Source organism: Oncorhynchus tshawytscha, linkage group LG32 (assembly GCF_018296145.1).
Source record: "Oncorhynchus tshawytscha isolate Ot180627B linkage group LG32, Otsh_v2.0, whole genome shotgun sequence".
Lineage (NCBI taxonomy): Eukaryota > Metazoa > Chordata > Actinopteri > Salmoniformes > Salmonidae > Oncorhynchus > Oncorhynchus tshawytscha.
The window spans coordinates 4004140-4223238 of NC_056460.1; the positions used below are offsets into that span (position 1 = coordinate 4004140).

General features: G+C 41.9%; 4 protein-coding genes across 6 annotated transcripts; 3 read left to right on the forward strand and 1 right to left on the reverse strand.

Annotated features, from left to right (window-relative positions):
- The first annotated feature begins 4366 nt into the window (after positions 1-4366).
- Positions 4367-8364, forward strand: rrp36 (ribosomal RNA processing 36). Its single transcript, XM_024396751.2, has 8 exons — positions 4367-4524; positions 5089-5527; positions 5893-6025; positions 6279-6345; positions 6659-6763; positions 6987-7064; positions 7160-7277; positions 7678-8364. Exons 1-8 carry the CDS (start codon positions 4522-4524, stop codon positions 7812-7814), a joined length of 1080 nt encoding a protein of 359 aa, XP_024252519.1. The 5' UTR covers positions 4367-4521; the 3' UTR covers positions 7815-8364.
- A 34000-nt stretch (positions 8365-42364) lies between these two features.
- Positions 42365-45388, reverse strand: LOC112230441 (transmembrane protein 121-like). Its single transcript, XM_024396753.2, has one exon. The coding sequence runs from the start codon at positions 43760-43762 to the stop codon at positions 42734-42736; it is 1029 nt and encodes a 342-aa protein (XP_024252521.1). The 5' UTR covers positions 43763-45388; the 3' UTR covers positions 42365-42733.
- Positions 45389-74633: 29245 nt separating this feature from the next.
- On the forward strand, positions 74634-181040 carry si:ch211-126j24.1 (phosphofurin acidic cluster sorting protein 2). The gene is given in 25 exon segments (XM_024396757.2): positions 74634-75062; positions 116664-116751; positions 131581-131670; positions 131990-132115; positions 134462-134624; positions 135816-135907; positions 136264-136347; positions 138326-138385; positions 141938-142089; positions 142563-142656; positions 144570-144659; positions 146366-146511; positions 148956-149088; positions 149200-149304; positions 158880-158986; positions 159266-159420; positions 159772-159882; positions 163949-164051; positions 167079-167121; positions 172501-172543; positions 172903-173004; positions 173007-173040; positions 173698-173921; positions 174283-174396; positions 176639-181040. Coding segments are annotated over 25 exon segments (2811 nt in total). The 5' UTR covers positions 74634-74829; the 3' UTR covers positions 176758-181040.
- Positions 181041-183067: 2027 nt separating this feature from the next.
- On the forward strand, positions 183068-218008 carry LOC112230443 (kinesin light chain 1). Of its 3 annotated transcripts, none has more exons than XM_024396759.2 (16): positions 183068-183167; positions 190671-190938; positions 191951-192181; positions 193512-193590; positions 193961-194189; positions 194426-194513; positions 195096-195197; positions 200082-200255; positions 200840-200939; positions 203052-203101; positions 203774-203829; positions 203943-204051; positions 204359-204475; positions 211011-211135; positions 215717-215780; positions 216062-218008. In XM_024396759.2, the coding sequence occupies exons 2-16, from the start codon at positions 190690-190692 to the stop codon at positions 216143-216145; spliced, it is 1857 nt and encodes a 618-aa protein (XP_024252527.1). In that variant the 5' UTR covers positions 183068-183167; positions 190671-190689; the 3' UTR covers positions 216146-218008. The 3 variants fall into 3 exon arrangements, with proteins under 3 accessions (XP_024252527.1, XP_024252526.1, XP_024252528.1); XM_024396758.2 differs by lacking the exon at positions 183068-183167 and adding an exon at positions 183472-183816; XM_024396760.2 differs by lacking the exons at positions 183068-183167; positions 211011-211135; positions 215717-215780; positions 216062-218008 and adding exons at positions 183475-183816; positions 206736-207074.
- Positions 218009-219099: the final 1091 nt, after the last annotated feature.

A 219099-nucleotide genomic window follows, 5' to 3' on the forward strand; every position in this document is an offset into this window, starting at 1 on the left:
CTCACTCTCACAAATGAACACTTCTCATGTTTGTATTTTACCCTTACACCCCATGCCCCCTTTCTCGGGAGGCTCAACTGAAGTCAACTGACTTTGGGTCAACCCCATGAGGACCAAAAATACTTAAGGCATGAAACAGCCCTGTCCATTTACTGTTCCAAGAACCAACCGTCTTATGTACTGTAGCTACATGACCTCAAATTCCTATGGCTATAGCTCACCCCTTACAATGACAGCTCTTGTTTTGCTGATAGCAAGAACAAAGAGTTCAGTCACATACTCCTGCATTTTCAAAACTTATTCCAACATGGGTTACTAGACATTTTAATTTTTCCATGATGCTAATGAAACATTAAACATTCCAGAATAAATGTCAATATGCAGTATCTAAATATAAATCTGACCATCTTGATCCTACCATAAAACAAACTCTATGGGGCGGTTTTGCGGACACAGATTAAGCCTAATCCTAGACAAATTTTCACTTTTTAAACTTTTATTCAACCCCTATCTTCCTGCAATAGGACCTGAGCAACAACGGTACAACCAAGCTCATATTCACACCAGAGGTGCAGTGGAGCACATTTTTGGTATATGGAGACTTCAGCATGCTTATAGAAAAGGGAACTCAACATGTACTGCACTGACACAAATTACTGTACTGTTAGATTTCAGTGCAGCCTTTGAAATGATTGAACATAACATGTTGTTGAAAAACATGTGTTATGGCTTTTCATCCTCTGCCATATCTTGGATTCAGAGCTCTCTATCTAATAGAACTCAAATGGCTTTCTTTATTGGAAGCTTCTCTAATGTCAAACATGTAAAGTGTGGTGTACCTCACAGCAGCTCTCTAGGCCCTCTACTCTTTTATTGTTATCAATGACCTGCCACTGGCATTAAACAAGGCATGTGTGTCCATATACGCATCAGCAACCACAGCTAATGAAGTCACTACAACCCTTAACAAAGAGTTGCAGTCTGTTTTGGAATGGGCAGGCAGTAATAAACTGGTTCTGAACATTTCTAAAACTAAGAGCATTGCATTTGGTACAAATCATTCCATAAGTTCTAGACCTCAGCTGAATATGGTAATGAACAGTGTGGCTGTTGAACAAGTTTAGGAGACTAAATTACTTGGTGTTATTTTAGATTGTAAACTGTCATGTTCAAAACATATAGATTCAATGGTTGTAAAGATGGGGAGAGTTCTGTCTGTAATAAAGAGATGCTCTGCTTTTTTGACACCACACTCCAAAAAGCAAGTCCTGCAGGCTCTAGTTTTGTCTTATCTTGATTGTTGTCCAGTCGTGTGGTCGAGTGCTGCAAGGAAATACCTAGTTAAGCTGCAGCTGGCCCAGAACAGAGTGGCACTTCTTGCTCTTCATTGTAATCAGAGGGCTGATATAAATACTATACATGCCAGTCTCTCTTGGCAAAGAGTTGAGGAGAGACTGCATCCCTTCTTTTTATAAGAAACATTCATGTGTTGAAAATTCCAAATAGTTTCTATAGTCAACTTACACACAGCTCTGACACACACATTTACCCCACCAGACATGCCACCAGGGGTCTTTTTACAGTCCCAAAATCCAGAACAAATTCAAGAAAGCGTGCAGTATTTTATAGAGCCATTATTGCATGGAATCTCATATTGCTCAAATGAACAGCAAACCTGTTTTTTTTTAAAACAGATAAAGCAACACTTCACAGCACAATGCCTCTTCCCTATTTGGCCTAGATAGTTTGTGTGTATGTACTGACATGTAGGCTGTGTGTGACTTTACAATATTTTTGATGTAGTTCTGTCCTTGAGCTGTTCTTGTCTATGAATGTTCTATATTATGTCATTTTTGTGTGGACCCCAGGAAGAGTAACTGCTGCTTTTGCAACAGCTAATGGCGATCCTAATAAAATACCAAATGGAAGAGTCGTTTCCAGTGTCTCAGAAACACATTGCACTTTCAACCAAGAAGATGCAGCATTGTCATAATTGCAACAGCAGTGCTTCATAATTACCTCAAACAGCACGGCTGCCCAGATCCTCGCACTGAAGATGAAGATTACCCATTTGTTTCCATGGCTTGAGACAGAATCATGACAGAAATGGACAACCCTGCAGAGATGCTTTTGCTATGTAGCACTTCTCACAACAAAGACAGCTCAAGTGATTGAAGCAAACAATAGCCATGGATTGGTAACAAAAATGTTATTATTCACAAATGGAAATATTTGGATCCCAAACTGGTGCTGGTTAGAGAAGAACCTGCTTCTGGTTTCCCTACAAATGGTAGTTCAGGCACTATTTTTATTGTTTTCTGTTGATGCTGTTTGTTCTCGATAATTGGGTGGTTTGACACAATTCGCTTCAAGAGGGTTTTTTCAGTCACTGAAATTATTTTAATGTTTTCTTTTACCTCCATCCTTTGCTTGGTTTAGGTGACTTGCTTATGTATTCGTGTCCCATCCCTGATTTTTGAAGCAGCCTCAGGTCAGCACCAAGTGCACATCATTAATCTAATTAGGCTTCACAAAGATTAACTGGTTAGTCCTTATTTACCTTAGTCTGAGACTCCCCAGTCTATAATTAATTCATCTGAAGTTAAGCAACATCTCAGAAAGCTATTTTTTAAATCTGGATTAATTTAAGAAGAATTAGCTTACTTACCTTCTCGGGGTTTTCACCCCGAGAGTAACAGGCAGGTGGAGAGAGTGAACCAAGATGTGGGTAGGTTTCTGCTGTCTTATTGCCAGGACGGCAATAGACGGCAATGGGCGGCGTACGTGCCCTGGGCAGTGATGGCCACTCCTCCACTAGCCTCTCCCCCTTCCAGTGGGTACTGGGGTACCAGCTGGTTCTGGCACCTTGGCATCAGAGCCAGATCGAGGCTCCTGCGGTGGACGACTGGTTTAGGCACGCTGAGGAGACATGGGATGCCGCTCATGTGCACCTTCAGCGGGCCATGAGGCGCCAAAAAACAGCGCAGTGAGGACCGGGTCTGGCTCTCGATCCGAAACCTGCCCCTCCGCCTGCCTTGCCGGGAAGCTGGGTCCACGGTTTGTGGGGCCATTCAAAGTCCTGAGGAGACTGAACGAGGTTTGTTACAGGTTACAGCTTCCCCCCGATTACCGCATTAACCCGTTCAACGTGTCTCTCCTCAGGCCGGTGGTGGCTGGCCTGCTCCAGGATTCTGAGGTGCGGGAGGTTCCTCCGCCCGCTCTGAACATCGAGGGGGCCCCGGGGCGTATTCTGTTCGCTACATACCTGATTCGAGACGTTGGGCGAGGGGCCTTCAGTACCTCGTGGACTGGGAGGGGTATGGTCTGGAGGAGAGATGCTGGGTTCCGGTGGAGGACGTGTTGGATCCTTCAATGCTGCGAGAGTTCCACCGTCTCCATCCGGATCGCCTTGCGCGTCGCCCTCCGGGTCGTCGCGCGGTCAGTGGGGTGGGGGGTGTGGGGGGGGTACTGTCACGACTTCCGCCGAAGTCGGTCCCTCTCCTTGTTCGGGCGGTGTTCGAAGGTTGATGTCACCGACCTTCTAGCCATCACTGATCCATTTTTTTATTTTTCATTGGTTTTGTCTTGTCTTCCATCACACCTGCTTCCAATCCCATGTTGCATGTTGTGTATTTAACCCTCTGTTTCCCCTCATGTCCTTGTCAGTAACTGTTTGATTGTATGTATTGGTACTAGTTATGTTCTGGTGTGCGACAAAGTCATAATTATGGCTAAACCCTACCCATTTCCACAATTTCTCTTCTTAAAATGTGATTTTAAACCTAACCCTAACTAATGAAGGCCACATTTGATTCGTTGGACCTTCCGCACATTTGGGCATAAGTGTCTGGGAACGAAATTAGGTGTAATGGGACTAACATAACTACACTTCAGAGCATGGGCCATCCTACAGCACAACATGTCACATGTTTATATCATATTCGACATAAGTGGGTTATGTCACATTTGATAATGGTGATTGTCACACAGTTATGCCACATTTATGAAGCCTGTATAATGCATGACATACGGTTATAGATGATTTGTAACACATTCATGTAGTGTTTATGAAGGCATTATGAAGCCTTTATAAACTGAACATCATTTAAAGCGGGGACGTTTTTTTTTCACTCTGCAAGTGAGCCTACCTACCAATGAGAATGACAAAAAAGTTTGAGCAGTGTTGTCCAATTTTTATCGAGAATAAAGCTCTGAAGTGGATCGGGGGATGATCAACACATTCTTGTTAGTATAGACAGAGAAAGGTGCCTTGAATTAGAAAATGTCAGCATTGTAACAAGGTCAAATTTAAGGTAACACATACATCTTTGGGCCCGCGTCTGCCTGTATCTCAATACCTTTTCAACAGTGCCCCCCGTTGGTCGATTAAATATTGCACGGGAATCAGTCAGACTCAGAGTAGCTAGCTAGCTAACAGTACACAACTAAAACCCACGTGGATAACATCTTGGGCTGGTTGCTATTATAGTTCGTTTCTAAGTTAGGATCGTCGTTCATATAATGGTAAGTCGTTAACGTACCTACTTAATAACTCTTTCGCCAAAAACAATACCGTGTTATATTCACCGTTGTTGTTGGTTTGACTTTTTATTGCAAGCTAGCCACTATAGCTAACGTTAACTAGTAACATTAGCCATGCAAGACAAGGCCTCTCTAAAGCCTGGTACTCGAGTTGTGTTCTATTCGGGGGGAGAGTGAACGCCGGGGACTTGCGTTGAGATACATTATTTCTGGAGTGGCTTTCCAATGTAGAGCACGGCAATTTGTTTTAGGGGTTTTATGTAACCTTTTTCAGCATAGGCAGGTGAGCCAATCAATCACGTTGATTTATAAAGCCACCGTTTCTAAGGAGTCTAAATAGGCGTGCTGTTTCTGGTACCTGTTTGTCTACGTGTTGCTAGAACGTGCCTCATAGCAACATGTTATGTGTAGAGGTGTTTCACCCTTTGTGTTATTGTTTAAAATCGACTATCTCAAAGTAGGCTACCTAAATCTATTTCAGGCCCCATACACTTTGTAAGCGAGTGAGCTAAGGCTTTACTACAACTCCTATGTGTCTTTTCACAGTCCATAATGTCCTCCGGGCACCAGAAAGCAACTATGAAGCGAAAGCAACATCAAGAAGTGGCTGTCACTGTGTCTAGGTTGGATAACAAGTCAAAAAAGACCAACAGTCTGTCAAATAAAGCCCCTGACAGTAGTGGTGAAGACTCTGAAATGGAAGAAAACTTTGCCTTACTCAGTAAAAAGACCTCTTCAAGTATGATCGAGGAAGACCAGGAAGAGTCTGGACGAGAGGAAGAGGAGTACAGTTTGAGTGGTGGAGAAGCTCTTGAGGATGCCAGTGAAGAAGAGGCTAATGATGAAAATGCAGAGAGTGATGGTGTTGACCAGACAGGTTTGGGTAGTGACACTGAGGACTCTGAGGATGTCGATGATGACGCAGAACAACCGGAATCGGTAAACAGCAGTGGTGAAATACAAACAGAAGACGACATTAAAAAAGGTAAATTGTAAGCATAGTTTCATTCACTGCAGTTGATCTCCCAGGAACAAATGTCAAGGTATTTTATTTATTTTTATTTAACCATTATTTAACTAGGCAAGTCAGTTAAGAACTAATTCATATTTACAATGACGGCCTAAAAGGTCTATAGGATAGTTTGGTGTGTTCTCCATCTCATTTATGAAGAACAAATCCTATATCCATACAGAACTATAACTATACAATTTGTAACCAAATGGAAATGGTCTGCATTTGTTTCAATTTATAATGTATACATAATAAGGTTATAAAATATTCTCGACTAGTGAAATGTCATGTATTCTAAGCGAGCCAGTGAATCCTTCATTTTTCTTTGACTTTTACAGAGCTTTCAACAATGTCTTTTGAGGACATTATGAAGCTTCAAAACAAGGTGGGGACAAAGGTCTATAATGAAATAGCCTACGGAACAACCAAGGCAAAACAAACTCCCACAAAGAAACGCCTCAACAAGAATAGGTAATGTCCAATTTTCTATTCACCTTCATGCATTAGAATAAGGCCATTCCAATAGCTGAGTTGGAGCATGGATGGCACTCTAAATATGTGTTATGGGTTTTTGATTCCTTTATGAACCTCCATTTTTATTCAGTATCTGTATGTGTTGAGTGTAAGTCATTTTGGAGAAAATCTGTTATTTCTTTACTGTGGGCATGGTGTATGTATTTAAACTCCTAACAATCCTTTCTCATACATTGTTTTTCTTTTTAAGGCCCATGGAGATATCAGCCAAGAGGCCAGCCCCTTTTCTCAGACAAGTAGTTCCTGTCAAGAAATCAGTAAGGCACTTCTGAAGTATTTTGTAGATTGACATCTCCATCTCTTGCTTTTTTGCTTTTGACCTCTCAAACCATCTTGTTGCATGCTGTCTTTTATTTATTTAACGAGGCAAGTTAGTTAAGAACAAATTCATATTTACAATGACGGCCTACTGGGGAACAGTGGGTTAACTGCCTTGTTCAGGGGCAGAACGACAGATTTTTACCTTGTCAGCTCGGGGATTCGGTTGCTGGACCCAACGCTCTAACCAATAGGCTACCTGCTGCCCCAGGTGTAATTGTAATTGTCTGTCACTTTCCCCCTCCCCCCCAGGTGTCAAGAGATCCTCGATTTGACGATCTGTCTGGTGAATACAAACCGGAGATCTTTGAGAAAACATACAGATTCATCAACGACATCAAACAGCACGAGAGAGATGTGTGAAAACGATCAATTCTAATCAGTCCATATTTGTCTAGTCCATATCAGTCCGTTTTTCATTTTAGACAACATACATTGTAGGATATAGGACTTGTTTTACATTATCTCTTGTACAACATGGTCCTGCTTGTCCTCAAGAATTTTTACATTTGACTATCACTGAATTTAATTGTGTTCATTCTTTGTGGTGTGTGTGTGTATATATATATATATATATTAGGTAGTGCAGAAGAAGCTCAAGAAACCACTAAAGAGCAACCAAAAGAAGGAGAAACTTCAGTTCCTGTTGAAAAGAATGGTGAGTTAACTGCTGAACACACACAACCATGCAAAGCAGTTTTAGAATGAGGGCTGCTTTTCTATATAATTCACCCGATTCCTTATCATATTCAGGAGAACCAGGAGCGGGCCCGGAAGAGCCGGGAACAGCAGCGTGAGAAGGAGCTAGAGTTCAAGAGGAAGCAGAGAGAGATGGCGGGCCAGGGACTGAAGCCTTTCTTCCTCAAGAAATGTAAGTTGGGATGTAAAGCATGACATTCTATTCTATTTCCTGTACTCTGAAGCCTATTTATTCTTCTCTATAGACATTATATTTTTATGTTGTAAAGCTCTTAACTTCAGATATGATACAGTTCTATAATCAAGGCAACAACAATGCAATATTGTTGAACCCCTCAGAATTTGCCACTAGACTATAATACAATGCTGTACCCTGTTTGGTTGGGTGGGGAATCTCTTGTGGGTTTTTTTCACATTGTAAATCAGAGATATTACAATGGAATAAGAGACTGTATCGCTGTCCAAACGCCATCTTCGTTGACCACAAGACTCTGGTTGTAGAAATGCCATTACGGTGAAAGCGCAGATAGGATACTCAAGAACCTTACTCTGCTCTCTTAACCCTCTCACAGCTGACAAGAAAAAGCTGGAGCTGGCGGAGAAGTACAGCGAACTGAAGAAGAGCGGCAAGCTGGAAAACTTCCTCAGCAAGAAGAGGAAGAGGAATGCTGGCAAAGACCGCAGGAAGCTGCCTTTCCAGCAGAAGTGACTGTCCTGAAACTGGCCCAGGAACAGTCTTGCTCTTTTGTTTGTCCTGATGATGATGATGGTGGGACATTTTGGCCTCAGAAGCTGTCCCAGCAACAGTTTACACTGCTTTGTTTTTACTAAGGCCAATCTACCCAGGGGCCGCTCTTCTATCTTGAGATTCATGTGAGTAACTGAACTGGTCTGAATCCCATTAACAATGTATGATTTATGTGAGAGTCTAAGATGCTTGCATGCATCTTAAGTTTGGACTGAGCCAATAAGGTTAGGAGAGGGCTGACAGAGACTGAAGCCAAGCGAATGCAGCCCTATCATGGCCATGGAGGTGTCCCATGGGAGAGGACTTAATCACAACTACGGTATATTATCTAGTACTTCATATCATCTTCCCGTATTTGCTCACCGGCGAGGAATTTCTGAAAGCACACTGTTGATTTTGTATGTTTTTATGAGGACTTCCAATGCAAATACGTATGGTTTGTATTGATGTTATTTCATTGGAACATGCAGAAGGGTCATTTTTGTATTAAATATATACGTCATTGCCAATATCATGAGTGTCAATCGTCTCCTCAACCAAACCTAGCATCTATGTTATGATCATTCATTGACAAACTTGTTTGGGTGGCACTTAGTGGGGAGAACAAGTATTTGATACACTGCCGATTTTGCCGGTTTTCCTACTTACAAAGCATTTAGAGGTCTGTAATTTTTATCATAGGTACACTTCAACTGTGAGAGACAGAATCTAAAACAAAAATCCAGAAAATCACACTATGATTAAGTAATTAATTTGCATTTTATTGCATGACATAAGTATTTGATACAACTATCATCGCTGAGAATGTCTCAGATGACAACCGAACTGACATCATATTCATTAAGTACCAACGCATATGTTCAAGTGGTCGGATTACCAGAATATGGTTCATTTCCCCCCGCCTTCTGATGTTCCCAGAATCTCTATGTTAACCAAAGGATTTTCAAATGTCACATCAGTAGGGTAGAGAGAGGAAAAGGGGGGGAAGAGGTATTTATGACAGTCATAAACCTACCCCCAGGCCAACATCATGACAGTGGTCAGTATAATTTAATAATTGAGTCCTTGTAGTTTACGTAACTGTTTCCCATGACAGTGTAGAAGTAGTAACGACTTGTCAGTAGATGGCACTGAACATCTGTTACCTTCACATTGTGTTATCTGGATCAGATTGACCCCATCCTTTTCTGAAAAACTCATTCGGAACAATTGATCTGATCCTGCATTGCAAAATAGGGGATTACAGAATCTGGATCATTCTTTGACCAATTAAAAACAGGGTCCTGGCAGGTCACTTCCACCCTCAACTGCTTTCTGACTTCTTCACAGACTGAACCAATTGGACCATTGGTAAATGATTTTGAAAGGAGGAGAACATGAGGTTAGTCTGCAGAATGATTCCCTATGGTTGTGATTGCCATTGCTCTAGGACACGGGAGTTCAAATACTATTTGAAATATCAAATACTAAGAATGTTCTTGATTGAGCCTGCCTGTTTTAATGGAACCAGTGATCCCAAAAGTACAAACTCCAGGCAGGCTAAAGCCAACTCTGAAATAATTTGAAAGCTTTCAAATTGTGTTAGTGAGTGAATCTGTCCCATGATTATGAGATTGAGAGATTAAGTTAAAATATTCCAGTATATCCCCAAAAATATGGAGGTATTGATGTTCTTGTTGCCAGTAGTTGTATTCCTTACATGTTGTCACAGACTTGTTGATGCTGAAGGCGCTGACTGAAGAGCACTAGAAAGATTTCAGCCTGTAGCCTGAATTTCCTGTAGGAAGCCAGCTAGAGAACGATGTCAGGCAGGACACGGTGATGGAGAGCTACCGTGATGAGGGGACAGTAAAGATCACCTTGGACATCCTGGTAAACTTGAAGATAAACCAGAATTACATAGCTGAGAGATGTTACAGGTCGAAAGGTTTAGAACACCTCATTCAAGGGTTTTTCTTTATTTGGACTATTTTCTACATTGTAGAATAATAGTGAAGACATCAACTGAAATAACACATGGAATCATGTAGTACCCAAAAAAGTGTTAAACAAATCAAAATATATTTTATATTCTTCAAAGTGGCCATGATGACAGCTTTGCACACTCTTGGCATTCTCTCAACCAGCTTCATGAGGTAGTCACCTGGAATGCATTTCAATTAACAGGTGTGCCTTAAAAGTTAATTTGTGGAATTTCTTTCCTTAATGTGTTGTTTGAGCCAATCAGTTGTGTTGTGACAAGGTAGGGAGGTATACAGAAGATGGCCCTATTTGGTAAAAGACGAAGTCCATATTATGGCAAAAACAGGTCAAATAAGTAAAGACTAATGACAGTCCATTATTTAAGAGATGGTCAGTCAATACGGAAAATTTCAAGAATTTTGAACGTTTCAAGCGCAGACGCAGAAACAATCAAGTCTGTGATGAAACTGGCTCTCATGAGGACCGCCACAGTAATGGAAGACCCAGAGTTATCTCTGCTGCAGAGGATAAGTGCATTAGAGTTACCAGCCTCAAATAATTGCTTCACGGAATTCAAGGAACAGACACATCAAAACATAAACTGTTCAGTGGAGACTATGTGAATCAGTCCTTCATTGTCGAATTGCTGCAAAGAAACCACTACTAAAGGACACCAATAATAAGAAGACACTTGCTTGTGCCAAGAAACACGAGCAATGTCCATATTGAGAGTCAAAAATTGGAGATTTTTGGTTCCAACCTCCATGTCTTTGTGAGGACAATGACCCAACAAATCAAATGTATTTATATAGCCCTTCTTACATCAGCTGATATATCAAAGTGCTGTACAGAAACCCAGCCTAAAACCCCAAACAGCAAGCAATGCAGGTGTAGAAGCACGGTGGCTAGGAAAAACTCCCTAGAAAGGCCAGAACCTAGGAAGAAACCTAGAGAGGAACCAGGCTATGTGGGGTGGCCTCTTCTGGCTGTGCCGGGTGGAGATTATAACAGAACATGGCCAAGATGTTCAAATGTTCATAAATTGGGGGGGGCAACCCACCACACCACCAGGCTGTGTAAGGGCTATTTTACCAAGAAGGAGAGTGATGGAGTGCTGCATCCTATGACCTGGCCTCCAGTTGAAGGATTCCAGTTGAAGCTGGTTGAGAGAATGCCAAGAGTGTACAAAGCTGTCATCAAGGCAAAGGGTGGCTACTTTGAAAAATCTCAAATATAAAATATATTTTAATTTGTTTAACACTTCTTTGGGTACTACATGATTCCATTTGTGTTATTTCATAGTTTTGTTGTCTTCACTATTATTCTACAATGTAGAAAATAGTAAAAATACAGAAAAACCCTTGAATGAGTAGGTGTTCTAAACTTTTTGACTGGTAGTGTAGATGAACATGCAGTATAAACTGTGATCATTTACTTTCAGACATTTTGCAGGCTAATTATAATGAATGCAATGGTATCAAACATGGAAACCAGGACCCGTGTCCACAAAGCGTCTCAGAAAAGGTCCTAGGAATTCTGTTAGAACCTGTTTTAAGACAAGAAAAAAACTCCCATGTCAGAGTCATTTTTAGGATGATGTTATGACACTGCTAAGACAAACTCTGAGCCAGGAGTAAAATCACCCCCCTGTTTTTAATATGATAACTGATGATCAAAGGGCCCCACCCCGGTTGGTAATTCGACCGGGGGGCTTACTACAAGTTTAAATAGCTGGCGGACATGGGCTAATTGAGTGACTGCTGGTGCACAGCCACATTTCAAATGTGTACCTTGTGTACTATACTGTTTCACGTAGGTCTAGATTATGTAATGGTTGATCATATAGAAATACCAAAACATTCTTTCAACAACTCCAAAGCAATTGCCTGTCTATGGCGCAGGAACTACTGACTCGCTGCCTTTTTCTATTTTCAAGACATCTGCTGATAACACTTAACCCCATAAAGTTGTTTTTCACTACCTTGACATTTTGGCTTCTACAGGCATTTCTGTAATGAGCGCCATGAAGTGTTTTAAATCTATTGATTCAGCACACTGTCAGCTACAATAAATATAATGTCAAAACAAACTTTTGAGAAATTTATATGAGCGATAATGTGCCGTAAATACAAAAAATGAAAAAACTGATGTTGAATTTCTATGTTTTTTATTGTGAAAAGCACTGCAATACATTATGAACAAGATATCCAATGCAAGACTGGTTTCCCCAGGTCTTGATTACCTCTAAGTTTTAGGTGCCACAGTTGACAGTGCATGTCAGAGCAAAAACCAAGCCATGAGGTCGAAGGAATTGTCCGTAGAGCTCTGAGACAGGATTGTGTCGAGGAACAAGGGTACCAAAAAATGTCTGCAGAATTGAAGGTCCCCAAGAACACAGTGGCCTCCATCATTCTTAAATGGAAGAAGTTTGGAACCGCCAAGACTTCCTAGAGCTGGCCGCCTGGCCAAACTGAGCAATCGGGGGAGTAGGGCCTTGGTCAGGGAGGTGACCAAGAACCCGATGGTCACTCTGACAGAGCTCCAGAGTTCCTCTGTGAAGATGGGAGAACCTTCCAGAAGGACAACCATCTCTGCAGCACTCCACCAATCAGGCCTTTATGGTAGAGTGGCCATACGGAAGCCACTCCTCAGTAAAAGGCACATAACAGCCCGCCTGGAGTTTGCCAAAAGGCTCCTAAAGGACTCTCAGAGAAACAAGATTCTTTGGTCTGATGAAACCAAGATTGAACTCTTTGGCCTGAATGCCAAGCGTCACATCTGGAGGAAACCTGGCACCATCCCTAAGGTGAAGCATGGTGGTGGCAGCACGCTGTGTAGATGTTTTCAGCGGTCTGGGAGGATAGTCACGATCGAGGGAAAGATGAAAGATGAATGGAGCAAAGTACAGAGAGATCCTTGATGAAAACCTGCACCAGAGCGCTCCGGACCTCAGACTGGGGCGAAGGTTCACCTTCCAACAGGACAACGACCCTAAGCGCACAGCCAAGACAACGCAGGAGTGGTTTTGGGACTAGTCTCTGAATGTCCTTGAGTGGCCCAGCCAGAGCCCGGACATGAACCCGATCGAACATCTCTGGAGAGACCTGAAATAGCTGTGCAGCGACGCTCCCTATCCAACCTGACAGAGCTTGAGAGGATCTCCAGAGAATAATGGGAGAAACTCCCCAACTACAGGTGTGTCAAGCTTGTAGCGTCATACCCAAGAAGACTTAAGGCTGTAACCTCTGCCAAAGGTGCTTCAACAAAGTACTGAGTGAAGTGTCTGAATGCTTATGTAAATGTGACATTTGATTTATTTTTATAAATTCGCAAAAATGTCTAAAAACCTGTTTTTGATATGTCATGAGGTATTATTGTGTGTAGATTGAAGAGGAATAAAAACAATTTAATAAATGTTATTATAAGGTTGTAACTTAACAAAATGTGGAAAAAGTAGAGCGGTCTGAATACTTTCGTAACAAAAGTTTACTTTTGAGGTCTGAAACGCATCACTATACATGAAAAGGAAGTGGTTAAGAAGGTTACACCTGCTTAAACTCACATCAGTGTGTATATCTAACAATCTAGCTTCATCCTTTGCCCTCCAGTGGATTGTAGCGTTACTACACCACAGAATGACAACACTGTCTATGCTCAATTTTCATTGGTTTATGAAAATAAAGGGCCGAGATCGAGTTCCATATGTGGTACCACTGTTTTCAACTCGACCGTAATTCAATTTTGTTGAGTTTCTTTTACCATTAATCATAACAACAGTATAAGTCATCCTTAATGTACTGTCATGCACCTTCTATTTGGAACGATACTTGGAAAGGACTGAAATTTACAATTGTAATGCATTACTCATTTGATTCTCAAGATTTTTATACACAAAATCATGCGGCTTTCTGTGGATCTAAGAATTTAATAGTATATTCTCCATGGCCGTCTCCACACAAAAAAATCCGGGCATAAGCAAATATAGGTGAGAAATCTGTATTCTGGTCATGTTCACATTGTAACACTGAATAAAACATAGAATAAACAATATTATGATGTAATTGAAACACTCATTGGGACATTAGAGTACTTTAGAGGTCTGAAAAATGTCTGATATAGAGTTGATTGGGGGAACCTGGTTACCGACATTTACAGCCCAAAACCACTCCCTTTTCCCGGGAAAAAAAAAAATAATAAATGATTTATATGAACAGCATGGCGTGAAATGGAAATGTTAAATTGTATGCAAATGTCGAAATCTGGCTTCTCTACGGCCTCTGCATGATGAACCATCAATGCTCATGGTGGGGACAAACAGCTCATCTCAGTGTGGAGCGCAGTTCACAATGCACGTGGACCCATCATTTTATCACGGTAACTTTTTTTTCTTATGACAGGTAGGCCTGCATTTGCTGCAACATAGTGTATGCTACAGTAATATAAAGACCGAATGCGGGTCTAATGTACCCATCTCCATCTGGCTGTCGGGAATCACATTTTGACTTTATTTTATTGCAGCTGCAGAGTTTTAAAACGGCCTAGCACTCAAATACTGTTGCTTTAAATCAATGCACGCGCGAGCACTCTCTGGCAGTCTTTCTCTCTCTCCATCAACTCCATTCAAATTGCATCCAAAATAGATCATCCTGTTCTAGATTAATATTAAAGCTCTATATATAGATGTCCTAGCCTACCTCTTTCAGGTAATACATTCAATGCAGTATTAGCCTTATATTTAGCTAATTAATGATGGGTTCTGCATAATAGATTTCTAATATGACAAATACAATTTTATTTGATTTAACTTTCTGTCTCTTGCGCAATACGCATGCACCTGTGCTCCTCTATCCTTAAAAAAACCCTCCTTAGCTCTTGGAGTCCAATGCAGGGAAACCTAGACTATAATAGCTTGCTGGACAATATTGTTCTTAGCGTTTCTTTTACCAATAGACTTTTCGAAGAGGGACGCAAGCTCTTGTTTGCTGGATGTGAAATACAGCAGCCAATAGAACTCAAGGAGAGTTTGAAAGAAGAGCGAGCGTGCAGAAGCAACAACAGAGATAGAGGAGGTCGGCTAATAACATTAGGGGAAATATTACGAAAGGTATATATGCGTCAGCCTCAGTGGTGTAAGGGTGTTGGTGAGGGTGTTGATACACCAAGTTCTTAATAAAAGAACTCCAGCACAGAGGAGAGAGAAACATAAACATCACATTTGACAAAAATGTAGCTTATGCAGAGGGTGTGCAGTTAGTTTGATAAAGATGGAATGAAGGTTTTATTACAGGCTAAGAGCAGTGAATATTTGATGAATACAAAAAAAGGAAACATTTGAGTCACGTGGTGAAAAGAAGGCATGGGACATTTACTGTAAATCCGATAAGGCGCTTTTGATTAATTTATTTAAGCCTATAGCTTTATACATATTTTCTGATAAAAGTATTGCCAACCATGACCAGAAAATGTTTGACTGTCCATGGGTAGGATATACCTGAAAGATGTGGAACGTGCCCCCCTTCCGCAGGTGAGGAATGATTATGAATCGAGAGAATTGTGACACTCGTTGACGCACACCTTTGGCCGACATATCAAAATGCATAGGGAATATGTAGTTTGGATAGCGTTTGCACATTGGCGAGATGTGCCAATTAAAATCAGAATAAAATGTTGATGCCTGGCCGACATATAAACGATGTAGAACGTTATTCATACTACATCTTCCCGATGTATCATGTATACATCGTGACTACGTTGGGCAGACGTATGTGTGCTATCTGGGTCCTAATTTAGATGTCTACATGATCTACGGCCAACACAGTGATGCTGAGCTCGCCTGCATTAAGACCTCCCACACTCACAGCCGCCCTCCCGCCGACCTTCTAAATGCAACGCGATCTACTAACGATATAACGCTGTCAGGTCAACATCGGGAAAATGTATGTGTGCTGTCTGGGGGGCTTATCACCACTTTAGGGCACCACTATCCCGATACCGATAGAGGGCGGCTTCAAAACATTCATAACAATGGCATGACGTGACCGAGTGATGGAGGCGGAACCTATGAATACCGTGCGTTATATGGAAATAAAGCACGCTCTAGAACACCCTTCAAGCCAATAAGAAAGGAATATTCAGCAATGCCATGGTATAAGTACATATACAGTGGGGAGAACAAGTATTTGATACACTGCCGATTTTGCAGGTTTTCCTACTTACAAAGAATGTAGAGGTCTGTAATGTTTATCATAGGTACACTTCAACTGTGAGAGATGGAATCTAAAACAAAAATCCAGAAAATCACATTGTATGATATTTAAGTTATTAATTAGCTTTCGCCAAAAAGCTTTTTTGAAATCTGACACTCCATGTGGATTAACAACAAACTAAGCTGTAGTTTGCTATATTGCACTTGTGATTTCATGAAAATTAAATATTTTTAGTAAGTTAATTTGAATTTGGCGCTCTGCAATTCAGCAGATGTTGACGAAAATGATCCCGCTAACGGGATGGGTGCACCAAGAAGTTAGCACCATCCATTTTGGATTTCTATTTGCCATATTTTTTTCAACTGTGCTGTGATGCTTCAGAAAAGTACTGAACCTTTTTATTCTCATAGTTTCCACAGATTGCAAATTAAAGATATATTTTTTTGCTGAAATAATAATAATATTATTAATTGATTGACTATGACATGTCAAATCACCCAGTATTGCTATCTGCAGCGTTAGTTCTAGGTAAATGTTGCCATTCCTGGATTTGTGACCAAAAACAAGCTACATATGGACATTACCAAAATAAAATGATCTAATGACTCTGCGTCCTCGCAGCAAAATCTGCAGAGCTGGGAAGATTGTATCCCCCATACAATCTTCTATTGGTTCAATTTAAATTGAAAAAGTTCAAAGTTTTGAATCCGTCAATTCAAAAACCATGTGCCATGGAATCGGTACATAGAAAATCTCTCCCCAACTATTTTGCAATTAAATGGCACAGCTGTCAATTTTTTGGTCCTTAAATGAAATTGGAATATGTTTTTATTTATCACAATTTTTTTTTTTACCATTTATGGTGTTTAATGCAGTGCCGACAGACAAGTTCCTTACTTTTTCCCCTTTTACTTGCCTCTTCCATTTTTGTGGTAATGCTGCAATTAGTTGGTTGTAATTTTGGGTAGAGCAGACATTTCCATATGTCTGTGTTAGCTGCATGTGTGACATAACTCCACCAAATCAAATCAAAGTTTATTTGTCACGTGAGCCGAATACAACAGGTGTAGGTAGACCTTACAGTGAAATGCTTACTTACAGGCTCTAACCAATAGTGTGAAAAAAATATATGTGTGTGCGTGCGTGCGTGTAAGTAAAGAAATAATACAACAGTAAAAAGACATTTGAAAATAAGAGTAGCAAGGCTATATACAGCCACAAGTTAGTCAGACTTATTCAGGTAGTATGTACATGTAGGTATGGTTAAAGTGACTATGCATATATGATGAACAGAGAATAGCAGTAGCGTAAAATAGGGGTTGGCGGGTGGTGGGACACAATGCAGATAGCCCGGTTAGCCAATGTTTGGTCGGGCCAATTGAGGTAGTACGTACATGAACGTATAGTTAAAGTGACTATTCAAATAAGATAAACAGAGAGTAGCAGCAGCGTAAAAGAGGGGGGGGGACACACAATGCAAATAGTCCGGGTAACCATTTGGTTACCTGTTCAGGAGTCTTATGGATTGGGGGTAAAACTGTTGAGAAGCCTTTTTGTCCTAGAACAGTCTATGACTGGGGTCGCTGGGGTCTTTGACTAATTTTAGGGCCTTCCTCTGGCACCACCTGTTGTAGAGGTCCTGGATGGCAAGCAGCTTTGCCCCAGTGATGTACTGGGCCGTACGCACTACCCTCTGAAGTGCCTTGCAGTCGGAGGCCGAGCAATTGCTGTACCAGGCAGTGATGCAACCAGTACATGATGCAACCATGCTCTCGATGCTGTAGAACATTTTAAGGATCTCAGGACCCATGGCAAATCTTTTTAGTTTCCTGAATAGGCTTTGTCGTGCCCTCTTCACAACTGTCTTGGTGTGTTTGGACCATGTTAGTTTGTTGTTGATGTGGACACCAAGGAACTTGAAGCTCTCAACCTGCTCCACTACAGCCCCGTCGATAAGAATGGGGGCGTGCTCAGTGCTCCTTGTCCTGTAGTCCACAATCATCTCCTTAGTCTTGGTTACATTGAGGGATAGGTTGTTATTCTGGCACCAGTCTTATTTATGATATCATTTACACAAATTCTACCTTTTTTAAACATCTTATCAAAAAATATGTTTTTTTTAATCAATTAGTATATTTGAATTTAACCACAATATTTGTTGTATTATTTGTTCTGTCTTTTCAGGTGGATTAAAACTGAATTTGCAACCAACCTTGTAAGGCTTGTTGTCACACCCTGACCATAGTTTGCTTTGTATGTTTCTATGTTTTGTTTGGTCAGGGTGTGATCTGAGTGGGCATTCTATGTTGTGTGTCTAGTTTGTCTGTTTCTGTGTTTGGCCTGATATGGTTCTCAATCAGAGGCAGGTGTTAGTCATTGTCTCTGATTGGGAAACATATTTAGGTAGCCTGTTTGGTGTTGGGTTTGGGTTTGATTGTTCCTGTCTCTGTGTTTGCACCAGATAGGGCTGTTTTGGTTTTTCACAGTTCTTGGTTTTGTTAGTCTATTCAAGTATAGTTTCTTTATTACAGTTTTTTTCGATTGCTAAACGACAGTGGACACAACTGGAGTCACATGTGCAAAACTCTAACTACAGTCTGCACAGCAGCAGTTCATGTGGACCAAACTCTAGTTTGTTTTTCATTGCTTGAACACAGTTTTCAAAACTCTACACACTTATCCCATGACTTTAACCACAACCTGCACAACACTTCAAATGCTGTTCAAATGCTAACACACTGCTGTCAAAACTGTGAACCACACATTCAAAACGGAATAGATTTCAGCCTTGTGCCTTTCAAACACTGCTGATTGCAATTTCAGCTGAAAGGCTAAGCAGGTGTCTTGTTTTAGACTTGTTAGTGAACACACACACACATTACAGTATATATAGGTAGAGCTCAGAAAGACTCATTTTGGAAATGGAACAAGGAAGATGGGTTTGTGAAGGGTGGCAGGGAGAGGGCGGATGCGTGGAGGAAGACAAAGAAGACAAAGAGCTGTTATTTCAGATGAAATAAGGGCTAAACTTATAGACCATGTCGTGAACCATGGTCTCTCATTGAGAGAGGCAGGGTTGAGGGTGCAACCCAATCTGCAAAGATCCACAGTGGCATCTGTAATGTGAATTTTCCATCATGCAAACAGGTGAGAGTTACATCCTTACAGTAAATGAAAACATTACAGGAATCTATTTTGTATTACAATTATAGAATATTTACACAGATATATATTACAGTAAGTTTGACTGTAAAATATATTTTTACAACAGGACCCAAAGGCTGCCCCCAACAGGGGGAAGAGGAAAAATATTTTCAGATGCGCAGGAAAATACTATTGTTGACATGGTTGTTGTCAACAATGCAATAAAACTGCGGGAGATTCAAGATAGAGTGCTGGCTGATAATGATATATTTGAAAATGTTAATTCTGTCAGCACAACAACTATTGCTCGAGTCCTAAAGAAACATCAAGTTACAATGAAACAGTTATACACTGTACCGTTCGAGAGAAACAGTGAACGGGTAAAAGAGCAAAGATACCAATATGTCCAGGTAAGACGTCTGAGGTTACGTACACAGCTATACAAAATATTTACAGTAAAAAAAAAAACACTAGCATTTCTACAGTAAAACTGTGCACTTACTGTTTTTCAGAGAGTAATGGAGGTGGAAGCACTGGAAAGACCACATTAATTTGTATTTATCGATGAAGCTGGATTTAACCTTGCCAAAACACGGCGCAGAGGAAGGAATGTTATAGGTCAAAGGGCCACTGTGGAGGTTCCAGGCCAAAGGGGGAAATATCACCATGTGTGCTGCAATGGCCAATGATGGTTTGCTTCTCAACACACCACTCATTGGCCCATACAACACAGAAAGGCTTATAGCTTTCCTAGAACAGCTCTATGCTCAGCTAGTGCCAGCAGAACAGGGGGAGCCAGTAAGAAACCCCCAAGTTTTTGTCATAGTTTGCGATAACGTTGCTTTTCACCACTCTGCAGCTGTCACAGATTGGTTTGCAGCACATCACAGATTTATGGTTTTGTACCTGCCTGCATATTCACCCTTCCTCAACCCAATAGAGGAGTTTTTCTCTGCCTGGAGGTGGAAAGTGTTTGGTCACCACCCACATGACCAAATGTCTCTTTTGGAAGCCATGCGTGCCGGATGTTAGGACACGAGTCCAGAGGACAGAGGCACTCCAGAAGGTTCTTCCCCAGGTGCATGGCAAGAGAAAACATCAGATGTGATGTTGAAGAAAACCTGTGGCCTGATGCTAGAGAGAGGCAGGATTAGCCCCTCAATTATTTGTTTGAATTACAGTATGTACTTTTAGTTTCTACCCATTTTTTCTCATTACTGTAATTCCGTAAATTACTACAGACTATTGAAGCAAACTGCTAATTTTCATTTACCTTAAAGAATTGTTATGTTCTAAAAATTTTAATAAATCATGTGAAAGAATGTCACTCTTTTCTTTGAAGAAAATATTACTTTGTATGAAGTCACTGAAATTGTTCAAACTGTAAAGATGAAAAGTTTGTATTTTCTGTATTGGTGTTTGATGCTAGTGTTTTTACTCTCAGTGTGTTCTGAGTGACAGTGTGTGTTATCTCAGTGAGGGTTGTGCATAGTGTTTGGCTGCACTGAGTGTGTTTTGAGCCATGTGTTAAGAGTTGTGTTGCTTGGAATGAGTTTTGCAGGTGATGTGAACTGTTTAGCTCAGGTGACTGTTGGTAGTGCAGACTGTAGTTAGAGTTTTGCACATGTGACTCCAGTTGTGCCCACTGTCGTTTAGCAATCGAAAAAAACTGTAAAGAACCATGAATAATAACCACTCTGCGTTTTGGTCCGCCTCTCCTTCGACACAAAAAAAACGTTACACTTGTTGAAAAAATAACTATTTTGGAGATTATTTTGTTTTCAAATATCTGAAAGTGAGCAGGTGTAATCTGAATAAAGGGAAAAAGGCCATTCTTAAGATATTCTTACTAGAGAACCAATCCAGATTGAAGTATAACATTTGTATGACTGATGCCTTTAGTGAGAGGTCTAATAATTTAATATTTAATCATTTCTGCCCTCTGAATTCATATTCATTATATAAATAGGCCCTTTTAATTTTGTCTGGCTTGCCATTACAAATACAATTGAATATTTTTTGTTCATATAATTTAAAAGCAGCTCACTAGGTGTAGGCAAATCAAATCAAATCAAATCAAATCAAATTTTATTTGTCACATACACATGGTTAGCAGATGTTAATGCGAGTGTAGCGAAATGCTTGTGCTTCTAGTTCCGACAATGCAGTAATAAAAAGCAAGTAATCTAACTAACAATTCCCAAAAAAACTACTGTCTTATACACAGTGTAAGGGGATAAAGAATATGTACATAAGGATATATGAATGAGTGATGGTACAGAGCAGCATAGGCAAGATACAGTAGATGATATCGAGTACAGTATATACATATGAGATAAGTATGTAAACCAAGTGGCATAGTTAAAGTGGCTAGTGATACATGTATTACATAAGGATGCAGTCGATGATATAGAGTACAGTATCAACGTATGCATATGAGATGAACAATGTAGGGTAAGTAACATTATATAAGGTAGCATTGTTTAAAGTGGCTAGTGATATATTTACATCATTTCCCATCAATTCCCATGATTAAAGTGGCTGGAGTAGAGTCAGTGTCATTGACAGTGTGTTGGCAGTAGCCACTCAATGTTAGTGGTGGCTGTTTAACAGTCTGATGGCCTTGAGATAGAAGCTGTTTTTCAGTCTCTCGGTCCCAGCTTTGATGCACCTGTACTGACCTCGCCTTCTGGATGACAGCGGGGTGAACAGGCAGTGGCTCGGGTGGTTGATGTCCTTGATGATCTTTATGGCCTTCCTGTAGCATCGGGTGGTGTAGGTGTCCTGGAGGGCAGGTAGTTTGCCCCGGTGATGCGTTGTGCAGACCTCACTACCCTCTGGAGAGCCTTACGGTTGAGGGCGGTGCAGTTGCCATACCAGGCGGTGATACAGCCCGCCAGGATGCTCTCGATTGTGCATCTGTAGAAGTTTGTGAGTGCTTTTGGTGACAAGCCGAATTTCTTCAGCCTCCTGAGGTTGAAGAGGCGCTGCTGCGCCTTCCTCACGATGCTGTCTGTGTGAGTGGACCAATTCAGTTTGTCTGTGATGTGTATGCCGAGGAACTTAAAACTTGCTACCCTCTCCACTACTGTTCCATCGATGTGGATAGGGGGTGTTCCCTCTGCTGTTTCCTGAAGTCCACAATCATCTCCTTAGTTTTGTTGACGTTGAGTGTGAGGTTATTTTCCTGACACCACACTCCGAAGGCCCTCACCTCCTCCCTGTAGGCCGTCTCGTCGTTGTTAATCAAGCCTACCACTGTTGTGTCGTCCGCAAACTTGATGATTGAGTTGGAGGCGTGCTTGGCCACGCAGTCGTGGGTGAACAGGGAGTACAGGAGAGGGCTCAGAACGCACCCTTGTGGGGCCCCAGTGTTGAGGATCAGCGGGGAGGAGATGTTGTTGCCTACCCTCACCACCTGGGGGCGGCCCGTCAGGAAGTCCAGTACCCAGTTGCACAGGGCGGGGTCGAGACCCAGGGTCTCGAGCTTGATGATACTATGGTGTTGAATGCCGAGCTGTAGTCGATGAACAGCATTCTCACATAGGTATTCCTCTTGTCCAGATGGGTTAGGGCAGTGTGCAGTGTGGTTGAGATTGCATCGTCTGTGGACCTATTTGGGCGGTAAGCAAATTGGAGTGGGTCAAGGGTGTCAGGTAGGGTGGAGGTGATATGGTCCTTGACTAGTCTCTCAAAGCACTTCATGATGACGGATGTGAGTGCTACGGGCGGTAGTCGTTTAGCTCAGTTACCTTAGCTTTTTTGGGAACAGGAACAATGGTGGCAAAACCATAAGCAAATAGGTAAACTGTGATGTGACTAAAGAGTTAATCATGGTGATTTTTCTATAAATGGACAGGTATTTTCCTTTCCATGGTAGCAAGATCTTATCTATTTTTGCTAACTTTCCAGAAACATTTTATTGGAGTGAGAATTTCTTTCTTTCAGGATTTGCATACCGAGTATGTCCACATCCCCGTCAGACCATTTTATTGGTAAACTACAGGGTAATATAAAAGTAGCATTTTTTTGTGATCCAATACATAATATATCATAATTTGATTTTAATCCAGAGGATAGCAAAAGTATATAGATCCTCTGAGGCTGTGTAGGGATTCTAATTGTAGTTTTAAAAGAAAACATGAATCATCAGTGTAGAATGACACCTTTGTTTAAACCACGGATTTCTGATTCCCTTAATATTATTATTGGATCACATTTTAACATCTAACATTTCGGTGGCAATAATAAATAGATATGCCGATAGTGGACAACCTTGTTTTACTCTTGACAGTTTAAATCTTTCTGAGATGTAGCCATTATTTACTATTTTACATCTAGGGTTACTATACATACAGTAACTTTAACACATTTTAAAAGAGATTCTCCAAAATTGAAATATTCTAGGCATTTATATATAAACTCCAGTCGTACTTTATCAGAAGCCTTTTCAAAATCAGCTATGAAAACCATGCCTGGTGTCCCCGATATTTCATAGTATTCTATTATGTAAAAAACCTGTCTGATTAGGATGAATAATATCTGACAATATCTTTTTAATTCCATGCGCCAAGCATTTAGCTAGAATTTTTACATCACAACACTGAAATGAAAGAGGCCTCCAATTTTTCAATGGACTGGATATTTATATATACAACACTTGGATCCTGTTTCAGTTATAATGAAATCAGACCTTGTTGTGTGTTGAAAATCTAGTGTTTATATAGGAGTGGTTTAAACATGCTAATAATGGTCCTCTGAGTATATCAAAAAAAGTTTGGTATATTTCCACTGGTATGTCATCCTGCCTTGGAGTTTTCCCAGCCTTAAAGGCTTTAATTGCATCAAGAAGTTCCTCCTCTGTAATTTGGCCTTCACATGAGTCTTTCTGTACAGATATTAATTTTACATTATTATTAAGAAGAAAATCCATACAATTAGCTTTGGTTAGTGGAGATGGAGGAGAGTGAAATGAAAACATATCCTTAAAGTACTTTACTTCCTCTTTCAAAATATAATTTGGTGAATCATTAATCATTTCTCAGATTATTACCAATCCCACAAACTATGACTCCAAACACCTAGAAAAGGCTACTCTCCTCGATGTTATCCTCACAAATAATCCTGATAGGTATCAGTCTGGTGTTTTCTGTAATGACCTTAGTGATCACTGTTTTGCAGCCTGTGTTCGTAATGACTGCTCAGTGAAACGACCTGTCCTGATTTGTCATAGACGCTTGCTAAAAAACTTTAATGACAAAGTCTTCCTTCATGACCTGGCCTCTGTAAAATGGTATAGAAATCAGCTTGATCCCCTCCGTTGAAGACGCTTGGACCTTTTTTGATATTTTCAGTGGTATTGTTAGCAAACACGCCCCCATAAAAGAAAATGAATTAAAAAACAGGTTCAGCCCCTGGTTCGACTGTGATCTTGCAGAGTTACCCCACCTCAAGAATTGAATTTGGCGAAAGGCTCGGCACACGCATACTCAGGCTGACTGGCTCTCGTTCAGGCAAATGAGAAATAAGTACACTCAGGCTATTTGGAAAGACAAAGTTAGTTATTTTAACCTCTCTTGGGAAGGGGGCAGTATTTTCACGTCTGGATGAAAAGCGTGCCCAAAGTAAACTGCCTGTTACTCAGGCCCAGATGCTAGGATACACATATACTTGGTAGATTTGGTGATATTTTTTTGTGTGTGTGTGTGTGTGTGTGTGTGTGTGCCCGCGCAGATGGTTACTGGGCCCATCTTTGCGTCTGTGCATGTTGACACTGAGGAATGGAGTAACTTGGTGTGAGAGATTATTTGATACATGTAGTCACATGCCACTGTCCTCCCTTCCACTGGCATTGTTATGTTCAGATGATGTTGAAAAGTAGAAATTTGGTAAGTCCGCCCTTGCCATGACTTCAATGTCCACATATGGAACATTTCTGGGATCTTTTATTTCAGCTCATGAAACATGGGACCAACACTTTACATGTTGCGTTAATATTTTTGTTCAGTGTAGGTTGTAATCTCATTGATCAACATCTCAACCAAATATTACCACATTTTTCACATTGAAATAGCATGGTGTGACCAGTTGGTAGATTATTTAACTCAACCTGGGTATGAGTATAAGAAAACTCTGTGGTAATATAAGGCACACATACACCAATTTATAGAAGGCGACACTGCTAAATTGTCCATTCATTTCAATGGGGCGGTGGGCGGTGAAACCCTAGGAATTACATCAAAATACACTTTTAAAGTATACTTTAAATACATATGGTAAAAAAAATGTGTATCTTTAAATGCATTGAGTACCACAGTATGAGTCATAATAATATAAAACCTAGCGGTAGAAAACAGAAATGGTTCCAATAGTTTTTTCACCATTAATTTTTGCATCTGGGATTTTAGAACTACTTCATATAAGGTTTGTGTTTCGTGTAGGCTTACCCTGGCGTGACGTTTTCATAACCGCACAAATCTCTGTTGGACAATGTAACTTTTATTTATATATTCACCGGTAATTTTGCTAATGGCTATCATACAGAACTTTTGTTAGCTATAGTAGGTGCTTAGGACATTTTTCTAGATTACCACAAACTGTAGTTACGAGTACAACGCATGTTACCTTCCTTATAAGTAAAAAGAAAACCAGCATAGGCTAGCATTAATGACTGTTGTGACTTTTTTACTGACAAGTCTTTAGTGAGCTAGCCAGCTCATCTGGTGAGGATGATTATATTTTCACCAGATCATCCGGTGAGGCACCCAGTATCCCAGACCCCATGACCCAAAGCCCAGACTCCTGCACATCCATCCCTGTAGCCATTTGCCTTGATGCGTAACCGGATGGTCTGGTGCCCTCCTCTTCGTTATATGTGCCCTATTTTACAGACAACACAGTGGGTTAACTGCCTGTTCAGGGGCAGAACGACAGATTTGTACCTTGTCAGCTCAGGGGTTTGAACTTGCAACCTTGCGGTTACTAGTCCAACGCTCTAACCACTAGGCTACCCTACAAACCAAGACTTTGAATGCATGTACAACCCCAAATAAATAAACACTGCCTTTGAAGATGTGTCTCTGGTCATGAAACTACAATACATGCTGAATGTCTAAACAAAGTCACTTCTGAATGTCAATAGATTTTTTACAATTAATTCTCATCAATGACAACATTCTAGAATGGCGTTATCACTCATCGAAGTCTGTCATCCGGGGCAATCTGGTTAATGATTATTATATTGATTAAGTGGCTCTTTCCTTGTAGAATGTCGACAGCTGTATAGAACACACTGTATTGCTAAGCTGCTCAAACTTAACTTACTAGCTACACTCACCAACACAGGATAAACTTTATCCCTCATGCTGGTCCTGACCAAACTGGTAAATTGCCCCTCACTATAGCTAGACTTCTCCACATGGCAGACTTATAGTGGTCTTCTCCCCTTTAAATGCTCTTATGCTCAGCCTTAGAAAAAGTTTTGAAATAGACACCAAAGTCGACACACTGTACAAACATTTATCTAGGCTAAGTAAAACAAAATCATTTTTTGACCTACTGCTCTGCTAACTAGCTACCTAAAGTGTAGTCAGTGGCTAGCTAAGACAGAGAAAGGAAACATAAGAAATAAATGGACTGGACACAGTTCTCTGATCGCACTGTTGAACAGTAGCTGACAGTGTCAACTAGAGATGATGCGCAGGATGCGCATATTTTTGAGAGTAAAGGAGAATATATGAATAAAAGAGAGAATTACACGGTTATCAAAATGTCACGCCAGGGTAAGCCTACTCAAAACACAGACCTTATATGAAGTAGTTCTAAAATCCCAGATGCAAAAATGAATGGTGAAAATATGATAGGAACCATTGCTTGGTTTTATCGCTATATTTAATGGGTATTATGACACAACCGCTGTGCCAGACTATATATCTATATATTAATGAATCACTAATATTGTTTAATACTTAAAGTGTTTATAGATGTGTAATGTATGTTTTATGAAGGTATGATTCATGTCAATTGTTACAGAGTAATAATGCTGATTTCCTGTGCATATAGTTTTGGTATGCAGGCTCAACTTTCAATCAGATGGTTTCTAAGAAGTCATTTCTTTCAAGGTCATATAATGTCGACGTTGAATGCTGCGTTGATAATGGGAAAAAATATTTTCACAAACCAATAAATGAGAATTCATTGACACTCATTGTTTTTTCACCTCGAATCAGGGTATCTTGTACACACCATTCTAACAACCTTGCATTTAAGGAGCACTGTAATGCGATGCAACATTTCATAGATCATTACATTTGTACTGAAATCATTTTAAAACTTTGAAATCCTGGCACCAGTCGCTGTAAACAGTGACCCGCTTGGGTTTGTGGATGACTTCCTATACCTGAGCAGCCTCAACAGCAAGGACAGCAGGGCTCAAAAAGGTCATCAACGCAAGATTGAGAAAAGCTCAGGGTGTCTTCTCCCAATTCCATCTGGATGTCCAAACAGTACAGCCTTAAGGCAAAGATCCACCTATACAACAGCAATGGAAAATCTGTCTTGTTGTATGGGTCTGAATGCTCGCGGGTCGTCAAAGTAGACATTAAGAAAGTTGAGGCATTCCATAATGGATGCCTCAGAAGAATCTGCTGCATTTTCTGGCCAAATAAAATCACCAACCTCGAACTCTACAGGAAGACCAAAAGACAGAATATCACCCATCAAATCAAGATCAGAATAATGCGTTGGCTTGGCCATGGTTTCCGGGTGGAGCAGAATCACAATCCCCAAAAGTCCCTAAGGTGGATTCCACCAGGGTCAAGAGAACCTGGTAGGCCTAAAGCTAACTGGACCAGAACTGTGGTAGGTGAGGTGGCCAAGATTAACCCCTCGTAGGGCGAGGGGCAACACGGGCCTCATTGTAATCTCATGTCCCATAGTGGTTGAGTACACTATTGAGTACACTAAGTACACTATATATAAAAAAGTATGTGGACACCCTTTCAAATTAGTGGCTTGGACTACTTAAGCCACACCCGTTGCTGACGAGTGTATAACATTGAGCACACAGCCATGCAATCTCCATAGACAACTGATTTTCAACGTGGAAGTTACTTTCAACGTGGAACAGTCATAGGATGCCACCTTTCCAACAAGTCAGTTCTGCCCTGCTAGAGCTGCCACAGTCAACTGTAAGAGCTGTTATTGTGAAGTGGAAACATCTAGTAGCCACAACGGCTCAGCCGCGAAGTGGTAGGCCACACAAGCTCACAGAACGGGACCGCCGAGTGCTGAAGTGCGTAGCGCCAAAAATAGTTTGTCCTCAGCTGCAACATTCACTACCTAGTTCCAAACTGACTTTGGAAGTAACGTCAGCACAAATTTTGTTCGTCTGGAGCTTCGTGAAATGGGTTTCCATGGCCGAGCAGTCGTACGCAAGCCTAAGATCACCAAGCTCGCCACCGTTGGAGCAGTGGAAACGCATTCTCTGGAGTGATGAATCACACTTCATCATCTGGCAGTACGACGGACAAATCTAGGTTTGGCTTATGCCAGGAGAACCTGCCCCAATGCACAGTGCCAACTGTAAAGTTTAATGCTCTGGGGCTGTTCTTCATGGTTCGGCCTAGGTCAGTGAAAGGAAATCTTAACGCTACAGCTTACAATGACAGTCTAGACGATTCTGTGCTTCCAACTTTGTGGCAACAGTTTGGGGAAGGCCAAATCCTATTTCAGCATGACAAAGCCCTTGTGCACGAAGTGAAGTCCATAGAGAAATGGTTTGTTGAGATCGGTGTGGATGAACCTGACTGGCCTGAACAGAGCCCTGACCTCCTTAAATGTGAAGACTGTTATTTTATCATCAATTCTCTGTGTAATTATTATTACGTAATTAAACTAATCATGTAAACTTTAATTAACTAGGAAGTCGGGGCACCACGGGAAAATGTTTATAGATTCTCTATTTCCTGAATTGACTCTTCAGATATTTTCACATCTTATAGATTAGTCTTCTATTAATGTATCATTATTACTTCATCAGTTCTCATTACTGAACGTCGCAAACCCTTGGATATCTGCATGAACCCTAGCCTAAATGATGAATCAGCGATATACAAATTGGCTTAATTATTTATTTACTAACTAAATAATCACAGAAATATATAACAAATAAACAGTAGATATTTGTTACAAACACAATGCATTGATAAAGTCCCTAGCGGACAAAATAGATATGACGGCTTGGTAGACAAGGGAAGTGGGGAGTGGACCGCTCAAGAGCGGGAAACTCATAGCTGATAACTACACTCATAGAAATTGCTAATACTTGAAACACTTGAACGACCGCTCATTCGAAAATACATTTCAATTTACATATTTACAAGTGTATGTCTTGTTGTCTCTTTCTGTGGTCGCCGGTCCGTCTGCTGGAGAGAGTCGACAGAAAAGTCTCTGGTTGCGTTCCCCAGGAGTCACAGTGTGTTGTAGTTGTTACAATGCTTCAGAGGACCATTTGGAACTGTTCTTAGGTCGAATGCATTTACCAGACTAAAGTATTTACAGCTGCAGTCTGCAAAATTGTTCCATTTCAACTGTTCTTGTCCTTGGTTGTAGCCATTCTAATGTGGGGACTCCGTCTCAGTGTTACTTAATGTACATTTTGTAAGAAGTGGGCTTTACACTCTGTGGAAGAAGGGGTTATATGACGCCTAATGTGATGTCTGGCTTCACGACTAGTTAAACGTTATATGAAAATCCATACTATCATTTAGAAGGCTAACATTACATTTAATCTTTTCACAAATAGTTTCATATGTAATCATATGTTTTACACAATATTTAGATGTAAACCCCACAATTAGGAAGTGTACACAACCAAAGACACAGTAGTGAGTGTTTCCTGTCTTTCATGAGATCACCAAATTAAACACACTCGTCATGACTGTCCCTTAGGTGTCCACGGACCACTCCCACATTCTCAAATGTATAAATATTGTTTAATTATTCAAACTTTTGATGTCCAAGGGTCTCTCGGTGTTCCATAGTTTACATTCCAATCTTGAACACTACAGAGCATGGAGGCAGCGTATTTTATGACCGCCCATAAAACAGCCGACTTCCCAATCTCCCCCTCTACAAGAGAGAGAGCACGCTGTAGAGCGGACCCACTGATCCTTCAGATCGTCACAGGAGAGTTATGACACCTCATCCGCATTGAACACCTTTGGAATGAATTGGACTGAGAGACAGGCCTAATTGCCCAACATCAGAGTCTGACCTCACTAATGCTCTTGTGGCTGAATGGAAGCAAGTCCCTGCAGCAATGTTCCAACATCCAGTGGAACGCCTTCCCAGAAAAGTATAGGCTGTTATAGCGGCAAAGGGGGGACCAACTCCATATCAAAGCCCGTGATTTTGTAATGAGATGTTCAACATACTCATGTAGTGTAAGTAATACAAACCTCAAGTTGAAACGGTCTAATTGCTTACTGTATATCTTTGCTCATTTATTTTTTAAGGTTTAAGTTTGTGCCAGTGCAGCATACAAAACAATGAAATTGTCAATTTGCTATCATATTACAAGCCAAGCTGAAGAAAGAACAACCTACAGTTTATTCAGCAGTCCCGTTATATACAAATACCTCAGGTAATGTCAGAATGAAGTGATATTAGTGCCAACAGAAAATTATTCTGAATTGAAAATGATGCAAAATTCTAAACTAAATTTTCCATGAAAAAAAGGGTGGGACTTCCTTTAGCTCTTTAAACTTATTTTTGTGGTTGTGTGATTAGAATGCTTATTTACAATGTCCAGTTTTGATTGACGCAATAGTCAGCATTTGAGCTGGCCACTGTTTTTTCACAGAAACATTTTGCACTAACATAGTCCTTACAAAGTTATGTCCTGAATGTGACCTGTTAATTTTTGGACGCAATGTTCAGACATTCACAGAAGTGACACCCAGAGCGTGACATCCAGAATGCATTGTATAATGTCAACAAACATGGCGCCACACATAGCTGGAAAATAGCTTAGCGTTAGCTCATTATAATCATTACAATCTTCAAAAAAGTATTTTGCACACATCCTAGGTGTCCATTATAATCTATGCAATAATCAGAATGCATTAGTTGTCACCAGTACTTGAAAACATGGTGAATAAAACTGTAAATGCCAGCCAGAAAATGTGCCAGTTCGTGCAAGACTGCGCAAATGTCTGCATACTTGATCTGCGGAAACACTAGGGAAGTGCTTGGGCTCTCCTCAAAGAGAGAAGTTTGTCCGGCTCAGTAAAGCCTCAAACATAAATTGTCCGCAACACTGAAATGGGATACTTCAATGTAAATTAATGACGAGGCGGAACACACCTTAATTCAAACTGTTGTTAGGAAATAAAACTTGTTAGAAAATAATTTGAAATTGACAAGTTGAAACATAGCCTATAGATAATTATAAGGCACCACGTGTTAACTGTCCTGTTTTGCTTAACAATCATATTTTGGAACAGTGAGTGCATGTACGGAAAATAGTGCATGTACGGAAAAAAAATAAAAATAAATAGTGCATGTACGGAAAATAGTATTTAAGTCCCATTAATGATTAAATTCACAGTCAATTTCTGTTGCAACTAAAATCACTACATATGGCAGCCCCCACCCTTCAGTCCTTGTCATCACTTGTTGTTGTTGTACAAGGAGTATATGCCTCTCTGTGTTGGTTCACTGATACTGTTATTACTGGAATGAAATGTAACTATAGCAACATGACAGAGACCCATGAGAGCAAGGAGTGCCGACAGTAAGACATTAGATTCCCATCTCAGTGAAGTCGGTGATGACTCAACCCATGACTAGGGTGAACAATGAGGATGATGGGAGGGAGAGTCAAGAGGATGACTCAAGACAACCGAACTGCTGTTGATGAGTTCACTCTGCAAGTTTGTGTGTGCGAGTGTGCGAGCCCCTTCCATGCCCGCAATATTCAGACCCTACCCTACCTAATTCGATGAAGACATCCGTCGGTGTTCGAAATCGTGCTGGGGCCGGTCTGATTACATAATATCAACATGTGAATTATAGATTGGCTATTTTTATTTTATTTTTTTGAAAACCATTGAGTTTTCAAGGGCCCTACCTATTGCTTCTTCCAAAATGAAATAGCTGCTGGTCTCGCTCTCTCCCCAGCTCACTGCGCTGCCCCCTGCTCTCTATGCTCTGTGTGTGTGAGTATCCATAAATGGGTGGAATGTTTACTTACCAAAATCATGTGCGCTCATCCAAGAGTTAGGAAACAGATGGGGTTGGTTTACAATCATGTGATTATTGACATGTCATTTATATTTTGTCTCCAATTTTATTTTGAAAACAAATACATTTGCACAATAAGCACTTCTTGGCTCTGAAATAAATCGTTATCCTTTGTTGGTTAGCTACCTAGTGAATTTGCGTCATATTAGCACATAGCACATAACTCAAAACAACTCAACAAGATAAAAAAAAAAAGTGAAAAATTCCATATGAATAAAAATTATTATTTCCACACCACTCCTACCAGGTGGCGTGGAGAAGATCGGTGTCTTGACCACGTGCTCTCACGTGCACGCCCAATTTTTCAGTTTTTGATTTGTTAAAAAAGTTTGAAATATCCAATAAATGTCGTTCCACTTCATGATTGTGTCCCACTTGTTGTTGATTCTTCACAAAAAAATACAGTTTTATATCTTTATGTTTGAAGCCTGAAATGTGGCAAAAGGTCGCAAAGTTCAAGGGGGCCGAACACTGTATATATTCCATGTGTAACTCTGTGTTGTTGTATGTGTCGAACTGCTTTGCTTTATCTTGGCCAGGTCGCAGTTGCAAATGAGAACTTGTTCTCAACTAGCCTACCTAGATTTTGCTCATTTGCTTAGTTAATTGTTTAATTCCAGCATTCACTTCCAGCATTTTAATAAATGTCTTCATGTCCTGCACTAATGTGTTATCATTTACACACAATTTGTCACGTTTCTTCTGTCTTAGTATGGCTCTATAAAAAAAAAACGTTTCCTTGACAGAATAAATATTCTCCTCTTTGACTGTGCATTTTCGGCAGTTCTTACTTTCGCTATCGGTCGATTTCTAGGGGTCTGTACTCCCGAAGTTGTTGACTGTTTTTGTTCTCACCAGTTAGCTAGCTGTTCTCAGCTGTTAGCAGCAAATGGCTAGCAGTTTCTTACTGGTGATAAAAACAGATGATTGCCATAACCTTTTTGAGTCATTACTGAATTATTTAATGTAGCAAATCAAACATTAAACCTCATAATCAATTCAAGGTAATTCATTTAGAGCCCGTATTTATTTTTGAGACTGCGTTTTAAGTTTTTCATCATCTAGCCAAGCTACATACCCTGTAATGTTACCTGGTAATTGTTGCATAATTGTTGGTATGTTTTAGCCAACGTTAGCTAACTAGCTAGCTAGCGAGTTAAAGTTTCTGTAATGTTAGCTAACTTTAGCTAGCTAATTTATATTCAATATTGAGAAATGTTAGTCCTCATTTAAACCCATGATTCACTCTTTCCATCTCCTTCCATCCTCCTTCAGTCCCCATTTTATTATGCCCCTGTCCAGTTAAATTGTAAAGTTTGGGTGCTGTTACTCCTGTCCTCCATACTCTCCTTCTCTATATTGTCTTGTCATAATCACTGCAGCTATTAGCATAGCACATACTCAACTTTTACTTGATGATAATCAACGGCAACAATCAATATAATTTGTATTACAAACAGAATTGCTAGTCTAAATGTAATCTTGTATGTTTCTATTTTGCTTTATGTACTCCACTACCCGGCAATACATGGATGTGTGCACAGCGCTCATTCAAAAGTACCCCTCGTTGAGAGAACAGACGGGAAGGGAAATGCAAGAATTCTTCAAATGTCCTACTCACATTAATTCACACACTAATAAACTTTCTACATCATTGTGACTACCCAGACCATAATGTGTTGGCGTGGATGTTTTCCTCACAGTGTTATTCCGTCACATTTCCAGCAGCATAACAAGACCATCTCTAATTATGTAATTGACTAAGTCTGCTCCTCTGACCTCGGTCCCAATAATCCGTCATGACATTTCTTATCTAACGTTACGCCAGGGTTCCCACGGGTCCATGAAATCCTTGAAAGTTTGTGAAAATTTGAAAAAAATCAGGGCCTTCCTTGAAAGTTTTTGAAAATAGACATAAATAGACATTGGGTCATTGAAAGTGCTTGAATTTAGATATTATATTTTGTGCAAGAATAGAAATTTAAGTTCTCTTGTCACGTTCTGACCTTTATTTCCTTTGTTTTGTCATTATTTAGTATGGTCAGGGCGTGAGTTGGGGTGGGCAGTCTGTTTGTTTTTCTATGATTTGGGGATTTCTATGTTTCGGCCTAGTATGGTTCTCAATCAGAGGCAGGTGTCATTAGTTGTCTCTGATTGAGAATCATACTTAGGTAGTCTGGGTTGCACTGTTTGTTTGTGGGTGATTGTCTATGTAGATTGCTTGTTTCAGTGCAGTTCGCATTAGCTTCACGGTTGTTATTTAGTTTATTGTTTTTGTATAGGGTTTCAATGTTCAGTGTTTTTTAAATTAAAATTAATGATGAACACATACCATGCCGCATTTTGGTCCTCCGATCCTTCTCGCCTCTCCTCTTCAGATGAAGAGGAGGACGACCGTGACATCTCTAGATATTTTTTTTAACTTAACCTCAGTAATAGGCCAGGTCGCAGTTACAAATGAGAACTTGTTCTCAACTAGCCTACCTGGTTAATAAATAAAGGTGAAATACCTACGGGGTAGGATGGCCAGCCACACAGGATGGTGATTGTTACTAAGGAGGAGAAGGAGGCCATGCTGACAGAAGTGCATTTTGGACATTTTGGGGTGAAATGCATGAATGCCAAATTAAACCTATGCTTCTTTTGATGGGGAATTGTCAAGTGGGTAGACAGCTGGGCAAGTGAAATAACATTTTTGTTTATCAACCACATAATATTATATCTGAAATTATTATGATTTCAATGAATATATCAGAGAGCACACAATGATTCAATTTGTCACTTTTTGCTTAAAGGTCAGTACCATGTCTAGCCTGCCAGAAGTTTGAGAGGGCGAAGACTGTGGCGCTGGAGTTTGAGCCCATCAAATTTATCTCACCATGGACCATGGCACATGATCGGTAAGTGTCCCAATTCAAATTTTGCCCTGATAAATTGTTTTGTAATGGTTTCTTCATTTGACCACAGCAGAATTCAATATTATAGTGTGTGTGTGTGTGTGTGTGTGTGTGTGTGTGTGTGTGTGTGTGTGTGTGTGTGTGTGTGTGTGTGTGCGTGTGCGTGTGTGTGCGTGTGTGTGTGCGTGTCAGTATCCTTACAAATACGAAAATCTTCAGACTGTATAACACAGATACGGGTAAGAATAAAGTAATCTTCTCTCTAACACTTTAAATGTTAGGGGTTGACCTCATCGGACACTTCACGAAATCCAGGAATGGCAACAGCTGGTGCCTGCCTGCGACCGATCACTTTACCAAGTGGATGGAGGCAATACCCATTAAGGTCAGTAAAGGAAGAGTATGTGCTTAACTCTAAATTCCCTTCTGTAACCCATTAAAAATAGATTTTCGTTTTGAATAATATCCATTAAGGACGAGACTAGTGAGGCCACTTCCAAGACGATGGTGGACTATCTTTAACGCCCACGGTTCTCCTGAGGTCATCTTGAGTGACTGAGGTCATGAATGCTGGAACAAGGTACGGCTGTTAAAGGTTATATTCTATCATCAATGGTTTGTTTTATAATTTTTTTACAATTAGTTTTTCCATGGTACATAATCAGACATATTTCAATATCTTACATTGTCAATAGATATCGCTTTCCTACCCCATCCTCTAGGTTTGGTGAGTGGACCAACCAGACTGCCATGGGCTAGTCCCTAGATTGGTACCAGGAAGGGTGGGAGAACAACCTGAAGGTAATTCTCTTTGCACACAACAGCAGCATCCAGGCCAGGTATGGACGGGAGCCGCAGCTGTTGACTGAGGTAAACAATACAATTGTACATATAATTATTGCATATACTGTAGTCTTTCAAATGTGTGATATGACTTAGTGTCGTTGTTTGTCTATTGCTATTTTTGTATAACGTACTTTCAGATCATTGAAACCCCACCTGGTGTGGTGGAAATTGTCCAACCAGATCAGAACGCCTTTGAGTACTACCTTCAGGCACGGACTGAGAAGGAAGTGGAGGTTTTATACCAGATACAAATGATTGCCCGCTGTTAATAACACTACACTAATCCATCAAATTTTCTCAAATTGTCTCCTACCCTGTTCCCTTTAACTCTGCTCCTGTTCCCCAGGACCTAGGGGTTCTGCCCAACACCCAGACGTGGATCCACCTGATGTCCTCCATTACCAACCACCCTCCCAACTTTTCATTACATCATCTACTAACTACTGTTGTTGTCATTATCTGCTAATAAAGTTTTCTTGCTCTCATACTGGGCACATAATATGTGAGATACACAGATGAACTAAAAACGCTAGCACTCTGCAAACACTCAGAAAAAAAGAGAGCAGCAGTGTCTGGACATTGCAGTCTCCCTCTTCAAGTCCCCCTTCTGAGACTGGCTGCCTGTTGAGAACAAGTGACAGGCAGAATTCCACACACCAGAATTCTGTATTTTAGTCTGTGATTGCCATGTAAAAACAATCTGTACCAAAACCTAACAAAGTTTGTATTAAAATCTTAAATATTGCCAGGTTGGTTTTCATAGCTGTTTCACAAAAGGTGTTCATTTTTGTAAGTTGTAAGGTGGTATTTTGATGGTATTTATTTGTTCCACGTTATTCATTGCTGTATCCTAGGACCTACAATAGATCCATATATGAGCTATACAAGATAGAAAAAAATCACAATAGAGGAATACTGAAATGATATTATTTCAGTGTAGACAAGGGAAAGGCAGGTTCAAATATAAACATGACAGCCAGACAAACCAGTGTTTGAATCAAACTGATTTGCATATGAATGGAGTGGAAATTAACCTTCTTTGTGATCTGTAAGGTAAGTAACTTTAATGTGTCAAGCAGATTACACATTTTCTTTGCCATTTCCCGAAACGTAGAAATGTCTAAGACATGGATTTCATGTTGTAATGTTAAACAAGGTACCAAAAGTAGTTTGAATTAATGTTTTCGTTTTATTAACTTAACATAACTGGTTTAAACAGTGAAATTGCGGCAGAAATCAGCCTTGTTTGCATAGAGATGATGAAAATAACGTAATTTAGGCTGTAATGATCTCCAGAATGCTAATCGTTAGTGTCACGTTCATCATAACAAGGAGACCAAGGCGCAGCATGATAAGAATACATTCTTCTTTCAATGAAGGAAAAACATTAAACAGACTAACAAAGAAACAAAAAACAACCCTGACACTACACTAACAAGTGCTGACAGGCAACTACTCATAGACAATAACCCACAAAACCAAAATGGAAAATGGCAACCTAAATAGGATCCCCAATCAGAGACAACGATAAACAGCTGTCTCTGATTGGGAACCAATTCAGGCCACCATAGACCTATAATAAACCTAGACTAACAAACACCCCTAGATATACAAAAAACCCTAGACAGGACAAACAAGCATACCCACCCTCGTCACACCCTGACCCGACCAAAATAATACATAAAACATAGAAATCTAAGCTCAGGGCGTGACAATTAGGTCATCACACCGTTGTTATAGCAACGCAAATAGTTTATCAAATTCTATTGTGACGTAGAGGGGGACACTATTTGGCCAGGGGACATTATTTGGCATGACAGGCCCCGTGTTGAGGGTCAGTGTGGCGGAGGTGTTGTTGCCTACCCTCACCACCTGGGGTCGGCCTGTCAGTAAGTTCAGGATCCAGTTGCAGAGGGAGGTGTTCAGTCCCAGGGTCCCAAGCTTGGAGGGGACTACAGATGTGTGCTCTTCATTTGATCACTCTGCTGTTGCTGAGAATTTTCCTGCGCCAGAGGATTTACAGAAATTCATGAACGCTGAGCTGTAGTCAATGAACAGCATTCTCACATAGGTATTCCTCATAGGTATTGGGTATTTGACTGCAGACTTGCAGTGTGATGTTTGTGTCTTTTGGGCAAACATCAGTTTTTGCAGTGAAATTATGGGTCAAAAGAAAAACTTGCACAAGGTAATGTAATTTCCTTGGTGATGATGAGGATGAATGGCATTTGTTATTGAAATGTCTTTCAGGTGATTTTGACGCAGGCGAGTGTGGCGTGCCGTGCCATGATGTAACGCGTGCAAAAACAATACTGCATCTGTATTTGTGCATATATAATATGTGTGAGTACGGGTCAGATTTGTACCCGTCTGAGGACCTCAAGACCACTCCACTTTCATTCACCCATTCCTTATAGACAACCTCAGCAACATACGCCTCCTAAAACATGAACAACTGCCAAGCAGCAGTGTAAACTTTGCCCTTGATCATATTTAAATGAAGTTTATCATATTTTATTATTTTCCCCTAAGGGTCCAAAAAGCGAGGGATGAATTGCGAGCTGAAATATTTAGTTGGAACATTGCCTGCATATTGTAATACTTACCCTATAAATAATGTGCTTTTAAGGGTTCAAAGCGTAACCGCAAAACAAAGAGTGCTGTTGTAAAGGCATTGTAAAACAATATCCAGAGAACAATACAGAAGGAAATGTGATGATCTCGCTAGCGACAGTTATATAATCATGGACTTATCTTCCTCATACTGCAGATATCAGTCATTACAAGATATTGGGTAGCCATGGATACCACACCAATTATGCAGCATGGTCTTTCTGAGAAAACTGTAAACAGAATTTTTATATGGTGTATTGGGCATTTCTCAAACATAGAGCTCATACTGTTCGGAATATATTCTCTAGCCATTCTGAATGCAGAGGGGTCATGCCCTTATATTTTGAGGGAGCACTGATTGCCAAATTCAAGGTATTTGGATTAATTATGCACTTGATATAGTTTTTCTTATGTACAGTGGGGAGAACAAGTATTTGATATTTTTCCTACTTACAAAGGTCTGTAAGGTCTGTAATTTTTTATCATAGGTACACTTCAACTGTGAGAGACAGAATCTAAAACAAGTACACATTGTATGATGTTTAAGTAATGAATTTGCATTTTATTGCATGACATAAGTATTTGATACATAAGAAAAGCAGAACTTAATATTTGGTACAGAAACCTTTGTTTGCAATTACAGAGATCATACGTTTCCTGTAGTTCTTGACCAGTTTTGCACACACTGCAGCAGGGATTTTTTCCCTCTCCTCCATACAGACCTTCTCCAGATCCTTCAGGTTTCGGGGCTATCGCTGGGCAATACGGACTTTCAGCTCCCTCCAAAGATTTTCTATTCGGTTCAGGTCTGGAGACTGGCTAGGCCACTCCAGGACCTTGAGATGCTTCTTACGGAGCCACTCCTTTGTTGCCCTGGCTGTGTGTTTCGGGTCGTTGTCATACTGGAAGACCCAGGCCACGACCCATCTTCAATGCTCTTACTGAGGGAAGCAGGTTGTTGGCCAAGATCTCGCGATACATGGCCCCATCCATCCTCCCCTCAATACGGTGCAGTTGTCCTGTCCCCTTTGCAGAAAAGCATCCCCAAAGAATTATGTTTCCACCTCCATGCTTCACGGTTGGGATGGTGTTCTTGGGGTTGTACTCATCCTTCTTCTTCCTTTTAGATTCTGTCTCTCACAGTTGATGTGTACCTATGATAAAAAATTACAGACCTCTACATGCTTTGTAAGAAGGAAAACCTGCAAAATCGGCAGTGTATCAAATTCTTGTTCACCCACTGTATCCTGAAATTTGACTTTTGAAAAATGAGAACCCATCTTCCAACGGTGAATGGAGGAAGTGAAGAGAACAGCCCTGCCTCAATTATAAAAATATGTAGTTTTCACGGGACAGAAGTTTTCTTGTGATTTCTCTGTCTGATCACGAATGTGTGTAGAATATCTCTCTTTGATAAAACGTCTTGTTGGAATTATTCTAATCAAAAGGAGAGACTTTTACATTTCTTCAAAACAAGTCAACTTTATTATTTAATTACTGCAGTAATGGAGCTTGCCAACAACCCTCCTGTAGGTGATTCGCTGAGAGCCCAACCAGCAGGACTAAGCCACAGCATTTTATAGCAAAGTCCATCCTCCTGGATGTTCATGACAAATCACAGATGTATGATTGGGTCACAAAGTTCGGATTTGTATGAAAGATACTAATAATTCACAGCAAACAGTATCTGCTGTCAAGACTATTCTCATTGTGTAGAGACCAGGGTCTGGCCCCCAACTCCACACTGGAGCCATCTCCCTCTGGTACCCCAGTATAGAAACATTAACTCATGCTATGGTCTTGTTAGGCTTATCACCCAAAGACATCGTAAATCTTCTGTCAGTTTTCAATCTCCCAGATGCCCATCCTCAGTAGAACACATACAGATGAAAAAGTTCTTGCATAAAACAACCATTTGACAGCATAACAGTATTATAGTATTAATAACAGTATTATAACATAATCTTGTCATTTCTCCACCATATTCTTCTTTCATTACAAATGTCTGTCTTTGTAGTCATACACATACAACTAAGCTGAAAAGCTCAGCTTCATAAGGACGTGTCAGAACAAGTTAGCGGGCATCGCCCATTTTCATTGTCAAAACATATTTGATAAAGGCCTATTTTCAAAGACACATATACCAGTCGCATTAAAGTCTTTTCTTCAATCTTATTTTGTTGACCACAGTGAACAGTAAGAAATCGTCTAAGAAAAAAGTCAACTTCTCTTAGCAAAATAAAAAATTATTGGAAAAGAAAATGCTTCAAATTGTTCCTTTTTCTTTTAAAGCTCTTCAGTGTTACGCATATCGCTTAATCGAATGCAGAACACATAACAATCACAACCTGAACTCTTTCAATGCAGGGCTCATTTATCAAAGACAAGTCAGTCAATACAAATGGTTCACATTGACACTCAAACAGCATTAGAACAAAAACAGTTTGGAAAGGAGGACCGGTCAGAGTAAAAGTACTCTACTGTTCATTGAACTGCCTCTACAATGCTGAAATAAATAATAAACACAGACATTTTCAGTAGAGTGTGCGGAATGTCTTTCATTTACTTTATCCAGAATCCAGCACATTCATATTTTTAGGTAGTTTTACAGGTGCACAAAGAGTAACAAATCATCCCCAAGTTAAAAGATACATCATACTTTGTTCTGCACAACATCTTATTAAAATATAAGTATCCCTATCCTCTAGGGGATCGGTGTCCCTATACCGGGACGGTTGTTGCTAACGTGCACTAATGTGACTAGACTGACGTTGTAAGTAACAGCCAACTTTCCAGGACATAGACATGTCTTATTTGGGCAGAAAGCTTAAATTCTGATTAATCTAACTGAAGTGTCCAATTTACAGTTGCTATTACAGTGAAAAAATACCATGCTATTGTTTGAGGAGAGGACACAACAACAACAAAAATGTATCACGGCAACTGGTTTGATACATTCAACCTCAGAAGGTAAATAATGTAGTTACATTCAGTAATCTTGCTGGGTTCTGGGTTCTACAATTTGAACCCCTGCTGTGTCTGGCCCAACACACCCACCACACCTGGCCATCTAGATGTGTGAAGGTTAGTGTCTTTTCTTTAGGGAAGCTAATTATCCATCATTTATAACATTCCTGGGAGTGTGTAAATTGAAATATTTTCATTCATCATTTTTGAATGTTCTCTATAGTTATGTACTTGAAAATATATAAATTGACCAATTTGGCACATTTGGGCAGACTTGATACAATTGCATTTTGATACAATTGCATTTTGTGCAGTAATGTAATGCTTCATTGGATCAGTCTGAAACTTTGCACAAACACTGTTGCCACTGTGGCCAAAATCTAAATTGCACCTAAACTCCTATGCGATTTAATGGCCTTTCTCTTGCATTTCTAAGATGATGGAACAGAACAAAAAAATTGAAAACACATGTTTTTTTGTTTAATATCTTTTACCAGATCTAATGTGTTATATTCTCCTACATTAATTTGACATTTTCACAAACTTCAAAGGTTTTACTTTCAAATGGTATCAATAATATGCATATCCTTGCTTCAGGTCCTGAGCTACAGGCAGTTAGATTTCGGTATGTCATTTTAGGCAAACATTTAATAAAAGGGTCCAATACTTAAGAAGATCCTTTCATATATTTTTTTTTTTCTCCATTAGATCATCATCATTGGGGGGACACATTCACTTCTCCCTATAGTCATTTTCTCCCTTGTCCTAGGAAATGGTGCAACACCTTGTTGTGACCGTACACAGTGCTTCCTTGTGTCAACTGTTCTGGTAACACTTTACTGAAGCCCTTGTTATACGCATGAATTAGTCTTTTATAATGTCCTATAATAAAGCTTATAATATGTTATGTATATTTATCACTTTCTCACCAAGACCTGTGTCACGTTTGCTCAACCTCTGTGTCACTCACACACACCATCTCTTCAGGAAACTTTGTGAAGTCTTGAATCACTACTTGGGGTGGCATGGGCATCGGCATGGGCACAGGCATAGTCACTTTCGGGCCGTGGACAACGCAATTCTTCTGCATCTCTACCCCAAGAGCGGGAGACGGGACCTCACCGAGATGCCTCCGATACTGGACGAAACTGCACGTCTTAAGAACAATGGCGATCACATTTTTACCCATCAGTATCCCAGACACCCTGGAGTCCCTATAGAAAACCATGTTCCCGCCTCGAATGAAGAGAGTGATAATGTTAATAGTCACCAGGCTGAGAATCGGGTAGAGCATCATCTTATGGGGCACAATGTTCACCCCTTGCATGCTGATCTCGCTCAGCGACACGCACGGCAACACCAGCAGCAGGATGTAGCAGTAGAAGAACATGAGTCCCTCCACCCATAGGGGGAGCCCTCTCCTCTGAGGCTCCCATAGGTTGGCCTGCACGTCCAGGACGTCGAGCAAGTCCACCACCACCCAGAAGAGTCGACACCGGATCTCCTCCTTCTTCTTCTGCGGCCGCACGTACTCCATGTGGTCGATGGCCACCAACGTGATGTAGACGACGGGCACGCAGATGGACAGAAGCAATGTCAGCGCCTTCCGTGCCACCCCGTCCACGCCGCCGCCAGTCCAACCGTCCAAACTTGCCCTCTTCCCGTCCTCGGCCTTGTAGTTCTGGTAGACAAAGTAGACCTTGATCTCCAGGACGAAGACATAGAAGAACCATAGGATCATGGTGTAGCCACGCTTGGAGGTCCGCACCTCGGAACCCACCCACACAGCCACGTAGCGTAGGACGAGGAGGAAGCAGATGTCCCCCACAAGGACCATGATGCACACACCAATCTTCCTGGGCCCCTGGTTCTGCTCCACCAGGTAGGCGTCCATCAGCGCCATGCTACCCATGATCAAGATGGCCGACAAGCACACATGAGGCTTGTTGGTGGGCGGTGGTGGCACCATACTGGCCAAGTTGCGAATGTCAAAGAGAAAAATAGGTCCAAGAAAGAAGTGAAACCAATGTAATAAAATATCAAATAAATGAAGATTGTGGGTCAAAGCAAAAACCTGGGTTCAAAGAGGATTGTGTATTATAATAAACGTGTGGTAACTGTCTCTGTTCATCAGTTCATTTTAGTCCTGTTGGTTGAATCAGGTATATACCACCAGTTGGTTCAGATAGTTTTAGTCCTATCAGATGAGTACAAAGTCAGGTCCACTTGCATGACCTGCCATCAGTTCCCCCAAAATACCCTCGTAAACATGAATAGTTGTCCTTCAACCTCTATTCAGTACTTAGCAAGCAGGGAAACAGTCAAGCTGAGTAACTTTGAAACCGCATTGCTGCCTAGGGACTGTAATTAAAAAAAATCCTTACTGCCAATAGTTTTTGCCCTAACTCTAAAACTCTACACTCTAAACACAATACCTCCACGTCATTGATTTGTAGTCCTTTAGTATTTGCAGTAACTGGGAATTGCTCTACTTTAATTGCTCTTACTTTAATGTTCGTGTAATTCTGTCAGTGGTTGATATCATTTTAGATGTTGGACATTGTAGATAAGCTGCCGCATAAAAAGCTCTTCCCGAGCAGTAAGAAAAAGCGCCACTGGTTTCAGCAATGCACTTACACTTACATCTCCAGTCACAATCAATCATAAGGATTCGCAGCGTTACATTTCCGGTTGGATGCCAATGTGGAATTGGGAACTCCAGCACTAATTCCATACAGTGGCACGGAGTGAAAAAACATGATGGATTTGGTTCATTATTTGAGTATTGAATGTCCACTGCCACAAATGATAGGTTTCGTCTCCATTGTAATCCTCACACGTTCCCAACACTGTGATATTCCCAATATATTGTGTTGACAAAAGGAAATGAACAACTGCGATTCCAATGGTGTCTTTCCGCTGACACACAAAATCCTCCCCCGAACTCCCCCTTTTGAGTCACAAACGGGAACAGGGACCTGTGTGTGCAACCTCAAAAAGAAAGGACTGATAAAAGTTTATCTTTCAAGTTGAATCCCTGAAAAACAACAAGCCTCTTGTCCTTTTCAATAACAAGTGCTCTCACTTCAAAGATGCTCTCTCCCCTTGACAACCGAAAGCTCTTCATGCGGAACGATAAAAATAATGTGTCTCTTTGATCAACTATCTGTTCTAGGTGAGTGTCCTAGAATGTCCACCGGAGTGCGGTCAACCCTCGAATGCCGGACGTGCCCTACTGCCCATTGAGACACACACACGGCCATCAACGAAAAGCCCTTTTCCCTCCTTTGTCATCTTCTTTCCCCCTCCGAAAAGGAGTTGCGAATGGCCATCACATTGCCACAGCATTGTCAACTCTCCCTGTATCAAATGTCCTCTAATGTGAAAATATCTAAATATTTGCCCTCCTTGCTCCTACTCGAGGTTCTGTTTGTCTGTGCCTTCCCAAACTAGGTCTGCTGGAATCTCTTTTCGCCCCTCCTCTCTTGCCTCTCTTCCTTCCCCCACTCGTGTGCGCTCAGCCGTTGGATTGCGAAGAGGCATGCTCAGAAAGCCACAGCTGCAGGACGAGAGAGAGAGCGAGGGAAAGAGAGATAGGGATGTAAGGGAGCGATGGTGATGGTCATGTGTGAGCTGCTTCCTGCCATCAAATGCTCTTCTCTTTTTTCATCCCTTCTTTTCCCCTCCTGGCCCATGCTCTTTAAAGCCCTCGTCCCTCTCCTTCAGAGTGACTGATCCCTGCTGTGAAGTCCACCCAACCCCTCAGATGTCGAGATCCTCCTTTTATCAGGGGAGGGCAAAGACGCTCGGGGGGGGATTCAATAACATACAAATCACACACACACACTCCACTGAGACGAGTGACACACCCCCACACACACAAATCACACACACACTCCACTGAGACGAGTGACACACACCCCCACACACACAAATCACACACACACTCCACTGAGACTAGTGACACACACCCTCACACACACGTCCCCTCCAGCGGCCCCCTGTGTGTGTGTGTGTGTGTGTGTGTGTGTGTGTGTGAGAGAGAGAGAGGAGAAGGGGGAAGCTAAGCCTTGGCTGCTCTTTCAGAACCTTTGCACTGATTTCTTCAAGGGAACACAGGGATGAGAGACAAGAGATACTCAGAGCACTTAATTATATCACCGTCCATCCAAAATGTGTGGTGCAATTATACACAATTTATAACAATAACGACAGGGGAGCATAGAAATAGAATCGTCAATAACTTAGAAATAGAATCATGGAACATTGACCTGAACATTGACTTAAATGAGGATGCCTGTTCCAGAAATCATATTTCTATGGCTGATAATACATGCCTTACTCATTACAAGCCATAACCTGTACCTCAACATCACAATCTCTCTTTTTGGAAAGACAGGCTCTTTCATTATTGATGAAAGACTCCTCTTTTCCAGAATTAACAGTGGGATCGTCAGGCGTAAATAATAAATGGGCAAGAGGGAGGGCTAGCAGTGTGTGAAGGAGCTAGCTGCTTAGTCCCAGCGCTTCGCTAGGCTAATTAAGCATGTAATAATAAATGGGGATGGAGAGATGGAGGGCTGGCGCCACACTAGGTCTTTGAGCCAGTGTGGTGGAGCGTTAGCCCCAGCGCTAGGCTACGCTATGCTAATAAGGCATGTTTGATCACTTGGCATAAATCCGAACATCGGACTGTTAAGACAACCCCCAGGGGACAGGTTCTGTGATGCATTACTCCCAAATATGAGCACACAGGTGGGGGGCTTGATCGGGGTTGGAGTGGGGTGTCGGGAAAGCCACCGCCACCGGCCATCAGTTTATTGGATCGCGTGTCATTGACTCCAGGCACTCTCCCTGCCGTGAATGCTTATACTAAACTATCTAAACACCAGTGAAGCAAAGACAGACTATCGTCCTTACCCACTATAGTGAGGCACGAGCTGTATCTGAGTAGAAATGGAAAGTGTTTTCCACCAAGTAGATACATGTGTTAATTGTGCTTTGTAGCCTCTCTCTCTCTCTCTGCAGGGAAATCATTTAGTCTCTTTCTGCCTTTCCTGTAGGTTCCTTTTTCTGAGAAATACTCCCTGAAACCAGGATTGGTGTTTCATTGAGGTAACCACTTGTTTTCATTAGTATACTCTTCATTGTATCTCTTAAATGTTTTAACGTGTGTTTAATCTGTCAATTTGACTGTGCCATAACAATAAAATCATTTAAATGACAAATAATTATTGCACTTTAGTTCTATTACATGTTTTGTTATGACTTGCTTGGTATTCTTATGGTTTTTCTCACTGTCAACATTATCACAGCCAAGACCACTTAAAAATATACAATTATGTATAATCAATCGCAATGACACTGTGAGAGCTTTCAGCAAGTGCTAAAGTGCTTTCTTACGATGTAATTGTGTTTGAACAGGGAAAATGGAACCAGTGATATTATAACATATCAAAAGGAATAACAGCTTGTTTGTTGGTTATTGCTATGGAAACTCCAAGGAGTGTCTAAATTCCTTTATTTGCAACTGGCACCAGCCCCTTTCTTCTATTCAATGCACAACGTGCCCAAAGTAGCGCTAACTCAATTACTGTAATGAAACAGGAGGCGCAGATGCAAAATGTGAGGTTTTCAAACCGTATTTTCTCAAAGAGGCAATAAACTATGAGGGTGATATAACAGTTCCACAGCATCCAACAACATGCATTACACATATGACTTCACCCTTCAATAAATTGGATGAACTAATGAAAAAATTATTTCTAGCTGAGAAAAAATACCTTTGGAGGATTTTGGAGTCTCAAGGACTGTTTGATACAGGGGTGGAATTTCTGTTGCTCGCATAATTGTATCAACCGAATTTAAGGTGTAAGTGAGCAATTTGGGCAACATCGCACTCAACACCATCCAAACACAACATAATCTGATACCTGACACAGCTCAAATAGCACATAATAAGTCTATGAATCGTATCATCCCAGTTGCAACTTTTGTGAGTAGGGGTGGAATTGGAATGTGTCGTTCAGAAAGGGAGTTCAGTACGGTGTATGGAAATCATTTGAACATGCAAAGAAATGAGTTTTTTGTGAACTTCAAACATGTTACAATTACACTTCTCAAAGTAACTTTTCCAAATCCCACCTGTCTGTGTGCATTAGGTTGTCTGATTGGCTGGGGAAACAATGGAAACTCACGACAGAGTAGTCACCTGTACCTTGTGGAGAGAAAGTACTTACAATTCCTAAAAGTGTCCACTGGGGCCAGCGATATTCTTAGCAACAGCTCGTCTACTACTTGGCGCTGACCTACTTCTTCCGTCACCGTGAAAAATTGGTCCTGCCAGTTGGAGAGCTGTTACTGGTGTCTCATGGCCCCTCCATGTGGTTTACTTTTAAAGGCCCTGCCTCCAAATAAAAGCCCATTTTCCAGCTGGTGCGAGCCTGGGTCCCGTGCCACCAAGAGTAATGGCCATGGTCACGGTCGGTCAGAAAAGCGTACCGTATCCATCTGCTGTGCTGTGGTCATTGGTGTGGATATAACGTCTGGAAAATTGTGCTACATGTTTCCTGTGATACATATTTGTTTCTGCATGTGTTTGTATACATAAGAAGGACATATATGTCCTGTGAAATGCGTATGGGTGGTATAATCCACACACTATACCACGTGCCTAATTTATTTATCTGGACTCACATGTGCCACTCGGGGGCACAGAAGTAGAAAGCTGCAGTAGATACCCCGGGTTGTATCCCAAATGGAACACTATTCCCTATGTAGAACAGTATTTCTCATAGGGCTCTGGTAGAAAGTAGTGCACTATGTAGGGAAAAGGGTGCTATTTGGGACGCAGGCCCAGTGAACCCCATGGAGAGAGGCTGTCCATTACTGACGATGGCCATTTATGTTAAAGGGCACTTCAAGTTCCATTGTAATTTTCTCCCCTTTGAAAACAATATTTTTTCCTTTGAGAACATTGGTGGTTATTTATAACATGTAACCACAACCGGTCAGGTCACCTTTTTCTTTACAGAAAGAACACAGAAAGACAAACTACATTTGAGCCTGCTGAAGCCTGCTGCACTAGAGTTAATTATCATATTGGATAGTGAGTCACATTTGCTTGACTGTAGGAAATGTACCACTTACGTTTTATAAAAAAATCCCTTTACGTGTATGTTTTTGAACAGAAGAAATAGGCCTACCTGCACAATTTCTGAGACTCATGGAAGTTAAATTATCACAGCTTTTTTTGTGTGCAAAGAACAGCATGACCAAGCTTTGCAAGTCCATTTTGGTAAACAACGACTTACCAGAAGGCAGGGTTTTTCAAAGGCTTTGTTTTTCTTAATTGACAGATTGGCTTGACATGCATTACTATGGGTCCATCGTTGGAACATACACAAGTGAACAAGTCCATCTGTTGATGAGCATCAAACAGAATCGATGATATACCGCCACATATTGTACTTGTGTATTACCAAACATTGTGTAGGTGTTTGTGCGGGCTGGTGCCAACAAGGCAATATGGCGATCCCATTATTATTTTGTTGTGATTGTGTAAAGTATTCATATGGATTAAAGGTGTTCATTCAAATATTCAACGTTACTACGCTACAGAAATCAACTTGCTCATTTGTAAATTGTACACTGAGTATATAAAACATTAAAAACACCTTGATCTGTTTCACCTGTCCCTGTGATTGTCTCCACCCCCTCTAGGTGTCGCTTATTTTCCCCAGTGTATTTATCCCTGTGTTTCCTGTCTCTCTGTGCCAGTTTGTCTTGTATGTTTAGACAACCAGCGGTTCCCCCCCCCCGTACTCCTTTTTCTATTCTCTTTTGCTAGTCCTCACAGTTTTGACCCCTGCCTGACTCTGGACTACTTCCCCACCTGCCTGATCATCCTGCCTGCCCTGACCTTGAATCTGCCTGCCCATTTGGACTCTGAACTGGTTTTGACATTTTGCCTGTACATGACCATTCTCTTGCCTACCCCCTTTTAGATGAATAAACATGGTAAGACTCCAATCATATGCCTCCTGTGTCTGCATCTGGGCTTCGCCTTGTGCCTTGATACACCTGCTCTCTCCATGACATTGGCCGACCTGGTGACTTCAGGTGAAAGCTATGATCCCTTATTGATGTAATTCATTAAATCCACTTCAATCAGTGTAGATGAAGGGGAGGAGACAGATTAAAGAAGGATTTGTAAGCCTTGAGACAATTGAGACATGGATTGTGTATGTGTGCCATTCAGAGGGTGAATAGGTAATACAAAAGATTTAAGTGGTTTGGAACGGGGTATGGTAGTAGGTGCCAGGCGCCCCGGTTTGTGTCAAGACCTGCAAAACTAACAGCGTTACATAGTGTTTCCATAACTTTCCTCCAAATGGATTATGTCCAACCATAGAGAGAAACCATATGGAAGAAAGTGATGGTAGCACTTTGTTTTGGTAACATGGTGATGGTAGCATTGTTAGACATTGTACTTTAGTAATAGCATAATAATGAAGTTGCGTTGTTGTTGTTATTACACAGGCAGTATAAGCAGCCGTCTGTTTTCTTCCTGTGTTATTACAAAAAAACACTCAACTCCATTACTATGTTTTTTACTTTAAGTCCCCTCTTCATTAGGTGTTTTGGCTCTGCAATTGTAATGCAGTTAATAAGAAGTACCTTATTAATCAAATGTTGAAACTACTTTAAAAGCACAATGTTGCTACACGGGAATAAGAACAACAATATTGGGACTCATAAAATGAGTGTACAAAGTCAAATTGGGATAGAAATGAGTCATCAGAATCTTTCATTTTTCATTTTAATGACCACGTGAGTCAGTAATCAGACCAAGATTCCCAGACACCAGAAATCTTACAAATGTATCGTCTGACCCACAAATGTGTTATTTAAAAAAAAAAGTTTTAGATGGGATGGAAACATGAAAAAGTAATGAAAAGATGCTCTGGAAATGCAAATGGAGGAATCAAATTAGCCCAATTTACTCCGCCTTAGATTTCCTCAGAAGCACACCCAAAACCAGTGTTGACAGTAGGTCCAAATATTCTTATAGCGTAGTTCTTTCCCTAGTCTCCTTTCCAACTTGGCCCAATGGGTCTGGACTAAATAGGTGCCAGCAGTGACGTGGAAACATGCGGTGCATCTAAAAAGTGGCCTCCTCTCCTCCTCTCCTCTCCTTTTTCTGCACTGACCTCAAAACACAGGATAGGTCAGAGTAATGTTGTGGTTGCCACCAGGAATGTGCGTTTGTTATTTCACGTCGGTGCAGATGAAGGAAAGGAGATGAGGAGAGGAAGCCACTTTAGACTATTGAGATGCACCCCTATATACAATCCTTTCCTCTCACCTATCAGAGGTCACAAGGGGACTTTAAAAAAAAAAAGATGTTTTCAAGGGTTATACTGTTGTAATAGGAATTAGATTAGGAGTGTTTGTAACTTGTTCAGACATTTGATTGTGCTATTCAATGTCATTCATTTAGGGGAAATCAGATGAAGGACATGTTTTGCAAGCCTGGCATTGCATCTCCTTTGCAAAAACAGAAATGAAGCTCTATTGGTGCTTCTAAAGCCTTAAGCTGTTTATGAATGTGTTACATGGTTCATATGCTCAGTAGGGTGCCTGAAGCGTTACCTAAGTAGATGTTTCTCTCAGCATGGCTTCCTTTACTTTGAATGTCCACTTTTATATCTTGAGCTTATATTCCATAGTGTGTGGGTGTTTATTTTGCAAAGAGGTAATGTAGATACACACGCACACACACACACACACACACACACATCCAAAATCCTCAGCATTCCACTCATGAGTGTAAAATTGCATCTGGCATCCAAAGGCATTTACACCGCGGACACACCACTTCCCACAGTTCTTTGCATTTCCCGCTGTCACATGCTAAAAAACTTTGACACATTTTTCTGGCATTTTCTCTGCTTGTGTACTTGGCATGAGATGTTTACTCTTTCTCTGCTGAAGGAGGTAGACTATCTGTTTTCCTCAACTCCAAATCAAATACAGACTATAAAACTATAATCCTGGAGATAAACTTCACATACTTAAATTAAAGTTGAATTAAATGTACTACACAACTCCCCAAACAATTCTCAAAGCCTGGTGGGATAACAAACAAGTCTTACTAAGTTTTAAATGATCATCCATTTTGGTTAAAAAAAAAACGTACTTAATAGGAAATGTACCTAATTTAAGCAACACATAACAATTATTAATTGATTGGCTTGATGAATTAAATATAAGGGGTCTATTGATATTGTCAACTGCATGTATATGTGAATTATCGATTGTATACATTAAATCTGTCTCATTGGGACTCGAAAGGACAGTGTCTGCATCAGCCAACAGGCACATGCTTCCTGATGCTAGCTAGTCCAAACTCTCAGCCATCCACTTGCCCTAGCTTACTTCAAAGCAGCGGGAGAGGAAAGAGGCCATACATTAGCATACATTTACATACCTGCAGATGCACCCTAATTTGTGGCAGCTGATGGTTTAAATACTTCTCATTGGGAGAGATGCATGGGCGTAATTTCCACTAGGGACTAAACCTGGGTTCAAATACTATTTGACATCTCTCAAATACTTTGAGCATTTACCCCAGTCAGCCTGGAGTGCCAGGTGGGTGGGGTTTGCAGCGTTGTGGCTATTCTACTGGTCCATTAAGCCAGACAAGCTCAATTAAGCACATATAAAGTGTCACATCCTGATCTGTTTCACCTGTCTTGTGCTTGACTCCACCCCCATCCAGGGGTCTCCTATTTTCCCCATTATCCCCTGTGTATTTATACCTGTTTTTCTGTTTCTGTTGCCAGTTCGAATTGTTTTGTCAGGTCTTACCAGCATGTTTCCCACTTCTCCTATTCTCAAGTTTTTGTTTTCTAGTCTACCCAGGTTCTGACCTTTCTGCCTGTCCTGACCCTGAGCCTGCCTTCCATCCTGTACTTGCCTGACTCTGATCTGGTTTACGATCCTCTGACTGCCCTCGACCTGCCTTTTGCCTGCCCCTTAGTGATAATAAACGTCTGCATCTGATTCATATCCTGAGTCGTGATAATAAAGCATGTGAAATGACTTCAAATATTATTTCAATCCAAGTCGGCAAGGGAGTAAGGACGCACACACGTACATTGTAAAGTTAAATGTCACTCCCGAACACTTTTCTCTAGTGATGCCATCATTTATTGCCCAATTAGATAGTGTAGAAATGTATGAAATGAGCCTTGAATGGCAATTTGGTAAGAGCTTTGAATAGCAATGCGGGAAAGCCCCCAGAACCATTGTCTGATGTTGCTCCCCCACATTTTAAATGCAAGTTTTGTGGGAATGCTAATTTAAGACCTTTCAGATCACAATGAAAAAGGTTACATGATCAGCCCTTTCAAGCTGAAGGGAGTAAAACAGAATGGGGCGTTCTGTCTTTTCATTCTAAAGTACATGTAAAATGAATGTTATGTTTCAATTCCCTCTCTAATCTCCAGACGTCAAAGAGCTAAAAGAGCTGATAGAAGTCATTATAAACCCATGAGTGTTCCAGTAACTCACACGTTGTCTTTGCCCATAAGGCGCTATCCCCTCTATTATTTCCGTCTTTAAGCTTGTAACTGTAAGTCAGCAATAAACCGAAAGAAGTGTGTAAAACCGGACATTTTTTCACACAAAAACAAATCGGGTACTTTCGTTGTCTTGTCCCCTTGCATCCGGGCTCAGAAATCAATTTCAATCTCCATAAAACGTGGGTGTGTTTAGCGGTAAACCGATTAGTGTTTGATGTTTCAGTATCTGGCCTTAGACCAATATACATCCCCTCTAGATTAAAAAAAAAAGAAAAAAGTGTGTGTGTGTGTGTGTGTTTGTGTGTGTGTTTGTGTGTGTGTGTGTGTGTGAAGCACCGTGAGGATACAGTCTTTGGAGATTCCCTAACTCATGTGTTCCAGATTATTGTGTTACTGACACTATTTATAGTCGTTGTAGGCCATAAACAGATTTACGTTACCAATTTCTCACAGATCCCAAATTATTTTGACAAGTCTTCAATGTGTCCACACTACATGATTTAAAAAAAAAAAATCAGCCTGCTACCAAAGACACAATAGTTGTCAGAATAAATCAAGTCAAGATACAAGGATTTCACATACAGTATGAACATTTTGTCGGGCATTTCTGGAACACGTATCAGGAACAATGAAATATCAAACAATTTATACAAATGTCAGAAGACTGCGGACACAACACTCACACCATCAATAAATTACACAAAGCAAGACATCGCCCTGGATAATTCAGTCAGCTTTGATAACTTTAACCAGTCTGTTAATCTTTTATCTTCAACTCCTTGGCCTTCTGGTTGTCAAAATAGCTTTCAGTATATACCAGCTCTTCCCCTTAGGAAGTGCTTTGGACTCTCATCTGAAAAAGTGTGTGTATATACAGTATGAGACTCTGAGCACACAACCAGGTCAGAAAGACTGTTCCGGTGTTCTGGAGCCAGGCGGGTTATTGTCCGGAGGATGACATCCTTCTTCTTCATGCTTCAGTGAGTTTTGCCTGCCTACGCTTCTCCCGCAGCTGCACAGGTCATCTGAAAACCCTTGCACGGTGCATGGGACCCTTCGTTTCCATCCGTTTCCTCGCAGTCTGCACAGGTCACTTTAATGGATGCGGACGGCCCTTGACACTACGAGGATTTCATGTGTTTAGATTGCCTTCGTGAAGATGAGAGGTGAGAGACCCTCATTCTACTAAGATCCATCTGCGGTCGAGGGAAAACATTACCTGAACCTTTCTTGGTGAGATGGTGATAACGCAGTCATAAGCATGTCATAACGGAGTTATAAGCGGTTATACACTCTTACAAAAAAAGGGTTATAAAAGGGTTCTTTGGCAGTACCCATAGGAGAATCCTTTTTGTTTTTAGGCAGGACCCTTTTGGGCTCCATGTAGAACCCTTTCCACAGAGGGTTCTACATGGAGCCCCGGGAAGGTTTATACCTGCAACCAAAAGGGTTCTACCTGGAACCAAAGGGTTCTGCTATGGGGACAATCCGAAGAACCCTTTTAGGTTCTAGATGGCACTTTTTTTCTAAGAGTGTACATACAATATCAATCCTTGACTTACTTCTGCCAGGGCAGGGGGTAGTATCGGGGTACTCACCACTGGGAGTCCAGGTAGAAGTTGCCATTTGTTACAGATCTAGAATCGGCTGACCCACCCCAATTCCAAACCTTCCAAGGGCAGCTTCACCTTACTCCCCACTGGGTCAGACAGCAAAGGACGAAAGCATGTCGGAGCAAGAACACAGCACTTAAAAGTACCAGGAGCACAGAAGTTAGAGGTAGAGTTTTTTTGAAAATCCTGATAAAAAAAGATCATACAACACAACCATCTAAAAGCCTTAATAACGTAAAGTTTCATTACTTGAATTTGCAACGTGTATCAGTCATTTTGTTACAAGACATGGCCAAAGATAGTGGGGCTCCTTTTAATGTTTTTATTTTGTAGCAAATCAGCAATTGAATTTGGTTTATCAAGTTCTGATGTTTTTAAATGTATCAAATAATCTGAACTTGAATAAAAATGAATGCACTTCAAAGACCCGGAAGCAATGAAAAACGTTTTTGGGTGGTCGATAGAACCATAAATAAGATATTTTGAGATTACAGTACAGTCGCTGTTAAAGGAGACATCATGAATGCCCAGAAATGGCATTGTACTGTAATTAAACAGTTGATTACACTGCAGTATAAATAGCTGGGGAATGCATCCAAGATGCCTGACCGTTGTTTTCAACATCATTTACTCACGCTCACAGACACCGATTCATGGACCGTCTATATCTGGGTTGCATCCGGTTTACACGGCCTAAATTCACATTTACACTAGCATTCAGTGCGCACAGGCAGCAGGGCAAGCAGCGACGACGTAATCAAGTCATCCAAAAACATGACAGACATTAGATTCATATAAAATTGAAATATCTTCGGCCGTGGGTGATGAAAAAGAAATCGGCCTCAGCAACGATTCTTTCAATGATTCAATGGATGTTTTTATGTACAAAGGTGATGAATAAAGTTTCTTGTTAAGAGTTTTCAAATATGATTTCTCTATGTTGCCATCTATTGTCTTTCTGGGACGGGCGTCAGTTAAACTCAAGTACAGAAGCAAGGCTGTAGGAGCAGTTGAAACCATGGTTATGGATTGGATGTTTTTTTTAAATGTATGTCTCACCAATGGGTTTTGAGGGTTTATGAATTATTGATAGCTTCCTTGTGAATTCAATGCTTTATAGTGCAAATTATAGTGCATTTTTAACATGACACCACATTCTTATGATCTCATAGTCATAGGCTATAGTCAAAGTGTTAATGTCTTACAAAAATGTACATAGAAGTACAAATACATATGACTTGACAATAATAAATACATTTAATTGTTAATGCTTAAACTTTTACTGTGTTCTCCCTCATAAGGTAGTATTTTCCCCCTGCACACTCAATCCAAAATGGCCGCCAATTCTGTCACCAAGGTCCGGAGAATTATCCGGCACCTTGCCGTCACCCCTGCCTCCCTCCCAGACTATCTCCTAATCCGCTAAATTCTTTCCTCAGCTCACCTCTCCTAACCCACCACATAATAATGACTAATTTCTACCCACCCCTCTTATGCAATGTATATTGAATTAAAGCCCGTCTTCAAGCCTCTCCCTCCCACTCCCTCAACCCTAAAGACCATCCTTTAGGAGACTGCTGAGTCATTGATTGGATTGTGAAGGGGTCTCAGAGCAAATTAGACTATACCAACCCGCTATAAAATGGCCGACCACGTGACAGGACATCCTCTCAGCTAATCTCCATTGGAGCGTAGCTAATGGGATGTGTGCATTGATTTTGCTGTGTCGTGGTCGTTGCCTCAATACTTTACAGTGATGATTGTATCAGCACTGATCAAACATTAATCTAGAATATTTCAGATATTATGGCAATCACCTCCATTTCAGAAGCCAATAGCGCCAATTTGACCAGGATGGATGGAGAACTTGCATTTTTGTTTTATCCATGCACGGTATTGTCAATAGGGGCAGAGTAATGGAAGGTTCAGTCAGATGGATGACATCAATACTAACATAAATACTTTTTAAAGAGATACTTTGCTGTCAAGGAATTGAACACACACTATAATACACCATAAAAAGGAATTGAGGGGTCCCTCCATTCCAAATCAATAGCATGTTGACCTTGACCCCTTTTGATTGGTAAAAAAGGTCAGTTCACAGTTCATTTTTTTGCCCATGATATAAAACTACTATTCCCAGACCAAAAATGATCAACTATGAACTAATCAGGAACTATACATAATCAAAGTACTGTAGGCATGATCCATTCCTATTAATTAATGCTGTAACCATTATGTAAAGACCATCTCAGACTGTTAAGGAAATTGTGGAGAACGGTGTCTATATTTGGAGGCATATCAGAGGCAACTCCTGCTGAGAATGAAAGAATTTATGCTGAGACTGAGGCGTTCATAATATGGAGACCGTAGTGGAGGATTCTCACACATTGTCCTGCTGACAGTCAGCTAGGCCCTACAGGAGGTTTAAAGCCCTTTGGGCCTGCTGGCTAACTCACTCAGTTCACCAGCCCTCTAACACAAATGGACCTCCAGGGAACCTCAATGTCAGCCAGAGGTCGCAGGCCATTTGTCACGACTTCCGCCGAAGTCGGTTCCTGTCCTTGTTCGGGTGGCGCTCGGTGTCGCCGGTCTTCTAGCCATCATCAATCCACTTTTTATTTTACTATTGTTTTGTCTTGTCTTCCCACACACCTGGTCTCAATTCCCTCATTAAATGTTGTGTATTTACCCTCTGTTCCCCCATGTCTTTGTGCGGAATTGTTTATTGTAAGTGCATGTGCACGTTTTCTCTGGTGCGCGACGGGCTTTGTACACATTTGTTTGTTGTTCTGGTTTCCGGTGCTTTTATGAATAAAATTGCTCCGTTGATTACCCAGTTTTGCTCTCCTGCGCCTGTCTTCACTGCCGCCAGTTACGCACTCCCTTACACCATCATCTATTATTGTTCAATATTACTGTATATAAAGTAGTATTTCCTTCCACATTTTGTGCCAAATTTCTGCTGTCTCCATCATTATCTGATTCCAGGAACCAGCAGGTATGTTCAACCTTTCAATCTCTGAAATGATGCTACAGTATGCAGAGTAGCCCACTGTGTTACTGTAAATACAGATCTTGGAGATTAGATTATCCCACCCCCGATCTAACCTCAACCATTAGAAGATTTAGGAAATATCTGATCCTATGGCAGTTGTGGGGAGGAGTAACCTACCTAACTATTCCACACCACTGTTTTCCTCGTAAGTGTCAATTGTTGCACAACACTATCTGAATAACTTGTTGGGAAAAAGAAACCTCTGCATGTTTCTCTCCCCTAAGCATGTTACAATTTCTATTCCTTATTCAAACTAAGCAAATGCTTACCATAGAGTTGGTTTTGTAAATTGCAAGGTGGTAGACCGCCCCAAAACACACACACACACACACAGTCACACACACAGTCACACACAGTCACACACACCAACCAACCAAGCTCTGAGTCCCTGGGAGACCCCCTCTGATGTTTTTTTAGGAACGTCTCCATCCTCCCAGCATGCAACAGTGCCCGGAGCAAGAGCTTCAAAGGCTCAGCAACGTGTGAAACAATATATCTCATATCTCACACGTCCTCCTGTGCCATTCTTATCCTGTGTGTGTGTGTGTGTGCATTCAAAATCCTGCATCATCGCTTGTAGGATCGCTTGTGTGTTTCGACACAGCGATCTGTCAGTCACATTGGCAACTGTACACTGCCTATCGTGGGTGGGAGCAATCATCCTGTTAAAATTCTGTACATGTCTCTCGTATTAAGAACCAAAGTGGTCTTGATGGCACCAGTTTTGACAGACATGCTGGGTAAATACAGCTTCAGCTGGGTTATCTCCCAGGAGCACCGATTACAAACGGTAGAGTAGGGCAAGGTTGCATTCCAAATAGGTTTAGAGTATATGAGCCCTGGTCAAAAGTAGTGCACTGAAATGTTAATAGGTGGCATTTGGGACATAACCCAAGGGCTCCACTTGTCATGTTGTCTTCATAAAACATTCATATCACGTCCACAGGGAAACCCTTAAAGGAGCGTACAAAAAATGTATAACAAGTTGCATGGGGTGAGAATGAATTACAGTGAGCACACAATACTGTTGGACTCTGTGTTGGTGTTAACATTTTGTGCTAATTAGCATCCCTGGTGTATTGGTACATCTGTCTTGTAGTGTGACAGCGAAGGTACTTTTTTTTTATTGATTTGGGGCACCAGAACAGCAGTCAAAGAGTGACCAATACTGTCTTCATCTTTCAGAGCATAATTTAAGTTTTAAACATTTTATGCTTTAGGGGAGAGTGGGGTAAGTTGAGCTATTTTTTACATTAAGCATTAATCCTTCAAAGGAAATATGGTATTTGTTCTTACAAAGATATCTACATGTATTTCAGGATGTTGTGTATTCAGGGAAATAATCCATTTTGAAAATATAGCTTGTCCAAAAAAAGTTATCTTGGCACAACTTACCACTGGTATGGGGTAAGTTGACCCACAGGACATGGTAAGTTAAGCAGACAAAAATGTTTGTACTGAATTAAATATAGCCCACTACTTTTTTTAAACCATCTTTATTCAATCTTTATTTCCCAAAGACAATTAAACACAATCACCATTGCTTTTTTTGTGTTTGAATCAATTTAAGCATCTTTTAAAACAGGCTTAACCATTTTTTAAAATACTTTTAACATAGGCCAGGCCCTGTTGTTACCTCATATCCCAGCGATAATACTTTTAACATAGGCCAGGCCCTGTTGTTACCTCATATCCCAGCGATAATGCTTTGTATTACGCCTGGGAAGAAAACGTTTCAATTTGCCATTGGTTCAACCATTGCCACAAGGATGCACTTTCATGCTAGGTTTAGGACCTCATATTGAAGCTCATAGAGACTCTTGGGCTCTCTAACTTTCTTACCACTTTTTTTCCATGTGGATTCTTCCTTCAAAGACTCCATGAAATGATGACCTCTTCCGAAATACTTACCCCTTTGGCTCAACTTACCCAACTCTCCCCTACAAACAACGGAGAAAAACAACCTTAGATTTTTGGGTTATGATAGGGTAAGACAGTTGTACTTAGCTCATCCCGGATTTATAAGTGATGGTCTTCCAAAATCAGCAGACTGTATCCTTATTGAAATACTATTAGAATGAATTAAATATAGCAGATTGTACATTTAACACATTCCCTCTGGCACTCGGATTGGGCAGCTGTTTTTGTTTATGCACCCATCCAGCATCTTGCAGAATGCCAAAGGCCTGGGGCCTCATTTCTAACTGTTGCATACAGTAAATTTAACACTAAATCAGATCTGTCATTAAAACGGTGTGCGCGTGAACGAGCATTATATCTCCGCCTGAACACCCATGGTGACAATGGTGACAATAATGCCCTTATTTGCTGTATACTTTGGAAGTAGTGGAATTAGGCCAAGACAGTATCTAAAGGAAATACACTACATGACCAAATGTATGTGGACACCTGCTCGTCGCACATCTTACTCCAAAATCATGGGCATTAACATGGAGTTGGTCCCCTCTTTTCTGCTATAACAGCCTCCAGTCTTCTGGGAAGGCATTCCACTAGATGTTGGAACAATGGCTGTGGGGACTTGCTTCCATTCAGCCACAAGAGCATTAGTGAGGTCGGGCGATTAGGCCTGGCTCGCAGTCAGCGTTCCAATTCATCCCGAAGGTGTTCGATGTGGTTGTGGTCAGGGCTCTGTCCAGGCCAGTAAAGTTCTTCCACACCAATCTCGACAAACCATTTCTGTATGGACCTCGCTTTGTGTATGGGGGCATTGTTATGCTGAAACAGTAAAGGGCCTTTCCAAAACTGTTGCTACAATTTTGGAAACACAGAATCATCTAGAATGTCATTGTATGCTGTAGCGTTAAGATTTCCATTCACTGGAACTAAGGGACTTCCTGACGGGCCGCCCCCAGGTGGTGAGGGTAGGTAACACCATCTCCACCCCGCTGATCCTCAACACCCCACAAGGGTGCGTTCTGAGCCCTCTCCTGTACTCCCTGTTCACCCACGACTGCGTGGCCATGCACGCCTCCAACTCAATCATCAAGTTTGCAGACGACACTACAGTGGTAGGCTTGATTACCAACAACGACGAGACGGCCTACAGGGAGGAGGTGAGGGCTCTCGGAGTGTGGTGTCAGGAAAATAACCTCACACTCAACGTCAACAAAACAAATGAGATGATCATGGACTTCAGGAAACAGCAGAGAGAGCACCCCCAATCCAAACCGACGGGACAGTAGTGGAGAGGGTAGTAAGTTTTAAGTTCCTCGGCGTACACATCACGGACAAACTGAATTGGTCCACCCAAACAGACAGCGTTGTGAAGAAGGCGCAGCAGCGCCTCTTCAACCTCAGGAGGCTGAAGAAATTCGGCTTGTCACCAAAAGCACAACTTTTACAGATGCACAATCGAGAGCATCCTGTCGGGCTGTATCACCGCCTGGTACGGCAACTGCTCCACCCACAACCGTAAGGCTCTCCAGAGGGTAGTGAGGTCTGCACAATGCATCACTGGGGGAAAACTACCTGCCCTCCAGGACACCTACACCATCCGATGTCACAGGAAGGCCATAAAGATCATCAAGGACAACAACCACCCGAGCCACTGCCTGTTCACCCCGCTAACATCCAGAAGGCGAGGTCAGAACAGGTGCATCAAAGCAGGGACCGAGAGACTGAAAAACAGCATCTATCTCAAGGCCATCAGACTGTTAAACAGCCACCACTAACATTGAGTGGCTGCTGCCAACATACTGACTCAACTCCAGCCACTTTAATAATGGAAATTGATGTAAAAAATGTAAACAATGCCACTTTTATGTTTACATACCCTACATTACTCATCTCATATGTATATACTGTACTCGATACCATCTACTGCATCTTGCCTATGCCGTTCTGAACCATCACTCATTCATATATCTTTATGTACATATTCTTTATCCCTTTACACTTGTGTGTATAAGGTAGTTGTTGTGGAATTGTTAAGTTAGATTACTCGTTGGTTATTACTGCATTGTCGGAACTAGAAGCACAAGCATTTCGCTACACTCGCATTAACATCTGCTAACCATGTGTATGTGACAAATAAAATTTGATTAGATTTTTGGCATGTATGCAAAGAAGGCCCCTCTATCTATGTTGTAACTTCAATCAGCAAAGCACAACTGCTGGACAATTCTGCCATCTTTTGGTAGACCATGAGAATTCAATTCAAGCCGCCCTAGTTGTGTTCAGGAACTGTCTTGTTCACAGCTACTGCAGGTATGTAAACATGCACACACGCATACACTACCTGTGAAGGGAGTCTACCTGAGGATAAATTTGACTTGCAGTACTTTATGACGCAAGTCCCTATTGATAATACTTCAGCGAGAGAGAGAGCATACAGCATGATATAATAAATAAATACCTTAAAAGCTGAGTCATGATGGGCCTGGAGAAATGTAGCCATTCTCAAATTCGTGGACAGAGCTATGGATGCAACTAAGGATTCTAGCTTTAACTTCACACAACACAACTTGTGGTAACCTGGCTGTGAATTTACTTTATTATGTATTAATTAAATGTGCTCTTAATCAAGCTAAAATCTTAATCATACATTGAGATAAATATATGAATTACACAAACGTATGAATTACACCCCAAAATTGCACACATAGTTGCATTCGGAAAGTATTCAGACCCCTTGACTTTTTCCACATTTTGTTCCGTTACAGCCTTATTCTCAAATGGATTCAATAATGTTTTTCCCTCATCAAACTACACACACCTGCAAAAACAGTTTAACATTTTTTTTGTTGCAAATTTATTTTATAAAACAGAAACACATTTACATAAGTATTCAGATCCTTTACTCTGTACTTTGTTGAAGCACCTTTGGCAGCGATTACAGCCTTGAGTCTTCTTGGGTTGACGCTACAAGCTTGGCACACCTGTATTTGGGGAGTTTCTCCCATTGTTCTCTGCAGATCCTCTCAGGCTCTGTCAGGTTGGATGGGGAGCGTCACTGCACAGCTATTTTCAGGACTCTCCAGAGATGTTATATCGGGTTCAAGTCCGGGCTCAAGGATATTCAGAGACTTGTCCCGAAGACACTCCTGCGTTGTCTTGGCTGTGTGCTTAGGGTCATTGTCCTGTTGGAAGATGAACCTTCGCCCCAGTCTGAGGTCCTGAACGCTCTGGAGCAGGTTTTCATCAAGGATCTCTCTGTACCTTGCTCCGTTCATCTTTGCCTCGATCCTGACTAGTCTCCCAGTCCCTGCCGATGAAAAACATCCCCACAGTATGATGCTGCCACCACCATGCTTCACCGTAAGGATGGTTCCAGGTTTCCTCCAGACGTGATGCATGGCATTCAGGCCAAAGAGTTCAAGCTTGGTTTCATCAGACCAGTGAATCTTGTTTCTGATGGTTTGAGAGTCTTTAAGTGCCTTTTAGCAAACTCCAAGCAGCTTGTCATGTGCCTTTCCCTGAGGAGTGGCTTCCGTCTGGCCACTCTACCATAAAGGCCTGATTGGTGGAGTGCTGCAGAGATGGTTGTCCTTCTGGAAGGTTCTTCCATATCCACAGAGGAATTCTGGAGCTCTGTCAGAGTGACCATTAGGGTCTTGATCACCTCCCTGACCAAGGCCTCTCTCCCCCGATTGCTCAGTTTGGCCGGACGGCCAGCTCTAAGAAGAGTCTTGGTGGTTTCAAACTTCTTCCGTTTAAGAATTATGGAGGCCCGTGTGTTCTTGGGGACCTTTAATGCTGCAGACATTTTTTGGTACCCTTCCCCACGTCTGTGTCTCGACACAATCCTGTCTCTGAGCTCTACGGACAATTCCTTCGACCTCATGGCTTGGTTTTTGCTCTGACATGTAAGACTGCATCGACTGTGGGACCTTATATAGACATGTGTGTGCCTTTCCAAATCATGTCCAATTAATTATATTGACCACAGGTGGACTCCAATGAAGTTGTAGAAACATCTCAAGGATGATCAATGGAAACAGGATGCACCTGAGCTCAATTTCGAGTCTCATAGCAAAGGGTCTGAATACTGGTGTAAATGCAATATCATTTATTTTTTATAAATGAGCATTTCTATAATATTGGGTTATTGTGGGTAGATTGATGAGGGGAAGAAACTATGTAATCAGTTTTTGAATAAGGCTTTATCGTAACAAAATCTGGAAAAAGGGTCTGAATACTTTCCGAATGCACTGGATATTATTTATTTATTTATTTATTTATGGGCCTGTTTTGCATGTTATTTTGGCATTAATACGTGTCACATATCAGTTTGCAAACAATGTAAAAATAAATATATAATATTGAGTTCATAAAGCCGCATACAAAGATGGTGTCTTTGTTGCTTTCCTTGAGTAAGGCAGCTACAAAATGCAGGTGTTTCAGCATAGCTCTGGGCTTTCTGTGGTGGTGGGGCAGCCAGCGAAAATTACAGCGCATAGGGGTTGGTTATGTTCGCTAGTTGCACCGTGATTGGCTCAGTGTTCTGTCACAAGCCCCTTGGGTGCTGCCGTAGAGTTACATTAGAAGTGCCCATCCAAGAAGGCTCAAGGTCATTGGCCACAGATAAAATTATGTCAAACCCCATTATATATTCAGTAGCTTTGATTGGACTGATCAATTCAACGTCATACTTTCAACACTTTAGCTAGCAAGCTAGCAGTCATCATCATGAATCAAGTCGACAATCTACTTGCAAATCCTTTTCAAGCCTTGTCATATGAAGAGAAAGTATAGATAAATCCTATCGTTACTCATCGGCCATTGGACATAAACATTACACAGCAAGTTAGAAATAGCAAATTCAACAATGAGTGGTTTGAAAGAGATCAGTGGCAGTAAGCCTGTTATTCAGTGGAGTGGATTTGAGTCCAAGTCTGGGTTTAATGGTCTCTTTTCCAAGTTTAAAAGGATAAACATTCAACATTAGCCATGCTGTAAATCCAGCATGACTTCTGCCACTTTCAAAACAACTGGAAACTTGCAACTGGGAAATTTCAGACTTCAGTGAGTTCAAGACTGGGAACTCTGAAAGAAAAACTAGCTCCGACTGGGAAAATACGTTTTGAACAGTCATTCAACTCGGTTTTCCAAGTTGGAAACTCAGGCCTCTTTCTAGAGCTAACGTCATGATTCAAACTTGTTTTTTTTACGAGTTCCCAGTTGTCTTGAAAGCACCATAAATGCAGAGAATGACAGACTTTGATAACAACGTTTGATGACAACACTTGCCCACAAGAAGGACCGCCGCACCACCTTCCTGTTCAAGTGAGTACACCACAACAAGGTGAGTCCAAAAATGTCTTGTATGCTGCTGTATGTATGATGTAATATGCCAGGGAGATACGTATACTGTAGCCAAGAAAGTAATACTACGTGTTTGTTGTGTAGTAAGCTGTTAGTAGCCCATGTGCCTCACCCTAATAATATGGTCCCCTTTCCCCTCATAATTTAGTCTTATTTTCTGACTTGGTGGTGCACATGTAGCCTATAGCCTGTTTTAGAGAAATATCATCATCGAATATTGTAAAACCTTTCATTGTCTACGGTTCTGATTTCGTGTACTGTACAGGGAGAATACATCCGTCCTAGCTCGCTCAGTAATGTCTTAATCGAAATGACGGATTACCTCTTGTCCGCTCGTCGTCCCCTTATGCCATAGTTTGTACATCTCAATTGTCAGTAGAAACCACATTTGTTTAAGCAAGGCAGCTATATCAGCTATATATATATTTTTAAAGGCAGTAAATGAGGCTGAATGAACTGTTTCGCTGTCAGACAAGACTCCGCTGACAGCCAGGTGTAACAGTGGTAAGGTGTTGGGAGTGCTGTTGGGACTCTGCTGTTAGGACACCTTTAAGTAGGCCCTAACTGTTTGTCACCGTCATAGTCCAATTCATGTATTGATTAGTGTTGTGTCGTGGCTTTGCTAGCATGCATGCACCACCAAGATTGACATGCTAAAATCTCCACTGTCTACAATACAGCATACAGCATCACACAACATTTCTTAGCCATATATGTTTTGTGTCTTGCTGGAGCGAACTGACATCTAATGTCTTCAATGGGAGAAACAGGTAGGCCTACTATTTACCTCTTATTAAGTGATAACATTTCAAGTTACATTAAATCTCACAAAACTCAGTTTTGGAAAATACCCACTTTATGACGAAAGTTATCCTACTTACACATTTTAATCAATTTTGTCACTAGAATGTATGTTTATTACTACTATCGATGCCATTTCAAATAGATATAGTTTTTGGGGTTCAGTTTCTCTTTAATATTAAGTTTTAAAATTCTGAACGTCCCCTTTATCTGGGACTTAGTAAAACAATCTGTAAAAGCGGCTATCTTTCCTATTTATATTTAGTATATTTCTTAAATACATGTTTCATGCTCATCCATTTGCTGATCTAATTACAATTGTCGGTTGTCTTACCATGTCTCCAAACTGGTTCATTCCCAGGATGAAGATGTGCTTTCCCATTTTTACCTCCAGGTTGTGTTGACGGATGAGGCCTTGGTTTGTCTCCCAGATCATCCTTTTGAAGCCCTCATCCACCTGAGAAAGACAAGGCAAAAGCCCCACAAGTTATTGACATCATGATTCATCTCTATGGGGCAAATCGTAACACAAGAGTGATATGCACATCCTAAACTTCTACTTAAGTCACATTTTCACCCAGCTAGCACACTTGGTTCCTTGGAAGCTGTGGGAACGTACATTTTTGGATTCCTATTAGTTCTGGGAATGTTTTTAAATTTTTTTTTTAGAAACCACACGTTTTGCGTTTGTCTTGCTGGAAGATCCTCTTGCGGCCAACTTTCATCCACCTGGCAGAGGCAGGTTTTTGATTAAAATGTCCTGATACTGGGTAAAGTTCATGATGACCTTAACAATGGCCTCAGGACCAGTGGAAGCAAAATATCCCAATAACATTAATGATCAACCAGTATATTTTACAGTAGGTATGGGGTTATTTTCTGCTTATGCAAGTCTGGAACTCACTTTTCTGGTTAAAAAAAATAGATACATTGCTGAGGTGTACTCACTTTTGAGGACTCAAATACATAGTACAAATGTTATGAAAGGTAAAAAATCATAGGATTTTTCATATATCTAACAGAAGTGGGTCAATAGGGCTTGAAATGACTGAAATGCTTTCTAAATATAGTTACAATGAAACTATAAATGACTTACTATCAGTGGCTATTTTAGCATGTAAATCCTGTTGAGGCAAATGCCAGGAAAGCCACTACACAACACAACACTAAAAAATAAATGAATTGCACTATAATGGTGACAAACAACACCAACAAACTCTGAGGGCCTACATAAAGCTGTCCCAACAGCAGAGCTTTCTTTTCATCTCACCATGGAGTGAATCCTTACCATCGCAACACCTGGCTATCAGCGAGCCTTGTTTGGCAGCAAAACAGTTAATTCATCCTCATATACTACCTTTTTAAAAAACATAGCTGATATGGCTGACTTGTTAAACAAATGTGGTTTTGACTGACAATTGAGATGTACAAACTATGGCATAAGCGAATGATGAGCGGATAAGAGGCAATCTGTAATTTCGATTAAGACATTAATGAGCGAGCTAAAACAGATGTAGTCAATATAACTATTTGTTAAGCACTTTTGAAATGTACAGCATCAGAATTCAGAACATGGGCCATTCTTACAGTATTCTCCCTATACACCAAGTCAGAACCGTAGGATAAATAGGGGGCATATAAGCAGACAATGGAAGCTCTTACAATATTTGATGATGATAGGCTCTAAAACAGGCTATAGGCTACGTGTGCACCACCAAGTCAGAACAGTAGGCGAAATTGAAAATAGACCAAATTATTAGGGTGAGGCACATGGGCTACTAACAGCTTACTACACAACATACACGTAGTACTTTCTTAGCTACAGTATCTACATATCTCCCTGGCATATTACATTATACATGCAGCAGCATACAAGACATTTTTGGACTCACCTTGTTGTGCTGTAATCACTTAAACAGGAAGGTGGTGCGATTGTCCTTCTTTTGGGAAAATTTGTCATCAAAGTCTGACATTCTTTGGATTTATGGTGCTTTCAAGACAACTGGGAACTCGTAAAAAACAAGGTTGAATCATGACGTCAGAGATCTTCAGGTCAGAACTCTAGAAAGAGGCCCGAGTTCCCGACTTGGAATTCCAAGTTGGATGACCGTTCACAATGTATTTTCCCTAGTCGGAGCTAGTTTTTTCCAGAGTTCCCAGTTGTCTTGAACTCAATGAAGTCTGAGATTTCCGAGTTTCTAGTTGTTTTGAACGCGGCAGAAGTCATGCTGGATTGACAGCATGGCCAATGTATTAAACTTTTGTCTGACCCATGGTGTTGCATGTGAATGTCTATCCTTTTAAGCTTGGAAAAGAGACCCTTAAACCCAGACTAGGACCACACATCTACTCCACTGAATAGCAGGCTAGTGATTGCTTTAGCCACTAACTCCTTCCAAACCACTCATTGCTGAATTTGCGATTTACAACTTGTTGTGTAATGTTTATGTCCAATGGCTGATGAGCACCAATACATTTTATCTATCATTTCTCTTCATATGACAAGGATTGAAAAGGATTTGCTAGTAGATTATCCACTTGATTCATGATGATGACTGCTTGTCTAGCTTGCTAGCTAAAATGTTGAAGTATGATGTTGACATGATCAGTCCAATCAAAGCTAAGGTAGATATAAATGGGTATTTAAGTTCTGGTCAGATAACCAAAAAAGAACACAACTTTTTGGCTATTCAATACCCTAAAATTGCCACTTTTTATACTTGCCGAAATTACACAAGAATGTTACAAAACCTCCAGGGATCCCTATTGTAGCGGGCATTGATGCAGTAACGGCCCCTCTATTGACTTTTGTTTACTTTTTTATTAGACCACTCGCAGAACAGCTCCCCTCCTTTGTGAAGGACACCAGCAGTATGATCTCTATTATTGAATCTCTTGATCCTCTCACAGAGAATACTTTGTTAGTTACTTTTGATGTTGAGTTATTATACACAAATATTCCACACGAGGGCGGTATTAAAGCTATGGAACATTTTCTTCTGCAACATGACTCTAATGAACTACCTTCCAGTGCATGCATTTTAACATTGGCTGAAATAGTACTCACACACAACTATTTCATGTTTCTAAATTATTTCTTTATTCAGACAAAGGGTACTGCTATGGGATCCCACATGGCTCCTTACTATGCTGATATGTATGTGGGTTACATGGAAAAACAGTCTATTTTCAATCCTCTCAAAAATGTTTTCTTGCATAACATCATTATTTGGAAACGGTATATTGATGATATTTTTGTTCTGTGGAGGGGTGATGTGAAACAGCTCCAGGCATTCCATGCTTTTCTTAACTCCTGTTCTGAGCATCTGAGATTTACTACTATTTACTTCTGACCTTGTGTGAAGATAATGTTCTAGTTTGTTGAGGGCTGATAGTTGTCACCCACTTCCCTTGAAAAACAGTTTTCCCTACAGCCAATTCTGTCGAATCAAAAGAATTTGTAAAAACAATCACATTTCAACAGAAATATGGCTGAGACGCAAAGAAAATTCAAGGCGAGGGGGTACAAAAATGGTCAGATTAATACTGCCATTGAGAAAAAAGAAGAAAAAATGAGACATGACCTTTTTCAAGGTCAGTCTCGCAAAAATAAGCATTCTTGCGTTCTAACTACGCGCTATTCAAAGTGCTCTGAACAAATTAAGGGAATCGTTCTAAGATCCGATGATAATATCGGTCATTTGTTTTTGGACCTTCCCTTGGTCGTATTCTCGCGGGGCAGAAACCTCAGAGATCAACTGGTAAACTCTGATTTACCACTCCAAGATATCCCTGCACAACGTGTATTTGCGCCCCTACTGGATGGAAGTGTAATGGCTGTGCTCAATGCAATAGCACTTATAAATGTAGATCCTTCAAACACCCCTAAACAGGGAAACAGATCCCAATCAAAGGTGTTATCATGTGCTCCACTAAGGCAGTTATTTATTTTATAACTTGTCCTTGTGGTAAAAATTGTGGGTAAAACAAAGCGCAAATTAAAAGTTTGTATCTCGGAGCATCGTAGCACCATTCGGTGCAAAAACGCGAGTTGCGACCCACTTTTTGGAAGAAAACCACTCGATTTCGTCTCTACGTTATATTGGCATCGAACATGTCACCCTCCCTAGGAGAGGGGGTGACCTCGACAATTTATTGTTAAAACGAGAGGTTGCTTGGATCTTTAATTTAAAGTCATTATACCCTGATGAAGACAGCTTGCCTGTCAACGTTGGACATAAATATTTTTGCATCTGAGCTCCTAGAGTGTGTGGCTCTCCTTAATTTTTAAGGTGTTCCACTCCGCTAGCCAGCAACTCGCCTAAATAGGTGTGCGTTTCTTTTGCCTCTAGATACGTGATTTGACATCTTTTTTTTCTGTGGCCAATGACCTTGAGCCTTCTTGGATGGGCACTTCAAATGTAAATCACCAAAGGGGATTACTTTTTCGAGCTCTCACCGTAGATTTTGCGGTGAAGTAGTGTCCCCGTGAGTGACAGAATACTGAGCCAATCATGGTGCAACTAGAGAACATTACCAACTGTTACGCTCTGTATTTTCCACTGCTGCCCCACCACCACAGAAAACACTGAGCTAGGTTGAAACACCTGCATTTTGGAGCTGGCTCAGTCAGGTGGATGGATCGCCACTGCTTACTATAATATTTTACATTTCTTAAAACTTTAAAATAATTATGATCGTACTTAGTGACAGTACAATATTGGCACTATTTCATTTAACTGTCAACAGATAATTTTCTCCTAAACGTCCACTGAGCAGCGCAGAGACAACATTAAAATGTGTGCAGACTCGTTACAACTTCAGCTTTAGCACGGAGGGATTTCATCCGTCTGTGACCAAGAGAAAAGGGTCTTCATTCAGTTCTATTAAATTATTTTGTTGAATTATTTTATCATGTTGAGCGATTTAAATCTGACTGAGAATATTACAGCGAGATGAAACCATGGCTGGACTCGCTAGACAGTCACTGTTCATTTGCCATCTCCCAAGCTGAAGGGGGGTTCAGTTCACTTGAATGTTTGGTACGCGTTCGGTTTGCACTGAACGACTCGTTTCCCCAAAATACTCTTGTACGTTCTTGAACAGGCTGAGGTATATTAGCTCCCGTTTGGTCAGGTGTGGTTTCAAGCCATGAGATACGTATTTAAAGGGAAGTGGCCATGCTGACAGCGTTACCCAACCCACAACCCAACTCCTCCCAGTTTTTCAACTGGTCGTTCAGTACAGCCAGAGAAGAAGAGGCGAAGTGAGAGGTTTTACTCAAGATCTGTCAACCAAAAATAAGCCCACGAAGCGAATAATTTTTGTATGGAGGTCAATGAGAGCGTGTCAAATTTGGTCAACAAAAAATGTATTGCTAATTTACTACATGAGTCTTATTTGATTCAATCAAATAGAAGTGTCAATGGTTAGGTTGTTATGAATAAACTGATAAGTGGACGCAGGTGGCATTTTCGGAAACTTCGAAAGAAAATGACTAACTTTGGAGTTGTGCTTGTTGTCATAGAGAACCCATTTTAACATGGACCTTGCCATTGAGGATTTCAGTAGTAATCAACTGAATGGGTATTCCTATGAGTTGGGCGCAATCAACGAATGAAGAAGAAAATTGACTACTTTAAAATGGAGATAACATCAATGGCGCTTACCATTATGTCACAGACACTATAATGGCACAGCTGCAAAGATGAGTCCACTATCTATCTCTATGGCCTGTTGTTCACATGCGTATCTGCCCTCTCATTGTCTAGAATGGTCCCATCTGATCTCGCCTCCTCCCGCCTGCTTTCCATCTTTGAGGACATACATTTCCATCGTTAGAGTGGTCAATCGACTATATTCTAAATATAATAGACAATCTTTGGTACAGCACCGTTTCTGTTCAATTGAATGTTCCAAGACGTAAACACGTACTGACCGCAGCCCTGGACTCGCTCGCTCACAGATCATTTATTCTTGGTCTGGATAGGCCAGAAAATGTTATGCCACCAAAAGTAAGTGAGGGCAGTTGTTGCCTCTCATTCAATTAGTGATGGTGAACTGTCTGATCTGGTGCACTTGTCTACCCAGTATATTTGGTTTAGAAATATGATTTCCTTTTGAGAACTGCAGGAACACTTAAAGCCGTAAAGCCATCAGGTCATATGCTTTATTACTTGACATAACCATGTATGAGCCCTTGTAATGTTTGTTTTATCACATGGCTTATAATATGGATCTGTGTAGCACAGGTTCAACTGACTTAAAATGTTTTATTTTAGTCAGGATCATTATAAGAGGATAATAAGACATTCTGAGGGTGTCATGTACATTTTTCAATCTTTATGCCACTGAGTAAAGCCAGTGTGTTCTATGTATGCAGATGACTCAACACTATACACGTCAGCTACTACAGCGACTGAAATGACTGCAACACTTAACAAAGAGCTGCAGTTAGTTTCAGAATGGGTGGCAAGGAATAAGTTAGTCCTAAATATTTCAAAAACTGCTTGGAGTAACCCTGGATTGTATACTGTCATGGTCAAAACATATTGATTCCACAGTAGCTAAGATGGGGAGAAGTCTGTCCATAATAAAGCGCTACTCTGCCTGCTTAACAACACTATCAACAAGGCAGGTCCTACAGGCCCTAGTTTTGTCACACCTGGACTGCTGTTCAGTAGTGTGGTCAGGAGCCACAAAGAGGGACTTAGGAAAATTACAATTGACTCAGAACAGGGCAGCACAGCTGGCCCTTAAAAGTACACGGGGAGTTAACGTGAATTATATGCATGTCAATCTAATCTGTCATGGCTCAAAGTGGAAGAGAGATTGACTTCTTCACTACTTGTTTTGTAAGAGGTGTTGACAAGCTAAATGTACCGAGCTGTCTGTTTAGACTACTAGCACACAGCTCGGACACCCATGTGTATCAGTATTGCTTCCGTCCCTCTCCTCGCCCCTACCTGGGCTCGAACCAGGGACCCTCTGCACACAGCAACAACTGCCTACCACGAAGCATCATTACCCATCGCTCCACAAAAGCCATGGCCCTTGCAGAGCAAGGGGAAAAACTACTTCAAGGTCTCAGCGCAAGTGACTTCACCGATTGAAACGGTATTAGCACGCACCCCACAAACTAGCTAGCCATTTCACATCAGTTACACATGCATACCCCACAAGACATGCCACCAGAGGTCTCTTCACAATCCCCAAGTCCAGCACAGACTATGGGAGGCGCACAGTACTACATAGAGCCATGACTACATGGAACTCTATTCCACATCAGGTAACTGATGTAAGCAGAAGAATCAAGATTTTTAAAAACAGGTAAAAACTGTGAAGAGACAGAAACACGCATACGTACACAAGCGCTAGCACACACACTCTACACACACGTACATTGTATTATTGTTGTATGGTGGTATTTATACATGTACTATTGTAGATATGTAGTGGTGTAATAATGTTATATGATGTACTGTTTTACATTTTGTTTTATATGTAATATAAGTGCCTTAATGTGTTTGGACCCCAGGAAGAGTAGCTGCTGCCTTGGCAGAAGCTAATGGGGATCTCTAATAAATACACATGCTCATGACAAGTCTTACGATGCATTATAACTACACTAGAATGCTTTACTCCTGTTAATCTCAGATATGAGCAGAAGAGAAGATATGCATGCAATGTCCCTATACAAGCTAGAAGCACATATAAATTCAGTAGTAGAAGCAGTAAATGTATCTTTGATTGCCACTGGAAGGCACTACATCACAGTAAACAAGGTGTGGGTGCTCCTTATTGGCTGGGACCAAGTCAAGCCCTGTCCTAGTCAGTACTCAGTCTGTTCACAAGTCATTAGCACCAATACTGACATAAATTACAGTTGGAGTTCAAACCTGGGTCAAATAGGCCTATATGTGTAAAGTTATTTAGTTTGGCAAGTACAATGAAACCAATGGAATAGTCCCAAAAAGTGCAAATAACAACCTAAATTAAGCACACACAAAATAAACTATGTAATAAACACATTACACGCAGAACATCAAATGAAGAGTTCCAGAAACATATTTTCTCCAAATCTTAATGGAATGTGCAAGCGACACAGTGGATTTTTTTTATATATATAAAAATAACATTTTAATATGACTTGCCATTTCTTTCTTAGGAATGGATTGTGGGCTAGTAGAGGAGTAGGATTGTATATTAAGGGATATTTCATTGGTTGTTGCAGCCATTTTTATTATGAATCCTGATTATGATCCCTGATATATTGTATCATTAGTCTATAAATAACGTTTCTTACTATGGTTATAAAATGTCAAATAATTATGTATAGACTAATAATTGTCTACTAGCTATAATCACATGGCGGATAATTACATATAATAATGTTATTATAATCCAATAATATTCAGCTCTGATTTTTTATTTACAATCAACCAATGACCGCCCCGTTGAAAAATCTGCTGGCGCCCCTAGCGTCCAATAGTAGAACCGTACCTCGTTTTTGTGTGTGCGTGCTTAATAACGCCCCGGCCAGATTTGTGTCTGAACGCCTCTGTTTCAGCACTATCTCGATATGCTAGCCTTGAGCTGCCTGCTACACTGACAAGTTTCTGCGATATAGCCGAGAGTGGCTACGCGAGCGAGCATCACAGCCTGATAGCCTGCTGCTACCCCGGGAGAGGCGATGATGGCGGCGGCCGTAGAGAGAGGAGGAGTGCGGGCCGCTTTCCTGAACCCAGGTAGCGGCGGCGGGATCGGTGGACCACCCCCGGCACCTATGCCCTCTGCTCCCGGAGCCGCGGTTGGAGCGGGAGGCATGGGTTCGAATTCGGGTGGGTCGGATGGTCCCATGCCCGTGCCTATGAATCTTTTTGCGACATGGGAAATAGACCGCTCTTCTCCGAGTTGTGTTCCAAGGTAGGCTAAGCTACTTACATTGCCCAGCACGCATGTAATCCGTTATTTTTGAGAGTGGGCGTCTGTAGTAATGTTTCCAATTCGGAGTGGTTGTTATATGTTGTTACAAGATAGCTAGGCTACATTTTGAGAGCTGTTCCATGGTCTGTAGCAGCAACCTCACACATCCATAATTCAATGACATTTGGTTGAGTTTGTTGTAGGTCACTCGGACTAGACAGTCAATTTCTCTGGATTTATCAAATCAGAGTCTGCCCTCGTAGTCTCCTTTTTGTTTCTTTTAAGAATGTACGACAAAGAATAATATGACGGTAAAGCTATCTTAATGCCAAAGGTTAGGCTATACTCATACTGACCAAACCGTTTTATAGACCAAAATAATATACAATTGCATTGGCTAAATTACTAGCTTGTTAATAAGTCTACATTTATGAATGTTTTGCTCGCCATAGAAAGCGTTTGCCTTGCATAGACCCCTCTTGATTTTCAAAGAGACACTTTCCCGTTATTCTAGGCTATATGGAGCTATTTTCACCGAGTTAAACCGTTTGTTATGAATTCCATCCACCCATAGCCTACATTCCAGAACTGCATGGTAAAACATACTTGATCCAGGCAATGGAACTGCATAGGGTACCTACAGGGAACTGCCAAAATAAAGGAAACACTCGAGTAAATGATGGATACAAAGTATATTGAAAGCATGTGCTTCCACACAGGTGTGGTCCCTGAGTTAATTAAGCAATTAACATCCCATCATGCTTAGGGTCATGTATAAAAATACCCATTGCCCATTATGTTGGCTACCATGGCTAGAAGAAGAGATCTCAGTTACTTTGAAAGAGGTGTCTCAAAGGAGCATAGGCAGTGTGTGTGTCTCTGTCACTGGATCTCAGCCCAATGGCGAACGTGCGTAAAGCTGGCAGAATTCAGATATGACGTAATTATTTCAAATCAAATTAATTTTTCCACATACACATGGTTAGCAAGTGTTAATGCGAGTGTAGTGAAATGCTTGTGCTTCTAGTTCCAAACATGCATCTAACAAGGAATATAATCTAACAATTTCACAACATTTTAGCACTATCCACTGAGTGTAACAACAGAGCGATATGCGATATGGCGATATGGTTCAATGTGCCAATAAATCAGAACAATCTTCCTGAGTTTTTTTTCAAATTGCCTGCGTCTTGAAGCTAAAGGTGGGTCATGTAGGCTATACTTTGCTAATGACTATACCAACAAAAGAGCGACAGAGAGCAATGTACAATAAGGCAAATTTAGCAAAACAAGGAATTTGTGGTAAGTGTATGGGGGCCGCCATCTTTATGCGCCTCCGTTAATTGGGAGATTCTGGATTATGCCTGAGACAGAATTTTCCACCACCATCAACAAAAACACCAAACTATGGATTTTCACGTTGAAGAATGGTGCCGCATCCCTCCAGTAGAGTTCCAGACACTTGCAGAATCTATGCCAAGGCGCATTGAACCTGTTCTGGCAGCTGCATGGTGGCCCAGTACCAAATTAAAGGTGCAGTGCAGTCAAACATGATTTGCCTGTGTTTTATATATATTTCCACCCTTTTAGTGTACGAGCTGTTTGAAAAGACTACCTGACATATAAGCCTGTTTTGGTGGGATGGATGGCTTTCCCTATAATCAAATAAAATATAATGGTATTTGTCACATGCGCCGAATACAACAGGTGAAATGCTTACAGTGAAATACTTACTTACAAGCCCTTAACTGACATTGCAGTTAAGAAAACCTGTTAAGCTTCCCCCCTACTTTTTCGGAAATTCTGTTAAAAATCGCGCAACATTTTGGCGTCCTGCTACTCAGGCCAGGAATATAGTATATGCATATGATTAGTATGTGTGGATAGAAAACACTCAGACGTTTCCAAAACTGTTTAAATCACGGCTGTGACTATAACAGAACGTCTGTTTCATCGAAAAGCGCAGGAAAATCTGATCACTGGAGATGGAAAAAAGTATCCATGCGCCACTCCCATGAATTGTTAAAGGTGAACCGTAATATATGAGGCCAAGCTTGCAGTACCTACAGCTACCACAGGATCTATAGAGTCTCCTCATTTGAATCTGAATTGATTCTTGGTAGATCCGCCCAAAGGGAACCGATTCTCTCCGACCACCGACCCGAGGCATTGTCTGTCTTTTTCTCCGGACATTTTTCCACACGGCAGGCTATCGAATTTACATCGCCTCCTGATGATTTTTATAGCTTATTAACGTGTAGTTATACCTAAAGTTGCATTAGAAAGGTATTTCTGTTTTGTAAAAGTTTATCGTCGAATTTTTAACTTTTAAAAATGACGTTACGTTATGAAACGCTCTTTTTTCCGTTTTCCACACAGTCTTCATAGATCGATATCTAGGCTATATATGGACCGATTTAATCCAAAAAAGACCCAGTATTGATTATGGGACATCAAGGTGTGCAAAGAAAGAAGATGGTCAAAGGTAATTAATGTTTTATATTTTATTGTGCGGTTTGTGTAGCGCCGACTATGCTAATTCTTTTGTTTACATCCCCTACGGGTCTTTTGGGGTGTTGCATGCTATCAGATAATAGCTTCTCATGCTTTCGCCGAAAAGCATTTTAAAAATCTGACACGGTGGCTAGATTCACAATGACTGTAGCTTTATTTTAATACCAAACATGTGTATTTTAATGAACGTTTGCGTTTTAACTAATACTATTAGCATGTAGCGTCGCGCATGTGCATTTCTAGAGCTCTAGGTGAGACGTCTGCGTCTCAAGTAAGCTCAAGAGGTTAAGAAAAATACCTTAAAAAAAGAAGAAATAAAAGTATCAAATAATTAAAGAGCAGCAGTAAAATAACAATAGCGAGGCTATATATAGGGGGTACTGGTACGGAGTCAATGTGCGGGGGCACCGGTTAGTCGACGTAATTGAGGTAATATGTAGACTACCGTTCAAAAGTTTGGGGTCACTTTAGAAATGTTGATGTTTTTGCAAGAAAAGCACATTGTTTTCCATTAAAATACAGTGTAGACATTGTTGATGTTGTAAATGGATATTGTAGCTGGAAACGGATGATTTTTAATGGAATGTCTACATAGGCGTACAGAGGCCCATTATCAGCAACCATCATTCCTGTGTTCCAATGACACATTGTGTTAGCTAATCCAAGTTTAGCATTTTAAAAGGCTAATTGATAATTAGAAAACCCTTTTGAAATTACAAAACTATTGTTCTGAATAAAGAAGCAATACAACTGGCCTTCTTTAGACTAGTTGAGTATCTCTAGCATCAGCATTTGTGGGTTCGATTACAGGCTCAAAATGGCCAGAAATGAAGAACTTTCTTCCGAAACTCGTCAGTCTATTCTTGTTCTGAGAAATTGGAGAAATTGCAAAGAAACTGAAGATCTCATACAATGCTGTGTACTACTCCCTTCACAGAACAGCGCAAACTGGCTCTACCAGAATAGAAAGTGGAGTGGGAGGCCCCGGTTTACAACTGAGCAAGAGGACAAGTACATTAGAGTGTCGTGTTTGAGAAACAGACCCCTCACAAGTACTCAACTGGCAGCTTCATTAAATAGTACCCGCAGAACACCAGTCTCAACGGCAACAGCGAAGAGGCCACTCCGGGATGCCTGGCAGAGTTCCGTTGTCCAATGTCTGTGTTCTTTTGCCCATCTTAATCTTTTCTTTTTATTGGCCAGTCTGAGATATGGCCTTTTCTTTGCAACTCTGCCTATAAGGCCTGTAACCCGGACTCACCTCTTCACTGTTGACGTTGAGACTGGTGTTTTATGGGTACTATTTAATGAAGCTGCCAGACTCAGACAGGGAGAGGTTGAAAATGTCAGTGAAGACACTTGCCAGTTGGTCAGCGCGTGCTCAGAGTACACGTCCTGGTAATCCTTCTGGCCCTTGTGAATGTTGACCAATTTAAAGGTCTTGCTACGGAGAGCGGGATCAAACAGTCGTCCGGAACAGCTGATGCTCTCATGCATATTTCAGTGTTATTTGCCTCGAAGCGAGCATAGAAGTAATTTAGCTCGTCCAGTAGGCTTGTGTCACTGGGCAGCTTTCGGGTGTGCTTCTGTAATCTGTAATGGTTTGCAATGCCTCATTCGACGAGCGTCGAAGCCTGTGTAGTACGATTCGATCTTAGTCCTGTATTGACGCTTTGCCTGTTTGATGGTTCGTCAGAGGGCATAGCGGGATTTATTCTAAGCTTCCGGTTTAGAGTCCCGCTCCTTGAAAGGGGCAGCTCTACCCTTTAGCTCAGTGTGGATGTTGCCTGTAATCCATGGCTTCTGGTTGGGGTATGTACATACAGTCACTGTAGGGATAACGTCATCGATGCACTCATTGATGTTTTCATTATGTCAATTCTGTTGCAAAATGTTCCTTAAACTTAAGAAACTGGGAGGGACCTACCTGAATTTGGCCATTGCATACTCGTTTACTGTTTGGACTAATGGTTACACCTGGTGACATCACCATGCATTAAATTAATTAGTAGATCGATAAGACAGAGGCTGCGGTCCAAACACTTAAATTACTTACCCTCGCCTTATGCCCTTGGGGGAATCCCCGTCACCATCTTGGAGGGTGGTCCAAATGATTAGCCAAGCAAGGGAACCCCTCAGCCCACGTTTTTAGTCAGCTTTGCAAGTGTACGATTATGTTCACTCCGGGGCCTGAAACTCCCCATAATTCAATCCGCTAAGAAAAGTCAGCGAAAACTTAAAAACAACATCAATGGAGAAGTCAACATACAAGTGTAAGTAAAAAACAGATGCAAATAAGTTAGACATTGTAAGTCAGAAGTTCCAGCTAGGCAGGCTAACGTTAGTTAGCTAATTAATTTGCTAGCTATCTTACAGTAGGCGTATATTAATAATTATATATTTAATAGAAGTAGACATGCAATCATAATTGATTGTTGCGCATATAAAGTACCCACAAGCTACGGGTGGCTGAAAACATAATCATCGCCGGATCAACGAGTGATGAATTTCCGGCCAAGGGTGGTCTATTTAGAAATTATTCCTTCCTCCCTCGTCCTGCAAGTGTATACTCGTCAAACGTCATGATGCGTCATCAGAAGTGTCCACTTAATTTGAGGGCTGAGGGGATAGGGTGTGTCATTTAAGTGTTTGGACTGCAGCCAGAGAGTTCCAAATCTCTCTGCTGTTAACAGCTCATTTTCAGTTTTCCCCTCAGACCGCTCCCAGACAGTCCTAGCATAATTCTTGCTTGAGAAATTGCACTTTGCTAAGATGCTATTTTTGTTTATTTTGGACATTTTTTTTATTGATAACAGTCACATTAAGGTACTTCATTGTTACCCAGAAATGATTTGATATTGAGATAAAAATGGTTGCATTGGACCTTTAATACACTTTATGTTGGTGTTTCCTTTATTTTGGCAGTTACCTGTATATAGTATGCCAGCCTAATCTAATTGCTCTAATAACACAGAAATCACGGGTTCAATGATGACAGTAGAATATGCTAATGATTACCTCCAATGGCTCTCTTCTTGTATTTATAAGCTACTTAGCATTATTTTTCAGTCCAACCCACTTGGGTAATATTGTACAGAACACACATAAGGTAGGTCTAACCACTGTCATAACTCTATGTGCTTCATTGCCACATTTTGCGATAGAAACTGAAAATGATTTATGCTCTGCAGGCTAAGTGAGGACAATTTCAATATCCCTAACTTTTGAACAAAATGCGCCTGTCTTTGCTCTTAGCTAAATTTCTATTGTATGAGGTAACAGGCTTGCCAGGTTTTACCTGCTGATAAATGGCACGCTTCTGTCATTACAGCAGTGACTGAGTTTTAGAAATACTTCATGCTTCATACATAAATACATTCTCATAGATCTGATGTCCTTTTCCTCGATGTTCTTTATCACCTTTTTCAATCTATCCGCTATAACTTGAAATCTTGAAATGCAAGCCCCATGTACACACACAAATTCTTCATGTTTATTTAATTAAAAAATGGTTTTTCTTTACTTTGGCAGAGCAGTGTTGAAAGTTACTTAAAAAATGTATATATCATAACATCGTATCATATTAGCTTTGTCTTGCGGGATCCCTAAGCGGCAGATGTTCTCGTACTCGCCTAACACATGTACACATACATTTTCAGTGGCTAAGCCAGAAAGTTCCCCACAGACAGTGAAAAGGAAAGGAAGTAATTGTGTTTACCTAGATGTTTTTTTTTCTTCTCTAGTGTCCTTCAACTCACTCCAATATCCACACTGCCATTTTTTTCATTTTCAGAATTCATTCTATAACCCCTTACAGGCTTGTGGGTACATTTTTTGAACAGTCGCGACTCGCTACCCACTCCACAGTAATACACAGTAGCCTACACCTAAACCAAGGTGCATGAAATGAAGAACAAATGGGATCTAGCAAAGATACTCAGCTGGAGGGGCAAACGGAGTGGGAAAAAATTTCTTGCTTTTCTTTGCCATTTATTCAAAGTTAACGACGATGATGTAGTGGTGGAGAGTGCCAACTCTCATTTATGAGTGTCGAGATGCCTAAGATTCAGTATTTTTTAGAACGGATGAGACTGGTTAGTTGTTGTACTTCCGAGAACACAACCACTTTCATTTTTCATAGCGAGGTAGTGAGGGACAGAGCGAAAGGGGAGTGGCACAGTATAGGCAGGTCGGCCACCAGTCAGAACCATGCAATAGGCCTATCTATCAGCAATCAAATGCTGTATCTCACAATGGAAAGCTCTATCTTGCCATTTCTTGGCTTACAATGTCTAGCAACTTCAGTAAAGCAGGGCCTATTATCAATGAATAGGCTAAGATATTCTACAAGCAACAGACCGAAGACTGAACACACACTTGCATCATTAGTGAAGACCGAGAGGAAGAGACGAAGCAAGAGGTCTCAGTCTCATCAAAATCTGTCCAAAATAAACCCAATGTGTTTCTATGGGCTTATTTTGGTACTAAGCTTGTCACCTGCCTTCCCGCCTTCGGGACAATGACTCCCATTGTTAGGGCGGAGACATGAGCATCTTATTATTAAATACAGATCTCTGGTAAAGAACAAGAGCAGGCAAACCAACATGAGGGAGAGAGGAGGGGGCAGGCAGAATTTTTTTTTCTTTGTAATCTATTTCTCGCTATATCTTGTCTTGCAGGCCTAGCAAATTGTTTGCCTTTAGCTTTCTGGTTTTATTTAAATTACCTTACTATCCACAGACCTTTACAGGCTGAAGTCTAGTTAGGCTTCAACATGGAAAATAATGTTTTTTTGATAATTGTACTGTGATTGTTTGTTTTTCCCCAAACAAAATTACAAACAAAATAAATTGGGTTATGGATTTTCTTAATGTAAAGGATGCCAACTTTGTTTAAACGTTCACACTCCTAGGCCTAAGCACTGTTTTTCCACCGCCATCTTTGTTGTTGTTGTTACTTGTGCTTGCCAAGGTGGGCAGGTCATTTGAAGCATTTCTTATACAGTTGAAGTTGGAAGTTTACATACACCATAGCCAAATACATTTAAACTCAGTTTTTCACAATCCCTGACATTTAATCCTAGTAAATATTCCCTGCCTTAGGTCAGTTATGATCACCACTTTATTTTAAGATTGCGAAATGTCAGAATAATAGTAGAGAGAGAAATTTATTTCAGCTAGAATTTCTTTCATCACATTCCCAGTGGGTCAGAAGTTTACATACACTCAATAAGTATTTGGTAGCATTGCCTTTAAATTGTTTAACTTGGGTCAAACGTTTTGGGTAGCCTTCCACAACCTTCCCACAATAAGTTGGGTCAATTTTGGCCAATTCCTCCTGACAGCTGGTGTAACTGAGTCGGGTTTGAAGGCCTCCTTGCTCGCCCATGCTTTTTCAGTTCTACCAACAAATTAGGATTGAGGTCAGGGTTTTGTGATGGCCACTCCAATGCCTTGACTTTTTTGTCCTTAAGCCATTTTGCCACAACTTTGGAAGTATGCTTGGGGTCATTGTCCATTTGGAAGACCCATTTGCGACCAAGCTTTAACTTCCTGACTGATGTCTTGAGATGTTGCTTCAATATATCCACATAATTTTCCTCATGATGCCATCTATTTTGTGGAGTGCACCAGTCCCTCCTGTAGCAAAGCACCCCCACAACATGATGCTGCCATTCCCGTGCTTCACGGTTGGGATGGTGTTCTTTGGCTTGCAAGCCTCCCCCTTTTTCCACCAAAGATAACGATGGTCATTATGACCAAACAGTTCTATTTGTGTTTCATCAGACCAGAGGACATTTCTCCAAAAAGTACTATCTTTGTCCCCATGTGCAGTTGCAAACCGTAGTCAGGCTTTTTTATGGCGGTTTTGGAGCCATGGCTTCTTCCTTGCCGAGCGGTCTTTCAGGTTATGTCGATATAGGACTCGTTTTACTGTGGATATAGATACTTTTGTACCCGCTTCTCCAGCATCTTCACAAGGTTTTTTGCTGCTGTTCTGGGATTGATTTGCACTTTTCGCACCAAAGTACGTTCATCTCTAGGAGACAGAACGCGTCTCTTTCCTGAGCGGTATGACACCTGCGTGGTCCCATGGTGTTTATACTTGCGTACTATTGTTTGTACAGATGAACATGGTACCTTCAGGTGTTTGGGAATTGCTCACAAGGATGAAGCAGACTTGTGGAGGTCTACCATTTTTCTTCTGAGATCTTGGCTGATTTCTTTAGATTTTCCTATGATGTCAAGCAAAGAGGCACTGAGTTTGAAGGTAGGCCTTGCAATAAATCCACAGGTACACCTCCAAATTATGTCAATTAGTCTATCAGAAGCTTCTAATGCCATGACATCATTTTCTGGAATTTTCTAAGCTGTTTAAAGGCACAGTCAACTTAGTGTATGTAAACTTCTGACCCACTGGAATTGTGATACAGTGAATTATAAGTGAAATAATCTGTCTCTAAACAATTGTTGGATAATTTACTTGTCATGCACAAAGTAGATGTCCTAACTGACTTGCCAAGACAATAGTTTGTTAACAAGAAATTTGTGAAGTGGTTGAAAAACAAGTTTTTTAATGACTCCAACCTAAGTGTATGTAAACTTCCGACTTCAATTTTATGTCTTGTTCGCATTGTCCTTGAGCAACATGTCATATTTTATGAACTATGGGCAGTAATTTCGTTATTTGTTCAAAACAATAGTTTTTTCCACAACTATTTTACTCCCCAACACCTCAGAGAACACGCGTTGAAACACTTATTACCTCAATGTGTGAATGTACCAGGTAGCTGCGTTAGCATCCCACAAGGACGTCACCGAACCTGAGATCTACATGCCTGGTGTGACAAGCTTGGTTTTTGCTCGAGAAGTTTGCATGGTTTGTTTGAGTCTAATGTGCCGGTTTGAATGTAAGTATCATTATAGTGGCAGACAATGGACTCTGTTACATTCACATAAGTTTCTAACAAACCAGTAGCCGCTTTTGCAACTTCATAATTTCATAATCGTGTATTTCTTTAGTTGGCCCCCATTATAGCTGAGGTAGATGGGTGGAGTTCTGGTAGACTACCAGTCATTGCGCTAACGCTAGTTAGCAATGCCTCGCGAAACTACCTTCCTTCAAATTGCACGCAAAGACATAACAATGGTATCCATGAGTTCATCTGACTCTGGGTGTGTATAAAAATCACTTAATTGCCAAAATAACACACTATTCCTTTAATGAATATGGTACCCTGCACCATTTTGGCACCTGTGCATATACACAACGGGAGCCAGTCTGGTGACCCAGGGGAGTGATCCCTCATTGCTGGCCCAGATGTGTCGTCTATCTCTAGGTAACAAGAGCGGGGAAGTTGGCTTCCTGAGCCAAGGCTATGGAGCTCTCCTTAGGGATTGAACAGTGGTGGAGAATGCAGAGAAGACTTAAATTTGAAAGTGGTTACATTTTTCCAGCTCCATCCCTCAGCTCTTTATCCAAAAAGTGGTAGGGGGCTACTTGTTGTTGTTTGAATCCCAGATTGCCATTTTAATCAATATCAAATCAAATGTTTTTGGTCCCATAGACATGGTTAGCAGATGTTATTGCGAGTGAGGCGAAATACTTCTAGTTCCTACAGTGCAGCAATATCTAACAAGTAATCTAACAATTCCACAACTACCTAATACACACAAATCTAACTAAAGGAATGGAATAAGAATATATACATATAAATATATGGATGACCAATGACAGAGCAGCATAGGCAAGATGCAACAGATAGTACAAAATACAGTATATACATTTGAGATGAGTAATGCAAGATATGTAAACATTATTAAAGTGACTAGTGATCCATTTATTAAAGTGGCCAGTGATTTAAATCTGTATATAGGCAGTAGCCTCACCGTGTTAGTGATGACTGTTTAACAGTCTGATGGTCTTGAGATAGAAGCTGTTTTTCAGTCTCTCGGTCCCAGCTATGATGCACCTGTACTGATCTCGCCTTCTAGATGGTAGCGGGGTGAACAGGCAGCGGCTCGGGTGGTTGTTGTCCTTGATGATGTTTTTTGGCCTTCCTATGACATCGGGTGCTCTAGGTGTCCTGGGGGGCAGGTCGTTTGCCCCTGGTGATGCGTTGTGCGTTTTTTAATGGAATAGTTCTGTTTACTCAAATTACATTTGGGTGGGCTTTGACAACCTCTTCACACATTAAGAGACCTGCAAAAAATGTATATCAAGTCATTTTTATTTGTCACATGCGCCAAATACAACAGGTGTAGACCTTACAGTGAAATGCTTACTTACAATCGTGGTGACGATTCCCATAGGGACAGATAAGGATCAACTTCCATTCCCCCAATCCTAACCGTAACCATTAGTGGGGGAAATGCTAAACTGACCCAAGATCAGCATCTAGGGGCAACTTCACCCAACCCTGATTCCTCCATCTGTGGGTGGACTAGTATCTGTACATCCATAAAAGGGCATTCCAGACATTTGAAAAGGAAGAGCTCAGCTTGTCTTCTGTCACATATCCCAGTCTATTCCACTTTGAAGCATTGCGCTAAAACAAACATTAGAATGAATCAAATTAATTCAATATATCGCCCAGCCCTAATACACACACACATTATATATATTTTTTTAAACAATGTTTCAGATATACCACTCACACACACACCCCAACCCCGGTTTCTCCTCAGACGGGAGAGAGAAATGATGGCGAACCCACCTAGGAATAGATGGACCCACAGTAATTAAACGTGTGCGCTGGAATCAGGTTAGCCAGCCAATAGCGCCTCTATTATTCATGCTGTTTCATTGGTGTTTAATTGGTGCAGGAGCCATTATTCCTGATGGAGCGGGCTAGCTGCATTTAAGATGGATGGGATTGACTTGACTGAAGGTGCTGTAGGATAGGGAGTGACCTATTTAATACTGGAAATGACAAATACTATGTAGGCTAATGTATAGTACGACAACCAGCGATTCTCAAATGTATCCTATATGGAAAATGGAATGGGTTTCTCAACTAATACAACATCATGGGCCTATATTGTATTATGAATAGTACGACATCTAGTGATTCTCAATGGCTATCTATGGAAAATGGAATAAGTTTCTAATGGTGGTAAGGTATGAAATGAGTTGAATATGGTACATCCTTTGTAAGGTGCTAATCAAAACCAACATCCCCACTGTTGCATACTTGCTTTTTGGTTAAAGTCAAAAGTTATACCCATACATTTACCCTGCAAACAGCAGGGGTGATCCCAAATGTACCCTATACCCAATATAGTGAACTACTTTTGAGCAGGGCCCTACTAGGGAATAGGGTGTCATTTGAGACACCACCCATGAGTTACCCTGCAAGGAGGTCTTTGTAAAGCATTGCCCCAAAAGGTGATGGAACTTTGTAGACAATGCGCATTAGCTTGAATATTTTTGCTTAAAACATCAACCTACAGAATCCACTTAGTTCAGTAATGAAGCATGGCACTTTTGTCACCAAAGAAAAACCTCTTCAATACTTGATCTGCCGCTGAGCGCAAATCCTTGATTAAAGATCCTGATTCCTTATCCCCTGTCAGTGGATTTGATGTCTTCATTCAGCTGGTCTATCTCTCTCAACATTTATGTCATTTAACAGATGTTCCTATTCAGAGTGACTTAAAGTTAGTACATTCATCTTAAGATAGCTAGGTGGGACAACCACAATCCTTGTCATAGAAATGTACATTATTACTCAATAAGGTAGCTATCAGCTAAGTCAGTGCTAGTAGAAAAGAAAAAAAGTTAAGTCTTGCTCTGACTCGTCTTTAATATTTAAAACTACTATGGTAGGCAGACCTCTTTCGGAATTAATTGCAATTGGAAAAGGACAGCTTACGGACCCCGACTGTGCTCGTTTTTCATACCGTGCTCTCTGAAGGCCTACTACTGGCTTGAAAGCAGATAACTGAACCCCACGGGTTTGACTAAATTGCAAGTTTCTGATGTCATTGCCTCAGGCCCCTTTTAATGTGTGGAATGAATCATGGTCAACCTAGTTAGCATTCGATACACATACGTTGTTGAATGTCAGTGCTTTTTACATTTTGTTCTTATTTGTGGCCTGTTTTTAGTGGTGAATATTTCCGAATCTGTTCCTTGGTCAACAGAAATGTCAACATATTATGCCGTTGTTGTTATGCTGTTGTATGTTGTAGAGGTCGACCGATTATGATTTTTCAACGCAGATACCGATTATTGGAGGACCAAAAAAGTCGATACCGATTAATCGGGCGATTTAAAAATACAAAATATATAAACAATTATTTGTAATAATGACAATTACAACAATACTGAATGAACACTTATTTTAACTTAATATAATACATCAATAAAATCAATTTAGCCTCAAGTAAATAATGAAACATGTTCAATTTGGTTTAAATAATGCAAAAACATAGTGTTGGAGAAGAAAGTAAAAGTGCAATATGTAAGAAAGCTAACGTTTCAGTTCCTTGCTCAGAACATGAGAACATATGAAAGCTGGTGGTTCCTTTTAACATCTTCAATATAGCCTTAAATATTCCCAGGTAAGAAGTTTAAGGTTGTAGTTATTATAGGAATTATAGGACTATTTCCCTATATACCATTTGTATTTCATTAACCTTTGACTATTGGATGTTCTTATAGGCACTTTAGTCTTGCCAGTGAAACAGTATAGCTTCCGTCCCTCTAGTTAGCGCGTGCTAACTAGCTAGCCATTTCACTTCGGTTACACCAGCCTCATAAACAGCGCAATGCTTGACACACAACGAAGAGCTGCTGGTAAAACGCACAAAAGTGCTGCTTCTGCCTACCACCGCTCAGTCAGATACTTGTATGCTTGTATGCTCAGTCAGATTATATGCAACGCAGGACACGCTAGATAATATCTAGTAATATCATCAACCATGTGTAGTTAACTAGTGATTATGATTGATTGTTTTTTACAAGATAAGTTTAATGCTAGCTAGCAACTTACCTTGGCTCACTGCATTCGCGTAACAGGCAGTCTCCTTGTGGAGTGCAACGAGAGAGAGGCAGGTCGTTATTGCGTTGGACTAGTTAACTGTAAGGTTGCAAGATTGGTTCCCCCGAGCTGACAAGGTGAAAATCTGTCGTTCTGCCCCTGAACAAGGCAGTTAACCCACCGTTCCTAGGCTGTCATTGAAAATAAGAATGTGTTCTAAGCTGACTTGCCTAGTTAAGTAAAGGTATAAAAAATAAAACAAAAATGTAAAAAATCAGCAAATCGGCGCCCAAAAATACAGATTTCCGATTGTTATGAAAACTTTAAATCGGCCCTAATTAATTGGCTATTCCGATTTAATCGGTCGACCTCTAGTATGTTGATATGCCGTCTGACCTATAGTGGACAATCGCTTGTGTATTTTTTTCAAATCTGCTAAACCACACGTGTGTGTGTGTGTGTGTGGGGGCATGTGGGTCCAAGTCAAAGAGGCCCAGCTTCATATTGTTATTGGAGGAATTAGCAAAAAGGCTTCACCCCAAATCAGAAGCACATGCTCTCTTTTCCAAAAACTATGGCAAGCACCTACAGGATCTTTGTTGTGGTTTAGAATGTGTGTGTGTGTGTGTGTGTGTGTGTGTGTGTGTGTGTGTGTGTGTGTGTGTGTGTGTGTGTCAGGAAAATAATCTGGTCTAGTGTGGATTAGCTGAGGTTTACACCACCTGCTGTAGCATGTGTTTCTTTCTGCAGCTGTTTCGACGCCAGAGTGCTAGCCAGCTAAGCTAACATTTGGGTGCAATATGAAACCAGAGCGTGAGATACCCTCAAAGCCGCTACAGCAGAGCAATAGAGCACCAGCCGCTCAACGCTATAAAGTTTAACATTCTGTTGTAAAATTGACTGTTGTTCCTCAGTTCACAGGTATTTTGTTGTCCTACTACACCAAAAAATATACAGAATTGAAAAATGGCTTACAGTGAGTCAACCTATGAACGGTTATGACGGTTATTGCAACTAGCCACATTAACTTGATTGCAACTTGATTGTGTTTTCAAGATGTATAACTTTTAAAAACGCAGCATCATATGAGGCATTCTGTATCATATGATTCAAAATCTATCATACCGGCTGTATTTCTGTCTTTTGAAATACATTACATAGCCAAAAGTATATGGACACCTGTTCATCATGAGCATAAATATGGAGTTGGTCCCTCCTTTGCTGCTATAACAGCCTCCACTCTTCAGGGAAGGCTTTCCACTAGATGTTAGAACATTGCTGCGGGGATTTGCTTCCATTCAGCCACAAGAGCATGAGTGAGGTTGGGCATTAATGTTGGGTGATTAGGCCCGCAGTCAGCTTTCCAATTCATCCCGAAGGTGTTTGATGGGGTTGAGGTCAGGGCTCTTGCAGTCCAGTCATGTTCTTCCACATGGGTCTTGACAAACCATTTCTGTATAGACCTCGCTTTGTGCACAGCAAAGGGCCTTCCCCAAACTTTTGCCACAAAGTTGTAATTGTCTAGAAAGTCATTGTATACTGTAGAGTTAAGATTTTCCTTCACTGGAACTAAGCCGCCCAGCCCAAACCATAAAAAACAGCCCCAGACCATTATTCCTCCTCCTCCAAACGTTACAGTTGGCACTATGTATTGGGGCAGGTAGCGTTTTCTTGGCATCTGCTAAACGCGTTTCCACTGCTCCAGAGTCCAATGGCACCACTCCAGCCGACTCTTGGCATTGCTCATCGTGATCTTAGGCTTGTGTGCGGCTGCTCGGCCATGGAAACCCATTTCATGAAGTTCCCGAATAACAGTTCTTGTGCTGACGTTGCTTCATGAGGCAGTTTGGAACTCGGTAGTGAGTGTTGCAACTGAGGACAGACGATTTTTACTCGCTACGCGCTTCAGCACTCGCCAAATCCAAATCCACTAATTTGAAGGGCTGTCCACATCCTTTTGGCCGTGTGTGTGGACAACCTACCAGTCAAAAGTTTTAGAACACCTACTCATTTAAAGGTTTTTCTTTATTTTTACTATTTTCTACATTGTAGAATAATAGTGAAGACATCAACACTATTAAATAACACATATGGAATCATGTAGTCACCAAAAAAGTGTTTAACAAATTCAAATATATTTTATATTTTAGATTCTTACAGTAGCCACCCTTTGACTTGATGACAGCTTTGCACAATCTTGGCATTCTCCCAACCATCTTCACTTGGAATGCTTTTCCAACAGTCTTGAAAGAGTTCCCACATATGCTGAGCACCTGTTGGCTGCTTTTCCTTCACTCTGCAGTCTGACTCATCCCAAACATCTCTCTCCTTCATGGTCAAATAGCCCTTACACAGCCTGGTTGTGTGTTGGGTCATTGTCCTGTTGAAAAAACAATGATCCACCAGTCTAATGTCCATTGCTCATGTTTCTTGAACCAAGCAAGTCTCTTCTTTTTATTGGTGTCATTTAGTAGTGTCCCCGGTGCGCAGGCATAGCCCGTTGCGTTACATAGCTGCACCTCGTATCGGCTGGGCTAGAGTGGGCATCGACCCAGGTGCCATTAAGCCGGCTCAGCGCATCTGGTCTCCAGTGCGTCTCCTCGGGCCGGGGTACATGGCACCAGCCCTACGCATGGTGTCCCCGGTTCGCCAGCACAGCCCAGTGCGGTCTATTCCACCTCACCGCACTGGCCTGACTACGGGGAGTATCCAGCCAGGTAGGGTTGTGCAGGCTCGGTGCTCGAGACCTCCAGTGCGCCTCCACGGTCCGGTCTATATGGTGCCTCCTCCACACCAGCCCTCCGGTGGCAGCCCCCCGCACCAGGCTGTCTCTCCGTCTCCTCCCTACAAGTGCTCCCGTCTCCCGTCTGTCCTGAGCTGCCGGAGCCTCCCGTCTGTCCTGAGCTGCCGGAGCCTCCCGTCTGTCCTGAGCTGCCGGAGCCTCCCGTCTGTCCTGAGCTGAGCTGCCGGAGCCTCCCGTCTGTCCTGAGCTGCCGGAGCCGTCCGTCTGTCCTGAGCTGCCGGAGCCGCCCGTCTGTCCTGAGCTGCCGGAGCCGCCCGTCTGTCCTGAGCTGCCGGAGCCGCCCGTCTGTCCTGAGCTGCCGGAGCCGCCCGTCTGTCCTGAGCTGATCACCGACAACAACGAGACAGCCTATCGGTGATCAGGCCTACCACTATCAGGCCTACCCCCTTGAACTTTGCGACCTTTTGCCACATTTCAGGCTTCAAACATAAAGATCTAAAACTGTATTTTTTTTGTGAAGAATCAACAACAAGTGGGACACAATCATGAAGTGGAACGACATTTATTGGATATTTCAAACTTTTTTAACAAATCAAAAACTGAAAAATTGGGCGTGCAAAATTATTCAGCCCCTTTACTTTCAGTGCAGCAAACTCTCTCCAGAAGTTCAGTGAGGATCTCTGAATGATCCAGTGTTGACCTAAATGACAAATGATGATAAATACAATCCACCTGTGTGTAATCAAGTCTCCATATAAATGCACCTGCACTGTGATAGTCTCAGAGGTCAGTTAAAAGCGCAGAGAGCATCATGAAGAACAAGGAACACACCAGGCAGGTCCGAGATACTGTTGTGAAGAAGTTTAAAGCCGGATTTGGATACAAAAAGATTTCCCAAGCTTTAAACATCCCAAGGAGCACTGTGCAAGCGATAATATTGAAATGGAAGGAGTATCAGACCACTGCAAATCTACCAAGACCTGGCTGTCCCTCTAAACTTTCAGCTCATACAAGGAGAAGACTGATCAGAGATGCAGCCAAGAGGCACATGATCACTCTGGATGAACTGCAGAGATCTACAGCTGATGTGGGAGACTCTATCCATAGGACAACAATCAGTCATATATTGCACAAATCTGGCCTTTATGGAAGAGTGGCAAGAAGAAAGCCATTTCTTAAAGATATCCATAAAAAGTGTCATTTAAAGTTTGCCACAAGCCACCTGGGAGACACACCAAACATGTGGAAGAAGGTGCTCTGGTCAGATGAAACCAAAATGGAACTTTTTGGCAACAATGCAAAACGTTATGTTTGGCGTAAAAGCAACACAGCTCATCACCCTGAACACACCATCGCCACTGTCAAACATGGTGGTGGCAGCATAATGGTTTGGGCCTGCTTTTCTTCAGCAGGGACAGGGAAGATGGTTAAAATTGATGGGAAGATGGATGGAGCCAAATACAGGACCATTCTGGAAGAAAACAACCTGATGGAGTCTGCAAAAGACCTGAGACTGGGACGGAGATTTGTCTTCCAACAAGACATGATCCAAAACATAAAGCAAAATCTACAATGGAATGGTTCAAAAATAAACATATCCAGGTGTTAGAATGGCCAAGTCAAAGTCCAGACCTGAATCCAATCGAGAATCTGTGGAAAGAACTGAAAACTGCTGTTCACAAATGCTCTCCATCCAACCTCACTGAGCTCGAGCTGTTTTGCAAGGAGGAATGGGAAAAAATTTCAGTCTCTCGATGTGCAAAACTGATAGAGACATACCCCAAGCGACTTATAGCTGTAATCGTAGCAAAAGGTGGCGCTACAAAGTATTAACTTAAGGGGGCTGAATAATTTTTGCACGCCCAATTTTTCAGTTTTTGTTTTGTTAAAAAAGTTTGAAATATCCAATAAATGTCGTTCCACTTCATGATTGTGTCCCACTTGTTGTTGATTCTTCACAAAAAATACAGTTTTATATCTTTGTTTGAAGCCTGAAATGTGGCAAAAGGTCGCAAAGTTCAAGGGGGCCGAATATTTTCGCAAGGCACTGTAGTCTTGCTATTGTTATTTTACTGCTGCTCTTTAATTACTTGGTTATTTTATATTTCTTCTTATCCATATTCTTTAAACTGCATTGTTGGTTAGGGGCTTGTAAGTAAGCATTTCACTGTGAGGTCTACACCTGTTGTATTCGGCGCATGTGACTAATACAATTTTATTTGATTTAAACAATGACGGTGTTCATTGTATGTACTGTATGTATGTATGTGTGCGGGTGGGTGTTTGGGCGGGATATAGAGCTATAGGGGGAGATACAGTATTGTAACATGTATCTGACATGCAAAACATTTTGGGACTATATCAACAAAGGACTAATGAAACACATACCAAAATATAGTTTTGGGGTGGAATTTTTCTTTAAGATTGAGCCCTGTGCTATTTAAAGAGGATTCCTCCCCATAATGTGCATTAGTATTCGGTAGCATCAGCTTCCTCTGAGTTTCCCCATCTGCTCTCTAGCCTTTCATGTTAGCAGCAGCACAGGGCACAGCAGATAGCGGAGCTGTGATCTGACATTGCTCTGAAATAGAGGGAGAGAAAGAACGATGGGGGAAGTAAGGAACCCCCACCCCCCCATCTCCATTCAGGATGAAACATCCTGTCGTCCATGTTTTTATTGGATCAGTGGGCAGGGGGAGAGGTCCATTGGGGGCTGCAGGGGGGTGAATCTGACTCACGGAATTCTGTCTCACTGAGCTGATGGCAGGAAGCAGGATAAGCATGGGGAAATAGTGCATTCCAGTATCCCGGGCTTACTTACTCTTGAGTTCCGACCAGCCTTTAGTGGCATTAGGGTGTGTGTGTGTCACTCCCCAAATCCTTGTCTGCTGTTTATTCCCAACCAACACAGCTACACAGACTTTCCCAGCTGTCAAACATTGTCAGGCTAGAAGTGCTGAGTGATCAATACTATCATCTGTTAACTAAAAACTGTCCCCTGTTCAGTTTGGATGCCTATATGAAGAGTCCCAAGACAGACAAATTGATATGAATGCTTGGCTCTTGTTTAAGAAATGGCCTCCAATCAGATTTGGATGCCTATACGAAGGGACAGAGACAGACAGATCGATACAAATGCTTGGCTCTTGTTTAAGAAATGGTCTCCAATCAGATTTGGATGCCTATAGGAAGGGACAGAGACAGACTCTTGTTTTAGGCCTGAGCTGTCAGACCCATGTCATTGTGCTGAAGCAGCAGTGTGGATTTGATGTGCTTCGTCTGTGGTCTGGTGGCTAAGGCCACAGATACAAAGCCTCTCATTTGTTATCATTCCATCCAAGCCATTAGAGCCAGGGCCATATTCTTTGGGGCATAACGTTTTTGAAAAGATATGCAACAGACAATACAAATTAGCGCTGCTTGTGGGAGTCTGGGTAGTTCCGTCCTGTTTCAGTTCTTCCATTTGGTGCCTAATGAAAATTGCACTGTTGATTTCATGCTGGGTAATGGGCCGGGTCCAGAGTCCAGCTTTCATTGTGTATTTATGGAGCACGAAGGCAGGGAGGAAACCATAGACTTGGAGTGGGAAGTACCACCATCTATCTATCTCGCCACAAAACCAGCCATCAAGCCTGGCAGTCAGTTACTTGAAGATGTTCATTCAAGCATTTCCTTTGCTGCAGCAGACTTGTAGGAATGTATATAAAACGTGAACTCAACTGCTGCTATCTTCCTCCCCCAACCAAACACTACAACTAATGTTATCACAGCTGCTATTGTGCTTGAAATTTGTTTTAGTCCAACCCTATTCAAATACACCCAAGACTGCTACTCTAAAGTTTGACCTAGCTTGTGTCACTTCCTGTTTGACTCACTTCCTGCATTCGGGGTGGCACGGGCATGAGTTAGAAGTGAATGGGTCCGACAGAGAGTGGCTGTGGCATCAACTCTCTCTCAGGGCACTTGGCTGGACACTACAGTGTTAACCTACCTTACCGTAAATACTGTTAGATTTTTCCACAGAATGATAAGCATATCGAAATAATCATTACCTTAAATACTCACTGATATTGCAATGCAAGTGTGACTGATTTCACTTATGCATCTCTTTTATTTGTTCAAATGTGATTCAACGTTGCAAGAGGAATGTTAAAGATCCGTTTTTATAAAGGATTTGTGTAATTCCAGTAGTTTTGAAATTAGAACTAACAAGCCAATGCGGGTCCCTGAAAGTTGTGCACAGTTGTGTACAACGTCACCACGCCATTGACTTTTTAGCCTCTGTAGCTTGTGCCTGAAGAGAAAAAAAGCTCTGTGATGTGTATGTTGGGCTCACCCCACAACGTTATTGGACAATAAGGTGCTGACCTGATCCTGACTCCAACTTTTTAACCTTGCAAACCGCATCATTTCACCTGCCAATCAACATTGTCCATCAAGTTTGGTTGTCGCAGGTACCACCAATTTACGATACCACAAAATGCATTTTCTTCCATTGCATGTGCTTCATCCTTCGGTAGACTGCTGGGACTATACAATGCTGGAGGAAGCATTGCAAAGTTCATATTTTGGTTTCCCCCTGAAAGCACAGATTCATCTCATGCATTCAGATAACTCCCTCTTACTATGAAACCAAACAAACTTCCTTCCCTTCTTTGTTCTGACCAATGATTTTATATACAGTGCTTTCGGAAAGCATTCAGACCCCTTGACATTTTCCATATTTTGTTAGGTTACAGACTTATTCCAAAATTGATTAAATAGTTTTTTCCCCCTGAAATATCACATTAACATAAGTATTCAGACCCTTTCCTCAGTACTTTGTTGAAGCACCTTTGGCAGCTATTTCAGCCTCGAGTCTTCTTGGGTATGACACTACAAGCTTGGCACACCTGTATCTGGAAAGTTTCTCCCATTCTTCTCTGCAGATCCTCTCAAGCTCTGTCAGGTTGGCTGGGGAGCGTCGCTGCACAGCTATTTTCAGGTCTCTCCAGAGATGTTCGATCAGGTTAATGTCCGGGCTCTGGCAGGGCCACTCAAGGACATTCAGAGGCTTGTCCCGAAGCCGTTGTCTTGGCTGTGTGCTTAGGTTCGTTGTCCTGTTGGAAGGTGAATCTTTGCCTAGTTATGAGGTCCTGAGCTTTCTGAAGCAGTGGTTTCTCGTCTGGCCACTCTACCATAAAGGCTTTATTGGTGGAGTGCTGCAGAGATGGTTGTCCTTCTGGAAGGTTCTACCATATCCACAGAGGAACTATAGAGCTCTGTCAGAGTGACCATCGGGTTCTTGGCCACCTCCCTGACCAAGGCTCTTCTCCCCCGATTTCTCAGTTTGGCCGGTGACCAGCTCTAGAAAGTGTCTTGGTGGTTTCAAACTTCTTCCATTAAAGAATGATGGAGGCCACTGTGTTCTTGGGGACCTTCAATGCTGCAGAAATGTTTTGGTACCCTTCCCCACACAATCACCATCCAGCTCTACGATCAATTCCTTCGACCTCATGGCTTGGTTTTTGCTCTGACATGCACTGTCAACTGTGGGTCCTTATATAGACAGGTGTGGCTTTTTAAAATCATGTCCAATCAATTGAATTGACCACAGGTGGACTCCAATCAAGTTGTAGAAACATCTTGAGGATGATCAATGGAAACAGGATACACCTGAGCTCAATTCCTATTATCATAGCAAAGGGTCTGAATACTTATGTAAATAAGGTATTTCTGTTTTTTATTTTTAATACATTTGAAAAAATGTCAATCCCTGTTTTGCTTTGCCATCATGGAGGTATTGTGTGAAGATTGCTGAGGATTTTTATTTATTTTATCAATTTTAGAATAAGGCTGTAACGTGAAAAAAATCTATGGGTCCGAATACTTTCCGAAGGCGCTGTATATACATTAGATGACTGACGGGGGGGGCACCGACTGTTTTGAAGCCACCGAGCTTCCATCTTGGCACTCCCCCACCATTGTAAAATATATTTTGGAAGCTATAGAAATGCATCTATTACGGTTTACATTTGTTTTTGCTGTGTTTTATTCTATTACCGACACATTAATGCATAATTTTAAATTATATTATGTGAGCTAAACAAAAAATACACTACCGGTCAAAAGTTTTAGAAAATCTACGCATTCAAGGTTTTTAAAAAATTTGTACTATGTTCTACACTTTGAAGACACCTGAAATCTATCAAGTAACACGTATGGATTCATGTAGTAACCACAAAAGTGTTAAATAAATCTAAATATATTTTATATTTGAGATTCTTCAAATGTACTACTCGATTTAGGGACCTTACAGATAATTGTATACAGTATGTGTGGTACAGAGATGCGGTAGTCTTTCAAAAATCATGTTAACCACTATTATTGAACACAGAATGAGACTTAATATATGACCTGTAAAGCACATTTTTACTACTGAACTTATTTAGGCTTGCCATAACAAAAGGGGTTAAATACCTTACTTTTACTTTAAATACCGCTTTTACATTATGGGGTATTGTGTACAGATAAGTCACACAAAATCTCAATTTCTAACATTTTAAACCTTTTGATGCGTACGATCACATATTTGTGATCATTGTTGAGTGGACCCTGCAGCGTACCATTGTAAATATGTGATTGGAACAGTAGCAACAGAACGTATGATACAACAAACGAGTCTAAACAGCATTGTTGTCTGAAAAGCATCTAAACAATGTTTTGTACTGATGGGAAATAAAGGTCTAAACGACTTTTCCTCAATTTTACATTTTATTGTGAAAGATAAATGCGATCTTCATCATCCAAACTAGGGATGCACGATATATCGGAATCGGCCGATATTAGCTAAAAATGCTAACATCGGCATCGGCCCAAAATCTAGTTTAATGCCAAAGTGCAAAACCGATGTCAAAGCTGACGTGCATACCTATATAACGTAGGTACATGACAGCACGTAAAATTGTGCTACATGTACAACACAGCATTCCTAACCTAGCCCACACAATGTCTGCTGTGTGGATCGAGTAGTCAACAAGTCGAGCAGTCATTTGAAAGAGTAAGAACATTTCAGCATTTCAACTCAAAAGGCAAAATCCATTAACGCAAAGATAATTCAATTAATTGCCCTTGACAATCAACCGTTCTCTGTCGTGGGTGATGTTGGCTTTCGCCGACTGGTCGAGCACCGGTACACACAACCAAGTGCGCTATTTTTCAGATGTTGCCCTACCGGAGTTACACAGTAATAGCGTCACTGCTATTATCTTCATGACTGACAGGTGGACCAGCAATATCAGCCCCATAAGCATGCTGAGTCTGACAGCACAGTGGGTCGTCGAGGATTTCGTACTGAGGAAAGTCGTATTGCATGATCATGAATGTGCTGGTTATCATACCGCTGCTGCCATTTCAATGGCATTTGAGAAAATGTTTGATACATGAACACACTTGTGAGCTCCATTCTATCAACTGACTCGAATTTAAGCTCATCAACTGCGCTTGCAGCAGACGTGATACCCTCTGTCATGGCATTGAAACGCCTGCTCAACAAAACTGCCAACACAGGCTGTTTACAAGCGATTCGGTGGCATTCTCTCTTTACTGTGTCGCCACCATGCTAGATGCTATGTACTACCACCGCTACATCGATACAGACAAGAAACAGGGTTTACGCGAAATGTTACATACACAGCTGGACAAGATGGAAACGGACACTAGGCAAGTCAGTTTTAAGAACAAATTCTTATTTACAATGACGGCCTACCCCGGCCAAACCTGGACGACACTGGGCCGATTGTGCGCAGCCCTATGGGACTCAGCCTGGATTCGAACCATGGACTGTAGTGACGCTTCTTGCACTGAGATGCAGTGCCTTAGACCGCTGTGTCCGTGTGTGTGTGTGTGTGTTAACTATTTAACTACTAGAATGCTTTAAAGGCCGCTAAAATGTTTAATATCGGTTATCGGTATCAGGTTTTTTTTTCAAGGAAAATATTGGATATCGGTATCGGCCAAAAATGTTATATAGGTGCATCACTAATCCAAACATCACACAGAACATGTCCACAGCCAAACTCATTCCATAAACCAGTCTAAATATCAGGTTGCGCTGACAAAAAAAACAAATATAAGTTAGCGACCTAACAGCTAGACTTGTTCTCAGTGGAGTTGTGGTATATTGTAAACAAGGGAGAAATAATAGTGTAATATTGTTCAGAAGAGATGTGTGTCAGCTAAGCTAACAGCAGCTAAATTCTTTATGATATTTGTTTATTTTTGACAAGCGAAAACTCCCATATCCCAGAATGCCATTCACTATAAGACGCAAATAGTCAAAGATGGCTGCGCCCATTTCCTGAAACATATGAAGTTTGGCCACTTCATCATACACATCTTCGATGTACTTGTTAGTGTATACAAGAACTGGAACACACAAATGATAAGTAGTTTACCGTTTTTGACAAATCACTCGGAAATCTCTGACGCTTAGAAAAATTAATCAGAACGGTCTTCCAACTCGGGCCTGTTTCTAGAGCGCCGCATTTCCGACCCGAAGATCACTGATGTCATGATTTGACCTCGTATTCTTCAGAGTTCCCAGTTGTCTTTTGAAGCACCGTAAGTCAATCGAGTGAAATATCCCTTCACCTCGTTTTTTATAACATCTTTGGTCTGACAGATACTTACGTGACAACCAGAATGCATTGTATGATGTCAACAAACATGATGCCACACATATCTGGCAAATAGCTTAGCATTAGCTCATCATAATGAGTACAACTTTCAAAAAAGTTTTTTACACACGTGTCCATTACAATCTATGCAAGAATCGGAATCCATGATTTGTCAACAGTACTTGAAAAACGTGAATAAAACAGTAAATATATTATGCTCCATACATACATACATACATACATACATACATACATACATACATACATACGGTATGCTACAGTTGAAGCGACAACACGCTATACTGAAAATAATGCATTTACTTTGATGGGAACGCACACATGTCCAAAGTTATTGTTTGTAAGGAAAACAACAATGAAGGCAATGCGGTTACCAGACAGAAAATTTGCCAGTGGGGAAAAGTTTGCATCTGTAGTCAGATGTCTTCATACTTGATCAGGGGAAACATGGGGCTCTGGTCAAAGAAAGAAGTTTGTGCTGCTCAGTAAATCCTCAAACATAAATTGTCTGTAACATTGAAATAGGCTACTACTTATGTGAATTAATGAGGAGGTGGAACACACATTCAAACTGTTAGAAAATAATTAGAAATTGACAAGTTGAGACATATCCTATAGATAATTAGCAGGCAACGTGCCTTGATTTGAAGGCAGTGTCATGTTGCGTAACAATCACATTTTAGAACAGTGAGTACATTCTGACATCATACATATAAAAAAACTTGCGCTGGGGCGACTGTTCGAGATATTTGGAACTCTCACGTGAAAAGGTTCAATTCAGGCTGTAAGCCAACAAGATGTGGAGAAAGTGAAGTGGTATGAATACTTTCTGATGGCACTTTTCTTCATTGTTTTGACTCCAATATCAAAGATGTATTTAAATCTAGCTGAGGCTTGTTGTGGTTTCAGCATTAGACAAAAACTGTTCTATCAGCCTCCCCATTTGCACTCCCTAATGTAACGCTTTTTATCCATTAACATTCTAGCAAATTATTAGCATCCCCCATTCATAATACGATTTTAAAAAATCCCATTTAGCAGACACTTACATCCAAAGTGACTTACAATACATTGAGTGCATACATTTTAGTATATGTGATCCCTGCAGGATTTGAACCCATGACTGTAGTGTTGCTAATGACATGCTCTTAAGTGAGCCACACATAAGCACATTCTCTTGGTTTGTGTGGCTCATGTGATTTTTGCCTGATCGAGTGACAACCCAAAGGATGCAATTTATCTCTGTCGTTGCTAAGCGCTAGTGTTACTGTAATGGAAGGAATTGATTGGTTCTGTTGTTAACGACTGTTGTTCTCATGTGCAAAGCTAGGCTAGTAGCCTTAGCGGATAACCTGTTTTTTTTTTATTGCAGTAATGCCTGTGGTTTAGCTGTTAACATGTTTAAGTATAGCTCAAGTATCCCTTGAATAAATAGCCCATAGAAACTATATTGTCAAGACTTTCTTGTGGCCAGCAGCAAGTATGGGGAGGCAGGTAGCCTAGTGGAAGAGCATTGGTCCAGTAACCTTAAGGTTGCTAGATCGAATCCCCGAGTGGACAAGGTAAAAATCTGTCGTTCTACCCCTGAACAAGGCAGTTAACCTACTGTTCCTAGGCCGTCACTGTAAATAAGAATTTGTTCTTAACAGACTTGCCTCGTTAAATGTATATATTTTTTAAAGTAATGTTGTAGGTTTAGTAGTAAAAACAATTGTTGGCAGTAATATCTCTCCCAGCTATTGTTCTGTATGTCTCAATAAGGAAGATAGTGTTCCCACCTTTTCTTGGCACTCGGCGCAGGCATTTCCTGTTGATTGCTCGGTTCCAACAGAAATAGGCAGGCTGCTCATTCCCACAGTGTTAGTCAAAGCAAATAGCCATCCCATTCACAACAGAACTGGGCTTATATTAAACATTTGGTTAGATTACCCATTTTCACTATGTTGACTCATTTGTAAGTAACAAGCAATTGGATCATATTACTGCAATAGTAAAGTGCAACCAACACTGTCATTCAACCGAACCAGAACAATAAAGGTGATGAAGCCCTCACTGCTTTTAAGATGTCAGAGCTAGCATGTTTGGACTTGCTTTGGAAGGATTTGAGTAGTACAGTAGCCTGTAAAGCCTGAAGAGTCATGGCCACCCCCTGTAAATGTCACAAGCTGAGGATTGTTGATATTGTGCCATGCCTGTGTGTCACGACCACGGGATTACGCAACCCCCGAGGCTGTGGGCATAATGTAGGGCACAGCAGAGATAGAGGGAGAGTATACAGGACCAGTCAAAAGTTTGGGCACACCTACTCATTAAAGGGTTTTTCTTTATTTTTACTTTTTTCTACATTGTAGAATAATAGTGAAGACATCAAAACTAGTAAATAACATACATGGAATCATGTAGTCACCAAAAAAGTGTTAAATCAAAATATATTTGAGATTCTTCAAAGTAGCCACCCTTTGCCTTGATGACAGCTTTGCACACTCTTGCCATTCTCTCAACCAGCTTCATGAGGTAGTCACCTGGAATTCATTTAAATTAACAAGTTTGCCTTGTTAATTTGTGGAATTTCTTCTTAATGCGTTTGAGCCAATCAGTTGTGTTGTGTCAAGGTAGGGGTGGTATACAGAAGATAGCCCTATTTGGTAAAGACCAAGTCCATATTATGGCAAGAACAGCTCAAATAAGCAAAGATAAATGACTGTCCATCATTACTTTAAGGCATGAAGGTCAGTCAATATGGAACATTTCAAGAACTTTGAAAGTTAAGTACAGTTGCAAAAACCATCAAGCGCTATGAAGAAACTGGCTGTCATGAGGACCCCCACAGGAAAGGAAGACCTCATAGTTACCTCTGCTGCAGAGGACAGGTTCATTGGAGTTACCAGCCTCAGAAACTGCAGCCCAAATAAATTCAAGTTCAAGTAACAGACACATCTCAACATCAACTGTTCAGAAGAGACCTGCGTGAACCAGGCCTTCATGGTTGAATTGCTGCAAAGAAACCTCTACTAAAGGCCACCAATAAGAATAGACTTGCTTGGGCCAAGAAACACGAGCAATGGACATTAGACCGGTGGAAATCTGTCCTTTTGGTCTGATGAGTCCAAATTTGAGATTTTTGGTTCCAACCGCCGTGTCTTTGTGAGATGCAGAGTACCAAACTTTTGCTGGTACTGTACACACAAAAGTAGTTTGTAATCCAAATGGATATGGTGCAAAATCCTAATTAGTTGTATGCTGCGTCATCGGAGGTAGTCAATCTATTGACATACTATAGCCGATCGTCTTAGACGGCTTCCCACTTTGAAATATTCAAATGTAACCACTTGAAATCACAGCAAGTGGGAGGGGATCAATGGTAAAGGCATGGGAAACACTGAGGTAATTGTCACTCACAGGGTAGGTTGATTACAGCGACAACATAATATAAAGGCAGAACAATAACACAACCTTAGCCGCAGATTTCACCGACATCCAAAAGTAGAATTTCACCAATTCAAGTTCCAATTCTCTTCCTGGCTGGAGGCGGGAGATTAGGAGCCGTGTGTTTTGTGTCGCTGTTTTGGTGCTGAAATGGGACGAGCTAGACCAATCGTAGTTAATCTTCTTAAAGCCCTGAACAACTCGGTCAGGAGGCAACCTGCTTCTCTCTTTGTATCAAGGGCCTTACAGAGAGATTAGCAACTTTACAGACAATATATTGGGTCAAGATCAAAGGCAGAAAGAAATTCTAGAATATTTTGATAGCTACGATTTCAGGTCAAACCTATGAGAGGATTGCAGAAATGTCCTCTTGACATTTGTCCCCTCTTCTTCAGTACAGTTGGGTGATAATGATGTGTGTGCTTCATTCTGTCACATCATTGCCTGTACGTGTGAATCTGTGTGTGTGTGTGTTTTACTCCATATTCTGACCATGCATAGAATATTTTGGGAGCTATGATTTCAGGTCAAACCTACATATGAGCACAGTTGTGAGATGATTTGTGTGCTTCATTCTGTCAAATTATTGCCTATACAAGTGTCTGTGTGTGTGTTTTACCCCATATTCTGACTGTGCGTAAGCTTAATACACTATATTCTAACTCTGTGTTTTATTTCTCCTTGAGACTCCCTTGGGGTACAGAGAAGAGTCAGCAAACACACTCCGAGCTGCTTTTTCAGCCAATCAAAAGCCTCCTCCCACATCCTTCCATTATTCATAGCACCCCCCTCTAGTAAAAAGACATGGGCACAATGTATGAATGGGTCACAAAGAGTGTGTGTGTGTGTGCGTTCTATTTCATAGAGCTAGCATGGATATGTGTGTGTGCACGTGGGTGACAGATCACTTCAACCAATACCTTGTGTTCCGACTGCTCTGAATGCCCTTTCTCTTTTCTATAAATCTGTGGTGCGACTTGGGGGAATACAGTAGTGAGGAGCAATTATGCCACGGTCCTTGAATGTCACACACGGCTCGGTTAGTCCAAGAGCATCGCGGAGCTTTCAAGGGTCAGGGGTGTTTTTCATTAGTGTGACTGCACAGAGACATAAGGGCTGAATTCAAGCCTGCTGCATTTACATTCTCTTTAATTTTAGCTGTAATTGCCGTTTTCCAAAGAGGAAGCCTAGATAATGTGTTGTTGCTGTTAAGATAAGGTGAGAGTGCAACATAATAGCATAAGAAAGGGTAGATGAGACTACAGTGCAGTATAATGCAGAACTGCAGAAGATGGGTCGATACAGAACCTTGCGGTACACTTCAGACGGAAGAGGTTCAATACAGCAGTGTTTCTCAATCTATTATTCCTCGCACCCACATACACACACACACACACACACACACACACACACACACACACACACACACACACACACACACACACACACACACACACACTAATTAAGTACAGCTTTTAGTTTTCCCATTAACCCACAAACTTTTCACCGGGGACAGAGACACTATCAATACCCGGGATAAGCCCTAATGTCTGGCCTTCTTTCTGTCCTGATGCCACAACCGTCTACCTTTTTAATAACTGATTTTAACCATTATTAGTAGTTCTGCCAATAAATGATGATGTGGGATCACCTCTCGCTAATATTAATAACATTCCACCCATGAGGCCACTAGGTCATTTGACTGCAGGAAAGGGCCACAAATTACTGATGTGGGGTCAGCATTGGCCTCAATCTCAGTCCTCCCAAGTTTTGTGGCCACACAAATAGTCTGGGAAGCCATTGATGTTCAGGAGTTTTATGGCTTGGGGGTAGAAGCTGTTTAGAAGCCTCTTGGAACTAGACTCTGGTACCACTTGCTGTGCAGTAGCAGAGAGAGCAGTCTATGACTAGGGTGGCTAAAGTCTGACAATTTTAGGGCCTTCCTCTGACACCGCCTGGTATAGAGGTCCTGGATGGCAGGAAGCTAGGCCCTTTGAGTATCTGAGGACCCCATGCCGAATAGGTTTTGTCGTGCCCTCTTCACGACTGTCTGGTGTGCTTGGACCATCTGAGTTTGTTGGGGATGTGGACGCCAAGGAACTTGAAGCCCTCAACCTGCTCCACTGCAGCCCCGTCGATGAGAATGGGGGCGTGGCTCGGCCCTCCTTTTCCTGTAGTCCACAATCATCTCCTTTGTCTTGATCACGTTGAGGGAGAGGTTGTTGTCCTTGGATCAAGAGCCTTGCTGTCTAATATATCGTTTTGTGTGTTCAGCCATCTGTGAGTAGCGTTTTTGAGTTGTGTATAACTTTATTAGCTGAGATGTCTGTCCTGAAATGTTTTCAGTCAGAGACTGTATAAAATGTTCGCAATGTGCTTGTTAGCATTTAGCTTGAAAATAGCTTCCCTTATGTCCAGTGCCAGTATTACCAAATGTGTCACAAGGTCGGTATGACAATCTGGATACCGCCCAAGCCTATTGTAGTGCTCCACCAGCTGCCATGTTAATAGTCTCAAGTGTATGAATCATTCTTTTGACAGATGCAAGGTGTTCCCTGTAGCTGATTGCTTAACGGTTACGCATAATCCGTCATTTTACCTCAACGCGTTTCCCCTCGTCTCCAGGGAATTGAAGTTTAGGAGCACATGCTCTTCCTGTCATGCTAATGAAACACAATTCGTCTGAAGTGCAGTTTACCGTTACACCCACCCTTGTTTGTCTTTAGGCACACTGCCTGATAGTGCCCAATGGTGTTCTGAGAAAATGGGTTTGAATAAAACGCTTCTCGATACAGTTCATCATTACTAACACCGGGGGATGTATTGAAGACTAGTAGCCCCTGTCGCACAGTTGTGTCCATGTTATAGTCTGCAGATTAATGGCTGTTTGCCCAAAGAAGTATTTGACATAACGGCATTTGCTATATCCAAATTGGGACACACTTTAAAATGGATAAAGTTAAAGTTGTTACAGTGTATTTACTAACCCGTAAGTAATGCAAAAGTGTTGCCCAAGGTTGGTTGTGGATATGTAGGATGTAGCAATGGACTACTTCTAGTCTTGTATGGGGCTACTGCTGAAGTCAAAGTGTTTGCAGAAGAGAAACCATAACAAAAGAGACTTTATTAAGTATCCTCATCCCCCCCCAAGGCAGCAGCTACTCTTCCTGGGGTCCAGAAATGTTAAGGCATAGATACAGCTCTGGAAAGAATGAAGAGACCACTGCAAAATGATCAGCTTCTCTGGTTTGACTTATTTAAAGGTATGTGTTTTGGGTAAAATGAACATTGTTGTTTTATTCTATAAACTACTGATGACATTTCTCCCAAATTTCAAATCAAAATATTGTCATTTAGAGCATTTATTTGCAGAAAATGACAACTGGTCAAAATAACAAAAAGGATGGTGTGTTGTCAGACCTCAAATATTGCAAAGAAAATAAGTTCATATTCACTTTTAAACAACACAAAATACTAATGTTGTAACTTAGGAATTGTTCAGAAATCAGTATTTGGTGGAATAACCCTGATTTTCAATCACAGCTTTGCTTTCATGCGTTTTGGCATGCTCTCCACTGCCCCAGCCCATCTGGACAAGAGGAATACCTATGTAAGAATGCTGTTCATTGACTACAGCTCAGCATTTAACACCATAGTACCTTCCAAACTCGTCATTAAGCTCGAGACCCTTGTTCTCTGAAGGTAGGAAATAACATCTCCACCCCTCTGATCCTCAGCATTGGGGCCCCACAATGGTGCGTTCTCAGCCCTCTCCTGTACTCCCTGTTCACCCAAGTTTGCAGACGACACTGCAGTAGTAGGCTTGATTACCAACGACGACGAGGCGGCCTTCAGGGAGGAGGTGAGGGCCCTCGGGAGTGTGGTGTCAGGAAAATAACCTCACACTCAACGTCAACAAAACAAAGGAGATGATCGTGGACTTCAGGAAACAGCAGAGGGAGCACCGCCCTATCCACATCGACGAGACAGTGGTGAAGGAAATGGAACGTTTGAAGTTCCTCGGCATACACGTCACAGACAAACTGAAATGGTCCACCCACACAGACAGAGTGGTGAAGAAGGCGCAACAGTACCTCTTCAATCTCAGGAGGCTGAAGAGATTTTGCTTGTCACCGAAAACACTCATGCTCTAAATGACAATATTTTGATTTGGAATTTGGGAGAAATGTTCAGTAGTTTACGTATGCCTATAAATAGTACAACCAGAGAATCTGATCATTTTGCAGTGGTCACTTCATTTTTTACAGAGATTAAAATGCAGATTAAAATATTACATTACATTTCATAACACTTTTCACAACACATTAAGTGTGTTCCCTGTGTGTATTATCCAACAAGAAATATTTTGATCGTACAATATCCCCAGCAAATATCATGCCATTTTAGCAGATCAGCTTTGAAGCTTTTAACATAAGCATTGCTCTACTGCACTGTGATAGCTTTTTATTTTGTTGATTTTTAAAATTTTAAGTACTTTGCTTCCTGTTTCAAAATATTGTTTAGTGAATTATCGCAAATGATTTTGGTAGCATTTCTATTTGATGAATTTTTCCCCATATTCCATCCAGTTTGCTTTATTTTATAATATATTGCACTTGATCTTTCTTGACTATGTTCCTCCATTCCTCTAACTTATTCTGTGCCTCTGGTACTGTGCTAGTTTTAGTATACTGCAGTGAGTGAGTATTTCCTGTAAATATACTGAATCTCTGTGTTGGAATGTCCAGTCATCTCCCTCCCCCTAACCCTCTCTTTTCATCTCTCTGTCCATCCACCCCTCCTGTCTCTCTCTCTCTCTCTGCCTCTCTCTCTCTGCCTCTCTCTCTGCCTCTGTACTTCCGATGAATGGCCGGTACAGAATGCGTTCAACCAGGTGGTCTGGCTTTGTGCTGAGTTAGCGCAGAGTCTTTTCCATCTCTGCATCTGAACATTCCAGCCCCTTTTGTGTCCAAGTGTGTTTGTGTGCATCTCTTTGGGTGCATTTGTGTTTTTGTGTTTGTATGGTCTGTGTGTGTACATGTGCGTGCGCTGTCAGTGCTGGATGTGGAAATGACCTGTTTGTGTTTGCCTGTCAACTACACTCCAGACAAGTCAGAATTCTCAAAAGACAGACTGTGACCCCAACTTCCCCTCGTGTGTGTGTGTGTGTGTGTGTGTGGGGGGGGGGTTGTGTGTGGGTCCGAGGATGTGTGTTTTTTTAGTATAAGTCTGTTGAAAGTGCTTGCATTTCCATTGTATTGTTTTTGTGCATGTATATGTGTTGGCGTAAGGGTCTGTAGTCATGGGGAATAGGAAAGTGAATGTTTTTCGACTGCTGACCAAGGTTGCCACCCCATCACAGAGAGTGTGAGAGTGAAAAGGGGAGAGAAAACACATTCATTCAACCCCAGCTCTACTTTCTCCTCCAAATGCACTAGAATGGAAGAATAGGAGCTGTCTCTAGCTTCCTGTATGACACATACTCTGGCAATGCAGTACTTCGATAAAGGTTACATCCCAAATGGCACCTTATTTCCTATTTAGTGCACTACTTTTGACCAGGGCCCATGGTGCACATTAGAGAATAGTGTGCCATTTGGGGCACAGTTACAGTCTGAGGAGAAAAGGAAGAGCTCAGGGCCACCATGAGATTTGAATGAAGCTCACAGCAGCACTCCTATTCAGGTCTGAACTGACCATATCTGTTTTGTTTCCTACTTCATGTATTCATGTTCTGCCTGCGTTTCATGGTCTCCTGATGAAGACCTATTGTGTTTTCAAATCTCTCTTCAGAGCATGTGTGCAGATTTGTTATTTTATTTGCTACCTTGTTTTCATACATTTTGAGGTTCAGTTTTTTGGGGTCGTCTTAATGTTGCTAGACTCGCCAACAATGTATTTTTTTATTTCCTCATGGATAGGGCTTTTTAACCAATAATCAACAATCAGGCACGAGCGCCTAAGTCTATTGCATGAGTAATGTTCACGCAAGTTAAGTCCTCCAAATTTTGCCAGTACCCACTTTTAATTAAGCCTAAAAAGATTTATTAGCAATATAAAACATTCAAAATCCTACGCATTATAGGCATTTCTTATCATTTGTCAATTCAAAATATGGATTCATAACCATTCATTAACATACAGTATTACATTGTAATAAGCCTATGTAAGCCAACGATCCAAGAGCATGTCCTCTCCTTGAGCTGTTAGATTAATGACAGAGAACTAATTAGGTCTCAATACAGTGTTCGATACTGATACTGCATTCGCGACTGTTTGACTTGGCAGTGCGACACACATTTTTATTTGTTTGCAAGGGTGTCAGGGCAAAAAATGGACCTGGCCACGTTAGTTTTCGGCTCACAATTTGCTTTTTTATTTTTGATCATCATGATTTATTCAAACAGTAATGTGCAATTTATCAAAAACGTTCCTTCTTTCCGAAGAGGAAACAACAGCATGGGAACACCCATGTCTGTGTGTGTGCAGTGCGCGTAGGGCCTATGTCTACCACTGTGTAGCCACTAATGATAGCCTAACCGTCTTAGAGTAGATGGAAATGCAATTAAAAGGTAACTACAAGGTAGCCATTACTACCTGGCAGGATCGTGATTATTTGCTTCAATCCAGTGGCCAATTGTTTTGAAAACTCTTTCATAAGTGTGCTACAGACATAGGCACCATGTCCCCTAAAGTAAATTGAATTAAATTGCCAAAACTATATAGCCTAATTAGCCCCTCCTGTCTATACAAAAACAATTCAAAATATGCTACTAGATCAAAAAGCATGATTTGGCCACATATGATCATTGGCTTCTTAAAAAAAAATAAAGCTGTGGACTGTTTAAATTGCATTTCCTACAGTCGGAATAGCCCGCAATTTGAGCAGTGCATGCGACAAATATCCTGGTTTTAATGTCTATGCAAATACCACATAGATTGTTGAGTTGAGACAGTAGAAAGTAGAGGCCCAGCCAGGGATATCGCAATATTTCATCATAGTTTGGAAGCAGATGTTGTTGTTTTTTTCCCCCACATTTATTTACCCAGGAAGGCCAGTTGAGAACAAGTTCTCATTTACAACTGCAACCTGGCCAAGATAAAGCAAAGCAGTTTGACACAAACAACAACACAGAGTTACACATGGAATAAACAAACATACAGTCAATAACACAATAGAAAAAAATCTATATACAGTGTGTGTAAATGAGGTAAGATTCAAGAGGTAAGGTAATAAGTAGTGGCGAAGTAATCACAATTTAGCAATTAAACACTGGAGTGATAGATGTGCAGAAGATGAATGTGCAAGTAGAAGTGCAAAGGAGCAAAAAAATAAATAACAATATGGGGATGAGGTAGTTGGACGGGCTATTTACACATGGGCTATGTACAGGTGCAATGATCTGTGAGCTGCTCTGACAGCTGATGCTTAAAGTTAGTGAGGGAGATATGAGTCTCCAGTTTCAGTCATTTTTGCAGTTCGTTTCTGTCATTGGCAGCAGAGAACTGTAAGTTCTATTGCTGTGAAGAGCAGACAATGAAAAGACTCTAATCTGGTGTTTTATAGTTATCAAAATTCTCAACTTAATTGTTTGAACAGTGTTGCCTATTTTATTGGCACCAGTGGAGAGCATATTCACTCTTTATCATTGTTGTGCCAGTTGGAAGTTCGTTTTTGGACAATCATTTCCTCCTCCAGGTTAAATCGATGTCATATTGTAGGCAATTATTTTATCCCTTTTTCATAGGGTGATTATATGGATCAGACAACGTCATTTTTATTGATATTTTTGTCAGCGTCAGCAGAGTAGGCTACCCTGTAATTTTTGTCATATTAAAAAAGATTCCGCTAATGTCTCGAGTCATATAAAGTGAAGTAGAATTGCATAAAATGTTTATAAAAGGCCAAGAAACGTATTTGATATAGCCTACTGTAGGCCAACTTTACGCCACTATTCGCCACTCAGCCATGCATTTGAACAGTACTTTTTGCGAACAGTGATTGAGTTATATTATAAGGCTAAATGATGACTATCCAATCTACTCATCACATTCGGAATAGTAGGCTATCTTACATGATGATACATGGAATGCTTTATTATAAAGGTGCATTTTTATGGTGAAAATGCATCTTCCCCAAACTTGAAACTCACACACCTCCTATGGCGACAGAAACAGCGTGGCTGGTGCGCACGTGATTTAAATGGTAACTACACCAAGCAAATCAAATTTCTGTTTTTTTGGGGGTCCACTGATGCGGTTCAAGCGTTGTTGTGGACTTAGAACATCCAATGTTGTTGTTTTTCTATTAAAAAAGTGGGATTATGAGATCGAAAACCTTCTTTTTTAACTGGGAGAAATCAGTCCTTTGCGGGTTTTTTATTAGTTTACTTTTTGACTTTTTTTTCTCCAAATTCTGTCCTCTAGAGCATGGTTTTCAAATCAGTGGTTCTTTAAACATTCAACCTACAGCTCTCCCTCTAGTACCAGGGTCAGTGCACTCTCAAATGTTGTTTTTTTGCTATAATTGTAAGCCTGCAACACACACACTATACATTTATTACACATGAGTGTGAGTTTGTTACAACCCGCCTCGTGGGAAGTGACAAAGAGGTCTTATAGGACCAGGGCACAAATAATTATAATCCATAATTTTGCTCTTTATTTCACCATATTAAAACCTTATTTGTTCATGGAAAATTGTGAATAACTCACCACAGATTAATGAGAAGGGTGTGCTTGAAAGGATGCACACAACTCTGCAATGTTGGGTTATATTGGAGAGAGTCTCAGTTTTGAATCATTTTCTACACAGTCTGTGCTTGTATTTAAGCTACTGAGGACCGAGAATCCACTCTCACATACAGTTGAAGTCGGAAGTTTACATACACCTTAGCCAAATACATTTCAACTCAGTTTTTCACAATTCCTGATATTTAATCATAGTAAAAATTCCCTGTCTTAGGTCAGATAGGATCACCACTTTATTTTAAGAATGTGAAATATCAGAATAATAGTAGATAATTTATTTCAGCTTTGTTTCTTTCATCATATTCCCAGTGGGTCAGAAGTTTATACACTCAATTAGTATTTGGTAGCATTGCCTTTAAATTGTTTAACTTGGGTCAAACGTTTGGGTAGCCTTCCACAAGCTTCCCACAATAAGTTGGGTGAATTTTGGCCCATTCCTCCTGACAGAGCTGGTGTAACTGAGTCAGGTTTGTAGGTCTCCTTGCTCGCACACGCTTTTTCAGTTCTGCCCACACATTTTTAATAATGGAGTGGTGGCCACTCCAATACCTTGACTTTGTTGGCTTTAAGCCATTTTGCCACAACTTTGGAAGTATGCTTGGGGTCATTGTCCGTTTGGAAGACCCATTTGCGACCAAGATTTAACTTCCTGACTGATGTCTTGAGATGTTGCTTCAATATATCCACATCATTTTCCTCATGATGCCATCTATTTTGTGAAGGGCACCAGTCCCTCCTGCAGCAAAGCATCCCCAGAACATGATACTGCCACCCCCCATGGTGCAAGCCTCCCCCTTTTTCCTCCAAACATAACGATGGTCATTATGGCCAAACAGTTCTATTTTTGTTTCATCAGACCAGGGGACATTTCTCCAAAAAGTACAATCTTTGTCCCCATTTGCAGGGGTCATTGTCCATTTGCAAACCGTTTTCTGGCTTTTTTCTGGCGGTTTTGGAACAGTGGCTTCTTCATTGCCTAGTGGCCTTTCAGGTTATGTCGATATAGGACTCGTTTTTACTGTGGATATAGATACCTTTCCTCCAGTATCTTCACAAGGTCATTTGCTGTTGTTCTGGGATTGATTTGCACTTTTCGCACCAAAGTACGTTCATCTCTAGGAGACAGAACGCGTCTCCTTCCTGAGCTATATGACGGCTGCATGGTCCCATGGTGTTTATACTTGCATACATTTTTTTTGTACAGATGAACGTGGTACCTTCAGGCATTTGGAAATTGCTCCCAAAGATGAACCAGACTTGTGGAGGTCCACAATTTTTTTTCTGAGGTCTTGACTGATTTCGCTAGATTTTCCCATGATGTCAAGTAAAGAGGCACTGAGTTTGAAGGTAGGCCTTGAAATACATCCACAGGTACACCTCCAATTGCCTCAAATGATGTCAATTAGCCTATCAGAAGCTTCTAAAGCCATGAGCTAATTTTCCAAGCTGTTTCAAGTCAGCCAATGTAGAGTATGTAAACTTCTGACCCACTGGAATTGTGATACAGTGAGTTATAAGTGAAAAAATCTGGAGGTCGACTGATTATGATTTTTCAACGCCGATACCGATTATTGGAGGATCAAAAACGTCGATACCGATTAATCGGACGATTTTTATTTATTTATTTGTAATAATGACAATTACAACAATACTGAATGAACACTTATTTTAACTTAATATAATACATCAATAAAATCAATTTAGCCTCAAGTAAATAATGAAACATGTTCAATTTGGTTTAAATAATGCAAAAACAAAGTGTTGGAGAAGAAAGAAAAAGTGCAATATGTGCTATGTAGGAAAGCTAACGTTTCAGTTCCTTGCTCAGAACATGAGAACATATGAAAGCTGGTGGTTCCTTTTAATATTCCCAGGTAAGACATTTTAGGTTGTAGTTATTATAGGAATTATAGGACTATTTCCCTCTATACCATTTGTATTTCATTAACCTTTGACTATTAGATGTTCTTATAGGCACTTTAGTATTGCCAGTGTAACAGTATAGCTTCCGTCCCTCTCCTTGCCCCTCCCTGGGCTCGAACCAGCAACACAACGAAAACAGCCACCATCGAAGCAGCATTACCCATGCAGAGCAAGGGGAACAACTACTAGAAGGCTCAGAGCGAGTGACATTTGAAACGCTATTAGCGCGTGCTAACTAGCTAGCCATTTCACTTCGGTTACACCAGCCTCATCTCGGGAGTTGATAGGCTTGAAGTCATAAACAGCGCAATGCTTGACGCACAACGAAGAGCTGCTAGCAAAACGCACGGAAGTGCTGTTTGAATTAATGTTTACACGCCTGATTCTGCCTACCACCGCTCAGTCAGTTACTTAGATACTTGTATGCTTGTATGCTCAGTCAGATTATATGCAACGCAGGACACGCTAGATTATATCTAGCAATATCATCAACCATGTGTAGTTAACTAGTGATTATGATTGATTGTTTTTTATAAGATATGTTTAATGCTAGCTAGCAACTTACCTTGGCTCACTGCATTTGCGTAACAGGCAGTCTCCTTGTGAAGTGCAACGAGAGAGAGGAAGGTCGTTATTGCGTTGGACTAGTTAACTGTAAGGTTGCAAGATTGGATCCCCCGAGCTGACACGGTGAAAATCTGTCGTTCTGCCCCTGAACGAGGCAGTTAACACACCGTTCCTAGGCCGTCATTGAAAATAAGAATGTGTTCTTAACCGACTTGCCTAGTTAAATAAAGGTGTATATATAAAACATATATATGTATATATAAAACATATATATATATATATATATACACACAATGTGATTTTCTGGATTTTTTTTCCTAATTTTGTCTGTCATAGTTGAAGTGTACCTATGATAAAAATTACAGGCCTCTCATCTTTTTAAGTGGGAGAACTTGCACAATTGGTGGCTGACTAAATACTTTTTTGCCCCACTGTATATATATATTTTTTGCCCCACTGTATGTATATATATGTATGTATATATATATATGTATGTATATATATATATTTATCGGCACCCAAAAATACCGGCCATTCCGATTAATCGGTCGACCTCTACTGTTAACTTGTCCGAACCAACTTGCCAAAACTATAGTTTGTTAACAAGAAATTTGGTTGTGGTGTGGTTGAAAAAGGAGTTTAATGACTCCAACCTAAGTGTATGTTAACTTCCGACTTCAAAATTGAGGCAATGATTAAGAAGTTGGAGCTCTTCACTGTCTGCAATAACAAGGACAACACACAGGTCTTTCCATCATTGTATGGTTTTTTTGTATGCAAATGAACTCAAGCTGACGACCAATGTCAAATGTGATTGTCACGCCCTGGTCTTAGTATTTTGTGTTTTCTATAATTATTTGGTCAGGCCAGGGTGTGACATGGGTTTATTTTGTGTTGTGTTTATGTATTGGTTTTTTTTCGTAGGTTTTGGGATTGTGGCTTAGTGGGGTTTTCTAGCAGAGTCTATGGCTGCCTGAGGCGGTTCTCAATCAGAGTCAGGTGATTCTCGTTGTCTCTGATTGGGAACCATATTTAGGTAGCCCGGGTTTCACTGTGTGTTTTTGGGTGATTGTTCCTGTCTCAGTGTGTTTGTATTTCACCAGACAGGCTGTATAGGTTTTCACATTTCCGTTTGTTGTTTTGTATTGTTCGTTTTCATCTTTCATTAAACATGTATCGAACTAACCACGCTGCATTTTGGTCCGACTCTCCTTCGACGGAAGAAAGCCGTAACAGTGATTTAGCAAATCACCTGAGTGAGTTGGGTGTGCAATTATGCAGTTACTTTCTCGAAATGGATGACACAAACAACTGGATTCGTTATCCCTTTCATGCCCTGCCTCTAGTCCATTACCGATATCTGAACAAGAGGGACTCTTGCAACAAGCGGTTCTGTGAAAATGTAATTTAATCAGAAGCCACTGCCAGATTTCTGGAGTATCCTGCCTTGGAAAATTGCGCTGTTAAGACACTGATGCCCATTGCAGCCACGTACCTATGTGAGAGTGGATTCCCGGCCCTCACTAGCATGAATACTAAATACACGCACAGACTGTGGGAAATTATTTAAGACTGAGACTGTCTCCAATACAACTCAACATTGCAGAGTTGTCCACATCCTTTCAAGCACATCCTTCTCATTAACCTGTGGTGAGTTAATCACAATTTTTAATGAACAAATAAGGTTTAATATGTAAGATGGAAAAATAAAGAGCAAAATGATTGATTATAATTATTTGTGCCCTGGTCCTAAAGGAGCTCTTTGTCACTTCCCACGGGCCAGGTTGTGACAAAAACTCACGCTCATTCTTGTGTGTGTGTGTGTGTGTGTGTGTGTCAGGCTTACAATGATGGCAAAAAACAACATTTGAGAGTGCGCTGATCCTGTTGCTAGAGGGGCTACGCAGGTGGAGGTTGAACGTTTGAAGGAGTACGGGACTATAAACAGTTTGGGAACCACTGATCTAAATGAATGAAACTAAACTAAATCCCTTCCCTGTCTCCCCTGTTGACCACAGATTGTGCAGCCTGACCCTCAAGAAGCTGATTGTCCTCAAAGAATTGGACCGAGAGCTTAGCTCCGTGGTGATAGCTGTCAAAATACAGGTGAGTCCAGGTTAAGAAGATTATGACGATTTAAGTGATGTGCTTCGGATTGTATTAGTATCAAATGGAGTGTCCCTAAAAACAGGAACTTGGATTGCTGTTGACCATTGAAGTCTTGTGTAATGGGATGGTTTGGTAACAACTGCTTGCATCAATTGACTGATAATATTTTCTGAAATAAACAACACAAAATCAAAGGACTATATCAAGGTCAATCCTAATAGGCAATTTACTCAAATATGGAAATAACTAACAAAAGCTAATGGCCAACATCGGAAATATTTTTCTCTTCTCTGTGGTCCTCCTTACAAGCTATTTCTAAAGCCATTGCATATCTTTTCTACATCCTTTATTTCATGCATCTTGGCAGAAGTGCGACTTAGCTATATACTTTTCCTTTCACACCTGACAACCTCCCCAGAATCTCTCCTTCCACTAAGCTCAATAGTCTGAGGACTGCCCAAGCGGTTACCAAGGTGACCACTTGTTCGATAGGAACAGAGAGAAAATAAAATATATTACAGTTATGTCCGACCGTTACTTGGGGCACGCTGCATTCTAAAGTAGTCGCTTTGGCCTGCGGTACTGCCCAGGGCTCGCATATTGCTCAGGGTACTGTGCAGTCTGAGAGAAAGAGCATTGTCTGGTTGAACTGTGTTCTTTCTGTTCTCTCTAATTACTGGTGGTAAATTCACTGGTCATTTGCACTATGCACTTCATGAGTGTTGAGAGGTAGATTATCAAAAATCTGTGCAATAATTTTGTATACTGTACATGGCAAGCTTACCTTTCAGATACACACAGAGATCTGACATTTACTACATTGGTGGGATTGATTTGTCAATACATAAATAAATTGCACTTTAATCTAAGAGGGGCCCAAACAGGTCCGAACAGTTTAGACATACCTCAAGAGATTTTAAGCTTGTCAGCATGACAGTTACAGTTCATCAGGTGGTAGAAAACCTGACCTGAAAACCTTAGGTGGCTGTTCCCTATCAGACCCTGAAGTGTCCGTCAATATTGCCCACCGCTGCTCTGTCCTCAAGTAACTCTGTACTTCAGCATATTTCTGAGAACACCATTCAGGTCTACTCCTTTCTTCCTGTGTTGATTGTGATGGCTAGCTAGCGCCTGGCTCGACTTGTCAGAAAAGGGACTTAAATGGCCACATCTGATCCTCTGATGACCGCATGTTGAGCATTAACACAAAATAACCAAATGTTACGGCGTACGCAGGAGTTAAGACGGGTCTCGACTGCTCTTTATTCCCCATTGACAGGAGGAAAAAGAGTGTGAAAAATGTTTGTTCTTGGTCACTCTGTATCTCTAGCAACTGAACTCAGAAGATCAAATCAAATTTATTTATATAGCCCTTCGTACATCAGCTGATATCTCAAAGTGCTGTACAGAAACCCAGCCTAAAACCCCAAACAGCAAGCAATGCAGGTGTAGAAGCACGGTGGCTAGGAAAAACTCCCTAGAAAGGCCAAAACCCACCTTTTTGTAGGAAGAAACCTTAGAAGAGGAACCAGGCTGTGGTAAAATAATTGTTATATTGATTGGTTTAATACTGGGTTTACGCTACACGGAATGAACGGACAAACATTGGCCAACTCCTTTACCGGGCTGGACTCTTTTTAGTCCTCTTAAGTCCTTTGGCTGTGCCGGGTGGAGAAAGTTATAACAGAACATGGCCAAGATGTTCAAATGTTCATAAATGACCAGCATGGTCGTATAATAATAAGGCAGAACAGTTGAAACTGGAGCAGCAGCACGGTCAGATGGACTGGGGACAGCAAGGAGTCATCATGTCAGGTAGTCCTGGGGCATGGTCCTAGGGCTCAGGTCCTCCGAGAGAGAGAAGGAGAGTATTAGAGAACGCACACTTAGATTCACACAGGACACCGAATAGAACAGGAGAAGTACTCCAGATATAACAAACTGACCCTAGCCCCCCGACACATAAACTACTGCAGCATAAATACTGGAGGCTGAGACAGGAGGGGTCAGGAGACACTGTGGACCCATCCGAGGACACCCCGGACAGGGCCAAACAGGAAGGATATAACCCCACCCACTTTGCCAAAGCACAGCCCCCACACCACTAGAGGGATATCTTCAACCACCAACTTACCATCCTGAGACAGGGCCGAGTATAGCCCACAAAGATCTCCGCCATGGCACAACCCAAGGGGGGGCGCCAACCCAGACAGGATGACCACATCAGTGAATCAACCCACTCAGGTGACGCACCCCTTCCAGGGACGGCATGAGAGAGCCCCAGTGAGGCAGAGAATCCCAGTGGAAAGAGGGGAACCGGCCAGGCAGAGACAGCAAGGGCGGTTCATAGCTCCAGAGCCTTTCCGTTCACCTTCCCACTCCTGGACCAGACTACACTCAATCATATGACCCACTGAAGAGATGAGTCTTCAGTAAAGACTTAAAGGTTGAGACCGAGTTTGCGTCTCTGACATGGGTAGGCAGACCGTTCCATAAAAATGGAGCTCTATAGGAGAAAGCCCTGCCTCCAGCTGTTTGCTTAGAAATTCTAGGGACAATTAGGAGGCCTGCGTCTTGTGACCGTAGCGTACGGTGTAGGTATGTACGGCAGGACCAAATCAGGGAGATAGGTAGGAAGCCCATGTAATGCTTTGTAGGTTAGCAGTAAAACCTTGAAATCAGCCCTTGCTTTGACAGGAAGCCAGTGTAGAGAGGCTAGCACTGGAGTAATATGATCAATTTTTTGGTTCTAGTCAGGATTCTAGCAGCCGTATTTAGCACCAACTGAAGTTTATTTAGTGCTTTATCCGGGTAGCCAGAAAGTAGAGCATTGCAGTAGTCTAACCTAGAAGTGACAAAAGCATGGATAAATTTTTCTGCATCATTTTTGGACAGAAAGTTTCTGATTTTTGCAATGTTACGTAGATGGAAAAAACTGTCCTTGAAATGGTCTTGATATGTTCTTCAAAAGAGAGATCAGGGTCCAGAGTAATGCCGAGGTCCTTCAGTTTTATTTGAGACGACTGTACAACCATTAAGATTAATTGTCAGATTCAACAGAAGATCTCTTTGTTTCTTGGGACCTATTGATACTAGAGCAGGAAGATTGTCGCGGTTTTGTTCCGAATGTTAAAACCCGATAATAGATACTTGTTTTTGGACCTTTCAGTTTTTTGAACGCCTTCCGAAATTCGTTAATTTTATTGTCATTGAGCTAGCCAATAGCTTTGGTTGCAGACGTATCTGAAGCCGACACCTACCTACTCACTTAGTTGTCAGGACCCATGGGGCTACTCTTGGAAGCCACATGTCTTTTCTTCCTGCTCTAGTATCAATTTGCATTAATTTCTTGAAGTAGCTAGCACATCTTTTTTAGTTTGCTGAGTCACCATGAGAGGAATCCATGTCCGAATACAGATTTATTTATACAGAGTTTTATTTTCCTCACAAACTTTCCTTCTCCCTTTCATCTCTAAAGACTGAATGTATTGTGATGCTGAACGTTTGAAGGGGTATTTTAGTACAGCTGTGTGCGACTGCACATTAGACGTTAGATGCTGACTGCTGCTCTTGTCTTGTTAACAATTAGCCTGTTGCATTTACAGTCAATTAATTTGGATGTGAAGCTAGCCTCCCACGAGAACTAAACAGTCAGCATGAAAAGTTAGTGAAGCGCTAACTGACCGTGATAGAAAGAAAATACGCTTTTCCCCCAATTTTTTTCTGCATGTCATTAGCCGTGTCCGAATTCTGGCTTGCCAACTACTTACTTAAACTGCATACATATTAATCGTACTATGTACTATTTAGCACATACTGTTTAGTAAAAAGTATGCTGTGGTATGCCACGGCCACAAGTGCACCTGGGAACTTGGAAACAAAATGAGCTCAGACTGGGGATGCCGAGTTTCATCTGAGTTGGATGACTGTTAAAAAATATTTTTCCCAGTCGGAGCATGGTTTTTCAGATTTCCCTGTTGTCTTGAATTCACCAACAGATATGGCTTCGCATATGGACCGGAAAGGATCGTCTGTAGCTCCACCCAGTGCTCTTTCACTCCAGCGGAGTGCGGAGTGTTGTTAGCTGAGTAGCATTTGGAAAAACGTATTTGGAGTAGGGATGCACGATATATCGGCGAACATATCAGATTTGGACGATATTAGCTAAAAATGCTGACATCGGCCTGATGTCTAGTTTAACGCCGATGTGCAAAACCGATGTCAAAGCTGACGTGCATACCTATATAATGTATTTTGGTGTATAATGTTATTTTGGTGTTGGTGTATAAGTGTTATCTCATTATTTTCCGGACAGTTTTAGTCCTGTGTATTTTGGACGGGTGGTTTCATACGCCCTAGTGTTGGCATGTCCATGTCTCCGCTGTCGTTGGAATAAATAGATTCATTTACGATATTACCTGCTCTCTGCGTTTGACTCCTCCACCGCACCATTTATAGAAGTCGTAACAGAAGCCTGCACCACCTATGGAGTCAGCAGGCGCAGCAACCACCCCTCTCCCAACTATGAAGAGTGTGTACATCATCATACAGCTGTCCTCCATCGGATCGGTTCAGCGATGGACCAGATGTTGGAGAGGTTGGAGCGATGGGAGAGGAGTGGTCTACCCCAGCTCCCCCACAGACGACGCCACCTACTCCACCTACGTCGTCCTCTGGGTCCAGCACATTGCGTCTCTCCCCCCCGAGGGAGTACGATGGAGCGGTGGCTGGGTGCCAGGGATTTTTGCTCGAGCTCTACCTGGCTACCGTGCGTCCGGCTCCCTCGGTGAGGAGAGTGTGAGCCTCCTCGTCTCCTGTTTGACGGGTAGGGCCCTGGACTGGGCCAACGCTGTCTGGAACAGCCCAGACTCGGCTCGGGACCACTACCCGGAGTTCACCCGCCGTTTTCGAGCTGTGTTCGACCACCCACCAGAGGGAAAAGCGGCGGGTGAGCGACTGTTCCACCTCAGACAGGAGACGAGGAGTGCGCAGGACTTCGCGTTGGAGTTCAGGACCCTGGCTGCTGGTGCTGGGTGGAATGACAGGGCCCTGATGGACCATTACCGTTGCAGTCTCCGGGAGGACGTCCGCCGGGAGCTAGCTTGTCGGGACACAACTCTCTCCCTGGATGAACTGATAGACATGTCGATTCGACTGGACAACTTGCTAGCTGCCCGCGGGCGTTCAGAAGGGGTCCTGTCAATTCCACCTTCCAGTCCTCCCGCTCCAACTCCGATGGAGTTGGGAGGAGCTGCATCTAGGGAGACCGGAGGAGGAGGCTCCTCCTACGCCTATTGTGGCCGGAGAGGACACACTTCGGACCGGTCCTGGAGGAGTTCCTCTGGGAGTCGAGCTGGCAGGCGGAACACTTCTCGGCCACCCCAGGTGAGTAGGCACAAAACTCACCCAGAGCTCCCTGTTGGTCACATGTTTTTGTTTATTTTTTTCCCTGCGTTTTTTCCCCTCTCTTCAGCATAAGGCGCTAGTCGATTCAGGCGCAGCTGGGAGTTTTATGGATCGCGGACTCGCCCGTAAGTTGGGTATTCCCTAAGTGCAGATAGACCCACCTGTCCCCGTGCACTCCTTAGATAGCCGACCGTTCGGGTCAGGGCTGGTCAGGGAGGCCACGATTCCGCTGGACATGGTAACGCAGGGGGATCATAGGGAGAAGATCAGTTTCTACCTTATTGATTCACCTGGGTTTCCAGTGGTGTTGGGGGTTCCCTGGCTGGCTATTCACAATCCCCTCATTTTCTGGAAACAGGGGGCTCTTCAGGGGTGGTCAGACGAGTGTTTGGGTAGGTGTATAGGAGTTTCCATCGGTGCCACGACGGTGGAGAGTCCAGACCAGGTTTCCACCATGCGCATTCCCCCAGAATATGCCGATTTGGCTATCGCTTTTAGTAAGAAAAAAGCGACCAAATTACCACCCCATCGACGGTGGGATTGCGTGATAAACCTCCAGGAGAACGCTGCATCGGATCGGTTCCGATCCAACTGCCCCGGAGTCACGTGTACCCACTGTCACATGAGGAGACGTTGGCTATGGAGACATATGTCACGGAAGCTCTGAGACAGGGGTACATTCGGCCCTCCATGTCACCCGTCTCCTCGAGTTTCTTTTTTGTGAGGAAAAAGGAGGGAGGTCTGCGTCCGTGCATTGATTATCGAGGTCTCAATTCAATCACAGTGGGATTTAGTTATCCGCTACCTCTCATCGCTACGGCGGTGGAATCATTCCACGGACCGCGTTTCTTCACAAAACTGGACCTCAGGAGCGTGTGTAATCTGGTGCGTATTCGGGGAGGAGACTAGTGGAAAACAGCGGTTAGTACCACATCAGGCCACTATGAGTACCTCGTCATGCTGTATGGGTTCGAAGAATGCTCCAGCCGTCTTCCAATCCTTTGTAGATGAGATTCTCAGGGACTTGCACGGGCAGGGTGTGGTAGTCTATATTGATGACATCTTGATTTATTCTGCCACACGCGCCGCGCATGTCTCCCTGGTGCTTAAGGTCCTTGGGCGACTGCTGGAGCATGACCTATACGTCAAGGCTGAGAAATGTGTGTTCTCCAAACAAGTCGTTTCCTTCCTGAGTTATCGCATTTCCAGCTCGGGGGTAGTGATGGAGTGTGACCGCGTTAACGCCGTGTGTAATTGGCCGACTCCGACCACGGTAAAGGAGGTGCAGTGGTTTTTAGCGTTTGCCAATTACTACCAGAGGTTTATCCGGGGTTTTGGCCAAGTAACGGCGCCCATTACCTCAATGCTGAAGGGGGGGCCGGGTGGTCGGCAGAGGCTGATGGAGTCTTCAACCAGTTGAAGGCGCTGTTCACTGAAGCTCCCGTGTTGGCGCATCCGGACCCTTCGTTAGCATTCATAGTGGAGGTGGATGCGTCCGAGGCTGGGGTTGGAGCCGTGCTGTCTCAGCGCTCGGGCACGCCACCGAATCTCCGTCCCTGCGCTTTCTTTCCTAAGAAGCTGGGTCCGGCGGAGCGGAACTATGATGTGGGGGACCGGGAGTTACTAGCTATGGTAAAGGCCCTGAAGGTGTGGAGACACTGGCTAGAGGGGGCTAAACACCCTTTCCTCATCTGGACTGACCACCGCAATCTGGAGTATATTCGAGCAGCAAGGAGACTGAATCTGCGTCAGGCTAGGTGGGCCATGTTCTTTACACGCTTTAGATTTACGATCTCTTATAGACCAGGTTCCCTTAACACTAAGGCCGACGCGCTGTCCCGTCCCTATGACACCGAGGACCGGTCCATCGATCCCACTCCCATCCTTCCAGCCTCTCGGCTGGTGGCCCCGGTGGTATGGGAGGTGGACACGGACATCGAGCGGGCGTTTAGGGTTGAACCTGCGCCTACAGTGTCCGACCAGTCGTAGGTACGTGCCGCTTGGTGTCCGTGATAAATTGATTCGGTGGGCTCACACACTACCGTCTTCGGGTCATCCGGGGATTGATAGGACGGGGTCTTAGGGGGAAATACTGGTGGCCCACCTTAGTTAAGGATTTGAAGCTCTATGTCTCTTCCTGTTCGGTATGCGCTCAGAGTAAGGCTCCTAGGCATCTGCCTAGAGGGAAGTTACAACCCCTCTCGGTTCCACAACTGTCATGGTCCCATCTCTCGGTAGATTTCCTTACTGATCTTCCCCCATCTCAGGGGAACACTACCGTTCTGGTCGTTGTGGATCGGTTCTCTAAGTCCTGCCGTCTCCTCCCATTGCCTGGTCTCCCTACAGACTGCAGGGGCTCTCTTTACCCACGTCTTCCGGCACTACGGGGTTCCAGAGGACAACGGGATCTGATCGGGGTCCCCAGTTCACGTCCCGGGTTTGGAAGGCGTTTATGGAGCGTCTGGGGGTCTCGGTCAGCCTTACCTCTGGTTATCACCCCGAAAGTAATGGGCAGGTGGAGAGAGTAAACCAGGAAGTGGATAGGTTTCTGAGGTCATATTGCCAGGACCGGCCAGGAGAATGGGCGAGGTACGTCCCGTGGGCAGAGTTGGCCCAGAACTCACTTCGTCATTCATCCACGAATATGTCGCCATTCGAATGCGTACTGGGCTACCAGCCGGTCCTGGCTCCGTGGCATCAGAGTCAGACCGAAGCTCTTGCGGTGGAGGAGTGGGTACAGCGCTCTAGAGAGACCTGGCGGGCAGTCCAGGATTCTCTCAGGCAGGCCAGTGAACGGCAGAAAAGAAACGTTGACCGCCACCGCAGTGAGGCCCCGGTGTTCGCACCAGGGGACAGGGTCTGGCTCTCGACCCGAAATCTGCCCCTCCGCCTGCCCTGCCGGAAGCTGGGGCCGCAGTGTGTGGGGTCATTTAATGTCCTGAGGAGGATAAACGAGGTGTGTTATAGATTGCAACTTCCCTCTTACTATCGCATTAACCCCTCGTTTCATGTGTCTCTCCTCAGGCCGGTGGTAGCTGGCCCCCTACAAGACTGTGAGGTACCGGAGGTCCCTCCACCCCCTCTGGACATCGAGGGGTCCCCGGCGTACACCGTACGAGCTATTCTGGACTCGAGATGCCGGGTGAGGGGCCTGCAGTACCTCGTGGACTGGGAGGGGTACGGTCCGGAGGAGAGGTGCTGGGTACCGGAGAGGGACATTTTAGATCCTTCCCTCTTGAGGGATTTTCACCGCCTCCACCCGGATCGCCCTGCGCTGAGGCCGGGGTCGGCGCGCTGCGGGAGCCGCGCATCGGGGGGGTGCCTCTTCCTGTTCGGGCGGCGCTCGGCGGTCGTCGTCGCCGGCCTATTAGCTGCCATCGATTCCCTTTCCATTTGTTTCTGTTTAATTGGGTACACCTGTTTTGAGTTATTGTTGTTTGTAGGCTATTTAAGGGCACTAGGCCCGCTGGGTATTTGTGCGGGCTTGTTCTCTGTTATTTTGGTGTTGGTGTATAAGTGTTATCTCATTATTTTCCGGACAGTTTTCGTCCTGTGTATTTTGGACGGGTGTTTTCATACGCCCTAGAGTTGGCATGTCCATGTCTACGCTGTCATTGGAATAAATAGATTCACGTATGATATTACCTGCTCTCTGCGTTTGACTCCTCCACCGTACCATTTATAGAGGTCGTAGCAAGGACAGCACAAATGGTCCTTTTTTCCCGATAAATTCCGTCGTTATATTCGCCCAACATGACTACAAATGATCTAATAAGTTACCTGTAGACTTGGTCCAAACATTTCAAACAACTTTCCTAATCCAACTTTAGGTATTTTAAAACGTAAATAATCTCTCAAATTTAAGACGAAATAAATTGTGTTCAATTGTGGATAAAATGAAAGTGGAGCGAGCTCCAGGTCGCACGCCCCAAACAAAACAGTCCACTTGGCTCGACACACAGAAAGGGAAGGGCTACTTCTTCATTACTCAAAAGAAAAACATCAACCAAGTTCTAAAGACTGTTGACAAATAGTGGAAGCCATAGGAACTGCAACCATATGCCTCAGAAATCTAGATTCCCATAGAAAACCAATTGAAAACACAGTGAACTAAAACAAAAAAAGTCCTGGATGGTTTGTTCTCGGGGTTTCGCTTGCCAAATAAGTTCTGTTATACTCAGACATTATTTTAACAGTTTTAGAATCTTTAGAGTGTTTTCTATCCAAATCTACCAATTACATGCATATCCTAGCTTCTGGGCCTGAGTAGAAGGCAGTTTACTTTGGGCACACTTTTCATCCGGACGTCAGAATAACGGCCCATATCCCAAAGACGTTAACGGCAAGATAATTTAATGAATTGCCCCTGACAATAAACCGTTCTCTGTCGTGGGTGATGTTGGCTTTTGCCGACTGGTCGAACACCAGTACACACTACCAAGTGCGCTATTTTTCAGATGTTGCCCTACTGCAGTTACACAGTGATGGCGTCACTGCAATTAGCTTCACAACTGACATGTGGACCAACGATATCAGCCTGCTGAGTCTGACAGCACAGTGGGTCGTCAAGGATTTCGTACTGAGGAAAGTCGTATTGCATGCTCATGAATATGCTGGTTGTCATACCGCTGCTGCCATTTCAATGTTATTTGAGAAGATGTTTGAAACATGAACACACTTGCCTGCTCCAGTCAAACAACTGACTCAAAAAATAAGCTCATCAACTGCGCCTGCAGCAGACGTGATACTCTCTGTCATGGCATTGAAACGCCTGCTCAACAAAACTGGCGACACAGGCTGTGAACAAGCGATTTGGTGGCATTCTCTTTACTGTGTCACCACCATGCCCGATGCCATGTACAAAGACCGCCACTTTGATGCAGACAAGAAACGGGGTTTACGTGAAATGTTGCATACACAGCTGGACAAGATGGAAACAGTGTGCACTGAGGAAGAGAGGCCACAGACAAAAAAGAGCTGAAACTTCACTGCTTGACCTGTATGATGAAATCTGTGTTGAGAATGAAACAACTGAACAAATGAACAACAAAACAGCACAGCAAATAAGTGAAAGAAATAGGTTTTGATCATGTTTTACTGGTAATGGCGACATACATAAAAGCCAACAAAATAACTTTTTGGTCAGTGTGTGTGTGTGTAACCTTTATTTAACGAGGCAAGTCAGTTAAGAACAACTTCTTATTTACAATGACGGCCAATCCCAGACGACGCTGGGCCAATTGTACGCCGCCCTATGGGACTCCCAATCACGACTGAATGTGTTACAGCCTGGATTCAAACTAGGGACTGTAGTGACGCCTCTTGCACTGAGATGCAGTGCCTTAGACCGCTGTGTGTGTGTGTGTTAACTATTTAACTGTACTAGAATGCTTAGAAGGCCGCAAAATGTTTTTATTTCAGTTATCAGTATAATTTTTTGGATGCAAGGAAATATCGGAACGTAATATCGGTGCATCACTAATTTGGAGTAAACTCGAGTTAACCATAGGTGTAAGCATGCATCAATTGAAGAGTCACCTGAAGCTTGAGAGGAATGGGGAGATGCAGTAGAGGAATGATGCAGAGAGCTCGTAATGAGGGCGACTGTCTAGCTACTACTCTGAACTGTGTGTGGGGAGCTTTCTGGTGCCCGGAGCTGCTGAGGAATCACGCAAGTGGATGTCAGACATTGTGACGGAGAAGTCCAGTGGCTACACGACTCGGGCTGGTTCCCAGAGTAGCTAGCCCTCTACAAGATCATCACCAGAGTCCATCTTCATCAACCATATCCCTAACCACCTTCTTCTGATCAAGCCAGCAATCAAAGGCTTGGCCTCTCTTAGTTAATCTAGCCAACTATAGCTAGGTTACAAATGATAATGTATTGCACCTGCAATAACATGGCTCAGATGTGCGAGGGCATCCTTTTTATGTTGAAAGTATTTATTTTATTGATTTATTTTACCATTATTTAACCAGGTAGGCAAGTTGAGAAAGTTCTCATTTACAATTGCGACCTGGCCAAGATAAAGCAAAGCAGTTCGACAACATACAACAACACATGTTACACATGGAGTAAAACAAACATACAGTCAATAATACAGTAGAAAAATAAGTCTATATACAATGTGAGCAAATGAGGTGAGATAAGGGAAGTAAAGGCAAAAAAGGCCATGGTGGCGAAGTAAATACAATATAGCAAGTAAAACACTGGAATGGTAGATATGCAGTGGAAGAATGTGCATGGTAGAGATAAATAATGGGGTGCAAAGGAGCAAAATAAATAAATAAATACAGTAGGGGGAGAGGTAGATGTTTGGGCTAAATTATAGATGTACATGTACATGTGCTTAAAGCTAGTGAGGGAGATAAGTGTTACCAATTTCAGAGATTTTTGTAGTTCATTCCAGTCATTGGCAGCAGAGAACTGGAAGGAGAGGCGGCCAAAGGAAGAATTAGTTTTGGGGGTGACCAGAGAGGATATACCTGCTGGAGCGTGTGCTACAGGTGGGTGCTGCTATGGTGACCAGCGAGCTGAGATAAGGGGGGACTTTACCTAGCAGGGTCTTGTAGATGACCTGGAGCCAGTGGGTTTTGCGACGAGTATGAAGCGAGAGCCTGCCAACGAGAGCGTACAGGTCGCAGTAATGGGTAGTACAGTGCCTTGCGAAAGTATTCGCCCCCCTTGAACTTTGCGACCTTTTGCCACATTTCAGGCTTCAAACATAAAGATATAAAACTGTATTTTTTTGTGAAGAATCAACAACAAGTGGGACACAATCATGAAGTGGAACGACATTTATTGGATATTTCAAACTTTTTTAACAAATCAAAAACTGAAAAATTTGGGCGTGCAAAATTATTCAGCCCCTTTACTTTCAGTGCAGAAAACTCTCTCCAGAAGTTCAGTGAGGATCTCTGAATAATCCAATGATGATAAATACAATCCACCTGTGTGTAATCAAGTCTTTACAGTGTCCCAGAACTCTTTTGAGTTTGTGTTGTAGAAAGCAAATTTCTCCTTAAAAAAGCTAGCCTTGGCTTTTCTAACTGCCTGTGTATATTGGTTTCTAGCTTCCCTGAAAAGTTGCATATCACGGGGGCTGTTCGATGTTAATGCAGAATGCCACAGGATGTTTTTGTGTTGGTTAAGAACCAAGGGCTATATCTGTTCCTGGTTCTACATTTCTTGAATGGGGCATGCTTATTTAAGATGGTGAGGAAGGCATTTTTTTTAAATAACCAGGCATCCTCTACTGCTGGGATGAGATCAATATCCTTCCAGGATACCCCGGCCAGGTCGATTAGAAAGGCCTGCTCGCTGAAGTGTTTCAGGGAGCGTTTGACAGTGATGAGTGGAGGTCGTTTGACCGCTGACCCATTACGGACGCAGGCAATGAGGCAGTGATCGCTGAGACCTCTTGGTTGAAATGTTGAAAGTATAACAGTAGATGTACCGATTTAAAAAAAAAAAACATTTTTTATTATTTCAAACAAGAAACACTTTTTTAAATGAGAACAGAAATCCACTTTGGGTTTATGAAAAGGACATCCTCAAAAATGGTACAAAATGAATAAATTAATATCTATAAATAAAATATATACAAAATACATAAATCTACTGCTTAATCAAATCAAAGCTTTTGGTCCCGTACACAGACTTGCAAATGTTATTGCAGGTGCTGCCAAATGCTTGTGTTTCTAGCTTCAACAGTGCAGTAATACTTTGCAATACAAAACAATACACACATAATCCAAAAAGAAAGAAATGAAGAAATATCAGAACGAGCAATGTCAGAGTCCGAAAATGCACGTACCATAAAATGTTATATTTTGCGTCATGCGCGATCGCGTTGTTTCCCGATATTCATTGATTTCAGTAGCGCAACCCCATATCTAAACCAAGCAATAAAGAAAGCTTTGTAGTGAATTCCCATAAACATTCTCAATAGCCAGTTATTGCAGGATATCAAAGGATATGCAGTAATAACAGTATTTCAGTTTGACAAAACATTATCTATTAAAACTGTAAATGGTACGTACAAATTCTACAGGCCCTTCCAAAGTAAAATTGCAGAGGTAAACTTACAGCATACTAAAAGATTTCAGCGATTAACATGAGTAACCACATAAATTGCATAATGTAGCATTTTTGCATGTATAATCGATATGAAATTACCAATATTAAGATACTAGCTAAATGTTTTGTGAAAGACACCCTGTTTTTGTCATTTTGTGATGTATTGTTGTATTTCTGTGCATCTTGGGACAGAATAAAAGTTAAATGAAAGACGAGTGTTCACTGAAATAGGTTTCAGTAAAAAATAAAGAGAAGAGAAAATTAACTAAATAAATTACATTTAAAAAAGATACATGGGAAAAAAATGTAATCTAACACACACAATCTCATTAAATTAACAGAAATTACACATCTTAATTTTCTTTCTCTTCAGTGAAGACGTAAAGTCGCATATCCAAAGTTTTAGAACACCAGTCATTCAAGGGTTTTTCTATATTTTTACTATTTTCTACATTGTAGAATAATAGTGAAGACATCAAAACGATGAAATAACACATATGGAATCATGTAGTAATCAAAACAAAATGTTAAACAAATCAAAATATATTTTATTTGATATTCTTCAAATAGCCACCCTTTGCCTTGATGACAGCTTTTGCACAATCTTGGCGTTCTTCATATATTCATTGATTTTGGTAGCGCATCCCCATATCTAATTGATCAGCTGTTGTCAAAACCAAAATTAATATAACATCCAGGCATTTAAAGTATTCTTGATTTTCGAAATGTCACATACCATAAAATGTAATTTTTTTAGGATTCATGTATGGGTATTCAGACACGGCCACTGTGATACACGATGAAAGCAAGCTTGTATTGGGTATGGGGTGAGATGATAGAGCATGCTCGGAAAGAAATGACGTTGCCAACAGCAGCACCAGATATATTGAAATGAGCGAGATGCTCTCTCACAGTCACACACGGTATCTGTGCACGTGTTCGCATCACACTGTTCACAGCGTGACAGCGAGGGCACCAAAGAAATGCCTTGTGCTTCAGTGCTCTAAGTTGTTGCGGAAATTGATCCATTATGCTTTTTTTGCTTTCTGTATCTACATCATATTGCTGAGTCTTCCTTTTAAATTGGCTGGATCAGTAGCTTACTGAGGTAACATGCAACTCCAAGACCCTGTCCAGAAACAACCCCTAAGCCCTAGGCATCATTGGCAAACGCTCCTTCTTTGACACAGGGATGTGTGAGTTTTAGAATTGAGTTTCTATACACGTTTCTCAGGGGAAGGAGCATTGCAAAGTCAAAGTTTTACCACCAAATGTCTTTGTTTCAGTCACCGTTACATCCCTAACTCTCTCTGTGCCTCTCTTTACATTTTCCTCCACAGGGCTCCAAGCGCATCTTGAGGTCTAACGAGTATGTACTTCCTCCAGATGGACTGATGGAGACTGACCTTGAGCTGACCTTCTCACTCCAGGTTAACACAGCTTTCAAAACTATTATATCATAGTATCAAAGAGTGATCCGTCACGTGACTGAAATACATGTTTTCAATAGCCAACGGTTGATGTACAGCGCTTTTTGCTAAAGTAATGGTAGTGCCTATGTAAACATCGTACCCCCTTTTTAGTTCTAGTGTATTTCCCACACCTCATTTTGGCGTTCAAAGCCCATCTGAGGTGGCGGGTCTGAAGGCATCAAAGAAATGACTGTCTGAAGAAAAAAGTTGTCATGGTTACAGACATGATGTAAGGTGTGATGTAACCTCCTGTAATGCCCTTTTCTGTCCCCCCTAGTATCCCCACTTCCTCAAAAGGGACGCCAACCGATTGCAGATCATGCTGCAGAGGAGGAAGCGATATAAAAACCGCACCATCCTGGGGTATAAGACCTTAGCTGTGGGCGTCATCAATATGGCAGAGGTAAAGACAACAGCTTAATATTTGTGACAATTTTTTAAAATCAGAACGGCATCAGCCCCCCTGAATGAGACGTTAGCTCCCCTAAATGCAACAAAAGTCAAACTTTTAGGCGTCTCTAAAAAAAATGTAATTTAACCATTTGCCTATTAATTTAAAATGCAGTGGTAAATATGCTTTACAGTGGTAAATATGAAAATAAAATCTTCCTATGAAACAAACACCCCCACCTCTTTCTCATGGTTTAAACCATGTATTTCCATGTGGCGGCGCTGTCCATCCAGTAGTGCTGAATTTTGGCATCAGATGAGCTCCTTTTCGCATAGATTTTCCTTTTGTACTTCCAAAAATGTTCCATTTGTTTGCCATACGTCCTTGATAAAAATAGCCTTCATTCCAATGCATTTAAGGTGTACCGACTTTTCAGGCTACAAAAAAGCTCAATTTGTCAGCAATCGCAGAATCTCATTAGGCACACATTTTTGGTGTATTGTAAGAGATGTTTATTTCCATTCATAAAATGGCGCGAGTATGAAGTTTGGATGCTGGAATTATTTTGGAATGGACGAACATGCCTACTTTTTGAAGAGATTTGTTTGACAATCGGATAAAAATATCATATATCATGACTGGTTGTGTTTATGCCACATTAAAAGGTAATTAATTTTACAGTTTAAATGATGTCTTTATTGTTAGGCGCGTGCACTCAAAACAGGTGTAATTCGCACTCTGGCAGGGCCCATACCTCAACACATACCCCAATACACACTCATACCTCAACACATAGCCGACCTTTATTGGTTTGCAGGAGGCATAGACAACTCCACCTAATCTGGTCTCAGAGCATTTCATGTTAACTCCACTTATCCTGGTCTCTGAGCATTTCATATTATTCTGTTTGTAAATCCAAAACACTCCATTTAGTATATGTTTCGTGTGATATGTATTACTTTGTGGATGTCCATCATCCATTTCACATGATATGTTACACATTGCAATTTTTTTGATATGTTACTAATTGCAATTGGTATAGTATGTTTTGAATTTTCAATACATATGTGTTACGAATTCCAATTTGTTGTGGTTAACATTGGCTAGGTGGCTAATGCTAATGTAAATGATAGCTAGGCTAGGGATTAGGGTTAAGGTTAGGTTAGGTTAGGAGGTTGGTTAGGAGTTAAGTTAAAGGGTTAGGGGAAGGGTTAGCTAACATGCTAAGTAGTTGCATAGTAGCTTAAAAGTAGTAAGTAGTAAGTTGCGTTAAGTAACCTTCTGTCTTATGTAACCATACCAAATGCAACACATCATACTAATTTGATTTACGTATATTATGTTACGTCTAGTCTATGAGATCAGGCTGCTCTACCAGTTCCAATTCAGAATCAATTTTTAGCAAGGTCTGTGCTAAGTTCAAAGTTGCCAAAGCAAGAAGGAACTAATTAACTGGCCGTAACAAGGAACGGTAACCGAATGCATAAAGTGAACAGAAGCGATAAACAGAAACCCACTATTTGAAATTGACTGAACACAATTGACTGAACACAAGCCAATGTATGTGTATATATATATATATATATATATATATGCACATCCATGAACTATTCCAAACAGCCAACATTAAACCATGCCCCCGGATGTAGGCATGCTTCCCCATTCCTTCAATCACATTACAGGACTACCATAGCTACATTTCCTCAGGTCTCCATCCGCAATACACTCGCAATTAGTTTCACAATTTCGCCTCCGCAAACGGCTGAATAATACAGCATGTCAGGGAGAATGACAGAGAACATGTCATACTCCGGAGAGATGTGACTGTGTGAACAAAGTGCCGTCAGGCTTTGCCTTGGGTTTGAATGACAGCAGTGATTGGAGAACATTTGGGGCTTTCATTTTCGATGCAACCTGCCCCAGTGATTGATGGTTAATGAAACTCCAGGGCTGCCTCTCAAATGGCACCGAATGCGATTTGGTACACAGCCTAGAGCTTAGAGCGAACGTAGAGAAGTGCAGGGTGGTGGGAGTAGAGGCGTCGCTGTGATGGGGTTTCTGTCAAGGTGAGAGGCACAAATCCGATTTGGTGAGACATGGGGAGGAAAATTAAGCTTCCCCGTTTCTAAGAAAAACTGTGTGCATCAGTTGAAGGTGTGTGTGTGTGTGTGTGTGTGTGTTTGCAAATTTATGAATGTGTGTGCCTGCATGGGCTTGTGTTTATTTGTGTGTGTGTGTGTCTGTCATGTGTGTGCCTGCATTAGCTCATGTATTTTACTCAGGTATTCATTGTTCTGTTTCAATGAACACAACACTTGTATGTCGCTCACACACTTCTCTGTCCTGACTTGGTTTTAGGTGATGCAGCATCCGACAGATGGAGCCCAGGTCCTGGGTCTCCATAGCAACGTGAAGGAGGTGCCGGTGCGTGCGGCCGAGCTCAGCGTGTATTCCCTGTCCAGTCAGCCCATTGACCATGAGGACGGCAGCGGGCAGCCAGGGACCAAGGCCAAAGCCTTAGGTGGGGACCTTGAAACCAGTGCCTGTCATCAAGTGTTTGGCTCGCATGCTGACGAAAGCTATTCATCCCGAAAACAGTTGTTTTTGCCATAATGTTATTTCATTGCATAAAGTATCCTTGTCCAGGTCTCCTGCCCTAAGGGCCGTTCTGGCTATGTCTTGTTTTTGTAGCATGAGTAAGCTTGATGTACAAGTACACCCCCTGGACTATCGCAGGGCTTTTAATTGCATAAGAAGTGCATATTTACATTGCACTTAGCCTGACAGTCGCGTGAGTGAAACCATTTCCTCTGCATTTATCCCCCCCCACCCCACTTTTCTCCCCAATTTCAATCTTGTCTCAACTCTGCAACTCATAAACGGGCTCGGGAGGCAAAGATGGAGTCATGCGTCCTCTGAAACATGACACGCCAAACACCGCTTCTTAACACCCGCCTGCTTAACCAGAAAGCCAGCCACACAAATTTGACGGCGGAAACACCATTCAGGCGCCCGGCCCGCCATAAGGAGTCGCTAGAGCATAAATGAGCCAAGTAAATTCACTACTTAAAAGTCTTATTTACTGAAGTGCGTTAAGCCCACCACAGACCCACTAGTAGCCCGTGTAATTGCCTGTGTCCACAGACCCACTAGTAGCCCGTGTAATTGCCTGTGTCCACAGACCACTGTTACTACCGGGGCCTATAGCCCTAACCATGACAGCTTAAGTACATTAGGACTAATGTTACTGATGGAAAATGGAGGATATTAATCTCAGTGATTCTTAAGGCATTTACAGCCTGGCACCTGATGTTCCCTTAGGATCCTTGTGCTCCCAGAGCCAAAATGGATGCCTAGTAAACGATACAGATGTCAGATGCACTAATGTAAAGGAATTCCCTCTGAAACTGACAGCCTGCGCCCCAAAATGAAATCATCTGTCAAGGATGAAATATTAGCCAGATGGCCGGCAAGCTATATGAAATCTCTTGAAAAAATTGACTGAACTCACTTATTCATTCAATTTTCCCGTCCTTGAGGAAGTATGGAGTGACATTAGAGGCATTTGAACTTACTTGACCTCTTTTTAGCTCACAGCCTCCGAGTGGAGCAATGGGACTAGCCCCTTAAAATCCATGCTAAATTCTCCAAAGTTTAACAGTGAGTGAATGGAGAATTGACATGTAGCTTATGCTCCTGTCTTTCACCTCAGATCGCTCCCCGGATATGGACAACTACTCAGAGGATGACGACGACAGCTACTCCTCGGAGCAGGAAGCTAGCGACGATGCTGTTCAACCAGTGGTGAGACACAGTACATCTTACAGTTTGCCGTTGGGATGGATCTCCAGTTCGAATTATCTGTAATGAATATTTGCAGCCACACAACCCAAAATACACACTGTATACCAATACAGTAAATCCCTGCATACTATTTTTCCTGGGTTCTAGTTGTAGTTATAGACCAAAATGTCATTGTCTTAGTGTTTCTCAATCTATAACTCACAGACCTGCACTTTATTGTTCTAGCCCAGCATTAACATACCTGATTCCACTAATCTTGATGATCAAGCAGGTTAGTGCTGGGCTGGAACAAAAAGGTACATTCCCATGGGTTGTAAAACACTGCTCTCTATGACACAAAACTCTCTCTTTTGTAGGACCTGTACGATGAGGATGAGGATGTGCAAAGGAAGCCAAAGAAAAACCGGAGGAAAATGATTCGTACAACATCCATGACAAGGGTAAGGATGGGGGAGCCTCCCTATATCAACAACTTTACAATGTGGTTGGATAAATTCATTGAAATACACATCAAACCTAGCTTGTTAGTTTATTTTAGTGCTATAATGGGAATAGCCCCAGCATAGAGCCCTGAGTGGCCGCGCTTCTCCTCCAGGCCTGCCACTCAGAAGAAATGCCATTCTGCGCAGAGACTTAAGAGATTTGAACTTCACTGAGTTCGCCCCATTAGTTTGCGCTATATAGATTAAAGCTTTTTCTGCGATTGAATCAACATTATATTAGCCCCTTTTCAATGCAACTAACCAAAACAAATCTAACTTTGCAAGATTGAGTCTGTGATTTTGTTGTAGGCAGAGCTGGAGCACAACGGAGTAGAGTTCTATTGGCAGGGGTAGCCCACGAGCGGAAACGGAATAAAGCGAAGCACAGGCAAAATCTTAGAGGAAAACCTGCTTCAGTCTGCTTTCCATCAGACACTGGGAGACAAATTCACCTTTCAGCAGGACAACCTAAAACTCAAGGCCAAATATACACTGGAGTTACCAATACGACATTGAAGGTTCCTGAGTGGCCTGGTTTTGACTTAAATCGGCTTGAAAATGTATGGCAAGACTTGAAAATGACTGCCTAGCAATGATCAACAACCATCTTGACAGAGCTTGAAGTGTTAAAAAATATGAATAGGCAAATGTTGTACAATCCATGTGTACAAAGCTCTTAGAGAATTACCCAGAAACACTCACAGCTGTAATCACTGCCAAAGGTGATTGTAACATGTGTTTACCGGGGGGAGATACAAAAATATTTTGTATAGATCATTAAAAAAGTGCCATTAATTTCATTTGAATCCCAATTTGTAGCACAACAAAATGTGGAAATGTCAAGGGGCATGAATACTTTCTGAAGGCACTGTAAGTACAAACTACATTTAAATGCAATCAAGTTTTTCGGTCCCAATTCCTTGCTCCTGATAACTGCGTGCTCAGGTTTAGTGTGTGTGCTGTCTAGAAAGCCAGTCCAAGCCAGTGCAAATGGGTGCAGTCAACAAGTGCCGACTGTAATCTCTTTAAGGTGTGTCTGTGTTAGTTCTGCTCCTCAGTCTTGTTCTTTTCTGGGATGGCACAGAAGATGTCTCCAGTCTGCTAAATCCTAAATCCTTTGCTAAGCAGTAGTGACAGGAGAGTTGTCCTGGAATGAGTTCAACATCCACTTTTAGACCAAAACCCTGTGTAGATGACGCAGACTAAAACACCAACTAAGGATACAAATTAAGCAGGCACCAACATGCACAAACTGAGACCCGCACATGGGAGCTGGTAACACACACACACAAACATAAATCACAAATAACACACACTATCAAATCCTTTTCCCTGGGCCCGGGTATTTGCTTCAAGCGATAATCCTTGGTGTTGTTAATAATGACACGTCTGGCTCTCTCCAATGACCTAATGTGCATTTGGTGAATCATGCAACACGCCACGGTCACTTAAGGTCACCGAGGTCGAAGCCACTAAGCCATGTGAACATGAACTGACTTTTAATGGTGTAGCCAAGTACACTTGAGATGCTGTCACTCTTCAGATAAGAATATTAATAGGAGTAGGGTGAAATTGTCCCTAGACATTGATTTTGGTTCTGTTTTGCATTTTCCCAATGAATGAATATTGTTAGGATTGGAGGAAGGGAAGCTTATCCTAGATCTTTACCTAGGGGATACTCCACATCGGAGCGTAATAACATTTGGCCGTGAAGACTAGACACAAGGTATATTGTGTTAACTTCACTGTGATTTATTGCGCTCTCAACAACTTTGTTGGTTACACTGACGTCTCTGAAAGATTAGCTTACGTCATGGCGTCAGCTAATGGGGATCCTAATAAAAAATGTAGTTCTTTGTGTAGTCTTGTTGACATCAAACTCTTTCTTTCTCTTCCTCACTCTATTTCTCCCTCTCTCTCTCAACCTCCTTTACAGCAACCCAATTTCAAACAGAAGTTTGTGGCCCTGTTGAAGAGATTCAAAGTGACGGATGAGGTTAGTATTGCATGTTTCAACTGTTCTGTTTTATAGGAATAACAAGCTGCAGTGGATTCATCTGCCACTGCTTCTAAGTGCTTGTAGAATACTACAAGGTTCATAAAGTGGTCTTTGATTGTCCCTGTTGGAGAACCATTTCTTGTTTTCAGGTAGAACTTTCACCCAACGAAGAACCCTCAAAGAATAATTTTGTGAAAAAGTTATACCAACCAAAAAGGCTTCTCCTACTACAGTGTTGGGACAGCTGAAGAACCCTTGGTTCTAGGTAGCCTCTTTTTTCAAAAAGTATATACCATTAGATCTGTTATTGACTTTGACCCTTTCTGTTTACAGATCCATTTAATTGATTTAGGTGCGTTAGCTAGGCCCACTGATCAATAATGACAAAGCTCCTGGCATTGACAACTTAGATGGAAGGCTACTGAGTATGGTAGCTGACTCTATAGCCACTCCTATCTATCATATTTTTTATCTGAGCCTAGAGGAAAGTCTTTGTCCTCAGGCCTACAGGGAAGCCAAAGTAATTCCGCTACCCAAGAGGGGTAAAGCTGTCTTTACTGGTTCTAACAGCAGACCTATAAGCTTGCTGCCAGCTCTTAGCAAACTGTTGGAAAAAATTGTGTTTGACCAAATACAATGCTATTTCTCTAAACAAATTAACAAAAGACTTTCAGTTTGCTTATAAAGAAGATCACTCAACATGTACTGCACTGACACAAAGTGCTGCAAGGAAAGACCTAGTTAAGCTGCAACTGGCCTAGAACAGAGCTGCACATTTGGCTCTTAATTGTAATCAGATATCAATACTATGCATGCCAGTCTCTCTTGGCTAAGAGTTGAGGAGAGACTGACTGCATCACTTCTTCTTTTTATACGAAACATTAATGTTTTGAAAATCCCATTGTTTGCATAGTCAACTTACACACAGCTCTGACACACACACTTACCCCACCAGACATGCCACCAGGGGTCTTTTTACAGTCCCCAAATCCAGAACAAATTCAATAAAGTGTACATTATTATATAGAGCCCTTATTGCATGGAACTTCCTTCCATCTCATACTGCTCAAATAAACAAATTTGACCTAGATAGTTTGTGTGAATGCATTGATATGTAGGCTATGTGTGCCTTTAAAAAAAATGTATGTAGGTCTGTCCTTGAGCTGTTCTTGTCTATTGATGTTCTGTATATTATGCCATTCTGTATTATGTTTCATGTTTTGTATGGACTCCAGGAAGAGTAGCTGCTACTTTTGCAACAGCTAATGGGGATCCTAATAAAATACCAAATACCACTGTAGTCTCTAACCTAACCTCACTCGCTGTCTACCAGTCTCGTCCTGAGAGCGTCACTGTCCCTTAGTCCTTAACAATATTACATCTCCTTTAAACAGGAAGTGACCTAAATAGGAAAGAAAACTGTCCTAAATTGCACCTTATTCCATATATAGTGCACTACTTTGATCAGGGCCCATTTTTCACCATGTAGGGAATAGAGTGCCATTTGGGGGATACACCATGATTCAATGTGTACAGGGCTGGCTGGGTTCATTATGTGCAGTATTAGATCAACACATTTATTTTACTGACAGGACATTCTAGGGACCAATTGGTTGACCCCAGTCACAGCTTTGTCATGCATCCTGCCGTCGGACGAAATAAATGATTGAAAACGGTTGAAAATATATTGTCCATGACAGCCGGTGCTTCACATTGTTCATCTTCCCTAACCCAAAGTTGTGCTTCAGCACCTGCCAATATATTGAATCATAATTACATACTCATAAATGACTCATTGAGTGTCACTTCACTTGGAATTGATGAGAGTTGATGGAATTGATGGGAACCCTTGATTTGCAGCACTAGTTTATTACCGCACCAATCCAGACATTGGGATAGTTTGGCTTTTACAATCACAAACTATTTGAGTCAAAATAAATGTAGATATTCAACTAGTGAGAATATGAGGGGAAATAAAATATTTTCCTGCAACAACAAAAAATGTCAAGATATACAGCAGAACGCTGATTTATTATCGCTTAGCGGTAAGTTTTTAATTGGTGTTTCGATATTTTTAATTGGTCTCATCTCGGTCGTTAATGATTCATAAAAGGCCCAGAGACAACCAAGTCGGGGAATGTATGGCCTGTGGAAATTAATTAAAATCTTTTGTGCCTCTAAAATAAATCAATTTTGTTATGTGCTCCAAGTCATTTCAGAACTAATTGATAATATAAATACTCTCCTAGTTGAAAGAACATTATCTGTGTTTGTATGCATAGCTTCATAAGTCTAACTACAGTTTTCCAAATAACAGCAGCTGTTTGTCAACTCCAAAGGGAAATATGGAAAAATCCCAATTTCCTCCTTTGAGACCTGTCATGTTTCCAAAGAAAACAAATTTCTATTGTAGAGAAAATGTATTCATCATGTTGTTACAATAGCAGTATGGCTCCAGATATATAAACTCAGTGGCCAGTTTATTATCTAGTACTGGGTCGGACCCCCGTTTCTCCAGAATATCCTGAATTCTTTGTGGCATGGATGCTACAAGGTATAGAGGTTAAACGTTGCTCAATTGGTTTTAAGGGACCTAACGTGTGCTAGGAAAACATTCCCCACTCCATTACACCACTGCCACCAGCCTGTACCGTTGACACTAGGCAGGATGGGTCCACGGACTCATGCTCCTTACGCCAAATCCTGACTGCCATCAGCAGGACGCAACAGGAACTGGGATTCATCAGATCAGGTGATGTTTTTCCGCTCCTCAATTGTCCAGTGTTGGCGATCGTGTGCCCATTCGGAGCCGCTTCTTCTTGTGTATAGCTGATAGAACACAGTTTGGTCGTCTGCTGCAAAAGCCCATCAGTGACAAGGACCGATAACTTGTGCGTCCCGAGATGCCTTTCTGCACCCCACTGTTGTACTGCGCCGTTATTTGCATGTTTGTGGCCCGCCTCTTAGCTTGCACGATTCTTGCCATTCTCCTTCGACCTCTCTCATCAACGAGCTGTTTTCGCCCACAGGACTGCGGCTAACTGGATGCTATTTGTTTGTCTCATTTTCGGTAAACCCTAGACACTATCATGTGTGAAAAGCCAAGGAGGCCGGCCATTTCTGAGTTACTGGAACCGGCACGCCTGGCACCAAAGATCATACCACGCTCAAAGTCGCTTAGATCACTTGTTTTGCCCGTTCTAACATTCAATCAAACAGTAACTGGATGCCTGTCTGCCTGCTTTATATAGCAAGCCATGGTCACGTGACTCACTGTCTGTAGGAGCGAACCATTTTCGTGAGCAGGGTGGTGTATTTAATAAGCTGGTGGTGTATGTATACAACTATTTTCTGAGTTACCAATGCTACTCTGAACTTTCAACTCCATCAGCCAGAGGAGTTATTCCTTGCCAGTGTGCTATTACTTGCTCTTTGGAAGTGATTTGATTGGTTGATGGATGAATAGAGAGATTGACTGATTTGATTGATTGCTTGATTGACTGATAGATTAACTGACTGGTTATTTCACTGTCCATTTGTTGTTGCTAGGTTCTGGACTCGGACCCAGTGGACCAGACCCAGGAGGTGGAGGAGGATCTGGACCTGCTCTATGATAGTCTGGAGGTTTACAACCAGAGTGACAGCGGACCTGAGATGGAGGACAACGAGAGTGTCCTCAGCACGCCCAAACCCAAACTCAAGTGAGGTTCTGCAAAATGTTAGCAGTATTGTATACCTTAACTGAAGTAAGTCCACACAAAATGTCCCAAATACAGACAGCTAAACCCAAACTCAAATAGGGCCCCATATCATGTCGCCAGTACACCTACACTCAAATATGACCGCACAAATGTTGTGAGTACAGCTAAACTCAGAGGGTCCGATATAATGCTAACACTCTAGTCAAAGTGAAGACCATGCATATTTCCCTCTGTGTTAAGGGGAGTTTATTTGTGCATTGTTACTGTACATGAAATCAACGAGAGAGAAAAGAAAGTCGCTGCAGGGGAGAAACGGTAGAAACAATTGCAGCTGAATGACTAATATGAAAACATTACCTAAATGGGTCCACAAGTTAGTGTCACTACTACCCACCTCAGCACAGTTATTGTCTCTCAAGTATGTATTTTTTGTGAAAGTTTCAAATATGTTTTTTTATGTGGTTGTCACCCAGGCCCTTCTTTGAGGGAATGTCCCATTCGAGCTCCCAGACTGAGATTGGGAGTCTACACAGTCAGAAGAGCCAGCCCAGGGACCTGGCCAGCATCGTAAGTGCACACACACAGCATAAGGCCACAACAAGCCCTGCCACACACACTAACACACACACACACACACACACAGTTTTTGTTTTTGTTTTTTTGTCTCTGCTGAACTAGCTTTTTAATATAATTTGGATTAGCATGCTAATGCTAACATAGGTCCTACCGCTCCCATAGTTTTTTTTTGACCCAACAATGCTCAAATGCTCTAAAGCTATGCAAACATGGGTAGGTTGCTGACTATCCATTATCTATTTAGATCTCCAGGTTTCCTCTTTATTTAGCTATCAATAAGATGAGGAACATTTGTAGCTTGGATGAACTATTCCTTTAAATAGTAGTGATTTGTGACATCCGTATATGCCAGGGGAATCATTTATCAATATTGCATAGAAACAATTAAGAAAAATAAAAGTATTTTATCAAACAATTCTACGAGCGTCATACACACGCCGATAGGCGATAACTGTTGATAAATACCAAATGTTCTGAGCCTCAGTGCTTGTGCACGACCTTGGCTATTTGCATTTCGAAACACCCCTAATTAACCATATATGAGCAAAATCATCCCTTTTAATGCCAGTATGTAATATACAACGCCGTACCAAAAACACGAGGGTGGATAGCACTTTAATGTGCACCACAATGGCATGCTTTTTTAAATGTTTTGTACACTCAGTGTATTTTTCCAATTCTAAGCTTGACAAGCAGTTCCCTTATTCCACCACTTATCACTGTGCATACGCATGGTCATGGCTGTACACACATATACACACTCTCAAGCAAACGTTCATTGTGATAAATCTCACATTTTGTGTGGAAATGATCGCACGCATCGTTTACACACAGATTTGTGGCTACACATGATTGATAAACGAAGCCCCAGGCATTTCAAAGTATCCCTTTAAATAGTTATGATTAGTGGCATCCGTATATACATACCAGGCATTTTAGATTAGGTACATTTGTAGCTTGGGTGAACTCTCCCTATAAATAGTTAATTATTTTTTGGCATCCGTATGCCAGGCATTTTAAGATTTAATAAATTTGTAGCTATACCCTTTAAATAGCCAATTATGTGTGGCATCCATATGCCGGGAATTTTAGATGGCCATTCTTGGATATTCTCTGAATTGTATGTATGGTAATACCGTGTACTGCTGCACCAGACACTTTAACTGTGTGGGTGATTTCTTAGTGTGAGGGTCAGATATTGAGTAAGGCCCGATTGATTCTGCGTGCACGGTGTCCTAAGGCCTGCAGAAATTATTTGTACTGAGGAGCAATTGTCGTTAATTCAAGCAAATCAAACATGGCCACAAAATAGAACATTGATCGTCTCATTAAATATGCACACACCAGCTATGAAAGTATCGGTAAAGGCATTTCAGAGTTGGACCCTGGCGCACATTGAAGATGGAATCCACTGTAGGGGTAACAGTTTCACTGTCCGCCCCACCGCCGTTGTTATAGTTTTTGCTTCGTTGACGAAGCGGTGAGGAGCCTGGTAAATATTCTGCTGTTCTGTCCCACATGCAATGATGTCATAGGGAAGAAAACAGTGTTTGTTGTTTGCAGTAACTTCCTTGTTGTTGTAATGTCACAAAAGGAGTGTGACAGGTTCGCCATTAAGGATTACACCTTTAAGTGAGCAAACTTCTGGAATGTTGCAGATAGAATCGTCATGAATGCAGTGCGTTCCTGAAAATCGGATGTAGCTTGTGTCATGACAAAAGTAGATAGCTATGGGGTAGCCAGCCACCTAAGGGTTAGTAGTCACCTATTTCGCTGGCAGCAGGCGCATATGAAAACACACTGAATAGAGTTCATGTGATTTCTTACATGGAATTAGGATATGCTCAAGGGTGTCCCCTAGCAGACGGTTTTGGTAACTGCGTCCTGTGTTCTGCTCCTTTTAGGGTGGAGAGCTGCTGTCCCCGGACAGGGCCAAAGTCCAAATAGGGACCAAGTATACAGACGACAGCGCTGGATTGGAGTCTCCTGCAGGGGTGAGTGGGCAAGCTGCCCCAAGGTACAGCTCTAGGATCAGCTTCCCTTCCCCCAATTCTGACCTTAACCATAAGTGGGGGAAAACTGACCCAACATCGGTGTCTAAGGACAACTTTATTCTACACCGGGCAACCTCTGGAGGATCCCTGTAGGCGTAACATATTTAGTGCTCTTTCTCTCTTGCTTTGTGTCCTTTTCTGTTCTCTATCAATGGCTGGGCCGGTCTCTCTGTCTCCTAGTACCTCTTTCTTCCTTTCCACTCGGTCTCTGTTTTTGCCTGTCTCCTTGCCTCAACTCACTCATGTTCTCTCATTTGATGTCTGTCGTTCTCTCTACCTGTCTTTTTTTTTTATCCCTTCTCTCTCTTTCTCACTAACCTTGTTTCCATCAACCCATTTTTTATGAAAGTAATAAAAAAACGGATACAAAAAACTTAAGACAGGCCTAATGGAAACAGCAATTGTCAGTAAACATTCCTAAAATGTAAACGGAACGAAATACGGTAGACATGGGAGAAATAAATCCTGGGTTCTTAAACATTTTGTTTATCTCTTCTCTCTTTCTCTCTCTCTCTCTCTCTCTCTCTCTCTCTCTCTCTCTGCGCTGCTATTTTGTCCATGATCATAAATCAGCTCCCGTCTGTTTATTTTTCCACTCGACCATTTTTGATGCGAACAAGAGTACATTTACCCTGTTACCACAAAGACCTCCATTATTACACACAAGCATACATGCACGCGTGCACCCACACACACATACATTGTGTATACATTGAGCGCGCTCATACACACACACACACACACACACAATATTTACAGTACACACACACACATTATGTATAAACACACCGACACCACTCTGAGGCCCAGGTCCAGCTGGCTGTAGAGAGGGTGTCAGCGTGCGTATTGGTCCGTGAGAAGAGCAGTGCTTTACATAGTGTTTTGTTATTCTTCACCGTTGCCTCTCGTGCTCCTTTGCCTCCTCTGCACTTGTTCACCCCGGGAACCCCCGGCAATGAGGAGCACCTGACGACGCATTTCTTGGGAGAGGGAGGGAGGGATTCTGAGGGGGCTTGTGTTTGGGGCCCAAGGACGGGATGTTCAGTGGCCAAACGCATGATACTTACATGCACACACTGGGCTTCATGTGAATGTGTTTGCGGACATCTGCCAGGCGTTATGTGATGTTGTCACGGTCACCCTGCACAGAAATAGCTGTTTTCTAGATACTGTGTGCATTTCATCATCTTACGTATTGGTTGCGGTTGCTACCTCTTGGGTATGATCCAATTGAGAAAACAATGATCTCAATGTCTGCGTTCCAAATGGCACCATATTCCCAATGTAGTGTACTAATTCAGGGCCCATAGGGATCTGGTCAAAAGTGTAGTGCACTATAAATGAAATAGGGTGGGATGCAGATAATTGAGTTCACCTGTAAAACGGGTGTTCTCAACTCGCACAGGGTGAACCTTCGTGACTTGTGTCTCTGGTGTCAGTGAATTCCCACTGACAATACCAACTGGAAAAGGATTGTTAAGTAAAGTGTTAATTAATCTCTAGGGAGTGAAATGAACCAGCGGGAGCATGGTGCAGTGGATGGAAATCCAATGAATGAGTGAAATACCCTAGTATGTCCTGTACATCCCTATATATTGAAAATATATTTTGAACTATATTTCTCCGATTATGTCCATTATGTACAGGACGCGGAGGATGAGGAGACTAGGGCTGGCACAGGGTCAGGGGAGGCTAACCCCACTCCCATCAGCTGGGACCTGAGCACGGACAAACTGCCCGGCCCAGTGGCCAAACTCTGCAAGACCGAGTCCCAGACACTCATGTCGCCGAGGTAGCCGCCCACAAGCACAACCGCTCACTTGCATGCATGTATGACATTTATGCATTCACGCACACACGCACAAAAACAGTCAAACGCACACAGTCTCACACACAGTACCGCTTATTAACCCTTACACTATAACTAAACAAGGATGGGTGTGCTCGCTTTATTCCAACCCAGCACTAATACACCTGATACCACTAACTGTGATCCAGATTGATCGTGAATAGTTAATTATTTGAAACCAGTGTCGCAGTGCTGGGCTGGAACAAAGCCTGCAAACCCAGTAGCTCTCCAGGCCGTGAGTTGGATAATACACATGCCCAAAATAAAATTGATGGGATGAGAGAGAGGAGGGGGCGGGTGAGATCAGGTCTACCTCTCTGACTGAGCACCTGGTGTCTTGGTTGTTCAGCGCAATACAGTGATTTCCCCTGCTACACCTATCTATAAACAAACTAATCAGCAGAAGGACGTCCCCTAGCACAACTTTCACGACTCCACTCATCTGATGAATCAAAGTCAGATCCATTGAATAAGCAATCTGCCTAGTACAGACATTGCACATTTGTCATTATACATTTCTCCATTGTGCAAGGATACTTCAATGTGTAGCTGGCTTGTAACAACCACATACAGTGGGGCAAAAAAAGTATTTAGTCAGCCACCGATTGTGCAAGTTCTCCCACTTAAAAAGATGAGAGGCCTGTAATTTTCATCATAGGTACACTTCAACTATGACAGACAAAATGAGGGGAAAAAAATCCAGAAAATCACATTGTAGGATTTTTAATGAATTTATTTGCAAATTATGGTGGAAAATAAGTATTTGGTCACCTACAAACAAGCAAGATTTCTCACAGACCTGTAACTTCTTCTTTAAGAGGCTCCTCTGTCCTCCACTCCTTACCTGTATTAATGGCACCTGTTTGAACTTGTTATCAGTATAAAAGACACCTGTCCACAACCTCAAACAGTCACACTCCAAACTCCACTATGGCCAAGACCAAAGAGCTGTCAAAGGACACCAGAAACAAAATTGTAGACCTGCACCAGGCTGGGAAGACTGAATCTGCAATAGGTAAGCAGTTTGGTTTGAAGCAATCAACTGTGGGAGCAATTATTAGGAAATGGGAGACATACAAGACCACTGAAAATCTCCCTCGATCTGGGGCTCCACGCAAGATCTCACCCCGTGGGGTCAAAATGATCACAAGAACGGTAAGCAAAAATCCCAGAACCACACGGGGGGACCTAGTGAATGACCTGCAGAGAGCTGGGACCAAAGTAACAAAGCCTACCATCAGTAACACACTACGCCGCCAGGAACTCAAATCCTGCAGTGCCAGACGTGTCCCCTGCTTAAGCCAGTACATGTCCAGGTCCGTCTGAAGTTTGCTAGAGAGCATTTGGATGATCCAGAACAAGATTGGGATAATTTCATCTGACCACATGACGCCAAAATATAACTTTTTGGTAAAAACTCAACTCGTCGTGTTTGGAGGACAAAGAATGCTGAGTTGCATCCAAAGAACACCATACCTACTGTGAAGCATGGGGGTGGAAACATCATGCTTTGGGGCTGTTTTTCTGCAAAGGGACCAGGACGACTGATCCGTGTAAAGGAAAGAATGAATGGGGCCGTGAGTTTTTGAGTGAAAACCTCCTTCCATCAGCAAGGGCATTGAAGATGAAACTTGGCTGGGTCTTTCAGCATGACAATGATCCCAAACACACCGCCCGGGCAACGAAGGAGTGGCTTCGTAAGAAGCATTTCAAGGTCCTGGAGTGGCCTAGCCAGTCTCCAGATCTCAACCCCATAGAAAATCTCTGGAGGGAGTTGAAAGTCCGTGTTGCCCAGCAACAGTCCCGAAACATCACTGCTCTAGAGGAGACCAAAATACCTTTAACAGTGTGTGAAAACCTTGTGAAGACTTACAGAAAGTGTTTGACCTCTGTCATTGCCAACAAAGGGTATATAACAAAGTATTGAGAAACTTTTGTAGGTGACCAAATACTTATTTTCCACCATAATTTGCAAATAAAGTCATTAAAAATCCTACAATGTGATTTTCTGGATTTTTGTTTCTCATTTTGTCTGTCATAGTTGAAGTGTACCTATGATGAAAATTACAGGCCTCTCATCTTTTTAAGTGGGAGAACTTGCACAATTGGTGGCTGACTAAATACTTTTTGGCCCCACTGTAGATAATGTGTGGCAGCCATTTTGTGCTCATAAAATGCTTCCAAAACAAAAGCTTAAAAAGCTTTTGCTGGGGAGAGTCAAAGAGAAGGATTAGATGGCCAGGATTGTCTGAGGAGTTCTGCTGTAGGCATATCTACTACTTAGTATTTAGTATTGGTGAATAACGTTTTTTTTTATTAAGATTTTTCAGCAGTGGCTCAACCTGGCTCAGTGCTTCATTGGGTCCGTGCCTGTTTGTGGTCCACAGTAAAACAGAGAACAAGCTGCAGAGGCGTCCTCGGAGCACATCCATGAAGGACCGACAGAACTCCAAGGCCCAGAGTGACAGGACCAGCAGCATCGACAGCGAGACATCCCCGGAATCCAGGATCGCTGTCCAGGTGTGTGTGAGTGTGTGCACAATAGTAAAGTAAGCTAGTGTGTGTGTACAATATCTACATATGTGTATACAGATAAACCATCTCTTTTACTTCTGCCTCTTCCTCCGCCAGGTCCCCAGGAAGTCAGTGTATGACCAGCTAAACCAGATCCTTATCTCCGACGAGCAGCTCCCCGAGAGCATCATCCTCATCAACACCACAGACTGGCAGGGCCAGGTAGGCTACTGTTGTGTTTGTGTTGGTCAGTGTGACTAATTAAGTGGTAAAAACAAGGGTACTATCTGGTCATATAATATCATTCAAAACAGTTGGTATCCCCTTTTTTTTCTTTTACAAAATCGTCATTACAGTATTGTATAAAGACTATGAAATTACCCTCTTACCAAAAACAGTTGAGGTCTGAAGTTTACATACATCTTAGCCAAATACATTTAAACTCTGTTTTTCACCATTCCTGACATTTTATCCTGGTAAAAATGTCCAGTCTTAGGTCAGTTAGGATCACCACTTTATTTTAAGAATGTGAAATGTCAGAATAATAGTAGAGAATGATTTATTTCACCTTTTATTTCTTTCATCACATTCCCAGTGGGTCAGAGGTGTACATACACTCTATTAGTATTTGGTAGCATTGCCTTAACATTGTTTAACTTGGGTCAGCCTTCCACAAGCTTCCCACAATAAGTTGGGTGAGTTTTGGCCCATGTCGTGGAAATTTCCTCTGTTTACCAAATAATGAGAGCAAACCACACACAAGTCAGAGTTAGTTATCACAAAGTCCATGTTTAATTATATGAGCTCTATCACAACCCTGTGACTCTCAGATCAATTCAGTGTCTATCAATGAATTCTCTGAGAGTCCCTTACACATTGCACCTGAGATCCTTTAAAAACACACATAGTCAGACAGCATAGACATAATAAATCGTTCGGCTTTGTCTCCTAAACTATGTTATTTTCTCAAACTCAGAACCATAAACCAATCCTCCATATCAACAGGCATATATCAAATCCATCCTATCTTGACAAGATCACAGAGACACCCTGACTGGCACACAGACATTGTGGAGCCAAGAGATACACGCTTGACCTCTCTCCGGCCCAAACAACTTAGTCTTGACATAGAACAGATACTGCAACCCCACCACAGTATTATACAAAAATAACATTCTGATGAGAAGTAACTTGATGATATGATGAATATAAAACATCTTTCCTATGTTACCAACCAATTCTGATTATTCCCCAACACCCATTCCTCCTGACAGAGCTGTTGTAACTGAGTCAGGTTTGTAGGCCTCCTTGCTCGCACACGCTTTTTCTATGGGATTGAGGTCAGGGTTTTGTGATGGCTGCTCCAATACCTTGCCTTTGTTGTCCTTTGCCACAACTTTGGAAGTATGCTTGGGGTCATTGTCCATTTGGAAGACCCATTTGCGACCAAGCTTTATCTTCCTGACTGATGTCTTGAGATGTTGCTTCAATATATCAACACAATTTTCCCACATCGTGATGCCATCTATTTTGTGAAGTGTACCAGTTCCTCCTGCAGCAAAGCAGCATGATGTTGCCACCCCTGTGCTTCACGGTTGGGATGGTGTTCTTCAGCTTTCAAGCCTCCCCCTTTTTCCTCCAAGCATAACCATTTTTATTGATTTATTTCACCTTTAATTAACCAGGTAGGCTAGTTGAGAACAAGTTCTCATTTACAACTGCGACCTGGCCAAGATAAAGCAAAGCAGTTCGACACATACAACAACACAGAGTTACACATGGAATAAACAAACATACAGTCAATAATACAGTAGAAAAAGTCTATATATGGGCCTCCCGGGTGGCGCAGTGGTTGAAGGCACTACATCGCAGTGCTAGCTGTGCCACCAGAGACTCTGGGTTCCAGCCCAGGCTCTGTTTCCTCTGACACATTGGTGCAGCTGGCTTCCGGGTTGGATATGCGCTGTGTTAAAAAGCAGTGCGACTTGGTTGGGTTGTATTTCAGAGGACGCATGGCTCTCGACCTTCGCCTCTCCCGAGGTCGTACAGGAGTTGTAGCGATGAGACAAGACAATAGCTACTAACAATTGGAAACCACGAAAATTGGAGTGAATAAGGGGGTAAAACAAAAAGTCTATATACAGTGTGTGCAAATGAGGTAAGATAAGGGAGGTAAGGCAATAAATAGGCTATGGTGGCGATGTAATTACAGTATACCAATTAAACACTGAAGTGATAGATGTGCAGAAGATGAATGTGCAAGTAGAGATACTGGGGTGCAAAAGAGCAAGATAAATAAATAAATAAATACAGTATTGGGATGAGGTAGTTGGATGGGCTATTTGCAGTTGGGCTATGTACAGGTGCAGTGATCTCTGAGATGCTCTGACAGCTGGTGCTTTAAGCTAGCGAGGGAGAAATGAGTCTCCAACTTCAGTGATTTTTGCAGTACGTTCCAGTCATTGGCAGCAGCGAACTGGTTGGAAAGGCGGCCAAACGAGGAATTGGCTTTGGGGGTGCCCAGTGAGATATACAGTGTGGCAAAAAAGTATTTAGTCAGCCACCAATTGTGCAAGTTCTCCCACTTAAAAAGATGAAAGGCCTGTCATTTTCATCATAGGTACCACTTCAACTATGACAGACAAAATTAGAAAAAAAAATCCAGAAAATCACATTGTAGGATTTTTAATGAATTTATTTGCAAATTATGGTGGAAAATAAGTATTTGGTCACCTACAAACAAGCAAGATTTCTGTCTCTCACAGACCTGTAACTTCTTTAAGAGGCTCCTCTGTCCTCCGCTCTTTACCTGTATTAATGGCACCTGTTTGAACTTGTTATCAGTATAAAACACAACTGTCCACAACCTCAAACAGTCACACTCCAAACTCCACTATGGCCAAGACCAAAGAGCTGTCAAAGGACACCAGAAACAAAATTGTAGACCTGCACCAGGCTGGGAAGACTGAATCTGCAATAGGTAAGCAGCTTGGATTGAAGAAATCAACTGTGGGAGCAATTATTAGGAAATGGAAGACATACAAGACCACTGATAATCTCCCTTGATCTGGGGCTCCACGCAAGATCTCACCCCGTGGGGTCAAAATGATCACAAGAACGGTGAGCAAAAATCCCAGAACCACACGGGGGGACCTAGTGAATGACCTGCAGAGAGCTGGGACCAAAGTAACAAAGCCTACCATCAGTAACACAATACACCGCCAGGGACTCAAATCCTGAAGCCCCGAAACATCACTGCTCTAGAGGAGATCTGCATGGAGGAATGGGCCAAAATACCTTTAACAGTGTGTGAAAACCTTGTGAAGACTTACAGAAAATGTTTGACCTCTGTCATTGCCAACAAAGGGTATATAACAAAGTATTGAGAAACTTTTGTAGGTGACCAAATACTTATTTTCCACCATAATTTGCAAATAAAGTAATTTAAAAATCCTACAATGTGATTTTCTGGATTTTTTTTCTCATTTTGTCTGTCATAGTTGAAGTGTACCTATGATGAAAATTACAGGTATTCTCTCATCTTTTTAAGTGGGAGAACTTGCACAATTGGTGGCTGACTAAATACTTTTTTGCCCCACTGTACCTGCTGGATCACGTGCTATGGGTGGGTGCTGCAATGGTGACCAGTGAGCTGGGATAAGGCGGGGGTTTACCTAGCAAAAACTTGTAGATGACCTAGAGCCAGTGGGTTTGGAAACTAATATGAAGCTAGGGCCAGCCAACGAGAGCGTACCGGACGAAGTAGTGGGTAGTATATGGGGCTTTTGTGACAAAGCGGAATGCACTGTGATAGACTGAACATAAGAGCAGCATCAACTCACCATCAGTACGACCAAGAATATGACTTTCGCGAAGCGGACCCTGTGTTCTGCCTTTCACCCAGGACAACGGAATGGATCCCAGGCGGCGAACCCAAAAAACGACTTCGAAAAAGGGGAAAACGAAGCGGTCTTCTGGTCAGACTCCGGAGACGGGCACATCGTGCACCACTCCCTAGCATATTCCTCGCCAATGTCCAGTCTCTTGACAACAAAGTTGATGAAATCCGAGCAAGGGTAGCATTCCAGAGGGACATCAGAGACTGTAACGTTCTTTGCTTCACGGAAACATGTGGCTCACTGGAGAGACTCTATCGGAGACGGTGCAGCCAGCTGGTTTCTCCACGCATCGCGCCGACAGAAACAAACATCTTTCTGGTAAGAAGAGGGGCGGGGGCGTATGCTTTATGGTTAACGGGACGTGGTGTGGCCAAAACAACATACAGGAACTCAAGTCCTTCTGTTCACCTGATTTAGATTTCCTCACAATCAAATGTAGACCGCATTATCTACCAAGGGAATTCTCTTCGATTATAATCACAGCCGTATATATTCCCCCCCAGGCAGACACATCGATGGCTCTGAACGAACTTTATTTGACTCTTTGCAAACTGGAATCCATATATCCGGAGGCTGCATTCATTGTAGCTGGGGATTTTAACAAGGCTAATCTGAAAACAAGACTCCCTAAATTTTATCAGCATATCGATTGCGCAACCAGGGCCGGAAAAACCTTGGATCATTGCTATTCCAACTTCCGCGATGCATATAAGGCCCTGCCCCGCCCTCCTTTCGGAAAAGCTGACCACGACTCCATTTTGTTGATCCCTGCCTACAGACAGAAACTAAAAGAAGAAGCTCCCGCGCTGAGGTCTGTTCAACGCTGGTCCGACCAATCTGATTCCACACTCCAAGACTGCTTCCATCACGTGGACTGGGATATGTTCCGTATTGCGTCAGACGACAACATTGACGAATACGCTGATTCGGTGTGCGAGTTCATTAGAACGTGCGTTGAAGATGTCGTTCCCATAGCAACGATTAAAACATTCCCAAACCAGAAACCGTGGATTGATGGCAGCATTCGCGTGAAACTGAAACCGCGAACCACTGCTTTTAATCAGGGCAAGGTGACTGCAAACATGACCGAATACAAACAGTGTAACTATTCCCTCCGCAAGGCAATCAAACAAGCTAAGCGTCAGTATAGAGACAAAGTAGAATCTCAATTCAACGGCTCAGACACGAGGCATGTGGCAGGGTCTACAGTCAATCACGGATTACAAAAAGAAAACCAGCACTGTCACAGACCAGGATGTCTTGCTCCCAGGCAGACTAAATAACTTTTTTGCCCGCTTTGAGGACAATACAGTGCCACTGACACTGCCCGCAACTAAAACATGCGGACTCTCCTTCACTGCAGCCGACGTGAGGAAAACATTTAAACGTGTCAACCCTCGCAAGGCTGCAGGCCCAGACGGCATCCCCAGCCGCGCCCTCAGAGCATGCGCAGACCAGCTGGCTGGTGTGTTTACGGACATATTCAATCAATCCCTATCCCAGTCTGTTGTTCCCACATGCTTCAAGAGGGCCACCATTGTTCCTGTTCCCAAGAAAGCTAAGGTAACTGAGCTAAACGACTACCACCCCGTAGCACTCACTTCTGTCATCATGAAGTGCTTTGAGAGACTAGTCAAGGACCATATCACCTCCACCCTACCTGACACCCTAGACCCACTCCAATTTGCTTACCGCCCAAATAGGTCCACAGATGATGCAATCTCAACCACACTGCACACTGCCCTAACCCATCTGGACAAGAGGAATACCTATGTGAGAATGCTGTTCATCGACTACAGCTCGGCATTTAACACCATAGTGCCCTCCAAGCTCGTCATCAAGCTCGAGACCCTGGGTCTTGACCCCGCCCTGTGCAACTGGGTACTGGACTTCCTGACGGGCCACCCCCAGGTGGTGAGGGTAGGCAACAACATCTCCACCCCGCTGATCCTCAACACTGGGGCCCCACAAGGGTGCGTTCTGAGCCCTCTCCTGTACTCCCTGTTCACCCACGACTGCGTGGCCACGCACGCCTCCAACTCAATCATCAAGTTTGCGGACGACACAACAGTGGTAGGCTTGATTACCAACAACGACGAGACGGCCTACAGGGAGGAGGTGAGGGCCCTCGGAGTGTGGTGTCAGGAAAATAACCTCACACTCAACGTCAACAAAACTAAGGAGATGATTGTGGACTTCAGGAAACAGCAGAGGGAACACCCCCCTATCCACATCGATGGAACAGTAGTGGAGAGGGTAGTAAGTTTTAAGTTCCTCGGCGTACACATCACAGACAAACTGAATTGGTCCACCCACACAGACAGCATCGTGAAGAAGGCGCAGCAGCGCCTCTTCAACCTCAGGAGGCTGAAAAAATTCAGCTTGTCACCAAAAGCACTCACAAACTTCTACAGATGCACAATCGAGAGCATCCTGTCGGGCTGTATCAGCGCCTGGTACGGCAACTGCTCCGCCCACAACCGTAAGGCTCTCCAGAGGGTAGTGAGGTCTGCACAACGCATCACCGGGGGCAAACTACCTGCCCTCCAGGACACCTACACCACCCGATGTCACAGGAAGGCCATAAAGATCATCAAGGACAGCAACCACCCGAGCCACTGCCTGTTCACCCCACTATCATCCAGAAGGCAAGGTCAGTACAGGTGCATCAAAGCTGGGACTGAGAGACTGAAAAACAGCTTCTATCTCAAGGCCCTCAGACTGTTAAACAGCCACCACTAACATTGAGTGGCTACTGCCAACACACTGACTCAACTCCAGCCACTTTAATAATGGGAATTGATTGGAAATGATGTAAAATATATCACTAGCCACTTTAAACAATGCTACCTAATATAATGTTTACATACCCTACATTATTCATCTCATATGTATATGTATATACTGTACTCTATATCATCTACTGCATCCTTATGTAATACATGTATCACTAGCCACTTTAACTATGCCACTTTGTTTACATACTCATCTCATATGTATATACTGCACTCACTACCATCTACTGTATCTTGCCTATGCCGCTCTGTACCATCACTCATTCATATATCTTTATGTACATATTCCTTATCCCCTTACACTTGTGTCTATAAGGTAGTAGTTTTGGAATTGTTAGCTAGATTACTTGTTGGTTATTACTGCATTGTCGGAACTAGAAGCACAAGCATTTCGCTACACTCGCACTAACATCTGCTAACCATGTGTATGTGACAAATCAAATTTGATTTGATTTGACTGCATCCAATTTGTTGAGTAGAGTGTTGGATGCTATTTTGTAGATGACATCGCCGAAGTCGAGGATCGGTAGGATGGTCAGTTTTACGAGGGTAAGCTTGGCAGCATGAGTGAAGGATGCTTTATTGCGAAATAGGAAGCCGATTCTAGATTTAATTTTGGATTGGAGTTGCCTAATGTGAGTCTGGAAGGAGAGTTTACAATCTAGCCAGACACCTAGGTATTTGTAGTTGTCCACATATTCTAAGTCAGAACCGTCCAGAGTAGTGATGCTGGACGGGCGGGCAGGTGCTGGCAGTGATCGGTTGAAGAGCATGCATTTAGTTTTACTTGCGTTTAAGAGCAGTTGAAGTCCATGGAAGGAGAGTTGTTGTATGGCATTGAAGCTTGCCTGGAGGTGAATTAACACGGTGTCCAAAGAAGGGCCAGAATGGTGTCATCTTTGTAGAGGTGGATCAGAGAATCACCAGCAGCAAGTGTGACATCATTGATGTATACGGGAGAAGAGAGTCTGCCCAAGAATTGAACCCTGTGGCACACTGAACTCTATCAGAGAAGTAGTTGGTGAGGCAGTCATTTGAGAAACCAAGGCTGTTGAGTTTGCCGATAAGAATGTGGTGATTGACAGAGTCGAAAGCCTTGGCCAGGTCGATGAGTACGTCTGCACAGTAATGTCTCTCATCAATGGCGGTTATGACATCGTTTAGGACCTTGAGCATTGCTGAGGTGCACCCATGACCAGCTCTGAAACCAGATTGCATAGCGGAGAAGGTACTGTGGGATTCGAAATGGTTGGACATCTGTTAACTTCGCTTTCGAAGACCTTAGAAAGGCAGGGTAGGATATATATAGGTCTGTAGAAGTTTGGGTCTAGAGTGTATCCCCCTTTGAAGAGGGGGATGATTGCGGCAGCTTTCCAATCTTTGGGAATCTCAGGCGATACGAAAGAGAGGTTGAACAGGCTAGTAATAGGGGTTGCAACAATTTCGGCAGATCATTTTAGAAAGAGAGGGTCCAGATTGTCTAGCCCGGCTGATTTGTAGGGGTCCATGGGGAGGCTTGGGCGAGTTTCTGTGGGGGGTGTAGGGCAGTTGACCCGGGTAGGGATAGCCAGGTGGAAAGCATGGCCAGCCGTAGAAAAATGCTTCTTGAAATTCTCAATTATTGGGGATTTATCTGTGATGACAATGTTTCCTAGCCTCAGTGCAGTGGGCAGCTGGGAGGAGGTGCTCTTATTCTCCATGGACTTCAATGTCCCAGAACGTTTTTTAGTTTGTGCTACAGGATGCGAATTTCTGTTTGAAAAAGCTAGCCTTAGCTTTCCTAACTGCCTGTGTATATTGGTTCCTAACTTCCCTGAAAAGTTGCATATCATGGGGGCTATTCGATTCTAATGCAGTACGCCACAGGATGTTTTTGTGCTGGTCAAGGGCAGTCAGGTCTGGAGTGAAGCAAGGGCTATATCTGTTCCTGGGTCATTATTTTATTAACCATGGTCATTATGGCCAAACCATTCTATTTTTGTTTCATCGACCAGGGGACATTTCTCCAAAAAGTACGATCTTTGTCCCCATGTGCAGTTGCAAACCGTAGTCTGGCTTTTTTATGGCAGTTTTGGGAACAGTGGCTTCTTCCTTGCTGAGCGGCCTTTCAGGTTATGTCGATATAGGACTCGTTTTACTGTGGATTTTGATACTTTTTTTAAACTTCCAGCATCTTCACAAGGTCCTTTGCTGTTGTTCTGGGATTGATTTGCTGTTTTCGCACCAAAGTACGTTCATCTCTAGGAGACAGAACTCATCTCCTTCCTGAGCAGTATGACATCTTCGTGGTCCCATGCTGTTTATACTTGCGTACTATTGTTTGTATAGATGAACGTGGTACCTTCAGGCGTTTGGAAATTGCTCCCAAGGATGAACCAGAATTGTAGAGGTCTACAATCAGTCTTGGCTGATTTCTTTTTGCAAAGAGGCACTGAGTTTGAAGGTAGGCCTTGAAATAGATCCACAGGTACACCTCCAATTGACTCAAATGTTGTCAATTAGCCTATCAGAAGCTTCTAAAGCCATGACTTCATTTTCTGGAATTTTCCAAGCTTTTTAAAGACACAGTCAACTTATTTTATGTGAACTTCTGACCCACTGGAATTGTGATACAGTGAAATAATCGCTCTGTAAACAATTGTTGGAAAAATTACTTGTCATGCACAAAGCAGATATCCTGACCGACTTGCCAAAACTATAGTTTGTTATCAAGAAATTTGTGGAGTGGTTGATACACTTCAGTGGGAGTCATTAAAACTTGTTTATGTAAACTTCCGACTTCAACTGTAGATATAGTGTTTTATGCTACTCAATCAGTAGCATTTGCATCAGCTGTGCACTCAACAAACATACTCGCTTTTGGAACATGTACAAGATCAGGTATTTTTTGACCTTCATATCTCTAAGCCTAGCTGGAGAAAGGCTTAGCAATCAGGGGGAATCCATTTCTTATGTAAACATAATGCAACTCTGAAGCATGTGCGCTCACAAACGCAGACTGTTTCGGCTTCAGATCCCAAGCCCCCTCTCACCTCTGTCTTGAAACCCCTTTCAACCCCGTTCTCTCTCTGCCCTCTGTCTCTCATTCCCTCCCTTCCTGCAGTATCTATCTGAGATTCTCCATGAGCACAGCCAGCCTATCGTGTGCACCATCTCTGGTGCGGATGTCCATGCGGCCTTCAACACCATAGTCACCAGGATCCAGAGATTGTAAGAACTCGCTTCCTTCCTCTTTCTATTTCAATGATTGTAGTTGAGAGAAACAAATCGATTTTTGTTTCATTGTAAAAATGTGAATGTTTCTTGTAGACTTTTTAATGTGAATTTTAATTCAGTGGTCACCAAGGTGAGTGGATCTTATGATGATCATGATTAGGCCCGTAAAATTTTTGATATGTGAAACATTTAGCACTTTCCATTACAGCGCAGAATAAAGTGGAAACAAGTTACTGTTTCTCATAATGTTTTTTCCCCCACTTCTCTGACTAGCTGTAACTGCAATGCCCAGACACCCCCAACCATCAAAGTGGCAGTGGCCGGAGACCAGAGTTACCTCAGCACCATCCTCAGGTGCTTTGTGGAGCAGCTGGCCAACAAGACGCCTGATTGGCTCAGCTACATCCGCTTCCTGGTCATCCCTGTTGGTAAGCAGCAATTCAGCCAATCGACATGGAGTCCAGGTTCGGGTTGGTCGTCCATTCCATTTCAGTTCAGTAGATTTAGGGGATAAATTGAAACTATCATTCATGCATTGGAAAAGTTCACAAACTGTAGAAAATAATGGCCTAATTACCATTCTGCAGGCATAACGCAAGCCTCCCATAAATCATGCATTGACGTCAAACGGAAAACTGCACACAAAACACTAGTTACAGGAACAGATCTCATATAGGACCTTGGGTATCATAGCAGGCTAACAACATACAGACTAGAAAAGCTGGACTCCATTTTGTTTTCCTGTGGCCTTCTAATCAGTCTGCTCCTCCCTTTTGCAGGCACTCATCCTCTGGCCAAACACATGTCTTCGTTCGACAGTAAGTTCAACAACATCTTCATGGACGCTGGCTGGAGGGACTTGTTCAGCAGACTGGAGGCCCCAACATCAGGTACAGCAGAGAGCTGGAGCAGCAAACGCTTATTATGAGCCAAAATACCATGCAGGATAGGGATCTGCTCATAATGCTTCATAAATGCAGTTACAAATGTTTAGGAGCATCTATCATCATTATGGTGCGTTATGCGTCACATCAAAACAATGTTATTGATCACATACACGTGTCTAGCAGATGTTATTGCGGTTTTTGCGAAATGCTTGCGCTTCTAGTTACGACAGTGCAGCAATATCTAACAAGTAATATCTAACAATTTCACAACATATACCCAATACACATCAATCTAAATAAAGAATGTAATTAAGAATAAATATATGGACAGGCAATGTCAGAGCTGCATAGACTAAGATGCAGTAGAATAGTATAGAATACAGTGTATAAACTCAGCAAAAAAAGAAACATCCCTTTTTCAGGACCCTGTCTTTTAAAGATAGTTTGTAAAAATTCAAATAACTTCACAGCTCCTCATTGTAAAGGGTTTAAACACTATTTCCCCCGCTTGTTCAATGAACCATAAACAATTAATGAACATGCACCTGTGGAACGGCCGTTAAGACACTAACAGCTTACAGACGGTAGGCAATTAAGGTCACAGTAATGAAAACTTGGATCACTAAAAGAGACCTTTCTACTGACTCTGAAAAACACCAAAAGAAAGATGCCCAGGGTCCCTGTTCATCTGCGTGAACGTGCCTTAGGCATGCTGCAAAGAGGCATGAGGACTGCAGATGTGGCCAAGGCAATAAATTGCAATGTCCGTACTGTGAGATGCCTAAGACAGCGCTACAGGGAGATAGGACGGACAACTGATCGTCCTCGCAGTGGCATACCACGTGTAACAACACCTGCACAGGATTGGTACATCCCAAACACCACAACTGCGAGACAGGTACAGGATGGCAACAACAACTGCCCGAGTTACACCAGGAACACACAATCCCTCCATCAGTGCTCAGACTGTCTCCAATAGGCTGAGAGAGGCTGGACATCAGTGCTCAGACTGTCTCACAAGGGGTGATGTTTGGATTTGCATTTATCGTCGAAGGAATGTGCGTTACACAGAGGCCTGTATTCTGGAGCGGGATCGATTTGGAGGTGGAGGGATCTGTCATGGTCTGGGGAGGTGTGTCACAGCATCATCGGACTGAGCTTGATGTCATTCCCTGCAATCTCAACGCTGTGCATTACAGGAAAGACATCCTCCTCCCTCATGTGGTACCCTTCCTGCAGGCTCATGCTGACATGACCCTCCAGCATGACAATGCCACCAGCCAAACTGCTCATTCTGTGCGTGATTTCCTGCAAGACAGGAATGTCAGTGTTCTGCCATGGCCAGCGAAGAGCCCGGATCTCATGCGCTGCAGTACTTAATGCAGCTGATGGCCACACCTGATACTGACTGTTACTTTTGATTTTGACCCCCCCCCCTTTGTTCAGGGACATATTATTCCATTTCTGTTAGTCACATGTCTGTGGAACTTGTTCAGTTTGTCTCAGTTGTTGAATCTTGTTATTATCATACAAATATTTAAACGTTAGGTTTTCTGAAAATAAACGCAGTTGACAGTGAGAGGACGTTTCTTTTTTTTGCGGAGTTTACATATGAGATGAGTAATGCAAGATATATAAACATTATTAAAGTGACTGGTGTTCCATTTATTCAAGTGGCCAATGATTTCAAGTCTGTGTATATAGGCAGCAGCCTCTCTGTGCTAGTGATGGCTATTTAACAGTCTGATGGCCTTGAGTTAGAAGCTGTTTTTCAATTTCTCGGTCGCAGCTTTGATGCACCTGTGCTGACCACGCCTTCTGGATGATAGCGGGGAAACAGGCAGTGGCTCGGGTGGTTGTTGTCCTTGATGATCTTTTTGGCCTTCCTGTGACATCAGGTGCTGTAGGTGTCCTGATGGGCAGTTAGTCTGCCCCCGATGATGCGTTGTGCAGACCGCACCACCCTCTGGAGTGCCCTGTGGTTGTGGGCGATGCAGTTGCCATACCATGTGGTGATACAGCCCAACAGGATGCTCTCAATTGTGCACATGTAAAAGTTTGTGAGGGTTTTAGGTGACAAGCCAAATTTCTTCAGCCTCACCAGGTTGAAAAAGCGATGTTGCACCTTCTTCACCACACTATCTGTGTGGGTGGACCATTTCAGTTTGTCAGTGATATGTACGCCGAGGAATTTAAACGTTCCACATTCTCCACTACTGTCCCGTCGATGTGGATGGGGGGATGCTCCCTCTGCTGTTTCCTGAAGTCCACAATCATTTTCTTAATTTTTTTGACGTTGAGTGAGAGGTTATTTTCCTGGCACCAGACTCCCAGAGACCTCACCGCCTCCCTGTAGGCTGTCTCGTCATCGTTGGTAATCAAGCCTACTACTGTGTTGTCTGCAAACTTGATGATTGAGTTGGAGGCATGCTTGGCCACGCAGTCATGGGTGAACAGGGACTTCAGGAGGGGGCTGAGTACGCACCCTTGTGGGGCCCCAGTGTTGAGGATCAGTGAAGTGGAGGTGTTGTTTCCTACCTTCAGCACATGGTGCCAGCCCATCAGGAAGTCCAGGACCCAATTGCACAGGGCGAGGTTCAGACCTAGGGCCTCGAGCCTAATGATGAGCTTGGAGGGTACTATGGTATTGAATGCTGAGCTATAGTCAATGAAGAGCATTCTTACATAGATATTCCTCTTCTCTAGATGGGATAAGGCATTGTGCAGTGTGATAGCGATTGCATTGTCTGTTGACCTATTGGGGCGGTATGCAAATGGAAGTGGGTCTAGGGTGACAGGTAGGGTGGAGGTGATATGATCCTTGACATCCTTGTCTCTCAAAGCACCTCATGATGACAGAGGTGAGTGCTACGGGAAGATAGTCATTTAGATCAGTTATCTTTGCATTCTTGGCTACAGGAACAATGGTGCCCATCTTGAAGCATGTGGGGACAGCAGACTGGGATAGGGAGAGATTGAATATGTTCGTAAACACACCAGCCAGCCGTCTGGGCCGGCAGCCTTGCGAGGGTTACACTTTTAAATGTCTTACTCGGCAACGAAGTCCCACAGTCCTTGGTAGCGGGTCACGTCGGTGGCACTGTGTTATCCTCAAAGTGTTTAGCTTGTCCGGAAGCAAGGCGTTGGTCTCTGCGACGTGGCTGGTTTTCCTTTTGTAATCCATGATTGTCTGTAGACCCTGCCACATATGTCTCGTGCCTGAGACGTTGAATTGCGACTCCACTTTGTCTCTATACTGACGTTTTGCCTGTTTGATTGCCATGCGGAGGGAATGACTGCTCTGTTTGTATTCTGCCATATTTCCAGACACCTTGTTATGTTTAAATGTGGTGGTTTGCGCTTTCAGTTTTGCACGAATGCTGCCATCTTTCCACTGTTTCTGGTTAGGGTAGGTTTTAATAGTCACAGTGGTACAACATATCCTATACACTTCCTGATAAAGGCAGTTACCGTTTCAGTATATTTGTCAATATTATTCCCGGAAGCTACCCGAAACATATCCCAGTCTGCGTGATCAAAACAATCTTGAAGCGTGGATTCCGATTTGATCAGACCAGCATTGAATAGTCCTTAGCACCGGTACTTCCTGTTTGAGTTTCTGCCTACAGGAAGGAAGGGGCAAAATGGAGTCGTGGTCAGATTTGCCGAAAGGAGGGGGGGGCTTGTATCCCGGAAGTTGGAGTAACAGTGGTCTATAGTGTTTCATCAGCGCAAGTACTACAGTCGATATGCTGATAGGATTTGTTCTTAAAAAGTACTAGTTTGATCATTATAATATCATATTTATTATTAAAAACATTATTACAAATATATAAGTTATTATTTATGTACAGGGTATTCATTGCAGGAAGTTTTACCAAATATTTATTTTAGTATAATATGCTCGCATCCACACAATATTAGTATATTTTGATGCTTCCACTGTTGCATTACTGTATGTGTTGAATGATAATACAATACATGAATAATAATAATAATAAATAGGATTTAAAAAGGGTGTAAGAACAAAAACATGATAGATTGTGCCCTCCACTTTGAGTTTCCATAGACAACATTGATGTAGCAGGCCGCGTGTCTCAGTACCTGGCTGGGGCCAGCGTCTCGCACCAGTGTCCCATCTCTGAGGCCATGCTCACCTACAAACAGAAAAGGTAAGGTGTGTGTGTGCAAGCAAGCGTGTGCATGCATGTGAGTACAGAAGGAATGGGTGATATTTAAGGGTGTGTGCATGTGTTTATGAAATGTCTGGTAAAATGTAGATATTATGTATGTAGATATTTTTGTATGCTATTATTCTATTATGCTATTAAACTATATTTGGATTATCTATTGTGTTCTATAGTGCTCCCTCTACGCTTCAGATTTTTCAATTTAGTGGCTTCATTCTCATTAATTTATCTTTGGAAAAAGCAACACTAATGCTAACTTTAACCATATTCAATCACGTTCATCGACCACATTTGCTTATTTAAATTAGCACCAACAGAATAAGAACATGTGAACTCCACTTTGACAGAACATATTTTGCGACAGTTGACTCATAACTCATGAAGAAAGAACAACGACGACTCGTACCATTTTACCACACTGAGTTATTCTACCTTTTTCTTTCATTTGCATTCAAGGAAGAGAAGCTTGTATTTTGATTTTTACATCAGGTACCTGGCCACATATTCCACAAATGCCTTTCGTTTGACCCCGCCCCCCTGCTGTGTTGCATTTTGTACACCAATATAACCTGTGACTCCTTGTTGTCTAATGTCTAACCCGCCCACACACAACTCGCTGTTCGTCTTAACTTCATATCTGGTCTGCATCGACTACCCCCGTATTGATTTGAGTTTTTGCATGTCTTACTGTCTTAACCACTTGTTTGTTTGTCTGGCTTGGTTGGCTTTTGGTTTGGATTTGGTTTGGATATGTGGATTTTGGATAATATACAACCGCATTAAAGGTACAGTCAGCAATATGACATAATCATACACTGCTGGGTGACTTCCTGCTTACAGAAGTCAACAACAAAAGTCGAATCTGCCAAGGCTGCCATTGTTGGATCTTTCCAATGTCGGCACGCCTCAAAGGAGTGCCGAACTTGCAAATTGGAAAGAGCCCATACTGGCCATCTGTTATTGTTGAAATATGTCATCAGGAAGTCACCCCGCTGTGTTTGATGATGTCACATTGCTGACTCTACCTTTAAGGTCTCCCACATACATTGCTCTTTGAAGTTGGGAACAGTAGGGCAAACTGTTGACTCAATGGGATCTAAGAGAAAAAGGTTGACATTGATGTGTTCTTTCCTATTACCTCAGAGAGAGGAGGATGAGTGTAAAGAAGGAGAGATGATAGTGGAGATCTAATTAGGTGGTTTGAAGAGGAGGGAGGGAGGGAGGGGTGGGTGGATAGTGCGGAGGTAGAGAACACCAGCCACGTGACACACTATCACCCACACACTCGACACACACACCTGCATGTGTGACTGTTATTTTCACATCTCTGCTCAGATGTCACTGTTGACCCACCTCAGAAACAATTTTTGCCTTGTAAGAGTGTAATGACACACACACACCCACACACTTTATATTCACCAGGGAGGATGAGCACTCAAACATTTAAAGGTCACCTTAACAATTACCAGGTGTATAAAAGGCACGGTGTACTGTATTATAGGACCAAAGGGGTGCTGAAAGGTGACTTTTGATTGGCTACTCCCAGTCTCTCCCGGTCTCCTCTTGGTGACAGAGACAGAGTCCACTGAGTTGTCACAACATGACGAGAGCTGACCGAGTCCAAACTCTGCAGAGAGGAGTAATGCTTTCATCTATCATGTGTTTTCAGATCAGTGCCATTGAAGAACAGGAGACCAGGAGAGGAAGCCGCGTTAGAATATTGAGACACACCTAAAGATTATCCTAGATCAGGGCTCTGATTCATCAACCTGCTATTTATTAGAATCAGGTGCCCTAGATTAGACTTAGAGTGAAACCCTACAGGATCGTAGCTCTCCAGGAACAGGGTTGGAGAACCCTGTCCTAGATAATATTCTGGTCAGATAGGCAGGGGAGACTGTACTGTACACCAAGGGCCCGACTGAGTTTGCTTAATTTGCATCGTTTCTACCTACTTGTCGTCTTTCTCTTTGAAAAGCAAGGATGCAAAGTCTCAGATGTGTATACTCAATATTTTAGTCAATGCTTTTTCCATCTTTAAAAACTCTAGAAAACCCTCAATGCTACTCTCGGGTGTGTTTCACGAGGGAGATGAACTTGTCATGCTCTGTTTGTCCTACCTCTTTGCTGTCCTAACATGCTTTTCTCACAGCTCTTTTCACCATGCGCTCCAAAAATGCACCCCCTCTGGCCTCATTTTGCAGGTTATTTTGGTTTTACACCAGCCGTATCCAGCTTTTTAAGCTAATTTGGGGGGGATTTATGAGAAATAGGGAAGGATAGCTTTGGTAAGATGACGGCAGCACTACCAACTTCACATAGAAGTAGTTGACCGGGACCGAACATATGAAATATGCTAACTATCCTTTAACCCTCTGTCTATAAAAGCCTTACAAATACAGGGGTGAATTCTAACTTCTACTTAAGTAAACTTTTTGCTTAGTCTCCCATTGACATCAATGAATAACTAAGTTAAAACCTAAATGTACCTAAATGGAAATTAGGATTTGCCCCACACTGTATACCGGGTGTGCATAGCTCTGGTCCTTGAGTGCCATAGTTCTGTTGATTTTCGTCTGTTGATTTTTTTTTTTCAGCCAATCAGTATTCTTAAGTACTGAGAAACCAAAATCAGCGGGATTGCAGAACTCACCCTGTATATTGGGTTCACATTCAATGTCACCAACAATGTTAACCCCCTCACTCCTCCACTGCTCACGTCACAGCAGGCTTACAACGCACCCGTTTAGGGGTCGGTTGTAAGGAGCGTTCCCTGGCATTCTCATCGCGGCATGACCTTCATTCCCAAAATGTTCCTGGTTTTCCAGAACCACTTGGGAGGCGCCATGTCTCATCGATTCCGATTGGACATCCCTTAGCCACACACACAAACTCATTCTTCCTTCAGCGCCATCACACCACCACATCCAAACAGGGAGAGTGTTGATCCTGGTGCGTTGTGTTAACGCGAAACTAACATTATTATATGTTATCCATTCGCTCCCTCAGCCCTGACGAGGACTCCTGTCAGAAGTTTGTGCCATTCATTGGGGTAAGAATATTCACTTGCAACAAAATAACTTGAGTGTTATCTTTGAGCGCTCATCTCCAGTTAGATAATTAGCTGTCATTTATTTGAAGCTGTCATGATAATACACAATGACTACAGATTTGCATTGCTGTTTTATTGAGGAAAGTTTTACATGCAATGACTGTGATATGTGGTTGTTTTCTACTTACACTCTCACAGTGCATTCAGAAAGTATTTAGCCCCTTTACTTTTTCATATTTGTTATGTTACATTCTAAAATGGATTAAATAAAACATTTTCCTCTTAAATCTACACACAATACCACAAACTCACGAAGCGAAAACAGGTTTTTAGAAATTGAGCTCCGGTGCATCCTGTTTCCATTTATCATCATTGAGATGTTTCTACAACTTGATTAGAGTCCACCTGTGGTATATTCAATTGATTGGGCATGATTTGGAAAGGCACACACCTGTCTATATAAGGTCCCACAGTTGACAGTGCATGTCAGAGCAAAAACCAAGCCATGGTGTTGAATGAATAGTCCGTAGAGCTCCGAGAAAGGATTGTGTTTTGGCACAGCTCTGGGAAAGGGTATGCTTGCAGCATAGAAGGTCCCCAAGAACACAGTGGCCTCCATTATTCTTAAATGGAAAAAGTTTGGAAGCACCAAGACTTGTCCTGGAGCTGGCCGCCTGGCCAAACTGAACAATCAGGGGAGAAGGGCCTTGGTCAGGGAGGTGACCAAGAACCTGATGGTCACTATGACAGAGCTCCAGAGTTCCTCTGTGGAGATGGGAGAACCTTCCAGGAGGCCTTTAAGGTAGAGTGGCCAGACATAAGTCACTCCTCAGTAAAAGGCACACGACAGCCCGCTTGGAGTTTGCCAAAAGGCGCCAGACCATGAGAAACAAGATTGAACTCTTTGGCCTGAATGCCAAGCGTCACGTCTGGAGGAAACCTGGCACCATCCCTAAGGTGAAGCGTGGCAGCATCATGCTGTGGGGATGTTTTTCAGTGGCAGGGACTGGGAGACTAGTCAAGATCGAGGGAAAGATGAACGGAGCAAAGTACAGAGATGTCCTTGATGAAAACCTGCTCCAGAACACTCAGGACGTCAGACTGGTGCAAAGGTTCACATTCCAACAGGACAACGACCCTTTGCAAACAGCCAAGACAACGCAGGAGTGGCTTTGGGACAATTCTCTGAATGTCCATGAGTGGCCCAGCCAGAGCGCAGACTTGAACCAGATCGAACATCTCTGGAGAGACCTGAAAATAGCTGTGCAGCGACGCTCCCCAGCCAACCTGACAGAGATTGAGAGGATCTGCAGAGAAGAATGGGAGAAACTCCCCAAATGCAGGCGTGCCAAGCTTGTAGTGTCATACCCAAGAAGTCTCAATGCTGTAATCTCTGCCAAAGGTGCTTCAACAAAGTACTGAGTAAAGGGTCTGAATGCTTATGTAAATGTGATATTTCCGTTTTAATTTGTGGTCACCTAGAAAAGTCCTTGTATTTGAAAGAGAGTACATTTTTTGACTGTTAAAATAACATCAAATTGATCAGAAATAATACTATGTGTAGACATTGTTAATGTTGTAAATGACTATTGTAGCTGGAAATGGTAGATTTAAATATATATATATATATATATATATATATATATATATATATACAGTGCCTTGCGAAAGTATTCGGCCCTCTTGAACTTTGCGACCTTTTGCCACATTTCAGGCTTCAAACATAAAGATATAAAACTGTATTTTTTTTGTGAAGAATCAACAACAAGTGGGACACAATCATGAAGTGGAACGACATTTATTGGATATTTCAAACTTTTTTAACAAATCAAAAACTGAAAATTTGGGCGTGCAAAATTATTCAGCCCCCTTAAGTTAATACTTTGTAGCGCCACCTTTTGCTGCGATTACAGCTGTAAGTCGCTTGGGGTATGTCTCTATCAGTTTTTGCACATCGAGAGACTGACATTTTTTTCCATTCCTCCTTGCAAAACAGCTCGAGCTCAGTGAGGTTGGATGGAGAGCATTTGTGAACAGCAGTTTTCAGTTCTTTCCACAGATTCTCGATTGGATTCAGGTCTGGACTTTGACTTGGCCATTCTAACACCTGGATATGTGTATTTTTGAACCACTCCATTGTAGATTTTGCTTTATGTTTTGGATCATTGTCTTGTTGGAAGACAATCTCCGTCCCAGTCTCAGGTCTTTTGCAGACTCCATCAGGTTTTCTTCCAGAATGGTCCTGTATTTGGCTCCATCCATCTTCCCATCAATTTTAACCATCTTCCCTGTCCCTGCTGAAGAAAAGCAGGCCCAAACCATGATGCTGCCACCACCATGTTTGACAGTGGGGATGGTGTGTTCAGGGTGATGAGCTGTGTTGCTTTTACGCCAAACATAACGTTTTGCATTGTTGCCAAAAAGTTCAATTTTGGTTTCATCTGACCAGAGCACCTTCTTCCACATGTTTGGTGTGTCTCCCAGGTGGCTTGTGGCAAACTTTAAATGACACTTTTTATGGATATCTTTAAGAAATGGCTTTCTTCTTGCCACTCTTCCATAAAGGCCAGATTTGTGCAATATACGACTGATTGTTGTCCTATGGACAGAGTCTCCCACCTCAGCTGTAGATCTCTGCAGTTCATCCAGAGTGATCATGGGCCTCTTGGCTGCATCTCTGATCAGTCTTCTCCTTGTATGAGCTGAAAGTTTAGAGGGACTGCCAGGTCTTGGTAGATTTGCAGTGGTCTGATACTACTTCCATTTCAATATTATCGCTTGCACAGTGCTCCTTGAGATGTTTAAAGCTTGGGAAATCTTTTTGTATCCAAATCCGGCTTTAAACTTCTTCACAACAGTATCTCGGACCTGCCTGGTGTGTTCCTTGTTCTTCATGATGCTCTCTGCGCTTTTAACGGACCTCTGAGACTATCACAGTGCAGGTGCATTTATACGGAGACTTGATTACACACAGGTGGATTGTCTTTATCATCATTAGTCATTTAGGTCAACATTGGATCATTCAGAGATCCTCACTGAACTTCTGGAGAGAGTTTGCTGCACTGAAAGTAAAGGGGCTGAATAATTTTGCATGCCCAATTTTTCAGTTTTTGATTTTTTTCAAAAGTTTGTAATATCCAATAAATGTCGTTCCACTTCATGATTGTGTCCCACTTGTTGTTGATTCTTCACAAAAAAATACAGTTTTATATCTTTATGTTTGAAGCCTGAAATGTGGCAAAAGGTCGCAAAGTTCAAGGGGGCCGAATACTTTCGCAAGGCACTGTATATATGGAATATCTACATAGGCGTACAGAGGCCCATTATCAGCAACTAGGCCCATTATCAGCAACCATCACACTGTGTTCCAATGGCATGTTGTGTTAGCTAATCCAAGTTCATCATTTTAAATGAGTAATTGATAATTAGAAAACCCTTTTCCAATTATGTTAACACAGCTGAAAACTGTGCTAAAAAAAATCTGATTCAAGAAGCAAAAAAACTGTCCTTCTTTTGACTAGTTGAGTATCTGGAGCATCTATCAAGGCACAAGGCGAGACCTAAATGCAGACACAGGAAGCAGATGGTTGGAGTCTTACAATATTTATTCAAGAGAGTGGTCGTGGACAGGAAGGTCAAAACCAGATCAGAGTCAAGGAGATACAGAGTGGCAGATGCTCATGGTCAAGGCAGGCAGAATGGTCAGGCAGGCGGGAACAACGTCCAGAAACAGGAAAGGGACAAAACTGGGAGGACTAGAAAAAGGAGAATGCAAAAAGCAGGAGAACGGGGAAAACGCTAGTTGACTTGGAAATTACGAACTGGCACAGAGAGACAGGAAACCCAGGGATGAATACACTGGGGAAAATAATCAACACCTAGAGGGGGTGGAGACGATCACAAGGACAGGTGAAACAAATCAGGGCGTGACAGCATCAGCATTTGTGGGTTCGATTACAGGCTCAAAATGGCCAGAAACAAAGAACTTTCTTCTGAAACTCGTCAGTCTATTCTTGTTCTGAGAAATGATGGCTATTCCATGCAAGAAATTGCCAAGACCCTGAAGATCTTGTGCAACGCTGTGTACTACTCCCTTCACAGAACAGCGCAAACTGACTCTAACCAGAATAGAAAGAGGGGTGGGAGGCCCCAGTGCACAACTGAGCAAGAGGACAAGTACATTAGTGTCTAGTTTAAGATGCCTCACAAGTCCTCAACTGGCAGCTTCATTAAATAGTGCCCGCAAACACCAGTCTCAACGTCAACAGTGAGGAGGCGACTCTGGGATGCTGGCCTTCTGGGCAGAGTTGCAAAGAAAAAGCCATATCTCAGACTGGCCAATAAAAATAAAAGATTAAGATGGGCAAAAGAACACAGACACTGGACAGAGGAACTCTGCCTAGAAGGCCAGCATCCCGGAGTCGCCTCTTCACTGTTGACGTTGAGTCAGTTTGTCAATTTCTACCCCTGGTCAGCTGTAAGTGCTGTTAGTGGAAGTGGAATCGTCTAGGAGTAACAACTGCTCAGCCGCGAAGTGGTAGGCCATAGAAGCTCACAGAACGTGTACCTTGTCAAATCTTTTGTCCTCTGTTGCAACACTCACTACCGAGTTCCAAACTGCCTCTGGTAGCAACATCAGCACAAGAACTGTTCGTCGGGAGCTTAATGAAATGGGTTTCCATGGCCACGCAGCTGCACACAAGCCTAAGATCACCATGCACGATGCCAAGTGTCGGCTGGAGTGGTGTAAAGCTTGCCGCTGTTGGACTCTGGTTCAGTGGAAATGTATTCTCTGGAGTGATGAATGACCCTTCATCGTCTGGCAGTCAACTGGTTTTGGCGGATGCCAGGAGAACACTACCTGCATAGTGCCAACTGTAAAGTTTTGTGGAGGAGGAATAACGGTCTGGGGCTGTTTTTCATGGTTCGGGCTAGGCCCACTAGTTCCAGTATAGGGAAATCTTAACGCTATAGCACACAATGGCATTCTAGACGATTCTGTTCTTCCAACTTTCTGGCAACAGTTTGGGGAAAGCCCTTTTCTATTTCAGCATGACATTGCCTCCGTGCACAAAGCGAGGTTCATAGAGAAATGGTTTGTCGAGATCGGTGTGGAAGAACTTGACTGGCCTGAACAGAGCCCTGACCCCAACCACATCGACCACCTTTGGGATGAATTGGAATGTCGACTGCGAGCCAGGCCTTATCGCCCAACATCAGTGCCCGACCTCACTAATGCACGAGTGAGATGTGTGACAAGCGAGTGTCCACACACTTTTGGTCATGTATTATACCTTGGTTAAATGTACTGACTGGATAAGAGTGTCTGTTAAATGACCAGAATGTAAATCTCAATCGTGGTTTTTGTCCCCCCCACAGCTGGTGAAAGTGGGCATCGTTGAGCACAACCTTTCAACCTCAAGTAAGACATCCTACTCTTTATTTTCCTTTGACCCTATGTTTGCTTTGTATTGTCTGATAATCCATTGTTTCGAATGAGATGGGAGGAAGAAGGGAAGACTGAGAGAGAAGAGGCCCAGCAGGCAAAATACTGAATGCATGACGTCTTAATCATGTAATATTTTTCTTGTAAAATGGTTTTCTGGTTAAAAGACTTAATATAACTCTTTTACAACCGCTGTTGCGCCTTTTTCATGATGAGATCAAGACGTCATGAGACAGACGTCATATTGGTTAGATAACCCGAATAAACCAGATAAAGATGCATTTTTTCTGGTTACTTAAAGACGTTAACAAAACCTCCTCCTCCCTAATCCCCAGTGGACTCTGATGATGCTGTGATGGGGAGCATCAATATGCTGGCCTCCCCTCCCCCCCCGCCGGGACCACCCTACATGAAGGACCTGACTTGCACCCCGCCCCCTCCCCCTCCGTCACAGCCACCCTCGCCGGAGCCGGGTACGTACTGTACCCAAGATGTCTTGTTAATTAATGTCTCTTTCCTTCCTTCTTTCCTTAAACATTATTTGATCTCAAGGTTCAACCTTATAACTGTACAATGGCTACAACCCCGACAGAGGCCCATTGGCCACAGTAGCCAATAAAACAATTTCAGAAGGTACAGACCACACCTTCCACATGAATTAGTTTCTTATTATATTTTGGGTTCTGATGGGGTAAGGCAGTGGAACTTTGCTCATGAGGCATTTGTAAACTATATGTTATTAATTTAAATAGCAAAAGATGGACCAATGTGGAGTGTGTGACAAAGGATAGCCATCCTTCAACACCCCACATTCCTGCCACTCCCAGATGAATGACCTTTCTCCATCCAGATGTTCCTTGGAGACCAGATGTTGGGAAGGGGGAACAACCACTTGTCTTCAGTGTTCTGTGTTCCAGTCTTTCACTGGAGCTCTACTGTACCCTTTCTCTTCTTCCTTTTTATGACTTGACCTGTAAGTTGTACATAATAAACTAAACTGGCTACAGCCACACACAAGTTCAGATGGTACTCGACCTTGCAGTTTGGGCCTTTTTCTTCCCTTTCATGGATACAAAATGTGCATATGACGTTCTTGTGACGTTTCTCTCCCATATCCCTCCGCCCTGCAGCTCTCCGGTGACGGGCGGGGAGGTGATGGGGCTCCAGGTGGACTACTGGGCATGTCACGGCGTCGACAAGAAGAAGGAAGGCGAGAAGCGAGACGTGGGCATCAAGAATACCCTGAAGAGCAACTTCCGCTCGCTGCAGGTGTCCCGCATCCCCAACGGGGGCGAGCTGACCCCTCCTCCCGGCATGGCCATGACTGTCGTCATGAAGGAGAAGAACAAGAAAGGTGGGTGTCGCTTTACTGAAAGCCAAAGAGTGTAATGCGTTATTACCCGTTATAAGCGTTAATGCCACCTTACAACTCATAGCATGTTATGTTTTTCTTTATGAAAATGTGTCACTGATGAATAAGACGTCTTTTTCTGGTTGTAATCTAGTTATCTGGCCAAATACAGCAACAATCAGATGTTGTGTTTATGTCGTCACGAAAAATACATCTTTACCTTTTACCTTTACATCTTTAGTCAAAATAAATATAATAATTGTAAAATAAATGTTTTATTTTGTACCGTGTATGGCAAATGATCTCTTTTATTTTACCGATGTCCTCTCTCTCTCTCTTCTCTTTCTCACACTTTGATGAGCAGTGATATTCCTGAGTAAAAAGCCCAAGGAGAAGGAGGTGGACTCCAAGAGCCAGGTGATCGAGGGCATCAGCAGGCTGATCTGCGCTGCCAAACACCAGCACACCATGCTGAGAGGTACAGGCCTGACAAACACACGCACACATACGTAAGCATACACACATACCCACATATAGGGCTGTTGCGGGGACCGTCAGTGCTTGACTTGGGCAGGAGCTCACCAGAGCTGAGTACTGGCACATCACATTTTCTACTGCTTGAGCTCCTGTTCCTCGAATAGAATATTAACTCAAAAGTATTGTGAAGCTCCCGCATAAGCAGTACTTGCACCCAAAATGAGTACTGTCACCTAATTTCAGTCCAAATCAAGTACTGCTGACCGTATTACCGCCACACCTGCAGTCATGAGTCATGACCGCAGTCAAATTCCATGTGACCGTTGAGTCACGGTAATCTCCTCTGGACATGTGTTAGTAGTACCCAACTCACTAAAGACCATCAGGTCTTAATGGCCTGGTACTCAGCGCTCTATTGTCCCTCTAACCACTCTCACATCAATGCAAATAGAATGGAAAAATCACATCAAACACTTATCATCAAAACAGTATCATGCTTTTAAAACTCACCGCACTGTGATTGATCAATTTGAAGAAAGTAGGTTGAAACTGAGTGGAAAACATGGTCACTGTGGATGTTGTTTCAAAGCCTAACATAACGAAATTGACAGCACTTTCTAAGGTGATGATTAATTCAAAACACCCATACGCATATTAGAGCATTTGCATACGCATAGGCCTATGAGTCCAAGCCTGGGGAAAAAATGAAATTCAAATCATAATTGTGCCATTATATGGCTACCGCATAGGCCTATTACGCACGGCATAAAAACTTTCAAAAACAAGATAGATTTAAGTTGTAGAAACTTTGGTCTAATTGGTCTACTTTAGCCTATACTCCAAAATGAAACAAGTTTGAGTAATCGTCTTTGAATGTGGACTGTATTATTAAGCATACTGGATGGATTGTTTACCTTACCTTATGCTACTCTCCAAACTATCTATCCATGAGTCTGGGAGAGAACATATAGGCCTAGGCGATGCTGTTGGTTCATTGATTGTGCAGGGCGGCTTACATAGTTAGCCTACAATAATTGTTTATATTTTCACAATTAATAGGCTGACATTTCCTTTAGCTACAGAATCTCACCACCATGCTTCTCCATCTCCTCCTCTCTCTCCTTCATTCCTTTCTCCAGCATGCAGAGAGAGGGGCTGTCAACAATTTAAATGAAATATGTTTAGTTGTGAAAACGTTACTATGGTTTCCACCAAAAAGAGGAGGAGCCCAGCTGCTACTATATTTATTTCTCAGCTGCTCATATTAAGCACATGCTCCACTATAAAACCAGAATAGCTTACCCGGCATGATTGGAAAAGGAGCCGTGGAAAGCCGCCTCCATTTACTATTTGAGTGCACTTGATGAGAGAGCAGCGTGTGTAGCCTGAGTCAAGGAACAGAGCGCAAGCTTTTATTTGCGACTTTCTCAAATCATCAAAGGCCTATAGTCGCATCATGCAGCCCATATATGTTTTGATTTCTGAGACATTCTAAGGTTTGTATCATCACAACTAAAGTTATCAAATAACTCTATATCTAGTGTATAGGACCTGTTTCAAATGGTCACTTTTACACTCAACAAAGCCACTTCATATGTGCACTCGCTCCGGAATAGGAAAAATATCCTTTCTATTTTATTCAGCTAAATTCATATGATATTCTTCTTAATATAAAATCATAATCTAAATTAATGTCACGGGACTCATAAGCATATCTTGTCTGCTAAATGAACTAGCCTACAGCCTATGGCAAGGAGCATAGCCAGATTACATATATTCTCTTCTTCTGAAATACATTTTCTTTGTATAATAATGTTTCCTTAGACCTGCCTAAAATAAATAATGGATTCATTGTGATGGTGTCTATTAAATGTAGATGTTCCAAAGGCGCACATCAGCGGCTTGTATGCGTGGAGGCTGAGCGCGTTTATGTTAATTAACGGGAGACCAACAGTAATTCGACTAGAAATGTCATGACTGCCACAGCCCTCCCCACAAATCCCACTCTGCATCCCTTCAACGCATACATGCACCCATATGTTCAATAATACATGTACACTACATACTCATTCTGTTTATACACATACTGTAGAGTATGTGCTGAAGACATACACACACATAGGTTCATGTGAATTCCCTGAATAGCCTCTATTCCATTTTTGAGTCTTTAAGATGTGCAATATTACCACCAAGTGGTTGAAAATGAACACTTTTGCATCTCTCTCCTCTCTCTCTCTCTATAGTGTCCATTGACGGTGTGGAGTGGAATGACGTCAAGTTTTTCCAGCTGGCCGCCCAGTGGCCCACTCACGTCAAGCACTTTCCTGTTGGCATCTTCGGCTACACCAAGCCTGCCATGTGACATATCACTGCCACCAAAACCCAAGTATGGGTAGCTGCAGCCCAATATGGCGACCGGAGTATGGGCAAGCGGGTGTGTCGAAAGGAGTGGGTGTATGGAAAGCTAATCAGCTAATTGGGAAGATTTGTTGCCACTCAAGACCGTTTTGCATGGCTGATACGAGTCAATAAGCCACCGACCACTGCAGCGGTTTTGTATCGAGGTGCCTGCTGACCGGAGGTGCTTCCCACTGGGCAGCCATGTCACATAGTCGCCAGCGGTAGCTAACATGGCAACAACAACAAAAATCTCCCATGATTTTGTTTCCAATAGGATAGAAGCCTACACAAGAAATAACTAATATTGATAACCATTGAGATTTCACATTGACACATACATACAGTCTACTCAATGGGCAGGGCATGAAGGGCAACAACACCTGGACACAGTGTCCTTGCTCCCGCTTTGCCAAGCACCACTGTCCCGGTGTGAGAAGTAGCTATTTAGTAGCCAATATCAGAGTGACCGTCACAGTGAGCATACGCATACAAGCAATAGTACACCCATCATCAGTACTTTTTTTTTTTTTTTTAAATAAACAATTGTCAGTTTTACAACTTAAAAGGTACAATTATTTGTGTAAAACTAACAGCGAAATACGAATCAAACTCAAGTCCAAACTCTCTCAGTACGATAGTTGTGTGGTAAGAACCGGAACAAAAAAAACTGCATCATCAAAACCGTCTAACCCACTGGTTCTCAATCCTGGTCCTGTAGACCCAAAGGGATGCACTTTTTTTTTTTCAACTCGTGAGGCTTTGGTGATTTAAATCAGGTTTGTAGTGCTAGAGCAAAAATCAAAATGTGCACCCCTTTGGGTCCCCAGGATCAGGATTGAGAACCAGTGGTCTAACCTATAGTAGAGCGCTTTCAACACGCCCACTACTTTCCTTTCGACACACCCACTCCTTTCCACACGCCCACTACTTTCCTTTCGACACACCCACTCCTTTCCACACACCCACTACTTTCCTTTCGACACACCCACTCGGCCATACTCAGGTCGACATATTGGGCTGCAGCTACCCCCTTCTCTCTAAACCCTGACCCTACAACAGCCATTATCTCTCCCATAAAGAGAGACAAGCTGGATTCCATTCTGAAAAATTACTCCCCTCCTTTCTGTTCTTTGATATTTGTATTTACTAGATATTGAGGCTATAAATATGGTAATAGCTCCATCAAGTGAAGATTATAGGTCCTTATATGCTGGTTCCCAATGTTTCAAAATGAAATGATTAGAAATACATTTCTAAGTCTAAGTTTGAAATGAATCCAACTCTTTCAGCTCTCCATGGGCTTTCCAAGTTACCGAAGGTAGTGGGAAAAGCTGGGAGTAAAATCCACCAGATTGGAACTCAGCCGAGGCTGCTCTGACCAAGCAAAAAAAACGTAAACAAACCCCCTAGTCCTTTTCCTGTGGAAACTGTCCAATTACAAACCTGTGTTCCCAGTATAAAATGGATGTTGCTGTCAGCGTCAAATGTTACTGTTTTATCCACCAGCAAAAAAATAAGGGAAAAAATGTATGCTGCCTTTTAAGTATAATAGTGTATATTGTGGTTAGAAACTTAGAATGGCCACCTGTAATGGCAGCTTTGTTGGCACTTTTGTTACTATATTATTATTTCTGTGAAATCCTATATTGGTAAATGTCCTGTATATAATGCAAGAGGATTGAAGGGGTGCGTTGGAGTGTGTTCGCAGTGTGTGCCGGGAGGCAGTGTGTGTTACTGATTTTTAAGGGAAAGGGAGGGATGCTAAGAGAGGAATTGCTGTGAAATTTGCAGAGGAACTCCTCTTGCTATGGAGAGATGTATTTCGTTCTCTTTTTTTTATTGAGAAAAGTGACTTAAGTTTTTGATACACTACTTTCAAGCTAGTATATTTGCCTTCTTGATTTAGAAGCACATTTTACGGAAACAGAATAGGGACAATCAGTAAACCAAGAAACTTGGCACTGTATAACGAGAGCCGTTCATCAGAGAGTGGGATGTATCCTTAGACGAGATCAATGCAGGGACTTCACTTGTGAATTTGTGAAGAGGGGCGTAGGTGCATGCAAGAATCTCTGGACACAAACGTGAATAGGAGAGAGGAGTGAGAGTGGGGGAGGACAAGGAAAGAAGGAAACAAATGTCTTGTTCCCAGTGCCCTGCTCTAACACACCTGATTAGCCTACTGTCTCTGCAAAGGGCTCAGCAGTGCAGTTTTCAGTAAAACCTTTCTCACACTACTACTGAGTTGATCCAAGCTCTACTGCACTGGCCTGGTTAAGCATCCATTATAGTTGCTGGAATTGTGTTCCAAATGACCAGGTGGAAAGAAAATACAGTTAAACATAGTACAGTAGTGTGAAAAGGGTATAAGAATTCCCCAGTGCGTTGCTCGGTTCTTAAACTATTTACCGGTGACTTTGAAGTGGTGTTCTTTTTTCTAACTTCTCATCCATTCTGAAAGACAGCAATCCCTTTATGAACCTAGTGTGCCGTATTCAACAATGAACAAATTGCTGTCAACTGTTCTCTGTTTTTATACTCTCTTTAAAGATGGACCCACTCATAACGTTGAGTCAAAAAGGGACACAGGCTTCATTGGTTTTTAGGGAATTGCCAGGATTGACTCTGGGTACATTGTGAGGGACCATTTTAATGTCGGCAATGTTTCTGTATCGTGTGTTGATGTTGTTTCATGAGGTGTGTTTTCTCATAGACCTATGGGGGAAATAACGTCCTGTGCCACTTCAGTCGAGGCTATGCAGGACACTGGAAGGAACTTGGAAGTCAAAACATCAGATTCCTGCCTTAGTTATTCCGCCTCTGTCTTTTGACCTGGTATATTTGTGTTGTCTAATGTGACTTGACATGAAAAAAAATGAAAAAATGTTGTTGTTTTTTTCACCTTTATTTAACTAGGCAAGTCAGTTAAGAACAAATTCTTTTCAATGACGGCCTAGGAACAGTGGGTTAACTGCCTGTTCAGGGGCAGAACGACAGATTTGTACCTTGTCAGCTCAGGGGTTTGAACTGGCAACCTTCCGGTTACTAGTCCAACGCTCTAACCACTAGGCTACCCTGTCGCCCAAATGAAAATGCATTTCATTTGGATGAAAGTGTGTTTTGGAGACTTAAGTGTGTGTGTTTGTGTGTGCATGCGCTGATAAGGGATACTGTGTAACCCATTTGTCATTTTCAACCCTTTGAAAACTATGGCTTCACTTGCGATTAGATACCACATCTATAGTATTATATTTGATGTATTTTTTGTTCATCTTCACAGTGGTAGCTGATTTTAACAACAGTGTATGTTACAGTAAATTTGATCCTTCATGCATTGCTGACCGTCAAGGTGTCTCATGTTTTTGCCTCGGAAAGAGGGAAGGTCTTCAGTCAATCCCACTCATTTCACTGTATAATGTTCCACTATTTCATGATACAAATAAACGCTATATATTTAAAAGTATGTGGACACCCCTTCAAATTAGTGGATTCGGCTATTTCAGCCACACCCATTGCTGACAGGTGTATAAAATCGAGCAGAGCCGAGTAATCTCCATAGTCAAACATAGACAGTAGAATGGCCTTACTGAAGAGCTCAGTGACTTTCAACGTGGCACTGTCATAGGATGCCACCTTTCCAACAAGTCATTTCATCAAATTTCTGCCCTGCTAGAGCTGCCCTGGTCAACTGCATATTCATGCCCATGATTTTGGAATGAGATGTTGGACGACCAGGTGTCCACATACTTTTTTTCATGTAGTGTATGTATACATAACTGATACATAAATATGTTCCACTACTTAATAATACATATTTATATTATAGCACTACTTTTGGGAAGTCAAGCGGCACCAAGTAATCCCTAGAAAAACTGGACAGTCTAATAACTCCAACATTGAGCTTTACAACTCTTTTAAGTATAGTTAAAGTTTGCATATGTTTTTGCACAAACATTATTTTAAATGATGTGACAGACAGTATTCTTTCTTTTTTAAATGAACCACTAAGAGAATACAAGGAAAAATCTCTTGTTTTTATGATGTCATGTTTCATATCAGTTTTTGTTTATTGAAATATTTGTTTTATTTACATCTTACTCTTTATTAAGTTTTTGTAAGGCCATTTTATTATTCTAACCCTTTTTAAGAAAAGAGTTGAGCTCTTTTGTAAAGAAATTCTGTTTGGAAATTGGGTTTTGAAGTGTTGTAAGTGAAAAACAGGCTATTAAAGGAGTGTTGAGAGAATTTGCATTTGTTTTACTACTGTTTAAATTGGGAAAGATACTCATGTTGTCATAATACCATGTAACTATTAACCATACTGAGACTTGTCTTTGCATACAGAACACACACACACAGAATATGAGCTCATATCTGAGGCTGGACAGTGTTACATGGTGTTGTATTTCCCATACCAACAGCAGATGGCAGTGTCATTGTACACATCTGAATCATGATATGAATCTTTCACTTTAATGTTAATAATGTCAGATATTCCACACACCAGAGCTTAATTTCATATTCATTAAATCCGATCCAACTTTGGTTATCAAATAGGAAGCCTGCACCCTACCTCTCTGCCATCTGTGCCGCTCAGAGGCAAATCAAAATGTATTTGTCACATACACATGGTTAGCAGATGTTAATGTGAGTGTAGTGAAATGCTTGTGCTTCTAGTTATGACCATGCAGTAATATCTAACAAGTAATCTAACCTAACAATTTCACAACTACCTTATACACACAAGTATAAAGGAATGAATAAGAATATGTACATACAAATATATGAATGAGTGATGGCCGAACGGCATTGGCAAGATGCAGTAGATGGTATAGAGTACAGTATATACATATGAGATGAGTAATGTAGAGTATGTAAACATTATATAAAGTGGCATTGTTTAAAGACAGGTCTGCTGATGATAGATGAAGGCAAGTGTACATTCAAATTTATAAAGAAATGGTCATCTCATAAGCACAATCAACAATAGCTGACTTGGGCAAACGTCCAGGGATTCAATTTGATCACGCATTGCAAAGCGCTGTCAACAATTTGGCTCTTAAAGGCATCTATATGAACCCAGGTCTGCTGATGATAGTCCTAATACATATTGTATGGTTCAAATGTTTTGCAGATACGAGCAATTCTCCAAGATGAACACAAATGGTTTCTAGCAAATCATTTGGTTTTAAATCAAACAAAGTCCCATATGCTGGTACACTACAAAGAATAAACTCCACAGCTGGCAATTTTTTCATTCATGAAAGTGATGGAACAATCCTTAAGTGTTGATTTAATATTTGTTTGATTATTCTTTTGGAAATCATATCTAAGAAAAACAATTAACTATAAGCTTGGGTTACTATACAGATCTAAGAACTGTTTTAATGTATCCATTAGAAAGACATTAACCCAACTGCTGCTTCCTGTCCTGTTTAACCAATGGCTTAATCAAAATTATTCCGTGAGTTGAGGGCAAAAGGACGAGAATTTAAGCTCATCTGTTTAAGTGTGTTTACTAAACAAACTGCTCGAAGTGAGCTGAATTTGAACAAGCTTGTTGAGTAAAATAAAGATGAATGTTTGCTAAAAACCACTTAAAACCACATTCATCATTATCATATTTGACAGCATGTATTGCAGGTAGATTTTCAGAATTGTTTGTTTCATTACCTGTGTTTTTGCATATACACTACCATTCAAAAGTTTGAGGTCACTTAGAAAGTACATTTTTTTGACCATTAAAATACCATCAAATTGATCAAAAATAGAGTGTAGACATTGTTAAATGACTATTGTAGCTGGAAACGACTGTACAGAGGCCCATTATCAGCAACCATCACTCCTGCCTTCCAATGACACGTTGCGTTAGCTAAGTTTAGCATTTTAAAAGGCTAATTGATTATTAGAAAACCCTTTTCTAATTATGTTAGCACAGCTGAAAACTGTTGTCCTGATTAAAGAAGCTATAAAACTGGCCTTTAGACTAGTTGAGTATCTGGAGCGTCAGCATTTGTGGATTCGATTACAGGCTCAAAATGGCCAGAAACAAATAACTTTCTTCTGAAACTTGTCAGTCTATTCTTGTTGTGAGAAATGAAGGCTTGCAAAGAAGCTCAAGATCACGTACAATGCTATGTACTACTCCCTTCACAGAACAGGGCAAACTGTCTCTAACCAGAATAGAAAGAGTGGGAGGCCCTGGTGCACAATTGAGCAATGATTTACTAGAAACTACTGATCTATTCTTGAGGACCTCTGCTTGGTCCTTTTATTTTTAGCTAGTCATGGCTGATGTTAGCTAAAGATTTTAGTGGATGTTCAAAGAGACCGAACCATGGATTACAGTTTCTCCCATAGACTACTTTCAGGGTGAGGAACCATCGAACATTAAGTTGTGATATACTGAACCATTTTTATTTATTTTTTTACCATATTAATTGTATTACTTTTTTTAAAATTACAACTAGGTTATTAATCAAATCGACACTTTATGTATTTGCGATGTAGAATACTTGAAGGCAAGTGTACATTCAAATGTATAAAATAAATGACTTATTCATCTATATCAATGATGCATCTTTGGAAATGATGCATTTGGATTTGTTATTCGTACGGTCAGTCAGTGCCAGACACACACAGCCTCTGCAGCCACGCCCGAAAAAATCCAATACATGACGACGACGTTCAACATTTTCGCTGTGGATGCTGGGAGATCAATAACCAAGGAAGACATTTTGGATTTAAAACGAGCTCACTTAGTGGTTGACGAAAATATGCTCCGTCGGCAACACCATTTATCATTAGTTAGAATGTATCGTCAGATGGGTTTGTTTGTCAGTTGTGCGCAATGAAATGGCGTCGTTCTTGTGAAAAATTCCACGCATTTATCCCAAACTATATCGCCGCGCTCATCTACGAATTCTGTTAGGATAGGTTTCTTGCTGGCTCAGCTGTGTGTATGTACATCGAGAAGACTCCTATAGTTCCTGGCTGTCCTACGAGGAATTAACCAATTTAGGTATGTAACCACATGCATATGGGAGCATCTGTTTTTTTGGGGGCTCACAGAATTCAACACTTTGCATAAGAAAGAACACAGAGGCAGTGTGATCGATTTTCCCTATTGACTACACCGCTACAGACAGTAAGTAACTTAGCCTATAATAACAGTCCTTGTAAAGGCCTATTTTCTTTATACTGGAAAAAATAAACGCACCATTTCACTGAGTTACAGTTCATATAAGAAAATTAGTCAATTGAAATAAATTCTTTAGGCCCTCACATGACTGGGCAGGGGTGCATCCCATTGATTGATGCACGAACGCCCCCGCTATCTTCATGCTATTTTCTAGGTACACGGCGAGGCGTGGTTTGACGTGACCACGCCCCCGAGTAGGATGTAGCCGTAGGGTACTCCTTGTTCTTCCCATTTAATAATTCACTACAGTTTGGCGGCATCCTAAGCGCACTGCTGATACTTGTCGTTTCAATAAAGGTTTTCAGCAGCCTCGTCGTTATTAACATACTTTGTTTTCACAACATGATTTGCATGATACTTATTCTGCTACTAATTTGTTAGCTGACATGCTAAGACTAACAGTAAAGCTGTTGCAGTATTCTGGGGATACAGTGCTGGGGATACAATCCTACCAATTGGCCCAAAGTTGTCTATGGTGATGTCTACACCTACTTGTTGGAATCTCCGGTTTTGCATATACCTGTGTCCTAGCTAACTAGCCAACATTGTCACCCCCGCCTCTTCTTCTTTGGTGTTTATTGGTGATTGGCATTCAAGTTACTGCCACCTATTGTACTGGAGTGTCCCTGCTTCGCGTCTGTGTACTGGAGTCCTAGCGTAAAAGTGGACCAATAGCAATATGAACGGGGCCGCAATTTCACCCTTCTCATGGGATCAGGAGATTTATTTTGGAAGCACTGTGTGACTCTGAAAACAAATCTCCCAGATAATTATTGTAGTGATAATGTTTTGCTGTACCGTTGTTTCCAAGTGCCCTAAAGAAACAAGGGAGTGCAGATTAGTTTGTCATGGTTTCACCATTACTGCAGTGAAAATGGCTTGCTTGTAGCCCAACTAGGTCTTACAGTATATCGACGGGACCGCATTTTACATTAATAAACTTTGTCGTGGGCTGTTCTAAAACTACTCGCTCGTCAACGTCGATAACCATTTGTTTACACTTCAGTCATGTTACCTCATTGGCTAATAACCTGGCAACTTTACCAGTATATCCACACATTTTGGGGACACAGAAAGGAAAAGGGATAGCTCCTTCAGGAGATCAATGATCATCGCAATGAATGAATGACCGATCTCTTGCATGTCCTCATCACAAACCTGCCGGGTTAATGCATCTCAATAGGAAAGTAGTGCTTTTACACAATGTAGAAACCTAGTATTCCACAAATGACTTTAATTTCAATGACCGGTATTCTTATCAAGCTAAAAAAAATTTTTTTTACGGATTTCCATATTAGTTTCTAGGGCACAACATGTGTTTCAAAAGTAACTAGAATTTAACTTGGGAGCACCCATGCTACAAATAGCAATGCTGTTTTTTCCTAATAACAGGCATCAAACGATTTGAGCAGAGATGCTGGTCCAGTCCACTTTGCCTTTTATTTACTGAAGTGGAGAAGTTAAATCAAGGCCAGTGAAGAAATAGTGACCTTTGGACTGCAGACAGCTCATAACAGCAGTCAAATATGTCACTGGATCTGAAAGAGTGAGATAAAAGGAAGAAATTGGTCCCCTAGTTACAGTTTTACCAGACAGGTGCTTGAATGCACACACCCAGAAGACATACAGTACTGTGTGAAATCTTGTTCCTCTGTAAATATTTTCATAGTAGTTTGCAGTGAAGATTACTCTCAGCGTGCTCTGTTAAATAAATGTATGCTCGCTCTGGTGTTGAAACCTTGAAGCAGGCTGACACAAACAGTAACAGGCCTATAATTGACCCTCGTGATGCTGTAAAATGTGCACTCTTGGACTATGACTTTTGAAATCATGTTGGGCCCTTGCCCCCTTTGTCAGACAACTGTACATACAAAGAGGCCTACGAAACCGACAATATCTGAAACATTTAATAGCTACTACACTTTGAAGAGAACACCTCCATTTTACTATTATTCCTTCCATTTCCTATCATTACCCATGTCTCATAACAAGTTTACCAGTGCAGGGAATTGAAACATGAATAAGGTTGTGCTTTTATCTGCAGTTGAATGGTTCGAAATACTTTTCATTGTCTCTTGTCAACGTAAATACTCCAGACCACAAGGTGGCAGTAGTTTTTGGTTTGTGCTTGCTGTAGATTGCTAATGTTAGCTATCTAGTATTGGTAGTAATCCCTTGATACTAGCCAGATGGCCATAACTAGTGTAGCTCGCAACATTTATAATTAAATCACAATGGATTTGTTTTTGAATGAAGCCGATGCCTGTAAGCCTCCGAGATTCAGTGGAGAAGCTAGCTATGCTGTTCTACTGGCAAGTGGTAATACTAACCGTTAAGCTAGCAAGTGAACTGGCACTGGCAGTATGGGATAATGGATAGTGAATTTTATTATTTCCTCATCTTGCTAGATAGCTCACTTAGTAATAAATAAATGGGTTGTGTACATTGTGCTGCACTTACCACCCCATTAGTTTCATGTGAAGTGTGTGACTGCCTTTTTCAGTTGGCAAGCTAATGAGCTAGTGCATATCAAACCTAACAAAAAAAATCCCTCAAGCACAAAATTCCTGCACTAGATGTAAAGACTGTTGTTTTTTCTTGTCACTCTGTCAGCTCCTTCACGTGGAGGTTCATGCTCTCTGATTGGCTCAGTCAGCCACTGCAGAGCATTGCGATTCTACAAATAGAAATGGCTGGTTCGACAGTACCAGGTCTAGCAAGAGAAGGAACGGCCTCCTACTGTGCTAAGTACCTATAGTCCGTCAGATTTATCATGTGTCTGACCTATTGGAGCGTGGGTGGGCAATTCCAGTCCTCGGGGGCCTGATCAGTGTCACAGTTTTGCCCCAGCTAACACACCTGATTCCAATAATCACCTAATCGTGATCGTCAGTTTAGAATACAATTTGATTAATCAGCTGTGTTTGCTAGGGATGGCGAAAAAGTGTGACACCAATCAGGCCTTCGAGGACTGGAGTTGCCCACCCCTGTATTAGAGGAAGGATGAAGTGAATGAATTGGAGAGAAATGCTGTAAAATCATAAAACCTCCCTCCATTTACTGCAATAGCCTATATGTATAAGAAAAGGTACTAGCCTTGCACAAATAGGGAATCATGTTCTTCAGGACTGAATTTAGGCATCATGTTGAATCAATACATGTTCAGGGCCATATTGATTTGGAGTTCTTATGCCTATTTCCTCATGTAGCTAGCTTGTTAATTGTACAGAGAGAAAAAAGTGTTGCAAATTTCAAGCTTGTTTTTTCATAAAACGCATCCTATTAATACCACTATCTGATTACTGCTCTCAAACCAGACAGGTTGGGATTTCTATTGATATTCTAGTAATGGAGATGAGTAACAAGAAGACAGCCAAGAGACTCAAGAGAGACAATTATCTCAGATCTCTACTTGTGCTAGTTATTCGCTCCTTTTGCCTCGCTCTGGCAGGTAGGTGCATTGGGCCAGCAAATGAAAGGTTGCTGGATCGAATCCCCAAGCTGACAAGGTAAAAAGCTGTCCTTCTGCCCCTGAGCAAGGCCCACTGTTACCCGAGTGCCAATTTTTTTATAAAATTTTTTTTTTAAGTCATCCCCCCGGACCTCTAATTCAGAGGGGTTGGGTTAAATGCAGAAGACATTTCAGTTGACTAGGTACATCTGACTAGGTAGGTATCCCTCTTTCCCTTCTGCCTCACTGTGAAAGAGGCAGCGTGGCATTTGAACCAGCATCAATGATTCATTGCTATGACTCGCCATTGTCCGACTGGTTGGAAAATGTCAGCTTCAAGAGCCATTATATCAGACCAGCTACTTTAATAAACCAGCTTTTAAAAACATCTTTAGCCTTGTTGCTTCACATCGAGGAGACAAAAGGGGAGAGGGTGGTTAGCGACTCAGCAGTGCTTTTCATTCAATCTCTGTAACATTTGTTTTGTCCTGGAAAACACCGGAAGTACATTGTTTTTGACTTACTGGGTTTGATAGGATAGGGCCTTAGATCTCCATATAACTTTGAATATGTGTGTGTAAATTGGACTTGTGTTGATTTCGAAAAGAAAGTTCTGAGAAAGTTGAAGTTATATGCGTGGATCTCAAGTCCACGCATGTGTCCGTTATAGTCTAAAGGGCTTCAGTGTATCTAAGCAAGAAGGGTTCTGTGAGCATCAATGCATTATTTTCGTTTTATATTGTGTACAAATAGGCCTACCTATGTTCACATGCAATCAACCATTCTGCCACAGTTGGGCAGAAACGTTATGGGAAATGTAGTCTTACGAATTAACACAGGAAGAAACCCTGAGAGGAACCAGACACGAAATGCTGAGCCAAGCCTATGATGTCCAGAGCAAGACTTAATGGCATGCATGTGTGACCTAGGCCTGTAAGCATGTGGTAATTTTAGCAAACACCACTGTTAGGTAGCTTATGTTATTGAATGTGCGCTTTGCACAGTCTTCTATATCTTGATCCTTGCAGTCAACTTGTGAGAGGCTTTGCTATTGATTGTTGAATGAGTTAATGGATAGATTAGAAGCGTGCAGATGCATTTGTTCAAGACTCAAGTAAGGCTGTCAATCTTAGTTACTTTCTGTAAAATTTGTACTTGCAAATGTCAGTACTGGACATCATCAGTAGAATAATTGAAGAGCACAGGCAGGTTCTTCAAAAGATGGTTACTTAGCTGATCCACCATCATTATAAACAGCAGTATCTTCCTGTTTCGCTATCCTCATGTTTATGGAATATCAAAATGTAAACAATAGGCTACAACAATATTTCACCACTTTGCAAAGAAGGCTTTTTTAATTTTATGATGTCAGTGTATACCAAGCTATTTTGGGTATTTTGAAGTTTTTCTTTTTTTTTTTCTTAACATCCCTAGTAGGTTTCCAGCTGTCCCTACATCTCATCTCCCCAACCAAAACCACCTGTGCCTCCTTCCCACGTGTCCCTAAATCAGAAACATCAGTCTGCAATCTCTCCTATCCACTAGTAACCGGCAGAGACCAGAGGCAGGAGAAGATAAAGCACTCCCACAGCCATCAACATCAAAAATATAGCTCGCCAATGGGCCCTATAATTCCATCTGGATGGGATTGGAGAGGAATGGCTTTATGCTACCAAAGAGACGGGGTGACACGAGACAGGGTGTGGAGATGGAGGCAGCGTCTGTATTACCCACACTGTTCTCATTAAATTTTTATGTCACTCGTGGTGGTCTATTGTACAGAGGAAGCAAGAATGAGGGCTATTTAATATTTCAAGCTTTCTTCTCCTTTAAATGGTAGTGTGCCCTGGTCACCATTTTAAATCAGTTGATGAGCCAATAGTCATATTTGCTAGTAGCTGTAGTCTTTCCTTTACCTATGCTTGCTCAAAATAGTTTTTTTCTTCTCTGAACATGGCGTCTTCCAAAGGGGAAATAACGCTGTTGACTGTGCCAAAAGGTTAATCTGACTTGGAATTCCCTACAGATGTCCTTTGAGAAGTCTAATAGTGGCTTCGTAGCCACTTTCATGAAATATGACTCATGCGCCTGTAAAAGCGCCATTACTTCTTTGAAATTAGACCTCTGTAATCCGTCATGCCGAGAATCAACATTGGTGACTGCCTATGTGCTACCATTTGCACTAGTTGTTTACCCTGTGTTCAGTGTAGTCTACAGCACATCTAGAGTTTAGATATCCTTTTAGTTTGTTTGCGGATTACATTCAGCCGAATCCCATTAAAAGCAATTCTGTATTCTTCTGAATCTATAGGTTTTGGCTCTATAGTCAACCTATTTTTAGAAGGCTTGCTGAAAAGAATGGATTGGGGCTCAATGCCATGTGTGTTTTCAATATGAAAGGAATGTCATACAAGCTAGTAGCGTACTGTACCACTCTGTCAAGCTGTGTGTGTGTGTGTGTGTGTGCACACAGCATCCAGGTGAAATGATACGTAGGCACAGTTGCAGGACTAGTTCTCATTTTATGATTGGCTCTTGGTGTTCTATTTCTGTCAGTCTGTTTCCATGGCTCTAAACAGACCTTTTTAATGGGATATTTAAATGCCAAAATCACCACAGAGTTAGAGATTATCTGCCTGTTTTATGTTTTGGAATAAGAATACCAATACGAGTGACTAGAGCGGAATTATTCCACAATGGAAATACACATTAAGTCGGCTACAACAGTTTACTCCTATTTATCTGCAAGCGCTTTGATGGTGAACTCAGGGCTAAATACTCGGGGGGGGGTTTAGCCTAATTGTCTGCTGCTATGCCCACGCCAAGCCTAATCATGTGACTGTCTTGTGAAGGAAGAGGGAGCCAAGTGTTTTATTTACTCTGGCTTTGTCGATTTGCAGGGAGTGTAGAGAGTGTGGGCTAGATTGGACTCCTACCCTGTCATTTTTTGTTTTTATCCCAAGGCTTCCATTTTCTCGTACATCTCTATCCAGTTTAATTAAAGACATGTAGCATGGATTGTAAACGGAGCAACCTTTTCTTCTACTGATAATGACAGTGGAAGTCTCAATGTTGGAATCTCGTGAATAGAACTGCTATTGTTTTATTCTGATGGGTCCAAAGAAAATTCCCAAAAGTGAGGTCATTGCATTGAAAGGAACCACTGCCCCAAGAGTGACCTAACCTCCACCTTCCTTTTCTTCCACTTCTCTCCCTCCACCAGCCTCTAAGTCCACCAGGCAATGTCAATAATGGTGTACCCCAGGGAGGACCGTCTGGAGAAGCTGTCCCAGGAGGAGATCATCTCCAGCACCAAGCTGGTGATCCAGGGCCTGGAGGCGCTGAAGAGTGAGCACAACTCCATCCTGCACAGCCTGCTGGAGACCATCCGCTGCCTGAAGAAGGACGAGGAGGCCAACCTGGTGCACGAGAAGTCCAGCCTGCTGCGCAAGTCAGTGGAGATGATCGAGCTGGGGCTGGGCGAGGCGCAGGTAAGGGTTGACGATCCCTGGGTTATATGAAGAGAGTAAGCCATACGGGAGAGTCTTGGGTAATGTTAATCAATCCGTTCTTGGGGTGGATCCCCATGAGTTGTCTTAGGTCTCTTTATGTAGTGTTGTGGTGTCTTTTGTCGTGATGTGTGTATTGTCCTATATTATTATTTAGAAAATGTGTAATCTCCATCCCCACGGGAAGCCTTTTGCTGTTTGGTAGGCCGTCATTGTAAATAAGAACGTATCTGACTTGTAAGTAAACATTAACTGGAATTAATGTTGCGTGCGTCAGTTTCATGTTTTGAAGTTGACTAGTCTTTCTCTGGCTTATGTAAGCCTGCCTCTCTCTGGCCACAGGAATCCACAGCTGCCACAAATACCTTTATCTATCAATCATATTTCAATCAATCAAATGTATTTAAAGATGTCACAAAGTGCTTATTTAGAAACCCAGCCTAACACCCCAAAGAACAAGCAATGCAGATGTAGCAGTACGGTGGCTAGAAAAACTCCCTCAAAAGCCAGGAACCTAAGAAGAAACCTAGAGGAACTAGGCTCTGAGGGGTGGCCAGTCCTCTTCTGGCTGTGCCGGGTGGCAATTGATAGTACATGGCCATTAAGGCCAGATCATTCTTCTAGATGTTCAAACGTTCATAGATAACCAGCAGGGTCAAATAATAATCAGGGGTTGTAGAGAGGGGCAACCTCAGGAGTAAATGTCAGTTGGCTTTTTATAGCCAAGCAATCTGAGGTTGAGAGGGCAGGTTCTGGAGAGAGCGAAAGAGAGGAGGTCTGGGACAAGGTAGTACAACTTGTGAACAGGTCAGGGTTCCATTGCCGCAGGCAGAACAGTAGAAACTGGAGCAGCAGCTAGATCATGTGGACTGGGGACGGGTACAGCCAGGAGTCTACGGGCCAGGTAGTCCTGAGGCATGGTCCTAGGGCTGAATCGCATACAATGATGCATAATTAATTGATCCCTCTGCATGTATACACCTTTCTCTGTCAGGTGATGATGGCCCTGTCTGCCCACCTGAACGCTGTGGAGTCGGAGAAGCAGAAGCTGCGTGCCCAGGTACGTCGGCTGTGCCAAGAGAACCAGTGGCTGCGAGACGAGCTGGCGGGCACCCAGCAAAAGCTGCAGAAGAGCGAGCAGAGTGTGGCCCAGCTGGAGGAGGAGAAGAAGCATCTGGAGTTCATGAACCAGCTCAAGAAGTACGACGAGGATGTGTCCCCTACTGTGAGTTATGCACTCACACACCCATACTTAAATGCACAACACAATTGCTTACACACAAGCACAAACACACTGCTCGTGAATCTGTTCAAGAATTATGATGATGAAAACATTTCCTTCTCTGAGGTAATGTATACACACACACACACACACACACTCCTTGATCATAAACAATTGAACCAGCTCGAGAGCTGTAATCATCATGCAAGTAATCAGGCATTGCATTTGCCTCCGCTGATGAAGCCCCTTCTGGTGGGTTGCAACTGACCTATCGATAATACTTGACCTCCTTTTTTTTTTGCCTATAGTCTACATTCTCTATTCTCAACCAGGATTTTGATCTCTCCATTAATGTGCAAGAATTTTTAGAGCGGATTGATGGCTAGGGATTTCTCCCTACAAGATTAAATTAAAGCTGAGAGCACCTTTTTTGTAAAGCTTAGTTAACACCTGGGCAATTCCAGTCCTCGAAGGCCTGATTGGTGTCACACTTTAACCCCCATCCCGAGCAAACACACCTGATTTTAAACTAATTTCATTTTTATCTGAATATCATGATTAGTTGATTATTGGAGTCTGGTGTGTTAGTTGGGGCAAAAGTGTGACACAAATCAGTCCCCCGAGGACTGGAGTTGCCCAGGCCTGACTGACAAGCTCCATATTCTGTAACCTTCTTTATTTTTCCCTCTGAGCAATGCAGGCTGCCAAGGTGAATGAATTGGTCTCATTTACTTTAATTTTTATTTGCCCTATATTTAACTGGGCAAGTCAGTTAAGGACAAATTCTAATTTACAATGACGCACCAACCATTATGAACTGATTAAAGTTTATGGTGGGCAGAAGTCCTCTATCGTTTGGCTGCTAAGGCAATTAATTTAGTCATTAACATTTATACATTTTGACGAGAGCTCGTTAATATGTACCAAATGTAGTCCACTGGAATTTAGAACTGTTCAAATGATGTCAGCTGTTGAATATTTATAATTGTAGTACATGTTTGAGAATGCAAAGACGAGGGGTATGAATGTGGAAGATGGGGTGAGGTATTTCTAGTTCAGCCTGAAGGGAACCGTGATGACGTACACGAGTCTCCTTGAGCACCCTGCGGCATGGATTTTCACATGCTGTCTGTCAAACATTGACTCTAAATCCCAGATGGCCACAAGAAGTTTCCATCGAATTGAAACGCACAATATAACTTTAATTTCTAGTCAAAAGTGCTGCCCAGCTGTTTGAGACTGTGTGGTGGGTCTTGACAAATGTATTTGTCACTGTGTATAGAATTAGAATTCCACTCCTTAAACCAATAAGTGACAAATAGTTTTTTTCCAGGAGGAGAAAGATGGAGAGCCTCCTAAAGATACACTGGACGACCTCTTCCCCAATGATGAGGAGGACAACAGTCAAGGAAGTAAGTGGTCTGTCTACCTACAACCATATCCTGCGTCATCATCCTGTATTGGATTAGTATAGATTATTCATTTTAGTTGAATGTTCATTGCTTTGGTGTGTAACGTCAAAAAACAACCTGTTGCGTCATATTTTTTAAAATTTTATTTAAGGTCCCATATTTGAACTTGAGTTGTTCTAATATTGAGCTGACGACCCTCATCTGATAATTTTATCAGCACAGAACTGGTATTTTACTGATCTTCAAATATTTATGTATTCTATGGATTGTATACAAAAGAGAGAATTTTAAATCCATATTATAAGAACTTAAAACTCTGCAGTAACTGCCCAAAGCTTCTACCTGTGAACAAACCGCATCTCTCCTTCAGTGCCTCACCAGCATAACAGTGCAGCGGTGGCCGCAGCCCAGCAGGGTGGCTATGAGATCCCAGCCCGCCTGAGGACCCTCCACAACCTGGTGATCCAGTACGCCTCCCAGGGCCGCTACGAGGTGGCCGTGCCCCTCTGCAAGCAGGCTCTGGAGGACCTGGAGAAGACATCCGGACACGACCACCCTGACGTGGCCACCATGCTCAACATCCTGGCCCTGGTCTACAGGTGTGTGTGCGTTTTACGTTGGTCTTTTTGTTGGAGCCACCATATGAACACGGCTCCAGCAGGAGAAAGGTTATCACACGTATGTGCTGTTATCCTTTATCATTATACTGTAACACCTATATAACCACACTTTTTCACCACCTATGCCACTTATCTACACACTGCTTCTCCCTTCAGCACCGAGTTTATTCCGGGTCTTTTTCTTTTAGACTATTATGTGTTTTTCTTTTTTTCAGGGACCAGAACAAATACAAGGAGGCGGCTCACCTGCTCAATGATGCACTGTCTATCCGGGAGAAAACCCTTGGGAAAGACCACCCTGCGGTGAGTTAGTCTACCAGATGGAGCAATCTCTTCTTTTTTTTCACTAGACAAAACAGAACTTTTCTGCATGTTTTTTTATTTTTGTATTAGGATTCGTAAGGACGTGGGTTGGAGAAGGTCAGGTTGAAACTGCCGTCAGCGGCTCCAAGGGCTGGCTAATCCTAAAGCATGTTGGCCATGAATACATTACAGGAATGTACTGTTTAGCACGTTCCTAATGGCAAATCTGGTTGTCAAGCACTTGGGCACACATCTAGGCAGAGAGAAGTTTGTTAATATCCATTCGTACGCATCCACATCACCGGCTCCTGGATAGTACATGGGCATAATAGGAATGCAAAAGGTGCTCGCTCACTGTAATGTAAATGCTCCCAAAGTTGAAATGTCCGTTATCACAAATTGTACAACTATTGTCAATTTTGTATTCATGTCAATATGTAGTGGTGTTAGAGGTTTATAAGAGAGTATATTTTGGAAACATTTAAACTGTACAGGCTCCCTTGTTTGACTCACCGCATTGCAGGTACAGAGCAGCTACATAACACGATGAGAGCTGCTCACTAATCCTTCTCTGTTTCTCAGGTGGCTGCGACACTGAACAATCTGGCAGTGTTGTATGGCAAGAGGGGGAAGTACAAGGAAGCTGAGCCCCTTTGCAAGAGGGCTCTGGAGATCAGAGAGAAGGTAGGTCTAGTGCAGTACATATCCAGTGCAGACATACTTGGTAAAATTATACAATGTCAGTTCATTTGTACTGTGCTTCATTCAATTAGCAATATTACTAATTAATATACTCAACAATTGCAAATGTCGCAGTCTGGAATTGAAAATTAACTTTACATAAGTGGTGCTTATAACCCGAAGTTCATCACCAGCTCATCATTATGATTTATGACATGGCGAGACATTGAGGTCGTGTTACATGACAATTTTTTATGGCTTTGATGATGGCGGAGGTTTGTTAAAAAAATATATATATATTATGCCGTCACTCTGTCCCGTAACACTTCTAATGGTTTCATGGCAGCCATAAAATATCAATGTTTTATATATACCGTACCAGTCAAAAGGTCGGACAGACCTACACATTCAAGGATTTTTTTTATTTTGACTATTTTCTACATTGTAGAAGAGTGAAGACATAAACTATGAAATAACATAAGGAATAATGTAATAACCAAAAAAGTGTTAAACAAATCAAAATATATTTGAGATTCTTCAAAGTAGCCACCCTTTGCCTTGATGACAGCTTTGCACACTCTTGGCATTCTCTCAACCAGCTTCATGAGGTAGTCACCTGGAATGCATTTCAATTAACAGGTGTGCCTTGTTAAAAGTTAATTTGTGGAATTTCTTTCCTTAATGCATTTGAGCCAATCAGTTGTGTTGTGACAAAGTAGGGGTGGTATACAGAGGATAGCCCTGTTTGGTAAAAGGCCAAGTCCAAGTCCAAATAAGCAAAGAGAAACGACAGTCCATCATTACTTTAAGTCATGAAGGTCAGTCAATCTGGAACATTTCAAGAACTTTGACAGTTTCTCAACCAGCTTCATGAGGATTGCTTTTCAACAGCCTTGAAGGAGTTCCCACACATGCTGAGCACTTGTTGTCTGCTTTTCCCTCACTCTGCGGTCCACATCATCCCAAACCATATCAATTGGGTTGCGGTCGGGTGATTGTGGAGGCCAGGTCATCTGATGCAGCACTCATCACCCTCCTTGGTCAGATAACCCTTACACAGCCTGGAGGTGTGTTTTGGATCATAGTCCTGTTGAAAAAAATGATAGTCCCACCAAGTGTAAACCAGATGGGATGGCGTATCGCTGCAGAATGCTGTGGTAGCCATGCTGGTTAAGTGTGCCTTGAATTCTAAATAAGTCACAGACAGTGTCACCAGCAAAACATCATCACACCTCCTCCATGCTTCACGGTGGGAACCACACATGCGCTGATCATCCATTCACCTACTCTGCATCTCACAAAGACACGGACGGAGGTTGGAACCAAAAATCTCACATTTGGACTTAACAGACCAAAGGACAGATATGCACCCGTCTAATGTCCATTGCTTTTGTTTCTTGGCCCAAGCAAGTCTCTTCTTATTGTCCTTTAGTAGTAGTTTCTTTGCAGCAATTCGACCATGAAGGCCTGATTCACGCAGTCTCCTCTGAACAGTTTAACTCCTCTGAACATGCTTAACACCCCGGCCATCCTACAATCTAAGCTAGATGCCCTCAATCTCACACAAACTATCAAGGAACCTACCAGGTACAACCCTAAATCTGTTAACATGGGCACCCTCATAGATATTATCCTGACCAACTTGCTCTCCAAATACACCTCTGCTGTTTTCCATCAGGATCTCAGCGATCACTGCCTCATTTCCTCCATCCGTTATGGCTTTGCGGTCAAACGACCACCCCTCATTACTGTCAAATACTCCCTTAAACACTTCTGTGAGCAGGCCTTTCTAATCGACCTGGCCCGGGTATCCTGGAAGGATATTGACCTCATCCTGTCAGTAGAAGATGCCTGGTTGTTCTTTAAAAGTAATTTCCTCACCATCTTGAATAAGCATGCCCCTTTCAATAAATTTAGAACTAAGAACAGATATAGCTTTGGTTCACTCCAGACCTGACTGCCCTCAACCAGCACAAAAGCATCCTGTGGTGTACTGCACTAGCATCAAAGAGTCCCCGCGATATGTAACGTTTCAGGGTAGTCAAGAACCAATACACACAGTCAGTCAGGAAAGCAAAGGCTAGCTTTTTCAAAGAGAAATGTGTATCCTGTAGTTCTAACTCCAAAAAGTCTATGGAGAATAAGAGCACCTCCTCCCAGCTGCCCACTGCACTGAGGCTAGGAAACACTGTCACCACCGATAAATCCACGATAATTGAGAATTTCAATAAGCATTTCTCTACGGCTGGCCATGCTTCCCTCCTGGCTACACCAACCCCGGCCAACAGCTCCGCAGCGACTTGCCCAAGCCTCCCCAGCTACTCCTTCATCCAGATAGCAGATGTTCTGAAAGAGCTGCAAAACCTGGACCCGTACAAATCAGCTGGGCTAGATAATCTGGACCCTCTTTCTAAAATGATCCGCCACCGTTGTTGCAAACGCTATTACTAGTCTGTTCAACCTCTCTTTCGTATCGCCCGATTCCTGAAGATTGGGAAGCTGCGCGGTCATCCCCCTCTTCAAAGGGGGTGACACTCTAGACCCAAACTGTTACAGACTTATATCCATCCTGCCCTACCTTTCTAAAGTCTTCGAAAGCCAAGTTAACAAACAGATCACTGACCATTTCAAATCCCATCGTACCTTCTCCGCTGTGCAATCCGCCATCAATAAAAGGACTGTGCAGCAGTCTTCATTAACCTGGCCAAGGCTTTCGACTCTGTCAATCCCCACATTCTTATCGGCAGACTCAACAGCCTTGGTTTCTCAAATTACTTCCTTGCCTGGTCCACCAACTACATCTCTGATAGAGTTCAGTGTGTCAAATCGGAGAGCCTGTTGTCCGGACCTCTGGCAGTCTCTATGGGAGTGCCACTGGGTTCAATTCTCAGTCTGGCTCTCTTCTCTGTATATATCAATGATGTCTCTCTTGCTGCAGGTGATTTGTTGATCCACCTCCTATGCAGATTACATGATTCTGTATACTTCTGGCCCTTCTTTGGACACTGTGTTAACAAACCTACAAACTAGCTTCAGTGCCATACAAAACTCCTTCCGTGGCTTCCAATTGCTCTTTAATGCTAGTGAAACTAAATGCATGCTTTTCAACCGATCGCTGCCCACAACCGCCTGCCCAACTAGCATCACTACTCTGGACGGTTCTGACTTAGAATATGTGGACAACTACAAATACCTAGGTGTCTGGCTAGACTGAACTCTCCTTCCAGACTCACATTAAGCATCAACCAATATAAAATTAAATCTAGAATCAGCTTCCTATTTCGCAACAAAGCCTCCTTCACTCACGCTGCCAAACATACCCTCGTGAAACTGACTAGCCTACCGATCCTTGACTTCGGCGATGTAATTTACACAATAGCCTCCAACACTCTACTCAGCAAATGGGATGTAGTCTATCACGGTGCCATCTGTTTTGTCACCAAAGCCCCATATACCACCCACCACTTCGACCTGTATGCTCTCGTCGGCTGGCCCTCGCTACATATTCGTCGCCAAACCCACTGGCTCCAAGTCATCTATAAGTCTTTGCTAGCTAAAGCTCCGCCTTATCTAAGCTCACTGGTCACCTTAGCAACACCCACCCGTAGCGCACGCTCCAGCAGGTATATCTCTCTGGTCATCCCCAAAGCCAACACCTCTTTGGCTGCCTTTCCTTCCAGTTCTCTGCTGCCAATGACTGGAACGAATTGCAATAATCGCTGAAGTTGGAGACTTCTATTTCCCTCACTAGCTTTAAGCATCAGCTCTCTGAGCAGCTTACCTATCGCTGCAGCTGTACACAGCCCATCTGTAAATGGCCCATCCAGCTACCTAACTCATCCCCATATTGTTTTTGTTTAATTTTTTTTGTTCTTGCACATCTACACATCTATCACTAGTGTTAATTTGCTAAATTGTAATTACTTTGCTACTATGGCCTATTTATTGCCTTACCTCCTTAAGCCATTTGCACACACTGTATATAGATTTTTCTGTTGTGTTATTGACTCTACTTTTGTCTATCCCACGTGTAACTTGTTTTTTGTCGCACTACTTTGCTTTATCTTAGCTAGGTCGAAGTTGCCTACCCGGTTAAATAAAAGTGGAAATATATATATATATATATATATATTTATTTATTTATTTATTTATTTATTTATTTATTTATTTGGGCTGCAATCTGAGGTACAATTAACTAATGTACTTATCCTCTGCAGCAGAGGTAACTCTGGGTCTTCCTTTCCTATAGCAGTCCTCATGAGAGCCAGTTTCATCATAGCGTTGGATGGTTTTTGCGACTGCGCTTGAAGAAACTTTCAAAGTTCTTGACATTTTCCGGCATTGACAGACCTACGTGTCTTAAAGTAATGATGGACTGTTGTTTCTCTTTGCTTATTTGAGCTCTTCTTGCCATAATATGGACTTTGGATCTTCTGTGTACCACCCCTACCTTGTCACAACACAACTGATTGGCTCAAACGCATTAAGAAGGAAAGAAATTCCACAAATTAACAAGGCACACCTGTTAATTGAAATGCATTTCAGGTGACAACCTCATGAAGCTGGTTGAGAGAATGCCAAGAGTGTGCAAAGCTGTCATCAAGGCAAAGGGTGGCTACTTTGAACAATCTAAAATATATTTTGATTTAACACTTTTTGGGTTACTATGTAATTCCATATGTTATTTCATAGTTTTGATGTCTTCACTATTATTCTGCAATGTAGAAAATAGGGAAAATAAAGAAAAACCCTGGAATGAGTAGGTGTCCACTTTTGTCTGAGACTTTATACAGTACATCTTAAAAAATGAGTTGCGTTGCCGTCTTTGATTATTTGGCTGCACCTCAACTCGTGTTTGATGCTTCTGTCCTCTCGCCTCCCATATAGGTGCTGGGCAAGGACCATCCTGATGTGGCCAAGCAGCTGAACAACCTGGCCCTGCTGTGTCAGAACCAGGGCAAGTACGAAGAGGTGGAGTACTACTACTGCCGTGCCCTGGAGATCTACGAGCGCAGGCTGGGCCCTGATGACCCCAACGTGGCCAAGACCAAGAACAACCTGGTGAGGGGGCTGCCTGGCTTTTGACTGCCGTTCTTGACTACTGCTGCTCGTGGGTGAATAACTCTGTCTGCTGGTTTTCTCTTTCATCTGACACTAATTGCACAGAAGTGCCGACACCTGATTTCTCAGGTCTAAATAAGAACAAAAACCTGTAGACACTAAGGCCCTATGACACCGGTGTCAAAATCATTCCACAGAGGGGCCATGTGTCTGGGGGATTTCGCTCCTCCCTTGCACTTGATTGATGAACTAACTCCCCACACCTACTTGTCTAGGGCTTAATAAAAATATTTTAGAACGACACTAGGCCTTCCGTGGATTGAGTTTGACAACCCTGTCCTATGAGAACCAAAGTTGCTCATCCTTGCCGTAGCTCTTTGATCCTGTTATGCTTGTATTTATATTGGTGGGTAGACTAAACAAGATGGTGCAGGGAATGAACTTTGTTTCCTTTTAAATCTCATTAACTGTGATGGTTGTTGCTTTGTGTAGATGGAACCTGGTTCAGTGATTTGCATTGTGCATACTTTTAGTTCAAAGGTGAAATGTCTGAACTCTCTGAGCCTTTTCCTCTCGTCTCCCAGGCTTCGTGTTACTTGAAGCAGGGGAAGTACAAGGAGGCGGAAATCCTTTACAAAGAGATTCTCACCCAAGCTCACGAGAAGGAATTTGGATCCGTGGATGGTGAGCAAACTAGTCCAAAACTCGAAAGGGCCACAACAAACACTTGGGGGTAGTAGTCACTTTGCCTCCTTATTTGCAAACCTTTTTTTCAATCTGTTCTTCGTCTACTCAAAGATACAGTACGTTCTAGTGTTTCTTTTACATGAATTCAAAGTCTTGGGTTTCTAGAATGAACAATCGAGCGCTGGACTGTACTGACCACAGACATACAGTCAGTCTGTGGATCTGACATTTGTAGAACACTTTATTTCACACGTAGCATTTTGTACTGGCAAACTAGCTAACTGATTTGTCCAATTTTGCCATCAATTATCAGGATGAGTTATGACGCCCCAGTTAATGACAACGTAGTTGACAAGTCGACTTGAAGTGTAAGGGTTCATTGCTAATGAGAACAGTCAACATTTGACTTGAAGTGTAGGGTTCAACCACTTCTAGAATAGTGCAGGCTTAGAGCAGACTGATTTAAGAGCTGTTCAATAAATACTTCAAAATAATGTTTTACTTTCTAGATCATAAAGAAAACAACTGGTTACGAGGAGTATAGAGTATTTGAAATAAATGTTTAGTAGATTTAGTAGACGTAAAGATTTAGAATATTTGAAGGGCTAGCTGGCTAGCTAACAGGTTTTGTTAAATTCCTCAATTGAAAGAAGTATTTGGAAGAAAAAAAAGAATGGACTTCTTCCCATATTGAATGTATTGGGAACTTGAACATTTTTCCTATTTTCTAGCATTTGCTAGTTGTTTCTGAATGCTCAATTGAATGATCTTTTTCATTTGAGGTGTTATGGATGATCAAAGTGCCATTAAAGGTTTTCTTGACCTTTCACTCTAAATGCCATGTCACATTGTAGGATAATCACTGGGTATGTGCATATGATACACAACAATGAAGGTGAGTGGAACATTGATGGGGGGTTTTTCCCAGAGTGAAACATTTCTGAAACCAAAACTAAATCCAACTTGGTTTTGCTTATTATATGCTTATTATATTGCCCAGCATTTAATTATTTATTACCAGTTGCGATATAAAGAATGTGAACAAAGATATTTAAGTCTCGGTTTTTGTTCGTTTTGTGTTGCTTGTTTTTGTGTTGTGTAAAATTCCATACTTTTTTGATATTTTTCATGATTTTTATAATAGTGACACACATGTTTCATTGTATTTTTGGGTTCATCTGTCATGACGTCTCTTACTTCACCAACTTTCTTTAGAAATCCCTTCTTGAAGTAGTCTTGACACAATGCCTTCGTAACACTGTTATAGAATCACATACATGGCCACTTACTACAGCCAACCTTTTCTTCTAACTACGAGCATAATACTTCTGATGTCGCTGTAAAGAAAACAAAGGTTGGTTATTATACACCGTCAAACTATTTGTTTTGATAAGCAGGATGTCTTTATTATGATTAGTGTTATTCAGGCTTTACATGCCATATTTCAAGTAAGCTTCCACATCCTTTTCATTTCTCATGTATTTTTCTTTACTGTGCTTCCGTTGTCTTCCATGTTATGTTGAGTTTGTATTGACTGTTTCTGACATTGACAATATTCTTTTAGATTTTATTTTGAATGATTTCTAACTTTTTTTTTTTATGTCATTAAATATGCTTCGTTTTATTTTTGATCCATAATTAAATTAAATGCTTTCATCAAAGTTCTCTCAAGATTTAACATGTGAAATGATGGGTTGACTTTATTTTCACATTTCCTTTTCCATATTCTCAATAAATTTGAGACATAATTGTGACCATGTCTCTCTTGACTTTCTTACTATGCCAATATATAATACACGGTTAATTAACAAATAGGTCTCAATTGATTATGTGAGGGGGTGGGGATGAATTTGAGGGATTATCAGAACTCTGGTCTCAGGTTGAAACCGAGTTTAAAAAATCTCAAACCATTACTGAGATTGAGAGGTTGCGATAGGATCTTGTCTCACGAAAGAAAGGAACCAAGTTTAAATAATGTTGCCTAAATGTCGGCACGGTGCAGGTGTCTACATCTATATGCTACCGTTTTGCTAAAATGCCTGTCTGTTACTGGTTGAGGATGTTTTTGCCAGCATACAGCACACTTCTCTTTCTCCTCTGTCTCTGCAGCTGAGAACAAGCCCATCTGGGTGCATGCCGAGGAGCGGGAGGAGTGCAAGGTGAGTCTATGTAAAGTGTGTGTGTGTGAGAGCGAGCACAGGCATGTGGCAGGGGTGCCCATTTTTACAAGGAGTGCCTATTTTGTTTACTTGTCAATACTGTCTGGTCCCGTGTTCCTGATTTGGTAGAGCATGGTGCTTGAAACACCGGGGTTGTGGGTTTGATTCCCATGGGGGACCAGTAAGAAACATTGAAATGTATGTGCTCACTGTTGTAAGTTGCTTTGGATAAGAGTGTCTGCTAAATGTCAAAAATGAAGGGGGGGGATGCTTGTTTTGTGTAGGCTCAGCGATATGACACCATACACATCGAGGCAGCAACATCCCGCTAACTGAAATCAGCAGCAACAAAAAGCTCTTACCAAACACGCCTCAAGGGAGGGTGCACATTGCTAACAGTCAATAGTGGTGGTCTGGACAGATTTAAATTCTGTTTTCTCTACCGAGATGTTGTCCCAGCTGTGTTTGATGTCAAATATCTGAGTCAATCGGAAGTGACTTTTTGGAGAATGAGGGGTTTCCCTTTTTGTGACGTGCATTTTTGTGCTCCTCTCTCCCCCTCTATCCTCTCTTCCCCATCCCCCTCTATCCTCTCTTCCCCCTCCCCTCTATCCTCTCTTCCCCCTCCCCTCTATCCTCTCTTCCCCCTCCCCTCTTTCCTTGTATCACCAGAGCAAAGACGGCTATGGAGATTATGGCGGCTGGTATAAGAATTGCAAGGTGAACAGGTAAGAAGTCCACTTATAGACTTGTTAGAACTACCGAAGTAAAGGAATGGTACTGATTGGCATCTCTAGTCACTGCAGTGATTTTTGAAGTGAACTTGGTGTGTGTCCATCAGCCCCACTGTCAACACCACTCTGCGTAATCTGGGAGCTCTGTATCGCCGGCAAGGCAAGATGGAGGCCGCTGAGACCCTGGAGGAGTGTGCCTTGAGGTCCCGAAAACAGGTCAGCTTCTCTCACATTTTATAAAAAAACACACGTTCAAGCTTAAATCCAAACTTGTGTATATTCAGTTATGGAAATGCTTGAACTGAAGGCAGACATCCACAGGGACTTTAGGACCTATTGCTGCATATTTGTTATTAGTGTTTCACATCTGTATATTCATGGACTATTTTGCTTGATTGTGTGTTTGTGACTGCATGGTTTAAAGATTTTACCAATCAGTTGCACCAATTACTTTCAATAATAATGTTAGATCAAAAGGTGAAATGATATTGCAAAATTGAACGGATTTGTGTGTTTTGTTCAGGGTGTGGTGGAGCTGCAGAGAGACGGAGACAGGAGGAGGAGCAGGGAGAGTCTGAGCAGCGTAAAATATGAGAGCGCCTCCGAAGCGGGGGAGGACGGCAGCGTGGACTGGAATGGGGTGAGTGCACTGCACAGACACGCACACCTAAGACTTAAAATATTATTTAGGAAGGCATAGAGTGCAAATGTAGTGTAAAATATACACTATATATACAAAAGGATGTGTATACCCCTTCAAATTATTGTATTCAGCTATTTCGGCTTCACCCATTGCTGACAAGTGTTTAAAATCAGCCATGCAATCTCCATCGAAAAACATTGGCAGTAGGAGGGCCTTACTGAAGAGCTCCGTGACTTTCGACGTGGCACCTTCATAGGATGCCACCTTTCCAACAAGTCACTTAATCAAATGTCTGCCCTGCTAGAGCTGCCCCGCTCAACTGTAAGTGTTGTTATTGTGAAGTGGAAACGTCTAGGAGCAGCAACGGCTCAGCGCTAGGCAACACAAGCTCACGGAACGGGACCGCTGAAGAGCATAAAAAATATTTTTAAAAGTCTGTCCTCGGGTTGCATCACTCACTAACGAGTTCCGCACACAAGCCTAAGCTCATCATGCGCAATGCCAAGCGTCGGCTGGAGTGGTGTAAAGGGCGCCACCATTGGACTCTCCAGCAGTGGAAATGTGTTCTCTGGAGTCATAAATCACACTTCATCATCTGGGCAGTCTGACGAATTAACCTTGGGTTGGTGGATGCTATGGGGACCTCTGCCTGCCCCAATGCATAGAGCCAACTGTAAAGTTAGGTGGAGGAGGAATAATGGTCTGGGGCTGCTTTTCATGGTTTGGGCTAAGCCCCTTAGTTCCAGTGATGGGAATCTTAACGCTACAGAATACAATGACATTTTAGATGGTTCTGTGCTTCCAACTTTGTGGCAACAGTTTAGGGAAGGCCCTTTCCTGTTTCAGCATGACAATGCACAAAGCGGAGTCCATACAGAAATGGTTTTTTGAGATCGGTGTGGAAGAACTTGACTGGCCTGCACAGAGCCCTGACCTCAACCCCATCAAACACCTTCGGGATGAATTGGAACGCTGACTGTGGGCCTAATCGCCCAACATTAATGCTCAACCTTACTAATGCTCTTGTGGCTGAATGGAGGCATGTCCCTACAGCAATGTTCCAACATCTAGTGGAGGCTGTTATAGCAGCAAAGCGGGGACCAACTCAATAGAAGTGCCCATGATTTTGGAATGAGATGCTCATGTAGTGTATTTCTAACATAGATTTGGTACTTTGCCAGCAACTTGTCAATCCAGAAGACATATTAATAATAACTTATCTTCTAATCACATCTTTATATATTATACTGGGTTTAATATATACTAGGTATACCTGAGACTGGCCATGTGAAAGCTATAATCCCTTATTGATGTGACTTGTTAAATCCACTTCAATCAGTGTAGATGAAGGGGAGGTGACAGGTTGAGGGATTTTTAAGCCGAGACAATTGAGACATGGAATGTGTCATTGAGGGTGAATGGGCAAGACAAAAAATGCCTTTGAACGGGGTATGTTAGTAGGTGCCAGGCGCATCGGTTTGTGTCAAAACCCAGCAGCGTTGCAGTTCTTTTCACTTTCAACAGTTTCCTGTGTGTATCAAGAATGGTCCACCACCCAAAGGACATCCAGCCAACTTGACAAGCTTGTGGGAAGCATTAGAGTCAACGTGGGCCAGCACCCCTGCGGAACGCTTTCGACACCTTGTAGAGTGCGTGCCTAGACGAATTGAGGCTGTTCAATATTAGGAAGGTGTTCCTAATGTTTGGTATACTTGGTGTATAATGGTTTCTAACCAGTTTTAAAGCCGATTCTCCACAGCCCTGGTCCCCAACTGTAGATGGCTAGGAGCACGCTGCATTGCAGGGTGAGCAGACTGCTAAGGTGCCCCTAGAGTCACACTGCGGTTCACACTGATGTCATTAGCTGACTGCGTTCAGTGCAGCGTAGCGAAGACTACAAAAGCGTTCTTCTCTAAACCTTTTCAAATGTGATATAATTGTCAGACAGTGTAGGGCCACAAATGATTGTCTTCTACTTTTTCATTCTTTATGGCAAATGTGCAGTCATTTGATAAAGATGGTTTAATATTGGTCATAAAATAATGTTCTAAGCTTTGATCTTTTAATCTTGCTATATTCCTCTCTTGAAGGGTGTGTTAACCTTGTGTTTTTCTGCCTGTTTTTGTCTCATCTTTCTCTTTTCTGCTGTATGTCTCTTTCTCCCCGTTCTGGTTCTCTCTCTCTCCACAATTTCTCTTGTCTGTCTCTTTCGCTCTCCACTGTTCTTGTTCTCTTCTCTCTTTCCGTCCTCCATTAGGCCTAAATCAGCAGGATGACCTTCCTCCGCCTCACTCTCCTCAACCAATCAAGCCAATCGAATCAAAATGGATGTCTCTTGTCATTTCCTCTGTGTGAAGCCTCTTCTAATCTTTCATGGAGGACTCCTCCTTCATCCCCACAAAACTGATTATCCCGTTTAACTCCCAATCTTTCTCTTCCCATCCTTTCGGGGTCTCTCACTCCCACGCATGTTCTCCATCTTCTTGCGTTTTCCACACTCTGCCCCTCTTCTCCTGGTCTCTTGCCCTCTTGCGTTTTCCACTCTCTGCCCTCTTCTCCTGGTCTCTTGCCTCTTCCTCTTGCATTTTCCATCCCTCTCTCTAGCTCTGCCCCTCTTCTCTCTGGTCTCACATTTTCAGCCTTTCTCTTCCTTTTCCACTCTCTGCCCTCTTCTCCTGGTCTCTTGCCCTCTTCCTCTTGCGTTTTCTTTATCCCTCTCTCTCTAGCTCTCTCGTTCATGCCCACTCATTTCTCTCATCATGCTGCATCACATTTTCAGCCTTTCTCTTCCTCTATCCCTGTCTCTCCCTTTCTCTTCCTCTATCCCCGACTCTCCCTTTCTCTTCCTCTATCCCCGACTCTCCCTTTCTCTTCCTCTATCCCCGACTCTCCCTTTCTCTTCCTCTATCCCCGACTCTCCCTTTCTCTTCCTCTATCCCCGACTCTCCCTTTCTCTTCCTCTATCCCCGACTCTCCCTTTCTCTTCCTCTATCCCTGTCTCTCTCCTTTCTCTTCCTCTATCCCCGACTCTCTTCCTCTATTCCCGACTCTCCCTTTCTCTTCCTCTATCCCCGACTCTCCCTTTCTCTTCCTCTATCCCCGACTCTCCCTTTCTCTTCCTCGATCCCCTTCTCTTCTCCCCTTCGATCCCCGACTCTCCTTTTCCTCGATCCCCGTCTCTCCCCTCGATCCCCGATCCCCTCGATCCCCGACTCTCCCTTTCTCTTCCTCGATCCCCGACTCTCCCTTTCTTCTCGATCCCCGTCTCTCCCTTTCTCTTCCTCGATCCCCGACTCTCCCCCGACTCTCCCTTTCTCGATCCCCGTCTCTCCCTTTCTCTTCCTCGATCCCCGACTCTCCCTTTCTCTTCCTCGATCCCCGTCTCTCCCTTTCTCTTCCTCGATCCCCGACTCTCCCTTTCTTTCCTCGATCCCCGACTCTCCCTTTCTCTTCCTCGATCCCCGTCTCTCCCTTTCTCTTGCTGTGTCATCACTTGTATAGTATGTATGATATTCTAACCAATAAGAGATGGTGGCACCAGAGTCCAACTGAACACTGGAAACTTGACTATCAAAGCTTTGGTTGTTTGATTTTTCTCTTTTTTTCTGTTCTTCTTGTATTCAAATATGATTGCTTTTCCATTGATCTTCATATTTCCACTAAGCACAGTCACACAGTTAGAACGGCATCAAGTATTGGTCCACTACCAAATGAGACCAGTCAGAATTTTTCTCGTTTTGTTATCGCTAAAATATTATTGGCCACTGAAGAGCAACCAGCTAGAGTAGTGCTTTTTATTTCGCTGCTGCCAGCTTTTTGTCCTGATATTTGACCAGGATTGATCTACCTTGGTGCCTTTTTTATGTTCACTAATTTTGTTAACTTGCAACCTGTTTTAAGTGTGACCATGACCCTTGTAAATTATTTATGCGTACTGTTGTGTTATATAGGAGCAAATGTAAGACAATTTAAAAAATGTATATCGTGACGCTATTATGATTCCAAGTCACGTCGCCACTTAAAAGCACCTTTTGAGTTTACACATCGATTACTTATGGTTTATTGAGATTAGTGTATCTGTCTCCTGTTTTTATTTAGTTTACTTTTTAAATAATGTCTTATATAGGATAGTGTTTATCATAATGTTTATTTATCTTTGCATTGTCCCTCTAAGCAATGTATTATTATTATAATATAGCCATAAGGTTAGTAATGATGGTGTCTGTGCCTGACTATGGTATTGACGTTTTAAAGAGGAACAGCTTGCTAACTGTAGAATCAGTGTCTTTGATTTGAATGGCATTGAGCAAATTGCTTTCTCCAAAGCCATAGCTTGGGGAAAGAAATGCTTTCTCTAGTTATGCTCCAAGCCAGAGAATCTTGTTTCATATTTTGAAGTAGCCATTGGAAAAGGGACACAAACACCAGAGACACACAAACACACACATTAATGTACACTGCTGCACAAAGTTGTTGTATTTGATTTTGTAAGCTTCTGAGTGGCATTTGGTGAGGTCACTTATTTGGTTTTAGCTTGATGGTCCTCTTGTTGTTCCTCACACAGCTTTCACTCTTGTTATCGTCTCATCTTTAAAGCCTACTTTACCCTGCTATGACGTAAGGCAGTCATAACAGCTTATGTTAGTTTATAACACCTATGAACAGCCATGGCGCACATGAAACGACCAAGGTTAGCTGTCTTGTCAGCCAACAATATAGTTACCTTGAACACAGTGACATGTGACCTAGCTGGCTGCTCATAAGATATATGTTATGAATTGACATCAGATTTTATGAATGCTCCTGATGACAACATTGCTATGCTTAAAGATCGGCTTTAGATTGGGGATTTAGGTGTGATCATTGTGAGGCCTCGTTTAACAGTTATGTTACCTGAATGTAAAGATTTTTCAAACCGCTCTGTAGCTTGAAATGTGCTCATTGTTGTCCACTAACTGTTCCCAGTTTTTATTTTATATTTCCCATGTTTCAGTCAGTTTCCCTCATTTCTAAACTATAGTATCTTTATATGATGTATTTTAGGCTGAATAAGTGTAGTACTAGTAACTAACATAGCTAGCCAGTCGTTTCAGCATTAGCCAACACCACCAAATTGAAGTTGCCGGTATGCCATGTAGTTACTCTTTAAGAACTTTAACTATTATATAATAACTGTATCACAATCAGTGCAGGTATATACTAGTACATCAGTACATTTACAGATAATGTTATAAAGTGCATGTGCTAAACCAAAACAGATGCTGTACTATGAGACTATTACTTCAATTAGCTCATGTGTAGTTAAAGGTAATTACACTTGATACCATATGAAAATGCAATTCCATGTAACTGTGGCATTTTGGTATCTCGGTGGAAAGAGACGGCTCCAATGTTGCTAACCGAATTTAAAAAAATAAATAATAATAAACGGTAATAGTGGAGCTAGCCAATGCTGAAACACACTGGCTGTCCGGCTGGTTGGCCTATGTAGTGGAGCAATTTAGCTATGTCACACTATTTCATTGGTCTGTCTGTAGAATGCTCTCCATGACTAATACTCCTGTCTTAGCATCCCTTTGTTGCATTGTGATGAATGTGTCTCTAAACCTTGTTTGACATTGACTGAAAATAAAGACTTTCATTTTGGGCTTTTCTTTGGCTGGCTGCTTGTGTAAACCAACCTGAGGGGGAACCGCACATCCAATATGAGCTCTCCCTCTCTTTATCTCCCCCCTCTGGAGTCCATTGACCTAGTTTCACAACCCGGAAGTTCTGGTGCATGAAAGCTTCACTGCAGTACTAAAATGTAGTACACAGCAATAGGCTGCAGATTTAATCCATTTACATTTCACCCCCTTCTACCTGAAGTGTGCACTTAGTGTTTAAGTCCCTAAGTACTGAAGGTTTGCTTCAGTTGTGGTAGGGCATGAAAGACTAGTTTCTCAAAGCAGAGCATTTCTACAGCTTTATCCTATTCATACATTTTTGTTTGAAATTCATTATCTTCGACATACTGTAAATTCCCCTACTGGAGAAGTACTGATTTTGAAATAATGCCCTTGACTATGCATTAGCGAGTGCAGGGTTAGGTTCGGTTGCTTCTCGTCTGCTGCCTTCATTTGCACTGGTCTGAAAAATACTGAACAGTATAAAACCATAAGGTGGATACAAATTTGTGGACTTGATTTTAGTCTTTCAGTACTAACCCTAACCCATCATAGCAGATGAAGGAAAGGAGACATGGTGAGTATGAGTAAGCCACTTTACTAGATTGTTGACACACCCCTGAAGAGCCCTTAGGTCTGCAGGCTTTTGTTCTAGGTCAGCACAAACAACCCTAATTGGGTATTGTAAAGGAAGTTTCAGGATGGCAGCCGAGATTTATTCCGGATGCTTTTTGGACACAATTTGTCAGAGCAATCTGGTATGTTTGGGCTGGAGTGGGAAATAATGTGCACACCTCCTGGGATCCATCAGGAATGGATTGGGAGACTTGAGTTTCCAGGACTGTCTGACCCTGGTGTTGTTTCAGGATGGCAGTGGGGCCCTGAGGAGAGCAGGGTCGATGGGGAGGCTCCGGGATGTCTTACGGCGAAGCAGTGAGATGCTGGTGAAGAAACTACAGGGGAACGGTCCCCCCGACCCACGCAACCTCCAGTAAGAGAGAGAAACATGCGCAAACACACAGTGCTTATTGAGTCCTCACACCCCATGCACAGTTATAACATTTTGCTGGCTTAAAGGTACAATATGTAATACTTCTTCATTCAAATGGCTCTAAATGCCCATAATAAAGTGGCAAGGATCAGAGAATAAAATGCTTTGAAGATTACATGATAACTTCAGACCCCAGTGTTGCGCCTCTGGCAACTGCTATTATAACAGTGTTCGAGTACGATTTTGCTGTAAAATTTGGCCTGTGTGCTCTCACATAAGATGCGTGGCCACTTGCCTTTCAAAGGATCCAAGACCCATCTCACAATAGCAGTTCCTTGGAGTTTGCAAAACAGCATTGACACTTGGATTGAAACCGGTGCTATGGTCCGATGACATGAAATAGAGCTCTTTGGCCACACACATTTGGCATCGAAAAACGAATGTGGTGTCCGCAACATACGCTGACACCACATCCAAGTATATCTGACCAAATTATGAAAGACGAGTAATTTTGCATTCTGTAAAGTGAGCGTGAAAGAGGTGAGAAAATAATTTGTGTCTAACAACAATGAAAAGCCACTGGGGTCTGACAACATGGATGGAAAATGACTGAGGATAATAGTGGATGATATTGCCACTCCTATTTGCCATATCTTCAGTCTAAGCCTACTAGAATGTGTGTGTGCTCCCAGGCTTGGAGGGAAGCAAAGGTCATTCTGCTACCCAAGAATAGTAAAACCCCCTTTACTGGCTGAAATAGCTGACCAATCAGCCTGTTACCAATCCTGAGTAAACTTTTGGAGAATTTTTTTTTTTTGACCAGATACAATGCTATTTTACAGTAATCAAATTGACTACAAACTTTCAGCATGCATATATGGGAAGAATATTCAACAAGCACAACACTTACAAAAATGACTGATGATTGGCTTAGAGAAATTGATAAGATTGTGGGGGCTGTTTTGTTAGACTTCAGTACGGCTTTTGACATTATTGATCATAGTCTGTGTTATGGCTTTACACCCCCTGCTATATTGTGCATAAAGAGTTATTTGTCTAATAGAACAGAGGGTGTTCTTTAATGGAAGTTTTTCCATCATAATCCAGGTAGAATCAGGAATTCCCCAGGGCAGCTGTCTAGGCCAATTTACTTTTTTCAATCTTTACTAATGACATGCCACTGGCTTTAACACTTAACAAAGAGTTGCAGTTAGTTTCGGAGTAGGTGGGTGGCAAGGAATAAGTTAGTAAAAGCATTGTATTTGGGACAAATAATTGACTAAACCCAGAACCTTAGCATAGTCTTGTAATAAATAATGTGGAAATTGAGCAAGTTGAGGTGACTAAACTGCTTGGCGTAACCCTGGATTGTAAACTGTCATGGTCAAAACATATTGATATAACAGTAGCTAAGAGGAGAAGTATATCAAGAATAAAGCACTGCTCTGCCTTAACAGCACTATCAACCAGGCAGGTCCTATAGGACCTGGTTTTGTTGCCCCTGGACTACTGTAAAGTTGTGTGGTCAGGTGCAACAGAAAAGGACTTAGGAAAGTTGCAATTGGCTCAGAACAGGGCAGCACGGCTGGCCCTTGGATGTACACTGGGAGCTAATATTAATAATATGAATGTCAATCTGTTTTTATGAGAGGTGACATGTTGAATGCACCAAGTTGTCTGTTTGAAATGCTGGCGCACAGCTCGGACACCAAAGCATACCCCACAAGATAGGCCACGAGGTCTCTTCACAGTCCCCAAGTCCAGAACAGACTATGCGAGGCACACAGTACTACGTAGAGCCATGACTACATGGAACTCTATTCCACATCAAGTAACTGATGTAAGCAGTAAAATTAGATTTAAAAAACAGATAAAAAATACACCTTATGGAACAGAGGGGACTGTGAAGCAACACAAACCGTATGCACTGGCACATGTATACATACACACGATAACATGCGCACTATACACACACATAGACATGGATTTAGTACTGTAGATATGTAGTAATGATGGAGTAGGGGCCTGAGTCCACACAGTGTGTTGTGAAATCTGTGAATGTATTATGGTTCAAATTGTATGAACTGCCTTAATTTTGCTGGACCCCAGGAAGAGTAGCTGCTGCCTTGGCACCAGCTAATGGGGATCCATAATAAATACAAATACCTACTGTAGAATATGGTGGGGGGCTTTGATGTTATGGGGTTATTTTGCTTCCACTGGTCCTGGGGCCCTTAACGTCAACGGCGGCTTCAAAGCCTTTCATTGGCCATGACATAGCATCAGCAATCCAGGGTTTATATACATCATTGGTTGAACCCTCACTGCAGGAACAATGAATAATAGTGGAAGCCTCATCCATGCCCAGTTTTTGCAGTGTGTAAATTTAAGTAATGAATAATATGAAATGCTCAGAGACCAGGTTGGGTTAGGCACAGAGGTGGTTAGTGCCAGATCGCCTGTTTTTACACGCTGAAATAGCCAACTAACGTACGTTGGACACTTGCGCCACTTGAAAATAAAGCGCCTTAGTTTGTCTTCTTTGCATAATGTTATCATGGACAATATTTTCTTTCCAACAACCAATCAACAACTGAAAGTTGGCATTGGTTGACTGACAGTGGCTGGAAATACAATTAGATTTCTAAAGTAAGCAAATAGTTAGCCAACATTATACTACATCTAAAGTAATTCTGAAGTCAAGGTTTTGTCTGTCAAAGATTGAATAGAAACTGCTGTATTTTTGTGAGCTATTGTTAGAATTGCTAGGTTTTTATGACTATAGTTGCTAGCTAATGTGGAAACACATCCATGTCTAAAGTAAATTTGACGCCATTATGATGAAGTGGTTTCCTACTAATTTTTTGTATAGTTTTAGTTATGTGTTCACACTCCCAAGCCACTATAGTTAAGTGATTATGGACATTATAGGTCAGAGCCATGGTTGAGTGGTAAATCACATGTACAAATCTCCCTGCTTGAGACCAGGGTTCAATCCCCGCATTCGTATATCCCAATATTTCTCCCACCTGCCTGTATCCCAATCTGATTTCCATCATGAACTTTAGTACCAGGACATTTTAGCCAAAAACCTGGTTGACTCTGCCAGGAGGCTGAAACTTGGCCGCAAGTGGATCTTCTAGCAAGACAATAACCCCAAGCACACATCAAAATCCACAAAGAAATTGTTAATTGACCGTTATTAAAAAGAATTGCAATGGCCATATGAGTCCCCGGACCCCAATGAAAGCCTGTGGTTTGAATTGAAGAGGGCAGTCCATTAGTGCAGACAAAGGACATCAAGGTTCTGGACAGGTTCTGTATGGAGGAATGGTCTAAGGTCCCTCCCATTGTGTTCGCCAATCTCATAAAACATTTTAGAAAAAGGCTGTGTCGTTATCTTCGCAAGGAGAGGGTGCTGGAGTGTTAAAAACAGGGGTGCCAATATATGTGACCCCTGTCTTTTATCGATTTTGTATTTATTTATTACTTGTTGAACAAAATCTCTCTTTCTCTGAGCAATTGTATTAGTATAAAATACTATAATTAAAACAAAAATATATATTGCTCAGTATTTGTATTATTATATACATGTTTTGCTGATCTTTATCAGGGTGCCAATAATTTTGGACCTGACTACAATACTTTCTATCTGGTTTTAGACATTCAATTAGGGATGACCAGTTTGGATATTCTGGACTGTTACCAATATCCATTTATTTTATTTTATGGCCTTCTGAACCATTATAGCACAGATAGAAGATGCACCCAAGTTGCTATGTTCATAAGGCTATTAAGAGAAATTGTGAAATGACTTAAATATGGGAAATGTTTAAAAATATATATTTGCATAACAAATTGACTCAGGAAATGAGGTGCTTTGGAGGCTGAATTGGGCGTTAAATGCCAAAATAGCCCGTGTCAAAACGTGATTCATTTCAGTACAATGTTTCTCTATCTGATTTCCATATGGTCTCAATAGTGTCAGAATACCCTGGTCTAAAAAATAGATATATTTAGATTACAATATTCACACATTGGAGATTTTTTTAAACAAGTACCTAAAAAAAGTATTTATCCCCTTTCCACTCCAATCTTCACTTCTTAAATGGTGTTTCTGCAACTTCAGCACCAAGTCAGACACTACATTTTTGGTTACGGATAATGCTGCAGTTTTTTTTCCCCCCCCCCCAGCTATTGTCTTCCTCTTAATTAGGACCACCAACCCAACACTTCTGTACAAGGTTTAGTTGAAGATAAATAGCACGAAAAATAATCTTAAATGTACTGTTATATTAATGATTAATCTCACATTAATGATTCATCTCACAGCTCTGCTATTCTGAGCAGATATTCAGTAACGGTGTTACTGAATCATAATATGAAATGCACCTGACAAAATGTGTAAACAAATGAAAATGTTGTGACATTCATTTGACACACAAATTCACACAACATGATACGCTATTCCTTCTTGGTCCAGTACCCGTCAGTAGCCTCACCCACACACTTGCCGAAGACATTTCATATACATTTGCTTGAGACCCACTCCAATGAAAATGCTTTGTTATTCCGTTGCAGTATGAAACGAGCTGCCTCTCTGAACTATTTGAACAAGAGCAGTGACGACGACGACTCCTTTCAGGTAACACGTCTCCTAGTGGATATACCGTTATTCATACTTCTTGCTTAGTTTGCGTTATGGCCTTGTAGCCACTTATCCAATGCCTGCTGGATAGTTCACCTTAGTTCACCCAGGACCAAGATACCTGTTCTAAAAACACCCCCATCATTCTCTCTTCAGAATCGAGTTTAGCAATAAAGCATGACCTTGTGTTTGTTGTTTTATTTCTAGCTGTGTTTCTTTCATTCTCTCTCTCTCTCTGTCTCTCTCCCTCATGTCTCTCTGCCTCTTTCTCTCTACAGAGTCCAGCAGGTGATAGGAGGCTAAGGCAGAGCAGGAACCTGAGTTCCAGTACTGTTGATCTCTACAGTGGAACTGGAAACTGAACACACACACTCCCAAAAGTTTTTCCAAATATGATCTTGTTTAATTTTCACTTGTGCCATTCTAAACCTACATTTTGTAGTTTCCATTCCTACATTTAAACACTGTTTAATGTTATTGCTGCTTTGTAGACTTTCTGTAGAATTCAAAAAAATATATTGTAAAAATGTGCTTGGTTGTAAATGTCATTGATATATTGTGAGATTAGACAGCGAGAATCCTTACTGCTTGGATTGGTTTGATACAAATCCCCTTAAGGTGCAATCAGACACTCAGGGCTGTGTGTTGTGGACCAAGCATGGTCTCCATGTGAAGCTAGTTATTAGCTATTATTCACTATACCTGCAGATTCTGAAGGCATGGTGGGTCAGTACTCTTCCAAATCAGAGAGGATTATTATTTTTAAGAGCTGTCCAATTCTTTTTACACTGGTTTCTCCCCTTTCCATAACCATGAAGATACTCGGTACTGTAGTTAAATAGTGATTAAGTCATGAAGATGGTATTCATGAATATAGAATAAAAATATATCTGCGATTTAAAGGGGTACCTCACCTAATAAAAATGTACACGAAGAAAATAGTTGATGGAACCAGATATTTCTTGTTTATATAGCTACTACAGCTTAGCCTTGAGCATTGTTGAGTGTAAAACAATTTAAGTGGTGCTAGGACTCCTGTTTTGCTTGTTTCAAATTACTTATTTTTTTCATTAGTTAGGGTGTTCCTCAGAGATTTTCAAGTAAAGCCATATGAGCACAAATAACTCTGGGGGGCAGCTACTGAAATTAACCTAAATCTAAGTACTTACTCAGTAAAGGCCAAATGCCATGATGTAATTATCATTTTTAGGTTAGATGGTAACCACATATTGACCTGGTTATTTTACATTTCTTCAGCCACTGTATAAGAAACATATACAGTAATTATTTATCTCAGGGTCTGGGATTGAGTGTTTCCCAAAGCTATACTTTCCAATGCTGTATCAATTCATGCAATACACTCTTCGAACAAAGGGTTCTTCGGGTGTCACCATAGAAGAAACCTTTTTGGTTCCTGGTAGAACTCTTTTGGGTTCCATGTAGAACCTTCTGTGTAAAGGGTTTTACATGGAACTCAGAAGGGTTCTACTTGGAACCAAAAGGGGTTCTTGAAAGGTTTCTCGTGTGGGGACAACCAAAGAACCCTTTTAGGTTCTAGATAGCACCTTTTTTTTCTACGTGTGTAACTAAGCCATGTCTTCCCTGGTCTTGATCTGTTTGTGCTCTTTCCCACAGTCTAGCCTCACAGCATAATGGTCATGTTTGGCATGATAGCACAAACAGACTGGCACAGGCTAAGGCTAACTTTCTATGGATGTCAAAATGTTCCAATGTTGAAGAGGGGAGGCTCATTTTCTCTATAGCTTTTCCTCCCTAAGAACGTTGGAGAGACACAAAGGAAAACATTTGTTTTCATTCAGCCATGCAAGAGATGCGTTCCATTAGATCTATTTACCAGTTGTAGCACAGATATTAAATTATATAATGAAAAATGATTATAATCATGTTTTATTGAGTTTATGAATCAGTCATATGAATGTAGTATTGCACTAAAAAGATCATTAGGCTTGAATTGTGAATATATTTTAATATTTGTTTAAATATGACTAAGATTTATAAAGTTTCACTTCGGTGCTATATGTGTTAATATATATGTAGATCAGAAGGTTTTTCATATTCAGATGACTCAATGTTTAAAGGGTCTTTTAGTGGTGTAAAACTGAATGTTAACCATTTTCAGGTTATGATATTCTTCTCATGCAATCATTTTCAGTCAGAATTCCTTAATTGAATGTAATAAACCCTTAATAAAATAGCTAATATCATGTCCTGGTATTGATTGTTATTACTAACCTTTTGGTAGCCTTTGATGACTGTGGACATAATGTAGGCACAATGCTGTATGCCTATGTATGCCTATGCATAACTGCAACAACAAACAGTAATTTCAGTGCTGGGTAATCATAGCAAGCCATCAGCAGGTGTCTTGAGAAAATGGCTCAAACTATAACTTATCAAGGGGCATCACCTTTCTAATCATGGAAATAGAATGTAACAGATTAGAACAAGAACAGCATATTGAATAGAATGAACAAAATAGAGTCCGACGAGAAATCGAGACTTAATGATAAACTATCATTTTAAGAGTCAAGTATAGTATGTAGTCAATGGTAGGCATCGTTTCATGGAACATTGTTGGCTGATATACCAATGTCGTATACTGTATATACCCTATTATTATTCGCACTGTCATCGGTTTGATGTTGCACATTTTTTTCTTTTCAAGGACATGCACACACGACACCCCCGTCTCCTATACAGCAGCTGCATTGAGTACCGTTCTCATAGCAGCAGGGTGTTATGTTGGCAGCACGATCGGGATTTATTTTTAATTATGAGTCCCCCTGCAAATTGATGCAAAACTTTGGGCATATCGATTTTCTTTTAGCACTCTAAGTGCAGTACAACTGTTTTTCACAGGATTGCAACCACCTATGAAAAAATAAATGGATAATTTGACATACTTTTAATTTAAAAATGTATTATTTATACCACCATTTCTTAAAGTTTACACCAATCAGGTTTGTTGAAAGCTATTGTATAGGGCAGGTTATATTTAAAGGGGAACTGCAGCAGCTAATTTGGCCTTGTTTTTTGGGTTGCTCTTCAAGAAATCCTGGTGGCCATGACAGAAGCTAAACTGATGTGGGTGTTTCTTGGGTGTGTCCTTGCCACCATCAAGACACACCCATCTGTCAGAACCTTGCCTGCAGCTGTTTCACACCACTCAATCAGCAAACAAACCTCATGCATGTTGAGTTCAATAACTACAGTATGGTTATTATGTATGGTGAGATGCCAGAGGAAGCTTTAAATAGGTCAGTAGCCTACAGAGTCATTTGAGAAGAATGCATTT

Coding starts and splice junctions, on each gene's coding strand:
- rrp36 (XM_024396751.2), top strand. Junction 6,026..6,278: donor AAACGCCTCAACAAGAATAG/GTAATGTCCAAT, acceptor TTTCTTTTTAAG/GCCCATGGAGATATCAGCCA. Junction 6,346..6,658: donor TAGTTCCTGTCAAGAAATCA/GTAAGGCACTTC, acceptor CCTCCCCCCCAG/GTGTCAAGAGATCCTCGATT.
- LOC112230441 (XM_024396753.2), bottom strand. CDS start 43,762: ATGGTGCCACCACCGCCCACCAACAAGCCTCATGTGTGCTTGTCGGCC.
- LOC112230443 (XM_024396759.2), top strand. CDS start 190,690: ATGTCAATAATGGTGTACCCCAGGGAGGACCGTCTGGAGAAGCTGTCC. Junction 204,052..204,358: donor CCTTGAGGTCCCGAAAACAG/GTCAGCTTCTCT, acceptor TGTTTTGTTCAG/GGTGTGGTGGAGCTGCAGAG. Junction 204,476..211,010: donor GCAGCGTGGACTGGAATGGG/GTGAGTGCACTG, acceptor GTGTTGTTTCAG/GATGGCAGTGGGGCCCTGAG.